The sequence below is a fragment of the Pyrgilauda ruficollis genome, unplaced genomic scaffold (genome assembly GCF_017590135.1).
Source record: "Pyrgilauda ruficollis isolate IOZ18807 unplaced genomic scaffold, ASM1759013v1 scaffold48, whole genome shotgun sequence".
NCBI classification, from domain to species: domain Eukaryota; kingdom Metazoa; phylum Chordata; class Aves; order Passeriformes; family Passeridae; genus Pyrgilauda; species Pyrgilauda ruficollis.
The window spans coordinates 7,196,746-7,485,103 of record NW_024526377.1 but is presented as its reverse complement, the minus strand read 5'-3'; the positions used below and the strand labels follow the sequence as shown (position 1 = coordinate 7,485,103).

Below are 288,358 nucleotides of genomic sequence, written 5' to 3'. Positions count from 1 at the left end.
GGCAGTTACAGCACATCAGCTGTCAAGACAGGGGAAATGTATGCTGAGAAGCAGCAGTCCTTCTTCCTACCTATCATTTATGAAAAAAACAAAACAAGGTGATAATTAGGCCTCTTTAGGAGGTCTGGGTGAACATCAGGTATCTTTTACACAGGCTGCTGGGAAGTTTTTATTAGGAACAGATTTAGTTCATGACTAATCTGAACCATATTTAAACCATGACCTCACTTATTCATTAATTTCTATCTCAATAGGATGCACTGGAATGAGGAAAATCATCCATGTGCTATTTCTTCACAGCACTTGTTTATAGCTGCAATCATGTTTTTCACTGGAAAGTATCAGCCTACAAACAAAAATTGCTAGACCTGGGGAGAAAGTCCAGCTCTAAATCTGAGTCTTGTGGGGCCATAGCACATTGCTTCCCCTGGAAGCATTTCTTTCCCTTTTAGGTGTAATCATGCAGGAAGTTTAACATGAAAACCAAAGAAGGAAATCCTTATTGATTTATTCAACTCTATAAAGGTGTAACAGCAAAGCAAGAAGATACCCCTGAAGTGCCTTTTAAAGATGTGCACTGCATAGCAAATGGATTTTAAAGTGAAACTCTGGAAAAAAAAAAATTAATTCAAAGTTTGTTCCTGATACCAGAAACAAAAATATATAAAAGAAGAGAAAGCAGGGGAGGAAAAGTTTATGCAGGCATTCCAGTGTAAAAGCTTCCTGCTGAGGAGAAAAGGAAGAAATCAGAAATGGTTATATCCACAATCCAAAATAGAATTTTATTATGGTTTGTGAATTTACAGAAGTTTATATCCTTGAATCTCAACTGTAAAAATTAATGACTGACTTAAAAGTCCAGAGTCATACTGCTAGATTTCAGATACTTACCTTAAACCACTGCACATGTTTGTTTGGCAAATGTTTCTTCTACAGAGAAACAGAACCTTCTTTAGAGGAATTCATCCCACCCTGGGGTCTGGAGGAACCTGGCTCTCCCCACTGGCTGCACAGGCTCCTTAGAGAGAGAATAGATCCATGTTTTTATACTTGTTGGATAGAGTCTGGACCTGAGTATTACTCTGGGTAATATTTTTTTCAGAGTTCACATATTAATCCCAGATACAAAGACACTGGCTGTGTACTGGAAGTATTTATCTGACAAAGAAGGAAAAGTTTGTTCATTTCAAGCCTTCATATAAAAGTTACTCAAATAGCTCACAGATATCCAGATTCTTAAAATCACATATTTTCTAATGCAAATGGAGTCACTGGAGAAACTTATGAAGGGGAAAAAAAAAACCAAAACCATAATGAGACTGGCAACCTTTGAAACAAAACATTTAGCTTTATCTCTTTGGTTGGTGGTAAGAGCAGGTGGGTTAGACAAGCAGTGATTATCAACCCCTGTGTGATTACAACTCTACCAGTGTTTGAATGGGCTGTGATAGCACCACTGAGGAGCAGCAAAGCTGGATTCCTACTCTGGCACCATCCTGCTCATCGTGGCAAAGAGGTGGATGCCATCACCTGCAGGAAAGCTGGGAGCAGCACTGTGCTTCTGTTAGTGCCTTAGTGTTAAATCTGGAGGAAGAACTGCAGAAACTGTTTTGGGTTTGAGATGTTAATGAGATAGTTAAATGGGATGGGGCATAAATTATCACTCTGCTTAAAAGATCTTGTTTCTGGTGTGTAGAGGAAGATTAAATGATCAAAGGGAGCTCAATGAGAGCTATGTGCCCAGATTAGCTGCAGCAAGGTGCATGTGCAAATGGAAACCTGTGGTAGCCAAAGAGCAGCAATGAGATGAAGAGAGGGAGGTTTTTTTACCTGTGTGCACAGCCAAGGTAGTGGAAACACCGTTTGAGAGAGTTTTGTTTAAAAAATAACATATCTAGAAAGAAGAATTTCCCTCCTGGCTGAAATTAAAAGGTAGCAGCCCTAAGTAACAACCAGCTGAGTGCAGTTCTGGGTCAGAGGAGGATGGAAGGAACAATCTGATCAATGTTAGATCACAAGTTTAGCTGGGATCATTATGAAAAATGAATGATAATCAGCCTTGTGGGATAAACCTCAGTAAAGCACACTTGTTAACACCATATCCAGCTTTTCTGGTGCACAGCTGAGGAGCTGCTTTCATTCCCACTTTCCCAGGACAGTCACATGGAATAACTAGCCAGGAAATACCACATCAAATGGGCAGTAGCATTAGTTGCTCTTCATGGTAGAGCAGTATTTTCACACTCCTCAGATATAAGGCAACTAGTGCAGAGAACTATTTCTGTTAACAGCATATGGCGACTTGAAATAAACCACAAAGGCAGAGAGACCAGCTCTGGAAAACCAATGATGAACAGAGACAAGGGAACACAAGGACTTTGGTAAGTAAACCTTGCTACCTGCTTGCTTTGGTGTGCCTGCTCAGTAAATCTCTGCTCAGCTGTCTTACTCTGGAAGTACCAAGGCTGCAGACACTGAGTTTCAGGAGGTGAATTCCTAAGGCATTCACTCCTCTTCTCTTGAACGTGTTTAGAATTGTCCCAGTTTTGTAAATCCTAATTTACTTAAATGTTTAACCAAATCAACAATCTCTCATGGTGATCATCTCCCTGTATCTCTCAGTCTGGTAGAAAGGCTTGGAGTATCCCTTACAAATCTGCCCTGGACCAGGACACATAAATATGTTATAACATCCTTTCGTCCAACACATCAGTAGTTAGAGGTTTGAGAGATTTAACTCTTTCTTCTACCTAAAGGAACCATAGAGGCAAAGAGCTTAAGCACCTGGTATTGCTCACAAAAGCACTGTGGAGTAGCTTCCCTTCTGCAGTTTATTGAAGCAGTTTCCTTTTATTTAAATAGTGATAAATTCTTTAGGTTAAAAGAGAGCGTGATCATTTTGCGTAATGGTAAATCTCCCCTTGGGACAAAGAAAGGAAAACCTTTCCATTCTTTGTTTTACTGAACACCTAAGGAACAAAATATAAATTAAGGAAGTGCTGGGGATAAGATACATATCTTATGTATCTTATCCCCAGCAAGATAAGGTAAGGTGCAGGGATTTCTGTCTAGTCACTGGGTTCACATAATGTTTCTTAGTCTATATCTCCAAAATTCCAACTTCAACATGAGGTGCACACCACTTCCAAAGCTGCTCTCAGTATTTCATGGAACAAAACCCCTTTGGGCAGATTGAGGAGAGGAAATGTGGGTTAAGATCAAAAGAAGCAGGGCAAGGGAACTAATCTTCAGAGTCTGCCATGTGATTGTGAATAGCTTATTCATTGAATTTTTGAATGAAAGACATCACTGTAACTGCTCCAGCTGCTCTTTATAAGGAGCCTGGATACAGAAAATACAGTTTGAAGTGCTTAAGTTTCCCTTGTGTTTTCTCCATGAAAACCCCTTTGGTAATACTGGAAGAGGAATGACTAACTTTTGTGTCCTCCCTGGGTTAGATATCATTTAGACCTTCAGCTACTCACCCCTCAAAGCAAAAAACTGTACACAGGACACAAAGGGTGCAGTGACTTAAGTGCCTGGAGCCACTCCTGTTATTTCTGGGGCATCATGGATAAAATAGGAGCAAAAGAAGGAATTTGCAGCTTGTGATTTTGAGGGGTCTCATCCTGAAATCCTGTTGACTCTCAGTACAGCACATGCAAGCACAGAGCTTGTTGCTGGGAATTATATGTATCTTATGTCCAGCAAATCACTGGAATGTGTAGGTAGCTGGAAGGAAAGACCAGGTTTGTTCAGCCCAACCCAGCAGAAAACTAGGAAAGGTCAAAGCAGTGCTGCTTTTAGATGAGTCTGCAGGAGGTTTCTGGCATGGATGCAGTTGCAGTTTGTGTGTAAATACAAATGGCTGCACCTGCAGTACAGAGGTAACAGTACTTCCAGTCCTCATGTGCAAAACAAAGGGATCAGAGATGGTTTTGGGATCAGGAGCTCCTGCAGGAGGAAGGAATTAGCTGTTGGAAAATACAGCTGGATGAGGGTAGGAGCAGCTTCTGGTTAATCATGTGTTGGGCACATCTCAGCCATCAAAATGGATCCTATGTAACTAATGGTGGTGATTCAACTGCAGGTGACAATTTTAAAGAGAAAAAACTGACAAGGTAAATGAGCATGACTCTTGTACCACACATGGCTTTCTGGAGTAATTCCTACTGCTGCAGTGTAACCTGTTGCATTCCCCACACCGCCATGTCAGTGATAAATGTGCTTTCAGCTGTCTCTTGCTTCTGCTCTAGGCTCAAATCCACAAGATACGCAGGAGAAAATGACAAAACTAATTAACCAGACCTACTAAAAAGCATTCAACTTGAAAATGAAGTTTGATCTTTGTAATGTTTAATCTAATAGCAGCTAGAAAATGAATCTACTTAAAGTTCAAGAACTGAAGTTAGCTGTGTTCAAGTTTGTGCCATTTCACTCAGGTTTCTAATTTTTGCAGTAACAAAGTTGCATGAATTTTTTTTTTTTTTTTTTTTTTTTTTTCCATGCAAGAAATGTGTTTCGCAGGAAATGAGTTTCAGCTCTACCTTTGGGCATACAATTGATTCCTCACCATAGTGGTGTGCCTATCACCCTGTGCTAATTGGCACCCTAAGGAGTCAAATTAAAGAGGGAGGAGGTTTGTTCTGTCTTGCCTGGGAACAGCGTCCCCAGAATCAGAGCAGCAGGATCAAGACAGGCTGTGTACAATGCCTGTTCTGTAACCTGTTTTGAAGAGCTACAAGGTGGGTCCTCAGGGATTCTGTGTATTAATTTTCCCTGCCCTAAATTGACTTCAATCTGTTTCAAGGTATTATTGATCTGAATGTTAAAGTCATTAGCCTCAGCATTTAGCTGAGGATATGAAAGGTACAGTGAAGTTAACATCACCTGGTCAAAGACACATGTGAGACAGAAACCTGGAGTTCCCATGAATTGATCCAAAAAAGATAATATCTCTGCATTGAGTCCTTGGTTCCCACACGTCACACTTGTTCTATATACAGTCATGTCTCCATGGTAAGCTGCTTTGAATTTCTTTTTTTTCTTTTTTCTTTTTTTTTTTTAACCAAGTCAGTAGCAAGCTAATGGGAAACCAGGAAGGTGAGAAGTTTTGAAGAGAAGCTATTTTAAAGAGAAGCTAGAAATTCTTATATCTGAGAGGCCAACAAGAAATAATTGGATATAGTTTATCTTCTGTTCTGGGCTTTGAGCTGACAAATAGGCATATACAATTGCTCATGGAAATGTATTTTGAAGTAATAAATAGCAATGTGTCCTGAGCACCTGCAGTTCTCGGCTACTCTGGGCACAAGGACAGTATGGTTTGGGGCTCAGAAATTCCAATTAGCCTAAGAGAAGCTGAGGCCCAGCCCCATTCATTTGAAACCATGGGGTAGGATGGAAATGCTAGAATTAACAATTGAAAGATGTGAATAATCAGCTCTGTGAGCTGGGACTTCTCCAGAGCCTGTAATATTTGGAAATTCTCTTAAGCCCTACAACATGAGATTTAGCATCCTTTCTTAATATTTTGACAGGGTGAATAATTTTAATTAAAAGTTTTAATCACCAATAAAAATAACTGTGAATGCTGCTGATATCTATGTAGATGTTCTGCCCATTTAAAATTCTGCCAATTTTGGCCTCATCCCCATCCTACAGCAATTAATTACAGTTTAATCACATGGGTGAATTAAAAATGACACTCCTTTGATCTGCCTTTCATTCTTCACCTCTTAATTTCTTTGAACAACTCTCTGGACACATGAGAAAGGAGGAATCTTCTCCAGAGCATTCATTATCCTATATTATTTTACCACATCCCATCCCAGCCATCTGCTTTAAGTACAAAACTGCAGCCTTTCATGGGTTAGAATTCAGAGTAGTCTCCAATGTCCTTTGAAAAAAATGGAGCTCTTGCATGGAAAATCTTTTTCTCATGAACAGCAACTGCTGTTACATTCAGCCATGAGCTACTGAGGTATTTGCATGCTACTTTCCTTTAATCTTCATGATTCTCACTGTTCTGGTTCATTTGGTTGGAAGGGATGTAGGTGCTGACTGCAGCAGCACTGAGGCTGAGCTGGTCTCTGATTTCGGTGTTGTCTCGCATTGTCTCATCTGCTCTCTGCAGTTTGCTGTACCTCAGCCTTCTCCAGGAGCAGAAATGTGTGGCCTGGTTATTTGTTTTTGTGTGTAGGAGTCTTCTCTGACACAGATCTCCACTCCATAGCAGTGCCCAAACCAAAATGAACCAAAAGTCTTTAGCAGAATAGATTTAACTGTTTCCTTCCTTCCTGGCTCTGCTCCTACATGTCTGATAAAATCCTAAGTAAAGCCCATGACACAGGAATTACTTTTAAAGCAAGAGTTTAATCCATCACTTCATTCACACACACACCTGGAAGTTCTCAAGGCCGGGCTGGATGGAGCTCTGAGCAACCTGGTCTATGAAAGGAAAAATCACAAACCATTCTGTGATTCTGGGTCTGTGATTCAAGCTCTGTTACAGAGGTGAAGGTTTGAAACTATGAGGGTCTATTCCCAGTAAAAAGATGCTGTTCTGGGTTGGGGTATTGAGCTGTCACCAGCTGATTTGGGACTGTGAGTAGAATTACTGTGGCCCTGCAGCTGTGGGATACAGAGCACCAGGGATGTGCTTTCCTTTGGAAGCAGATATTGTGGGTCTGGGCTGTGCCTGCTAAAGGATGAAAAACATGAGCAGGAGACTGTACAGCTGCTTCCCTAAAAAGGGAGAGCTTTTCCACACTCTTCCCAGGTGTCAGGTTGGCTGGAGAGCCATGCTTCAGCCCTCAATTACGGAGCTATGAAGAATAGGATGTGCAAATACACTGAGACAATTGGGAGTCTGAGACCTTGCTTAATGACATTAGGCTAGAGATAACTGCCTGTAAATATACTTGGAAGAAAAGAAAGGTAGCACCACAGAGGGAACAGAGGTAGTTAAGCCAAGTAATAATGCACATTAGTAAATAAATATTAGAAGTTAGAAGGATTCTTTTTTTAACCAGTGAAAGTACACACAGGTAACCCTCTCTGAAATGATCCAGAAGAGCATAGTAAGGAAGAAATTAAATCCTGCAGGGGGACATAAATTGATAAATTTATCTTCTCTGTCCTTCTGTTTGTTAAAAAAAAAAAAAACAAAAAAAAAAAAAAAAAACCCAAACACCAAACACAAACCAATCTGCTTCTATGTGACTGAAACTTGAAAAGCTAGGACAGGGATAATGAGGAGGGGACAGAAACACTTGAATATTGTTTCAGGAATAAAAACAAAGAGCTAAAGGTTAAAAAAAAAAAAAGGAAAAAAGAGTTTGAAATGCATTACTTTGGAAATACGACCTGCCCTCACAGCAGGGAGCAGAAAGGAAAAGCTCAGCACCTGAGACTGGAAAATGCAGGAGAAATACAACAAATGGCAAGTCCTGACAGGAGGCGCTTGCGTGGTTCTGTGCAGAGAGGGCAAGAGGAAAAGTCACATTGCCCGGGAGCAGAGCAGCTGATACCATCGCTGTTTGCACATCACCTCATTAACACCGGCAGGTTCTTGCCAGGTGCTGTCTTGTTTCAGGGCTGGACACAGCCCTGTCACCACGGTGCTATTTTTATCCCTTAACAGAAGATTTCTAAATTAGAAAGAACTTCAGCTGGCAAAAGGTATCAAATCCCTTTGATTTTAGGAAACACTCACAGCAGATCTCCTGATTCAGGTGCAACAAGCAGCCCTGATGCTTGTTTTATTCCCCAAAATTGCTGCATGTTGTTGAAAATGCAAAAAAAAAAAAAAATTTCCCCCTTTTTATTTTTTTTTTGTTTTTTTTTTTTTTTTTTTTTTTTTTTTTTTTTTTTTTTTTTGGTTTTTTTTTTTTTTGTTTTTTTTTGGTTTTTTTTTGCTTTTCCAGAGGAATTAATTAATCATGTACATCTCCAGCTTCAGATCTTAGGCTCGCAGTTTCTCAAATATCAGGTCTGACACATGAACAGCAGAATAGTTCTGTTTCACATAAGAGAAAGAAGAAAAAGAAAACAACAAACACACCTGACTGCTGTTTTTCCAGATCTAACTCAGGCTGACAGTCACTGTGGTCTTTCATATGTTTTACCAGAATCTCATTATTGCAAAATGTAGTTATCTCAAAACAAAATTTTATTCAGCTGCTGTCCCCATCATTCTGATTTTAGAGGAAGAAACAAAATAAATCCAAACTTCAAAATGATGCACATAAATGAAATGCTTTGACGTGAGCCACCACCTGCAGCAGGACAAGCTCACCTAATGCTGCCAGGGATGCTGTGGGTGTAGATGAATATGCATGCACATGTTTGGGATCTTAGTCCTTCCCACCACTTAACATAATCTAGATTGTGGTGGAGCTTCTCCTATAAACTCTCTACCTCCTAAGGCAGGTATTTTTAAGAGACGCCACCCAGAAGAGCAAGCTTGCTGAAACTGGTAAGTTATTTGAACTGGGAAAGGATGAAGATAGAGAAAAACAGATTTAGAAAGGAAAAAGTTATTTTGCATTTGAATAGGATAAAGGGATAAAGTAAGGCTTGGAAATAGATGTTGTAGATCAATATTGTTCTCTGTGCAAGGAGACATCTCAAATCTCCAAGCTGTCAGTCAGTCTTGACGTTGGCTCATTATTGTGCTGAGTTTTGTTATTGTCTTCCTGTAATTGAAATGAGTTGAAGACTCCTCTTTGAGTGAGGTGTCGAGATCAGCTGTCAAAAGTTGACAAAAAGGTGAAATACCACATAATCTGTAACTTCATTAATGTATTGTCTTCCTCATGATGATGCATTGTATTCTTGCCATCCTATTGTTGCAGTTGTCTAGTTGAGACAAAGGTAAGAGTGTAAGGCATTTACTGATAAATAAGGGTTATAGGAAGCTTCCAAAATATTATTTCTTTTGTACTGCATGTGGAAATTGGGATGTTAGTCTATGAGCTTTCCTTGAGGACCTTGGTATATTAGTATCCATAATGAGGCGTGATGTAATAAAGCCTTGTTGAAACAAATTATTCAAACGAAATGAAAAAAGTAATCTGTTTGTTTATTTGCTGATTCCCTGCTTGACTTTCCAGCTCAGTGGCTTGTGTAAGGTTGCCCTGTAAGTTGTGGGTTTGTACACAGCTGTATTATGCTAATCATAGAAATGGAATTAGACTTTCTAATAGGAGACTATTCAGATTTGTTTGAGGTTTTTTTTCCCCCTTCCTGGGAAAATTATCTGTATGTCTGCTGCTTCTGGAGTAGCAGAAGTTATTGCAGAAGTAGCTGGAAAAGGAGGATTGCTGTAGTAGTAGATTGTTGTAGTGAAGAGCTAAGGGGGGAATAATGATGCAGCTTGTGGAAGTGTAGGTTGTTTGTCTTGGCTGTTGAGATTTTTTAGGGTGTTTCTGTATGGCTCATTTCAATCTTCCTGGAGTGATGCTGGGACAGCCATGGTAGAATCCTTTCCAGAAGGAACAGAACTGTGGGCAGGTACTCGGATGGTTGCACAGGCTGGTTGTGTCACCAGTGCCCACAGAGGAACAGGATGTGGCCAGAGGGATGAGTGGGATCCAAAAGAGACCATTAAAATGTTGTTTTGTTTTTTTTTTTTTTATTGTGGAGGGCTGTCCCAAAGAGAAGGATGACCAACTCTGCTCCCAGGGAAAGCATCTGCTCACCTTCCCCTGCAGCAGTATGACTGAACTTTAAATCCTGCTTAACTCACCTGAAATTCTGGCCTCTGTGGAGATTTTGCATACCCTTTATCTGGCTTGGCTGGAGTTGGGAGGTTTGCTTATTCTGGGTCAGCTCCTTGCTGCTGTGAGCTCAGGTAACTTTTCCCACATTCCCTTCAATGTGCTCAGCTCCTGTTTGTAGGACTTGGCACACACCCTTCCAATCAAAGGCAGTGTCAGGGAGAACTTGCTGGAGTGTCTGTGGTGGTTTAAACACAGTGAAATGTGTGAAAGGAGACACTTCAAAGCATGTTTGAGCTGATGAATGTTTTGAATGCCTACTGCTGTTACACTCCATAGAAGCTGCCAGAGATGAAGAGGCATGGTAAGAGCTACTGAAGGAAGGTGGAAGGTTGTGGGTGCTTTCCTGGCTGTTTGGGATGTCCATTAGGGAGCTGGGATGCTCTAGCAGTTCTAATCTTGCCTTGCTCCTTTTAACTCTCCTCTGGAGATCAGACCTTCCCTGATAAGATATTCTTTAGCCCTGCCATCTCTCCTGCTGGTATTTATTTACAGATTCATTAAGTACTATTTTCCATACTTAGTTTGACTGGGGAGTGCTCAGCTCTGATAGAAGATTGTATTAAAGCTCATGTAATCCCTGCCTGGCTTATTTGTTTGCAGGATAATTCTCCAGTCATGTTAACTTAATAAGACATCTTTTAATATTCTGCTCCTCCTGTGTTTCTGTGATCCTAGTGGAAGGCTCTGCTGGGAAACTTAGACAGCCTGTAGGAAAAGAGACTGCTTCAAGCCCCAAATTCTTGCACTTCTTTCATTGGAAAGGTCTGGGAGCTTCCTAGGGATGGGATCTAAATTAAGCACTTGGATAATTTTTTATTGCTTTTTTGTTGGTTTGATTGTTTTGGGTTGTTTTTTGTTTTTTCTTTTTTTTTAAATTTAATTCAGGACATGCTCTAGATAAGATTTATGGGATGAAATCCTGGCATCTGAAGACTGTTTATTGACTCTGGTAGCAGCAGATACCACTGTTTCTCAGGCCCCTCACTTGGGTGTTGTTTGTTCTGCTGTCTTAGTTATTCATGCAGAGCTGGATATGACACCAGACCTGTAGGAGCCCTGGTCTCCTCTGGAGTACCAGCTGGAGCCAGCAGGGAACCCTGGTGCATCTTCAGTGGCATCAGACATCTTTATGTAGAAAGCTGTATCCTGCCATGGGTCAGACCCCCTCTGATGTAAAAGCACTTCCTCTTTTGCCATAGAAGAATCTTGTATTAAAGCAAATTCCCCCTAAATTTGATAGCTCATATTTTAGATTGCGTGCACTGTGAAGAACAGTGCTTCTGCTGTCCGCTGCTGTGGGGACTAACAACCAACACAGCTCTTCTGGAAAAACAAAAATGCATTGAGATGTGAGGTTATAAACTCACATCTTATATACTCTGACCAGAGTAAAATGTGTTGTGTTCCAGTAATAAAAGGGGCTTACAAAAAGGAGGGAGGATGATTTTTTTCACAGGCAGATAGTGATAGGACAAGGCAGGCTGGTTTTAAATTAGAAGAGGACAGATTTGGGTGAGGAGTTAGGAGAAAGTTCTTTACTGTGAGGATAACAAGGCACTGGCACAGGTTGTGCAGAGAACCTGTGGATGCCCCATCCCTGGAAGAGTTCAGGGCCAGCTTGGACGGGACCCTGAGCAGCCTGATCTGCTGGGTGTCATCCCTGCCTCTGGCAGGGGTTTGTAGCTAGATGATCCTTAAGATTTCTTCCAACTCAAACCATTATATGATAATTCTGTGTTGTTCAACATTTCTGTGCATGCCTTTTCAATTTAAAATAGCAAGTAACCATGTAATCTTTTACCAACTGTGTAAAATTCCTTTCTTATCTGAAGTTTCAGAAAAGAAAAAAACCCACAACCCAAATACATGGAAAATAATATGAATAAGGTAGGGGAAGCAGCTGAAACCCTGTGGGGTTGGCTTGTTGGAAGGCTTTCCCAGGCACTATACTTTTAGATGCTTTCTTGCATAAGCATCTTGTAATGCAAGGTTGGGCTGTGTTGTCATGGAGACTTTCAGGTTACCTCATCATTTTGCTAGAAAAGACAAATTTCAGCGTGGCTGTCGTTGTACTAATTTTGTCACGAGACCTGACTTCCCACTGGTTATATGCCTGCAGTCCTCATCCTTGTTTACAGTAAATCTTGTTTATGCCATTGCAGTCATAAGAGTTGTTGCATGTTCTTTTATGAAGCTGTCTTCATGTGAATTCACAGTGCTCAGCACAATAAATTAGTGTGAAGAGAGATTTATGGCCAGGCTGAGAAAAGCCTGCAGAAAGACTTCAGTCTGAGGAAGGGAGAAGTTTGCACTGCCATCATCAGAAACCTGGTGGAGTCTTTGCTCTCTCAGGTGGCACTGACTGCCCAGAGCCTGGGGAAGAATCATCCAGACACTGTACAGGTGATGTCAAAGCTAATATCTGGATAGGTATTATTATTTCTCTCTGTGGTGATTCCAGGTCCAGCACTGTGACCAAAGGATCTCCAGCTGACCACTGGAAATGATGAATTTGAATGCATCCTGTTGCAAAGTGGTTTGTGTGTGTTGGGCTTTTTCTGCTCTCTGCCTACCTCTTCTTCAGATGGGATTTGCCCTGCAATTGAGTGGCAAAATGGATTTTACTCCTGGTGTGTGCGGGGCTGGCCCCAGGCACCTGTCCACCTAGAAGGGTTTGAGAGAAAATCAACATCTGGCTGCCACAAGCAGCTTCCAAGCATGATTTTTGCTCTGACTTGCCTCTCTAGTTTCCAACTCCCTTCACCTCTGTGACATCCCCAACCCTCATTTTTTGGAATTCATCAATTCTTCCTTGTTTCATCCCTTGCCTGCTCCAACTTCATACCCCCTCAAACCTTCAGAATGCTCTTGCTTCTCTCTCTCTCTCTTTCTGTTTTGCCTGTCATCTCCCTTCTGCAGGAAACCACAGAGGTTATCAGATGCTGCTGGTATTAGACACTTATGAAGAATTTTCAGGGATGCCAGTCTCTATCTGTGCCCTTCCCCTGGAACTATGTGTAGGTGGAGGTGACAAATAACATGAAGCCCTCACAAAGCTATTTCAGACAGACAATGTGGGAAGAAAATGGACCTCTGGTTGTCTGGGTTGCTGTGTCCTGTCTGCTGTCCCTCAGATTTATTTCACCTTTGTAGGATATCATGATTACGTGAAACCTATTTCAGGCTGATGTCCTGAAAGGACTGTTTGTCCCTATTGTCCCTATGCTATTGTCCCTATGACTGCTGCCTTTTTTTTTTTTTTTTTTTTTTTTTTTTGAGGGTTGCTTTGTTGTTTTTTCTTTGTTTTCTTCCTGTCCTCTGCTAGAGGCAAATCAAAGGGTGTTTCTGGACTGTTGTAAATGGTCAGTGCACATCCTCATCTCATTTTTCCAAGTCAGTTGATCTCAGGACTGGTGTAAGACACCCCTACCCTCCTGTTTCATGGAGCAAGGGGTTACACTTTTCTTATCTACCTGATAAAAAAATATCTTTGCTTTCCCCTTCTGAATGGTGCTTTTTCCATGTTAAAAGATTAAGGGGGAACCAAAAAAACCCAATTGACTGTAGAGATAAAAGGTTCTCCAATGGTTAAAAACTCTTACCTTCCATTTTGCCATCTAGTCTTCTCTTTCAAGCATTTCCCCAGATTTTTAATCCTCCTTTGGATTTTTCCAGCACCCCAAACACACTGTGATGTAAGAGGGAGACTGGGTTCTTTGTGGGTTGGTTGTGATTGCTGAGGTTGGGACAGCACCCAAATCTTCACTGTCCAGGGCAAAGTAAAAAAAGGGCAAATTTTGCCTGCTAAAGAGATGATAAATTTTGTGAGTCTCCCTGGGGTTCCTTTGTGGCTTCATCTCATGGTGCTGCATGCATTGGCAACGCTGAGGGAAACATCCTCAACATAAGGATCTAGGAAGACCCTGCCATCCTTGAATCTCAATTTGAGAATCTCCCAGGAATTGACAAACTGCTGTTAAGTCTTCTGGGATCTGCTGCTGGTATTCCCACACATAGTTTCCCACAAGTTTCAGATGGCACCACATTCCTAGAGGAGGTCACCTCCTTAGGAAGGAGAGTCAGGTCTGAACTGCCCCACTGATTGCTTCTGTAGATCACCTTGGCTTCTCCCAGCTTAAGTCAGCAGATACCTGTCAATTTACATTCCCTGGGAACAGATCCCCGAGAATGCCATGTTCTGCTGAGCAGCCTCATCCCATCCATTTTTACATCAGTGTTCAGCTTCAAGAAATACAGTGAGGTAGGGAGGAAAGTATTTGATATGTCCTGACTTGCAACTGTGTTGTGCTCTGAGGTAGTGAGAACTACAGAGGATGAATCCCTGCATTTCTCAAGGGTAACCAAAGAGCAACCTAAGTACTGTGTTCTCTCAGTAGTAGGATGCAAAAGCTTTTATGCCTTTTTTTTTTTTTTTTTTTGGTGATACATGTGGGGATTTTCCAGCAGAAAGTGTTTCAGTTGCTGCTTTGCTGTCACATGTCTAAGCTGATTCCACAGCCAAAGAAACAGGTATACAGCAACAAGAAAAACTATAACAACTGGTAATGGTCTCACTGCAAGATCCTAGGCAGATTATTTGAAGCCGTTTTGACATGATACTGTTGAAAAAAAAAAAAAAATCTGATTTTAAAAATGCTTTGAGTTTCAAATTTGTTGCTGGTTCTTTGTCCCACTAAAGTGCTTCTAGGTCTCAGGAAAGCTAGGCTGGGCTAAGTGCTTGATGGTTATTTTAAGCAATCTTCTTCATTTAACAACCTGCCATAAATCTTAGAAATGCCAGCATACCAGTTTGTAAAATATGGACACGATGAAGCAGACTGCAGCTTTTAAGAAGTGACACTAAAGCTAGCTCAAATGGCTCTCTACCTGACCCTTGTTGGTCTTCTTCAAATGCAGCACATTAACCAAATTATTCTGCTAATGCAAGGTGTACTTATGGAGTAGGCAGAGATATTTCATAACCCCTAAAACCATTTCCCTGCAAGCCGAGATAACCCCCCCTTCAAATGTATAAAATCCTGCAGTAATCTGTTTCTTTAAGAGATCTTTAAATCTCTTGTATATAGTTATTGACTAGAATGTCCCAATTGCTTTTTCTTGCAAAGAGCTTGGAAAGAATGGATTAAATGGTTTTGTTAATTGCACACCCTGCTTGGCTCAGATGGGTGCATATGTACCAGTTATATTTATTTGGCAGGTGTTCCTTCCCTCTCTCTCCTTTGGACTTGTTGTTCCCTGTTCTGTTACTCAATCAAGGCTTATAGGAAAAAAAGGAATAAATGAAATAAATTAGTATGATGCTTGAGCACTCTGTACTAATACAGCAGTGTGGAAGGTACACAAGGAGCCCTGCACATCTGACCTCTCCTTCAGATGCTGCTGTACTCAGTGCTAGATAGGAAAGCTGAGGTGGAGGAATTAGGGCCACAATGATTAGAGGATTATTTCACACTCAGAGGTATCTAAATGCAGAATTTAGGTAACATTTAGGTCATCAGTACCTGTGCAAGACTCATTAATCTGATGTGTGCTGTACTTCAGAGCATATCTACATGGAAGAGAAGTTCTGTTGCCACATTTTTAAAGACTGGGTGTCATAGTACGTGACAGAGAAGTGGCTCAGCTCATATGAGCAAAGAAGTCTGGTTGGGGCTGGGATTCAGAACTGTCTCTTGAGCAGTGAACAAGAAACTGCTACCAAGCAGATTGCCAGCCTGAATTCATGTCATGGAATATGGCAATCAAAGCTAAAGATACCAGCTAAAGATGCTTAGAAACCCACTGTGAGCAGACACAAGTCTTGTGGCTCTCTTAAGCCAACTCTGCAAACCAGAGAGTTACCAGAGATCTCGACCAGAGAAAAAAAGGAGAGGTTCGGGCAGGATTTGAGGAGTTAACTTCAGACACAAAGATTATGATGAATGGGAAGTGTGGATGAATCCCCAGATGAGTTCTGATTTTAATAGCCAGTGGTCTGAGACTTCACTATAGAGCATATGAGGGATCACAGTGCTGATTTCTGTCCTTTCCTTCTTCTGTGTATTCTGGGGATGAACGTATATCTGTAATTTACTGTGACAGGTGCTGTGCTGCCATAGATTATGGCAGCCCAAAAAGTCTTAGAATTGCATGTAAAATACCAGCTTCCAGCTCCACAGCCAGCTCTGCCGTCTCGTGTGGGCGAGGGTTTGACCTTCTGTTTTGAGATGCCATTCTGGATACCAGAACAGAACACTTGGGCACTGTGATCATCCACAGCCTCTTCTGAAGTGGAGAATAATCTCATACCCTTCTGTCCTTCAGTGAATGAAGCCAAAGGCCAGACACTCTGGCTTCTGTCACCTGAAATTCTGGGAAGATTGCCATAACACACTCTGTTTCATCTTCCTTTCTAGCAGTCAGCTTTACTGCTGCCTGACATAGCACACAAGACACTTCAAAGTCAGACAGCTCTCAGGCAGTCACTGGAGAAGTGGCAATGACATTTCTGTGGTCCCACTGATGCCCCTAACCTAATGATCAGTTTTTTGTGTGTCTGTATAAGTCATTTTAAATACCTGATGCTATTATGAAACACCTACCTGCCAACCTCAATGGGACATCATAAGGCTTAATTAAATGCTTGCGGTGTATTCTGCCATGCTGAGAAGCAAGGTACTGCAGAAGGCAAAATATTATTACAATTAAAAAAGTCTATCACAATCTGGAAAATGGGTCCAAAAAATAAAAACAGAGTCTAGTACAATCACTTTCTGTTGCACTCTGCGAGCACAGTGTAGCTCATGAACTTAAAGAGATTCTCCCCAAAGGCAGGTCCTTCATTGAGTCAAGAAGCTGTCTCACACAAAACAAGTAAATTTTGAATTTTGAGTGTTAGGCAGATACAGAGCCAGAAATTGGGAATAATTCTGCTTTTTTCTTTTTTGCCTTTTTTTTTTTTTTTTTTTCTTTTTTTTTTTTTTTTTTTGTTTTTTTGTTTTGTTTTGTTTTTGTTTTTTTAGTGGTTTTTTTTTTGGTTCAAATGCATGCCTTGCTGTGCTCAAGATCTGAGTGATCCACTTAACCTCTCTCTCTAGCCAGGGCAGATAAATGCATTCTTTTGCCACAATACACCTGGCTGGTTTGGGCTTATTTTTTAGAGCAATATGAGTTTTCACATAGTTGTAACTAGAAAAGTTTAGGTTTTCAGTTGTATTTGTGTATCTACACTGTACAAATCTATATATAGTCTGTGTCTGGAAACATGGATTCAGTCAGCCAACATGCTGTAGAAGGATTTTGTATAATGTATCTGAAGTGCCCCAGTATGTCAAAATATCTTCAAAAAAGGTGAAATCTGACTCATGCTGAGACCCTGAATTTATCCTTATTTCAGCCACTGAGTCTGAAAATGGCTTGCATAGAACTTGTCACCCAGGACATGAGGTGGACATCAGTATGCTGCTCAAATAGTGCTGGGGTTATTTTTTTTTTCTGTAGATAGATATCTTCAGTTGTTGTACATCATATCAGCAAAACGCTCAGCTTGCTAAGGATGAGACCCATGGATTCTGCTCCCATGCTGTGACTTGTTTTGAATTTGATATCCTTTTCTGGGTAAAGCAACTGGCACTTACGTGTCACTAAGTGGTAGCCATAAAGAAAATCAGCTGCTCTTGTCTCTGCTGTCACCAGAGGGGAGCAATCCTGAAGGCAAAAGAAGATAGTGTGAATCATAAGAGGAAAATAAAATTCCCATCTCCTTCTGCACAGTCTCCAGGCATCATTTGTACTCCAGCACAATCACAGCCAGTGGGAAAACTAGATATTATTACCACTCTTGTTTTTATTAGCAACAATCTGGAATTAGAGCTGTAGGTAGTGTTGTCTGTCACAGTGCTATCTGAGAACAGATTACAGACATCATGATGGGACACTGGGGCAGATAAAGTGAGGACCATTTGAGGCATATCTCACGTTGTCTTGCTGGGACAGGAAAGCTTGTTTTGTTCTTTAATATCTTTCATTTTCAGAAGCCAACAGGTTCATGTTACTCAGAAGGCATTAAATGAAACTTTTTCCTGTCCAAGGGGGAGCTCTGTTGTGCAAATTTTTTTGAAAGTTACTATGGAGCTTGCAGATGGCAGTGGAGAAGGTGAAAGTGCTGCTGAAAGACTGGAATTGTTACAAGCAGCAGTGGGAAGAGATAATGGCTAAAATGGTGGGGTCAGTTAGGGTAAAATAGACTTGGACTAGTTGGTAGAGTCAGAAAAAGCATTAAGATCAGTGGTGTTCAGCTCCTGTTTGTCCAGCACAACCTTCCTGAAGGAGACTTGATTTTAATGGGGAAGCTTCCTGATGTTTACTGAAAACAAGCTTATTAAATTAGTTCTGATTGGATTTTATTAGAACTTCAAAGCAAAACATCTGCCACTGTTGGCTCTACCAGTACTGAAGAGTTTTATAGGACAATAAAGCTACAAAAGCAATTAATATATGCACTAATGCAGAAGCTGTAAATATTTTCAGTCCAGTCAAAGTATCTTAAATAGCACTTACAGCATTGCTCTTGGTGTTACTCCAAGAAGACAATCATAATTCATGTGAATAGGTATTAAAAGCATCAGTGCTTCTAGAAGCATTTGGAATTATGATGATTTGTTCTATTACCCTGGCCTTAATTCTCTGCTTTTTTCACTATATGTGTAGTCTAATCCAGAGTTCCCAACCAATAAAGTAAGAGTTATTCCAGGTGAAAGGCAGGCTGGGGTGTCTTGATAGCTCAGCTCGCTCCTTCCTGCTGCTTCTCATGTTCTTCATTTCTCCAGGGAGGAGTGGGACTGGGGCTGGGAATGATTTGCTGTGGGAGCTGTGCCATGTCCTCACACAGCCCCCACCTCAAACACCAGCCCAAATCAGGTGAGCTGGAGGTACCTGCAGTTCTGTGCTTGCTGTTCCTCTGCCCTCATCTCCACTGACTTCCAGGATCACCTACTCGTTTTGGAGGTGAGAAGAAAATAAAGTGTGGAGAGAGTTGGTGTTCTGGGGAGAGGATGTAGGTCAGGAGATGAACCTGCTGAGACAGAGATGGTGGCAGGAACTGGAATGGGTGGATCTCAAAGTGATGGAGATAATGGACTGTCAGAGAGGTTTGCTTTAAAAAAACTGGGAGCTACTTGACTAAGAGTTTCTTTTTTCCACCTGGAATGTAGAAGTATTCCAGTGGTGTGCACCATGAGTTTTTACCAAGAACAGATACATGTTTTTGTGTGAAATGTGTAAATAGACTTATTTTTCTTCTGATCAGAGTGTCTTTAGAAAGCAATCTTTTTTTGACAGATGTAATAAAACAAATTTTTAAGCCCTTTGAGTCCTTCACTTCAAACATTTATTTCTAAACCTCTTTCCTCTTTATCTTTGTGTTCAATTCAGTCTGTTCACACACTAACTGAAGTATATTTTGTAAAGTGATGGATCTTATAAAACTGTGTTCCATGGTGTGTTGTGCATCCTGAATTTGGAACTGAACTGAAGCTTAAACCATTTCAATAAAAACGTGAGAGTTGTTCTTGAGAGCTCATTAGTAACAAAGATCAGCTAGCAGAGATGAAGACAGACACATTGAAAAGGGACAGAAATCAATGAATTCAGATTTACCTGTGTTTGGAGGGGATTTCTTTTACAAGGAGCTATAATCAAATGCTCTAATTTCAGAGTTGTCAATCTAAAGTGTTAAAAATTATCAGAGCCAAATTATCCTGGGTTCTTTTTCTATCTATCTTTTTAGGGATTACATTTGAAAGATTTTTCTCTAACAGTAAGTATTAAATATGCTATATGTGAACAGAATTTTCACTTCAGAGCTCTGTTTCTACAGTGGGATATTTTAGGAAAAATGGCAAATACTGTCAGATTCTAAAAGACTATAGCTAATGTGTGACAGTAGTATTGCGGTTTGTTTGAATTTCAAGAAAATAATTGCTGACTAAAGTTAAACTATATGTTTCATCAATGCCAGCTGTTAGTGATGCAGGGTAATAGCTCTCAAAGAGAGGATGTGCATGTACAGCCACGTGCCCTGGAGAGCAGCTGTGTCACGGTAATGACCAACACACGTGCTGTGCCTGTGGGGAACTCAACCTGCATTTAAATGGCAATTATTGCTACAGATTTGTCATGGCAAGGTAAAAGCAGAAAGCTTGGTTAAACATGATACTATGCTGGCTTTCACCTTGAAATGACTTTCCTGGACAGCCTAAGATCTGACCATGGTCAAATAGGTTGTCTGGGAGAAATTTGTTTTCACCATTGCAGGCAGAAGGAGGAAGCAGTTTTCCATGTGTTTTCATAGGATCATAGAATGGTTTGGGTTGGAAGGGACCTTAAAGATCCCCTGCCATGGACAGGGGCACCTTCCACCAGACGAGGTTGCTCAAAGCCCTGTCCAGCTTGGCCTTGCACACTTCCAGGGAGTGTTCATGACTTTTCTGGACAACAACCTGCAATCTTCTGATTCATTACATTATGTGCTAAAGGTAGCAAGAACCACATTAGTTTCTGTATTTATAAGAACTAAAAATGGGTTTTCTGCCTTTTTGGGGCCTATTTGAAGTCACTCAGCTGTAAGTGTATCCTTATTAAAATAACACTGGGTTTGACCTCAGCCTCAGACTAATAGCTTGCATCTGATATACCATTTCACTCTGAAGAAGCAGCTTTGCAGGGGGAAATCTTTTGAAAGAACTCATATTTCTTGCACAATTTTTTCATTGTGTTATACTGTATCTCAAAGATCATGAGAAAGTTAGTTCTGGCTGTATCAGTGCCTTGCCACAGGCCATATTCCTGTGATAGCCTGAAATTCATAAATCTGTCAAGCGCAAGCCTAACATATCCAAGTATCATGGGAGTTCCGAGTCTGTGTGTGGGATAAAGAGCAGATCTGGCATGGGATTGTATCATTATACGTTTGTGTTGCAAGAACTCACACTAATAATCTACAGGTATCTTAGCACAAGGCTGTGTGAAAAGCAAAAAACAATTCTTAAACCTTTATTTGAAAAAAGAAAAAAAGTCTCTCTTTTCACAAACTTACAGAATTTATTAGTCACCTTGCTGTAGAGCCTATTAATCTTTTACATTGTGATTGTAAAATCAGCTCCCTCCTTGAACCAAAGAGCTAAAATCCTTCTCACAAGTGAGAAAACATAAGCTTTAACAATATGAGAAAAATTAATTTTGTATTGCCATCTGCTTCTGGGATGTGAAGAAGAAGGGGGTTGCTGCTGTATGGACTCTGCCTTTGTGGTTTAGTTAATCCTGCTGTGATAAAGTCCCACATCTGCAGTAGTGATTGTCAGCAGTTCCTCTGCAATAACACACATTGAAAAGCAGGTGAACAAAAGTACAAAGCCAGAAGGAAAATGAAAATGCAGAAATTTCAGTTGTAATACTCTATGTCAGGTTGGTGAGAAAATTAAACCTTCTCTGGTCTCATGCCCACTGTTGATTTTCTACCTTCTGGAGACTTTCAGAGGAAACACAGTCCAGTACTGTGAAGAAAAATGGGAATTTGCCTCATATCTGTGTCATGGGCTTGTGTGACCCCTGGCTTGTCACTCAGGCCCTCTTGCTGAAAAAAATGGTTAATTACCTTTAACCAGAATGAGAGTTTCTGCCGCTTTGCCTCCCCGGCTAGCTGATGTTGGGTTCAACAGCAGATTTGTGTCACAGTCTTCTTTATCCAGCAAATAAAAAGCCTGCATATCCATGCTTAACCAGGATGCCATGAGATGCAACTGCCCAGCTGCTGCCAGGGGAGAGATACAGCACAAGTACCTGTTATGTGCACTTAAACACATCTCTGTACAGGATATATCTGTATCTCTCTCTCTCTCACACACACATATATATACATTTATATGCCCACAAAAAAGTGTATTATCTTCTTCCATGAAATCTGATTTCTGAGACTGTAATCCTTTGTTCTGACTGTTGTGAGAGATGCTTGGCACTGAGATTTGAAAAGTCAGAAGCTTCATTCTTCTCAAGGAAAGCAGATGGCATTTTGGTTGAAGACAGGGCATGATCTTGTTACAATAAAGCTGAATTTTTATGCCATTACTTGAAGGTGCTGATCTTTAGTCTTCCTGAAAATTGCCACACAAACTGAGAAGAAAAGATCACGAATATTTCTTTTAGAAGGCTCTTTGTATGAAAGGCTCAGCTGGCCCAGATGCAATCTTAAATAGGGTCAGTACCATATCTCTTAGAAAATATTTGACCTAGTTCAATGACAGTTTAAAGAATTCAGAGGTAGGAACACATTAAAGAAAAAGGGTTTTCCCTGCTGCACTGAGAGAAAGGGTCTAACGTCATGGAGTAGCTAAGAATAGATGATTGTATTGTTCCTGCTGGTCTTATCTTGGAAACCACATATGCCTGCAGTGGGAGGTCTGTGACCTTTGCTAAACTTTGTAATTCTCTCTTAAATGTATCCTGAGACTAGCTACTACACTGTCATATTTGTTAATATTGCACTCAATTCCCATCAAAAAACTAAGTCTGTGTCAATGAAAAATATATTTTTAACAGATGACAGGATACTTGTGCTAATTCTTGTAAAGGTTAAGAATGCAGTCTTTGATAATCCAAGGACACTAAATTTTAAAAGTAAATGTGAATGTTTGGATGAGTGCTGGCTTTGGACTGTCTGCCAGGTTTGTGTGCCCAGCACTGAAGACGTGCTTGCCAACAAATCTAGGCTGGGAGATGGTACCTGCAGCAGGAGGTACTTTTGCCTAAACTGGAAAACATCTGAGCTTTTTGGGAGTGCTGTGCCTCCTCTGGGAAGAGAGGGAGCTGGGAAGTATCCCAAAGTGTTGCTTGTCCTCATGGATTTGAGCCTCATGGCACAAAACCTTCAGTGCCTTATGGTTTCTAGTGGTCATGGTGTCTGTGGGATAAAGTCTGAAGTGTCTCTAACTGGAACTCAGGCACAGCTAGGCACTCTGTGTCTGGAAAAGGAGATTCCATACAACTGGCCCTTTTAAATTATATAGTGTGGTTCCTGGATAACAGGAAACATGAAGTGAAATAAAAATGAAATAGCAGTACATATTGTTAAATTGACACTAGAATTGACTCGGTAGAATTCACAGCTCAGGGCTGTGATTTACACATCTTCGTGCTGAGCTGTCTCTGCTCAAGAGACTGTTTCTACTTTAACCAAAAAAAACCTACAAAAAAACCCCCAAAAAAACAAAAAAAAAACCAAACAAAAATAAACAACCCACAAAAAAAAAAACCCCAAAAAATCCCAAAACAAACAAACAAACAAACAAACAAAAAAAATCAAACCAAAATAAAACCTGAATGGTATTATTTCTTTCTTTCATTGGAAGCATCTTTCTTAATTTTTTTTAACCAGTTGGTGCCAGTTATTATCCCTCTATAAGGATTGTGAAAAGCAGTAAATATCTGGCATGCAGACAGCCAACTCAGCCATGGCTGCTGATATATTTTAAACAACTGCTTTGATTTTTTCCTTCAAGATTTACTCTGTAGTAGGAGGTGACACTCTTGTCTTGTGCCATTAATGTTCTTCTCTTCCAGTGACACAGCCTGTTAATTAGAGAAAGGAGATAAATTCAGAGCCAGGTGGAAATCAATAGATCTTGATTTCAAAAGATTATTGTCTTTGTTTCAGGCTTAATCACCTTTATTTCACTACAAAAATAAAAAGAAGTGTATTTTTTATAATTTTTGATAGTCAAGTTTCAATACTACTTAATGCCTCTCAGTCATGTTATTTTTTAGATTCTTTTTCTGACTTAGAGATTTCCTCATGTTGCTTTACGTTCTTTCAGTTTTTATCACCGTGATTATTTTTCTAAAGCTGCCTGATTTTTTTCCCCTTTTTCCTCAGGTTTTTGAGCAGTGCAGCAACAAATAATTTGATTTGACTCCAGTAGAAAACATTAAATTCTTCTGCAAGGTGCTTGAGGGTGTCTAGCTGTGTCAGAAGCAAGGAATGTTATTTACTGCTCAGTGATCCTTTAGGCCAAGGGAAGATCTATGCCTTTAAAGCTGTACCTGAGCAGTAGCGTGGGAGCTGTGATGGGAGGAGGAAATAGAGCAGCAGTGATCCAGAAATCATTGCTGCCCTGACTCATTCCTCCCTTTGGTTTGCCTCAGAGACAGAATTAGCTGACCTCTTGGTCAGAGCACAGAAAAGGGTGATTGCAGGTGGGAGAAGGCAAAGAGAGAAGGATTCTTGACCTACTGCGAAGACTAGGTTGTGTGGATGATTTTCTTGGTGGACTGTGGCACATTTGACTCCGACAAGTTTAGTGGGCACTGAAGGAGTACACGGCAATTCTTTGTTGGCTGGTGCACACAGCAGACACCTGTTTAAGGAGCTGGCAGGCTGAGCATTAATATGCTCACCACAGTGCTCCTGTTGGCCAGGCACTCATCAATCAGGCGGGGAGGGCTCGTCTCCTTTGCTCCCTGGAACAGCCTGGCCCCTGCTGCTGCCATCTTCTGCTTGCCTGATTTTTTAATTATGGTCTCATACATTGTTGGTGTCAATACTCCTTCCTTCCTGAATGCTAGCACTGCTAGCTAATTAGCTGCTGTTTTTCTGTCTTTGTTTTCACCTTTCTGGTTTTAATTCTGGGGTGTTCTCACCATGAGGATGGACATACTCACTACCACCTCACAACACTTTTGTTAGGAGCACAGAACCAGGGTTATACAGCTGTTCTCCACCAGGCTGGGTCTTGGTTCACAAATAGCTGAGTCCCTCAGCCAAGGGCAATCAGGAAAAAAAAAAAGGAAAATTGCACACTTATAAATTAGAATGGGTAAGTTTCTAAAAAATCTTGTACTAGCCCTTCAGGCTGCAGCAGATTTTGGATAACTGAAAGAAAGTGGGTTTAGAGTAGATAGTACTCTCAGGGTGGAGAGGCACTCAAACAGGTTGCTCAGAAAAGCTGCAGATTCCCTATCCCTAGAAGTGTTCAAGGCCAAGGTGGATGGGGTTCTGAGCAACCTGGCCTAGTAGAAAGTGTCCCTACCCATGGCAGGAGTTTGGAACTGGATGCTTTCTAAAGTCCCTTTAAACCCAAGCCATTCTGAGGTTCTATGATTCTATAATTCTATGATTTTACATTACAGTATTTAAGAATAGGTTATGGACAGATTCATAACCCGCTACTGTTGGAGGTGGAGAAGACAATATCTGGTCAGTGAACTCTAATTTATTTTAACCTTTTGTGTGTGCACACTGCTTTATGGCCCATTCTTGCCATGATCAATTTGCTGATTTGCTAATAGACTGTTTTCTGTATCTGATCTTGTGATCCATTTGAGCTGTTTCTGTTCATGCAGAACTCTTTGAAATTGGAACTTACAGACTTAAGGACTGATTTCCAGTTGAAAAGGTAATGTTCAGCTTGCTCCTTTCTCATATACCATCTGTCTTCTTGACAGCAATCTAAAATGCTCTTTGTGTTACACTTGGAGTAAATACTATGGATCTGATAGCTGTGTGCATAAATCCCTGCTGCGTTGCTGACTTGGATTTGTGCTTGGAGTTACAGTATTGATTGCCTAAGATGACATTTGATTTGTTCTTTGAGATTATACTGTAAAAAACAAACAGAACTTATCTCCAGCTGAAGGGTGATCTCTGAATTCTGTGCCTTCCCTCCTCTTCCTCTCTGTGTTTTTGGTTCAACATGTATTAGGTGGGAATGGGCTCACACTGTAATGTGCTAAGCAACCATGCAGATATGATGCCTGGCAAAACAGCAGGACCAATTGCTCCCTTATCTTATTTTTCTTTTCTTTTTTCTTTTTTCTTTATTTTTTTTTTTAACCTTCATTCTGATCCCTGGACCCTGATGTGAACAGCAAGTTAGTGCCTGATTCTTGGCTGTTCCTATGGCTATTTTAGGATAGAAAGCTACAGCCAGTGTAGCTTGAATTAAAGAGGAACAGGGTCCACACTATCATAAAATGGTTTGGATTGGAAGGGACTTCAAAAATTGTGTAATTCCAATCCCCCTGCCATGGGCAGGGTCAATTTCCATAACCATGGTATGGAGATTGGAATTAGGGTTGCTACAGCGCTGTCAGAGTGGGAATCTTGGCTTTCAGAGAGCAGCCTGTGTCAGCTCCAAAGCAGGAACTCCAATGCCAAGGAACACCATTTTCACAGTGGGAAACAGATGTTTCAATACCTGTAATCCTATTTCTGCATGTCAGAATTGGATACCAAATTTTGTGATTTTAAACGAGTCTGGTGAGTTGGCAAAAGCTTTAGAGCTACCACGCTGAGCTAAAATTCAAACTTTTTCTTTGTTGCCCTGAGTCAACAAGTCTTAACAGAGTGGAGGACCCGGAGCTGCAAAATGGGAAGTAGAATTTCTACATAACAGACTAGAGATGTGATGATTTAAAATATATTGAGACTGCACTGTTTTTTTCCAAAGGAGGGAGGAGGATGCACTTAAACATTGAAATTCTTGATACTTTCCTGTTTGTGACCTGGTCTGACACCACACACATCTGAGGCTGTGTCAGGAGCTCCCTGCAGGAAAGCACGAGCCTTTCTGCAGATAGAGATCTTCTGTGAAACTAATCAAGGCGAGATAATTAGCCTTTTGGCTAATTCAGGGACTGTCTCACAGGTTCTGCTTGGGTGCAAAGAGGCAGCTGGACTTCAGGTAAGTGTCAAGGTAATTTGACCTTCCATTAAAGAAATCTCTACATTCTCCTGGAGGCAGAATGTAGGCATGAACCTGGCCTTGGTGGAATTGCCCTAAGACTGTTGAACAGAGTTTATGATCTCTGTGTTGGACTTTGTGAAATTGAGATATTTTTGTTTGTTGAGAACAGGACACATGATAGTCGAAGACTGGACAAATGCAGATTAAACCAGACTTTTCTAACAGGAAAGATGCATTCTGAAAGGGGTGAAAAAGGCTATTGCTATGTGGTGCACCCTGCAAAAGCATTCACAGATGGGATATTTTGATGAAGCAGCTGTCCTGTCCAAATGTAGCTGAAGCAGTTGGTTAGTTCCCACTGAGACCAGAGACACACTTGGCAGGATTCTAACAAAATGTTAATGTATTGTGAATGTATCTGCCAGCCAGCCATTTGAACTGTCACCATTCTTTGCTACAGGCTGCAGCACAGCAAGGGCAGGGCCACGGGCACTGAATTTCAAGGCATTTGTCAGAGCTGTCGTCTTGGTGCTGTCTCAAAGCAGAATGCAGCCAGCAGCCAAGTTTTGTTCAAAGGGAACATCCAACTGCATTAGTGTCAGCCTCTTTGCAGCATTGCAGGCTGGCTGTGCCTGTCCCTGGGTCACTCCTTGTCTGAGGAGAAGGCTTGCTCACAGGGGAGCAAGGAAACCTGATGATTCCTATTTATTTATCTGTTTTTTCTAAGTTTTAAGCAACTTGTAAATCAGGAAGTTGTACTTTCTGAGCAGCAGTGATTTGGAGGAGAGAAGAAGCACCGTGTTAGACAGACTTCACTTGTGCTGTATAGCTATTAAAAGACTGGATCACAGCAGGAACTTGGGCATGGTGAATGGGTGCATCTTGGAGGGGTGGGGGGAACTGTGCATCCCTAAAATAGGCACACCATTTGATGCAACTCTTCATGATACCCAAATTAGAATAGTGGTGGGTGTGTGCCTGACAGGTTGTCCCTGCTGAAGATGTTGCTGTACCACTGTCATCCACAGAGATTGAAAATAGGTAGAAAACCTGGAAGATAATTGTATTTTTAAGAGATGGCTGGAATGGCTTAAAACCTAGGAGAAGACCACTCAGGTCAGGTGATGCTGTGTGCTGCAGGCATCCAGATTTGCTGGCACTTCCAAAGGGAGATTCTTCTGTTGAAATTTTACAGAAGTCCATGTAGACATGTCTCCAGTTGAAATCTATTGTGTACCCTAATCCATGCTCTATCCTGCATGCTCTATTCCTTCTGAAAGGAATTTCAGCATTTGGTGTTGGTATGAACAGTTCCCTCTGTTCCCAGAAATGAGGCTAACATTGATGCGTAAATCCATGCTCATTTTATCTGAGCTCTCTCAAGCAGCATTGCTGCATGGCACCATAGCATTTTTTATCAAGAATGATTGTAATCATGATGCTGACTGCTGCTCAGACAGGTAAAGAAAGCATGTTTTGTTGCTATTATTGTGGATATTGCTTCCAAGGTAGGATGTCTAGGGTGAAGTAAATGTGGGCAGAAGAGCAGAGGCTTTGCAAAGATTGAGCAGTTGAATTTTGAGAGAATAATTGCTTACCTTTTCTAAAAATGAGACTTATACATATGTATTAGGGTTGAAGAATCCATTTGTTGGAAGTATAATCAGGAAACTGAAATTACTGCAATACTAAGGCTAACATCTTCAGCAGTTACTAGTGCCAATATAACTAACCTCTTCTTTAATTAATGTTTGAATATAATTAAACAGCACAGTGTAAATTTAATGGTGAATTTATCATTGAGGAAACTTTCATTTCCTTGAAGGACAAGAGCAGAGATAGGAAGAATAAAAAATACATAAATCCTCTGAGATTATGTGAGTGTATTCATCTGTATATTACCTACCATACCTCCTTTTCTGAAACAACAGCACCAGAAGGTTGTTTTCATTTCTGTCCCTAAACACAGTGAGCATCATTAAACAGTTCAACAGTTCAAATAAAGAAGGTAGCTTTATCTTAATTATTCTTCACCAAAAAAAATTTTCATCTTCACAAAAAATCCTTGCAGCATCATATGAATTGCCAGTACAATATGGAATGAAAATCAGTAGGCACAAAACATGAAAAGTTAGGTCATACAGCTTCTCAGATAGAAGGAGTAGTATAAGAAAAATAAAAGCCTGTGTTTTCAATTTTAAAAGAGCCTAGCAAATTCCTTTTTGTAAGTTTGTTGCTAATGCAGAGGAGACATTTCTCTGAAGGTCAAAATACTGTGAGTTTCAGGGTGTCTATTTAGAAACCTAAACATATACATATTTTTAAATAAAACATGGATCTTCTTTGACACAATGTTGTCAAGTGTGCTGTGTGTTTGGATTTGATTTTCAATTGAATTGGGTTCAGTTTACAATATAACAATGTTTATCAAATATGTGTTTCCATGAAATGTCTTGTGTTTTTAATGAAGATGATGGATAGGTATACACTTCCAGAAAGCTCACTGTGGTGAAACAGAATAGGATGTCATGAGAATGATTCAGGATGGAACAGAAAAGAAAGAAAAGAAAAGAAAGAAAAGAAAGAAAGGCAGCTCAGATCTATGGGAGCAAAAGTTTGGGGAAGAAGATAAACAGGTGATGTAGGCAAAAGGAAGACCATAAAAGTCATTAAAGAATTTGGATGACAAATATTAAGATTTGGGCAGGAGAGATGATTCTTACCTAAATGATTATTCCAAAACTAATGAGCTGAGATTTAAAACCCCAGAAAGCAGCAAAGCCTGCAGTAACTGCAGTGATGAACACCTGGATAAATGCTTAAGGTGGAAGGTCCATGTTGCCAGATACTGCAAAATAATCAGAGAATTTCTGATTGTCTCAGACACTTGGAAAGCAACACAGAGGATATTCCACCATGTTTATGGAAGAAAAAGGGTAACTAACAGACATTATTAGGGAAGAAAAGGCCATTAATGTGTGAATGTAATTTTCATGCACAGAAATGCCTGTGATCCTAATCAATAACTATTTTACCCAGTTGCTGTCTGAGCTGCAATACACATCTTAGATGGAAATGCCAAGCGATGATGAAAGAAGGTTAGAAAAAATAGTTGGAAGGCACATTTTAAAATTTTTCTATGCAATCTTTTTGCAAATTTCTACTGAAAATTGTAATTGATTTCTCTGATCTTGCCACACAAGGCTGTAAATTAATCTGCCAGACATGAATGAAAAATGCACCTCTTGTTAGATTTGGCTGCTGGATAGTCCCATGGAGATGTGACGGCAAAATTGGGCAAAGGCCAGTTCAGTTTTTGGAACTGGAGGGTCTGGGAGACAGAAACGAGTGCTGAGTGATTGCTTGTCATCAAAGGAAAGCCCAAACACATTAAAGGGGTGAAAGGAGGGCAGATCCTGGAGGGACATGACCAGTGGTGATGTCTACAAGAAGACGCAGGAGTTACAACACAAACCAACTGAATGAGGGCCCAGTGCAGTAGCTGAAGGAATTGTCACAACAGGGCAGATGAGACACATTCACCAGCAAATGGAGCCATCATGATTGTCAATGGCAACAGAACAACCCAGACTGCAAGGGCGCTGCTGCTTTGCTAAATAAAACAGTTTAGGCATCGATCTCCAGCCCAGAGGTCAAATGCCAAAGGATTGCTCCTCCTCTCCTCCCCTCAGCTCACACTGCCTTCAGGGAATGGTCCCTGGAAAGTGCTTGTCCTAAACCTGCCTGAAAAGCTGCTAATTGGCATTCTAAATACACCACTGCAAGCTTGTGCTAACAATTAAAAGCCAAGAATTGCAGTTAAGATTTAAGTCTATATTTTTATGTACTAACACATCTCACCCAGTGACACTGGACATTGAGGACATTAAAAATGTGAAACAGGTTGTGCCATCAAAGTTTGAATGCAGGAAGAAGGACTCATATATTCAAAGGTGGGGGTTGAAGAGCAGGTTCCTGCTGTACCTGGGAGACAGGCATGAATACAACAGGCATTGAATAAGGAGAAGAGAATTAGGCTGAAAGTGAGCAAGTCAGAAACCCTGGAGTGATGGGGTCAAGAGGGCAAGCCAAAGAGAGAGACATCAAGGACAGGGGGGACAGCTCTGAGTCAGCAGCACTGGAAGGAAATCAAGTGAATGTCTCTCTTATGGCCTGGGGTCCTTTTATATAATTTCTCTGCAGTGCTAGCAGCAGCAATATTTGCTGTAGCAGATGTGGATTTAATTAGTGTACAGCTTATTTCTTTCTCTGGGTCACTATGAAACCTCAGATGGAGGGCAAGGATATGGGGAATTGCTTGCAAATTCAGGTGGTGTAGGGGAAGACTGTGGGGTCAGTCCTGGAAGTCCTGGGGTGAAGGAAGCAGCAGCTGGTGCTCTCACCCTCACCTCTCTGCTGAGGTCAAGAGTAGGAGTGAGACATGGTTGTTTTATTCTGAAATTTGAGCTCTGGACACCGTGGCCAGCACAGTCTTGAGGGACTCTTAGAGCAGCTCATTAACCTCCAGACTGTCTTGTTTGCATGGCTGTGTAGGTCACTACAGAATTTATTTTCCCCTCATTTTTCCTGAAGCCACAGAAGTCCACTTGCTCAGGTGGTGTTTCCCTAGAGAGTGCTCTGTGATAGCAAAGAGATCTCACAGAAATGGAATGAAGGGATGGTGTCAGCAGGAAAGGTTTGGGGTTTTTTCTGCACATCTCCCCCTTGCCTTTTGCAGACATTTTGACAAAACTGCCACAGCTGGCACCTAAAAATATTATTTTAAAAAGTACTGAAAATTAAGACCCTGGGGGGAAATACTAAAATTTGTATTTGTCAAATTTTATGGGAGTAAAAGGTAAATTTTTAGAATTATGTGAAAATTATTCTTTTTACAGATATAACTATGTCTGTTGAATGGGATTGCAGAAATTTTAATGGAAAAAGTCACTCTGTAGCAAAGGTTGGAGTGCACAGGGAGGTTGGAATAAGCATTTCTATTTGAATGCCATTCCTGCAGTCAGCGTCTGATCTCCATTGCAAAGAAACTCTGGGGGCAATTCCATTTCAGAAAGGCTGAAGCAGAGGTAGCTGGGCTTTCTCAAAAGGGGTTGAACCTTTCAAACATGTTTTTGGCTGACGCAAGATTGGTGAAGTGTGGTCAAGTCATGTGTCACAGAATGGAAAATGACAGCAGCACTGCAGAATTGCTAAAGAGTAAACATGTGGTTGAGAATAAACTGGTCAAGTAATGCCAATAGTTGGAAACGTTGGTAAAGACAGGACAATTCAGGATGAAGGCTTAAGTGAGTCTATAAAGGCAGTACCAGTGAAGATTCCTCTGATTCCTCTGCTTGTTACTGCCTGCATTCTTGACATCATTTTGCACCTCACATTCCCTTCTGAGCCTATTTCTGCTTCAAAATCCTTCCATGATAACAGCAGACTTTGGCCAGGACCTATAGACGTGCCTATAGATGATTCTTACCTATAGATGTGCCTGCTAGCCCAGATATGTGGGTTCATAATCAGATGTGGTAGAAGGAAAGCTTTGCAAAGCCAATTTCCAAGCTCCCATGTGAGGCTCCAGAGTGACTGATTACCTTCCATTGCCAGTAACTTCATAAGGCACATTCTGCTGTAGGTGGTTGGCATAGTAATTAGTTGGACTGAATGTGGCTTGGCTGATTTATAATAGGAGAAGACAGGAAAGTATTTTGGCTCCAGCTATGGGGTCATTAGTTTTTTTAATTCCCAAGGCAATGCAGAGCTGTCTCTGATAACTGATTTCTTGCTCCCTCTTTCTTTCTCTTTAGAAATATCTCATTTGTTAAGTGGCTGCCCCACTCTTGAAGCTCAGCCAGGTAGCAATAGAGAGATTATATTGAAGTGTTCGTATTAAAAGAGAGTACTCAAAGCTAAAAGCACTGCCAAGGGCTTGTTCAAACTCAACTTTAGGAGGCTGATTTCTCATGGAGGATGGGTTGTCCCCCATTCAGAAATCAAATATGAAGCAATATTTATGAAACCCAAAAATGTCTCGTGTCAGAACAGAGAAAGTCAGTCCTACTTCATAGCTAGAAATGAACTGTCTTCATTTGTAAAGCCTTTGGGGACATGGTTTAATGCTGGTCTTGGCAGCTCTGGGTCAACAATTGGACTCAATGATCTTAAAGATCTTTTCCAACCTAAATGATTATATGATTCTAAAAGTAATCTTCATAATGAGGTCTTTCATTTATATTATGGTTCTGCTATGGAAACTCCTCTCTAAAGTTGAAAAATATTTTATATAATGAGAGAGAGATTAATTACTATTACTTACCAAGATAGACAGCCCTTCAGGCACAGAATTCCTTTTAAAAAATCGACTAAACATAAATTTGTGCCAAAGAGTTTCCTGCTGAGCTGTGAGGATACAAGTGGGTAGATGGACTGGAATGGGACACTGGACTCAACAAAAAGATGAGGCTTGTTTATGGCTCAGCAAGGACCCTTAGGGATATCTTCAGGGCATCACCCACACCCTGGGAAAGGGGTCCACCCCTTTCTATCAGTTGTAATAACACAAAAGTGACCCCACAATGCACTGTACAGCCTGCTTGTCTTTGACAATGCAAAGGTGCTTTACCTCCTCTCTCCAATTACATATAAAGGAAGAAAGTACAGGATAGTTAAGTACCTAAGGCTGGTGATACTTCCAATCTACAGGAAGTTGATGAATCATGTGTTGCTCTCTTCTGACCTCAGAGGTGTCTTCTATATTGAATAAACCAACTGTTCCAACACCTGATTGTCCAACCACACCATAAATTTGAATTTGAATTACTCTCTTTCCTATCTGCTTTTCTTAATTGAATTGCTAAGGATGACATAACTGTTTGTAAGAAGTATCTGGTGGAAGTGTTGCTTGATTCTTTATAGTTTTCAAACTAGTGATGTATGAACCATAGCTCTGTATTCAGTACTCTCTCAGGAACAGGGTCTGGAGGATTTTGTCAACCTTTACAGAGAGTCAAAGTTATTGAGGGTGAATTCAATGAGGGCTAATGGGACATGCACATATTTGAAGGCTGGCTTACACCTGTGGGGCTGGGTTTCTTGGAGATCTGTTTCTTGATCATTTTTAAGAACACCACACCTTCAATAAGCCAAAGAGTTTGGAATGTGCCTTTAACTCTGTGAAAGAACAGTGAAGAGTTTGTGAAAAAAAAAAAAAACCCACGGTCTTTGTCTTTGAAAAAAAAAAAAAAAAAAGAATATGGCTTCTCGCCTTCTCTGGCAAAGACATCAAGGCAACCTTCTATTTCTGACATCTGTATTTACTGACGAGTAGTATGAAGCTGTAATTCTTGAATTGAGAGTTATATGTATTTTTCTTTTTCTGTATTTTTATTTTCCTTGGTTTTCTAGAAGATATCAAATACTCTCTCAGTTTGCTAAGCCCATCATGCAGGGCTTAGCCCAGGAACTAATTTGCCTATCAGTCACTCAGCCAGCTCTATATTTGTGTTTTCAATGGAGACTTGATTGCATAGACTCAGTGTGGGGTAGATGGTGTCTGGCTCTCAGTGATACACTTGGAAGGATTCTGCATGTGAAAGTATATTCAGTGGGTGATGAAGTGAAAATGCATGATTTAATTCCATTTTGATTCAATGTTTGAGTGAAATGGTAGGAAGTGTTGACTGCAGATCAACATGAGCTTTGCAATCCTGGAAAATTCCATGAGGAGAGCATCCATTTGTCCTACTCTGCTTCACTGGACATAGAAGGACGTTATCACAACAATAACTATGCTTTTATGTTAAAAACCCCCCATGGCTTATTTTCCTTCTCTAGCAATCAGTGCTCAAAATTATTTTAGAGGAGAAAGTGTGGCAATGGGATTCTGCATCCAGGGTTTATTGCCTAACCAGAAACAACAGACCTTGTTAGCTTTTGGCAATGGGATAGAAACCTGGTCTCCTGTTGAATGCCTACTAAAGTTTGGACTGAACTTTCAGTGTGCCTGAAAATGGCAGTGTTTGGACATACTTAGTACTAAAACAAGATAGTGTGTTATACTATTGCACATTTCTTTGCTTTTAACATCATTCTGGAAATTGTTGGTTTAAATTTTTCTCTTTCCTTTCTCTCTTTTGTTTTTCAAATGACTAAAAAGGAATTCTCTAGAGAGCCAATGTCACTTACTCCACATGACTCCTATTTATCAAGAAATTTAGGTATTTTTCTATGTCCTGCAAAATAGAAATTTTCCTTAGAGGGTAAGACTTCAAGGTTAATTGGAAAACCATATTTGTTTTAGAGTCCATTTTCCTGTAATTCTCCAAGTCTTACTTTTAGGATTCAGGTGTTGTTAAATCCTATTCTTTTTCTTCTAAATCATGCAATGTTTGTGAAGTGCTTGATGGAAAATGGGGTATTTGAAGGAAAATAGTAAGATAGCCCGCTGCATGTTTCTGGAAGTTTCCTTGGAGGTAGGAACTCAATGGAAAGATAAGAAAACAACATTTGAAAAGTTTAGTAATTCTCACTTGCTCTGAATGAGGGAGGAACTGCACAGAGTGAGGTGAAAGGTTAGTGTTCAAACTGGTTTTTGCAAAGGAGGACAGGTAAGGGGTTACTGAGACAGAAAATAAGCCCATGGCAGGCCAGGAAAATGGCCTTTGAAATCTCATTCCAGCCAGGCAATGAACATCGCAGGACTTCACTCTCAAGGCCAGGGAAAAGGCTGCTCCTAGTCAGAGACTGATAGAGGGAGATGGGGGATGAGCTTTAGGTGTGTGCAGACATAGCAAAATTACTGAGCAATTAATCTGCCAACATACAGACTAAATGTAAGGACCTAAATATTTGCATTTGATTTTAGGACCTTGCAAGATTAAACCTTGTGTCACATGCAGAGAAATTGTTAAATCCAGGGTGATGAAGAAAGCAAAGGAGGTCAAACTTTTAGGGTGAGTTTGCCCATAATTCAGCAGAAGCTTTAGGGCTGTTGACATGTAGTGTCACACTCTTAATTTAATATAAAGCAGTACATACAGAAAAACTGCTTCTAAATATATTTTATGATTCTCAGTTTTTTCAAAAATGTTTTTGGAGGAGATTCTGGAAACAAACAAAAAAATCATTAAATGTTTTCAAACATGAGACTTGTAATTAAAAACAGGAAAAACCAAACAAGCACATCCTTTTACAATAACTGTTCTTTCCTACCAGTTTAAATCAACAGTAATTTGATTTGGGAAGAGCATGGAAAAGGAAAAGCAAAATGTTGGCTTTCACAAAACATTCTGTAGAAGTCATGGAGTTCAGGGCACTAGGTTCAGGGCAAGGATCTTCTATCAGTCAATAGAACTGCTCTATATGTCAGGAAAATAAAAATACCTTGATACTCCTATTTCTTTCAAAGAAATTGGAACCAGACTATAACAAGACATGTTATAGAAGAAAAAACTAAAAATGATGGTGGTGGGGTTGCAAAGAATTCCTTGTAAGGATCTCATTTAGAGACAGAAAGCCAAGATGACCTTCCCAAATAACATCCCTCTGAGAGCTGAAATACCTTTGTGAAAGATCCATCATGATTCTTTGAATGTATTTTCAAGCAAGACATTGTTGTGGCATTAAGTCCCGTAACAAGGAGCTCAGGGTTGAGGATGCAACTCAAAAAGTGTTTAATAGCTTTTTTTATTATACCTCATGCACACTCCTGGCAGAACTCTCCCAGATGGATTGTGTTCAAAGCTGCCACAGGCGCATTTTGCAATTTAGCAGTGGCCTGAGCTGTACTGAACAGTTTCCTCTGCAGTTGGCAGTGTTAAATGCTTTGCCATTACTCTGCAAAAGGAGCTTTTGTCTCTGAGATGATCAGGACAATCACATTTTTGTAATGGGAATATGTTTACAATCACTTTGTTTTCCTTATCTGTGGCTGCTGTTGTGTTGAACTGATAGTGGCTTTAGCTCTGACTTGGGAAGAATGCAGAAAGATCTGGGACAAAAGCAGTCAGTTCTCTGGGTAGATTGAGTTAGCTCAGGAAAGATAAGCCCAAGCAAAGATCCTGGTCCTGGCTCTGCTGGAAGAACTGATTATGCTTGATATTTGAAAATCAGTCCTCTGGGTTGCAAACCTTTTCAGGAAAGCATTTACAGGCTTCCATGAGGATGAATTCCATGAGTTAGGAGTCAGCTGCTGGAGAGCTTTTGATAACAGGTGAACTTCATCAGTTTCCCCTTTCCCTTCCTCCTTTTCCTTTGCTATTCCATAAAGACTTGCTCTGGGGAGACTGGCCAGTCTCCTCCTCATGGAATTGCAGATGTATCAATATTGGTGTGTTTGGGGGACTGCACCAAAGACCCTGCTGCAGATGGTCTTTGCTTACCCAGCTCTCACTGACCTTTTGATAAGCTTGGTTCTGTGCTCTCACAGCACGGCTCCAGAAATTGCAAGTGCTGTAAGAAAGATCAAAATCCTTGCAAGTCTTCACTCTTAAAATGATTTCAGAATCTTTATGAGAAGGTTATGTGAAGCATAGTGATAAATACTTTTGCAGACAGAATGGGGGAAAAACAGCATGGGGAAAATATTGTGGCAGTGTTTGCATTCTGTTACTGTGAAAAATGCATTTTTAAAAGGGAATTTTAAAATTAGGATGATATCCTCTACCAATTTTATTTGGAAATTTTGAAACTTCTAATTAAAAAAATATCTTAAACTTTTTGTCTTTGATATTTCCCTGATTGTCTCTCGGCCACACAACTCTGAAACTCTAGCAGTTATAGGTTTGTATTGACTCAAATATTTGTACTTGTGTGGATTTTGTCTCTAGAAAATAATAGTAAAATATAGATAGCAATTGAATATACTTACTGAAGTAGAGGTGCAAATTAATAACCCAGATAATCTGAGAAGTTAAAAACATTAAAATCATAGAGAGACTTGCTCTAGAAGGGATTTTAAAGATTAACTTGTTCCAACCCCCCTGCAATGGACAGGGAACCTTCCACAGGACAGGCTGCTCAGAGCCTTGTTCAACCTGGTCTGGAGCATTTCCAGGGATGGGGCATCCACAGCTTCTCATGGCAACTTTAGGAAACAGGATTCTGATCTTTACTGATGGCGGAACTGAAAACATGAAGAATGATGCTTGTCACTTCAGGCACTGGTGGGATAAAAGCAGAGAAGCAAACACTGGAGATGTTGGTGAAAAGAGACAGTCAGACCTCTCTCCTGTTTATCATTCCATGGCTGGAAGGTGGCTCTTTCCTTGCCTATCTTGGAATATCCTGGTTCCCCTTTTCCATTGCCTACTAAATCCTTTGCTCATACCTGTCCACAGGACATGGAAGATCTTTGCTTTAATTGCTGGGGTGTGTGATTCCCCAGGTCTGTTTCAGACAATATCCTGTGGCTTTTGAGAGCTTCCACTTTGGACACCTCCTTGTGTTCACTTTTGGTATCTTTATTTTCATACCTGCTGATGAAATGTGTTGTCCGGAAGGTTCCTTAGGGAGTTTTCCATTCCCTTCTCCTCATCTCACATTTTATTGTTGTTTTCTCTGCCCAATAAAATTTGATACCCAAGGACATCCAGTTGTCCTTGTTAATTTATTGTCTCTCAGCCCTGAATATCCCAACAACACCACAGACTATATTAGCAGCTTTCAATAACATGAGCCTTAAACTTGAGTTCTGAGTATTTCCATGAGTGTTTAATCAGGTTATCTAACAAGTGGGTAAGAAAAACTTTTGTATTTTAGCAAGATCATACTGCTGACCAGTTTTGTTTTTCTGCAGTGCCTGAAGGCTTAGGACAACTGTGGTACTGTGTAGCTTTCCAGACTGGCTTGCAGGCCATACTTGTAATAAGGATGTATTTGCCATTAATTGGACTGATGATTATAAAAAAAAAAAAAAAAAGTCGGAAGAGATTAAATTTTAATTTTCTTTCATATGAAAATTAATTTCTCTTGGTACTTTTTGGTGATGAGAAGGGCATGTTTCTATCTAATTATGTAGCAGGACTTCCATAATTAAAATTTAGTTCTTCTGGCTTACATCAAAAATTATCCATCCCTCCCAAGGCTCTTAACTTTGCTTCTCATGGGCTTACAACCATGTTGGAGGTTTTGTCTTTTCCCACACAGATGAATTCTGCTGAGCATGGGGTAAGATTCGTTGCTAGTGCCCTACTGCAGAGATCTTTGGCACATCCCATCTAGGAATCTTCCATCAATTTGCCACTGAAATATAACTAGTAATTAAAAATATTGTGATTTCTTTATTTGGTTGTTGATGAGGATCTTTTGCTTTACTCTGGAGAAGATCATGTCTGTGTTTAGATTTTTAACTTTGAATAATTCCTCACTGTTTCTTTTCACTTACACAGATGAACTCCCTAACATCTCTAAAAGAATCTCTATTGCAGCTAGACTATTGCTCTTTTATACTTGAAAAGAAATTTTAAAAAATAAGTTATAATTATGCAGAGAGGAAATAAAAACAGAAATCAAGACTAATTTTGTTCTCTACTCCTGGCAGTTGGCCTTTGCTTCCCACCTTTCTCTCAGTGCTGTCTAAAGGCACTGTCCAAAATACAAAACCTAAGAGAAAAAGATCAAAAAAGACAAAATGGGGGGGAAAAAACCACTTCTTTTCTTCCCTTGGCTTCCATTATTCACATTCACCACTGATGAGTAGCAGATTCATGGTTTCTATTGCAATAGCTCAGGGTTTCATAGAGAAGGGGGAAGGTATTTCAAAAGCCAGATAATATGATTATGGAAGCATAAAGAGTATCAGAGAGAATGTGCAGACAGAAGTAGAACTCAGAGTGGTAGACTTTTTTTTTTTTTTTTCAAGGAGGCTGAATTTTAAAGTGTCCTTTTATGTCCACTGTAGCTGGAATCACAGTTGGTGTTGGGAACATTGGAAATCAGCTTTTATATGAAAAACATCTCAAACAATCACTTGGTCCAGAGTGGGATGGTTAACATTATTTGGAGAGAAAAATGAGACTACCTTTACAGTTTTAATTGCTACAGAATAAGTTTCATTGAACTAAAAGCCCCAATTAGTTTTGGTTTGGCCATCTGCAGAGTTAAACAGCAAAGCAGAAAAATACATTGTGATATATATGGAGTGCGCTAGCGACTTCTAAGAAAAATGTGCATTTTATTTGAGATACTATGTGTAGAACTGATGTCTTATCTCAAAAAGGATATTTTAGAATTCAGATGAGTGCAAAGAAGGGTGATGACTCTGATATAAAGTACCATGAGAGGTCTTCTTTGAAGTAAAAGTATGAATTTTAACACTACTTTTTAAAAAATGCCAGTATTTTTGAGGAAGTAGATCAGAGCTTCTGTGCTTTCCCTGTATCTGAACATTTGGGACTAAGCACAGTCACTGAAACTAAACAGTAAGGAGATCAAATTCAACCAACAAAAATATGGGGTTTTTCCCCCAAAATTTGTGATTAGGGTGTGCAAAGTCCTGAGAACAGCAGCAAAAGTGAATTAGAAAGGGATGAAATGTCTGTGCATGGATAACAAGAGGCTCAGTAACTCAGTAATTCAGTAACATCAGGCTCAGTTGCTGGTAAATTTTTTGATGTGGATCCCAAATCTCTGCTTTGGCATACAGAAGGCTGATAAAGATCAGGTGAGGTGGATTAAATTTCCCCCTTGTGGGTTTTAAGTGTCAACCCTTGACCCTGGATGGCTTTGACTGTGTAGGACACAGGGAGAACTCCTGACAGCCTCTCAGCAGCTGCTCCCAGAGCCCCCCTTTGCCCCAAACCTGCCCACAGGCTCAGGGCAGTTCCTGAGGCTTCCAGCTGAGTTTGCACACGATTCAGCAAACCACAGGGAAATAAGAATATACTTGAAATTAAACCGTTATCCAAGTGTGTTGTTTACTGCCCAGAAAATCTTCCTCTTCATACAATGCTATAGGAGGAAGCTGTTAAAAAAATGAACGAAATCAGCATGAAATTGAAGTTTTCCACTGAATGTTTTAAACTGCACATTCAGCCCTAATGCTTTTAGAGAATATTTCAGGCCGACTTCAGGTTTCTTCCACTTAATAAAATGTTTTCACTGCTGCAATGGCCTCTCCATCACAACTGGCTGGTTGTATGCTCAATTATTTTTTATCACAGTTGTTCTCACATTCAGGAGCTACATTCTAAATAGATCTGCTCATGTCTGTATCAAAACAAAACCGTCAAGTAATTTGTGAATACCTCTTGCTCATTTGGGGAATTAAAACCCAGCACACTTAATCTAAGTTTATTTGTTTGTTTGTTTGTTTGTTTTTCTAATTAGCTGCATTTAGTCCTACTGACCCACCTCTATTTCTGTGTAGGTTACCCTTATAAAAATACCAATGAGCAAAGAGAAAGCTCAGGTGTTCAGTTAGCTGGCACCTGGAGTTTGGTACTGTGTGGATCCTGTGGGGCAGTAAAGAAGTGTGTAGACTGCTCTAGATGGCTTTTGAGAGATGGCTCTTTTTTGGGGAGGTTTCTTTTCCTGTTCATACAGCATTTCATACAGCACAGCTACAGGTTGAAGAATGTACAAGTGCACCCATATCCTTTTTCTAGAAAAGTATAAAGAGGAGACAATATATCAGAGGTGCTGTGTGTTGAAAGTATTTCTGGATGCACAATTAGTTTTTCTGATATCTTATTGTTTAATTTCAACTTGTGGACAAAAAAAAAAAAAAAAACCAAAAAAAAAAGAAAAAAAACCTTGGTGTGGTTTTTGCTGAAGAGCAAGGTGTATGCTCCCTTTTTAATGGATTCATAAAGAGATGGTAGCAGTGTTGTTTCAGCTTTTCCCAGCATCTAAATCTTGATAAATAATTCAATAAAAGTCATCGCCACAGTGAATGGTAATTAGGTTTATAAGAGAAAGAACAGTTGCTTCAGATAAAAGAATGAGGACCCTATTTCTCACACTGCCAGACAAACATCCATCACTGTTCACTCTCAGTGTGACAGCAGGGTCACACATTTCATACAAAGCAAGCAGGGAAATTTCTACTTGAGAAGATTAAGGCTGAAATACATCCTTGTACTTTTTAGCACAACTACTGTGTCACACAGTTATCCTGTGCTTGCTCCTAAAGCCAGATGAAATTTCAACTGCAATTACACGAGAACATGAGATTTACCATGAGCAGCTCTTAGTAAAATGAATCTCTGACCTGTCTCCAGGTATTAGCCAACTTTTCCCAGTTAAGATCACCAGGGTGTCCAGAATAACTAATGGAATTTGTCCAACTTAGACCACACCAGGTGCTCTGTGCACTGTTAAGCAATTAAACACTGCTCAAAAATATTTAAAGACACAAACTTTATAAGAAGTTCCCAAAATTCTCATTTATAGTCTTGATATGGGTTTGTCATTCAAACAATTTTTTTTTTTAGCCATTCAGTTAAATAATATGTCCTTACTTTGTAGTACATCATATGCTGTCCAGTTTCTTTGACTGTTTTCAGTAGTTCACAAATTTTCAAAGTTCACTGTGTTCTTGAACATCTTCTACTGCTGTGGCTCATTTATGGGGTCAGAGAAGGGTAATGTAGTCAAATAAATTTTTGTATCAAAATAATTGCATCAATTCTATTTAGTTCGTCGTGTCAAAATCCTTTCAACTTTGTGAAGGTCTGCATTTCAAGGGATAATAGAGCATAAAAAGACCTTTTTTCCCCATTGAAAACATTAAATAAATAATGACAAGAATGAAAAATACTGCACTACACTCTAACATTACGCAACCAGCATGACTGATGTGATTTATCAGTCTCTTACAACTCCTTTTGCTGCTAAAGGAACTGTTCCATGAAAAATATTCTGTAGAGTAGGAGAGATGTGAGGAGATTTACTTACATCATATTTTTATGACACACATCAATATAGATTCATTAAAATTGCAGAAAAAAAGCCTGCCAGTCACAGAAATCTTCCCCTTGCTTCCTTCTATCCTTATTTTCCACCAAGGTTCCCCACATGGGACTCTGCCCTCTTCCTTTCCTCTGAGCCACTGAGCCAAGAGCTGTATGCCCACAAGGAATTCAGCTGTTTTCCTTGCTATACACTTAATTTTTAATATGTAACATTCAGCTCCGTGTTCTAACTTAAATCGTTCAATAGACAATGTATTATTCAACAGATGAAACCTAAAATGTTAAATAAGCAGGAATTTCAGATCCATTTATACAAGTGGGCCTGATTACGTAGCATTTCCTTGCTTTATTGGAGGTTCATTATCACTTTTAATTCTTTCACTATTTGATTAAGTTTAAAGCAAAGCAGTTTGCCATCCCGGACACTTCTAGCACTGACCTCTTTTCTTCTAGGTAAGTGCAAATGTGCAGTTAGTACTTAGCCCAAGTGCATAATGCATGCAAAATTAATAGATGGGTGAGATTTGCTTGGGTGTTAAAAAACCAGGACAAATGAATGTGCTGGGATTTATCTTCTCCCCTCCGTATAGTTTCTTGCAGAGTTCTCGGGGTACTTTTGCAGAGTATTCTTTTATTAAATAGGGTGGAGGATTCACACCTGCTGGCACATGTTAATTACTTATGCATTCCCAGCTCCTGTTGTTATTTATCTCACAATAAAGTGCAAGCACATACTTTGACTGGGGTATCTTCAGTGAACCACAGAGCTCAAAACTGAGTCTAGAGAGAGGCTAAAGAACAGCAGCACAGGTTTTCTGTGTCATATTTGTTGACCAGGGATTTAAATATTAAAAAAAAAAAAATTTGGGCCAGTTTTACTGAGGTATTTGGTTGCCTCAGTTCCATTTAAATAAATGGGAGTTAAGTGCCAAACTGCCGCTTAAAACACTGGCTGAGAGCGATATCTAAAAACCAAATTATGCCTGGTCTTGGCTAGAGGCATAAAATGCCCTTAAGTTTGCTGACACCCATTCCAAAACAAACCCATTTTTTAGCAGAATCACTGGGATATTTTGATGCCTGACAATAATACTAACCTTCCTACCTCCCAGTGTGAAACCTAGAGCTGCTATCATACAATTCCTCGGGAAGAAGGAGACATGGCTGTTAGCACTTATTCTACCCTCCTACAGTGTAGAAATTCAATCTAACAAATCCCCTCTGAGACGTGAGGAAGAAGACAAAGTCAAGTTGCATAAAGAGAGGCAATTTTTTTCTTTCTTCAGTCCATGACAAACCTTATCAATTTTGCGTGGCCAAAATCACCATTCCTGGATTGCTAGAAATCATCTTGTAATTTTCCAGCCTATTTCTGAACCTTATATATCCCACTGATCTTGTGCCAGTATCATACTTAGAGTTAGCTAACTCTTCCACTATCTTGACATTCAGCCTTTGCAAGTATGAGTCACCACATCCTCCCACAACCTTTATATTCCTATGCCAAGCTGAGCTTTTTGTGTATCCTTGTCCACAATGATCATAGTCACCTTTTTAGTTCCTCCTTCCATTTCCCTACTTTTCTGTTGAAAACAGGTGCTTAAAAATTCTAAACACAATTCCATCTGATGCTACAACCGGGCATTTTTTTTACAGCTGGATGGGCAATTCCTTACCTGTACTGACCAAATTCAGAATGCTTTGCCATTTGTACCTGTACTGTGTCCACAGATTCATAGAATTTCTTGAGTTCAAAGGGACCCACAAGGATCATCAAGTCCAACTTGTGGCTCTGTGCAGAGCAGCCTCAAGAATCACCCCAAGTGTCTGAGTGTGTTCTCCAAGTACTTGAGATCTGAGTACAGGCTTGGGACTGTGGCCACATTTCTGGGGAGCCTTTCAGTGCCCAGCCACCCTCTGGGTGAAGAACCTTTAAGTAATGACTTTCAGTGCCCAGCCACCCTCTGCGTGAAGAACCTTTAAGTAATGTCCAGCCTAAACCTGACACAGCTCCATTGCCAACCCCTCAGGTCCTGTCACTCCTCACCAGAGAGGAGAGATCAGTGTCTGTCCCTCTGGTTCTCTTTGTGAGGAACTTTTAGAGTGCACTGAGATCTCCCCTCAGTCTTCTCCGGGCTGAACAAGCCAAGTGACCTCAGCCACGTTTCGTACAACTTCCCCTCCAGTTCCTTCACCATCATAGCCCTCCTTTAGACACTCTCTAATACCTTTATATCTTATATTGTGCTGTGGGGAACTCACTCATGGGCTGAGCTCTCACAGGCACAGAAATGGAGCTCCTTAGGGATGAGCTTAAGGTGAGGCACAGCCCATTGGAATGTGATAACAAGGGAGACCACTAAGATAACTCTGAAGAGAAAAATTGTTGTTTATCTCATCTCTGGGGATGCAATTTTGTCCTTATCAGTACATGATTTAGCATGCTTTGCATTTAGGTCATGGGATGGAGTTCTTGTTTTGCACACAGACATGTCACAATAATGTCACATGTCACAGACATGTAACAATAATTTGCTGAATTCACAGCAAATTCACAGCAAATTCACAGTCTTGGAGAGCCTCAGCAAGAGCATCAGTCCTGCTGCAGCCTGGGGAAAGGCCTGACCTGGAGCAGAGAGACAGCAGGGGAGGAGGAACAGCCCAGAGAGGCTGGGAGGGAACCACTGCCCCATCCCCACCCTGTCAGGAGTGAAATGGGGAAGGGGGGTCTGGAGAAAAGCTGGGTGGAAGGTGTTTTTTGTGCGTCTTGTCTTTCTTGCTCAATACCAGAATATATTTTAGTTGTGAGTAAATGAAATTAATTTTCTCCATATAATCCTGTTTAGCCCATGACAGGATCTGGTGAATGATCTCCCTGTCTTTACCTCAGTCCCTGAGCTCTCTCATTACCCTTGCTTTCTCTCCTTGTACCTCTGGGGAGGGGGAGTGGCTGTGCCGCTGGGTGGGTGCTTGGCCCTTTAGCAGGAATAATTGTATTGTCTGGTTCTTTTAAGGCTTCTCGAAGGGATTTTTTTTCAGGATCTCAACATCCATTTTGTACGGTTGAGAGAAGTGTCTTGGCTCTCCAGAAAACAGGATGCACCAAGGTTGTGGTGTGTGTATTCCTGCATGCCTGGGGGAGCCCATTCTGAGCCAGAGGCTGTATAACATGGGTACATGTGTCTGCACCCCAAATTAGTAAGCCCTGAGAGCCCCTGATGTGTATCAGTTCAGGATTTGGCCCCACTAATGCAGCTACATATCTCTGTCTATATACTCAGGCAGCAGAGCCTGGCTATTTCTGTTTGCCCTGCCAAGGGGGAAACAAAAGTCTGCAAGATACATTCTGGGTGACCCTCGACTGAGGCTTGTCAGGGAAAAAATGTCTTGAAGAATAGCAGATTTGTTTTTTTATTTCAGCTTTTAGGAGAAGGCAGCTTCCCAAGACATCTAGGCATGATCTGCATAGCAGTAAATGTTGTGTGTGTGAGGTACTGCAGAGGCTGTATTTGCATTTATGCTGAAAGAGCAGTGCTGCACAAGGAGGTGTGTTTGTAAATAGTTCTGAAGCATCCCTCTGAATTACAGCAGTCTGCCAGGCTCCTGGTGGTGAGAAGAGACATGCTAAGGATGTGCAAAGGAGTTAAGCAGGATTGCATCATCCCAGGTGTGATTCAGAGGTTTATGTGAGGCCATGACTGACTTTTAAAAAAAGTGCTCCCTCAAGCTGTCCTGAGATGGGAGGCAAATTGTCTCAAATATTTGGAGACTGGCTGTTCCTGGCAGCATGAGGGGCGATGATCAGAGGGATGGGGACTTATAAAGAAAGAAAGATTTTTTACATGAGCAGATAGTAATAGGACAAGAGGGAACATTTTTATACTAAAAGAGGAGAGATTTAGATTAGCCATTAGGAAGAAACTCTTTTCTGTGAGGATATTGAGGCCCTGGCACAGGTTACCTGGAGAAGCTGTGGATGTTCCATCCCTGGAAGTGTTCAAGGTAAGGCTGGGTGGAACTTTGAGCAAGCTGGGATAGTGGCAGGTGTCCCTGCCCATGGCAGGGGGTTTGAAACTAGATGGTCTTTAAAGTCCCTTCCAATCCAAGCCCTTCTATTATTTTATGATTCTGTGATAACCCCTCTTACATTTGTAATTGTGTGTGTCACTCCTGCTGTGTGTCTGAGCTCTGCCTCTCCACCAGAGGCTACCAATGGCTGGAAGTGATAGAAATCTCATATTTTTCACCTGAATGCAGGAAATTTAGTGTGTGGGGTTATGGGAGGGGCGGCGTGTAATTGCACAGAGTGTTTACAGGGGTGGAAGAAACAAAGGACAAGACCGCAGTGAGGAAAAGCGCAAAGTAATGAGAGCCAAGCAAGTGAATCTCATTTTTAATGTGCAAACATGTAGCCCTGGATGCTGGTCACTGTAACTCACATATGCTTGCAGCACCTGAGAATGTGCCAGTTTGGTTTGCTCTAGAGATCATTCTTTGTATAGTAAATATATTATTGCCATGGGTTATTTCCCACTGCTTGCAGTAACAGCTCTTCAATCTTGAAATCTCAATGTGGTTTTTCTTTTCATTGTTTTCTTTTTGCTTCTCAAGAAATATTATGGAGAAAATAAAATGTTATGCAATTATGAACATTGGCAGAGATATTTAAGTGAAAATAATCTCAAGTTGCTTGTGGAATGAGAAAGAAAAGGTAAAAATTACTAGAAGAAAATTTTTATTTCAGGGACTGAATGATGAGGGATAAACTTGATGGTTTGTTTCTTATCTGCCCTCTAGTGTTCAGGACTCCTTTTCCTCTGGTGTGTGCTCACATCCAAGGAGTTTTTTGAGCATGGGAAGTGAATTAAAAAAAAAGGCAAATTTTTTGGGTTCATGGAAAAAAAATTTCTATTGTCCTTCACCATATGAATTCAAAGGATTCAGTTTGTTTAATTGATTTGTAAGTAATAAGTAATCAATCTCATCTCCAATCTCATCTCAAATTTCTTAGCTGTTTTTAGAAGCTGACAAAGTCTGTGCAAATCTGTGAAACTGGAAAGATTGATATAATCAGAGATCATTGTCCTTGTGATTGAAACAGATTTGTTGAACCTTCATTGGAATGTTCTGGGGTAGTTGAAAATGTTAATTTATGGTAATTTTGAGGTTGAAAAATACAAATACGAAAATATTTTAGGAAACAATTTTTTTTTTTTTTTGAAACTGAGCTGAATCCTTAGAGCCAGCATTGTATTAGTCATCTTCTCAAAATATTTTTGAAGTTTCAAATTCAGGAGAAAAAGAGGTATTACATAAAAAATTATTAACTTATTCTAGGAACATGGATTGAACCTTATTATGCTAAATGTGCACTAAACCTGTGTGTAACGGGATTAGTTCTGTAATACCTAAAGTTATACTTGCAAAAGCACACACACACACACACATAAATATCCTGTCAATATGTGATTATGGACTAATTCATAATGTGTGCAAGTATACTCATACTTAATGTCTGTGTGCATTTGCATAAATTCAGTATATTCAAAGAAAGAATGTATTTATGGATGTATGTGTGAATGTGTATATATGTATCTAATAATGTGCAATTCTAGGTCATTAAAACATATGGAATGAGGAAACCTGGACTTCTGTATTGGTTTTGGAGCAAAGTGTTCACCTGAATCTCCCACTTCGGCACTTAAATAATATTTAATAATATTTAATTGACTCTCAGCACCTCCTGGAAGCTGGGATGTGCAGTGCTGCTCCCTCTGTCCCAGGGGAGACCCTTTAGAGCCAACAGTGCCTCGATGCCCCCTTGCCTGCAGCCTGCCCAGCCAGAGTCACTGTCCGGGCTGAACACTGCTTTTGGTCTCCAGGAAAATCCCCTGGAAACTGGGAGGCCTCCAGGGCAGAATTCAGTCTCCCTGTGATGAAGTAGCTCAAAATGATTCTTAGCTCAGTACTGGTATTTTTCATAGCTAATGCAGAAGGTAGGCTGGAGATGAACTCAAATGTCCTTTGAGTGGAATTTTGGAGACCCCCAGGTCTCTGCAGGAGAGAGAGCTCTTCTAAGACTGAATTTCCTGCCAGGTTTTATTTTCCCCAGGGCTGCAGGGAAGACCCTGCAGCAGGGCTGACCACATCACACAGTCCTGCTGTTCAGGACCAGTACTGACAAAGCTTCCCTTTTCAGTCTCTGCCTGAGCAACTTCCAGCTTCTTGTGGTGACACATCATTATTCTGCACCCATCATGACTCTGTTTGTTCCTTGTGTCACAGCTATACCTCAGCAGAGGATTTACTAAAGTTCACCCTGAAATGGGTAATGATGGTGGTTGGTGACAGAACAGAGCTAAACAAAATGGTTTCACTTTTTTCTCCATTTCAAACAAAAATACAGGTGGTGATACCTGGCCACGTTAATGAATGAACCTGCTTTTGCCTGGAAGGAAAAGGTACAGCTGCCTTCTGAGGACTGGGATCCTGGAGGAGCCCCTGTTGTTCCAAAGAAGACAGGCAGAGTGGGGATGATCTCTCAAGGGTTTCCCCACATGTGTGCAGTGACATGCAGCACACAGGTGGTTGTGATTTCTGTAAGGAGGCAGTGCTTGCTGTGGGTCTGTGCTGTGGCCACTCAAATGTAAGGATCCTCTTAAAATCCAAACACCATGTGCTGGTTTGGGTTGTTCCTGTAGACTGCAGAGGATGATGCTAAAACCTAATTAACACAGAGAAGCTGTTACCATCCCTTGTCCCATGCAAGAAGGGCAAACAAGGGTGTGCTCTGTAGTAAGAACTGGACAAAACTGCAGATAAGTGTTCATCTCTTCTCAACAGAGAGGCTGTGAGAAAAACTTCTGCTGCTTTCACCTCAATCTATCCCTCCTTTCTCTTTCATATCTCTCATATCTGGGTGTTGGCAGGGAACTGGGTCATGCAGGCTTTCAAGGCAGAGGGAAATGTTTACTTTTCCCTTTGTGTTGAAGAGATTGAGCCTCTCTCTTGCCCCATTTAATTTCAGAGCTGGGTAATGAAGTCAATGCTATTGCTGTGTTTGTGACTGGAGAAGAAAGGGTAATAAAAAGAATGTGATGTAATGCTCTGATAAATTCCATTATTATCTTTAGCCTCCTTTCCTTTTCCTTTTTATTGGCCTGACATGTACCTGCTGTGCCAATCTGTTAGCCAGGATGTCGTCACTGAGAAGTACACAAACATATAATCTCTGCTTTTCATTTCACAGACTGAGTGCAAGGCAGGCTACTAAGGGAAGGTTTGGAAACCTGGGAAAGTGACTTCTGTAGTGAGTGAGACAAGCCACAGGTATCACAGAAAAATCCAGTGGGTCTCTAGCTCAGTTCCCTGCAGAGTTAGCTGTGGGGCCAGCTATGATTGCTCAGAGCTTTATCCAGTCCAGTCTTGAAAATTTCCAAGGATGGACACCACCCAACCCCTCTGGACATTGTGCTCCACTGCTTGACTGTCATCAGGGGAAAATGGTTTGAATCTCTTTCATTTAAGTTTGTGCCTGTTTCTGGTTCCCTTGACATGCACCACCATAAAGAACCTTTTTCCAACTTATGGATGATCTGTAACAGTCAATCCAAAGCAGGCTGAAGAAACTGGTGCTCCATGCTCTCCTTACTTGGAAACTTCTTCAGATCCCTTCTTCTCAGTGGTCCTCTATGCTCTCCTTTATCCCGATTCTCCTTGTACTGGGGGGGTCAAAGCTGGGTTCAGTATTTAGGTGTGCTCTGAAGAGCACTGAGGCAGGGAGGGATAATCTCTTCCCTTTGTCTACAGGCCATAGTCCTGTTGGTACAGCCCTGGAGGTCCACTGTCTTTGCTGCCAAGTCTCACATCCCTCTCACTGTCCAGCAAGATCCCCTGAGCCCTTTCTGCAGTCCATCAGCCCCAGTGTTTCTTCCTCTCCAATCTCCTGCACTGAATCAGGGATTCTAAGGGCACAGCAGTAAGAGCCATGTTTTGCAGTTCTCACTGGTTGCTGGATCTATAGATAACAATATTATGGATGTTTTGAGGTGATGTTGCTGTGGGTAGTGCCTCATGCTCCCATCTTCACAGTCTGTGTGGGCTGTGGTGTGTGCACGTGGAGTTTTCTTTTAGCACTTAGGTGGCAGGGAAGACCATAAAACACTCTCTGGTGATGGAGCTGTGCCCAGGGTTTTGGCTCTGTTCAAGGCTTGGTTGCTGCCTGTGTGTGTGAGAATTTTTTCTGCTAGAGTGGAATGGGAGAGGAGAAACAAAAAGATATTTCCCCTCCCTTCCCCCAGATCTAGAAAGCTGAGGAGGAAAAGGAAAATGTTATTTCTGTCACATGTACATCCAGCCTTTGCAGTCGTTCCCTGGACTCTGACCATGCTAAGTTACATAAGTTGCTCTGCAGCTGTTCCTCAAGAATAACAGGGGCAACCTACAGGAAAAATCTTCAACAAAAAGTTTTCTTTTTATTCCCTTTGGAGATGTATAACATCTTTTCTTAACATTTTTGGTAAGAGTATGTAGAAGGATATTCTGCCTTGACTGGGCACTGACCATGAGTTTTGCTGGTGGGATTCAGTTCACTGGAAAATCAAACCCCACTCTTTTCCTGTCAAGCCTCCAGCTGAGCAGCTACTGAACACAAACACCCCAAACCTTCTATCTTTCATTCATATCTGTCAACATCCTGGCAGTTTGATCTCAGTGTTACAGACATGCCTACATGGCTAGGACATGTAGCAAGTCCATTGTCATCCTCCCAGATCAGCTCCAACTCCACATCTACCCAGTCTTTGTCCTCTCCATCGAGACAAACCATTTGGTGGCTTGTGTTATCACTGATTTCTGTTGTCATTTGCTCAATGAAGACATTAAGAGGAGGAAATGGTTTTGAATTATTTACCTGTGGACTTTGAGAAAAATCTTACTGTACGGAAAACCTCTGGAGTCCTGCAGTTGCTCTCTGCACCCGTGGTTCACCTCTTTAGATGTGTAGTAGTTCTCACTCAATAATCTTCAATATTATCTTCAATATTCAATATCTGTCTCTTCAATAAATAGTATGCTTTAAGAAGAACAGCATATGTCTACACAGGTGCTAAGACAGAGTTCCTTGATTTTTTATCCAGTGTAGTATCTTTCATCTTTCTTTGAACTACTACAGACGCAAGAGCATCATTTAACTGGCATAGTCCCCTTTATGAAAATCCTTAATGTTCAGTTGATTTTAAAGTTACAACACGTGTATTTCATACCATTGTTTGCCTTTCATTCAAAGAGGAAAGGATTTTTTGGCATAAACTCTACAAAGCAAATTGGTTAATTTCTTCTGATTAACTTTTCTAGCCACCCAGAAGACAGGGGAGAACTGGTCCCATGTAGCCACAATGTATGGGATTTCAGAGGTCAGTAAGACTGAAGTTCTTTCCAAAGCAATGTAGACATGTCTCAAAAGTTTCTTTACTGAGGCCCTTCCTTCTCACAAATGACCTATTTGCCAAAAGCAAATATGAATGTGAGGTAAGGAAGTGTCCACTAGCAACCATTATCATTACCTAGGGTGGTGGGAATGCTGAAAAATATCCTCTTCTGGTTTTGTTGTAATAAAGTCTATAGAGATGTGGCAAAAGGTGGGACTCATCAGTCTGGATAATTAATTCTTAATTTGCTTTTCCCAGACTTTAAAATACTGTTAAGAGCTTGACTTTTCCCTCATCTTGTTCCTTCATACCATTGCACTTCATCCTTGAGCCAGGGAAGACAAAATGTCTCTAGCAGTTTCTGCTTTCCCATTTAAATGGGCTTTGGAGTGTCATTGACCTAGAAAGAAAAACGGTGATAGGAAGTTAAAGGTCAGCACTTAGAGCAGCTTTAAATAGGTGTTCAAATCTCAACAATGAAACTTCCCTCATTGCTCCAAGTTCTGGTTTGTCACTCACTTGGGATTTGCCAACAAATTGCCATCATGTGGTTGAATAATTTGTTGCATTCAAGGATATTTTGGAGTCAGAAGCCTCTCCCCTGTCCTTTTCCCACCTATAATATACCCTTCCTCAAGCATATTTAGCTTTTCTGTGCCATGGTTTACCTAGGCACAAATGAGGATGGATGTTTCTCCTCTCCTTGCAAGGCTGAAACATTGTGCTTATTGTAAGTAATGCTAGACAAGTGTTTGGTTGTGATATTTTAAAATAATCTTTATATGCAAAACTCCAGTTAGTAGTTAGGTACCACTAGTACTGCCTGCCAGCTGGTATTTTGCATTATAAAAGACATATATATAAAAAAAATCTGAAAACCTCTAGGGAAGAGTCTTAAACAAACAAGCCCATCTGGCTGTTTAGTGAATTAATATGTATTTTAGGTGGGAGTGATACCAGCGAGTGTTGTTAAGGTTGTCCAGCATTTCTTGTAGTAACACTCTAGCTTTTATTGCTTATCATTTTGCTGTATCTTAATTGCTTGGGCTGAAACATTTTATGCAGGGACATCTTCCTTGGACTGAATTAATTTGTGAAAACTGCAGCCAAAATAGTTTAGATATTTCCATAGAGGAATCTAGGAGAAATAATAAGTTTTGCCTACATTAGAAATGGGTCATCTGCTCTTCTTTGGAAGACTGTACTTATGTGCTTAGGAGCAGATACTCCAAAGAGAAAAGAAATTGTCTCTCTATTGTGTCCATCTCTCTATAATAAGACAGCCCTTAAGTCTTTGAATAAACACAATTTTTGTGTGCTGTGCAGCAGCTAGACATAAACAGCTAAGTTCCTCTGACATGTTGAATGTACTGGATGTTTTCCAGTCTGTGTCAAAACATATTTCTCTGCAACTTTCCTTCCTTTTTCTGTGATGATGTAGGTTAGGCCAGATCTAAGGTGGGACACAAGGTGGGAGAGCACCACTCAAGGTGAGAGGAAAGCTTGCAGTGTGCCCAAACTAAACAGGGGAGGAATGTTGCAGTGTGCTTTTATACTTTGTAATACTTTGTAATAGTTTTGACAGAGACGGAGACAGGAGGAAGTTGCCCTTATGATGCACAAAATTGGCAGAGTGAAGTCTAGGAGGTAACAAGGGGCCTAGGAAGAGGCCAAGTGATTTAGGTTTAGGATACTGTAGGTTGACTGGGATGGAGGAGTGTAAGGTGTGACTGTAGGTGTATGGCAATAGGTTTGTGTGTGGAACAAAAAGGAGGTTGTATAAAACCAAGAAAGAGGTTACGAGTTGTTGAACAAGGGGGCAGAGATCAGGAATCTCTGGAATGCATGCTGGGAGCAGTGGGGTATGGGACTTGTTCATGATTTCTTAGAATGGTTGATGTCAGAAATCGCTTCTTGAGGTGACACCATCCCTGGCCCTGCCCAAAGCAGGATAAGCTAGAGCAGGATACAGAGGAAAATATTCAGTCAAGTTTTGAGTATTTCCAGTGATGGAGACTCCACAACTCTCTGGACAACCTGTTCCAGTCTTCAGGGAGTTCAGCACAGACCACCAGAAAATCTCAGCTGCTTGTGTGGGTGCCTCTGAAAAAGTCCAGGACTTGTTTTCCATGCTCAAAATAGATGGCAGTTGCAGCCCTTTTTCAATAGGAGCATTTAGAAAAATATTGATTGTGATTCTGTGAGGTACTGCAGTAGTGAGCAGTGCTCTGCAGCTCCTAAGCTGCCTGCAAAATGATGTTTTGGGCCTGGGCTGTGTTATTCACAATATCCTTCTTTTAGTTGTGCTTTTTGGGTTTTGTTGTTGTTTTTGTTGTTGTTTCTTTGAACTTCCAGTACTGCAGTAGTTCCTTCAAATTCCTTCAGATGTTTGTATCATGTTAAACATCTGAAGTGTGCTTATTTGCTCTCTGTTTTCTATCCATTATGCAATGTTCCAGAGCCCTGAGAGGACTGTAACCTGAGGTTCCGCTCTGCCTTCCAGGTAAGGGAAGCACTGGTGGGTAAAAGTAGGTTTTTGATACTTAAAGCAAGGCTGTTTACCTGGCAGGCTGTCTGTAACAAAGTGCTGGACTAAATCCAAGTGGTGGAATGAACAAAATATTGAATGGATGGCAGCTGAATGAGGACTCTGTGGCTTGAGGACTGGATAAGTACAAAGACTTGCAAGGAGACATATAAACTTTTCTTGGATGCAACTATTTAAACAACCCAAGTCTTTAGGATAATTTTTGTCTTATACTGTGTGGGTTTTGTGTGAAATACATACTTATTAAAATGATAAATTATACTTTTTCTAGTACTGTAGACTTTACCTATAATTCTTCACTATGATAGGTGAAAATCCCACATGATTTTAAATGCTGCATGGTTTAAAAAAAACCTGTGTTATTTTAGAAACAGCTTTATACTGTGGAGCTCCCTAAGAATATGTTATATTTATTAGAATAATAAAATAGTTTGGAGATCATCCAGTTCCAAACTTCTTGCCATGGAAAGCAATAACTTTCACTGGATCAAGTTGCCCAAAGCCCCTTCAATCTGACTTTGAATGCTTCCAGTGATGGGGCATGGGTGATGGAGATCTGACTGTCACCAGCTGTATCAAAATAAATATTGATATATTTTAGTTGAAACTTGTGGTTATATTTTTCTCAAATAGCCGTGTGAAAGGCATCTTTGATCCCTTCTCCTGTTTTTCTCCTTCTTTTGCTTAACTGCTTCTCTGTTGCATAGCATGAAACTGGATTATGTGAGACTGTGTAATTCACATTACAGGGTGTTTCAGATCCTGCTATAACAATATGGTGCATTTTCTTCCGAAGAGTCTTGCCATCTGAATGCTCCTAGAGCACACAGAGGATCCAGAAGTAATCAAAGCCTCAAGACTGAACGTTCTGTTTGTTTTTCTGTGTCAGACTTTCCCTTTGGATCTTACCCTTTCCTGAAATTAAAAAGTAGAGAGAAATAGCCCCTGGAAACTGTGTTGCAATCAAAGGGGAGATTCAACTTCTCAGTTCACTAAAAGAGAAGTTTAACTTTCTCTGTCCATTACCTACAGAGCAGCTGTCTTTCCTCTCTGGAGCAGACATTTAGCCCTTCCTTCTCCCCAGCCACGGTGTGACCTGTTACACACGCACCAGCAGCTTTCACAGAGGTTTCCTGCACAAGCTGTGTCCCAGAGCTCTAGGAAAGCTGTTACAGCCAGGATGAGATCTCTGCCCACAGCCACCTGTGTGCTCCAGGTGGAAGCTGAGGGTTTCTTTCCTTGACACAAGACACAATCACTTCCTTGCTCTGTGTGTGTGTTTAAATCACAAGCTTGTGCCTCATCGTGTAAGGTTTTATGTGCTGATATTGGGATGTCAGAGGAGTCACAGAATCATAGAGTGTTAACGGGTTGGAAAGGATCTTGAAGATCATCTGGTCCCAACACTCCTACCATGCCAGGGACACCTCCCACTAGGCCAGGCTGCTCAAGGCCTTTTCCAACCTGTCCTTGAACACTGCCAGGATTGGAGCATCCACAACCTCCCTGAGCAATCTGGTCCAGTGTTTCACACCCTCATAGCGAAGAATTTCTTCCCAATATCTAACCTAGATTGGCTCTCTTTATACCCATTACTCATTGTCCTGTCACTACAGCTCCTGACAGAGTTCCTCAACTTGTAGGCCCTCTTCATGTAGTGGAAGATTGTTTTGCATTCTCCACACAGCCTTCTCTTCTTCAGGCTGTTTCTTAGCCTGTCTCCATGGGAGGCCACTTTGTGGCCTCCTCTGGACTTGCTCCAACTGTTCCGTGTCCTTCTTATGTTGGGAGCGCAAGAACTGGGCTCAGCACTCCAGGTGGGATCTCACAGGAGCAGAGCAGAGGGGCAGAATCACCTCCTGTCACCTGATGGCCACAGTCCTTTGGATGCTGCTCAGGATTCTGTTGGTTTTTCATCAGCCATCACTGTTGTATTCCATTTTATTTAAATGGTATGCTCTGTCTCACCCCTTCCGCAACACATCACCCCTAAGTTCTTCTCAGGGCTGCTCTGAATCGCTTCTTCACCCAACCTGTCGATGTGTCTGGGATTGCCATGACCCAGGTACATGAACCATTTGCTTCGTTGAACTACATGAGGCTTGCACAGTCCTACCTCTCCAGCCTGTCCAGGTCCCTCTGGATCCTTCCTTTCCCTCCAGCCTGTGGCTGCACCACAGAGCTTGGTGTGGTGAGTGAATTTGCTGAGGGTGCCTCCCTCCCACCGTTCATGTCACTGATAAAGCTTCACAGCATCAGCCCCAGCAGTGACCTCTGAGAGGCTCCACCCATCATTGGTTTCCATGTGGAAAATTTGCTGTTGGCCACAACTCTTAGTGTGCATCATCCAGCCAGTTCCTCACCTACCAAGTGCTCTATCCATCAAATCCATGCCTCTGCAACGTGGAGACAAGAATGCTGTGTGGGACAGTGTCAAATACTCTGCAGAAGGTCACCAAATTGGTCAGGCATGAATAAGCAGTAAGGAGTTTGTAGTTCTAAGCTTATTTTGGTTATTTGAAGATTTTTTAAAATTTAAATTTGTACAACTGCTATTACACTCCAGCACTGGTAGTGTAGAGTAACAGACTGAAGTGGAGTCTACAACCTGTAGAAATGTTTACCAGCCCAATTTTTTGCCCTGCAGCATGGACTGGATGCTCCAGTGAACATCTATTAGTTATCCTGCTGCCTAATGGGAATATCTGCTTCAGGTTATTATTAAATAACCCAAAGGCTCCACACAAAGAATCCAGAATATAAATTTTGCCGCCTATGATGGATATAGGACACTAAGCATGTCCAAGGATGTCTGTGCCATAGGGATGGCAGCCAGTCTGGGAACATTCAGCAGCTCAACAGGCGCTGAGGCATTCTCATTGCTGAAACATCAGTCTGCTGTGGGGCTAAGATGGCATTTCAGAGACATTTCCAGAAGATATGTTTTGATTTAAAACTTTGTTGACAGGCATCAGTGCTCATATGGCTGGTTTGGTGGGATAGTTCTGAACTGGAGTTAAGGGTGGGATTTACCTTTGCCTCAGGATGTTGTAGATAAATGCAGTTAAGTGAACCTTCGTGTTTTCCTAACTGCAGGGAGAGAAAAAGAGGCATAAGGGAGAATTTACCTGATTTGCTTTAGAAATCTGTGTTAGGCTGAATTGATTTGCCTGTCTTTAGTATTTAAAGCAAAAAGTTAATGACAGACATGACTAAACATAGGTGCCTAGTACTATCTGAGATGCCCAGAGGGGTCTGTAATTCCTTAGCAGGTCTGCAAGACATAGGTTCTATCTTTAAAAAATAATGCTGTGCTTAAAAACACAACCTTTCCTCTTCACTCTGTCAAATACATCTGTGATGTGTCCTTTCTTTATTGAATCATAGCTACTTATGAAATCAGCATGCCTTACATACTGTAACACCACTTTTCTCCCCAATGAATGATGCAAGTCATCAATCCCATTGTGCAGACCTTCTTGCATGACTGAGGGAAAATGAAACTATTTTACCTTTTTTTTTTCTTTATTTTTTCCCCTGTGCTTTGTTAGACCTTTATCCTCAAGTGACAGAGGTGAAGATGCCCACTCTGCAGGGTACAGACAGAGAGGTATCAAAGCCATTTGTTTTAGTGGACTCCTCTTCATCTCCATTGAGGTCGATTTTTCTTCAGTGTTGCAGATTATCACTAGCAATTCCTCAGTGGTATAACATAGCCATGCTGAGCCAAAGAACCTGAAGACAGAGGACAACTCTCTCCTGCTATTCTCATGTGTCTTCTTGAAATCAGAGATGCAGCTTCAAAAAAAAAAAAAAAAAAAAAAAAAAAAAAAAAAAAAAAAACCAAAACACCAAAAAAAAAAATTGAAAAAAAAAAAAAACAAAAAAAAAAAAAAACCAAAAAAAGCCCCAATAAGCAAACTTGGAAAGTACAATCTTGCAAACTGGTTACACACACCTCAGCAGGTACATTTTTCAGTACACATCCTGATTTAGCAGAAATAAGATCTGTCTGTGGGTTTAGTGATCTATTGAGAATAACCATGGGTTTTGCTGTCAGCTGGTTAATCATGGAACGGATGATTTAGATGTGCTCACCATCATTACTGCAATGAGATCTTCTTGCCCTGCATTCAAAATTACAGCAGGGAATCTCTTGGGCCCCACAGGCAGCAAATATTTTTTAGCTCTTGAGAAGGGTTTCAGGGTCGTGTCTAATTTTACATACATTACATTTTTAAAGATTAAAATAGATAACATATTTCTTATTTCTTTTTAGAGTGCTAGAAAGTCCCTTTGAGTAAGCAATTCCATATGATCTCTGAGCAGACATCAAAATTGTTGCCTAAAAGAAGATTAATTAAAAAATCTTCAGGGATATGGTTTATAAGATACTTGGAGGCTGTGAAATCAGAAGTTACTCCAAGGAGGTCTGACAGTGTAGGCTGGCTGGCACATTTTCCTCCTCAGTCAGGTAGTTCCAGTTTCTCCCACAGTCATGAGATATATAGAAAATGATTTTATATGAACCAGATTATGACTCTGCAAATGAACACGGTGTGGAGACACTGTCTTCTAGAATATCTTGAGAAATGCTGCCAACAGCACACCATTGAATCATAGAATTGCTTGGGCTTGAAGGGACCTTAAAGAACATTTCATTCCAGCCTCCCTGCTAGGGACAGGAACACCTTCCACTAAACCAGGTTGCTCCAAGCTCCATTCAACCTGGCCTTGAACACTTCTGGGGCTTGTGCATCCACAGCTTCTCTGGGCAACCTGTTCCAGGGCCTCACCACCTTCACAGCAAAGAACTTTTCCCTAATATCTAACCCAAACCTACTCTCTTCAGTTTGACACCACTCCTCCTTGTCCTGTCACTACCTGCTCTTGTAAAAAATCTCTGTCCATCTTTTTTTTTTTTTTTTTTTGGCTCCCATCTTTTATAACCATTTATCCAGGTTTGATACTTTAATAGGAAATACCATCTGGTTCATTTTCTTGGTGCCTTGAGCTCATAGATTCATATCATCTGCAGCATTCAGGTTGCAAGCAGACAACTGGCAGCAGGAAGCAAATCCCTTTAGAAAGTTTCCACCAGTGATTTTTCTTTTTTTTTCTTCAGTATTTTCTAGACAGGGTTTCACAATGTCCTGCAAACAGTTCCAGCTCCTGAAAGAACTGTCGTAGCTTATGAGCATTATGTAGCTTTGCACTGACATTTTAGGATGGAAGTGACATTTGATTGTTGTGACCTTGTTGTGTCTTGTGATGTTCCAGTGCAAAATGAGAGCCTCACAACATGCCTCTTTGATCGATAAATGGCAGCTGAATGCCTTGATTTCACATGTCTCTCTCAGTTAATACTCCGTATTTTGATCATGTGGCAGTCCATTCACCTGAGGTCTTTTTCCTTTCTTATTTTCAGATCATTAGACAAAGGCAAAGTTCAGCTTGTTTGCTTCATGCATGAAATAATTAGTGGCCGTTCTGTGTAAGTGGGTTCCTTTCTGGAAGGATTTTTTCTCACTGTTTGGTGGTTAAAGGGAGTTCTCTCTCACACAAGGAACTCACTTCTAGGGCTATTTCTCTATGCAAAGAAACCTTTACATGATAAGACAGTAACTTTTAAGTCCCAATTTAAAGGCAAAGGGTTGGTCTTTAGTTTAAAAAAGAAAAAGTTTAAAATTGCATCACAGCAGCAACTTTGAAAGTCGTTCCCTTCCCCACCTTTGCTGTTTTATTCAGTTCTTTATAAAAATGCAAGAACCCCCTAAAAAAGGAAACTTCTCCCTCCTGGAAGCTGGTGTTTGACCTTTGCAGGGCAGCGAGCTCTCCGCCGACAAGTGCAGAATGCAAACATTTTGGATGCATCACTCCATCTGTTTTCCCAGAGCCCCAAAACCGTGCCAAGGAGTGACCTCCATCCTCCCGGCTGCCTCTTTCCCTAGGGAGAGGGGCTCTGGGGTGACGTCCCTGTGCCTGTACATCCAGGGCTGCTTGGCAGCCATGGGTTCGAGCAGATCTGGGTGCTGGGGCAGCTGTTGCTCTGAGCGGTGCCGCCGCCGAGTTGGGTAACCATGGCAACAGCATCACCGCCAGCATCCTCCTCCTCCTCACTCGGCTCTCCTCCTCCTCGGCATCATCAGGAGCAGCAGCAGCAGCAGCAGCCCTGGCAGGAGCCAGAGCCCGGCAGCCGAGGCTGCAGCCAGCTGCTGCCAACCCCTACCCGCACCGGCACCCGGTCACAGCCCCGGCCCCGCTGCTCCCGGGGGGAATAGGGCACAGGGAGCTGAGGGAGCTGCACTGCAGAGGGATCCCAGACAACCCAGGTAAGAGCTGTGGGGCTGCTCACAAACTCCCTGGGATCGATGTGCTGTGTGCCTGCCGTGTGTTTGCGTGCGAGTGTTGGCTGCGAGTTTTCCGGCTTGCTCCTTCCAACAGCAGTGTGATGACAATTCCAGGCAAGCATGTTTTCCAGCTCATGTTCCCCATCTCTGCCATACTGTCCCTCTCTCTCTCCTCCACCCAGATACATAAGGAATAATAAATAATGTTCTAAAAGGTTGTTGGAAAAGGGGATGGTGGGGGGGCCCAATGTGAGCAGAGTGGGGAACGGCTGCGCTTCTAAAATAAAAGTGGGCAGCAGCAGTGGAGCAAAGGTTGACGTGGTAATTAATAACCTTTAAAGAAAAAAAATTATGCGACAACGGACTTCTGTCTCTACCCACTCTACAAATAAATCTCTCTCATCATATTCAGCAGAGAGCTGTAAAGCAGAGAGGTATATGAATAGACAAGACTAGAAACCGCACTGTAGTCCACAACTGTCAGATTCACCTTAAGTGCTTTAAAACCAGGCTAAATTTTTACATTATCAGTGCAGTCATACCTGAGAATATATGTATGTATAGAATTGCAAAAATACTGCTCTTAAACCTTTATACCTCCTAAGAAATAAAAATTAAAAAATAATTAAAAAAAAAATTAAAGATGTGCATCTGATGGCCACACAGTAAAAGATGGTCACTTCATCTGTTGTGAGAAAGCATGCAGTGGGTACATTTCAGAAGGTAGGAAGAATAGTTCTGATCCAAAAGTCCTTGTCATTTTATAAACAGAAGAGATACAAAGCTGTGGAGTGTCCTTGTGCAGGCAAATAGATGTGGATGAGTCTGAGGGGCATGAAGGGAGGGACAATGAGAAGTAAGTTTAAGCCAAGTGTTTAAGCTGTGAGTGTTTGCTGTGTAATGACTGCAGAGACCTCTTTCCACTTCCACAGAACTATTTTTATTTCTTTGTTTGTTTGTTGTTGTCAGCAGTAAGGAGAAAGAGATCTGATGCTGCTGCTGTCTCTGTCTCCTTCTCTAAAACCCTGTTCTTCCTCTCTGGTGTCCCTTGTCCTCCCTAAGTCTTCCTTGTCTGTGTAATGCTGGAAATGCTTCCTAATTCAAACATGGGGAGGGTCTAGGTATGACCCAACAAAATTACTGGAATACTTGTGTGTATATATATTTATATATACATATATATATATATATATATATCCTTGTCCATAGATTAAGAGACACCTGTCTCTCACGTTCAACCTGATTTGAAAATCAGAGTGATTTTTGGTCCCAGTCCTGCATTTTGCTATGTCTGTAGATCCTTCTAAAATCAGCAGGAGCTGGAATATAATTTAAGTTTATGGGTACAGAACAGAGGGCAGAATTGCACCCACCTTTTCTCTGTGTTTACAAACATTCTCCTCCTGCAAGCCACAGAACAAGGAATTTGGGTAGGCAGGACCTCATGTCCAGTTCTTATGCAGAAGTGCTGTAAAAATTACCTGGGAATTATTTTCCATCCCAAAGGAAATTGATAAGGTAAAGGATAGAAAAAGAAAATATAGGCAGCTATTTGGAATCAGTGCTTTGATCTGAAAAATAATTTCTTGAGGAACCTGACCTCATCACAACAGGTCTTCTCTACAAGGGGCTCTTTGATCTATGGTAATGACAGTGCTTACAGACACCAGGTTTAACTGAAGAGGATGATTTTAGATACTTACATTAATTAAACTAAAACACTGGAGGGCTACAGTCCTTAAGAGTCTGGGCACATTACGTGGTGTATTTCTGCATGAGATTTGGTTTTTGCTTCAAATCCAGGGAATATTTAAGTCTTGAGAATTCTTTGTAGTAACAGAGAGGGAATAAAAGTGTCTCTCAAAATGCCTGTAAAAGGAGTGTAAACCTGATCATGTGTCTGACTCTGAGACACCAGTAACAGAGCCACAATCCTGTTTACATGTGTTGCAGAGATGTACAGTGCATAATCCAGGGGCAGCTCAGTGAGGCTCAGAGCAGTGACCCTCCCATCAGCACAAGCAGATGATTGAAGGTCAAAGGGCTCTCAGTATTACACATTAACACTCTGCAAGTATTCCTGCACAGTCCTGCTGTGCTCCTGGAGGTGGGCAGGTGATTATGGAGAAGCCAGAGTTAATACATGGACTTTTGATCGCTAAAACTTCTGTTAGAAATGACAGTGGGTAAGGCAGGGAAGCTTGATGTTTTCATGAGCACTGCTTGGCCATAGAAATCCTCTATGGAGAGCTGTTCATGGAAAGTCAGGGCACTGAGGCTGATATCAGTGGAAACAGCAAGGATGTTCCCCACCTCAGATATGCAGTATTTAATTCTCAGTGTCCCCCAGTCCTGCAGCTCTTTCCATTCCTTAACCTGGAAAGCTTTGGAGAGATTTTCTTCATTTTGCCTTATGTTTTTTTCTATTATATTTTATTTTATGAGTTTAGTAATGGACAGGAACACGGTCTTTCTTTTGTTTTGTGCACGGCTGTTAAGAGCTGCTCCCTCAATGCTCACTTATTGTTCACTAGCACCATTCTAAGGGGAAAAAATGTATATCTCATGATATAACTAAGAATCTTTTAAAATCTTGCTCACTTATTTTTATCAGTCACCCAGTGTGGCTCTCAGAGCTCAGAACAAAAAAAGACTTATATAGTAGTTGCTGTTCTAAAGTCAGCATTTGCCAACAGGTTGAGGCAGGAATTTTGGAAATGCTGCAGCCAGGGTTTGGGTGTTTTGTGTTGTTATTGTTTTTTTTTTTTTGTTGTTGTTATTTTTTGTTTTGTTTGGTTGGTTTTTTAAATAAGGAAGATGCTTTTTTCTAGATCCTGCTCTATAGTAAGCTGAAACAAAAGATGATTTGAAGAAGAATGTTGTATGTTGCCTTTAGCTTAACAATACTATTCATTTTATTTTGAGCCTATGTGCACACTGCTGTTTATTATTCTATTCAATAATCACACTCTGTTATTTTCCCTCTTGCAATATTGTATTTTTTTCCTCTACACTCTATTGTGATTGGCTAGGCTCACTGTTTAATAAGACAGACATTTAGCTGTGGAAAAGTTTTCCCAGTGAGGAGGGGGTCAATGGGATCTTTGCATTAGAACCTGGACATTGCTCTGTCTGTTTGGTTCCCTTAAAATAATGTACCCAATCCATACTTGATACAGAAATAACCTTTTTTTGGCCATTTTTCATAGTGTTGCAGAGTCAGACTGGTCTTGGCAAGTTCTCTTTGGTCTAAATGATACCCACGATGATGCAATGGGAATCTTTGTGTCCACCGAGCAGATACCCCATCAGCACTCAGGAAGGTTTTAATTCCTTCCTGGCCTACTGGCTCAGGTGGTGCAAGCTTTGGGTCTCTTTGCTCTGTAACCTCTGGGATCCATCACTTTCCTTGCTCATGGTTTGAAACCTTCTTCCCCCACTGGTGAGACAATCTGAGTGTCTGTTCTTCCCCCCAGCACAGCTCAGACAGAAGTGTGTCCACGAGCACAAACTGTGCAGGTCTCTCACTTTGTGTGTGTTTCTTCTGGTCTCCCCTGTACCCATTTCCCTCCCTTGCATGCTGGTAGTGCCTGACATGCTGCAAGAGCCTCAGGGCCTGTGGTGTAGCATGACCTCTGCTAACACTGCTCCAGGAGGGAATGGGCTGAAACCACCTGGGCAGTTGTGGCTGCTGGGCTGATCCTCCTTCAGAAGGTCAGCACCGTGACATGCCTGATCTCAACTTATTGGGAGAGTGAGTCAGAAGCTGGCTTCCTCCAAATGTTCCAAATCCAAGAGGATATGATTTTATTCTCTCTCTAATCCTATTATTAGTGCCTGCAATATTAAGGACTATGTTATTCAGCAGTTTTATTTCTTCCTCGTTCCACTGCTGCAGATGGAGCATCCAAACAAAGTGTAAAAGGAAGAATTTCTTAATTTTGTACACTCAGATGCTGCTGACATCCACGTGCTGTCCCATATTGAAAGAGAATACCTTTGGGGAGGAGGGGGGAAGCTCTCTCTGAGCCTCCTACAAATCTGCCAGAAATCTCATGACATTTCTGCTTCTCTCTTGGGTTCAGACATGCCTTGGTGTGGATTCTTTGTTTCTGTAGCCACAACACCTCTGACCTAGGTATGTTTCAGTACTAAGATCATTTTCAGCAGTCACAGAGGGACCCACAGCATTTACTTCTCTTACTGCACATGAGGCACTGCAGGTAAATGCAATATCCTGATATGCTCTTCCTACCTGTTGTCTTTTCTCATCCTTAGGATCATGGGAATAAGACAACACAAGCAGTACTTTGATCTTTTTCCTGGTGTATATACCCACCAAATTCTTGATTTTGTAGTAGTATACCTAATATATATATATATATGTATATATAAAATATGTGTATTCAGTAGTTAATCATAATTCCTTTTTATTTGTTCTTAGCTATGAGGTGTTCTCATGGATTGCTAAGGCCTTGTGCACTCTATTGGAATTTAGAGGTGAAACTGCAGATATTAAACAACAGACTTGTACTGAAAATGCATAACAGTAGTGTGACAGTAAATTGATGTTTGTCTTCTTTGCTTGTAAACTTCAGACTCTGGTCACTGGCTTTTGAGGATTCACAGAATGCAGCACAATGACAAGTGGGACTTTCTTTTTGTAACTTGGCTTGGTGGGGACTACCTGTGCTATTAGGACACTGATGCCACCATGTAGCAGCCTGGGGAGGACTAGGCTCTTTTTTGGTCCAGCTAATTGGGCAAAAAACCTCCCTGTTTTATTGCTGTGCAGACCTGCAGGACAGGGAAGGAATCTGGTTCTGCACCGTCTTCTAATGTGTAATTTTGGTTTCATTGTTAACCTTGTATTTATTTCTGATGCTGGCAAGCACAGTCCCATTACCTTTTTACGGCCCTAAAGAATGTGAGTATTATTTGGAGGATGTCGCTTGAGTGAAATGTTGCTTGTATCTTGGTCAATTTTCAACCCATATTGCCAAAACCATTGTGGCAGAAGGAAAAGCAATCCCGTTGTATGAGAATGATTTCTTAAAGAACAGAGCAAAAGGACCCGAATTTCCATCCACTGAATTCTGGACAGGAGAGGTGTTTCAGAATGAAAACTTCCATCTCTGTTAAATTATCTCCTCCTTTCCACTCCTAGCCTCTTGTTCTGCTCAGTGGCTTTGACTTGACCTCATTGCAGGGAGATGATGCCTATAGATGATGTAACCTCATATTCTTGCAAAATAGGCCCTTGGTTTGTAAGAGTCAGCTTTGAGGTGTCTGCATGAAACCACTGATTTTATTTGCATAAAAAAGTCTCCCATTTCTTTCAGGGGTGATGGGGCAGAATGGGGCAACACCAGCTTTTGGGAGATTGCATCCCTTTGTATGTCACTTTTCTGGATTTGTGTGCTCTAAAAAAAATGTGGGCTCTTACTGGCAGTTTAGTTTTTGTAGAGAACTCTGGGCTACAGGTTTTGAGCTGGCATTCTGACAGTACCTGTAGCAAGTGCTCTCCCTCTGTGTGATTGAGCACCTGAGTGCTGCAGGAACTGGCTCACATCTGCACAGCTCTTCTGCACTATTAGGGCCCAGCTATCCCACATCACAGGACACAAGGATCTCTGTGGGACGAGGCAGATGGATTTCATTAGAACTGAGCAGTGTCTGCTGCTGCAAGTATCTCTTCTTACAGAGTACACTGCCCTGCATAATAAACCTGATCTATACCCTGCAGTCGCACAGCACTATTTATTTTCTTTTCCTACCTGTCTTGGTTTAAAATCTCAGCTGAAAACTTCTCTTTTCTGTCCGTGCCTCGTTGTTTTCTCTCTGTTTCCCTCTCCCTTTGCAGCTGTGTTTTGGCTGAGCTGTGTGAGGGTGCAGCTTGCCACGGTAGATGTTAGAGGCAATAAAGTCTCATTGTGTGATGTTCTAGAGTGCTTTGCTCCACAGCCACCCAGCCCTTGCACCACTGGAGGCTGTGGGATGTTTGCCAGTGACCTCAGGAACAGCAGGAGTCATCCCCGTGCACAAAAGTCTTTTCAGAAGGAAAGATAATACACAAGGCTCTGAAGAGCTTGTTGTTTGAGAAAGGCATGGAAGCCTGAACCCTCTCTGTTGAAAAGCTTTTGTTGGCTGCCATGGATGGATCAAAGTCAAGCTGCTGTTTTAACCTGGGATGTCACAACCACCTGAACATTCTGTGTCTTTGCTTGGGGAACCAGGCAGCAAAGTCAGGGGCATTGTGAGGCAGAAGAGGGACAAGGCAGATAGACATTATTTCAACAAGGCTACTCTTTTTTGAAAGAAGTCCATATGGATGAATGGATGAAATGGAGATGAATAATAATTCCAGAAGGTTACGTGAAAAGCTCTTAGATGTGTTCTTTCTTTTATGGTAGGGAAGGGAGGAATAGATTTTGGATTGCATCAATTCATTTGGATTGCTTCAATTCTGTTGGATTGCATCAATTCTTTTGTCTGAAGAGGGAAGAAAGATTGCTGGAAAAAAGGAAAAAAAAAAGAAACCCAGTGAAAAAAACTAGTGAAGAGTGATCATCAGACTTCTGCTAATTTTTAGTAGCATTGTAAATTAAACCTTGTTTTCTTTAGGTGCCTTGCATTGGTAGAGGGTGACATTAGTGCTTTATTAGACTTGTTGTGCTGAGGAGCTCATTGGTTTAGTGCAGCTAATAATGATACCCTGATGGAGAAACAGAAGGTGGGCTAGCTCAGCATCAGACATGGGAGTGCAGAAATAGTCTCTGCTAGTTGAACTAAAAATACACACCAGCATAACCCTCTTGCCTACAGCAGCACATGCTGAAGGCACTTTGGACGCTGGCAGTGGGGGGAATGGCTTCCCTTTGTTTTTGGCAGCTGCTGGATCTGCAGTGCCCTGTGGTGATTTGTTTGTGTGACTGCCTAATGCTACCAGAGGTGTGCAAGGCCCCTCAGAGCAAGTTAATTAATATCCTTGGAAAGTTAATAATTATCCAGAGTCATAAACAGACTGTATAGGGTGAAATGGGCTGCATCAGATGACTTGTTAAGCCAGTTTGTCCCAGGGTGGGACTTTGTGATCACCCAACAACATGGGAGTGACCAGCAGCAGCGAGTGAGATGTAACCATGGCTACTCTGCTCCCTGCTCCTGCTTGGGGACAAACAGCAGATGTCAAGATTGCTGCTGAATTATGAGCCCTGGAGTTATTGCTGCACAATGTGGTCAAGGAGATTGATCTGTTTTTCTCCTACCACCTCCTGGGGTTTACCCAGCCTCTCCACTTGGGCTCTACATGGCTGAAATTCATTTCAGCGTGTACACATTTTTCTGCTGTGAGCTTCAAAATCTCCATGACAATAAGCTAAAAGTGGCATAGATATAGTGGGGATAGGGTACCCTGAAATAGGTTAGTTAGATGAAATTAGGACACATCTAGTGCCAGAATCAGCAGTGCAACATGGATATCTGCTGCATTGTCAGATGGTAGATCAAAGGTGAGGAACGCCTTGTAGATGAATCACAGAATCATAGAACAATTTAAGTTGGAGAAGACTTTTAAGCTCATCAAGTCCAACCTGTAACCCAACACAGCCGAGATGAGGAAAAGTGCTCCCTGAAAGGAGGGAGTTAAATGACTGTGTTGGGCACAAGTGATGAGACATTGTCTCCAGATAAAAGATGCAAAGACAAAGTGCTGAGACAGTGAAGAAAAGAAGCAAGGTCTGAATGCTCTAATTTGAAATTCCTGCATTATGTGTAATAAAACCCAGCTGTGGTGGGACTCCTTTGCTTGTTTGAATACTGAGACCTGTGACTGGGATGGGAATGGACAAGGAGATGGCTGTAGCTGCTTTGGTCACCACCCCTGCAGGTAGGAGGAATACACGGGCTGCATCATCACTCCTGCCTTGCTTCCCTCCCAAAGCCAGGTGCCTGCTGTCTGTACAAGCACAGGTGCTTTCCCCACAGCAGAACAAGCCAGGATATTGCATGAAGAAATATCAGCTAATAGAAATAAGATCCAACACAGAGGTAAGCCCTTTGCACAATGCACCTGAGCTTTTGTTTTGTTTTGTTTTGGTTTTTTTTTTGTTTGTTTGTTTGTTTTCTTTATTACAATCAGAAGATCCAAGGACATCAATCTTCTTTCTGTCTCCTCTGGGACTTTTGGAGTTTGAGGGTTCAGCTGGAGACAGAACAGGCAAAGCACAGAGGTTTTTTCTCTTGGAATAGGTGTTTCTTGTGTGGACTTCTCTGAGTTGAGGTTACCTTAATAAAGGGAGCACCAGGAATGACAGTCTTCCTTGCCTGTCTTTCTTAGCCAGTCTTAGCTTCTTTCTGGGACTGCTATTGTACTTACTCTCTGATGAAGTGAATAGTAAAAAGCTATTTTTGTTCACAGGATAGTTTCATAGGATAATTCTCGTTGGAAGGAACATCTATTCCAATCACCTGCTAAAATCAGGGTCACCTGTGAGGTCAGACCAGCCTTCTTAGGGTTTTATCTAGTCCAGCTTTTTATACTTCTATTACAGAAAGTGAACGGCCTCTAAAATTTTCTGAATTGTAAGAACCAGGGTCATCAGGAGCTTTCAGAGAGAGTTCTGAGAGTGAGGCAGGAGGTCTGGCAGCACATGTAAAGAACGTTTCCATGAGGACTTCTGACCATGGAGATATCCAGGGGAAACTGGCAGCAGCTCTGAAAGGAGAGTGGTGTACAGAGCACGACAGAGGTGAAAATGAACTTATAAAAAACCTTCTTGGGCTGTCAAGGGCAGGTTTATTCCTCAGCATAAGTGGCTTCCTCTGGGGACCTGTGGAGTACTCAGTGGCGGGGGGAAGGTGCTGATGTTTGCAATGAAGTGGGTTTGGCTTGCCCTGTGTCTGTACATGGCAGATGCCTGTTCTGGGAGATAATGCCTCAGGTCTGTGACTTAATTATGTCTGGTTTGGAGACCTTTTACCACACCTGAGATAACTCAAGGCTTACAGGATGGCGTTTGGAAGAATCATCTTGTTCAGCAGCAATAATCACCAATTACTAAGAAAAGATCACCTTACTTAGTCATTTCCCACTGCTCTCATCTTCCCACCAAATGTTCTGTTTATAAAAGCTTTTCTTGCAGATTATCAGTGCCACTGATAATCAGAACCCTCGCATCACAGGAACATTTTAAAAGAGTTTGAGGGCCAATTATATAAATGTTTCCTCTTTTGTAAAACAGCTTGGGACTTGTAAACATATTAAGTCCACATATCTCTACATAATTCATGATGATGAATTATTTACTTGTGTAAGCTGTGTTTTAAGTAAGGAAATATTTTTTTCATAATATGAGGAAATAAAGATGTTTTAGATAATTTTGAAAGAAGTAGCTGCTTTTTCACTCCTTTGGCTTTTTTGTGTTCCAATTGATTTTTCTTATGAGTGTGTTCTTCAGGAATGGCTGGCACCAGGTCTCTAGTGTGTGTAGGTGACTTCCTCACCAAAACCCACAAAACCTTTCAGCAGAATAAGGCTTATCAGAAATCAAGGAGTCCACTTCATGTTGTAGATGTCTGAAGGGCACATGTTAGAACTTAGAATTTTAGAATAATTTTTTATTTTACAGATGAAATTGAGGATGACAACTTCAATCCATGTAAAGTAAAGGTGAATGCTGTTACTGTGGAGTCCTTTGTATGATGCTTTTGGGTTTGAGCCTTATTTATGAGATTATTTTGAATTTTGTCCCTTAGATATATATATATAATTCTGTTGCATTTTCTTTTCTCTCCCCTTCCTTTTCCTCCCTCAACAACAGATGATTTTGAAGACAGCATGAATGAAACAAAATGTTGGCATGGTCTAGCTGAATTTCCTGACAAGATAAACATTAAGTTAAATGTGAGACATATGCCTTAGTGTGTGACTGTAATTTTATAGGTTCTTTTATATGTTGTGGTTGGCAACAGCATCTCTGTAGCTTATTCTGGCTAGAAAGAACAGTATTTCTTAGTCTTAAGACAGATATATGATTTAAAAATCTTTATATGCCACCAGCTATGCCACTGTGTGAGTGCTGAAGTGTATCTTGGTTGTAAGTACTGTCCATTCCAGTTCATCTCATAATCAAAGATGGTTATTCAACCATGGTGCATTTGTGATGGGGATAATGTTCTCATCAGAAGTCCTCTTTTCTGCCTTCATCCCCCTCTGGAGTTGAACTGTCTGTAGGTGATGCTCCTCTGTTTGCTCCCACTGTGGAATGCAAGCTTGCATTGGGTGAGAATATTTCCTCTGATGGCTACACAGGTGCAAAATTAGAGGGGTATTGGCTCTAGCTCATCCTGTGAGTCCTTAGTTTGTGCAGCCAGACCATCGGAGGATAAATGCTGTGCCCCTCCCCAGTCCCCTTAATTTTGGAGTACATAATCTTGGAGTACTTTGAACTGCAATGAAATTTGCTCATCCTCCCTCACATTTTTATGCAAGGATCCCCATGCTGAAATGACACTGATAATTCTTCTATGGTAATGTTGAGGCCTAGGAGTGCATTTTGTCTGATATCCAGATCATTAGTGGAATTTATTTCAGTTTACATTAGTAGAATCAGCTTCATTCAAAGTAGCTATCAGCTTTCTTTTTGTGGACAGGGAAGAAAAGTAGATATTTCTAAGGTGCTACCCAGATAACTCTTTTAAAATGCATGCTTTAGGACAGAAAAGTCATGCTCAAGCTTTGCCTTCACTGTCTGAACAGGAGCCTGGGCAAATAGTTGAGGAACAGCCATTTACACTGTAGATGGATCTCCTTTTATTGAGTGTAAACTTATTTATTATCAAAATATGGAACAGGGGACAGACATCCTGAGCCTTATCCCTCTTTTCCAAACACCCTTCACACTTATCTTCATGGCATAAGTGATCTTTGGTTTTCAGTCAATCATGCACATTCCTATTGCCTTTGTCATTGAGGTTTCCAGTCTGTTCTGGCATTTTGCAGGGCAAGACCACATTTCCTGTGATCTGCCACACGTTCCTCTGTGTGATGCCCCACTCTGGACTCCTGGCTGGTTGCTGGACTAGCACTGGGGAAAAATGGTGAAGCATTCCTATCATTGCTTCACATTATGCATACTAAAGGATTTTGGTTCTAAGATATAATCAGGGAATAAATTGCATATTTGGCAAAAATGTAGCTTGTTCAGAAATAGCATTTGGACATGAAAGATGCAGAGAACATGAGCCAGCTTGGATAACAGAGGTACTATAACTTACCCTGGTGCCCAGCTGCAGCAGGACATCACTGGGATGCACAGCTGTTGGGAAGGGTGTTTAGCCCAAGCAGAGCAGCCTCTGCTCCTTGCTCCTGGGAGAGCTGGTTCAGGGACAGCTCATGCACACCTCTGTAGTGGTTCAGAGATGCAGCACCCTTTGTTTGGAAGAGTAATTTAGCACTTTGTGTGGGTGCATTTATAGGAACATACAGATCTCTTAAAGAAATAGGCACTCTTCTGGTATTTGCAGAGGTTATGGTTCACATTAAGAGAAAAAAACACTAAAACAAAACACATTTAGTGGAGGAAATTTCCATTACTCACCATCAGTTCTTATTTGTACCTTAATGACTTCTTCTGTGTGGGGAAAAGAGTTGAAAGCTGGTTTCCGAAAGGATGAAGTATGTCTGGTACTTAGGAAATCAACAGACTTATGGAAAGAATTGCACCTGAAGGTCTAATTCTTACATCTGCTGTTAGAGTGGCAATAAGAGAGGCTGAGGATGTAAGGATATAGAGCTATTGGAAATTGTCCAAAGGAAGGCCATGAAGGTGGTGAAGGACCTGGAGGGGAAGCCACACAAGGAGTAGCTGAGGTCACTGGGTTTGTTCAGGCTGAGGAAGAGGAGGCTGAGGGGAAAGACCTCATTGTAGTCCACACCTTCCTTGTGAAGGGAGGATGAGGGGCTGGCACTGAACTCTTCTCTGTGGTGACCAGCAATTAGGCTCAAGAGAGCAGCATGAAGCTATCAGGAAGGTTTAGTTTGTATATTAGGAAAAGGGTTTTTACCCAGAGGGTGGTTGGGCTGGAACAGGCTCCCCAGGGCAGTGGTCACATCACCAAGCCTGACAGAGTTCAAAAAATATTTGGACAATGCTCTTAAGCACATGGTGGGATTCTTGGGACATCCTATACAGGGCCAGGAGATGGACTTCATTATCCTTGTGGGTATCTTTCAACTCAGGACATTCTATGATTCTGTGCTTCTATGAGGTTTTGCCATCACTGTCTCTATGAGAACTCTCCTGGAATTTTCCTTTTGTTACTGTAGAGCCTGAACTTCCTGTGTGTGTGGCTGCAGATTTATCCTGCCCCATGCACTGCAAGTCTTCCTGACTCTTGCAGAAGTCAAAGAGAGCAGCAGTGTGGTGCCAGGTGAATTCCTAAAGCCTGAGGTGTGTAGAATTGAGGGGAAAAAAATCAATCAAGAATCCAGGGAATAAACTAAGCCCCTGGCCCATGGCTGTCTTCCCCCACTCCACACACAGGCCTGTCACCCTGGATGATGTTGGTAAGACAAGGTCACTGTGCCTCTGTCTGCAGCTCCCAAGGGCCTCACAGCAGCATCTCTCACAGCAGCATCTCATCTCATTCCAACTCTCCAGCTGGGAATGTGCAGTGCCAGCCCAGCCTGGGTGTCCTCACCAGCTGTGGCTGGTGTTGCTGAGGGGTGTTGAGATGCTGCTGCTGCAGATGCTGACATGAGTGGCTGTAGCCATCAGTGAAACTTGTGACCTTTCTCCAGCCCGTGATTAAACCTGCTGCACAACTCTGCTGGTGCTGCTGATCATCCAGTTGTTCCACTCTGTAGTGGATGATAAGTTCTGGAGAATTCCGGAAATGTTCACTCCTGTGTCCTCTTAGGCATTGCTGACAGTATGTGAAGAAGACAACTTAAATGGTCGTTTCCTTCTCTCGACCTTTGTGCAATGCTCTGCCCAGTGACTGCTGGTCACTTGGTTGCTGTGGTTGCTCTGGTAGGATCAACCACAGAATCCTAGAACAGTTTGAGTTGGAAGGGACCTCAGAGATCATCTCATTCCACCTCCCCTGCCACCTTCCACTAGATCAGATTGCTCAGGATCTGCAGGTCAGGAGGGTGGGTTTTCACCAGAAACCTGAGCTAGTAATTTAAACATTTTGCTGTTTCAGTCTGTAGCACTGGAACTGCTGAGGTAGAAGACAAACTCCTCCTTTTTAATTTTAAGGGCAATATTTATCTTGGTTTGTTTATGAATATTTGTCAAGTCTCAGCACATCTACTGTAAGCCTCAAATCACTGTTGAATGCATCCTTTTTTATTTTTCAGATCATTGATTTAATGATCAACAAAGTAATAAAGATGGTAGGAAATACAGAATTATTATGCTTAGGTGAGACTTGTGGCACCTTAACAAAGCTGCCTGAAAAAAAGATGAAATTCTCTGTTGATGAATACAAAGTAATGTACAATGGAAAGTATTAACTTAAGTGATTCATAGCACTTTCTGGCTTAAAAATAAATTCTGACTACTTGAGAGGAAAGAAAGCCTTCAGAAAACCTTTCTATGTGTATGGATACCTTAGGAAACAAAATCTGCTGTGAATAAATAGAATACTTGGTGTATAAGAACGGGGATGAAAATTATTTGTGAATAGCAAAATTAATCATGTTTTTTTTGTTTTCCCTACAGTGAAATATTTGGCATTTAAAAATGTTTTAACTTCAATTAACATGAACCTGTGGGAAGTATTGATCTAGAATTTGTTTAGGGCTAAATATGGAAATTAAGGATCCAGTTGGAAAGTTCATTTTGTTTTAAAACATTTTGTTTTGTTTGTTTTAAAACATTTTTTTAAATGTCAAAAAGCAATTGTTTTAGAAAAAGAAGCAATTTATATTAAAAAAAATCTTAAATGAAAAATGTTGATTCACTGAGACGCAGTGTTTCTGATCCATCAAAATATTTTTACTTCTGTCAAAAAGTTTTGTGGGAAATATAGGGCTTTCATTTGGAGTCTGAACACAAACACCCACCCACTCACATCCTGAAGATTTCTTGCTACAGGTCCCATGGGTATGTTCTCCAAAACATTGCTATGCCTCACCAGAAGCGTGGCCTCTGCTAAAGTGCTGCATTATAATGTGGTCACTGTCTCCCAAGGGTCCACATCACACAGGCAGGAGGCTCCAGAAAGAGGTGACCAGAATTCATCCTGGTTTCTGTGGCTTTGGATTTCAGTAAAATGAATATGTTATTTCAGCTAAGACTTAAGGAAATGCTCAGCTGAAGGGTGAGGTACTCATGTTCTCAGTTTCTGCAAAGTTAATGGAAAAACTTCCTGTTGGATGAGGAAGGTTTTCACTCCTGGTTTTGTTATCAACAAGGTAGTCCATGTGGCAAGCTGGGTGCAGTTGTGCTCTGCAGAACTAACTGCTGAGTACCTAGAATAACAGAAAGGGAAACAATTTACCTTTATCTCTTTTATTTTCCTAAATAAGGGGAAATATAGCATTCTGTGAAAGTAAAAAACATTACTTTGAATGTAGACTAAAAAAAAAAACCCAAGAAACAAAACACTTTTAAACCATGTCGTTTGCAAAAAACTAAACCAAATCAAACCCCCCAAAACTAGGGAAAAAAAATCAAAGGAAAATTTAAAAAAAGTAAATGGGTAAGCAAGGGAAAAGTGCTCCATTTGTAGCTAGAGAATGAGACGTTGAGTTTAAAATCAGGTTTTAAACAGAGGCTGAGGTCACAGGGGCTAAGAAAATGAACCCTCCTGGTTCATTTTTGTATCATGCCATATCTGAGAGAAGTTAAAACATACCTGCTGGGAAACACATTTTTTAAGCTTTTCATTCTCACAGAATAGCCCAGATTGGAAGATATGTCCAAAGTTCATTTAGCCCAGCCTTTTGTGGGAAGGGCAGCCAAGAGGGGATCATGTAGCAACATGCCCAGTCACATCTGAAAAACATCCAGAGATGGAGACTACCATGACCATGCAGGGTTGTTCCAGGAAATGATTATTCTCACTGTAAAAACTTCCTCTTACACAGGGATTAAACCTTTTCTGCTGTAAATTGTAACCATTTCCCTTTTCCTTCTCTGTGTAGCTCCTCATGTAGAAACACTGTCCTCTTTGTAGTTACCCAGGAATAGTGACTGGAAACTTGATGAGATTCCCCCTGAGGCTTCTCCTCTGCAGGGAAGAGATCTCCTCCCTCTGTCATTGCTCAGAGGTCAGGTCATGGCACTCCTTTGGAGCCTCTCCCACTTTTTTGTGTCTTCCTTGAGCTGTGGGGACCAGAGCTGGACACACTCTGATCACCACTCTCTGAGGGGAGCCTTTTAGCCAATTTCCTGCCCATCTTGCAAACCACCCATCCAGTCTGTATCCTGCTGGCTTGTCCCATAGATGCAGTTTGTCTAATTTGTAATTTCAGGATGATTTTCATCTTCTCATTGAAGCCTCTGTCATTGGTATTGCAACGTGGTATTTGTCTCCAGTATTCTGAAGTGAAAAGGTGAACTCCTTTCAAGCATCTATTTCTTGGGTCATAAACCTCTATCCATATGTGGAGATATTTCTAGGATTTTATTTTTTCCATGTTTGTTTCTATCAGTACTGAAATTCTTAGGTCATAGTGCACATAACACTAGGCTTTAGTACATGGAACATGTATTCTGTATTTGCTTTTTAAATGTCACAGTGCCTTCCTTGCTAAAAGTACTCAGAAAATCTGGTTTTGGTACTGCATTAGGAAAAAAAAAAAGATTAGGAAAAGAAAAATAAACACTCAACCCAACCTGTTAATTAACTTAGGATTTTTTTAGGCTTTGGGTTTTTTTGGTTTTTTTTTGGTAAAAATTAAAGTTCCATTTCTTCAGTGTGTAAGAAATAAGAATGTTGAACTCTATGTGAAAAATGGAGAGGAGAAAATACAAAGGTACTGCAGAATGCCAGGGCTCAGCATATGCACAGAAAAATGAGATACTTGTGACAATGGAAAACAAAACTAAACCAATTTTTTTTTCTCTTCTGTATGCATGGTGAAATTGTCCTATAATAAATCAATTATTAGCAATCTCTTCTACAGGGCTCAGAGGAGACCCATCTGCATTGCCACAGTAGGTTAAAACATTCAGTGTCTCTCTCAAGAAAAACCCCCACTGTGCCATAATAGGATTTAATATTTTCCATCATCATGTAGCTCTGATTGTTAAAAGCCCCAGTGTTCATGGTGACAGGTTTAGAACAGGAAGGCTAAAGGTAGCAAAGTTCCAATGGGTGTTTTTCTTTCTTTTTTTCTTTCAGCATAGGAACACCTCTTCACCACTTGTCCTCCCTCTCTCCCCTCTTTGCCAGCATCTTCCATGCCCCCCACCCAGGTCTCGTAAAATGGATGCAGGGTTGTGTAAAATACCTCTCAATATAAAGGACTTCTCATATTGCTTGGTCCTGTTCTTATCCCCAGGTCCCATAAACAGATTGCTGCAGAAACAAGGGAAATTGTTTCACTTCTCTGAAATTGTGTTGTGCCGTTACTGCTTTGTGTTAATGTGCCCAGGCATAATTCCTGACTGGAACATGTCCTGACTTCAGTGGTGCTTCAGCAGGTTTGTCCTGCCCGTCTCCAATTTCATGGACAAGTGCTGACCATTGCATCCTGCTGTCTTGCACTCTCCTCCTCTGTCCTTGTTTCTGCTGTCCCTGCATGGGAACCTGCCACATTTCTGTCACAACTCAGAGTCAATCCCAGCAAACCACCCTGCTGACTGCCAGCTACTGCTCCCAGGGATTTGCCTTTTCCTTTGCCCTTCTTCCAATTAGACAAGAACAAAAAGCTGTGATAACTTGTCTCTGGTTTTGGAGGATAGTTCTTCCCTTTGAAAATTAAATCTCCTTCTCCCCTTTCATTCAGTTTGGGAAGGATGTTCTTGAGTTGGGTCTATCCTTGTGCTTTTTTGTGTCTAAGAGGCTCAGCTCCTTCCCTCTGTTGATTGATTTCTCTGTCTCTGTAATCACATTCAGCTCTGGGTGCTGAACAGGTCTGAAGTGCTGCAGAAATAAACATCATATCTTTACTGAAATCTGAAGCCCCTTCATCTTAGGTGTGCTTGAGATTGCTGTATTTTCTGGAAAAAGAAGCTAGATTGTCCATGTTCTTCTTTTCATTCCCTGCCTTTCATCTCCCCACCTGTGTTCCCTACTTTCCAACCTATAAGCAGTCTATGTGTCTCAGAAAATCTCATCATCTTTCCCAAGAAAGGCAGCTTTTTCCCATCCCTTTCTCTTCTCCTGTAGAGTTCTAACCATGCAGATCCCTTGGAGCCAGCAGTGCCCTTGTGGCCAAGAGGGCCAAGGTGTCCCAGGGTGCATTAGGAGGGTCACTGATTGCCAGCAGGTTGAGGGAGGTGGTCCTGTCCCTCTACTCAGCGCTAAAGAAGGGCATCTGGAGTGCTGCGTCCAATTCTGGGCTCCTCAGAACAAGAGAGACATGGAGCTCCTGGAGCAGGTCCAGTGGAGATAATGAAAGGACTGGAGCATCTCTTATAAGGAAAAGCTGAAGGAGCTGGGGCCATTCAGCCTCGAGAAGAGATGACTGAGAGGGGACCTCATCCCTGTCTGTCAGTGTCTGCAGGGAGGGCTCAGAGCAGGGACCAGGCTCTGCTCGGTGTGCCCAGCAATGGGACAAGAGGAACGGGCAGGAACTGATGCACAGGAAGTTCCTGAACATCAGGAATAATTTCTTTCCTGTGCATTGACCAAGACCTGAACTGATTGCCCAGAGAGGTTGTGGAGTCTCCCTGACTGGAGATATTCCAGCACTGTCTGGACACAATCCTGTGCCTGTCTGTGGGATGACCCTGCTTGAGCAGAGAGGTTTGACCAGATGACCCACTGTGGTTGCTTCCAACCTGACCCATTCTGTGATTTTGGGATTGATTCTGTGCTGAGGTGGGAACCAATTTTGCCAGGTAGGAACATGTTCTTATCTCTGCTGCCAGCTGCCTTCTGAAAAGATCCCATCCTCTTCTAAGCCAGGGAAAGAAGTGAGAGGAAATGGCATTATTTAAAATTGTTCCTCTCTAAATGGTCACAACTAATTATGCAGGCTATAGCTACTGTGAGATGAGCTATTAAATGCCTTGAACAGGTTTCTGAAGTCTGTACTAGAATGGGATGAGTCACAGTTGCACCAGCTGACTGCAAATGAGTGGGTGGGAGGGGAAGAGGCCCTGTACTTTGTTGGCAAGGTGGGAACAAAGAGCTCTCCACAGGCCTGGGATATGGGATATGATCCGGGGTGAGTTAGGACTGACAGCTCGCAGCAGTAAGATGGAGGCAACAGAGTGCTCGTCAAAGAGGTAAAGCCTGAGTTTTTAAGTTTAATCACACCTTGAAACCATTCTGTCTGAATGAAGGAAGTGGGAAAACAGCAGAGGATTGGTCAGGCTGTGAGATGCCGTGTAGGATTTAGTCTCAGCTTCTTGGTCTGTTTGTATGCAGCTCCTTGAACACCAGCATTAGGAAAAAGAATGTGCTATGATTTGAGTCAAATCAGAAAACACATTCAAGCTTCAGTGTTTAAGATCAATATGATGGAACATGGGTAGATAGTGATAGGACTACCTGTTACTAGGAGTAAGAGTTCTAAACTAAGAAAGGAGAAATTACATGTTAGGAAGAAATTCTTCACTGTGAGGGTGGTGAGCCACTGGGACAGGTTTCCCAGAGAATCTGTGGATACCCCATCCCTGAAAGGGTTCAGGGCCAGGTTGGATGTGATTCTGAGTAACCTGGCCTAGTGGAAAGTGTCCCTGCCCATGGCAGGGGGGTGGAAACTGGATGGTCTTTACAGTCCCTTTCAACTCAAGCCAATCTATGATTTCAATGAGTCTACAAAACTGTCTGCATCCGTGGCCTGGTACAGAGGCTCCAGATGCAAAATTGAATTCTGGACCTGGATTTATGCCAAAGATTTGGTGAAATTATGGCAGAGGTTTCTCATTTGCCACCATGATTTTGCAGAGGCCAGAGTTTATTGTGTCTGATTTGCAGCAGAAGTGTACAGATTTGTTTGAGAGAGGATAATATCCTGACTGATAAAATCCCCGAGTGTCCTTTCCCAGACTAATCTCCCTCAGCTGCTCCTCGCCAGACTTGTGCTCCAGACCCTTCCCCAGCTCTGTTCCCTCCTCTGGACGTGCTTCAGCACCTCAATGTCCTTCTTGTCATGAGGGGTGTGAGACTGAAGGCAGGATTCAAGGTGTGGCCTCACCAGTGTCCTGTACAGAGGGATGGTCACTGCTTTGGCCACATTATTGCTGATACAAGGAAGTCAGTGCTGCTTTCATTGGAAAAATCACCCAGTCTAGAGCAGGCATGGTGTTTTCTGTTCTCTCTGATGAGATAATGCAGGAGATAACTATTTTTGGCACATCTTACTTGAGCTTTTGAGACATCATCTGGCCTTTTGAGGCGTGCAGATTGACTTGCTGCTTTCAGCATGGAATAGGCTAGAAAAATGGGATACAGACTTGGTGGATAGACAGGGATGGATAGAGAGTCTAGAGCCAGGTTTAGCATGGGGCTAACAATGAATATTGGGGAAACAGGAAACTGTGGGCAACTCATGCCACGAGGATGAAGACAGTATGAGAATGTTGTCTCCTTGTAGTAAGAAAAAGTGATCCACACTGACCTAGTTAAAAAAAAAAAATTTCTAGAGAGGTTAAAACAATTCAGACAGACATATCATCAATAACTGATTATTTGTAGCTAAAATTAGGCCTGGAATTGGCATTTTGTATCTTAATTAAAACAAAGCTGTCTTTTTAATATCTTTTGTTTTATCAATGAGCTATGACAACTTCGAGCAGACATTTCCTAGTGATTGTTAATCCCTCAGTCTCTTTTGATTAGTAGATGGGATTACATTAAAATTGATCCTCCTTCTGAGGTCCATTTGTGTGCTCTGTCTCAGTACTGAATTACATGGCTGGCCCAGTGCCAGGCACAGGTTCCCCATCGGGACAATGAAATCACAGCCACAGTGATGCTCATTTGTGTTTTACAGTATGCCATTTATTTATCACAAAAGGCTCAGGAGACTTTATGCCTTGGTGAGAAATTATTTAGGCTTCAGATCCCTGTAAAACCTTATTACTCTCTTCAGTCCGCTCTGTACAGAGATGGCTTTTGAAGATAGGAAGGGAAAGGCTAGGGAAGAAAAACAATGTCATATTTAAAATCTAGCTGTAGTAAGTTTTCTTCAGTTGTACAGGCTGTTCTGAGGGAATTGTTGAGTTTCAACCTGGGAGAAAAGATCACTAGACAAAACATCACTGGTCAAGCTCAGTGTTACAGGTTTGGAAGCTTCAGTTTGGAACTGTGTGGATCTCATTAAGAGATGAGTCCCTCTGGCTCATAACTGAGCTTCAGACAGCCAAACCCTGAAAGAAGCTGTTCCTAAATTGTGCTGACCTGTTGCAATTGTTCTCTGAGGGTCCCTGTGAAGCTGGTGGGAGTCGGGTGGAACATGATCCTTACAAAATTCAGGAGCAGTGAAGAACTGCTGTGTCTTTGTTTTCTGTTTCAATGTTCTTTCTTAGTAATTGAGAGTAATTAAAGCTATGAACAATTCTCCCCAGGGGAATTGAAAAAAAAAATCCACAAAACAAAAAAAATAACAGAGAAGAGCTGTTGACAGTCTGAAAAACTGGACAGCTTTCCATTGAACTCCCTCCCACCTTTTCCATCTGTAGCTCTTGTCATCAGCCAGCAAGCCGGCCAGGAGACGGTGATAGATAAATGGTGAGCAGTCCCCTAAAGTTCCAGATTACATCTTTCTTTTCCTTCCCCTCCATTTCTTCCCTAATATCCTTTAATAGCCACCTTTTATAAAGGGTGCTGTGTTGCTTGGCTTGTGCTGTTGTGATCTGGAAGATATTTTCCAGCATCTGACTGGTTCACTAGGGAGAGCATTTTGTAAGAGTGTGAACTGATGCCTTAACTGAGCTAGTAAAGCATCATTCTGAGTCTGCCAAGGCTCAAATGTGAAGTGGAAACATATATATATATATATATATATAATTTAGGCAGAAAATATAAAACATTATGGGATTCCATACAGTGTTGTAAACAATATTCTGTTCCACTTTGCTTGTGTGATTTGGCATTTCTCACAGAACTAATGCTCTGTGATAGCAGTAAGAAGGATGCTGTGCTTGAGTGGAAATAACGTGGGATGCTAGTGATTGATGTTGCTTGAAATGAGGAATATAAGAGACTCCGGATAGCAGACTAATTATGTAGCTTGTTTATTTTCCAAGGAAAGTCTCATTGCTACAATTGGTATCGAATGGAGAAGAGGGATCAGTTATTCACTGTCTTGGATCTGTTTATTCTTTCATCTGCAGGTCTTTGAATGCCTAGAGATGGGCTGGTAGAGGGTTTCAGAGAAAAAGAGATGTACACAGCGCATGGTTATATTTTGTAAAAGTGTCACCTTGAATCCACAAACCCACATTGAATTTTATTTTTTTTTATTGTGATAGACATACCCAGGTAGATAGTTTATAATTTTTTATTGTGCTTCAGCCAATATTTCTCCTGCAACATCTCCAAGTTTTCCAAGTACATGAAGTGCTACACAGCATTGTGTGCTTCTCAAAACTATACAAAAAATTGGGAGATGAGGCGTAGGTGCTAGAAGTGTATTTTTTTACTGTGATCTTTCCACTCAGGAAAAAGAAGCCTTAATTAGACTGGTTAAGAACTGATAGCAACCTTTATCAAGTGAAGTTGATGATGATAATTCTGTCTTGGAACTATAACACGAACATGAACATATGTAGCTTTATAACATTCTCCTGCCTTTGTAGTGCACTGAGACAAGAAACTTCCAGAGTGAATCTGAAAAAGAAACATAGGATTCATCCAGTAGTATATGACTGAGTGAAAATAAACCAAACCCACTGATTGTTTTCTATACTTCAAATGTCTTCATAATGCTGTGGGGAACATTCATAGCCCAGTTTCTTCTGTTTTATGTGGACATTTCCAACATAAGGAATGTCTTCTCCATGCTGCTGTTTTCCTGCAGCATCTGGGCGTTTCCACCCTATATCTCCAAAGGCACGATGGTGTCATTTTATGTTATGTTATTTTGAGACACTACCTTGTCTTGCTCTGCTCAGGGTAGTCCATTTTATCATGATAGCTGACCAAAAAATGAGGAGTAGTGATTTTTTTTTTTCTTTGCATTTCATAGTGTTTCTTCAGTCTTATGTGACCAGATCTCTTTGGACAAAGGATTGATTTATTTAATTTAATGTAATTTAATTTTCCTAGTTGTTAATGGCTTTGTCCCAACATAAAAGAGTCTTGTGCTAAGGAAACCGGTTCTATTTTTTGCCTACCTAAACTGCACACAAGCTGTAAGTTCTTCTTTATGCAGCAAGCTCCCTACTGTTATACTGAGCCTTGGAGAGTCTTGGCTTTCCATCTACCCAGGCTCTGTGGCTGTGCTCACCATGCTTGTAAAACCAGAAGTGACTGTTTAACCACAATGCTTCAAATGCTGTTTTCAGCTCAATTATTTATTTGTGTGATTGGGAAGAGGCTACAGATCTTTGACTGCTTCCACAAAATCAAATAAAGTAGTAGATCTGTATATATTTTTGAGAGCAAACTGAGCTGTTGTTTTACTTAGTTTAATTTTGTTAGTGAGGAAACATGTTTTGGGAGCAATCAATCCAGTGGTGCCAGCTCCAGGTTTGACAGACAGCATGAAGACTTACCACAAACAAAGTAGAGAGATTTGGAAGATGATGTGGGTAGTGAAGTCTAATCCCCTGAAGCTTTGTTTGTATGGATTTATACATGAGTTTGCACTATTAACCTGTAGTCTCTCTTCCCTGGTTGTTGTGCCTTCAAAATCAGGTTAGACTGCAAATGGATTTGAGCTGCTGTGCATCCATCTTGACCTCAGTATCCAGTTTTGCCTGGAAAAGCAGATTTTGTTTTTATAGGTGTTTCAAACAGGTTCACTATATAAATCCTTTGTACACAACCACTGAGACCAGATTTTGCACATGGTACTGAAAAAGAACATAGAAGGCAAGTCATACTGCCTTTAATTTGGCATTTTTTCATCAGTGGAAGGGTGTTTTTACTTAATGCTTTTCTAGAGAGACACCATATCAGTTGAGGTCTCTGGGTCAAGGTAAACAACAGGCTGATTTCTTCATGATTTCTAGTATACAGCAATAAATAATTCCCTCATACTTTTTTTTTACAGCACCTGAGCTGCAACAATGCTGTTCTTTCTCTGCTGGTGGTGCAAATAAAGTTAACTACTGTGGTAAACCAAGCTGATCCCTTTTCAAGTCAGTCCTTGCTGCAGGCCACTGTCCTCTGTAGATCAATTCAGAATGAGGTGGCAGAACTTTGTGGCAAATTGATTGCCAAGGAGACTCTAATGATGTCAGTGAATATGAGACAAAGCAAAAATTTCAGTGCCTGCTTTGAAGCAAAAATTCATCTTGATTTGAAATATGAGTATACTCCCATGAGCATTAAATTTTGAAGAGTTTTCACTAGTTCTGGGTATTTTAAGCTATTGAAGCTGATCTCCAAGCACAGAAACAGAGAAACCTTTTTTCCATACCTGCCTTTCCCATAAAAAGTTGCTGTAGCCCATGGAGAGGGATTACAAAAGCATGAAGTGATAGGTCAAGGGGCAATGGCTTCAAACTGAGATAGAGGAGCTTTGGATTAGATATTAGGAAGAAATTATTCACTGTGAGGGTGGTGAGGCACTGGCACAGGTTGCCCAGAGAAGCTGTGGATGCCCCATCAATGGAAATACTCAAGGCCAAGTTGGATGAGGTTCTGAGCAACCTGGTCCAGTGGAAGGTATCCCTGTCCATGGCAGGGGATTCAGAACTGGATGTTTTTAAGGCCCATTCCAAACCAAACCACTCTCACCCTTTCTGTGCATAGACAATGATTGCAGTCAATCATTTTGTGCCAATCAAGTGGCTTCTTGAGGTAATAAAACAAACAAACAACAACATCAACAACAAAAAAAAAAACTAAAAAACCAAAAAAAAACCCAAAAACAAAAACCAAAAAAACAAAAAAAAAACCAACAAACTGCTTACTTAAAATCATTGTTGCCTAAACTGAAAAAAAAAACCAAAAAACAAACCACCATGAAAGCTGAAAGCTAGTCTCTGTGCTTGTTTTGGCTGGGATAGGGTAGTTTTCTTCCTAGTAGCAGGTATAGTCTGAAGACAGAGACCCTCTGATGCCAGGGCAATGTGTTTATTGCCTTGAATAGGATTTCACCTGTTAGTTTTTTCAGCATTTCACCAGTTAGTTTTTCAGAACGAAGCCTTCTCAAGCTTACTGCTGTGTGCAGTCAATAGCTGCTGCAAGAACAGTATCCACAGATGGAGGGTGAACAGCTCAGTAGCAATTTCAGAGATGAAATTTTGGTTTTCAGTTTATCAACATTTAGCAATTTCTTAATTATAGTACCCAGCACTTTGAGCTCTTTACCTTTTCAAAGCACTGCACAATTATTAACAAATTAATTGCTGCCTCATTGCCCTGTGAAATATGATGATAGTTATTTGATTATCTGGTTCTCCAGTAAATAAAAATAACCATATTGCTTATAAGACTACATATTGTATATATGTGTATACATAGTAATATATATGGCCTATATGTATATAATTCAAAGTTTTACTAAGTGAGGGCACTGAAGCCATCCATTATGAATTTGTTTATTGCAAAGGTTATTCAGTGCTACAGTAAAATTCCTGTATTGTGGCAGATTATTTGGGGAGTACAGAAATAACAAAAGGAAGTTTATCCTGTAATGGACGCAAAGAATCTCCTTTTTGTTCATATGGAAATCCACTGTGGTGGGAGTGTGACTTAATGGGCAGAGGATTATTATTTCTGCAAAGTTCTCCTGAGAAATGGGAAAAAAGGGATAGAATGGTTTGGTTTGGAATGGACCTTAAACACCAATTATCTCCAGCCCCACTGCCATGGGCAAGGACACTAAACCAGCTTGCTCAAAGCCAAGTCCAACCTGGCCTTGGACGCTTTTAGGGATAGGACATCCATTTCCCTGGGAAACCTATTCCAATGTGATGAAATCAATAATGTTTGAAGTATTGCAATTAGTGGGACTATAATTGGACAGAAGATCTGAACTTTTATTTTTTTGAGAAAGGGCAGCTTCCATTTTGTTGATATTCTTTCTTTACCGTCTATAAATTTAAGTATTTCCCTGAAAGAAACTATGATCTAACATGAGGATTAATTAAACAGTTAACCACATTCATCTCCTTTACACAGGAGATCATTCTCTGGTGGGGGGTGGGGGGAGAAGGGGGTAAAGGGATGTTTCATAACTAGTAATGGAAATACGGCAATTTAGGGAATTAACATAGTGTAGTGGCTGACGCAAATGTTTTTTCTATTTATAAGACTAAATATGTTCAGCTGTCTGAGCCTTGAGAGCTAAACATTGGGAATGATGGACCCCTAGTGCCAAGGCTGTACAAACAGGCAAGGGGAAGGGTTGCTTGCTGAATGCAAAGGGATCAAAATGACATAGGAATTGTTCAGTTCCTAATAACGTTTCAGTTTTTGTGTCCTCTTTACAAAGTCCACCAGTTTTTAAATCCAGGTACAACATATTAAATGTATTTATAATATTTAAGTATCTTTAGGGGTCCACTGATATCTTTGCTTAGTCTTTTTGGGGATTCATGCATGTGTTTAGTCTTTGTGAGCAATGATGAAAGTATGTTTAGATTGTTGGCATGAAAAGTCAGCTTCTCTGTCCAGTAGGTTTTCTGTGCTTTCTGTTGTCTAATTTGTCCATGCTGATTTGACTTAATAAAGTGAGGGCATTAGAAATCACCAGTTGTGAATTATGCTGCCATATATCACTGGAAAGAAATATACTGCCTTTATGCCTGTTTGACCTCTGAAGCACCAGGAGAAAATGACATATTCCTGTTTGAAGATTGCCCTCTCTCTTTTTTTTTTTTTTTTTTTTTTTTTTTTTTTTTTTTTTTTTTTTTTTTTTTTTTTTAAATTGTTTTTTTTTTTTTTTTTTGGGCCCCACAACTCAGCTACGGGAGCTCTGTTCACACAGCTGGGAGAGCCAGGGAGGGAGAAGCAGCAGTTTGTGCTAAACAGAGTATTCCTGCTGAAAGAAATTCACACAAAATGCAATTTTTAATCATAATTAGAATAGGAAACTATAGCTCAAACAATTTAAGAAGATGCTACCATTCTTTTGTTACGTGAAATGAATTAAAAGCGTGTTCATGTTATCAGGTCCCTCATTTTGGTAAATTGGCAGCATACTGTGGTAGTTCAAGACACTGGCCTATTCTCCTGTTTGAAGTTTGCCCTCTCTCTCTTTTTTTTTTTTTTTTTTTTTTTGTTTTGTTTTGTTTTGTTTTGTTTATTGCAAATGTATTGTATAAACCACAGCTTTGAGTTCCAGAGGTTCCTAAGGCAAGTGCATTTGGGTGGTGCCTTCTCCATTTGATGCTGCTCACACAATTTTATTCTTCATGGTGGTGCAATCCTGTGTCATGATACTTTCAGACTTCAGCTTTGTTTTTCTTGCATAGTTTATTCATGCTCATCTTAAGCTCATGTTTCAGCACTTTGGGAGCCTCAAACAAATTGAAGATGTAAAGTTTGCCAAGGAACAAAGGATAGGTCATCTTCCCTGACAGAAAAGTACCTGGAGGTTATGGAGATTAGTGAATAGAAATACCTTCCTAGTTTTCATTGGTTTTGAGATTGTGGGCTCTCTGTGTGAGGCTGTGGGTCCTCCTGAAGAGGACTCTTTAACTCCTTAACCATTCTTTTGTTCACTGCTCTCTTTCTTGGTGAATTTATTCCACTTCCTTGAATCATTTGTGCTGTTTTTATTTTTAAAACCAGGTTATGAATCTCTTTATCCAATAGCATGTCCCTGTTCTCCAGACTTTATCTGGAGACTTTTTTGCTAGAGAGACTGAGTCAATGATTTGGCCACTAAATGTTCGTGCCAGATTTGTCTCTTGCCATTGCAATAAAACTGACAGCATGTGTCTGGGTTTTTTGATCTTGTTTTTGGTTCTTTTTTTTTTTTTTTCTTTAAACAAATTAATATTCCCAGCTGACAAAACTCTCTAGCAAAAAGGATGGTTAACCTGTGAGCCATGTTTGTGCATATGATATTACCACATTCTGAAGATAAAATTAATGTTCTTCTTCATGGGGTTGGGAATAAAGTCCTGAAGGTTTTATTTATTCTATCACTTTAAAATTTGGCATTTAGCATCTCCTTTCAAAAGATTAGTGCAGTGTTGTTGACTAAATGGTTCAGTACATCCTTTTTATATAACCCTTTTGCTGGGCTGGATTCCAGATTTTCTTGATTTCATATGTTTTTTTATCTCCTCAAGAGAGATTAATTCTATGTTAATTACCATATTAGGGTCAGCTAAATTAAAAAATATGATTTGTGACTTATATAACCTTAAAAGCACTTTACCTGTTAACTTTTTTTTTTTTTTATTTGATGTTTGAACACATTTGGGAAAAAGTTAATAATAATATTTTTTAAAGACATTTTCACATATTAATATAAAGATCCAGGCTTTTGTGTTTTTGTATTCTGTGGCACTTTGTTTTAGGGAGACTGCCAATACTGGTGAGAAGAGAGTAAGTATTAATTCTTCCCTTAAGCTCAGAGACAGCCACTGGCATATTTTCAAACAATAAAGTTCTGGTTTTTGTCCTTTCCTACCAGAGCTAGTCCAACTGTATGATATGACCCAGAGCAGAATTAAGCCATTCTATGCAGATCATTCTTTATTAAAATTTATCACATTTACCCTTTAAAACTGTCTTTCATTCTTTAATATAATTATTTGGTTTTGGTTTATTTGTTTGTGTTAAATCCCTTGCTCTTTGTCCATGCTGTCAGGCAGAAGCTGTTAAAAATTACAATTGTAGCAAAAGTTAGCATGCAGATCCCAGCACAGATCTGCCTTTGAAGTGATAAACTGACCAGGTCGAAGCTGTTTCCCAAAGCAGTCATGCTGTGTGCAATATTTTGTATTTCACAGCGGAGAAATGCAGCTTCCTGTCAGTCTTCAGCTTCCTCACAGGAGAAGGCAGAGGGGCAGGCACTGATCTCTTCTCCCTGGTGACAGTGACAGGACCTGAGAGAGTGACTGGAGCCGTGTCAGAGCAGGTTTAGGTTGAATATTAAGAAAAGTTCTTCCCCCAGAGGGTGGCTGGGCAGTGGAACAGGCTCCCCAGGGCAGGGTCACAGCACCAAACCTGCTGGAGTTCAAGGAGCGTTGGGACAACACTCTCAGGCACATTGTGGGATTGTTGGGGTGAACTGTTTGAGGCCAAGAGCTGGACCCAGAGATCCTTGTGGGTCCCTTCCACCTCTCTTTCTGTGATTCTGTGAAGGCTTAGAACAGAGAGAATCCTTGATCAAAGCAATAAAGATTTGGAAAGACTTCCCTTTTCCACCTGTAATCAGTGCTATGCAAAGTTCAAAAGCATTCAAGGAAAGATTTCACGTCTAGACTAAAATCATGAGACTACAGTGAGGATAAGTGTGGGTTCACACTCATTTGCTAAGATCATCAGCCAGGTTTCCACTTTGCCAATTCCAAAGCTCTTTTGTTAAATATGAGCTAAAAAAGACCACTTGTGGCATGAAGTAGGAATGGCTGGTGAGGCTTTACAGAAACCAGTTCAATACCTGGAGGCTGCTGAAATACAAATTGCCTCGTGTGCTGGAGGAAAAAGGAAGCATTTGAAATAGCATGAGAAAAAGAGTATGTGAAGTAATCTGATGGGATGTGAGCTTTAATTGTAGCCATTGGGTCAAGTGAGTGGTATTGATTCTGTGGATTTGGGGTGTTTTTTTTTGTTTTTTTTTTTTCTGTAAAGAGAGTAAAAACACAAAGAAACTAAAAGCAACTAAAGAAACAAAAGCAGATCATAACAAAATCACAAAGTTTCCCAGTATACATGAAATCATTCTTCCACCTTGAGACAGGAGCAGGGTGCCAGTCTATTTTGTACTGAACATCTGTGCAGGAGTGGACTGAAATGGAATTTTGGAAAGGATACAGGGACCCCTGCAATCACAGATTGGAAGAGCTGATCTTGGTTGCTCCAGATCCAGCCAAGAGACAAACAGTGGAAAGGTCAAGAGCTGAATAGATAGGTCATGCCATCAAAATTTTTTTAGTGGCTAGAACATCCACTGCTGTTTAGTGAATAAAAATGGTGCTTGTAGTGAGTCTTTGTCTCTTGACCAATTACCCTGGCTGAAGTGACTGAGGAAAACAGGCAGAACTCATAATAGGAAAATTCTTTTAGAATTCATAGGGGATCTAAACCTTTATGGAGTTTCATTTGGTTGGAAGTTTAATTCTTTGAGCAGTTATCCCAAGCCGTATGAAAATCCACTCTATACTCACAGGCAATGAACAGATATTAATTTAATTTCTTCTCAGATGAATTATGAAAATGTGGCATTTCTGTATATAAACCCTATAAACTCCAAATTATACAGAACAGTAAAATATGTATCTTCAGAGACATCTGGCAACCAATCCCATGCATATACATTATATTTTCTGTCCAAGAATATCTGAAGCATTTTAGTCTTCAGTAGCATCAGACAGCCACACGACACCTTGGAGATCAGCTAATGATGATGAAAAATGTAGTTTGTTGGACAGCTCTCCTGATCTGTTTGAACTCTATGGAATAAAAGCTCTTATGTGCATAGGAGAGAAATTTTTCAGTGGAATTCCACATCGACCTTCTAAAGGCAGCCAAGGGTTGACATAAGTCTCACTATTCTGTCTGTAAGAAATATTTGCTTTCAATGCCCTTTAATTCAAATAGTGACATGAATGTCTATTAAGGGCAACTTAAATGAAACATTTGAAAAAAAAGAAAGTCCAAAGCAAGAAATATTCCCCGTGATTCTGGAACAATAATCACATTTGTGAGATTTATGCTGGTTTTGAACAATTCTTATAGAGAAAGGCAGAGAGTCTGGTACTGACATGGCTTGCTGCAGGAGCCCAGCCTTTAGTAGAGATGTACTTTGATTTCTAACTGATTTTTATTCAATAACTTGTTTTAACATTGTTCATTTTTGTCAGGGTCATTAAACTTGAGGGTGCCCTTTTAAGGGGTTGAATATGAGTCACTTTTTAAAGGGCTGCTCCCTCAGTGGCAAGTACCAAGGCTTGGTGAAGTGGGAGATGAAACTACAGCCTAACAACTAGCTGCAGTTTGAAACATTTTCAGCACAAATGACAAAAAACCCCATTCTTAAAACGGCAGGGTCTGCTTTTCAGTAGTGACATACATTTGTCATGTTTATACAAGTCTTTGTTCACCCTCTCTCTATGATTTGGGGAAACACTTGGGATATTTTCAGACACTGTGTCTCAGCTGTAGTACAAAACTAATATTATCACTTCTGTCATGGGGATAACTAACCATGCTCATAAACAACAGGAATATGGTCTTCAAAACATTTAGATTTTGCCATTAGATATCATCAAAAAAGCAACAGGCATGGAAATGACGTAAAGAATTCTCCTGCGCTCACATGATATAAATCACCACGGGTGTATAATTTTGGGCAGATGTATTTTTGGCTGTATGCACAAGTGTTGGTGGAAATATGGTGTGAGAAGTTGTGGCTGCCCCATCCCTGCAGCGGGTCAAGGTTGCATGGGGTTGAGTGACGTGGTCTGGTGAAAGGTGTCCTTGCCCATGGCAGGGGGCTGGAACAAGATGAGCTTGAAGGTCCCTTCCAACCATTCTGTGACTCTACATTTCTTCCTTTAGTCTGTAGCAAACATGCCTTGAATAAGCCTTATTATTATCCTCAGCCATTTGCATTCCCATGCCTGTGGTCAGTTCACTAAGGAAATCTTTAAATGCTAATATATGTTCACGTCTTACTGTTGGAACCCAGGACATCCCTCTGGCTGTTCTGGAGGGCTCGAGGCCCTGGCAGGGGGCTCAGAGACTCTGGCATGAAGCTAAAGACACTTGTGACTTCAATTTTAACTTACGGAGTAAATTACTAGCTTTGTGTGAAGAATTACAAGTCACAAAAGTTTAAGTAGAATAATTAGTTGTCACAGGGTGAAAAGATAGGATTTTAAGGTTTTTAGAATGGGGGTTCACGTGGCAAGATGGAGGATTTTGGGTATGGCTTGTTCTTTTTCTTTCTTCTTCTTATTCTCCATGTTTTGGGTGATGCAGATACTTTCAGACTGGTTTAGAGTAGAAACAGACTGTCTAACATAGGTGATTAGTATTGGAAAATAATTGTAAATAAAATATACGTAGTTCTTAGTATAAAATGTTGACACTAGCCTAAGGGTGGGGAGTGTGCCACAAATCGACCTGCTAGACAGACCTCTGTGAGTCAGGAAAAGAATGTAAGAGATAAGAGAAAATAAACAACTTTGAAAACCAGAGGTAAAGAATTCCAACTCCTTCTTCGAGCACCCAGCTGGGAAAAAGAGACTTTTAACAATCTCAGGGTCATCTTGACCACAGAAACTCCGAGATCTTACTTGCAATTTTTAAACACCCAGCTTTTCTGTCTCCCTCCTGAGGACTGAAGAAGTAAACACTGCTCCCTATGAAATCATTTAGCCACCTTTTTGCAGTGACAAAATATTCTGGGCTGCTGGCAGGTAGAGAGGAATGAAGATGTTGACTTCACAAAGTGCAGCACGTAGATCCCTCCTGTGTGCATTTCTTGCTGCATTAAAGTGTAATAATCCACTCACTCCACACAGCTGGAACTTTATATGTTTCAAAATATAAGAACTTTATATATTTTAGTGTGAAAATTCCTGGGAAGCAGGAGATGGTAGTTGCTTTGTTGCTTTCAGGTGTTGACTGTGTATGGAAAGATTAAGAATTTAATTATGAATTTATCTAAAACAGTATGATTTTGGATACTTCAAATTCAAGACAAGCTCCGTGATGTTTCATCTCTCATCTTTGTTGGTTAGATGCTTGAATTCTTATCTCCAAATTGGCCTTCCAGGTTGACAGTGTCTGGTGCTAAGGCTAAGCTTGGCCTTCCTTTACTAAAATCCTGGTTGAAGCATCAAGAGAGGATTATTGGGTTTGAGGATGCAGATCAGATGCTGTCCATGGCTGAATATTGATTTCTCATATATCAAATGCACTGAAAAGGGAGAATTTATTTTTCTTCTTCTTTTTTTTTTTCTGACTCATCAAGCCAAGAGGTGGAATTTTCTTGGGATGGAGGGAGAATTTTAACTTGGAAAAAGGGGGAAGCAACTCATTTCTCCTCCTGTACAGAGTCCTGTTCACCCAGTTGTGCCATTTGTGTACAGGCCAATAAAGCACAGCTGCTAAGGTCAATTTTCATGTGTACCAGAGCCAAAGAAGCATGGTATCTTTCAGATCTTGTTCTTGCAGCTCAGGCTGGGCCAGTATTCACACTTCCTTTTTCCTGCTGCTGTGGCTTGTTGGTCTGAGGGTTTTAAAGCAGAGAGCTAGCAATTTTCCTGTAATTTAAAATACAGTGTTGATATGTAAGGGAAAAGTTGAAGGGACTTGAGTCAATTCCTTTAAAATCTTCATTTTTGGTGTGGTGCCTTTATTCTGTGATACCAGTTTGTCAAGGCTGTGTGTGCAGCCTTCTTTCTCTTGTCATGGAACTGTCCCTGCCCTCTGAAATCATCCATTTCCTGAGAATATTTTTACTATGCTGGTAAGAAAAGTATAAAAGTGCTCTGAGCTGAAACTCAAGAAGGGAAGAAAAATCAACTTCTCAAAATTGGATTCTGTCTTGTATTATTATCACGTATATTTTTTAGTATTATTGATTTCTAATTGGGGAAGTGGTTGTTTATTTTAATCTTTCATGCAGCAATGAAAGGAAAAGAAAAAAAAAATAGGACTTAAAATTGGAATGCTTTTACTACAAACTTCCAAAATTAACAATATTTTTTTGCCACATGTGACACTGGCTATAGAAAATTGGTTTTCTTTCCTTTTTAAAGTTTTTTGTTTTATTTGCTTCCCATGAAACCAGATCTTTTTAGATCTTCAGATGGCAGCTAAACAATAAGGAAACAACAATAACAGTAGAGCCAGCACCTCACAACAAGAAAACAAAAAGATGCTTCTATAATCCTGTTTGTAGGCTTAAAATGTAAATACAGAAAGTGTTAGAATACTGTGGAGATTTGTAGTCATACAGGTAGTATGTAGTCATATAGGTGCTAGATCACAGAATCAGAATTTCTAGGGCTGGAAGGAGCCTCTGGAGATCTTCCAGTCCTACCCCCCTGCCAAGGCAGGGTCACCTGCAGCAGGTGACACAGGAACACATCCAGGTGGGTTTGGAATGTTTCCAGAGAATAAGGCTCCAAGACTTCCCTGGGCCATCTGTACCTAAATTCACAGATGGGGGAATCATCCACATGCTTCACTTTCGTATCTCTTTGTCTTTACTCATTTCTAAAAAAAAAAAAAAAAAATGTTGCACATCTAGGTAAGTAATTTACTAAAAAGTAAGTTTGTATATCATACCTCACAATTATTTTGAAAGAGATGAGCCCCACGATGTTTGCTTTATGCAAGAAAAGTCAAGTTCAACACTTTGCTCTGAATTGTGCAGCATTTTTAAGAATACTGGCACTTTCTTATCAACACTAACCACTGGACATTAAAATGATGAGATTATTAAAATGATGTCATTTTAATGTCCAGTGGTTAGTGTTGATAGGAAAGGGCCAGTATTCCTAAAAACCCTGGGGGACTTTCTGTCTCCTGAAAATGCCATGGATGCTTCCAACTCAGGTAAAATGAACAAACACGTTACTGTACAAATCTAAAGTTCTGGAGGTCTCCTAAAGCAGTATCAAAATGCATTGCTAGGTGACCTTGGCAGCTGGGGATACGTGTGACAAGCAAATGTTCCTTCTGAAATTTCCAACATGTGCCATGTGCAGGCACACACAAGGTGGAATGGGAATTTATGCACCACCCTGCTCTTCTGCAGACACAGTAATCGTGTGTGTGTTAGAGCTGATGTGATCCCACATTTGTTGTGTAGGTAACTACAAGCTTGTTATAATGAACATCAGTGCCCATTCTGCGTTTTGAAAATCATATTTTACTTCCTCTATGAGACTAATGGTGATTTATTGACTGCACTAAAACAGCTCATTGGTGGATTTGTTTAGAACAAATGCCAGTTCAACCGACTAAATGACATAAAACTACTAATGGGAAATTTTAACAACAACAGAAAATAGCTTCTATTGTTCCTTTGATTTAGGCTATGAAGCTAGACAAAAAATTCACTGAAAAATTATTCTCTTATTCTCTACCACGACTGGTTCTGGCTAACAGTTGTGTTGATATCCTCTTAGCAACAGTGAATAGCTCCTAAATAGGCTTTATCAGTATTTCAGTCTATTCCTGGCACAAAAATTATACAGAGGAATGCAAGTAAATTCTGAATTGGTGGGTTGTTAAAAAAAAAAAAAAAAAAAAAAAAAAAAAAAAAAAGAAAAAAGATGCATTACAATATAATTTGTTTAATAGCTTTTTGAAAAAGCAGATGTGCAGATAGCATATTTAGCTAAATTAGATGTTGAAAGAGTGAAGCATTTGCTTGCTTGGTATTTCAGCAATAGAAGCCTTTCAGGTGGGCTGTATACTGGTGGTTTCCAGTAATTATTAGTTATTTAGATTATTAGTGACTTGCTGATGTTGAAGTACCAGAGTGCTTCATTTTAATGCACTTTGTTGTGTGGGCATTGGGGCTGATTTCCAGACTGGTTTGGCTTCTACAAATTGCAGCTAATGTGAGCTGCAGGTGTTCAAAGCTCTTTAAAAGAGAGGTGAGCAGAGACAGAAAAACTCTGCTCTGCCTGCACTGCTCTTACAGCTGCAGCCCCCACATTTAGAGTTAAGTAACATCAAAGCTCAAGTGCCATCCATGAGATTTTGGGAATTCTAAATACTCTATTCAGATGGTTTGATCACTAGAGAAGAGTACCCAGAACAGAAATTAATCTCCCTTCTCCCAGGAGAGAAGTTTGCCAGAGCTGTGGAGGGCTTCAAGTTTTAGACTGGCTTTTAATGATTTACTAAAATGGTCCTGTTTTGTGTTTAAAAAATTAAACATTAATGACACTGCAGTTAGAGACAATGTGTCTTGCAACCCCTCCAAATTTATTATTTTATATGAAGTAGAGTTCTTTCTTCTATTAAAACTTGGAGAAGATAAAAAATCCACTATTATTTTTAATCCATTCAGATGTATTTTATATCTATTCCTATATGCATTAGGAATGGTGAAGGAGAGGTTGACAAGAGGAATAACATTTTCATGTAGGTTGATCTTTATATTACCCTGCCAGGACACTTCCAGTCTTCACATTCATCCTTCTTTAGACTCTTTGTTCATCTCTTTCACAACACAAATTTTGAGGAGTACCCAGGAGAAAGGTTCTGATCTCTCTGCTGCAAAGGCCAGCCTATAGATGGTACCAGTGGAGAAAATAGTAAATTTACAATTAACACATTTAATCTAAGTTTTTATTCCAGAGATAATGCTTTCCTACAAGTTAAAACAAAGTTCTGTCAAGTAAGGAAATGAAAGATACTAGTCATTATTTTCAGATTTCACCTTCTCTCAATATTCTTTAAATTAGGCTTAAAATGTAAATACATTTACATTTACATTTACAAGTGCTAGAATACTGTGAAGATTTTTTTCGGGGTGGACCACTCTATTAATTAGTCCATACTGCTGCAGTGTATAAACACAGGTATGGATTTAAGTTTGCAACCCTAACAGTCTTTTTCTTTAGTCAGCCCTGCACCAATTACGCCAAGACTTTCAGCCTCATTTCTTCCCCTCCTGCTCTTACCTGTAACTTTACAGCGTGGCTGACATGGGCAATATGAGGAAGTGTCCCTTGGCTTGTGCATCCTGCAGTCCCTCACCTTTACAGCTGACCCCTGCATCTCCCAGGCCAAAGACCCCTGTGCTCATACCAGCAGCCTTCAGTGCTCCTCCCCATCCTGGCTGCTCTCGAGACACTGCTTTATTTCCCCTCCTGCACCCAGGGCTGAGGGGCACAGAGAGATTCAGGTGGGTCTGTGCCAGCTGTGAGTCTCTCAGCTGGGAGCAGCTCTGTTGAGGTGTTTGCCAGGGCCCTGCTGTGAAAGCTCAGGAAGCTGCAGCACTTCCACCTACTTCCCTCTTGAGATAGTACTTACAGCCTGTCTTACTTGTCTGATTGTTCTGAGGTTGTATTTGGGATGTTGCAGAGTCCTGGAGTATAAGGAAAGGACATTGAGGAGGTGGACCTGACAGCCTTTGTGTAACACTTGCTGATTTTTTTCTTACAGTTATGACTGATGAGTTATTAATTTAATTTTGCTCTGAAATATTCTTGCTCCTGTAGAAAGGCCACAGTAGCTCTGCTACTGTTGGTGAGTTTCTCTACAGTTGATGAAATTTCTCTACATATGCCAGCAAATACAACACAAATACCCTTTCCCCTTTTATTCTTCCAGCTGTAACAACACAGATGTGCAGTTTTGAATGCCCTGATTTAGCCGTGTCTCTTGGGAGGGATCATCTTTATGCTGTAGATTTACAGTCAGGCACCATGACTAGATTTAGCTGTCTGTCAGCATGTCATGGCTGCAAAGGACTGCAAAGCTTTGTCATATCATTACTAATTTCAGTTGGAAGGCACCCCTGGAGAACTGGCCTATCCCATGCCCAAGGCAGGGAGGCCTTTGAAGACATACTCAGTTGCACAGGCCCATGTCCTGAAGAGTTTTAAAATATCTCTAGGGATTGAGATTCCATCAGCTCTCTGGGCAAGTTACCAAAGTGAAACCACCCAGAGTAAATATTTCCCTTACCTGTGATCATAATTTACTTTGCTGCATTTTATGTTTATTGTCACCTAAATTAAGTGCTTTGGCTGATGTTATCGACTTCTACTTGTATGTAAGGTGATTCTTTGTTTATGCAGTGTTTTCAATGGACAGAGAAAACTGTTGTAGGGAAGTTCCTTACTGCAGAAAATGTGACAGAACTCATACATCGAGGATTTAACTTGCTTTTTGTATAAATCCTGAGTTTTCTGAGCAACACCTTAGTTAGACTAAAACTGTGCTGGACCTAATACTGGACTGCTTTCAGCATCAGGTGCAGGTCATTAGATTTGCCCATATCAATCAAAATAACATAGACCACCACGAGGAGTCACTTCAAACTATTGAATGCTCAGTCCTGCCAAACCCATGTAATTCCTAATCTGTGAACCAAGAAAGTCCACTAAATTAGCTTGGGGATGTTGACATCAAAATAGCATATGAATAGAAATGCTTAGATAAGCAGACAGGAAAACAAGTGAGAAATGACTGTAGAGCTGAGTTAGAAGATAAGAAGACTTTCCTATTAATGGTTAAGACATGATTCCTTTAATAGAAAGAAGTGCCTGGTTTTGAGGGCTTGCTAGAAGTCTTGTACATTACAGGTTTGGCCCTCATACGTAATTGAGCATAGATCTATTGATTTCATCTCCACTGCCTCAGGCCAGATCAGCATTTTGTTCTTAGGTTACTTTCATTTTCATGTAGTGCCCATTGTGCAATTGTGCCACAGTGACTGAGCAGGCAATGGAATGCTGTACTGGGTTTGTACAGCATTGTACAGGGGTTTGTTTGGTAGCAGGGGAGCTACAGGGGTGTAGCCAGAAGCTTCCTCCATGCCTGACAGAGCCAGCCCCTGGCAGCTCTAAAATGGACCCACAGCTGCCCAAAGATGAGGCCATCAGTGATGGTGGAAGCACCTCAGGGAGAATGTATTTAAAAAGTGGGGAAAAAATCCTATCTGACTGCAGCCAGAGAGAGGGATGATAATAATATGTGACAGCAACAGCTCTGGGAACACCAGGGCTGGGGGAGGAAGGGGAAGAGGTGCTCCAGGTGCTGGAGCAGAGGTTCCCCTGCAGCTCAAGGGGGGAATAATTTCCATGGGGAAAATTTTCCATGGGGAAAGAGCAGAGATCCACCTGCAGTTCATGGGAGGTCCCACTCCAGAGCAAGTGGATGTGTCCAAAGGAGGCTGTGAGCCTGTGGAGAGCCTGTGCTGGAGCAGGTTTGCTGCCAGAACTTGTGACCCCACAGGGGACCCATGCTGCAGCAGTTCATGAAAGATGTGGAAAGTACTCAGGGGGGAGAAGGTCATGAAGGATGTCTCTCCTGGGAGGGACCCCACGTAGCAGGGGAAGAGTGTGAGGGGTCCTCTCACTGAAGAGGAAGGAGCGGCCAAACAACATGTTCCTTACTGCAGGAACTTCCAACTGACCACAATCCCCATTCCTCCATTCCCCATCCTCCTGCACCACTGAGAAATTGGAAGTAAAGTTGGACCCTGGAAGAGAGAAAGGGTGGGGGTGAAGGTGTTTTAAGATTTAGGTTTTTTCTTATTATCTTACTCTGATTTGATTGTAATAAATGAAATTTTTTCCCAAGTCACATCTGTTTTGCTTATGATGGTCACTGGTGAGTGATTTCTCTCTGTCCTTATCTCAACCCACGAGGCATCCATCTTAATTTCTTCCTGCCCTGGCCAGCTGAGGAGGGAAGTGACAGTCTGGCTTTGATGTGCCCCTGCATCCAGCCAAGGTCAACACACCACAAATGTGGTGAATAAATATTACAGATCAAGCTGAGGGAAAAAAATTGTCTAGAAATATTTTCCTGTTGGAAAAATGCTGCTTTTATCACGAAAGGTAATAATATTGCAAGTGAGTGTTGATTGTGATGAAATTGTCATTTGAGAAGGGGAAATAAACAGTAGAACTGAAACCTACTGAAACAGATCAGCAACGGCAAAATAATTCCTTAAAAAAACAGTAACAGAAAAAAATACTCAGTACCTCTCAAAAAAGAAGAAGAAAAACCTTGCTTAAGATTGTTCCATGGAAAGTCTGCCATAGGAAGCTCCTAAATTTGCCATTGATTTTTACTCCAAATCTAAACTTTTTCTCTCATGAATGACTTAATATTGCTTTTGTGGGATTCAGTCTATGAAGAGCATGGTCAGAGGCACTGCTCAAGGTCCCCATTCAGCCATGTCCTTGCATCTGTCACTTTGTCTCTCTGCATCTCTGAATCCACAGAGGAATTTGGACCTGCAGGAGGGGTTGACCAAATGGGCTTCCTTCTTGGAGATGCACACCATGCTTTGTAATTTCACGGAAGGTATTCCAAGATGCTTTATCATTTATAGAAGTAGATTCATAGACTGATTTAACATAACTTCTAAAAGTCACCCAAAACATCTTTCTTAGAGAATAGCCGCCTGCAAAATTAGATCAGATTGCTCAGGGACATTTCCAGGTGATTTTCCAGTAACTGCATGGATGGAGATCCCACAGCCTCTCTGAACACCAATTCAAATCTCTGATCAAAATATATACATAGGAGTATATAAACACTTCTCTTACTTGCTTTAAAACTTCATAATTAAATAATTTTGTGTTTTAAATAACATTTTAAACTTACAAATCTATTTTTTCCTCTTGTTTTGCCTTTATGTACCAGAAGGTACATATATATTTCTATGTGCAATATAGAAATATATTGGATATATTATATAATATAAAGGTACATATATTTCTATATCCAATTGCTTCTGAGATCTGGACTTTCAAGAAAAAAGCAAAATATTTGGAAATTGATCACATTTTAACTATTTTACCTTTTCTTTGACTTTGTCCTCTCCTTTCTCTTAATCCAGGGTATGGAATTTATCACTAAAAAAATTAATTCTTTAACCAGAAATGTTTCCAGGTGAAATATACAGATAAAAGAAATTTAAAAAAACCCACATCACAAATTCTTTCAGGTTGGACAGTTATTACAAAGACAGGTTACTATTTCCCCTTAAATTTTGAACTTTGGCTGAATGCAAAATAAGCAGAACTTTTTAGAAAACCATTGAATCCTTCTTGTTAAGAACAGTTTGGCATCTCATTGCAGGTTCTTAACAACTTCAGTAAATATTTAAAATGTATTGTTTAAAAATTAATACATTAGGCATCCCTGGTGAACTGAAATAATTGAGCCTCCAGGCACCCCATCATAATGCAGCTAATTAGAATAATATCAGAGAAATGCAGACCAAAGAATAAACTTCTAATACTGGCTCCATAGGAAATTATAATCCATTGGTTTCTTTGGGGTCCTTTGATCTTTCCTCAGGTGCTGGAAGTACCCAAGCACTCTGAAAACCACTGGCCTGAAATTTTCCACTGCAATCATTTTCTGTGTATGTTTTTCCTTTTCTCACATGCAACTAGTGATAGGACAAAGGGAAATAATCTCACATTGCACCAAGGGAGGTTCAGGTGGGATATTAGGAAAGAATTCTTCACTGAAAGAGTATTAAACATTGGAACAGGATTCCCAGGAAAGTGGTGGAGTCATCATCTTGGGAAATGCTCAAAGAATGAGTAGAGCTGGCACTTTGCAAAATGGTTTAGTGGGTGTGATGGTACTTGGTTGAAAGCTGGATTTGATGATCTTGGAGGTCTTTTCCACCTTGATGATTTTATGAGTATTATCTGTTTTCTGTTGGAAAGTTCCATTTCTCCTTTCATTAACTTGGGAATTTGTTCCATTTCACTTCCTTTTATAAAAGATAAAACCTCTCTAGATGTGGAGGGTGCTAGAGTTGTGGGTACTACCCATATTAGTGCCACGGGTGCCACTTACTGCCTCTGAGAGGTGCCTTGGGACAGATTTGCCCCACAATCACCACTGCATGAGCAGACGCTGTGAGAAGGACAGGTTGTGCCTGTGCAGGTGGCACAATAATACCCCTGGTGATCCCAAATACCTGGAGATTGGAGTGAACTGCAATGAGAGAGGTGCACAACCTCACTGAAGCTGGATCTCTTTGCTAATGGCAACATTTTCCCCATAATTCTCAAGTAAGTATCAGGTTAATTTTCTATCTCTTCTTCAAGATGCCCTCAGCTTCAAAATACATATTTTCCATTGCTGGGAGCATGCTGGCCCCAATGCCCCACAGAGTGGAGGAGAGCCCTGTCTTGCTCCACTGCCCTGTGCCTCTGAGCAATTAATTCATTAATTCATCACAGAGCAGAGAGAACTCAGACTGATGGCAGTGTCAACCCACATTCTGTTTACCCTTTTGGCCATAAAAATCCCACTGCTCTGGAGGCACATTATCTACTCTGAGGCTGGATTTCCCTACCCCAATAATTTTTTTATTGCAAAGCCCTGCTGTCTAAGATGACCTTGCCTAATCAAGGACTGGCTTGGAGTAAATAAAGAAATAAATACTTAATGTAAACAGTCCCAGTGAGGTGACCCATGATGATTTCTTTTGGCTGCCCTATGGAGGTGTGGATCTCTGCCCTCCCAATGACTTGGAAAGAGTGAGGAGAGACTCAACCAGCAGAAAGGACCCTCTGCTTCCCCCAGCCTGTTTAATCAGGATTTCTGCTTCAATTCAGCAGCTTTTCCAGTGTAAGATGGGTTGCAGTTCTCTGAAAAGCTGATGGCTCTCCTGCCACCTGAAATTCCAGTCCCATCTGTGCTTTTTTCTACGGTGGCAGCATTCCCTCTGCATGGTCTGTTAAATGTAAGCTGGGTAGTCGGGAGATAACTGAACGTTTGTTATAGCAAATGAGGCAATAAACGTCTGAGGTTATGACGGGCAGAAAAGTCAAGGTATTTATCAAATTGCCATGGGAAATAGCTTTGCCAAGTGTTAAGTAATAAACTTTCAATTATCATCTTTATGCTCCTACTGCAGAATGCTTCTGAGATCAGATTTGCTTCTGGTGGTTCAAATAAGATCAGAGGTGAAGCTGTTTTGCTCTGTGAGCAGAGGTGATGCATGTCCATGCGTGTGCTTATGCACTGTGCCTCTACAGCTCCTGGTAGCTTTTTTTTTTTCTTTCCCCTTTATTTTGGTACTTTTTCTTTTTGTGCCTGGGGTCTTTCCCTGACTCTGGATTAACTGACCTACAGGTTGATAGTGAGGATTTTAGGATAATCCACTAAATGGCTCTTTGAAAGGTACTTACCTTTAGATCCTAAAAGATTATTGTGCTTTGTTGTTGTTGTTGTTATCACTGTAGTAGCATCCTCTGCCTGGTATGTACTTCCCAGCTGTATATTGGCTTCTCTATCATATCTTCCTTATGGAATAGGAGAGGATTTCCCCTTCTGCTGACACCTGGTTTGACATGCTCTCTTGTCAAAACACAAGCTGTGTTTAATGTTCAACCTGTCCTTGATTTAAGTAAAAGTCAAGTCAAGCTCAGATGAACTTTTCTGTAGAAGCAAAATTTCTGTGTCAGTTGATGAGGAAAAATGCTCAAGGGAAAAAGAATCCTCAATTAGTAGTTAACAAAACTAATTCTCTAAAGTGGGAAGTGGTTGAGGTCACTTGGTTTGTTCAGCCTAGAGAATAGGAGACTGAAGGAACAGCACATCACAGGCTACAGATTCCTCATGAGGGGAAGGAAAGGGGTTGACATTGATCTCTTCTCTCTGGTGACAGAGACAGGACCCGAGGAAATGGCCTGAAATTGTGTCCCAGGAGGTTTAGGTTGAATATAAGGAAAAGGTTCTTCCCCCAGAGGGAGGCTGGGCACTGGAACAGGCTCCCACAGGGCAGTGGCCACAGCACCAGCCTAACAGAGCTCAAGAAGTATTTGGACAATGCTCTTAACCACACAGTGGAATTCTTAAGGTTGTCCTGTGTAAGGCTGAAGGCTGAGAGTTGGACACAATGATCCTTGTGGTCCCTTCCAACTCAGGATATTCTAGAATTCTGTGGTTCTATGAGACTCTTTATACATGAACATCATTAATTTGCTCAGAAGAGGCCACACATGGTCAGTTGCTACTGACAGATTCCAGAGTCCTTTTAGCCAACTTCCAAAATTATCTGAAGCATGGAAATTAATTTTTCTCTACTTCAGAGTTTATACTCTTCCCATATTATTTTTACACAGTGATGTTGCAATTTTTAAGACCTGCTATATGTGGAATCAGCTGCACCACCTGGCTGCTTAGCCAGCAGTTCACAAACTAGCCTTGTAAAATCAGACTCTTTGAAAACATACTTGTTAAAAAGCAGCCTTCCTCACAAGCTTTCTAGTGTACTGAATTCCCACTGCAATCCAATGTGTTCTTTTATACCTCTGAAATGGCTGGTGATTTCAGAGGGAGTCTGTGATATGCTGGTTCTGTAGAATTACAACCCTAACAGCTGTAACATCACTAAAAGGATTATTCCAGAGAAAGGCTGTGTCGTAAATGAGGTGTACAAAGACTGGAACTTGCAGCTGCAGCTTCCTAACTGTGCCTGATGCCAAAAATGATACTCCCCAGGAAAGTCCTACTCTCTCCTCATTTATAGTTTTTCTTTCAAAATAGCCAAATTTTAGAAAGTTTAGGAATAAAGGATATGAGTAACAATTTTTGTTGGTGTCTAAAGTGGTGGAGTTTCAGATGATGAAGTCCTTGACAGATGAAGGGCTGTAGTGAGATGTCTGGGGGCTAAAGACACAGTCATGCTCATGTCTCCTGTGTCCCTCCATGGGAAGATTTTCCTCACCAGCCAAGGAGAGAAAGGCTGGGAGGTATCTGTGTTCACTTCAGAGTTCTGTTTACTAGACAAGATATTGATGAAAGTGATTTTTTCACTAAAGAAGTATATTGGAAACTCCCAGCATACATATCTTCTGCAGCTTGTGCTCCAGCAGGCAGATTTCTGTTTGAGGGCTAAGAGTGACAGAACTGTTAGAGCCAAAATAATTTACATTTAGGAGCTGCCAGGCACTTGTGCTCCAGCAGGCAAACTTCTGTTTGAGGGCTAAGAGTGACAGACAACTGTTAGAGCCAAAATAATTTACATTTAGGAGCTGCCAGGCAAGGCATAGGGTGGGACATACAGTAGTGAATGAGTGTTGACTGTGTTTGAGCCACATATATCTCCACATTGCTCCTTAGGGTGTTTCCTTCAGTCCCCAAACCCTCTCCCTTTCCAGCATTTTGGGTTTGGGGTGAAATCACCCTCAGACACTGTGTTTGGAGTGTAGTTTGGACTTTTTCATGTGCTCTAAGCATGCCCAGAAGATGCTTTCTAGACTAGGACACTCAAGGGACGTGGTCAGAAGATTGCATGTTTTGAAGTCATTCTGTCCCATTCCACTGAGAAAACCAACATAGGTGCTCAGCCCAGCCAAAATTATGTCAGTGGGACCTCATCCTGAATTGCAACTAAAAAGAGAGCTCTGATGGTAAAACCTCAGGTTTTACCATTGCACTGGATGCAGTGGAAGAAAGCAAGCAAGTAGACACGTTCCTGAGCTTAATTTTAGCATAGTATTGCTATAAACACACAAGCAGTTCTGGGCTTTTGAATTTTAAATGTTTGAGAAATCTGTGCATTTTGTTATTAAAAACAAAAAAAGAAAAAAATCCATAAACAAAATAAAGTGCAGAAATTTCTTTTCCTCTCAATCTGAATGGAAGAGAAGTTGAATCATGCCAATTTTTCTTCACAACAAAAAAATTCTTTCAGATTTAAGAGTGTTTTGTCAAGTTCCAAGGGTTAATTATATATTGTTACTCTGTCTCTATAGGCCATATTACAGTTGGTCTCCAACTGCAGCTTGGTGCTCTCAAGACAGAAATTAATTTTTTTTCAGACAAATAGAAACTAAAAAGAAGAAAATGCATGTTTTGCAAATTCTTGTCCAAAACAAATTCCAACCCATTTTTTCATCTATATGTCTCATAGTGGATCCATAACATATTTTGAAAAATAGTGGTTCATTTTAAAATTGTGTGGGTTTATATTTTTCTTAATACTGCTGTAAGGATTTGATTAAGGAAAATGTATTGTTTCAGAGCACAATTTCAAATTGGCATCGAGCTGAAAGGATCAATAATAAATTCCAGCTCAAACTGTGAATCTTCTGATGCTTTTCTAAATGAAATCTACATGTGTCATGGGTATTTTTATCCCTCTGACACAGAAATCATATTTTTCAGAAACTTGACTGCAGAAATAATGGCTTATTATGCAAGAACAGAAAAGGAGAAGATATTTTAAACATATAGAGGGAAATATCTTCCAGTGGTATAAGCAGGTACAAACCCCCTTGATCTCAATCAAACTGCACCAGTATTCACTGCCTGAACACCTGACTGATGAGAAATATTCCTGATGCCATGTTGTGCAGGTTCCATGCTGTTTGATAATTAATGTTCTTTGTACAGTATCAGCCCACAAACCCATTCAGCTTGACAGGTTCGTGAGAACGCTCTTTGTAATTTTTTAGAGTCATTTGTATCTCCTGATCTTAATAGTGACATGTAGTCATGCAAAAAAAAAAAAAAAAAATTGAAAATAGCCATTTTACTACTTTGGATGAGAGGGGAAACCTTTTCTGGAGAAAGTTTTATTGATGGCTAAATTTGTAATGTTTCCTAAGTGAGGTGCAGAATTGAAGTTATTTTTTTATTTTTACAGACAGACTTTTTTTCTTCTGGCTTAGCATGGGCATGCAATAAGATTATGTGCAATGAGTAGGTTTCAGCAGAATCTTATCATGTGTCTTAGTATATCCTTGATTTGACTATGCAAATGGAAACAAGCTATCCTGAAAAAGAAACAAAAACCCCCATTCAATTAGTGGGTAAGTTGTTGAAATTAGTTCTATCTAAGGGAGAAACAACAGAAAATAGAGGTAAATGTGAAAGTCTACATTGTGCCAAGGGTGTACCACGTTAAATGTGTTTATCCTGCAAAGATTTTATTTCTGCAGTCCTGAAGTTGCTCTAAAATTTCACAGGTATCATATCAAAGCTCATTTGATGTTTCGGATGTTCAACAGCAAACTTTTGTAAGAATCTAGATCATGAAAATAATAATGCTATTCTGGTCTCTCCAGTGTACATAGTGTTGATAAAGTCTAAATAGTGACCTCAGATGCAACTTTGAGTAAGAAGACAGATACAGTAGTTTCTATTTTCTCATTTTCCTGATATCCCCAAATAGCTGTTTAACATTCACAAAACTGTTCTGTTGACACCAGTACACCCAGAATTTTACCCAACATCCTTACTTTTATTGCAGTCAGTATATTCCAGGAATCACTGGGCTATTACTCAGTGTGTGATGTTGTCTTTGCTGCCAAAATTTTATCTCAGAAGACACACAGATGGCCCATTTCTGCATATAAATATGAAGTAAAGAGTGCTGGAGCAGCCTAAAGCATGTTCATCCTGTGGGAGCTGAGTCCTGCAAACAGGACCCTGCCCCAGTCAACGCTGACCCTCCTTTGCAGGATCAGAGTGAGATTCTAGACCAGGGGAAATGTCAGTCCTGGCCCAAGTTTTATTTTGTTGCCTAGCAGGCTGCGTGGTGCTCAGCTGTTATAAACCATGGAACACTCAGGAATTGCTCTGCCATCATCTGTCTCTGCTGTCAGGGTGGAAACACGACTGCATTTTCCTCATGACACAAGTGTAAATACTTGGGTCTCCTGTCTTCATCTGCTTCACAGTGGTATTTGTTCAAGTGCAGAAGAACAGAGCATTTCACTACTTGCTATTTATGGCCCAGTGGAATCATGTGCCTGCCACAGTTGTGTGTACAGTCTGTTTTCCTCATTTTCAGCACTGTGTGAGAATTACATTTCATGGATGTCTGGCTGCTAATAGGAGGATGAAACCAGAAATCCAGGATGAATGTTTCTTCAATACATCAAGTTCACGATTGTGATTAAAACTCCAAAGATGTGTTGAGGCTTTCCTCTTGATGTCACACTATTTTTCTCAGATTTTTATTTATTTTTTTCTTTTACAAAATAGGGATCTTGTGTGAGGCACTAAAAACTGATGTTGGTGATGATAACATGAGTAGGAGAAAATAACCCTCTATATTTTCTTGCCCAGGATGACAGATCATCACTCCTGGGGAAGAAGTGACTTGCTGCTTTGCTACTTTGTTCCTACAATAATTCATATCTTAAACCCAGAGGAGCACCAAAGTGCTCTTCAGTATACATATATCTGATTACTTCCTATCCACTGAGGAAAACAGATATTTTATATCATCAAAAGTGGAAATTGGTCTGAAACCGACTATGTGGCATTGGAAAATTATAAGCAAAAAGTGCAATTGGGACTTAAGTGAAAGGAACTTCTACCTGTAAGTGGACAGGAATTAGTTTAATAGCATAATTCTTGTTGCATCTGGGATATTTTCTGATATTATTTAATCTTACCTTTCTATTTCATTCAGCCCTTAGAAATTAGGAAAATATGAATATGATAAAAAATTCATTTAAACATCAAAGAGTTATTAGTGTGATGTCCATACACGACATCCCTACATAAAAGTCTTGGATCAATTTTTAAATCTTATTATTTATTTTTCTGTTTGAGATATAACATCTGCAGGCCAAAGTTGCATTTAGATTCCTAGCAATAGTCTTTTTTCTGATGAGTATATAATTTGAAATTCCAAGTCCTTTAAGGGGATTGCCTTCAGTTGTGTTGTGGACAGCAGTGAAATCTAGGAATTTAAAATTTAGAGTTCCAAATGAATCCTAAGTGCCTGGAGATAGGTGTGGATATCTGGTGGTACATCTGAGAGGCAGGTACCTACATCTTGATCAATACCCATTTTACAGAGGTGGGATTTCTCATCTCTCCTTGAGAAGCTACATCAGGGATAAGCACTGAGATTCTCCTGCTAATCTGTGGAAACAAGTGGTGTGACCCATTTCAGTGTGGGATGGATGTAGAGAAATGGGTCAGGGAAATCTATTACTTGTTGTTTTTGGTTTTCCCCCCCTTTTGTGGACAAGCAGCCTGTGTGTATGTACCTAAAAGAGGTGAGATAGGTCCCAGTTTGAGGATGGGATGAATTCCCACATTGAGGCACCTCCATTCTGTTGCTAAGGCACTGTGTGTAGTCATCCAAGTTGTTCTATTACTTCTAAAAGAGATGCAGTCAGTAGAGGCTGAATTAGTTCACTTGGGTGGCTATTTCAGGCTGAGTTCAACCACTTTCTAGGTTCTATTTATTTGCAAACTTTAGAGAAAACACTCAGCTCCTAATCATAAATGTGTGCTGTCATTTGAGAGGCTTTAAGATACCTCATATGATATTGAGCTGCTGCTTCCAAAGAAAGCAGGACTCTCCCACATTGTGGGTAAACTGACAGTTGGGAATAATTGTCCTTATTTATATCTTAGGGGGTGTAAAATGACACTAGATATCTATGTTTAGGCTTTGGAATTTCTCTCTAGCTGTTTAATTGCTGTTGAAAATAGAGCTTTAATAATTTCATGTCTGGTGTTATGGGTGAAAATAGTAATACTTTGACACTCTGGCATTTGAGTCTGCAAGATGTCCTAAATTACCCTTTGCCCTAAGTATCTTACATAGATATAAGCATTCTCAGGGGGCAAAATGAGAGATAAAAATGCCACTACTTTAAAAAAGGCAATAAAAAGATCCTGGAGGCCCTCTGTTCTTTGTGTTTTGTTGATTTTCATATCAAGACTGAAATGTTTGCTTGCACAGCAGGCTAGTCTCTGAAATTCAAAGTGAGATACGCACATGAAGGTAGTTTCAGCTCATTTCAGCCCTGCAGGCCCATCATCACTTCTACCATGAGTCCTGGAAATAAAATTATGCCTCTGACAAAAGTCATATGGAATTTTAAAATTGGCTAGACCCTCTTCAGCAGAGGTAAAATCAGACCATAGGAAATCTGAGATATTTTCTGGGGTTTGTGAAGCTGCACATAGCATTGAGTGCTCTGATGTTCTCTGTGTTGATTGTATTCTCTAATATAAAACCCAAAACCAGTGAGGGTTAAGAATTTGATTGTGGAACACCAGGAATGATTAATCTGTTGCCAAGAACTAGGCTATGAAAATCCCACAGGAACAGAGAAGATTTGTGCTATTATTTGTACTAAATAAACATTTTCTGGACAGGGATATTCACATGACAGGGACTTCTATTTAGATGTTGATGTACTTGTTTTTTGTAACAGCTTTCTGGTTAACTACATTCACTTGACTTCAAGTTCACACCTGTCTTGTTTGGAGATGGAGGAAAAATCCTCTCCTTGTTTTAATATACATGATTGATCTGAGCCTGACATTTTTTTAGTTAATTAGTGCCTCTCATAAGCTGAGTCTTCATTCCTAAGAGATCATGGATGTTCCCTGTGAGGTATGTAAATACAAGGAGCTCAAAAATTAGCAATGCCAGGATTTGGAGGCTAGTCCTCTATAGATAATTCAGTTAATTAGGAAATGCTGTCAATAATTTTCAAAATGACATTTTATTTTAAGATGGAAAGAAGCAAATAATCCAATAAATTCCCATGTGCCAATAGAAATCTGATTAGTATTGTTTAATATAAAATTTGGGCTGCATCTCAGCCTTGTTTGCAAAAGATTCCTTCTATGAATAAGTGTTTAATCCAAAATGCTGTCCCAGATCCAGATTTAGTGAGGAAATTTCCTCTTTTCATAGACAACCTCTCTGTTTCTTGTGTTTTGTTCTTAGAGACCTCCTGGCCAGGAGCACCAGGAACTGTTTTGGATTGGTTTTTAACTCAGCAGCTTGGTGTGAGATTGTGGAATTAGTGTTGTATGAGATATTGGTATGATACATATTTTCCTTGAGATATTCTTTTTACTGGATGTGGAGTGTATCAGCAAAATGGGAGCAAAATTAACAACATGACACCTTTGCTGGCTGCAAATTTGTCATGGTGTTGAGTTCATTACTTCATTTTGCTGAGATTATACCACACAATATAGAAGGGTCTAGCAGAGAACAGTTTAATTTAATTTTTCCCAGGCAAAGTTGCATCTTTCCATCTGATTTTTTCTTAAACTTTATTAAAATATATGGATGCCTAATCTATCTAATCTAGCTAATGTTCTAAAGACATGAGAAAGTGTGCTGAAAAACTTTCTTCATTCCTGAAATGACAAAGCAGGATTTTAGTGCGGGAAAGGCAAGTAACATGGAAAATTACCCCACAACTTTCAAATTTGCAATATTTTGCCTTGGGAAGAATTTTCATTTGATGGTTTCCTAGAATCTTTTCTCATGTTATGTTTATTTGAGTATAAATATTTATATGGGAAGTGTTGAAATTTTTACAAAATTGAAGTATTTGGTGTGTTCACAGTCTGATTCTGGCTGCTGATTGAAATTGTGTGTCTGCATTACCTAAACCAAGAAGAAATTAAATAGAGGCCCAAGATCAATAATTTTAAGCTGTACAAACTAGTAAAAGTGATCATCACGGCTATATTGTACAAAAAACACACTCAGTACTGCTATGTGGCAGTGACCAAAAATAAAAATTTAACATCCCTTAGTTTTTCTAAGTATTTCTTCAATAAGGCATAGAGTGTCCCTGTGAGCATAGAGCTTTGACAAAGGAGGTTAAAAAAACCCCAAAAAGCAATACAACAGGTGATAAAGTTAGCCCTTCTTTATTTTGTTTGTCAGGAACAACAGTCTGACAACAAAATTAGGAAGGAAGCAGGAGTGGATCTAAGGGGAAGAACTTCCCTGCAATGGCATGCAGGTGTGGTACCAGTCCAGCCTTGTCCTCACAAGGTCCCCAGACTTCTATACCTGATGGGGTTTCTTGTATGAATGTCCAGATGAAATTTCTTCTACCAGCTACATCAGAAAACTGCTAAAACCAGTTCATTGCTGGTTTATGCACACCTGCAGTGTGCCATGGACGTCCAGTTTGTTCACAGTCACTGCCAGGAAAGCAGAACTCCAGGGACATGGAGGTGACACTGGAGGCAGGGTGGTGGTACTGGTGCCTCAGTGTATTGTATTTGCAGGGTTCCCAGATGAAGGAAGGAATGATGAATCTGACTCCATATCCTTAGAAGGCGAATTTATGATTTTTATTAGTTTACGATACTGTATTATAGTAAAAAATAGTAAACAAAACTATACTAAACTATACTAAAGAATACAGAAAGGATACTTACAGAAGGCTACAAAGATACAAAAATAATGAAAAACTCATGACTCTTTCCAGAGCCTTGACACAGCTTGGCCCTGATTGGCCATTAAGTCAAAACAATTCACATGAAACCAATGAAAAAATCACCTGTTGGATAAACAATGTCCAACCACATTCCAAAGCAGCAAAACACAGGAGAAGCAAATCAGATAATATTGTTTTCCTCTTTCTTTGAGGCTTCTCATAATATAGTTTTCCTTTTTCTTTGAGGCTTCTCAGGTTCCCAGGAGAGGAATCCTGGGCAAAGGGTTTTTTTCCAGAAAATATGACTGTGACATCAGTGGCTGCCTTTCTACAAAGCTCCCTGTCTGTGTTGCCCAAGTTTACTTGCCTGGAAATACTTGGGCACACACAAAAAGTATTTCAGGGGAAAAGCCCCAAGCTGGATATCTCTGTTTTGTTAAAATCTCACCTTCCTCTTCAGATGCTGTTTGATTTACAAGTCAAGTACCTGTGTTAAGGACAACACCGAAGCTAACACTTAGATGCTGTTGAGAATCAGGATTTTTCAACCATTAATGGGTTGACAGTGCCCCCAGTACTCTAAAAGGAAATCCTCCTCCATGTCCAACTGAACCTCAAAAGCTCACCACGACTTCTGCCAGCCTTTGCTCATTTGAGAAGGGACCTTAGCTCCCTGAGATGACTGAGCAGCATCCTTTTAGCATGACAGGCACAGCTTGAGGGACAGCTGTTCTGCAGCTGGATAAGAGTCATGGCCTTCAGAAAAAAAAAAAAAAAATGCAGCCCTTCTGTGAGTCAAACTTGCTGCACAAAACCTTCTGGAGGAGTTTGCCAAGATGCTGGGCTGAATTTGAGAAATAAATATATTTCCTGTTGTTTTGGTAGACTCTGCTGGCCTTGCTGTATTCAGCAGCTGTACCTCAGGTTCTGTTGTGTTGGCTTCATGTCTAGCAGTGGCACAGTTGGCCCTTTCTATTTTTGTAACAGATCAAGCAGTGCCATGACCAATAAGTCAGCCTTTTCTTCTGTTTGTAAACCACTTAATTTAGCTCTTGCTCTATAGGAGAACCTGATGCAGTTATTTATATCAACATGGCCCCAAGCACTTAAAACTAGTCAAAATTCTGATTATGCTTCTGCATATTTTATTGCCTGTACTTAAACCACACTGCTCTAAAACAGCACCTGTTCCTCCCTTAATTGCATCACAGTTCAATAGTTACTGCCTATTCAAAGAGCTTTATGATGGAAAATGGTCTGCAACTTCTTTACTTACTAATGTAGTCAATGGCCCTTGTAGTAAATGTCTGCCTCAAAGTTTGTGTACAATTTGTTAAATATTTTACAACGGAGGATAGTGATGAAAAAATTGGTTTTAACTTTTTTTTTTTTTTTTTTTTTTTTTTTGGTGAGCCTGAAAGTAAATCCATTTTGTATTAATTTCAGTATTGCAAATATTCCCTCTTCCAGTAATACCAAGACCATCCAGCCATTGAGTCCCACCCCTGTGCCATGGGCAGGGACACCTTCCCCTAGACCAAGTTGCTCCAAGCCCCATCCAGCCAGGCCTTGAACAGTTCCAGGGACATTTTCCCACCCTGTTCCAGACTTTGAGCATTTCTGCTGATGGTAATTGAACCACGACTGCTTCTCAGATTTCCAGAGCTCTGAATTCTGTTCTTGTTCAGTGTGTGAGGGTACAACACTTCTTGTGCTGTTCTTTTTTGGTCCAGCACTGCAAACACTCAATTCAATTGCTCCTTACAAACATCAATAGCTCCACTGGCTCCACATGAAATATTTACATCTGCTGACAGTGTTTCCTTTCTAGCAACTTCAGATAATTTTATTGAATATAAAGGTCTGCATTAAGAGCCTTTAACTTGCTCAAAACTTGTATCAAGAGAACAAAACAACAGAGAACCTGATGTTAAATATGCACATATTTTCTTGGATCAGCAGAGTTGTCTCTTTTTTACAATATTCTATCTCCCTTTTAAGATGTCTTTTGAAGTCTGAAAAGACAAAAAACCTCACCTGTAATATCCAGATTAATTCCCAGACCTTGTGTGTCCTGAACACTGCAAGAGGCAGAAGTGGTTTTGATCATTGTCTGATCATAACAGGATCCATGTGCATTAAGTAAGGAGATAATGGAGACTCCATGGCCAGCCTTATCTGTGACATTTCCTAAGTGCTGAGCACCTTTCCATCCAGTGATAATCTGACTGTTGATTCCAGCTGGATTCTACACATGTATGGTAGAAGGCAAAATGTTTTAAGGCAAAGAAAGTTAAAAATATTGTAACACCAAGTTTTGAGGATTTGCTTTTTTTTCTTTTTTTCTTTTTCCTCTTTAAGCACATATAAGAATCATAGAATCATTAAGGTTAGAAAAGACCTCCAAGATCATCAAGTCCAACATAAGGTACAAATGTATATATAGAGATACATACATGCTACCTCTTTCACCCTTTCCATGAGTGATTCTGCACACACGTTCAAAATCCTGTTTATGTGTGGAATTTGGATATGACTGACATTCATCTAACTAGATGTGGACTTAGCTCTCATATGTCTGCACCTAGAAAAGGTGCTTTCAGCTCCCTTCCAAACAGCAATGGTGACATGAATCCTGTTGAAGGCATTTTCTCTATCCCTACTGACTACAGTGAGGCTAAAAACACCTCATATATATGAAGACATTTCTAGCTAGTGAGATTAATCTCATGGGCAAGTGTTTGTGCTTTAAATTTTTCACAAACAAGGATAATCAATGCAGTTGAGAAGTATGTGCTCACTTAGAACATCCTCAGACCATCTGAAGGAGACTATACCTGGTCTAAGAAACTCTGCAGTGAATTTGATCATGCAAAATGCAAAATAAGCATTAAAGGTCTGACAAGGACAGCTGAGTTTACAGCACAGTTAGACAGTGCCATGAAATTTTTTATGACCAGAAATGGAAATGCAGTCAAAACAGTGCCAAGAAAACATATAACTCAGTAGGCTTTCCCTGTCATAACTGTCACTAGTTTATTAGCTGTGACTAGTTTGTAGCATCAGGCTGATGTTCAAGTCCCTCTGTATCCTACCTGGATTCTTTGGTGATGTCTCCATTAACAGTTTGTGCTCCAAAGCAGAGAGCTCCTTTACTCATGCATCAGGCTGCCCCATACCTCATGCAAGAGGATGAATTTCATTCATCTTACCTGTCCTTTGCAGCCCTACAGAACCTGATACAGGACTTTTTACAAGGAGGGTCTTGGTCAAGTTGCTGTAACATTCAGAATTCAGAAGAGAGACAGAACTGACCTATATCTTTTGCCAAAGTTTTGAATGTGGCCAAAGATTCTGATAAACTCCCAAAGAATTCATACAGACCTATGTCCAAGCAGTTTTGACTTCAGTCAGGTGTGAACTGGAGTAGAACTTAAAAAAAAAATTATAAAAATAAATTATGGGGGACTTCTGTGAGTACATGAAAATAAAATAAGGTCAGTCCCCTAAAGAGCCCTAATTTCCTGTATGAAACCAGAAAAAGAGCCCAGACTGAGAAGAATATATCTCCCTTTACTGGGAAGAAGAGCTCAGTCAAATGTGAGAATGATGGATAATTCTGTCTGAGTGTCCTAAATAGACTTCAAATAACTTGCTGCGTTTTGATGCATTTTGTGTTTCTAAGACTGACAACAGGAAGATCACAAAAAAAGACTGAGGTGAACAGTGGGAATAAGATGCAAAAACTGCTGAAGATTGAAGATGATCATGTTCTGAAGAGTCTGAAATTTAAGCTCTCAGTTGTGCATAAAACTTTAAAATATCTTTTTCGTTTGAAAGTCATAAAGAAGGAAAATAAGTCAGAGAAGGAACAGGTAGGGAAGGCATGAAGAAGAGGGGATTATGTAGCAGTGGGAAGGTAGTCCAAGGGAAAGTTTGTATTATCTCCTTTTTCCTTCTGTTTTGCTCTTCCTCCTCTTCTGTCTGAATTTTCCCTGCTGCTTCATTTTTTGCACAATACCAACAGCAGGTTATTACTAACTGGTGTAAGCAGATAGTGGATAGTGATTTGTGCTGAGCTGAACTCAGCACTGGTGTCCTGATAGGCACGTGCTAACAGAGGACAAATCGAGGCAGCTCTTCATTCTTTTTTTTTTTTTTTTTTTTTTTTTGGAATGCTCTGACCTAAGACCTAAATTTGTGCAGCTGTGTTCACATTTAATCCTGTGTAATAGCTCAAAGGCTTTATATCTCATAAGAGCAACTCACTGGCACCTGACATTTATTCGGTCCCTCTTCAGTTCTGCCCTAAAATCCTCTGGAACAAACTGGTGTTTTTGAGTTTTTCTCTTAGTAGATTTATTCCTCTACCTAAATACCTTTGAAATGACCACTTTATGGAAGGCATAATCCAGACTTCCTTCTCAGCCTTCTTGGACCTGGTGATCTGTACAAAATCTCCAGTGCAGATTGGTCTCACAAACAGAATGTGAAAGGAATTGAAGTAAGTTGTTGACTTGTTTTCCTGAGTGATTTTCTTTGGATCCTGTAGTTACAGTCTGTTTTTACCCCATGTGGTCCATATATTTGAAGTTATTTATCTAGAGTGAAACTTTTCTGATGTGGGGTTCAAGTGGTTTTAATTTTAACACTAATTTTGTTGCTGGAGGTTGAATGGTCATCTACCTCCAGTGAACTGATACTGCTGGTATTTTGTGAATTCCAGTTGTAATGGTAAAAGACAAATCACACTGGAGTTTGTAAATGGAGGAAAAAACCCCATAAAATAGCACAGCTACTTTCTTATGTGCTCCACTTTGAATACTCTTTGGGTTATGAGTAATTTTTTTAAAATACCTTTTAATATTTGTGTCTCTAACTCATTACATTTCAGTGGTAGCAATCAATGAAGCTTGGGAAAAGTTACTCATGGTGTTGCACTCTGTGAACATATGTCTAATGCATCTGACAAAATTTTGAATATTGATTTTCCTGAGAATATGAAACAGCAATTTTTTTTTTTTTTTGCAATATTGGAAGATTATTCTCAGGGCTTGAATCCAAACTGAGTTAGCTCTTTATAGTGCAAAAACTAAATTAGTCTCTATAATTTTAAACCCAGCTAAATGTTTACTCACTGGATAAAAAGCATGTTTCACAGATGTGACTGAGCAAGATTATATGCCTTGTATTTGTTTTGTGCCTTGTACCTGTATCACAAATCTTTACTTTGGTTTCAATACTGGAGAAAATATGCAAAGGATTATAGCAGACTGGAAACCTAAAACCCTTATCAAAAGAGTGCAAGGGATTATCTGTGATGCTATCTCATTCTGTAAATTTTGCTGGGTAATGTTAGGTGGTTGTAAAGATTGGAGACCTTACAAAGGAATTCCTGATACTTCCATGGCTAAGAGAGCATTAGAAGGTTTCTCATGGAGGAAAGTAACTTGATTTCCAGGGAAATGAGAACTGAGACTGAAGTCTTAACTGTAATACACATGAGAACAAACAGAAAATCACAAACATGCATGGACTCAAAAGTCTAACAAGACTAACAAGTCTTTGGGCTGAGTTTTACATCATAAAATCATAGAATGACTTAGGTTGGAAAAACTTTGAAGATAATTTAGTCCATCTGTGCGTGTACCATGTCCCCTGTGCTGGTTTTAACTGGGAGAGGGTTAATTTTCTTTACAGTAGGTGGTATGGGGCTGTGTTGGATTTCTGCTGGAAACAGTGTTGACAACACAGGGATGTTTGCATCACTGCTGAGCAGAGCTTACACAGAGTAAAGGACTTTTCTGCCTTTTACACCACCCCACCAGTGAGGAGGCTGGGGGTGCACAGGGGTTGGGAGGGGACACAGCCAGGACAGCTGACACCAACTGACTAGAGGGAGATGCCAGATGTATTTCATCCTCCACAGCAGATAAACTAGGGGTAAAGATGTTCTGTGCTGCTGCTCAGGGTCTGGCTGGACACTGGTCAGTTGGTGGTGGGCAATTGTTTTAATTTGCATAATTTTTCTTTCTTGGGTATTGTTTAACCCTTTTTTTTTTTTTAATTTTGTTTTTCAAAACTCTAATTACTAAATTTTTTTTACTAACATTATATTTGAATTACTAAACATTCTTGTCACAACACATGTTTCCTCACTTTTACCCTTCCAGGTCTCTTCCCCATATCCTTCTGGGGCTAGGTGAATGAGTTGTGTGTGTTTCTTATTTGCCAGCTGGGGTTAAATTGCAACACTTTTTTTTAGCACCTTTGGAGCTCTAAGAACTTGAGATGATAGATTGATAAGAGCATATCAGAAATTATACATATTATACATATATTATACATATAATTCTGCATATCAGAATTATACATATAAGAAATTATACATATACATATAACATTTGTGGATCACAATATTGATTCATCTGTTCTTGATATCAGTTTCTGTGATCTGTGCTGTACTCTTTTTATTTTTTTTAGTAGGTTGGTGTTGGCTTTGCAGTTTGCTGTGCTCTGCAGTGATTAGTGATGTTTTGCCTGGGAGGTTTGGTACAAAAACACTGATCTTTAGTTTAATCTGGTATTTGGACTCTGACCTGAAGGCATGATTGTACTTCTGGTACCCTCTTATGGGGACAATTAACAAGGAGCCTCAGTCTTTGGCAGGAGAATCTTTATCCAGTTTTCCTCAAGGAAAGACTTGCAAAGTCTCAGAGGAAATGGATACACATGGAAGGAGATATCCAGGATCTGAGGAAATCAGCTGTGTTGGAGGTGATCTATAATGACTTCAATCCAGAGATGAGGGTGAATTCTGGCGCACATAGTCCATGTGGTGAAATTATTCATGAGATGCACTGACATCATACAGCCACAGCCAGGTGGCAATGAGCTGGACAGACACAGAGGCACCAACTAGTGATGAACAGGGCAGACAACTCTGAGAATAGGACAGCTGAGACTCCCTGGTGTGGAACAGTTTGCTTTCACGTGGAGGCCTATCCAGCACACCTGGAACTGACTATTCTGAAGATGAAAACATAATCCTGCTATTTGTCGTGGATTGATACAGACTGCGCTGGAACAAGATGTGTGTTCCCAACACCTGCAGTACATTGGTGACATCATTTTGTGGAGCAACACAGCGGGAGAAAGTGTTTGAGAAGCAAAGAATAATCCAGATCATTTTGAAAGCTATTTCTGCTATAAAACAAAGTATGGTAAATGGACCTGCACATGAAAATTCAAATTTTAGGACTAAAATAGCAAGGTAGATGTTTTCATATCTCAAGGGGTGTGATTAATAAAATAACAATTAACAAACCAGAAGCACAAGATTTCTTAGGTGTCATGGATTTTTGGAGAATGCATGCTCCAGGTTATATTCTGATCTATACTGGTTATAGTCTCTCTCTCTCTATTTTTTAAGAAGAAAGACTTTAAAAGCAGTGCTGAGAAGCAGCAAATATTTGAACAAACTAAATGGTGATAATTTGGGCCAGACATGACAAGATGTAAAAAAAAAAATGTACTTTATAACCCAGACAGGGATAATGGTTCCACCTGGAACATCTGGCCAAAAGAGCCTGGAGAGACTCCAGGCTGGCCTCTAGGGTCTGGAAACAGGGGATATGGGGGATCTAAAGCCTGTCACACTCTAACCGAGAAAGAATCTAAAGGCTGTTACACTCCAGCTGAGAAAGAAATATTAGCAACTTATGAAGGAATTTCAGCCTCTTCAGAGGTAGTTGGTGCTGAAGCACAGGTGACTTTTGCATCTCAGTTTTCTGGGGTCAGCTGGACATTCAAAGGGAGAGTCCCCTCCAGGCACCATGCAACTGATGCTTCATGCAGCAAGTGGCTTTCACTGATAATGCAACGGGCTCAGGCTGGAAATCCTGAGTGCCTGGGAAATGTGGGTATGATCATGGACTGGCCAGAGGGCACATGCTCATGTACCTAGCACTTGTGACACTGGAGAACATGACAACAAGGGGCAGGTGGACCAGGCTGCTAGAAATGAAGTGGCTCTGGTGGATCTGGATTTGGAACATATGGGTGAGCAATATGTAGCTCAATGAGTCTATGACACATCAGGACATTCAGGGAGAGAGCTAAGATACAAATGGGCTTGTGATCAAGTGGTAGACTTGGGTACTGATGGCATTGAGAAGCCTTGTCATTTTTTGTATCTTTAGTGTTGTACTTAGATTGGCTTCTTTTGAAGTGTAAAGGAAATGTCTTACTACCACCCAAAATCTTAGAAGAGAAATACTGTCTTGATTTATTTTAACAAAATGAGGTGTTAACTTTCGACACCCCCTTGAAGGTGAAGACCTCACCTCTCTCATTTTGCTGATGTGCTGGCAGGAAAAGCTGACAGGTTCTGTAAAGTGGAGAACAGCTAATGACAGCATTGCAGTGAAAGGACTTACTGACATTTGTGAATGCTTTGTCTCAGGAAATTAATGTATGCTCAGGCAAACCTACTGAGATGCAATCACTGTCCTAAGGACTAGGATCCAGTTCAGCTGCATGAAACTGGGCAATTAAAAAGGAAAACAACAGTGAAAAAGAGATTTTGTCTAATGAGTTTGCTTCTTCTAATCCTCTCATCTCAGAGCATATGTGTGTGTTTACTGTCCCCTTGTATTGTATTCCTCTTACTTTTCATACTTAGAAGTACAGTGGGTGAAGGCATTAGTGGAGAGGAAAATAAAGTCATGACACTGACTTTATTCACTTAATCAAGGAATTCTAATAAATAATAATATTAATAAGAAAGATATAAATGCCTAGCTTGAAACAAGTGCCAGCTTCTGCAAAAAAATCACAATAAAATAAAAGATGCTTTAAAACCAGTAAGGACAGTGGTGATATCCTGCAGATAGTATGTGCTGTGTTTCTTGAAAGGTAGCTGTATTCCCCTAAATGTATTCTCCTAAATGAATGCTTCTAGGTTCATGAATCATTACCCTTGGTCAGATGATATTTCATTCTTTTGTCCTTGGTGTATTTTTTCTTTTTTCTTTTTTTTTTTTTTCCTTTTTCTAAACATGTTTCTGTAATCAGAGATGCTTAAGAATGGTAAAAAAAAACCACCAAAAAATAGAAAAGAAAAAGTAGTTTGTGTTTAAAAAATATGTTTTTTTTTTTGCTTGGATGTAATTATGCAAAGGCTAGAAGGTCTATAAACTGTCAGATTATGTAGTGTCCTGTCCTTCTATCCAATGTGCTCTCTGCCCATCTCACCTTCCCTAGCTCCCTTTGTTTGGGTGTCAGTGATTGCTATTCCAGTGGGGAATTGTCAGATTGATTTTTATCTTCAAGGTCTTTAACAGTGGTGTCTGTGGTACATAATCAACTAATCACTTCCTGGCAAAGGGCTTGGTCAGATGACTGGATCCCTAAAATGCCATTAAGTACAAATACTGTAAATTAAAAAGGTTACATTTAGCCAGTATAGTTTCTTGAACAGTCTCCCATGCAGAAGGTATTTCCACTGACAGCAATGGGGATGTGGGGAGTAAAATCCAGCCTTCCTTTAAAAATACAAGTGAGACAGTCTCCAGTCTTTAAATATATAATTTTTCATAGGCTTTATTTGAATAAAGGATTCTGATTTTCAGTTGATGTGTCCTTGCTCTAAGTAAAGTGACAATTGAAATTGCCTGTCCCTTGCTAGGACACCAACTCTAGCTGGAAGGACAAACTGCCAAACTGGTGACTGACTGGTGCCACTGGTGCATGTAGGACAGCACAGCACAGCCAGTGGCAGTGCCATCTGAAGCCATCCAGTGCTTTGGGGTGACCAGGGTGACCATGGCACTGCTTTCACAGGAGCAGATGGCCAAAACACTTCCCATGTTGTTTTATCAGCTTTGCATTGATATTTATTAATGTTGTCTTAAGGTTTCTTTTGAAAAATGCAAGGAGCTTGATATAGAAACAGACATTTCAGAAATCCAAATATACTAAAGTCTTCTCAAATATGACCTCTATATTTTTCTTTAAACTGCTTATTAGATAACTGAGGATACTTCAATACTGGCAGCATTCCCTATTGTCTTTACAATAGTGATGTCATGGCAACCTTCAGTATTATTTTTAGCAACTATTGCTCTATTTATAATCCAAGGTTGTCCCACACGAAAGTTGATCAGAGATCCTTCATGAGCCCTATATTTTGGAGGGTTATGCAAAGGTTCCTTTAAGCAGGCACCTGGTACAAAAATTAAAAAATACTGCATCATTTTAATTACTTAATATTTTCTTGATCCAGTGGTGCCTGCAGCTATTTTATCAGGTTTCATAGCTTCTTGAATTGAAGATTTATACCCATGTGTCTAAGCAGGATTCTTTGAACCTTGCTAAGTGCCACGAAAATAAGGTGCACCAGAGGCCCCTTTTGGTGCTTGTGAGGTGCTCCCTGCAGTACCAGGCTCTAGTGCTGGGGTGTAGGTCTGGTGATCTGATCTTCTGCTGTGCTGCTGGGGTGGATGGAAATTCCAAGTGGTGTAGCAGGTGTCTACACTTTAATTCTGGTGATCTGGTGATGAGGGAAATAAAGTTACAGAAACAGGGTTCTTTTGTTTGCTTATTGTTTTTTGTTTTTGGGATAACTTCTGTATTTGTTTTGGAGAGATGTAAAGCTTGAAAAATACAGTGCAAATACAGGGAAAACCTATGTGCATATGTCCATGTATTAAATTTTTCCTTTCTTTAGTTAATCTTAACTTACATCACCATTTCTGTCTCTGACAATACTGGTACTGAGCTGAACTGGCTGGCCATCCATTCACACCTCTTCTCTTTATACTGGTGTCTTCAAAAGCATGGAGTTTCCTTTGATCCTGAGCTTTTGGTCTAGGGAAATATGTCTCAGCCCAACATGCAGATATATTGCCAAAGGCAATTCTTTTAATTAGCACTCTCCTCAAGATTAAATACGTTGTCAGAGTATTGCTTTGTGGTTTGCATGGTTTCCTACTAGCTTCCCACACACTCTGCTTTTTGACTCAGGCAAGACTATCGCACACAGGCACTCACACATAACCTGGTGGATATCTCATATCCATGACTTACAAAGTGTGTACACCTTCTTAATCTGTGCCAAAAAGAAAAAGGACAAAGTATGAGTTTCATTCCTGTTGAAATGGGGAACAAAGGAAACAAAAAGTATTACTTTTCTTCCCCTGTCCTCATTAGTGCTTAGGCTGTAGCTGAAGTGCTGTGTCCAGTTCTGATCCCTCAGTTTAGGAAGGATCTTGAGATGCTGGAGCAGGTTCAGAGAAGGGCAGCAAGGCTGGTGAAGGGTCTGGCTGCTGGTGAAGGGTCTGGAACACAAACGCTATGAGGAGCATCTGAGGGAGCTGGGGGTGTTTAGCCTGGGGAAGAAGAGGCTCAGGGGAGAGCTCATCACTCCACAGCTCCCTGCAGGAGGGTGTAGCACGTGGGGTCGGTCTCTTCTCCCAGGCAGCCGCACAGGACTAGGGGACAGAGTCTTTAGCTGAACCAGGGGAGGTTTAGGCTGGATATGAGGAAGAAAGAGTGACTGGGCTTTGGAATGGGCTGCCCAGGGAGCTGATGGGGTCACTGTCCCAGGAGGTGTTTAAGCAAAGACTGGATGTGGCACTCAAGGCCTTGTTCTGGTTGACAAGGTGGTGCTAGGTCATAGGTTGGACTCCATGATCTCAAGGATCTTTTCCTACCTTGTTTATTCTGTCCTCACTCTGACAAGTACTAGAGTTTGGGGTGGTGCTAGGTCATAGGTTGGACTCCATGATCTCAAGGATCTTTTCCTACCTTGTTTATTCTGTCCTCACTCTGACAAGTACTAGAGTTTGAAGGATCTTTTCGTACCTTGTTTATTCTGTCCTCACTCTGACAAGTACTAGAGTTTGAATATACCTTCAGCACACCCAAATCATGGCCTGACACAAGCTAAAGTAGAGTTCCTTACCTCAGAGGTGTATCAGATGTGTAGCTTAGCAATTTTCTTTTCCTTTCTCATAGTAATAGACATATATTACATATATTTTACATTACATTATTGTCATTCCAAAGTCTGAGGATGGTGAATGAAAAATTAATAACCTTTTAACTCTGGAATGAGATCTTTTTGAAAAACTGTGGTGCTTGAGAGGGTAGCCAGAAAAAAAACCTTAGTTTAAAATAATCAGTGTAATAAGCCAGTCAGTTGGAAAATTACTAATCAGCAGCAAGCCTTGAGAAATCTAAAGCCTAATGCTTATCTGAGGACTTCATGTATCAAAATCCTCTTCACTCCTGCTTCATTAAAGGACACGGTCAAATCTATGAGTGCCATGAAAATTATTGATTAACACCTCTGGAGAAATTTTTCATTTTGCATCTGAGCTACATATCCCTTTAATGCCCTGTATGTCAGAGAAAGGGGAATTGTTAAGAGCCCTGACATGAGTCTTCCTCAGAGACTGCACTCGGCTGCTGTCAAACAACAACTAAAATGTTGCTTCTGAATGTGTTAATGAAAAAAATTTAATCTTTATCCTCTCATTGATCCTACAGAAAATTTCCAGGCAGCTTGGCAGATTGCCAGAAATACATTTGCAGCGGGGGGAGGGGGAAAGGGGAGATGGGGGGAAGGAAGGGCAAAAAAATAATTGAAAATCTGTCCAAAAGCTGTAAAAGTCCTTGGATTGCCTCTGCTATAATTAGGGAAATGTTAAGGATCTACACTTGTGTATTAAATAGAGCTGGTTTGGAAACTTGCTTCTTTGAGTGAGGCACGACCTCCTGAAGTCCCTTCCAACCGGAATTATTCCGTGATTCAATAAGCACATGGGATGTACTGTGTAAATGGCTGTAATGCTTCAAAATCTTGATCTGACTGTTGTGGTCTATTAGGTGCCATGACTGTCAGCATTTTCTTTAAAAGAATATCTTCCATTCATTATTATTTAAATTATTCATATTCCCTCAGAAGCTTCCCTTCTGGGACTTTATTTAAGTCATAGGAGGGGTCAAAAACAAGCAAAATCTGAATTCTGCTCTCATCTATCTAGGGTTCTTGTCTTTTTGGCCTGTGCTTTTACAGAAATGAGCTGTGCTGACCCTGGAAATCTGCCATTTCATAAAATGAGAAGAAAATAAATCAATTTCCCATACAAGAGCAGCAAGAGAGTTAATTAAAATTTGCTTTGAGCTTCTTGCACATAATATGTTATTTACTTTTTGCTTCTTATACTTTTCATAATATTATCATTCTGTCCTCAGGCTTAATTAGACTTCTTACCTCTCTTAATTACTGCTTTGATCTGGCTTTTAGTGAGTTTTCCTGAAGATGGAGCCAAATTATGTTATTGGAAAGACTCCAGTTGATATCAGTCGATTTCAAGCTTTGCATGGACCCCAAGATTCCAACTAAAATGAAATCATCCATTCATGGATTTGTTAAGTAAAATACTTCAAACGTTTACAATGTCTTTATATATGTGTCATTTAGGTGATGACCTGAAAAAACCATGTCTGAGGTTCAGGGAACGGTCGAGTTTTCTGTGGAGCTACACAAATTCCATAATGTGGACCTCTTCCAGAGGGGGTGAGTTGATGTTTCCATTAATATGCAGCTGACAACAGAGGTGCAACCTACAGAAAAGAGTTAAATTGCAAAACAGGTTCTTTTCTGCCAAGTGCAGTTATATTTCATGCAATCTCCAGGGCAGAGAAGGATGTCATTGGGCTTTCATTGCTGTCAAGGAAGATCAATGTACATTACTTTCACTATAAACTCAGAGTGACTGACTTGTTTTTGCAATACAATGTTGTAATGCTCCAAATTATTTTAAGCCCCTGTTCAGATATAAGTACAATGGCTGTTTTAAATGCTTCTAGACTGGTTTTGAGTATCCATGGTAAATGATAGTTGCATTGAATTATAATGCAAACAATTTCATTTTAGGGCCATAAATCTAATGACTATATTCTTTTAATGAAAGTTAGCTGAATCCCACCATTTCTGAAGGGAAAATGAATATTCATATTTGTCTAAAGCTCTGCTTCTGGTGGCCACACTGATTTTTCACATCTCCATAAATTAGAAGATGTACAGCTCTGGTCTAGTTAAACTTTTGCCTCTATTATTTTTGCACCACTCCTCCTAGTAGATTTTTAAAAACCTAGTAGATTTTTTTTAAAAAAAACAGGCTGTGAAGAAGCGTGGCCAGGTGTGAGCTGTTGCTCAGCTTGCATATTGCACCCCACAGGTGTTCTTCAGTGAAGAAAAATTAGACAAAGAAGCACTTTTGGGGAAGATCAGGACACTCAGGTCAAAAGAAGATACTTCATGCAAAACAGTGGATTTAGAGGAATACTATTTTCTTTCACCTACCACAACTGATATTTACAGAACACTAAATATTCTCTTTCAAGCCTTGGCTTGGCACAGGGGTGGTTCACAGCTGATTTGTCTATCTCAAGCACCATTTCCCTCACAAAAACCAGGGAATTGTTTCAGGTATTGGGATGGATTAGGTAGAGCTGTTTCCATCAGTATAGAAGCATTTTGTTATTTCATTTACTTTGATGAACTGTGTGGGGAAAATGCTGGGAACTTGAATGAAGGAAACACAGCTCTATTTGGTTTTAACAGCTGGCATCTGTCATTCTGTTGCTCTTTCCAAGAGAATATCCACCAACTTTATGCTAGAGAGTATTCTGACTATGTCAAACAGAAAAAGAAACATCTATGCTTGAGCTGTTTGGTTTATCCAAGCTATTAAAAAAAATCTCATGTGCATTCTGGTCCTTATGATAACAGAAGGAAAACCTAAGTATAGAAAATTTTTTTTCCCCTTGGTTTCTGGTGATCACTGTAATGTCTTTGATCTTCCTCACAGCCGAAAACCCAGTCCCATCTGTGGGCTATGTGTTTTTTTGGACTTAGTCAAAAGGATGTTCAGAGGTTAGCCAGGAATCTTTCCATGTTCCAGTGCGGTGACCTGCCTGTTTTTTCTTGTATTGGTCTGATTTTGCATTCAGTCATTTCTGTAAAATGCTTTCCTTGGCTTTGACAGTCAGATCAAATCTCTGGTGTGGGGGTAAGCCTAGCACTAACACAGCTAATATATTCAGCTGTCACACTAATGAGTTCCTAATTACCTTTGCTTTTTTCCCCACTGGTACTTACCTTGCTTTACTGATTAATATTCTAAACACATGATAGTATAGGTTATACTGCATTAAGTTGTTTGCAAAAATTTTTCTTTATGTGTATCCTACACAATATTACATTTTTTTCCCTTCTATTATTTTAACCTTTGCATTTCCAGCAAAATCCTTGTATCTCATATTTGCTGGTCACTATCCTCTGGCTGACTTCATCTCCTCAGCAGGCCCTTTCACTGTAGCATGAATGTGTGAAAAGAAGGAGTGGATGAGCTTGCCAAATTTCATTTTAACTAGGGGACACTTTTAATTTTGACATTTTTATATTTCCATTGTTGATATTGGCTATAGACATCTGGAATATCTTGGACTTACGTGGTCTCCACAGATGAAAGTGTGGTAGAATTAAGAATGACGTGTATTTTCTATTTTAACTAACATTTTTTTTCTCTGAGTGACTTGTAAATTGAATCAATATCATTCCGTCCTGATGAAAGTCAGAAAGGTGATTTATGAAGTGTTGTCTATCAGAAAAGCAGAGAAATTGAAATTCATCTTATTTTCTGTGGGAACCCAGCATGCTGTGGTTTTTTTACCTCAAAAGTATGAACAAAAATGAAGAGCCTTAATAATAATTTATATAATCTATTTTTCCTCTTAATATTTTGGTACAAAAACAAAATAAAAAATCATAATAAAAACCCTGAATATGCCCACAAACACAGAATAGTCCTACTCCTGTATGCCTAACTGAAAAGGCTGAAATTTCTGGTTTGGAACTTGGCAGCTGCAGAAATAAGGGCAATATTTCCCAACCCACTTAGTCTTGGCTAACTGTCTTTCTGAAGGCATTGCCCTTTGGGAGAGTGTGGCTGTGCCAGCCACCAGTCTTTTCATGAAGAGCACTCCACTCAAATAAAGGAATGAATAAATCAACATGATTTAGGAAGAATCAGCCCTTCTGGAGCCACTGGGTGATAGTTAATCAAGCTTGATTAAGGACATGATCTGCTGTCCATAAGTCACAAAGTGCTTTAAAGTGTTAGGCTGCTCGTAATGGCCCTGTTCTATTTTTGATTTTACTGGATGCTATTTTGAAATCTGTATGCATGCACAGCCAGTTGCCACCTCTACCTCCCCATGAGAAATGGAAGCTCCTTAAACTATTTGAACTACAGCTTGTGCTATTTGAATCATGTTTCTACACCTGTATGAATAGTTACTATAGAAAAATTGGGACTATTTTTTGGTGAACATTTGTCATGGTTTTATGTTTTTGGCAAATATATATCAGGAACAGTCAGTAAATTATGTGTTGCAGGTAGTTTGGTCAGTTACTGTTAAATATATCTTCTTCTGGAGCACAAATATAACCGTGTCAGTATTTATAGATATCAAAGGTTAAATGCTGTAGGTGCTGCCACAGGGGAAGAAAACATTTTTTTTGGTCAAACCAAAGGATTTGCAATGCTACTTGATGCCAGAGTTCTAAAAGCTGAGTAAAAGTAATGCAATTTCTGGAAAGCAAAACATTTTTGAATTTTCCATCTTTAATTCTTTCCATCATGTGCTGCTTAATAACTGGTGACATTTTCTCTAGTGAAATTAGCTAACTGATTCTGATTTTCCTTAATAGAGTAGGAAATAAAATTATCCCTGACTGCCGGAGATCAATTAATTGATTTGTCTGGTTCTGTCAGAAGCAATCTTTCTTCACCTTTTTTTCTTAAAGCTTTTCAAAATCTGTTTGACTGAGGAAAAAAAATTAACCCCACAATTACTGCATCCATGGAGTGAGTAATATTTGGAGTTTGTGAGGAAAGAGAGGGCACAAAGAAAGTGAAATAGTGCCTGAGCTGTGGTAGGATTCTGGCAACAATGTGCTATAAAACAAGGACCAAAGTAAGTCACTGGTCACTGATCACAGGGCTGAATCAACTGCTTATCAGTCTTCTCAATCCTCAAATTCCAGGCTGCAATTTGTAAGTGTCTGACACTTACACTGGTGGTTTATGTGTGTGAGGGGTGGTGACGATTAAAAATGAGTGGAAAAATGAAGTCCAGTTTCTTCTAAAAGGAATGCATCATTGCTCTAGAGAAAAGATGAGTGGTTTCAGAGCTTGCAAAACCCTACAAGCACCAGACCAGGGATCAGTAGCATTCAGAGGAAAGAAGGTCCTCTGACTTAATAGACTGAGCTTTTGAATGGCAAAACATCCCTGTTAACTACCAGATGGACAACTGGGCTTCAGTGTACTTAGCCATGGAGTCATTCCTTAACAGACAAAATGCAGCAGCTCCTTTTCCCAACAAACTGGGTTCAGCAATCCACCAGTGCCTCTCTTGTCAGATGAGTACCTGAAAAATACACATTGTGTTCAGAGGTTCAGACCTTATTTCTCAGAGCCTTTGAGGGACAGGGGTCAGTGTCAGAATATATATATATATCTCATCATATAATTTGAAAGTGTAGGACAGAAGTAAATCTTGTTACTTTGTCATAAAAATATGCATTTCTTCAGACTTCTCACCTGAAATGAAATACAAATCACTTTTGGACTGTAAATCTGTCATTTTGAAAATACTTACCTAGTGCATTTATGATGCATGAATTCTCTTTATTATAAATGAAGAAAAAAAGGGGGGGAGGGAAATAAAAGGAAGAGGGCTTGTAAGCATTGTAAAGTGATGGAAGTGATGCCTTTTTAGAATAATGAGTGCTGTCCCTTGGAACAGATGCATTGACAGAACTGACTTTTTCTTGCCATGATGACATATTATCTTCACTTTGAAGCAGCATCCAATATTCTAAAAAAAACCAAAAAGGCATAAAAAAGAGAAAGCATAAAACCTCTCAGGAGTCAGTCATGGTCATGCAGTGATAGTTGAGAACCTGCTGCACTGAACTGACAAGATGGAGCTTAGTTTAGCACAAATCTAATGTCATGAAAGTAGCTGTAGTGCAGGTGTTCATGAAGATAAAGATCAGTGTCTTGAAGTGTAGCCAATGGCAACTTCATGAAAATCATGAATGATGGGTTATTGTCATGGCAGCTGGTGAAGACAATTTTCTCATTTGGTTAATGAGTATAGCCATCTTTAGTTTCTAGGCACTTGGGTCTGCTGAAGAGAGCTGGGGAGTCCTGTGCCAGTGGCAGGGGGGAAACATTGAAAATAAATGGAGTGGAGCCTCAGAGGTGAGGTTGTTCTGCAGGCAAAGAGCAGAATCTCAGTGAACTCCACTGACAGGTAATTGATTGGTCAGTGGAAAGTAGGGTGCTCTTGTATCTAGAAATTATCTTTCTCCTTTAAATAAGCAATACTCTGGCTTACCCAACCCTAAATACATTAGGTAGCTGTTCTGTGTCACTTGGTGACCTATAGACAGCTGAGTTAGAAGCTAACTTCAACTGTCCTAAGAAGATGCCTAACCAAGGCAATATCACAGAATTAGTACAAATTCAGAAATAAGGGGCCTGGATAGACACTGCTCAAGGCCTTGAGATAATGCTTTACATGCTAGTTTGTGACTGTTTCCCACACTCTGTTCCCAGCAATCATTAACATAGAGTAAAAACCAGGCATGTGCAATGTCAGAGGGAAAATTCTGGACAACACAGTAATTTGGAACAAGCACATGTTGAGAGAGCCCAGAAATGTTATAGCAACTTGAGAGCTTCTGAGAATTCCAAATGTCGTCTTGCCATTCCTCAACCCATATGGTCCAGCTTCAGCACTTGTTCTGCTCCCACTTGGCACCCATGTCACACAACATGAGGTGACTGAGTCATATGTTGGGAAAGAAAGTGCTCAGTTTGCTTCAGCCGCCCTTCACACATGGGATAGCAACTGTTTCTCTCTTGGTCATGAACACTAGTGTGATAACTAGTCATTAAAACAGCTTCCTTAAAAGTGCACACTCCACAACATTCAGCAAATTGGCCTATAGTCATGGACAAATCAGAGTGTCGAGGCAGACACCCCATGTGTGGAGACACAAGGCTTGACTCCATTTCAGAAGGTTGATTTATTATGTTATATATTATACTAAAACATTACATTAAAACTATACTAAAAGAACAGAGAGAAAAGAAAGATCAGAAGGTTACAAAGAACAAGAATAGAACAGAATGCATAACAAAATCCTGTGGCAGCTCACAGCCTTGGCACAGGTGGCTGTGATTGGTCATCAATTAAAAACAATCCACATGGACCAATGGAAGATGCACCTGTTGCATTCCACAGCAGCAAATAGTTATTGTTTACATTTCTTTCCTGAGGCTCCCAGCTCCTCAGGAGGAGAAAAATCCTAGGAAAGGATTTTTAATAAAATATCATAGCTACAATCAGAGGAAAGAAAATTATGTTCTAGGGAATCAATACATTCACTTCCTCTCTCTCTTTCTGATCCTGTTAGAATAGTCTTGTTAGAATAGTCTCTGGTTTTCCCCACCTGCAGAAAACAAACAACTAGGACTTAAGAAAGACATTTTGAAGGATCAGGAAATGCTGCAAAATAATTTCTGATCCAAAGATAAAAGGTGGTGATACTTACAGAGAGAGCAGTTTGGTATAGATGCTGTGGAATCCAGGTGGAAAGCTTTGTACATACCAGGAAAATTCATAAATCAAAGGTAAGGATACAGGCAGAGAAGCCATTCTGCTTGCTCCTGGAAGACAAACATTAAAATATATCATATAGACAGTACTAGCCAAGAGGAATGTCATACAAACAGATGGGATCCACTCTCCTAGGAAATGAAATGCAAGCTGTGATGTTAGATTAAAGTCTTGGGCAAAAAAATAGAGTTAAGAAGAGAAGAAAAACCAAAATGAAACTTCTGGGATTTAGCCAGCTTTTATTGCTCATCAGCCATTAACCTGGAAGACAGTTCACTCTATCATCTGTAACATTAAAAATTGACTATTATAAGATTTTCTTCAAAGCTCTTGATGTGTAATTTGGCACTGCCTTTCCTATTTTCATGAGTTCAAGTCATAAAATAAAAAATATTTCTATAAGCAGACATCTTAAATTTAAAGTGTCATCCCCTAGAGTATCACCAAAAGGCTTTGATCCCCCTTAAGTTCTGCTAATCAAATATATTAATCTAATGGACTACATGCATGTCTTTGAGGTGAATTTCTACATGAAGCAATAGATTTTATACAAAAAAGTAGCTTCTCTTTGTTCATAGGTCTTTTAGAAGTAGCTGTGCACTTCATTGATGCACTTGGAGCTAACTGTTTTACCCTCAGAGTTTATCTCCTCAATGAATTGATGCCACAAGCCTCATAAATTCTTACAGTCATTGTGTCGTTAAGGGCAGCATTGAAAATTGAGCTCCTACAGGATGTGACACACTTGTTGAGGAGCTGGACAGAGTGACATCAAGACTTAAGGCGTGGAGTATTGCATACAGCTGAAAAGCAGAACCCAATTTTATCAGCAAACCACATTGTTCAGCTAAAAACACATATTAGTGGTAATCAAGTAAACCTGTTTTGTGCTGTAAGCTAAACAGCCAGGTGAATAACTGGAGACCATTGTCCTGATGGTAAATCACTAAAACAACGTTGACTTCATGGGCTAACACTGAGTGCAGAAAGAAGCTGCACAGCTTCTTTGTTGCTTCTGTGTTGAGGAAGTCACACTCATCCTAGAGTCAGGGAATCATTCATGCTGGAATGGAATTTCTGTGATCTTCAACCCAATACCTGCTTAAAGCAGGAATTATTGAATTCAGACCAAGTAACTCAAGGCCATGTCCAGCCCCATCTTGAAAACTTCCAGGACAGAGATTCCCCAGACTCTGCACAACAAATTTCAGAGCTTGAGTATAATCAAAGGATTTTACTTTTTCCCTTGCAAGGAGCAGGTCTAGCTGTCCTCCCAAGAGCTTGTCCTGTATTTAAAGAAAAGATTTGCTGCTGGTGGTCACTCTGTGCTTTCCCTAGGGATATACGCAGTGTACGCCACACAGAGCCATGGAATGGTTGGGGTTGGAAGGGACCTTAAAGATCCCTGGTATGTACAAAGATTTCCAACCCACCCATGTAACAATGTGATAACAAATTCCAAATACAGGTAACTTCAGCTGCCTCTGTTAGTTGTTGTTTGAAGAGTGCTTTGGAGAGGAAAAGTACCAGAAGAACTAAAAACACCACAATCACCCTCACATGAAAACTTGGAGAATAAATTCTCATTCCTTAAAAAATTGCACGCAAGGAACAGAGTTGGTTTTTTGAAGCATTTCATAGATATTTTATTACCAGACCTTCTCATTCACTAAAGTCTGGCACTCTGTCTTGTTACGAATAATTGCCCTGACACAGTCTAGGCCAATACCATGTTTCTGGCTTGTTCTAGTTAAGATCAGTGCTTTAAAACTGTGTCACTTCACTTGTTCTTAAGTAATAAAATGTTGCAGCACATACACATAAATCCTTTCACAAGCCTGAGGGCTTAGGCTTCCTTCCACGACTTACACATAGAGAGACCTGAGTGATTCCCAGCAGCAGACATGGGTCCATCTGTAACTCTCTGAGCTGGGAACTCTAGTCAACATCTCAGGTATAGTTGTGTATAAATATAAATCATGTGAGGTGAGATTGAAGCTACTTGCTGACATAATTCATTCAGAAAGTCACCAAAGCAACAATATAAATGTCACTTGAAGTGGGGTGATGTTTGCTTTCCTCAGAGGAGATAGTAAGTAGATGTTAAGGGGCAAGGCTTTAATTTTTGGCTAGCCAAATGCAACATTTAGCCCAGTTTGGGGATTTTTCTTTTTTTTTTTTTTTTTTTTTTTTTTTTTTTACATAAGGGCTTGCAAAGAACACACTTCCTTTCCACTCCTCTATCACGGATTAACTGCAATGAATTGCTTAATAAGTGAATGGAACCTGGATTCAGTATTTTTAAAATATATATTTTTTAAACTGTTACATATTTAATTGTTTTTGGAGCTTTGGGGTACAACATGTCACCTTTTTTTTTGTAGCAACTGTGAGCATTCAAAGATTAATTGTAAATAGTACAAGACTTTATTGTCAAATTGCTTTACGCCAGGAAATATGGTTTTAAAAGAAAGTGGAAGGATGGGCATATAAAACATAGACATTACCAAAGAGTCAACTACAAACTCTTTAGTTACAAACATGTACAAAAACATGCACATAAACACACCAGGAGACAAGCTTTTTTTTTTTTTTGAAATCCCATTCTGTATGAGATTTTTATGATACTCATTACTAACATCTGAGAAGCCCTAAGAAGAATCTAACACTCAGAAGTGTTAGATGAAGAAAAAAAACCCCAAACCAGTATTTTTTCTCACTGTTATGTCTACATTATTTTCAGAGAGGAGGCACTGCCTAATGTCCAGGAGATGTGTTTTTACCTCTATTTTCCTGTCCCATGTTTGAAGCAATCCTGTCCTTTGGCAATACTGTTCATACACTTCATTGCTCTTTTGTACAGTGCATTTTCGTGTAACTGTTCCAAGCTGAAATGCAGCATCTGGCTGTTGTTATTTGCTGGAATGAGTAGTGACTTTGGGAAATTACCTGAGGTGGGCTTGAACGACCCTTTAGTTCATCAGCTATTATCTACAACCAGGGGAGTAGTAATAATATCTCAGAAGATTGTTCTTTATAGGGTACAATTACAAATGCTCAGATGCTGTGATAGTAGAAAATATTACTGTGTAAGGGAAAGGTTTGTTCTGACTTTCTTTTATCAGCTATCTTTGTATTCAGCTTAAAAGGTCCCAAAGTCTAATTTTAAGAATGGAAAACTGCACACAATCTCTTGATCAGATAGTTTTAAGATGGCTTATGCTGTCAACTCAAAGTAATTACTCTTTTTTGGACATGCAATCCTTTAGAATTTCCTTGCTATATTAACTGTTTTTGGAACTGTTTAAAACTATGGATGCAATTAAGCTATATGGTGTATATGCTGCAGACAGGGTGCACTCAAGATGCAATGAAAAATACAGTTGTCCTTTGTCCTTGCATTAATGGAGTTCAGTATATTGTGTGCCTGGATGGGAAGATCTCTTTTAGCACTTTAATTACTTAATGTGCTTGCTGCAACAAAAGTACATTAACAAACACAAATCAATTTCTCTCATCAATCCACGTCCACTTTGTTACAGGGGAACATTAATTCATTTGTGGGGATAACATCTGCCAATAAAAGGTATTACAAATAAAATGCAGCTGAAAAATGAACTGTTGTTTAGTAATCTCTTGTTCCTGTTTGGCTGTGCATGATAAATCTTTATAAGGATGTCTGGCAACAAATGAAAAGTCAGTTTATAATGTGACTTCTTGAAGTGTTGTCTGCAACCAAAACCCACCACAAATACTGAGAAAGCTGTGGATTTTTAATTGATTTTGTAATTTTTTTTTGTTGACCCTTTTAAAGTAATCTCTTTGTTTTAGCTATTTCCAGGGCTCACATGTACTCCTCGCAAGATAAACTCTGTGAAGCAGTGGAAAGAGATAAGTTGATGCAATAGGGCTTGAGAAAAGGACAGGGTGGGAAGATTCTCAGAGAGGAACAGCCCTGGGTAGCTCAATCACCTAAAAGTTTATAAAGTATAAAGAAAGAATGCTAAATCATAGGATCTTTTGGAACTTTCAAGGTCATCTTTTTGCAACTGCCCTGCCATGGACACCTTCCACTAGACCAGGTTGCTCCAGTCCTGGCCTTGGACACTTCCAGGGATGGGGCATCCACAGCTTCTCTGGGCAACCTGTGCCAGGGCCTCACCAGCCTCTGAGTGAAGAATTTCTTCATAATACCTAACCTAAACCTCTCATATTTTAAAATCTCATAACCTGTCACTATCTGCTGGTGTGTAAAATCCCTCACTCTCTTATAAGCCCCCTTTAGGTACTGGAAGGCTGCAAAGGGGTCTCCTGGAGTCTTGTCTTCTCAAGGTTGAACAATTTCTATTCTATCATCGTGCCAGTAAAAATTAAAATTAAAATTTCCTCCTGTTGTCCCTCATTGGAAGCAATGCTGGATTACTCTTGACCTGCTGCTCTACTTCAGGACTCTGCAGAACTTAGTTGATGGTCAAGCCTGTTATGATGATCAAATCTCAAGATTAGCCTGGTGGCAGATAATAACCTTTGCTTTTCAAGATTCTCTTCTTGCCAAATTAACAAGGTACAAAATCCACTGAGTTTCAGGCACTGAAAGTCCTGCAAAAATTAAGGATAGTAGAGAAACTGTTAAAGGGAGCCATTTTTATTCTCTAACGTAGATGGCAAATCCATAAATGTCCTGGATGGCCAGATTGACTGAACCCTCACTGTGTTGGCTGAGGACTTCAAGCTGTTGGTGAGGTGGACATGTCAGGAGGAACCTGGACAGGCTGGAACAGCAGGCAACAAAAACTGTGTGAAGTTTGACAGGGTCCTAGCCCGGGTATGACATTACCAAAGACCTGACCTCTGAGAATGGCAGAAGATCTCTTCTGACTGAAGGTTTCATCTCCCTGGAGAGGAGAAGGCTCAGGGGGAATCTCATCACAGTGTCCCAGTAAGTATTCCAGGGTAACTGTGAAGAGGACACGCTGTCTCTTCATGAGGAGCCACATGGAGAAGACAAAGGGCAATTTACACCAGAAAAGGTTTCATCCCTTAGAAGAAAGAAATTTTTTCAGTGAGAATAATCATTCACTGGAACAACCTCAGGGGTTGGGTCATTGTAGTGTCCCCATCTCTGGAGGTTTTCTAGATGTGACTAGTCCAGAAAAGGCTGCTGGATGATCTCCTGTGTTCCATTCCCATGAAAGGCTGAATTAGATTATCTTTTGAGGTCACTTCCATTCTAGGCTATTCTGTGACTCTGTGACTCTATGGGGAGTGTTTTTTCCATGGATCCTGGTGGAAAATAAGTGTGGGTTTCACTTCTAGCTGTTTTGGAAATAAGTCCCCTCATACATAAAGAGCAGATTTGCAAGCAACTTGGAGGCTTTACTGCTGCAAAGATAAGTGGCTGCAAATTCTTGGTGTTTCCAGAATTTGGAGGCAGCTCAGGTGGACACATCATCATTTGTCTCTGCTGCTGTGCTTTTCAGTATTGCTCTGATTCTATTTTTTCATCTGTGAATAATTTCTTCTGGGGCAAAATTTCTGAAACACAAGGTTTTGTGAATTCTTACATTATTAATATTAATATTTTTAGGATTAGCTCAAAATGAGATCAGAGCTTGAGCAGGGGGACAGATTCATGATACAATTGGGAATGAGAACTCTTTTCAGATTTTCTGTAAAGGACTGAGGACTCATATTGACAAAAAAAAAAAAAAAAAAGAAAATTTTTTTTGTTTCATTTCTCCTGCTGTTCTTTTGAGGCAGGGGAGTGAGGAAGCTGGCAGGTGACCAAGGCCTACCCAGAGCACCCAGGTCCATCTCCAGGTGTGCATTCTCGTTTCATTTCCCCTGCTGTTCTTTTGAGGCAGGGGAATGAGGAAGCTGGCAGGTGACCAAGGCCAACCCAGAGCACCCAGGTCCATCTCCAGGTGTGCATTCTCTGACCAAAGCTGAGTGGAAATCCTGTGCTTTTCCTGTATCTCTGTCACTTCAGCTGTAATATCTCCTAATTTTTACTGATCAAATTATCTCTATATGGTTCTATTTTCTAATAAGGCTGCAATCTCTTTTGTCACTAGTGCTTCCTGTTCTGCCTCCAACAGTTCCTTTAGCACTTAATCAGAGCTGCCTTCTGTAGGTAGCCATGCCTTGTATCATCCAATTTAAACTGTAAGCAGACATCTGAATCTGGTTATTGTACTGTTGCTGTTGTAATCTTTCTTCGTTTTCTTTTAATTCTCTTACAACTTTTTTAATCCTTTGTAGTTGCTATTCCAACCAGCTTACAGTCTCTAAGACCTCATTACTTCTATTCTCCAGTTCTTGCATCTGTGCTGCCAGTTTTTTTATTTATTTTTCAGAGGATGTAAATTCTTGATGGTTTTGTTCCTTTCCTAATAAAAAACTTATTGTATTCATCAATCCTCTATTTTATTTCTGCTTGTAAAAATTCTACCTCATATTCTGTAAACATTCAAAAAGTCTTTGATGTTACTCCTAAGTTTTAACTGTTCTTCCTATTCCTTAATTTCTTGCACCCCATTAAATTTTCCTTTTAAATGCTGGTTTATCCATCAATTGCCACTGTTTTTCAAACTGTTTTTCAAGGACTGAAATTTGCTTTCTCAGATATACAGGCTCCAATAATTATTTAGCTAAGTCCTGGTTTCTATGCAGTTGTTCTCCATGTTTTACATCCTATTTTATCATTTAAGAAGACAAGCTCAAATGGTCCTTTTTTCCCTGACACTAAAGCTCTAATTGTCCTTCACTAAAAATTCTACTTCCAGTCCCAGAAAATAATTATAACAGGAGCAGAGGTGTTAGAGTTTTGTAGTACATAGTTTTCTTTTCTTATGGAGTTGTACAGGCTGTGTGAAACACCAAAAAGTTATGTTTTGTGCAAACATGCGGTTTTTGCTCTACATTCTATTCTGACACAGAAAAGTGTCCACATTTCCTAGTTGTTCTTTGAGTGTTTTTTTTTTTCTGATTCTCTACTGAGGTTTTTAGTCTCAGAATATGAAATGCTTCTTGTTTGTTTGTTTGCTTTTCAGTTTCTTTATTTGTACATGTATGACACAGACACATCAATCTCTGTTTACATGTCATAGGGGTTACCATCATAAATAAATCTGTCTGTCTGAATTAAGAACCTAATTTTGAGAAGAAATGGATCATTGCAATCCTTTTCTATTTAACGGGAGGCCATTGAGTTGTAATGAGTTCTAGTAATCAGGATCCAAAGAGAATAGGATCAAATTCCTCTCTGAAACTCACATGAGACATCTTAGGAAATTTTTACATTTCCATCTTAGGAAATGGCTGTTGGTGTTCAAGGAGTGTCTGGATGATGCCCTTGCAGTCATGTGGGTTGGTTTTAGTTAGTCCTATGAGAGACTTGGACCCAATGATTGCTTGAACCCAGTGATGGGTCTCTTGCAACTTGTGATTTTTTATTATTCTGTAAGTTGAATGAAAAAACATACTCCCCTCAAAATACCCCATAATAAATAAAGCTGCACTTCAGCAGAAACCACTGAAGCCGTGTCTTTGTGCTTCTGAAAACAAAATTTCTGTTTTCTCACCTTAAGAATTGAGCTGGACCCAGATAGAAATGCTGAATTTTGTATTTCTCTTTGCTGTGGTACTGATCAGCTGCCCCTGGGCTCAGTTTCACACAGCTCTGCATTCCCTAGGGAATGTGCTGTGTGCCCTTGCCAGATGCTCCCACCTTGCACCTGCTGATGCACCTGAGCAGAGACAGGCCTGGCGTGCTGGGTCAGTGCTGTGAAGGAAATACTGCAACCCCAAATTTCTCTGGGACAGAGGTGACACTGAGTGTGAATTCCCTTGGGCTCCAGCAAATGTGGAGCGAAATAGGTAAACAGGTTTGGAGATGGGGTTATTTACACCATCGTAAATGAGGCACTTTCCAACTGCAGAAAGGTAATGCAGCTCCTGTTTTTACTGCAGACTGAAATTGAGTCCAGTGCTGGCAGATCAATAACAGAGCAATGTCTGTCTGGGATCCTGGACCTGGAGACCATCCTGCAATTGTGAGAGGTGCAGGCACAGCCATGAGGCAAAACGAGTCTGAAACCACACAGCTTGACCTATCTGCACGGCTTTGTTCCACCACAGCAAGTGTTCAGCCTGTATGAGACTTCCTGGTATTTGAGCTGGCCAACTTAATGACAGCAGAATTTAGGGATCTGCTGGATGAACTAAGTAAAGAGACTTGTCCTGGGATTGTGTTCCACCGTGTGTCAGGCCACTCTGCATCCCCACTTTGCTCATTTCCCTAAACCTGCTTCTTTTGGAATCTAATTCAGGGTCAATGGCTAGAAGATACTCAGGTTTTTTATTCATTTGGGATTAGAAAATTATCAGGCTGTGAATAAAGTGAAAGTCTCTCCTTGGTCTTCTGCATTAGACATTGTGTCCCCAGTAGTTTGTATTGTTTCAAGGTCACTTTGGCTTGCAACCCTCTGAGAAGTTCTGAAATATGAAAAACAGTTGTACAATTTTTAAAGCAACAGCTTCTGAGAAGTCATTTCATGTCTATCATTTTAATTTTTCTCCTGTTTCTAGGAGTGGGATACAAAACAAAATGTAGTGTAAATAACACCATCTCCAAACCTGTTTACCTATTTCACTCTACAAGCATTACAGAAGCACTTTAGAAATCTCATGAGACATGATATTTGCCTTATTCTACTAAAAAAAACCCCATTTAATAGAAAGGTTTGACTTGATCTCCAGGAACATTCAGCTAATTTTATATATATTAAATTATTTTTAGAATCTCTTGATTGTACACAGAACAGGTGAGGGTTAATTTTCTCTCTCATATAATCAGAATGTAAGTTCTTCCAGGTGCTTCAGTTTGAAAAGCACAAAATCTCTCATCTTTAGCTCTTCATATGATATAAGAACAGATTGGAAAAGGTTACTACTTGACTGTGAGACTAAATTAAATTATGATTTCAAGGTTTCCTATTGCTTTTGAGACAAGAATATAAGTGCTCCTATCCTTATTGGAGTCCTAATTTTTCTGCCCTTTCCTTTCTTTGCTTTTCTTTTCCAACAATAAAACACATTTCTATCGTTTTACTCATTGTTCACCATTCTGCTGCCCACTCCTCTTCACCCCTACCTTGCTATGATGACTGAAAGGGAAGTAAAGGGCAAATTGCTTTAAAAGTATGAATATGGGACTAAATAAAAGACAGCAATGCTACCTTGATGAGCATAAAAGAGCAAGAGCCCCTGAGGTGAGCATAAAAGGAGATGTAAAGAGAGCTGGTTGGTGTAATTGTCAGAGAGCTGCAGGGTTTCATGGGCTGGAGCTTTTATGGCTTGTGGGATTGCAAGTTTCTGCAGAGGAGAGATGATCTGATGAAACTACAAGAAGCTGGATGCATAAAAACAATCAAGGTTGTGGCTTACCTGGATCCAAATGAAATCCTTGCCTGGAAAGCATCGGGTGCCATGTGTAGGCTCTCCTTTGGTGATGCACTGAAATACTTCTGTGGCTCTTCTGCCAGAGCTGGGTATATTTTTTTCTACATTATGCCCAGAGCACTGTGTTCGTGAGAACTTCCAGCCCTAAATCCTGGACTCAGGATGTAAGTATCCATGTTTGATCCAGGGATATGCTGAGCACCTTCTGAAGATACTGAGAACCCATGTGTACTGTTTGCTTGGATGAGAAGGAATCACACCAGGCATTTCTCAAGCCTGCTGAGCTAGGCAGCATCTGGTTTTAAAACAGGACTTTCTATCATAATAGAAATAAGAAAAAAAAAAAAAAGGTTGCCATACCTTTACAATAGAACAATTTCATCTTATCTGCATGATGCAGACTCCTGGTAGGTGAAAAGTTTGCTTTCACAGACCAACTTTGTGTTTTACTGAGAGACCAGTTTGTTACTTACTGCACTGCAAGGAGGGCATGGCTCACTCTCCCCACACTATTCATTTTAGACCTACCTTCATCAAAAGTTAAAGAGCTTGAGAATAAAACTGGGATGACAATTGTAGAAACTTGATGTGATAAATGGTTGTGGAGTCTGAATTGGAGCACTGCAGCTGTGTTTGACTGACCTGCCCTGGCACAGCAGCTCTGGGTATCACAGAGGGAGTTGCCAGACAGACCTGTCACTGTGTGTGCAACACTGAGGGTTGAGAAAAGCCTTCCTCTCCCACCCCTAATAGCCTCCAAAGTGAGTGTAAGATTCCCTGTCTGAGGTGTTCTTCCTCGTTCCAGAAAAGTGAGAAGAAAATGCTAATAGTGGTGATGACTTCTGTGAACAACCACCTCCTGCCTGCTGCTAGCTCCTGTGTCCCACACTCACTCTTTTTTTTTTTTCCTGGGCTATTCTGGAGCCTGCCAGAAGCTTGAGGTAGAGTTAGGTCAGAAAACCTTCCTGAAATAATATTTAATTGAGAAATATCTTGACTTTTTTATATATGTCTGAAATATTTTGTGGCCATATTGTAGGGCTTCCTCATGCACATGGTATTGTACATTCTGCTTGTATAAATAACAATGTGGTAATTTTTATGATATGCTCCACACTCTGATTTATCTCTCTGTTTCCAATCTTAGTTATAAAATTATCACCTTTTCCCTTGCTCTTTTGTTTGAATAGCCAAAGAACCCACTGAAATATTTATATACAAAATAGGGATGGATTTACACAGTGCATTTCTATGTGACTCATGCACTTTAGAGATCCATCAAATATTATTGACTCTGTTAGATATGTTACCTAAAACATTATGACCACAAACAAGGAAAATTCTACATTGTTTTATACAAACATGCAGAATTTTTTTGGCTACACTTCTGACTTGTTTCACTAAAGAGATAAGAGAAATAAACAATGGTCTGCTTACCTTCCTTGCCCTGGTGCTCTCCCTTCCACAATGGGTATTGCTTTTCAGTTTCTACTTTTTCAGCTGGAAGCTAAACAGATAGAAAGCTTTATTTTCAAGCTTTGGTCCCCAGTGTTTGTATGGAAGTGTGTTTGGCAGATTATAGATGATTGTTTTTTTTCTGGGAGTCAGCCTGGTGGTTGCAGGTGTTTACTCTGTCCTGCATAAACTTCTGGAATATCCATCAGGAAGCACTAAGTTGGTAACACACTTGGCAATCCTCTGCTGGGGATCATCAGCACAGGACAGAAAGATCTCTTAATGCTGTTAGAGAGAGAATGAGTTTTTTTACATCTGAGGACCTTGAGTTCAAAGCCCATGAAGTTAAGTCTTGCAATGAGATTTTGAGCTCTGCTCTATTGCTGTTTTCATGACGACATCCATCTTTTTCCTTGCCTGTCAGGCTTTTAGGCTTTTTGTCAGTGACTCCCAAAACAGTGTGCTGCAGTCCTTGGCTCCCTGGAAGCAGTAATTCCATGGAGAAGATTTGCTGATATCCAGGGGTTCCTGGAGGACAACTCCAACACTGGTCTGAGGAGCAGCTGGAGCTCCAGGCTGATCAGGCTCAGCACACAGCTCGTGTTTTTGCTGTATATATTAGCTTAAGGATTGTTTATTTAAATGCAGCCTAACCTGGGATGAAATTGTAAGCATTGGAGCTGTTCAGGTATAATTCAAAGCAGGAGGAATTTGTACTTGTCTGGCTCCTGTCACACTGTTACTGAGCCAAATGTTTTGATTTCCGTGCTGCAGGGATGATCAGGGAGGAGTCTGGTCTGTCAGTGCTCCAGGTGGGACTGATCTGGTTTGGTGATGTGATGCACCAATATTACCTTACAAAATACTTCTCTCAAACCAGTCAACCCTTCTTAACCTGAGCTTAACAATGTCATTACAAGCCATTCGCAGGGGAAGACAAGTAGGCAGCAAATAGATGAGAGCTGTGATATTCTGGTATTAATGTAAGAGGAGGAAGGAAAGGAAGGAGTCCAAAGCATCAGCAGCAGGGCTGGTACCACCACGCTCTCTGTTGGTTTTGATGTAAATCCTCTAGAATTAGGTACTGCCCTGTGCTATGGTTAGATCACAGACATGATGTGATGAGTTATCTGTAGCAAAAGCATTTTATTATCCTAAGATTAGGAGAGGAGGTCTGAGCACCTCAGTGTCAAGAGACCAAGATGTGTCAGCAGCTCTGCCCTGCGCAGGGGGAGGCAAGGGCAGGGATTGTCACCCAGCACATCTGTCAGTGCAGCCAGGCTCCTGAGGGAGGCTCCAGAGCCAGCAAGTGAGGACACTCAGTGCAGGGCAGCAGGGCTTAATGAGTGTCCAGCCACAGGAAAACAAAGAAGCCACTTGAATTGTTTAATTTTAAAGATTAGAAATTCACAAATAGCCAGTGAAGGTGGAGATGGCAAATTCATTGCTACTAGGGTGACTCATGCAGTTTATCTTGTCAGAGAGAAGGGACTTGGTGTAGTATGTACTGCCTGCATAAATAGTATTATACTGCAAATAAAAAGGAACCATGTCTTATAAGTCATTTGGAAATTTACTGAGCTTCCCCTAAAAACAAATTGGCTTTTTCATTCCTGCTTCTGGTTGGAGGTGTGGTTTTTTTGTTTTGTTTTTTTTTTTTTTTTTTTTTTACACAATTTTTCCCCTTTGCCAGCTAAAGTTTTTACATCTAAACTGGATTTATTCATGGACAGTTTATGTGTTTGTTCTTGTGCCAATGTTGTACTTTCTTGTACCTCAGTCTTCTTTCTTCCTGGTTATTTTCCTCCCAATGTATTTATACATGGAGAGGGGATCTGATTGCTCTGTTTTGCTGAGTTAAGTCTACCAAGTTCTTTTAGTTCTTAAAAACAGCTTGCTGTTTCTGATCTTTCCTTCACAGTGCCTGTACCACATTAGCTGGCAATTTTACATGCTCTCTCTACTTTACTGAAGTCTAAATAAGTTTTTCTGCACTGCTCTTCCTTTAAAAATGGAAAAAAAACCCCAAACACAAACCAGATGTTTACTCAAAAAGAGGTACGGCCTAGCCTAACTCTAATGAGCCAGACTCAGCCTAATTGCAGTAAAACAGGAATTGTACTGCAGTTTCTCATTTATTCCCTAATTATTATTTTCCTTAAAATCTACTGTAAAGCCTTATGTATTTCTGGAGCCACACTCAGGGAGCTAAGTGATGTCCATTCCACTCCCTTTGCAAAATGACAGTTCAGCTTCTGCTCTTTGCCAGCCCTTCTGTAACTTTATGAATTTATTGTATTTGTGGTAAGTCTGTATTACCAAGTATCCAATTCACATGCCACTTCTACCAAGGTTCTCTAAGAAAAATAGCTTGTTATTTTTGGAGGCAATATCTCATTTATCATTACTGTCAGCTCCATATCACTATCAGGCAGTGCTTTCCTACACATTTGTGGTGAAGCATCTCCTGTAAATATTTTGGTGGCCTTTGCAATGTCTACCTCAGTCTGATTCTCCAGTTTTAAGTATAGATTTTGATCTCCACATCGTGTTCTCTTCTTTGTAGTTTTTATGTTCAAGCTTCACATGATTTTGGAGAGTGTCACTCAGCTGGGAAGAGATGAAGTTGTCTGTAGGATTTCTCCCCAAGCCTGAAATTCAGAGAGAGCCTCTCACACTAAGAGGGAGGAGCCATGTCCCTGGAATTGCCCCCACCCAAGCGACATTCCGCCCTCAGGGCTCTGCTGCTGCAAGGTCCACACAGCAAATGTTCCTCCCAGGTGAAAGCAGATTATGCAGACTCTAGGAGAGCTCAGGAGACAAAACTGATCCCTCTTTATCTTGAGGGGATTGGAAGGGTCTGGTGAGGATGACCAGACTATGAGGCTACTCCTTGATAAGAGTGATTTAGAGCCAGCTGGAGAGAGTTCACTTTGTTTTGAGGAAAACAAGGCACACTGCATGGTCAGGTGTACCTGTCGATTCTCGGCATGATTTATGTCATTTATAGCTCAGAGTGCCTCACTGGAGCTGATGAGTTTTAGTATCCCAAAAAACCCTTTTCCTTCTGCCATCCTGTTAGAATCATAGAAGGGTTTGGGTTGGAAGGGACCTTCAAGAAGATCTCATTGCAACCCCTTGTCAGGGCATAAACACCTTCCACTATCCCAGGTTGCTAAGGACCACGTCCAACCTGGCCTTGAACATTTTAAGGGATGGGGCATCCACAGCTTCTCTGGGCAACCTGTGCCAGGGCCTCACCACTCAAGTAAAGGATTTCTTCCTAATATCTGACTTAAATGTATTCTGTTCAAGTTTGAAGCCATTCCTCCTTGTCCTGTCCCGTAGCAGGGACTGAGGACAGTATTCAGTCACCCAACAGTGAGGGTTTTTGCAGAGGCACTGAAAAAAAGTTTTATTTATACTCAAAATAACAAATGGCTTCATTTTATATGTTGGTCTCAGTGTCACTCAGACTGGTACAACAAAGAGGTGTGGCACATGGGATGGGGAAGTGTAGACATGTATCTTTGCTGCTGAAGAAATTGTGTGGGACTCTGCATCTTGCAGTGTATTTTGTAACATATTTGATTTCCTGTGCTTTGATCAGGACACCCCTCCTCACAATGCACAAGCTATTATAAGTAACATCCAGCTTCACATTGTGGGAGCAATAAACTTCATATTTTTTGGTTTTGCTTGGTTATAAAGTCACTGCTTGGCGATTCTTCCCTGCTTACCAAGGCTTAGAGAAAGCTCTGAGGAGGAATGGATAATGTTTGCCTGTCTAATGATTTAAATATTGATATGTGGCTTAAAAATAGGAAAAAAACCCCAACCCAATAACCAACAAAAACACAACAGGTACTGGGTTTTATTATGTTTCCTGTATGGAGGTTGCTTATTTTAATTGAAAAATAAGCTTTCTTGTGAAACTCAAATAAGGATGTCTTTGGGTTTTTCTCACCACCCAAGGTGAAGCTGTTCTTTGTTTGCATACTGCTTGTGATATTTATCTGTGTTATTTACCTCCTCTGAAGCTGTCATCATTTTACCTGAAACTCTCACTGAAAATATTTTCAGGAAAAGTATTATTTAAAAAAAAAATAAACTAATAAATCATAAGCACTAATGTTTCTCTGTAATTTTTAATTCAATCTACCAGTTTAAGCCTTTAAAATTTTCACTCCCATGTGTATTCTTTACCATGAATATCCCTGAGGTCTTGTGGGGACCTGAGGTCCTGCACATCTCTGTCCTCTGCCATTAATCCAACTGAGCACCTTGAGGTACAAACCTTTGCAAAGCACTCATATGCACAACTAAACCAACAACAGGACATTTAGAAGCCTCTTTTTTCTTTTGACTAGAAGACCATTCTCTAAAGTCTTTCTTTAGGAAGAATCTGTCTAAATCCATGATGATTTATACCAGAACTCCTTTATGCCATTGCATTATGAAGGCCAGACTTTTTGGCATTAGGTGCCAAACAATCTGCAATAAATCATTTATTAATAACTGTTTATTGTGATTCTTTTTATTAAGAACTGAAACATGCTTGGTCACCTAGAGAATATGAATTACACTTTTGGCTGCAATCCTTAACAGTGCAGAACTTGCTAGTCTCTGGTTTTGCTTTATATCTGGACCTTCAGTCTCAGAGTTTGACATTAGAGAGTTCCTTAGTTTTCTATGAATTTGCTATGCCTTTTTTACTTTGAGCAGTTTGGTTTGGTGGAAGACAGCTGCTTGCAACCCCTACAATATCTCTGCCATCCAAATGAATTTACCACAATTTAGGGGATGAATAGGGAAAAGTTTAAATAAGATGAAGACCTATTTCTTTTATGTCCTTGGCAAAGGACATAATGAATGTTGGAACTAACCTTGCTATGAAGTCACCAGTACTGAGTTATCTTCATGTGTTTTTGATATCCAAGGCAGAATTTTCTGGGCAATGAGGAAATAAATGTCTGCCCAGCATCCTCCAGGAGCTGGATGTCTCTAAGTCTGCTGAGAGTTTTGACTGCATGGCCATCGTTGCCCAGAAAGGTTTTGGATGCTGGGAGTGTTCAGGGACAGGTTGGATGGAGCTCTGAGGAACCTGGTCTAGAGGAAGGTGTCCCTGCCCATGTCAGGGGGTGAATGAGATGGGCTTTAAGGTCCCTTCCAAAACCATTCCATGATTCTATGATTCCATTATATGAAAGTGTCACCCTAGGCACCTCTGCATAATCTCCCCAGCTTTAGGTGGCTTAATCAGAAGCACCAGGAAAGCCATTGGAAATCAGTTTCCTACTGGAAATATTTAGGGCTGTGTGGGATGTTTCTGAACATGAGACACACAATGAGGGAAGGCTGACATTCCCATAGTGTTGCAGGAGGTACCCAGTATGATATTCCCTGGAGGAACTGCAGCCTGTGGAAGAATCTGGAGCAGGGAATGTGTGAAGAGGAGGGAGCAGCTGAGAGGTGCTTTTGTGGACTGACACTAACTCCTGTCCCCATCCTCTGAGCTTCTTGGGAGGAGAGGAGTCTCAAAGACAAGCCAAGCCTGGGAGAAGGGAGTGGGCTGGAGAGAGGTTTAATTTTAATGTCTGGGTTTGTTTTTTACTACCCAATTGTGAATGAATTAAATTAATTTCCCAGAAGTTGAATCAATTTTGCCAGTGGCAATGACTGGTAAGCAATCTTCCTGTCTTTATCCCATCCTATTTTTCAGCCTATTTTCTCCTGCTGTTCTGTTGATGAGGGGGAGGAAGAGCTCATGTGGTTGGAAATTTATATGTTAGCCAAGGATAACCCACCACAATTCTGAGCAGCAAAAACCTAAAAAGAAGTGTCCAGACAGTTATAGAATATTATTCTTTGGAGCTGATCTAGTGGAACGGGCACATGGTAAATCTTAAATATCTGCATATGGAGGAGTGTCCTGTTACACTAATGTGTAATACCACTTTAATACCTTGTTACTGGTATTTGGAAGTTATAAGACTTTGTGAGTAGTCCACACAGTATTTTTGTCAGTAAAAACATTTTTATTACACAAAACTATAATGAAAATTTAAAGGGTCTTAAGGCATAAGCCTTGTACTTGCTTTATGAAAAAGCAGGATCAATATCATCAATTAAAAACTGCATAGTGCAAGAACAGCATAGTGGAGAGAAAGATCAGGTAGCTTAGATTTGATTGCTGTTATGTTTAACTAGATACTGTGTGTATTTAGAATATGAACTGCTTTTATTTTCTTTTTTGAAAACTAGCATGTAAACAGAGAGTTTTTATGCCCAAGCTCTTAACTGAAACAGATACCTAGAAATGTCAAAGATTTTGCTGGAAGTAGATCCCAGTTGGCAAGGAGCTGCCAGCTGAAGCAGGTAGAGTAACATGGGCTTTCAGCTGTGCAGGACATGGAACATTTGCCTCTGGAGTGGTGCTCTGTTTTGTTTTGTTTTGTTTTGTTTTGTTTTGTTTACCCCCCATCAAAATCCTTTCTTCAGCTTTTAACCTCAGAAAGACAGATCTAGTTCATCCACTATTACACACTTAGCAAAGATGTTATTGGCAAGTGTAGCCCATGTGAGATGTTCATACAGGAGTTCACAGACAGCTTGGTGGTTTCATAAAGTTACAAAATGGATCAGGTTGAAAAAGACTTGCATTTAGAAGCTGGGACAAAAATCTGGCCAAAATTACCTGTAAATACTGGTGCATTAAAGGAATTCATAAACAAAGAGACCAAAGGATGGAAAATCCAGAGAAAGGGAGACCTTTGTAACACCAACATGGTGTTAGAGCGGGTTGGTGGGAGGTCTGCAAAGAGGTGGAGATATCCTGAGCTATTATATCCTGGAATGGGTACTGTACTGAACACTGCCTCATATTCCTCATCCATGGAAGTGGTGGTGAAGGAAGACTAGGATGAGATTTTCCCCCTGTTTAGACTGAGCTCGTGTTTTGGGGACTGGAACAGGCTCTCCGGGGAAGAGGTCCCAGCACCAATCCTGCTAGAGTTCAAGAAGCATTTGGACAATTCTCTCAGACACATTGAGGGATTTTTGTGGTGTCCTGTGCAGGGCCAAAAGTTGGCCTTGATTGTCCTTGTGTGTCCCTTCCACTGCAGGGTATTCTATGATTCTGTGTATAACAGACCAGTGAAATTGCTGATGTTTTCTTTTTCTGTCTTCCTTCATCTAACACAGGGATACCCTATGGGATGGAAAACAACCAGAATCCAACTGGTTTAGATGTGATGAACAGAATCACAGAATGGCAGGGACCACAGTGGGCCATCTGACCCAGCAGGGTCACCCCAGAGCACAGGCACAGGACTGTGTCCAGACAGTTCTAGACCACAGTGGGCCATCTGACCCAACCTCCCTGCTCCAGCAGGGTCACCCCAGAGCACAGGCACAGGACTGTGTCCAGACAGTTCTGGAATATCTCCAGTGAGGGAGACTCCACACCTTCACTGGGCAAATGACTAATGCTAACATTTTCTTGATTAGGTAGACTCACCAAGGAACAGCAGAGTTATAACTATTATGCATAACATATGCAATAATGTTCCTAGATGTGAGATGATCACTTTTGTTGTATTTCCACCAAAGTTTTTTTGTTGTTTCTTTGGTTGTTTTTTTTTGGTTTTGTTTTGTATTAAATTTTTGTCACTCCTTGTCTGATATTGGGTCATTTTATCATAGATGTTTCTCTAGGTCTCCTTTTCCTACAGGAGGTCAAGTGCTTTTCACAATCTTTCTTCATTATTTACACATCAGGCCATTGTGTCCACTCTGCCTGGTGTAAAATAGAAGGGGCCAGATTAAATCCACTTTTATTAAAGCTAAAAAGCAGGATAAAAGATCCTGAACACACCTGTTCTCTTGAGCCCTTTTGGGTGCAGATGCCCAGGATGTGCTCTCACAGAATTTCAGGTTGGATCAAGAGGTCACTTCTCCAGCAGTATGTAACTTTTCATCCTTTCTCTCCAGGTATTACCAGATAAGAGCTGGACTGAAGATCCCATCCAGGATTCCCCACAGGCTGTTTGCTACCATTGCAGGACAGACAGGTAAGCAGGTCCCAGAGGAATGTGACATGGCTGCAGGTGGGGTGGGATGGAGGAGGAGACTCTGTGGGGAACAGGTGAGCCTGGATTGAGATCCAAACCTGCTTTTCCAGGTTTTCCCTAATGATCAGTAGTTGTTCATCTCTGTTTGGGTAAGGGTTTGTGTCTGGTATTGGGCTTGTGTCTGTCAGAAAAGCAGAGGAAATTCTCACAGTCTTGATCTGAAAACATGTCTCTATGATGAGAACAATTTTCAAGTTTAATATTACTTTATGTCTTTAAGGTTCTCTCTCTTCTTTATTTTTAAATTAAAAAAGAAAAAGTCTTGTTAAATTTGGAAGTCTGGTGCAATTAAAATGTAAAACTATTAGACAGGTTTTATAAAACATGAATAATTATACCAAAATCTGAGAAAATCACATAGAAAAAAAAAAATAAAATCCCAAACTCAAAAGCTGAATAGAGAAATCTTCTTGGAAAATCAATGAATATATAAATAATTTAGTATAGGTTTGGAAAAACATCTTGTGAAAAATTCTCAAGGAAAATTTTACATTATTTTTTACAAAATTTTTTACAAAATTTTATATTACTTTAAAACATACTCCACTGTAATTTGCCCTTAGCATATCCAGAATCCCCTGGAGTTCCTTAGATTTCTGGAAATGTACTCAAATTACAGCAGTTTCTGGTATAAGTAGTCTTAAACTAATGAAATAGTGAAGACAGCTAGAACTTTACTTTCTTGGGGCAAAAACCACTCAATAGCAAACAATAAAAAAGCCAAACTACTCCTGTTCAGAATAAACTATGTATTATATTTACTTTTTTTATAGAATAGTATCTTCTTCTCCCTCATACATCTTCATAATTGAGAAAATACTGAAGATTCTTTCAGTTCTTCTGGAAACAATTCACATAAACACATGGGCAGGGGAGAGGCAAGGCTGGCAGTGCAGTTACAGGATTAGCACTTGACTTTCATGGTGCTAATGCAATCCAGACTGGGCTCTAATAGCTTTATAGGGCTAACATCAAGACAAGGGATATTTAAGCCATTAAGGCTTTAAACAGTTTCTCCTTGGCTATATTTGCAAGTACTTCCTAATTGATTTCATAGATCTGCAAGAGAGCATTATTTAATGGGACTGAACTTAAAGGTGCACAGGCCGTAATGTGGGTTTTTTTTCATGCCACTGGTCTCTCTCAGTATGTGGATAGCTGGGATAGGGCTAATTAAATTGCTGTGCATGTTTCAATAAGACACTCCTATTAAAATAGCATTACAACAAAACAAGGGTGATATAAAATAGTGAATAAACTCCTACCTCACCAGCAAAAATGACTATAAAATAAGTGGAATTCATGAGTTCAGTTTAAAGGAAGTATTTTTAATCTTTCCCTTATCGGGTTTGTAGGATCTGTGAAAACTGAGAATATATTTTGGAAATGATTATGTAAATTCATAAAGTAAAATCTGTGAATTTATGCAGTAATAAAATATATAAAATATGTAAGTATACTAAATAAATAGGAGGCAATATTTATCTTCCAATGCACATGGCTTTTTATTTTTATTAAATGCACAGGATTTACGATAAAACCTTGGGAACTGACAGCATTAGCAATGTTTGCTTCCCACTAGATGTTTTCAGCAACAGAGGGAAAAAAACCCATAGTTTACAATAATTCAGCAGAAGGAAAGCTGCAGTCTGTGCAAGGCAGTCTCTTGGTGATGTCCAACCAAATGTGAGCAGAAAGAATTCCATCCATGGCACGGGACTGACAGATTGTGCAGGAAGCCTTGGTGACCTACCATGGTCCACAATTTATCCATATCCGGTGTAAAATTTAGGAAGAGAGTGGGCTGTGTGGCTCAGTGAAATCACAGGAGAGCTGTGCTGAAGCCCAGGAGCTCCTGTGGTTTGGTCACTCACGTCCTCAGTGCTGACCATTAGCTTGTGTTGAGTCAGGGTGCATAAGCAGGAATATGCTGTGAACATAAATATATTTGTAAAAAACATACCCATTTCATTCATACTCCTAAGCATTTTTAGCAAGGTGTGTTTCCCTAAAGACAAGACAAGACTGGTGGCTGGGGACTTCTCACAGAATCAAGCAACCATAAAATCAGGAAAAGACCTCCGAGATCAAGTCCAGCCTTTGGGCTGAACACTGCCCTACCCACTAAACCATACAGTGGAGTGACACTTCTGTTTGCTTTCTGAACACTTCCAGGGATGGTGACTCTACCACTTTGCCAGGGAGCTTGTCCCAATGCTTACCCACTCTTTCAGGGAAGAAGTTTTTTCCTTATATTCAACCTGAAACTCCCCTGACTCAGCTTGAGGTAATTTCCCTTTGTCCTATCACAAGTTGTCTGGGAGAAGAGACTGACCCCCACCTCCTTTCAGGTTGTAGAGAACAAAAAGGTCTCCCCTGAGTCTTCTTTTCTCCAGACCAAACCACTCCAGCTCCCTCATCTGCTCCTCATAGGATTTATGTTCCAGATTATGCTCCTTATTTTCGAGCAATGAAAAGGAGAGAAGGAACAAGGCTTGTTGTGCACCAGTTGCTGTCATGAAGATTTTATACCCCCACGAAATTCAGCTTCCTGTCTTTTAATAGATACCGTGACTGAAGACTGCTTTGGGCTTGTGAACAAATTATGCTCTCTGCTCATTCATGTACAGCTCATAACAGCACAAACTCCGTAGCCCTCAGCACCCCTCCTACAGGGCTGAGTTAATGCAGACATAGCCTGAATTTATACCCTAAAAATGCCTTTCTGAGCGGATTTATGGGACTTTGGCCTCTGGTGCTCTTCAGCAGCATGGCTTGTTAATGTCACCATGTGATGGTGTCTGCCTGCAGCAGACAGTGGGCTGAGCCTGTGGGACCCAAGCATCAATAGCTAGAGGAGAAGGGAAGTGAAGATGCCATTTCACAGTTATAATTTGTATAATTAGCTCCTTGGCTAAGTTGTCTTATGACCCACTAAGTGTCTACCATAAGATTTTAAGCTACTATATAAATTTTGGGGCAAGGATTCATAGAAGTAGTGAACATACATTCATTCATTGACTTCCAGGCTACAGGCACAAGCTGAAAAACTGCAGGAGCTTATCTTAAAAACATGTATTTAAGCCATCTTTTTTTGCTCATTCCCAGAACACTGGGAGAAAGAGCAATGCTCAGAAACAGTTAGGATTAGGTGTTTTATCTTGATGTTCTGCACTGTATGAAAGAGGGGAAAATGGAGATCAGGAATAGGACAAGTTAAAGAACATAGTATGCATGGGATAAATCTTGGCAGTATTAATGCCAACAGAGACTTAGAGGGTGAATTACAACACTGAAGATGCCTGATAAACCCAATCTCAGAAAGAATATAAATTTCCATCTCTTCTGCAGTGTTTTTGCAGTAGTCTACACACTACTTGAGTGCATTACCATTTTGAAACAGAATTATTCTTTAATAGTGAAAGTTGCAATTGGTTTTTTTGGTAAGTTTTCAACCCACTGTGCCTCACTCCCATGTACTGCAACCAGCAATACTCATTTGCTTCCAGCTTGCCTACTTGTTTACCTTACAAGTCAGAGAAATTGTTTTGCTGGGTGAACGTTAAGAAAAGAAAAATATTTTGCATGGCATATAACTAAAGAAATTACTCAGGACTTTGATTTTTGTCCTGGTCTCCTTTTTTCTCCACCAAGAAGTACCACATTACCAAATTCTCAATACTCCAAATAGGCAAATATTTTTGAAAACTTCACCTGAAAATGTAATTACAAGTAATACCAAGTATTTAAGAAAAAATATCACTGGCTATGCTAGTCTTAATTGGACTGTAGAAGTCTTCAATCTAATTGTAGTCAATTAAATTGGGTTATTGTTTGAAAGTGCAGAAAGCCAAGGACAGTCAAGGAATAAGGTTCTTCATTTTTTTTCTCATCAAAGGCAGGGAGATAAGATACAATATTTCTTCCTGACAAATCAAGAAAAAGCAGCTGTGTTTGCCATTACACATTGACTCTTTTTATTGGTGATGTAAAATTGTGTACCCACAGATTTATGCTTTTTCATAAAATGGAATGCCTGACTTTAGGTGACAAGAAGAAGCACAATTTCAACTGTGGTATGCAAAGAAGAAAAAAGAAAAAATTGTAGGAGCATCAGAAAATCGTGCAATCATAGAATTATTTAGGTTAGAAAAGATCTCTTAGGTAATGTGTTAGGGTAATGGTGTCCTGCCATTACCCTAACACATTAAACTCCACCACCAACCCATGTCCCTAAAACAAAGAACATTGCTGTAGCCTCTGTCTGAAGTATACAAGTTCATGACAATCCACACTGAATTCCTTTTCCTATAAATTAAATGATTTAATTAAATCTGTGGCTACCTTTCACCTAAGACATAATTTGTAAGGTTATTTGCATTTCTGATATACTCCATAATTAACTGTTTGTGCCTGTTTTTAATAAACAAGCAGTGATCTTAATCTCTTCATTAATGTTTGACTATCTCAGAGCAATTTCCAGTGAAGGAATTCTGCTTTGATTATTAAAGAGAAACCTTTTCTTGTAAATGGCTTCTTAATGCAGCCAAAACAAACAGTTGCAGTTAGTTGCTCATTAAAGCAAGGAGAAACACCACCATGACTTGTGGAACAGTAGGAATTGCAGTCATTAGTCTCAATAACTTTTTGAAAGGTAATTTCTTCCTCCATTAAGTGAAGGTAAGGTTACTGTTTTTGAAGTATGAAGAAAAGGGGTAGAAATTTAAGCTTTAGCAAACAAACAGATTTATTTGCAAAGCTAATTAAAAGTAATCTGAAAATAAATAGGGATTTTCTTTATAAAATAAAGCATACCTGATAAATATCAACTATATCCAGAGGGCACTACGCTGTGAGAAAAGGTGTTTTGGGGATAAGTTGTCTTAGGAAACTTCAGCTGTGAGGCCATAAGAGATGACCCCATCCCTGGAAGGATTCAAGACCAGATTGGATGGGGCCCATGGTCAAGTGGAAGCTGTCCTTGACCGTGGCAGGGGAGTTGGATGGAGATGATCTTTAAGGTCCCTTCCGACCCAAATAATTCTATGATTCTATGATCAGACATTTTAAGACTTGTTAACTCACAATCTAAACAGAACTAATTCCATGATATTCCAAGAGAAAAGGAGAAAGAAACAGAGAAAAAAAAAATGAAATGGAGTAAAGAGAAGATCTTTCTGACTGATGTGATATTTCTGTGTGCATGTCTCAGTCATCTTCCAGTCAAGGCCTTTCATAAATGCCCCAAAGGATGGAAGCTGAAAAGTATTTTGGCTACAAGAATTTCCATTGTAGACTTTCATCTAAGCTGGAAACCCCCAAATCCCCCCTCCAGAAGCTGGGTCAGGTCATTCAGATGGAAATGGAGTAGGTCCCATGTGGATGCCATGGGACAGAGAGAGAAATGGCAAACGTTTCTCACAGCGGCTTGTGAGAATTTTCAGGGAGTTGTAAGAATGTGATAACTTGTTAGTATAAACCATCTGCAGGTGGTGTTTTTCTGCTTTGTCTTTCTGTTCTTCTCAAGGGCAGTGTGTGAGAAAGGTGATTTTGTTAGCTAGCCAATCAAATAGAATGTATTGTATCACTTTATAGAAACCATGTAGTTCTTTGGAATAAAGCCTTCTTTTGCTCTTTCTACAATACTGCTTCTCACCTGTTGCTGTGTCATTCTTGGCACAAGAGTGACAGTCCCTCAGTGCTGGAGATGCTGAACAGCATCCCAACCCAAAATCGAGACCTGGTCAGTGGAGAAACCCAAAACCAGGAAGGGTCTGGAAGCACCAACACAGGCCCCAAGTCTCTTCCCCTGGACAGTGAGTCTGAAACACAAAACTTCAGCATCAGTGAAGGCCTGGCTGGGACAGAATCCAGCTGTTCATACGTAGAGAGACAACACAGTATTTCTGGTGCTTGGGGCCAAGGGTGAACTTCACCTCTGAGGTTAAATCAGCCATGCAGCTCTTTCAGACCTACCACCAGTGTGAGCTGGCCTTCAGGGACCTCTCTTCTCTTCCAGGTTCACTTACATGTCTTTAATTTCCCCACACAGTGATTCTTGCTGCCTTCACTCTGATGTAAATTTCAGTCTTGAGCTTCCTTTAAAATCCATCACTGCTCTAAACATTGGCGTGTCACACCAATTCAGTAGGCAAATTGCACCCAGACAACAGTTGTCTTGTTTTCTGCATTGATGAAAAACTATGTGCTATTGTAATGTCCTATACTTTATTCAGAGATTTTTCCACCTGAATTAATATTTGGAATAAATATATGGAGTGGCAGCTATAGAGTTATATAAACATGGTGGATGAGTATTTGCACATACAAGTTTCTGAAGAACAGAATTCTTTTCAGATATGAATTCTCTAACTAAACAAGGCTCTTAAGGAACTAGCAATGAGTTTAGAAATAGAAATAAACACTACAAAAAATAGCTTCTCTTTGTTTTAAAAAAGCATTAAGCTTTAATCTTAAAGAAAGAAAACTTTCTGCTCATCCCAAGCAGGTCAGTTGTTCCATCATCTCCAATTTCAGCATCTCTGAGAAATGAACCTTGGTTTATAGAACAAATCAGTGATAAGAGACTGTATGTATGTTAGGATCCTTTGTACAAGGAAATTAATAGGACATCTTGCTTTTTATCATCACTGAATCTATGCATGGGTAGAGAGGTAGCTTTATATAATTCTTTCCATGAGGCTAATTCAAAATGTCAAAAGGCAAGGTTAAGATAAAGGATTCCTCTCAGAAATGTGCAGCTTTAATCAAAAGTCACACTGAGGGAGAAAACATCCTGAACTTTTTGATCAAGCAATTTTAAAATTATGGTGTCTCCTTTAGAAATATAACATCTCCATTTATTCTAAATATAAATATGCTAAACATAATATTTCAAAATTAAAACAAGTCTCTTCAACATTTAAATATGAAAATTATTGTACATTGAATGAATTCATGCCTGAAAAATGTTGTCTTTGCACTTTACAAGTAGGCTTATTTTAGCCCTGGAGGGTCTGCGTGAGTGTTCCTCTGCCAAAGAATGTGCATCTTCAACCTTCAGCAACTGGGTTTTCAAACTTCCTTAAAACCAGATTTGCAACTCAGTGTATGAGGATAAATATGTCATGTTCAACCCTGGTTTGTTGATTTCAGAGCCTAAATTTTCAGAAGTCATTACTTACCAGTATCAGTTCAGTCTTTATTTATTTTTTGTTCAGCCTGGAACATGACAGTTTCAATAGAAAGGTACTTGCAATTGGGATGTCAAAATGGCAAACTAAATAACAGATCACAGCTTAAAGTTCGCAATAAGGTCTGATATTTCCTGTTCATTGAGTGCCAAAAAGGTGACAAAAATGGACAGCTTGCCACAAATTATGAAAATCTTAACAATCAACAGTTACAAACCCACATATACAATTCTTATCTATATCACAGGAGGAGAAAACCCCACAAAATGTACCCAGAATTCTATTCAGGAGACAACCCTGTTTTATTAACAAAGCTCCTCGAAGTCTGTCATCAGAACTAAAACCAGGGTTTGTCCTAGTGGTTCATGGAGCTGTAAATTCCTGTCAGCTTCAAGTGCCTGGAATGTTGGTGCAGCAGATTTAGTGCTAAGATTGAAGAGCAGGTATATTGTCTTTCTAGAGACATGACAGATAAAACTGAAAGTTTGTCCTGCATCTCTTGAAGTCAGTGTGAACTCAGAGCAGTATCATGTGTAACTGGCAGCTCTAATAACCTCAGATTTCCTTGAGGAAGGATGTATCAGGGGGACTATGACACACAGAACAGAGGTCCAGAAAACACTAGAAAATTCTGCAGAAGATGCTCCTGTTTTGGATTTATGTTAGCTAGAAAACAGATAAATATCACAACTGAGTGTTTTCATAGCACCATTTAGTTTGGAGAAAACCCCTGAGATGACCCAAGTCTACCACTAAGTCATGTCCCCCAGTGCCACATCCAGATGTCTTTTAAATACCTCCAGGAATGATGACTCAACCATTTCCCTGGACAGCTTCCTCCAGTGCTTAACAACACTTTTGTGAAGAAATTTCTCCTAATATCCAATCTGAACACCCCCTGGCTCAAGTTGAAGCCATTCCCTTTGTGCTATCACTCATTACCTGGGAGAAAAGAGGAACTGCCACCTCATTACTTCATACAATTGAGGTCCATGGATCCATCCTGAACAGATCCCTTTGTGGAGCCTTCCTACCCTCCATAAGACCAACACTCTTCTCCAGCTTGGTGTCATCTGCTCTTTTCTGCTGTCATCTTTCTGTTTTTCTAAAAGATGTTTTTTACATATTTTAGTTAATTAAACTCCTACAAGAAAGGGACAGGCATCTTTGTTGAAGGCTGTGAATCACCACTTAAGGGATGACCTTCTATGGATCTAAAATGCAGAGGGGAGTGAGGGATTATATGAAGGAGCATGCAGCATGTCTGGAGTCAGTTGTTAGAGGGGTTTTCCAGCAATAAAATTACTTAGCATGATTACATTCTCATTTATCTCTACCTCTTCATGTCTTAATTTCATATTTAGCAGGTAATTCTGCAATAAAGAATTTGCTACACAACCAAAGTGATAAAATGTCAGCATCATCTGAAATGAAAGACTTTGGGGTCTAATAGTAATTAAATTGTTATGGTTTCAGGATGGAGCAACTATATTTTTGTATGGGGACTACACGTATTTTTAAGACTTTCTTTAAAAAAAACCTTATGGATGGTGAATTTTGTCCCAGTGTTCTGCTTTGGAAATCATCACAGATTACAGACATTGCAGGGAGTGATGGTTCCTTGAGAATACAGGTGGTCAGGATTTCCTAGTGACTGTGGGATGCAGAACATCTTAAAAATTAGGATTTAAGTATCCTGAGGTCTATAGATGACAGTTAGATGTCAGTTTAAATAACAGTTGTTAAGTAAGTAGTCAATATTCATTCATTACAACATATCTATATATACTCTTGTCAACTAGAGGTAATAATGGTTCTTCCCTGGGGACGGTGTATTTCATGATTTATAAATTAGCTTTCTAGCAAACCTCATTTCACCAAGCTTTCTATACCAGCAGGAAACAGTTGTCCTGTAATGATATGTTAGCCTATATTCGAAGGGCAGGCAATAAATCATCTGTAACCTGAGTTATGGCTGCGAGATGGAAGAAGCCTTGGAAACCTGTGGCTAAGGGTAAAAATAATCTTATCTAAGTGCTGAAATCTGTGCTGTGGGTGTCTCTACCTAAGCTAATCAACCAGTCTCCCTTTATAGCCGGAGGAGAGAAACAGGTAATTTGAGGGAGTAATTTAACATATCTATTTTAAGATGAGTTGAATCACGCCTATTTCTGCCTGTTTCCTATAAAAGAAGTTGCAGGAACTTTTGCAGAGAGAGACATTTTCGTTGTGCTTGTAAAAGACTTGTCACAAAAAGACTGTGATTGCAGTTTGTGCCTTCATGTATCTGTGCAAATCAGGCAAGTAATAATAAGAGGTAGGAAAGGTGACATAGTCAACATAGAAAGAAGACGGTGTTCTTGTCTTTCTCAGCAAATAATCAAGATGGCACCTTGAGTCAGGATTTTAAATAATGCTCCTGAAGATTTTTTTCAGGGTGAAAAAAAGAGCAAGGAGAAGACTCCAAAGTGAGAACAACTGTCTTATTATTATCTTAGGAATTGCTTCTGGCACTAATAGAAAAAAAAAAAATCAACTGCATTATGGAAAAAAACAAATTAATATTTTCCTTCTAGTGGCACTGTAATTTACTAATTGAAAATGAAGTTATGGAAGTGGTGTAGTAGTTTGTTTTTTGTATTTTGTAAGACTAAAACTATGACTATATTTTCACCATAAATTTCAAAAATTAACAAAAAAATAACATGGGAAATAGAAGCAGGGTTTGAAGTTTGACAAACCAGGAATTTAATTTGAGGTTCAGCAAAGCATTCTGTGGTATTAACAGATCTCTAGGACATTACTCTGTGGTCACTACCTCTGAAGCTTAACACTATGTATGAGATGTGACCATAAATTAGAAAACTTACAGAATTTTCTGTGCCTTCCAGTGTATATGTGGAACTTTTAGAAGGATTTGCTTAATTTACTATTCTAGCCAAGGAATGCTACTTGGCTTAATTTCCCATTGATATCACTGTCAGGAAGATCTCTGAAAAATTCCTTCAGTCTAGATGTTAAAACAGGGAACACTCACAGCAGGAAAAACAGCGTCTTATCTGTAAAATGATGGCACTGCTTAAGAGTTGCAAATATTTATATAATTTAATAACCTTCCAAACATGTAAGATAAATAAAAGGAATCCAAATAGCTGGAGACATACACTTTCTAGCAGCTGCCTCAAAATATTCCATCTGAAGAAAAGCTATGTCCCAGGTAAGGCAATGATGCCACAAGGAGGGGAAAATTATGGATGATTGGTGCAGGAATTCTGTTATGTCCAGAAATGAACATTTTTATAGCTAGTCTGAAATGATCTAAACCTAAGCCATAGAACTTTAGCCAGCACTTCGTGTGCAGAGCACAGCTCCAGTATGTGAATTGTGACATATCTTTGTAGAAATATATTCAATATTAATTTTTAAAAGAGGCAGGTGGGGTTATTTTCTGGGTTAGGTTTCTCATTTGTTCCAGTTTTTCTTTTTAGTTTCCATTTCCAGTTCAGAGAAAGTACTGTCCTTCTTTCTGTGAATATCTTTATAGATAAACAGGAAACATATAGGAAACAACTGGAACACTCACTGCCTTTCTAGCATCTGTAATCAGAGACATATGATGTCCTCTCATGCAGTTTTAATTAGTATTCATTTGCTTTTTCTTTTTCTCATTTCTAAAAGAAGCTAAAAAATTCAGATACAATCAGTTAGAGAGGGCTTTTAGCCACATAATCTAGTGAAAGATGTCCTTGCTCACAGCAGTGAGGTTGGAATTAGGTAAACTTCAAAGGTACTTTCCAACTCAAACCATCCTGTGAGTCTATGATTTTACATATGAATTGCCATGATCAGACTGAACAAAAAAAATATGGATTTGAATGCAGCATTTTCAATTTTCTGTTTACAATTGCCTTATATACCCATTAAGTGTGTGAAGAATGTGTAAACAAATTGGTCCATTTAGGCATAAGCACTTTTGCTGGATTGAGATCGCCCTTCAAATGCTTACATTTAAATTTGATGTTTAAATTGAATAGATGTGGTGTGTGTGATGGAATAAAACTGTGCTTAGATGCACTGGTCAGCCCTGGCACTGGACCATTTGTCCCAGGGGGAAAACCCCAGTTTTGCTTTAGACTTCATTGTCTGGGATCCATTTCACAGAGAGCGAATCTGGCTCGAATGACAGCCTTGAGCCTCTTGCTGCCTCAAGAGCTATCTTGCTCTGTCTCTAACAAAAAGATTGAGGGACTCTTTGGGAAGACAATGGAACTGCAACAAACTGGGCAAGAAGTTAGAGGGCTCAGTTGGGTAAGATACCAGGTTTGTGTAACATACTGAGAAACAGAATGATTCAGACTCTCTTCATGCTCTTTGCATTTCCTGCTGGTGTGCTGCAGATTATCCTGAAACTCAGCACTTGCTTTCCTACAGATTTCACACCCAGAAGTAATATCTGTATGTTTATAGATTCACCTAACTACCCTTTTTGCCTTGGATTTCATACAGAGTTTTCACTCCTTTCATGAATTAACAGCAAGTTGTATCCTGAGCAGGGATTTACAATTTCCATTGTCTTTGCACTTGCAGAAATTCTTGAAGCACAATGACAAGCCAAATGTCTCAAAGAGGGGCAAGGTTTGAGGGAACCAAACCACATTTAACTTTTTGATTTCTTCCCTTCTATACCTAGGATAAAGTAAATCTGGCTCTGCTTTCTTATGTCATGAGCAAACAACTTCCTCCACCCTATAAGTAACCTAATATTTGTGAATATGGCCCAGTCTGTCAGAAGCAGGTACTTCTCCCAGTGACTGATATAAAGTCATGTGTAGTCAAATGCTGATTTATAAATTAAAACTTACAAAAAATCCTGTTGGCTTAAACAAGTCCTTGTTATTTATTAGATAAGTTGTTGCTTAAATAACTTATCCTGTTTGATAGACTGGGGAAGAATGTTAGGAAAACCCATGGTCTCACCTTGATTTTAAATTGTGTAGCTGGTAGCATAAAAATGATGCACTAGGAAACAGGAACTAAGGAAGTTCAAAATTACATACTTGGCCTTTACAGACAGGTGGTAAAAACTCACATTCTACTGCAGATGATGTGTAACTTGTTCTTCCCCTTCCATATCTGTGTGGGAAGTCATAATGAGTAGTAAAATTTGCTACCACAACCCCCTCCACTGATATGATCATAAAACTCCTGAAATTACACGGTGTCCATTTAAGTGTTCCTCCAGGGGCTGCATGTAAAGTGGGGAGTTCAGTGGAGTAGTCAACTCACTACAGCTGTCTGTGTCGGAGTAGAAAATGATAAAATCAGTCTTCAGCAACTCTGAGCCTTATTTTTTTTTACTCTAGTATTACAGCCTATAACTTTGAGAGATCTATTTCACAAGAGCATTTTATAATACTGTGGATAATGTACAAAGTATAGCATGACAAGAGAAGCATGTAGCTGAGGAACAGTACTCTATCTTCTGATTTTTCAGCTTAAAGGAATGATATTGCACATTACCTAGCAGGTATCAGCTGTTAGTATCAAAAGCTAATATTCAAACAAAAAGCAAGCAAACAAAGTTCATTAGAAAAAAAAAATACAAGAGATGGACACATTATCCCTTAAGAACAGGATTAAGTCTTTCGCATTGTGTTAGAAGAAACAGTCATGAAATTGTTACTCATATTTAGGTCCCCAAAAATTGATTCAGCATTTCTTGCTGTTACAAAAGAAACTCAATTGAAAACACAGTGTAGAGAAGATTTCTGTATTACAGGCACTTCATTTGGTTAAAGAACACACACAAAACGGAGACTGTGGGTAGTACCCAGTGTGTATGACCAACATCCCACATCCAATGCCATCACTCAAGCCAGCAAATACCAGAAGCAGAAACCCAGGAAAGAATTTATCAGAAACAAAATCCCTGAGTCTTTGTAGCACCAAGCTGTGTGTCTCTGTGAAATGATAGATAGAGGAGTTGAGGACCCAGGAGGATTTGCTAGTCCTTAATTCCTATGATTGCTGAGCTCTTTTCTTCTGCTCTGATTTTGAGCAATCAGCTTCTCTCTGTTTTAGTTTCCCCATATGTGTAATGGGGTTAATTGAAGCTGTATCATAAGGGTATTGTGAAATTTAATTACTTAATATAAAGAGCATTTACTTTTTTGGGATATGTGACAGTGCAGGAGGGTAGATAATTATTCATGGTTTTGAAACTTTTAATGGTTAGTTTACATTTTAGGGAATAAACCAGCAGATCTAAAGAGGGAAATGTTTGACCTAGTATTTCTACTACACACTGTGTAATGAGTCGCAGTGATAACAGTAATCTGGGAGTCTGTTAATGTAATTAAAACCACTGACTTTCTTCTAGGTGGGAGGTTTTTAAATGTGACTGATGTCCTAAATGGAATTATGCTGCAACTTCATCATAGCTGCTGTACCACATCCAAAATTAGGAGAATAATTCTGCTTGTGAACATATTTTTCCCTGAACCTCTACACATTAACATGTCAGAATTTACTAGTAAGCATTTGGAAGATCTTCAGCAGTGAACAAACTTCTTCTTTTGACAGTCTGAATACAGCCAGAGGCTCTGGAGTTTCACCAGGACTGCAGTCCTTCATGGCAATAAATAAGGGACTGCACGGTGGAAGGTGCTGGCCTTCAGCACTCCAGTGTGGGTGACACAGTGAGGGAGGGAAGGGGGGACTTGTTCTCTTACTATGTGTAAAGGAAAATATAAAACTACTTCTTTTACCTGCCCACTAAAAGTAGAAAGCGATAAAATCGCTTGCCATTCTCTGGCGCTGCAACATGGGAGGCTCCTCTGGGAGAGTCTGGTGAGTGATGGACACCTCTGGAGCCAGGTGCAGGAGATGAGTCCCATGCTGAGCACAGATGAATGCAGAGCTCCCTTGGCAGCAGGCTGCACTGCCTCACTTGCTCCAAGACCATCAAATTTTGGGTGCACAATTTGTGAATATGAAATAGACACCAGCTGAGATGAGTATGCAGTCAAGGGCTGTTCAGAGGAAAGGAGTTTTAAAACTCAAACAGCAAAAATCACTTCCCTCACCAGCTTAGTTACATCCCTTCTGCACAGTACCTGAGTAGCACATATGCAGCCAGATACTACTTTAGTGGAAATTTTTCTCTTTAATACCTTTTCCACCTTTGGGCTGCTCTCAGTCAGCTATAGACACCTTCCTGTTTACTGAGCAATGCTCTTCAATTTTCTGGGAAACTTGACCTTAATGCCTGTCCTGTATAAAGGAAGATGCATATTTATGTCTTCAGAAGCAACGGGAAAACCAATTAAAATGTGGGAGGAATCTCTATTTAATTTTAAACAGCTCAGATACATTGATTTATGATATTTAGTATTTTTTTTTAACAGCTATGAGGTCTTGCCAGTTCTGTCCAACACTTTCCACCTGCACATCTCAGCATGTCTTGTTACTGTGAGTTAACTCATCTTTAAGGCCAAGTTCTTGTGAGTTAAACAGGAGCATTTGTCTGTACTGCCAAGTGCAAAAAAACCCAAAAAACAACAATTGAAGATCTTTAGCCTGGCTCTATCCTGGTTTATTCCAAGAAATAATATTAAAGTGACCTAATAAACACCTTCTCTGAGCCAGCTTACCTCCTGAGAGCCTGCACTTGTGCTAAATCTCTGTCATCACATTGTATCCTGTCTCTTGCTCTGAGAGAAGTTTGCTTGTTGTTATCTTAGGAGGACTGGCACCATTCACACTTGTGCAATTATTGGTATTGTGCCAAGTTTATTTCCCATAATTTTCACTCCAGAAAAACTCACACAAAGCCCAGCAGAGATGCTGGCCAACAATAATGTGCTTTTGCCTGCAAGCCTTCTCAGAAGAAGAAAACTGTATAACCGGACATCAAGTTTTATCCAGGGAAATGATGGAAACTACTGAGTGAGGTCTCCCTGAGCCTTCTCTCTTCCCCTGAATAGTGTAAGGTTTTCCAACAGCAATGGTGCTTAGGTGAAGGTCTCAGCAAGTTCAGCCAAGTTGTGCTGAGATTATTTCCAGTCGTGGAGACTAACATCATCCAGTAATTTCCTGGATTTGTCTATTTATGTCAGCCCATCTGTTATCTCTCATCTCACACCTCACCTGGAAGCCATTTATGCAAGTAAAAATCATCTGGCTTTAGGTTTGAGTTTTGCGTATGTAGGCACATTTTCTACCATGCCCCTAATACATTTGAATCATCTCTTGCCTCTCTGTCTGCTGGTCTTGGCATAGATTCCCAATCTCAGGAAGAGGGATGGGAGCTTCTGACATGATCTTAGCAATAATTACAGACTTGGGTAGTCTTGGAGTCAGAATGAGTAGCCTAAGGTTGTAGTGCAAATTTCCTCCTACGTAACTGTGGAAGGACTTCATTCCACAGGTCTGAAGGATGAATTTTAGGTTACAGTGATTCCTGCTATTAGGTCTTAATTTCTTGCCACTGATATTACAATAACCAAAACCAAAGCAAAACAAAAACCCAAGCCAATAAAGCAAAAAAACCCCTGCAAAAAACAAAACCAAACCAAAACAAACCCCCCAAAACCAAAACAAATTTGTTGCTTGCCCTTCCTGTGACCAAAATGAGACAGATCCTCTAATAATAATTTTCATTAGGGCTAGTGGGTGCAACCAAAGGGCAGTGCTGATATGAGGTGGATCTGGGGAACATCATCAAGAGTCTCTAAGAAATATGTGGAAGTCAGGATTTGAGTTTTCCCCATGTGCTCTTCCCAAAAATAGCAAGGGTTAATTCCCTCTGTCTTAGGCAATAGAAAGTAGTGTAATAACTCCATTCAAACACTAATAACGTAGTGTTATATTTGTGGGAGATGAAAAATCTGTGGTACAAATAACCCAGTAAGGATTTCTGTATTACTAGATATTATAATATTTGATTGAAATTGCACTCACTGGAGTTCAGAGGCTCAAGGCTTAGGTTGGAGGACACTACAAAGGATCTCTGACAGGATCCAAGGAAAGGCTGTGTGGCTCTGTACCAGTGTTACACACAGGAAGGTTTAGATTTCTATAATGAATTTCTCTTTTGGGCATTACAATTAGAAGGCTAGGGGGTTTTAATATTTTTTTTTTAATTGTTGAATTGAGTTTTAGGTTTTAATGAGATAAAATTAAACTTCAGAATTTTTTTCTTTTAATTTCTAGTGATAGAAGTTTCTATAATACTAGGAAGAGAAGAGGAGAAAAAGCAGTTCATATTCTTGCTGAATTATGAAATGTGATTTCTGTGTCCTACTGTCCAATAGGCTTCCTCTCCAATGTTAGGCACTTAGATGCAGGTCTTCAATATCCCTCACAGGCCTAATTTACACTGACTTTAATTGAATGCTCCTGAGGAAACAGGTCCAAGTCAAGCCCTGCCTCAGTTTCCCACCTGTGAAAGAGACACGAACAGTAACAACAATTAGCACTGTGAGGGGTAAAGGTGGAAAATCCACACAGTGAGGATGTGGTAAAGCCATAAAGATGTTCATGTGATGCATTGCCTCTAAGCTGTGCAAAAAAATTGGAAGCTTTCATGTTATGTCAAAGAGATTTAACATAGAATGTTGATCACTGTTTACATTGACAGTGCCTGGTTTTGGCAGCTGTTAGCTGCAACAGGAAATTGAATGACTACACACAATGAAGGAAACTCTTTGAGTATTATCTGGAAGTGGTGTTTCATGCACTTATTGCTGTCCTTTTGGGATAAAGAGGAAAGCCCATTTAAAATTTTTCTTTTTCATTTTTTTTTCTTTGTCTGGGTAAGCAGTTCTTTTCCCAGACTGAAGCGAAAGGTTTTCAATGTTTTTCTTCTTTCTAATTGTGAACCAAGTGGAACCAATGGAAGTTATCAGGAACTTCACCTTCATTTACATAATTGCTATGTGGAATGGGAAATTGGCTTATGCAAGGAAGCTGAGACTCATTAGTGACAAGCATCTTTAGGAGAGGGAGGGTCCCTGCATTTGTGTTCAGCTGAAGGTTGTGGGGGTGTCTGAGGAGATACATCCCTGTTAGCCAGCCAATTAATGAAAACTCCTGTGAATTGAAGGGAATTGAGTGTTTGCCTGTTTCTGTGAGGTCACTTGCCTGGTGATTGCAAACAGAATCGTGATGCCTTGCACAGAAAAAGATGCTGAATACACGTTTGGGGAAGTGTGGGAGGAGGTACTTGTTTTCTTACAGGGTGATAACTATAGATTAAATAAGTGCTTTGTAGTCTGAGTTGTGATGTAGAACTTACTCATGGGTAAAAAGGATAAAACCCTGTCTTTGTTTTTCAAGATTTTCAGTCCATCAGCAGCCTGGGGAAAAGGAGGAATATAGACACACGAGGCAGGCAGCCCATTCCTGCACAGGAGTTTGATTGTATTCACTTACACTTCTTGATGCAAATGGCTTCTCCAACACGAAGGACAGGGTAGTATAGTGTGTTGGTAGTGATTTTGTACACATGAGAAGTTATCAAATCTATTTTTCCAAAAAGGTTCAGGAAGAAGCAATGCCTCTATGGGGATTAGTCACAGCATATGTTATACTCCACTGGAAAGTTTATTCTCCACTTACCCAAACCTCACAATTAAGGCACTGATTTTGATATCACTCCCATCCTTGCCAGTGTAATTCAGCACAGGCCAAAGGGACCTCAGAAGCATTCTTGATTTAGAAGTTCATTAACTGGAGTTATGTGAGAAGATAAAGGATTAGTAACAGCTGTGGCAGGATGGGTTGATCGAAGTGTCTCTTTTCCATCAGATCCTTGTTGTTGCAAGTTTTGAGACAATCTGAGTGCAAGGTAGCCCTTTACATACAACTGCTGCTGAAAGGGACCAGCACGAAGGGAAAAGCCACTCTCAGTTAGGAAGAATTCAGCCTTACAAAACATCTTAGATAATTGTAGCAGGAAAGAAACAAAACCATTCTAGTAGGCAGTTTTTGTTTTTTCAGCTTTGCAGGCTTGAGTGGGAAACCATCCCTTTTTGGTGTATTTTGAGAGAGTTCCCAGAAGTGTCCCAGTGGCAAATGACTCAAGAGTGTTCTCAAGCAGGAAAGGCACAGCTGCACTGAGGAAAGAGTTGCCGTTCCAGCACAAGTTCTCTTCAGAGGTGCTGACCCAGCTTCACATTAAATCTTCTTGAAACTGGTGCACTTGCAGTTCTTGCCTGACAGAGTGTTTTCTCAAAAAGACATCAAAGTACATATTAAAAGTATGAAAGAAAACCAGTTGAATTTGAGTAATTTCAGCCAGAGAAATGCAGAAATGAAGAATACTGCTATAAGACTAAAAAAACATTTACCAGGTGTTGATGTTAGTGTGATTTAAATTATTCATCTGGTTGTAGAAATTAAGATTCACTCAGCTGTTCAGCTGTAATTCTGGCTGATTTAGACACAGTGTCTGCAGGATTCAATTTTGGGAAGAACCTCCTTGCCTTTATCCTATGCAGAACTTCAGCTGCAACGAAAAAAAAAAAAAAAAAAACACAGAAAAGGAATGTTTTTCAAAGAAAAGTAATTTTTTTCCAATTTTCTTAACTGGTGACTTTTCCAAAACTCCTGAGTTTCTAAAAACCATTCCTTCCTGCAGAAAGGTCTGCTGGCTGGATAACGCTTCAGAGAACTGGGAGACCTTGCCCAGATTTTGGTATAAACGGTATGGGGTGATTCTGTGTGTATTAATGATCCAGCTTTAGGAACATGGAGCCAGGATTTTAATCCAGTCACTTGTAATTTAGTCAGAACCCCAGACCAAGTATCTGGTCAAGCTGGAACAGAGTGCCTACTGTGAAGTTCAATGCTAAGGTCACTGGAACAAGATTAGAATTTGGCCCATGGTTTTGTGTTGTCCTTAACGCTGTATGTTTTAAAAAATACATAAAAGAGAAGCACAAAATCCTCTTAAAACACTGTTGTAACCACCTTATCTGACTCTGCATGTCTCATATTTGAAGTTTATTTTGTTAAGGGGGTTTCACCATAGTTCCTACTGTCACCTTCCAGCTCTGATCATTGTTACAGGGCTGGCTGACAAATGGTAGAATCAACAGGATGGAAAATCTTGAAAAATCTGTCTGAAAAAAAATTTGTCCTTTTTTTTTTTTTTTTTGCATGAAATATTCCTCTCAAGCCTTTAAATTCTCTTTATTAATTTTGAATAAGTACAAGCTAACCCTTAGTCGTTTCCCAGTGATTCATATCCATGGACTCTTACATGATTTCCTATAGCTCTCATTTTCAAGGGCAGCCGACCTTGCTTGGACATTGGCATGTAGAAAAGTGCCTTATTCAAAAGGCACTGCGATTTTTTTCAGCATCTTAATATCTGTAGAACAAGCTTAACCTAAGTCACTATTTTCTGGGTAGTGGAAAAAAACATCTTGCTTTAGGCATTTGTAAAAGTATAGAAAGGAGAAGAGAGATTGTTTTCACTGGCTTTGAGTCTTCATACCCTGCTTTACATAGGTAGTTTCCTGATTAGTGCAACAATGGCAGAGTGTCCTTGCTGCCAGGAGGGCCAAAGGTATCCTGGGGTGCATCAGGAAAAGTGTGGCCAGCAGGTCAAGGGAGGTGATCCTGCCCCTCTACTCAGCCCTGGTGAGGTCACATCTGGAATATTGTGCCCAGTTCTGGTGTCCTCAGTTCCAGAAAGACAAGGGGCTACTGGAGAGGGTCCAGCAGAGGTCACAAACAAGATGAGGGGTCTGGAGCCTCTTTCTTAGAGGAGAAACTTCAGGAGCTGGGCCTGTTTAGTGTGGAGAAGAGAAGACTGAGCTCAATGCAAACAAATATCTCCAAGGTGGGTGCCAAGAGGATGGAGCCAGACTCTCTTCAGTGGTGCCCAGTGACAGGATGAGGAGCAAAGGCCATAAACTAAAGAACAGGAAATTCCACCTCACCTCACCATGAGGAAGAACTTTGTCACAAGGAAGGTGGCAGAGCACTGGAACAGTCTGCCCAGAGAGGTCATGGACTCTCTCTGCAAACATGTAAAACCCACCTGGATGAGTTCCTGTGCAACCTGCCTTGGCAGGGGAGTGGACTAGATGATCTCCAGAGGTCCCTTCCAACCCTAACAATTCTGTGATCCTGGGATTCTGTGAACATTTTCTAGTTGGAATCTCCAGTATTTCTCTCAGACTTTCCTGCCATCAAATTAATTTAACTATAACAGCAGAAATGATATTTTTTCCAAAGTTATGTCATTTGAATATATAATATTCATACTATCATTTTTTGGGAAAGAGTTTAAAAGTTAGGAAGGGAACTAGCTGTAAGGAGCTGCAGCACAGTCTCTCCTGTTATCTTCTGTGAACTTTGTAGTAAGTTACAATGCCTCCAGGAAATGGACTTCAATTCAAACCTTGTAAATCATATCCTGAATATTGTCAGCTTAAACTTGTCTCCACAGACTGCACTTGGAGTCGTTAGTTTCAAAATTATTGGGAATATTGATGGATAAATTCAGACAAATAAAAGTATGATTGTCACTAGGCAAAAATATCTAAGGAAATATTGGCACAATTTATCCCATGTGGGGGCCATAAAGGACTTACATCCCAAGCTCAGCAGTATTTCTCAGCCAAGGTAGATACAGCAGCTGGAAGCAGTGTGGCAATACTGAAGAAATATTCAGCTCTCTAAGTGTGAACTGGTTAAATGAGAGACAAAGCAAAGGAGAAGTTAATAGGTGGGAAACTGAGGCACAGCATTGTGTCATGATTTGCCTCATGTCTCCCAGGACAGCACAGGGATCCAGATCTCTTTGGAGATCCGAGTGCTTTGAGATCCCTTCCAACCCAAACCACTCATTGAGTTCCTTCCCAAGTTTGCTGTTGATTTTCAGGATTAGCTTTAGCAGCTGACCATAACTTAGAGTGATTACTCTCTATCGTGGCTGTAAGGCCTTTTTTGATGTTTTTTTTTTCTATACTTGGTGGGGTAAAGACATTTAAAAGTTTCAGTGCAGGGGAGGTTATATGAGATTTTTTGGATCAAGAGGATTTGGCCCATCTCAATTTCAAAGTCTTAGATAGGTTTTGTTGTGAAAGGCAGGTGGGGTTATAGATGCAAAGCACTTTATCTTATGGTGATTGCTCCATTTAAGAGCTCACTGCAGAACTGTGATGTGTATGCAAAGTTTATGCCAAGTAAAACCCAGACTGCTCAGAAAGAAATAAGTGATCCTTTTCTTGAGTGGCCCTTAACTCAGACTGAAGGCAATGAATGGTCTTACAAGAAAATCCAAAGAAAGAGAGCAGTTAATGATACCTTTGGCACATCACAGGAAGGGAGAAAAGTAATGCACTTTAGTGAACCCAGAGAGAAACCCAAATGGCTCCTGCCTGACCTGCCTTGACAAAGAAAGATCGGTCTCTTGCTGATTTATATCTGTGTGATACAAATGAAGCCTGAGGATTTCAACTGAGATGATGTGCATAACAAAAAATTGAAAAAAAAAACCAACCAACCCCCCCCAAAAAAAAAAAAAGAAAAAACCCAAAAAACAAAAAAAAAAAAAAAAACCCAAAAAATAAACTCAAAAAAAGAAACCCAAACAAAAAAAACCCCAAAACAAAACAAAATGCAGTGGCAGAGCTTGGTGGAGTCCAATTGGGAAAACAAATAAATAAGAAAAAAAAATCTATTGTATTTTTGCGCTGAGCTGTTTAGACAGCAATTAAACCACTAATCAGGCAAGAGTTGGCTGACCTAGGAAAGGAGTGATCTCATTTCTCAGCTGGATGGGAAGTTTAAAAATATCTGCTCAAAGGAGTATTTAAAGGATACAAAACAAACGTAAGAACATTTTGGGTTTCAATTAAGTTTATGGCTTATGGAAACAGTTCCTGTGGCAAATTAGCAATATGCTTTACTTACTTAGAAGCTACTTCATAATGATATTGGCTTTATTTTTAACAGAAATTGTTTCCCAAAAAGAAACAAAATTTATTTTTGTGTGCATGTAGGTTAGTATTTAGGATAATTTTTTATTCCTTTAGCCTCTTCAGAAAGCAGATAAAATTGTATAATTTTGCTTAACTATCTGACATCTGTCTACTTCAAGGGTTTTGGTGACACTTGTGTTGAAAACATGAGGCCTTGACACAACTCACCTGTGCTCTGACTCTGCCAGTCTCCATCATGTTCACTTCCTTTCTGGAGGCTGTTTTGTAATTTCCTTGCCTTGAGAAACAAGCACTGTACATGTGAAATGTCTCCAGGGCAAGGATTGTATTGTAATTTATGGAAAGAACTTGGGTCAGGAGAGGAACATATAATTAACAGCACATCATCTTGACCTGGGGCCTTGTAGAGCTCTTCCACCTTTTTATTTGCAAGTAAGGACTGGATGTGTTTCTACTTTTTCTCCCATTATATATAAATATCAAATCTAGCGATCAGAATCAGAGACCACCTGGGCAGTAGGATCAGGTCTTTCATGAATAAGCAAGGCATCTGTACAGGTCCAGTGGAATGTGGAGGAAAACACTTAATGTAGAGGGATCCCTTTGCAGATGTGGGTGTGACAAACCCACCTTGAACATCACACTGTACGTTGAACTTGCAGGCTGGGGAATGAAAGACCCTCACCTGCAGCAGCAGCAGAAGCTACAGCTGAGATATCAGAGTTCTTGTATTTCTATCTTGTATCAGGTTTCTGGTTATCTCTAATTACTCTCAAGATTAATCATAGAAAGGATGTGAAATACCTCATTATTGTATTGTACACAGAGAGAAAAAATCTGTAGGACCTTGAAGCCTTTTTTGTAAGTCTGAAGCCCTTCTGAATCCTGAGGATTTTTATTTTAGACTGGAATATTAGACACTACATTGTACATGTGAAAAGTTAGATTTTTTTTCTCATATTTTTTATTAGATTGTCATAAAATGCTTTACATATTCAATTCAAGTAATTTACCCTCTGTGTAAAGTGCAACTGGCCAAAGTGCTCAAGATAAAAGTTTGGTACAATGTACAATGTACCAAACAAAAGTTTGGTACAAAATGTACAATTTCCATCCATCACCTTCCTGAACACAGGAGACAATGAAATAACACATTAGGAAGCATTTAGTTCCCAATCTATACCATTGATGGAGGACTTCAAAGTGTTACAGATACATCACGGAAATCTTTATTTTCTAGTTTGACTTTAAGTCTGGGATTTTAACTCAGGGCCCTTCTTTTTGAATCCATAGCTGCTGTGTTGATAAGAGGGTGCCAGATATGCTGTGAGACACTAAGGGAATAACCAGTGGATTAATGCAATACCTATGCTTGTCTGTAAAATACAGATAGTCACACTTTTGTATATGTATTTCAACTCTCACATTTCTGAACCTCTAAACATTTGGGGTTTCCCAGCTGCCAAAGCATTATGTGGGTAGTGGTGAGAAAAGTGGAAGAGAATTTTCCCATTGGTAGCCAGAGGAAAAGACTAGTTGAAATGAAATTCTTGAAGTGATTTTTTTCTTCTTTGTGCACCCCTCACTTCCATGGGGAGGTCTTGGTGGTTATAATGGGAAATAACTTTAGAATAGTTCTAAACTTCCTGGAAGGTCAGTACAACAGTGTGAAATTGCCAGAGTCTTGTGATGCTGAAAGAGCTATTTAGTATTTGGGGTTTTCAAAAGGCACTTCAACTATTCATTTGCCATATTTAGGACTGGATTATTTTTTATCCTTCAGTCTTTTTTTGTCTTTTCACATTACACAGCAAAGCAGAATAATGTTGACACTGGAGACAGTTATAAAACATTTGCCTGAATGGTACAAATTGACATTTATACAAATGGACATTTATACAAATACTCATTGGACATGAAAGTGAAGTCTCGTCTTTTTTGAGCTCATTAGGAGATATATTGTTCTCTAAATAGGCTGGAATCTCTCTTCCAGAATTTAATCTTAGTATTGGATCTGTCTTTTCTCCAATTCTTCCATGCTAAAAGCCAGATGATTTTGTGACAAAGTTGTTTCTTTCCTCTCTTTCACTCACTACAGCAGCACAGGGGTGGTGAAGGGAAACTCAAATCACCAAGAGCTCTGCTCCAGAACGTGTCAGTGGGTATTTATCAGACACAGACATTTTCTGTCCCAAAGTCACCCCACCTAATGTGCTTGGGAGCTGTACTTTAGCTCTCACTACTTCCACAGCTTTTTATGAATTTCTCCCATGTACTAACATGGACATGAGTGTGACAGCTTTAACTGCTGTGTACCTAAGTCCAGAAAACCAGAGAAAGGCAACCCTCTCAGAACCTGGTTTGGATGAATTTTTATCAAGGACAAATGAAAATTCCAGTTGAAATTTGCAACAGTTACCACTGTTTGATTAGTATTGATGGAGACCTATAATTAGCTCTTATTTAAGAAGGCATATGGCTCCAACAGATGGTAAAGGAAAAAAAAAGAAAGTTAGATAAACAGGAATATTTGCACAAGGTTTTCTGATCTCCTTAGCTTACATTTTACACTTAGCACAGTGCTTGCTTAGGTTCTGGAAAGATGGCCTACTCTCCATATGAGGAATACTTACATGTCTTAATTTTCTCTAATATACCAAAATAGAGTGGCCTGCAAGTATTTAAGAATTCTGCCAATAATAGAAGACTTGAGGTGGCAAGGAAACTTAGAAAATCCTTTTTTTTTTTTTTTTTGGTAGGGGTTCTGAGCAAGAACCAGCTCTGCTTGTGAGGTTAGTGGGAATTTCAGATGGTAAAAGCCAAGGAATAGGACAGCATTTGTATGGATGGATGAGGGAGATGGCCATCCATGAGAGAGATTTGGGTTATATTTATGGCAGTACCAACCAGGGTGCTGTAGAGATCACTCAGATTACAGGTAGGTGGATTTCAGCTAGTCCAGACTCAGATTTTAATTGCTTTGGGGAGACCTCATTGCAGCCTTCCAGTACTTAAAAAAGAGAGAGTGTGAGAGAGAGACTTTTTACACAAATAGGGATAGCACAAGGGCAACAGTTTTAATCTGAAAGAGAAGAGATTCAGATAAAATGTTAGGAAGAAATATTTTACTGTGAGGGTGGTGAGGCCCTGGCACAGGTTGTCCAGGGAAGCTGTGGCTGCTCCATCCCTGGAGATGCTCCAGTCCAGTTTGGATGGGGTTGGAGCAGCCTGGTCTAGTGGAAGGTGCCCCTGCCCATGGCAGGGGATTGGAACTAGAGGATCTTTAAAATCTCTTCCAACTCAAACCATTGTGTGATTCTGTGATTATTTTATTAATGGGTTCTTTGCTTCTTTTTTGCCAAGGCTGGGATTAAATTGTGAGATGGTATTCCTTGTTCAGACTCACAGGTTTATTAGCTCTTATCCAATGCACAGTCTCACAAGCTGTGAGTTCTACAGTACTTTGCTCTAACAAAGTACCAAATGGCCACGTATCTCTCTCTTTTAATGATAAACTACAATTAAGAAATGACACCTAAATTATGTTTACTTTTAACCCAATGATAAACTGTACAATTAAGAAATGACACCTAAGTTATGTTTACTTTTAACCCAATAAGTAATCACCCATGCCGCACAATGTGGACTTTTCTGTCCAATTACAAAGTACCACCCAAACCCATGAAGAAGAAGGTAAAGAAGAAGGACCAGCCCTAAAACATCCATCTTAGCTCTATACATATTACTATATTCTAAAACCTTAAACTCTAAGTTTCCCACCATGTGATATTACAACTTCTATTCAAACTACACACTCATCAACTCAGCTCTATCATTCAATTTTGGAAGCCTTCTCCACGTCCTCAGGTCAAAGGCAGTGTTCTCTTAGGGGTCAGGGCCTGACAGCAAAAAAAGTGTGAAATTCTCAGCATGCAGGGCTCCAGCATTTTATGATGCTCTCTCTACCTGTTTATTGTCACCCTCCCTGTTCACCCGTCTTTAACTGGCTGTGCAATTGCCTCCAAGTGGCTCCAGGGCGAGGTCAGGTAGCTGGGCTCAAGCTGCCTTCTGCTGGGATTTACCGACAGCCGGCTTTCCACAGAGGCGGATCCGGAGAGATCCCATGAACTGCTGACACCACATGGCTGTGTGGGCAGCAGCATAAGGTTTGTGGGTAGGAAAGTTTCAAAACGTTCACAGCTCATTCTCAAGTGAGTGCCTTGCAGTGCCCTCCCTCTGTCTGTGCACGAGTGACCTGGGAGAATGAACCCATCTGCCTTTAAAGATATCATCTGCCTCTGAGATTCTCCTGTGTGGAAACACAAGTATGATATGCTTCTCATGGCCATGAATTAGGCTGAAATGCTAATGTTTAAGTGTGCACTAGTATCTATAAAGAAACATTTACAGTAAAGCTCTTTTTACAGCTGCATTATCTTGATTTTCCTATATTATTGAAGAACATCTCTTTCATTAAAGCAAAATTTAGCAGAATCCTGCTTTTCCATTTATCTGAATAGCAGCATAATAATACTTCTTTTCCCAGATAGCAAGAGAGATTCAAGAAGTTGCCACCATTTGAGTAGTTATTTAATTTCCAATGCTATAGTCAGAAAGACATTAAAGAGGCTAGATTTGAAGTTAGGTCTGTTTTCCATATGGATTTTTCCTGACTGTTAAGCACTCCTTATTTATTTTAAACCTCTGACAGTGCTCATGAAACTGCAGAAAGCTAATTCTAGAGAAAGCTGGTTGTAAACCTGAAGTTGTCCTCAAAGGCCTGGAGTTGTAATTTTATATTTAGAATAATAATAAAAAGATTACTTTCTTTGTTCTCTGCCTTGCATTGGGAATAGGAAGCAATGTAATGTTTTCAGCAGCAGTGTGTAAGGACTGAATTGCCACAATTCCTCCTTCCTTACTTTGAAAAAGTATTAATTAATAATACTTTTATGGGCTTCAGAATAGAGGACAGAGTTCAGATAAATACTGTCTCCGCTCTTCATTTGTTAAAATCAGAAGTTCAACTATACTAAACAAAAAATATACAGAGGGGTATAAGTATGTTGTTTTCCCTGAAATTCTCAGCATTCTGTAGCCAAGACCTACAGGTCTAAAAGAAAAGTTGTGTAGGATATAATTCTCTGTGCAGGAAGTTTTAATGTGTTTCTTTTGGAGAAACAAATTTTTCATGTTTCATTTATGTCTCACACTCCTGGTTGTGTGGAGAAATCTAACATTATTAAAAATTATTCTTAGTATGATAGTAACTTTAAAATAAATCAAAGAACCTACTCCAAGGTTTTTTTTCATGCTTCTAGTGCCTGTTGGAAGAAGAGCTAGAAAGTAATGTGAAGTGAGGTAATGAAGGACTTTTAACTTTTCTTTTCAACCTCTCCAAAACAAACTCACTCATGGCTTTCAAGGTATCCTCCTATCAGAGGAACATTGCCTCATGCACTGGTTCTTTGATAAGGGCTGTGCCACAAGGAATTTATGTTTTAAAGCCTTGAAAAAATAAATATGAACAGACCTCCACGACTTCTCAAAGATTAATACTGCTGGGCAAATCTGGCTTTGCATACTGGAGTGCTTACCATCCTTGAAAAGGTTGTTGGTTGGCATTGATTCCAGTTTTTTTTTTGGCAGTTAGAGACATCATGAGGAAGCACAATCAAAAATGTGATTATGGAAAGATTCTAGCTGATGAGATTGGAGCACTCCAGTCACTGACACAGCAGACACAATGCAGAGGGCACAAGGACCAGCCAGTCCTCTTGCTTTGCAAACAGCAAGGGCTCATGTGACTCTGGTGGCTCTGGGGAAATACTTTATCTCAAGTTTCATCAAGCTACACCAAGACTTTGCCATTTCAGAGTCTCTCCTTGGCAGAAATCAGAGGTTGAGATATGCATGTGTCATTGTTTGCTCCATGGGAAAGTTATTGATCTACAACAATCATGAAACTTCTCAAACCATTTTTATAGCAGTTAAAAAAAAAAAAAAAGTAAAGGAGTGATAAAATTAAAGAATTTTAAAGGAAATAAAATAAAAAATAATAGAATAAATAATGTATTATAATAAATATAAAAATAAAAGTACTTTTAAAGGAAAGTGATATAATATGCCTATAATTTAGCCATGATGAAACCAGAGAAAGAATGCTATAAATGCTCAGAGTTGAAAAATATATAATTTGGATTTCCTGGAGTGAACAATTGGGATAATTGACCATTGGAGTTTGGGAGAAGGAGTGCTAATCTATCTGGTGTGTGCATTAGGATCTTAGAAATTTCAAGGAAACTGTTCTGACCTGCAGAATATTGCCACAACCTTCCATTGCTTTTCCTTAGAAATGTTTCCCTCTCCTCACACGAATGGGAGTGGTGTGAGGGTTCTCTTGGGGGAAATTACACAAATGAGAATATTTGAAAAGTAAGAAAATTTGAGTTCCTGTCACAGCTTTGCACCAGCTGAGGGGCACTGCCAGTCTGTCCAGCAACACTTTCTGTGTTTCTGAACTTCAGTTTCAGTGAACAGAAGTTCAGTGTTCAGAAAACACTTTCAGTGCTTTCAATGAGAAATGCCAATTGTTCTGGCATATCACACTCCTTCAAAACACAAATAGCACAACAGTCAAGATGATTTCATTATCTACTTTATCAAATTATACCTACTGTCAACATCAAAGCTGTGGTTAAGTGCGTTGATTGGGGTTTGTCACATGTCTCCGTACAAGACTAAGGTTTCTGGTGGTCTTCCCTTCCCTTCCCTTCCCTTCCCTCAGATATCCACCACCCCAACCCACCTCAGTGCCTTTATGCCTTTAGTGGTTAGAATTATATGGTTTCTATTCACACTAAATTAGGTTTTAAATACGTAACAAAATTGTCTACAGGTCACATATCCATCAATTCATTTCTTATAAGATCATCTGGAGAGAATTTTTGAGGCCCTTCAGGATGTAAATAACCTCTCTCTGAATCTTTAAAGAGATGAGTAATTTCTGTATGATGTGCTGCAATAATATTTAGAAAGCTCCATCTATAGAAGCACCCAGATGGGAAAGTTAGGTAGACTAGAGTGTATCTGGGGACACTTGGAAGATTTGTAAATGGGAGAGAGGGAAAGCAGGACATGCTGTAGTGACTGGTCTGTGCCAACACCCTGTGCATGAAAGCATCCATAAGTGCAAAGAGCCTTTTCCCCCTTCCTTTTTAAAAATGTTATTGTTCAATAGCCTATGAAGGAATTTATAGGAATGATGGTGGGATGGCAGGAAAGAATAGGAAGAGATAGATACATAAAAAGGCTTTTCTCCTTCTTTGAATGCCTGTGGAACACAACTCTCCTCTTCATACTTGCAATGGCTCTCACAGCCCTGAGTTCTTTTGCTTTCCAGATAAACTGAAGAATTATTCAGCCCAAAGATAATAGGCAGTAAATGGAATAGACAGTTAGGAAGAGGAGATAGGAAAACAGGATTCTTTCTAGCACAAGGAATACTGAACATGTCCCAAATAAATCTCCTGGCAGGGAAATTTCCTGAATCAAAAATTCATTACCACAGAATTAGATTTTCTTTTTTGAATTCACCAAAGCTCAGGCCTTTGAAACTGTGGAATAAATGTAGGTCAGTAGAGTTTTAGCTCCAGATCTCACCTGGGAGTGGAGCAGCTTCCACGCAGTGTGTCTGTCTCCTTTGGGCTGCCTGCGACTGCTGGGATTTTTGAACAGCTGAGGCTGTACTAGAAAGAGATGTGGGAAAACCCATGGTGCCAATCTTCTCTCTCACACCTCCTGTGCTTTGTGCCAAAGGACAGAGGCCCTTGTGTGAGCACAGGGATGCATCTGCTGTGTCTCCTGAACAGGGGGTACACCTGCTGTGCCTTCTGCTAGCAACCCTCTCTGAACAATGGCAGCTGTGACAAATGCCTACCTCAGTGCCACTGCCTGCCAGCAGACACACCTGGGGTTTAGAGAGAAATTGGTTTCAGAAGGACTCCCAGGAACTAGGGGAAGTTTGGAAAAGGTAGCTGGATTATGATGTTTTCATGGAGTAGACTAATGAAGGATATGTTTGGAGCAGCAACTGCTTCTAGTTCATGCAAGAAGCTCAAGTAGAGTGAGGTCCCTGGTCCCTGCCTGCACCTGAAGCACAGAATACACCAGCAGGTGCTGCAGCCTGAACGAAAATATCTGTGGAGATGTTGTCATTCCCCTTTGGTTTGAGAGGCAGGATCCCTGCATTGCTGTCAGCACTGCCAAGACTGCCACGCTGTCCTCTGAGGAAATCCCTGCTGCAGCCTTAGGTCATTCTCTAAGAGGGGGAAGAAGCCACCTGTGGCCACTTAAGTAGGCAGGGATGGATGTGTTTAGGGGGGGATCAGTCACCCATTTGCTGTAGTTCTCTGCCAGGTGTCTGCAAGGGAGGTCTCCCTGCTTAAAAATAAGTGAGTTTTGGCTCTGTAACATCATACTCTGATTTGAGGCAGCCCCAAACATTGTAGCATGACATTGACTTTGACCTGTCCAACAGGAGAAATTATTCCTAATGCCACCTTGCAAATCCAGCTCCTAAAGCAATTACACATGAGGAGTGGTCTGCTCAGGAGTGTGTTTGAAAAGAAAATGAGATTAAACTTTCTATAGGAGAAGAATGCCAGTATATCAATATCTAAATCAAATAATGTAAAGTTTCTTTTGTCTGCCAGCTAGGACTAAGAATGCATTATACCTCTAATGTGATTTTTGCAGTGTCTGTAATATCATGAGATTTAAATTAAAATAAATTTGACTGCATGGTTTTGAAGAGCTAATCAGGCTGAAACATTCTAGCCTTACTGGTGTAGCACATAAAAATAAATATGTATTTATCCAGGCTGCCTGGATTCATGCATAACTAGTGTGCAGATTGGGGGTGGGAAGACAGTAGCCAGATGAAATACTTGGGCTGCTCCTGGGTGTGCTTGATGAAAGTCAGTCATAGGAAAATTATTTGAATGTAGCCTGGATGACAGCACTATGGTTCTATGCTAATTAATTAGATCAAGTTTTATTTGTCCTATTGTAATTTAGTCAATTTTCACCCATATGATTTTTTCTTTTTTGACATATTTCAGTGTCCATGTTATTCCAGTTCCAGCAGACTGGCACAACTAAGCTAGTTTTTATAATGACAAAACTCCCTTCACTTGTCTATTTCTCTTCAGTACCTTTTTTTTTTGTGTGTGTTTTTGGGGCTGTTTTGAAGTCATTTCTGTTATTTTATTTCTATATAACCAAACTTGATCTCATAAAATATTTAATCCTCTGTCTTGACTCACTGACCTATGATAGCAAATTATATACAAATCTCAGAAGAATAGACCTGTCCTGATTTGAAACTTGACAAACCAGTAGCCCCTGGACTTTAATCCTACCATAGCTTCTGGTGCCAAAAACAATTCTGCAAAGGGGCAAATTCCAAGAAGTACCTTCTGAAAAACTATGCTTTCTAAAAAGGATTGCCTTCTGACTTTTTGATGATGATCACACATCTGTCTCTCTCTGACACTGAGGACTAATCCTGGTACACCTTTTTTAAGCACTCCTTGTCAGAAGAGTTCCAAAATACCATTTGCTAAAGGACTATATTTCAAAAGCTCAGATTCCTACAGGACTGAGTGCTGGCAGGGGACAAAACCAGCTCTGAGTAAATTTTGTGACCTGTTGTTGCTCTGGATCTACGGAAGTAGAATTAGCCGGGGATTCTGATTACCAGCCAAGACAAACCTTGAAAGTTCCTAACTCGGGTGCCCAGTTGTTCATTTAAAAGTCACACTGTCATTGCTCCTCTGGAAGGCATTCACTGTAGTACAGTGAATGTTCCCTCCAATGTGAGTTTGTATAGCTCAGCAAGCCACAGGTTTTTTTTCCTCTTACTGAAAAGGGAATTGGTTAAAAAGTGGTTGACTTGAAGAAAAAATTTTCCTCAGTATAAAGCAAACATTTTTTTAAAAATTATGTCCTAAATTCCATAGGCTCCATTGTAACCAAAATAAAATGCATACACTGGAAACACCTAAAAGTTAGAAAGGATAAATCCCACCTCAGTTTATGTGCTGCCTATTTGTGATAATTTGATACATCAGCACACAGGTGATGCTATTGGCTGAATTTGATGTGGAGAAGCTTAGAGTTTTGGTTCTTGAGTTCCTTTGATTTATCAATTTTTTTTTTGGACCAAATTGGCACCTTTCACATGTGCCAAGGACCTGAAAGATTACACAGGCATCTTGAAAAAAAGATTGTATTTTTATGTTTCTGTATTTTAAGATGCCTGTGCACTTCCAGTTTCTACATACAAAATCTGCTATTGACTATTGTCCCCCCTCCCATGTGGTAACTTCTGGGAGTACCAGAGATGACAAGAAAAATCCCTCTTCTGAAAGATGGCCGTTGCAGGTAAAAGATGAAGTTTCACAGGTGAACTCCCACAGTCCTCATGGTGCTGAGTGCACCGAGTTAAGCATTTGATGTTTTAACTTTTATTAAAGTTAATAAGATAAGTGCTGTGACAGGATCAAGTATTCTCACTTTGAAATCCAGCCTGCCTACAGTTTAACATTTGTTTTCTTTAAATATCATGTCTGTGAACCTGCAACCCACAATAACAGCCTGCTCTACTACCATTAATTATTGAGAATGCAAGTGTTTAATTACAAGTACTACTTAGGTAACCCTGGAGTGAAATCATAGGATACAAATTAATCTCCATGCTGAAATCACACCAGGAGTATGTCTGTGTTTTGTGTAGGTGATTCCAGCCTTTGCTCGACCTGCGTTCATGAAAACAATGTTTACAGCAGAATATTTCAGATTTTGTACAGAAATGAAGAGATCATTCTTAATGAGACCATGAACTTCAGAGTGCACCTGCTTCTGGATGGTGAAAGGGTGAGTTGTTTTGGGATGCACATAAAAATCAGCAGGGCTGGGATTCCTCTTACTTAACTTCAGGTGTGCATTGCACAGGTATCTCCATTTCAGAAGTCCATGTGTTGCCAGAAGCCTCATGAATGTAGCAGCTGGAGACAAAGGCACAGTTTATCTGACCAATGCACCAGCATCTGCACTGGAAGGAGATCAACTGTCCTGTACCCATAAATACCTGTAATTTATTTGTTTGTACATGCTGACACTGTAAAACTCTGCATGAGGTCAGAGAGACCCTCTGCATTGTGCCTGTTTATGAGGAGCAGGCTACACCTTGGATTTCCAGTGGAATAAGATGTTGATATACTCTGGTAAATTATAATATCAGAAACTCAAGTGTCTCTACCATAATTTATCATTTGCGCACTGGATCACTCACTTAGCACAGATGTGCTGATCACTCCCACCTGGGAAAACTGGGAGTCTGCTGCTTCTTTCTAGGACCAGCTACTGTTATTATTACTCCATTATTATTGCTCTCTTCTCCTCCTCTCTCTTGTGACTGAAATTTTCTACAGCTCCGCAGCCCCTTTCCATCCCTCAGAGGTCTCCTGGCCTTTGTCCTTGGTGCTCATGACTGCAGGAGCCCAGGGGAGAGCTGCTGGAACCTTCCCTTCCTTAGAGTCCATGCACAATTCTTTTGCTTTCTGTTGTACCTCAGCAACAACATGTCCATGCTGAGAGCCCTCTCCCCTTTTTCCATCCACTCCTTCAGCCAACAGGAGCACTCACGCAAGGTAAAAACACAATCTGGGACACCCAGCCTGTAGAGCACTTTTGGTTTAATCTTACTGATGTGAAACCAAAGTCTTCCATCAGCAATTCCTGTTCCCAGGAGCTACAAGGGTGGAGCAATCTTTGTTCATGGAGAGCACTGTTTTGCTGAAATCTTAAGCAGGAAGGGGAGAGAGTGTCACAGTAGAACGGCATTCAGGCATGTCCCATGTGCCATCACTGTGCTTTGCCAGCCCAGGGACTGGTACAAAATTCCATACAAATGGCGGACTGGTACAAAATGCCATACAAATGGCAGACTGGTACCAATGCCATACAAAATGTATGACATTGCTACTTGGCCTCAGTGGTGACAAGAGACATGACACCAGCATCTTTGCCAAGTCATCAAAAGGAGGCACTGTGAGCTACACAGCCAGTGTGAATCATGTGCTGTGTGTTGAACTCAGGGCCAGAGACACTCACCTGTCATTTTTATAATTCCTATTACCTCTTTTTTCATATTTCAAAGTATATATTTGTGTGTGTGTGTGTGTGTGTGTGTTACATAGAGATCTAAATTAAAACAGCTTGCAAACCCAATTTAAGCTTAACATGCTTCCTTTTCTCTCCCACTTTCCCTTTGCTGTTTTGGTTTGGTTTGATTTCTTTTTTTAATGATGGTGTCACCAATTTATTCCTCCCTAGAATTATTGATTTGTGCTTATGTGAAAATTACTAAATGCAAGTCTATCAATATTTGTTAGGAAAATGTCCCAGCATGCTTTATCCAATATTAATTTTATCCTCCCTCTGTGGAGTACCTCTGACTAAATATCCCTCCCCTCAAATTACAGCAGTTTTCATTGTGTTGAGCAGGGATGATTTCTGATGATTTTTGCATTATTCAGAAAGTGCACCTCATGAAATGGATATAAAAAATAGCCCACAAGATGCCTCACAGCTAAAACTCATTGTCACTCTTGATGTGCTGTGTGCAGCACCACTTGGCTTTCCATTAGAGATTCCTTGGGAAGAGGACAGCTGCCCAATTCTGTACTTACAGACTGGATTTGCACAGATAAATTCAATTTTTCTTTGTGACGAAGTAACTTTGGGTTTTCATGAATGTAGAATAAGAGGATAAACAGGTCTGTTGTTCCAGATGAGTTGCTAAAGGCACTCTAAAGAATCAAATACAAAAAATAAAGATCTGTAAAAATTTTTTGTGTATTGAGCAAATTAGCACAATTCACTTCTGTTTAATGCTTTTAGGTTTCTTTTCTGCTTTGTTGTCTTGTCCTCCACAGCTTTGCAAATTTGATATAATTGTGGGAGAGACTGAAGTGTGCCACTACTACATCCACAACTATTCAGAGACAGTTTTGTATCTTTGTCACATAATTGGCAAGTCAGCTAGAGATTTTTAAAGTGTTTTAAATATCATCTGTGTTCATAACTCTTAATTTATTTAGCACACAACAGATGTGAATCCTTTTTTGTGCCTCTTGTGTGCTATGGTAATTTTTCCTAGTTGAGGGTGAAGGTTCTGTTCACTGTTTTTATCTGTGGATGCAAGTTATGATAAATAGAAAAAGGAGTTAGTCTGGGTAATGCAAGTATTGAGTTTATACACTCCATGCAGTTTGTGCTGTCAGAGCTGGAATTATCCAATATTATATTAGGGCAGCATTGTTCCTCCTGCTGCTCAGGAAGATTTGCTGATATTGACTTAGACAAAAAAAGAACCCAACCAAACAAAACCAACCAAACAACAAAACCAATGTGTATGTCCAAATTAGATTATTTGTTATTTTTTTTAATTCTCCCCCTCTTCCTCTAGCATAACCCTAGATACACTTAAATATGTAAATACTTTTTTTTTTTTTTATTTTTTATTTTTTTTTTTTTTTTTTTTTTTTTTTGCCTGGTATTAGAAGAAAACACTATTATTTGCCTAAAAATGGAACTGAACATGCCTTTCACCATATAAATAGTGCTTTAAAACTCTTCGGTTTATTTGATATCTTTTTCTATGTTGTCCCAGCGTACAGCATTTTTTGAATTCAAAGGAAATAATATTGCACAGCTGGGGCAGAATTTATTGCTACAAAGAACTCTAATTTATTTTCATAAGCTCTTGCTTTCTTTTTTTTTAGAGAAGAAGCTTTGCCTCTTTCATCCTGCAGTAGAATAGATAACTGGTCTGGCTTCTTCCTTGCTGGCCCTGTTCAGGGAAAGTTTAGTATCAGGGAGAGAACACAGTGAGGCAGGCTGGAATAAGATAGTATTTTAGATTTTGTATTTTCCAGAGAAATTTAAGTGATCTGGGACATCCAGATCATTCAGTTTGACATTCTGGCTAAATAGTTAAATATTAGGGAGGGAAAAAGGAAAAACATTACCTCTGTAGTGGGAACTTTGATCAGTTTTATATGGGGTTGTCTTGGTTTGAAAAGGCAGGTGTCTGCTTAAGGAAGGTAGGAGCCTCTCCTGAAGTGGAAAATGGAAACACCCTACCTCTGGATTATTATGATTTTGAAATTAAAAGGCTCTCACACAAAGATATGAGAAGAGGAATAACAGTTCTTTACTAGAAAAACTAAATAAATAAATAAACAAATAAAAAAATCCCTATTGACAGAGTCAGAATATGACCTGACACCTGTGGATCAGGGTGGTGGCACAGTCCCATTCCATGGTGGCTCAGCCCTCCTGCAGTGCCAGCTGTGATTCTGTTGGAGCAGGGATCCTGGAGAAGGGTGGAGTTTTCCTCTGAAGGTCCAGGGGTGGTGTAGATGGGCCTGGTCTTCCTCTGGGAATGCAGGGGAGAAGAAAGCTACTCCTCTGGGAATGAAGTAGAAAAGGCTGCTGTGGTGTTCCAGGGTCAGATTGTAACCAGGTAGGAATGCTTGGCTCCTCCCTCTGGGCAGAGCATCTCCCAGTGGGATGATGGAATTTTATCAGCCATGCAGGAACACTCAGTGGCCATGAACAGCAGATATCTCCTGCAGGGAGGATTGGTTGTGGAAGGGATAAAGAAAACTGCCCAATGGATAGAAAATAACTGCCCCACCTCTTAACAGATAGGAATAAAATACCCCTATTTCTAGCCTAAGACAGGGGTTTTGCACTATTCTGATCAGTCTGACTTCAATACAGTTTTGGGATTAAAAATATCTGATTTATGCAGTTTACTGCATGACCCCATGCAGTGAGGAGTATCTCTTGGTCTCTCAGGCATCTGCTCAGTGCCTCGAGGTGTTTGGGGCGAGTGTCACCAGCTACTGAACTTGTTTGGAGCACAGACTCAGATCTCAGTGGCTGTTGCAGGTGCTCAGCAGTGCTGGGCACAGACCCAAAATTTCATCCTGTTTATTTAGAGGAGGAGGAGGTTTGCTTTGTCTGAAGCGCTATACTGAATTCCTACTTTAAATTCAGAATGTAGCTTCAGTAATGATTTTTTTTTTTTTTTTGCCACTGCCCAGCAACTGTGATTTTTAGTGATAGCAATTCATTAAAAAGGAAAAAGGGTTTTTTTTTTTTTGGGGGGGGGGTTATTTTTGGGTTCTTTTTCTTAATGAAAGGCATAGGTATTTAATGAAAGGCATCTCAAGGTATTTTGAGACAATCACAAAAGAGAAAGCATATTTTCAGTATGTAGAAGTGGGAATTTTCCCTTCACATCTCTATACCTGTGGCCATGCTGGAAGAAATACCATATTACTTCAGAAGGAATTAAATTTAACATCTTTCAGAATTTCTTCAAAGCACAACCAGTCCTTAACTCTCAATTTTCTTGCTTCAACAGGAAAATATTTTACATTGTTGATGAAGTTTCACCTTTGGAAAACCTAGCAAAACATGGTTTACATTATTTATTTTATGAATCCTATCTGTCAGAGCATGGTAGATGCCTCTGATGTTGCCTTCAGTGCATTTTTGGTGTAGTCTCTGCTCTGTTGTTAAGATCACATTTGGAAAGCAGAGTTCATCTTGCCTGTTTGAAGCCATCTAAAATGCAAATGTATCTAGACCAAGATATTTCTCTAAGCTCTACATGTTGTCAATGGAAAGGGACAGGTACAGACAGAAATTAACTGTCCTTCTCCAGTGGGGACCTCAGGATGGAGCAGGTCACTCTCTGTCTCTGCTTGCTGCTTGCCACTGACAGAAGACAGAACCCCTACATCTCACATTTCTGTGGCAAAAAAAGGGTTATATTTATAATATCACACCCCCAATGAATAACTTCAATTTTCCACATTTATTTCTGTGCACCTCCTGCTGTGTTCTGTCATGCTATAAAGGATGTTTACATTCACAGACAATAACTATTTTGGCTATAAAATGCTTAATTTTTTTTTTTTTTGTTCATATGTCCATTTAGGTTGATAGAATTTTTTTAAAAAATTCTATTAAACCTGTTTTTCTTCGGGAAGGATTGACTTTTCAAAAGAGTGAATAAGAAAGTGCTGGGCAGCTTAATCCTCTTCTAATTTATTTATTTCCATTGATTACAGTTGTTTTAACTGTGCCAAGCTGGGATGTGTTATCCAATTTATTTCTTTTCCAGTGAAGATAATGACCTACTGGCTCTAGCACTGTCTCCAAAAATCCAATAAAACTATTTTATTGACAGTAAAAGATGGGTAATTTTTCTGGGGGGACCTGTTAGATGAGTTAGGATGGAGGTACCAATGAATCACACATGATTTCTTCAGTATTTTTGGTGAGCAGAATCCTTCCACTCAGCCATGTAACAAGGTAAACTTCTGTTTTAGTTTTTAAAACAATCAAGGCCTTTGAGTTTTGGAGAGAAAATGGTTTACATAAGACTCAATGACAAACTACCTCCATGAATCTGCTAAGGGCCTGAAAGAGGGACCATGGGGCAGGAAAGCCTTGGTTTGCTGAGACATAAACTCAAAGAACAATGATGAGTGATCAGAAATTTCCAGAATTATTTGAGCCATTTCTGAATGTTTTAAGCTGTAAAATTTGAAATTTCTATTAGTTACAGGTAGGTAACCACACAGATTTGTGGCTGTTTCTCATCCAGGAAAACCTGGTCCTTGTTATTTTTCAGCTGATTAAGATAACCCAAATAAAGGCTCACCCAGTGAGGAAGAGCAGCCTCAGAAATGCTCTTCTGGCTTTCAGTGTGCAAGAGCGAGGATCCAACAAACGCAGAGCTTGATGCTCTCGGGTTCCTCTTGTCCGGAGTGATTTTTTTGACATGCCATGGCACCTGGTGGCAGATAACACCTCTGACTGCTCTGGTTCCCTCTGACTCCTTCAGCAATTACCTCGACTCACTGTCACATTTGCTTCTCTCTGCCTCTGTGCTGTCATGCTGCTGTTGCTGTGTGGTTTTGCCTTTGTTCTTATCAGACAAACCCACCCACCTTTGCCTTCTGTGTTGTAGGTGCCAGTTTACAAAGGTAACCTTGTCTCTCTCTTTTTGCAGGTGGAAGATGCATTGAATGAAGCAGATTTTCAGCTCAAGCTGGACCTGCACTTTACTGATAGTGACCAACAGTAAGTGCTGATGTAAAGCTCAGTTGCTAATGTGGGGGTCTGTTCAACTGGAAAATTACTTTGGTGAAATGAGTCCTTTTTAAAAAAGGAGAGCTTTGATAAGGCTTCCATTTGCCTTAGTGTTGAAGTTTTCCTGTTTCTTTTCTCTGTATTTGAAGTGTATAACTCATATTCCTGCTTAAAGGGAGAACATTTTTTTCTCCTAGAAGTGTTTCTCAAAGGTTTTAAATGTTGGTTTATCTCTGCTGCTGTTAAAGGGAATATCATCATTGACCTTCATGTGGTCAGGGTCTGTGACTCAGGAATGCATTTATCTCAGGAGGCAATGCAATATTTTGTGGCTGAAGACAGGAGTTATGAACATGCTAAGTACTTTTCTTCTATTTAGAAAATAGCCTCTGCATTTTAGGAGGATGTAGTTTTCCTATTGAATTTGATTTCTTCTAACTGAATTTGATTCTGTAATCTTAGGTGAAGGGGGAGCAACATCCCTTCCTGAGACATAGCGGGAAGTGTGATCCCAAATGTTTTTGAGTCTCACTGAATCAGGGAAAAGGGTTCCAGTGACTTGAGTCCCTCCCACTTTATGGGGAGTGGGAGGGGGTGGAGAGAAATCATCTGAGCTGTGTTTCATACTGAGACTGTCCCTGTGGGATTTTTTCATACCCGCAGAGCACACAAACAAATTTCGAGAACATATTTCTGTTATCTTCAAGATACAAAAAGAGAAAACTTGTTCTCTCAGGCAGGGGGGACTCGACTATCAATCAAGTGCTTATGGGTATTGAAGAGAGAAAAAACAAACATTAAGTTACAGCCAAAAATAAAAAGAACTGAAACATTTAGGCTATGGAATTGTGCTCTAGACCCTACATCTAATTTCTGTAATCACCTGAAAGATTAGTGTGATTTACTATAAACAAAAGTAGTGATTTTAGAAAATTATATTCTGCAAATATCATTGAAACATTTCTTAGAACTAACCATGCACCACTCAACCATCTATTCCTAGGTTTTCTGAGCTCTGGGAAACAATTGTCTTCAGAAGTGTCTTTAATGCCTTAAAATAATTCCTCTTTAGAAGTTTCACTTGCATTGGGAGGATCTGTGTAGGCATCCTCCAGGTTTACAGCTCAGTCTCCTGTCCTGTAGATGACTCAGATGTCATGTGTTGACTGCACACTAGGATAGTTATTCTGGAATAGTTATAAACAAACTTCAAATTAAAGTCTTGACTTTTATTTACTGAAAAAAAAAACCAAGCAAAAAAACCAACCCAAAACTCATTGAAGCTAACCCATCTTGTACTGTTTCTCTGCAGTTACTTCAATTTCTCTTTTGAATTTTGTCCTCTTCCAAAAAGTTTTTTTTTTCAGATCAACAAACTGGAAAGGAACTCTGAATATTTTCAGCTATATCTGACACAGGACTGCTTCTAACTCTCACAGATTGCTTGAGCTGATTGTCCTTACACAGAAGAACACAAGCAGTGTGGTGTCCCATCTATGAACGCTCAAATAAACTGAACAGTTTGCTAAATACATTTGCTTCTGCTGTTCAGATCTTTATGTGCCTACTAGTGCATAGCTGGACATCAAGGGCAATCACCAGGGAAAACCAGAACTGTGTCACATCTGTTCTTCTTGTATACTGTATATTCATATATAACTCTGCATATGTTCTTTATGTTTTTGTACTTCTATTTACACTAATTATATCTACATTAGTATTAATATTTATGTTTGGCACAAGCACAGCACAAGATGCTCTTCAGTTAGGTTGACACTTACGAAGATGGGGAGGGATAAAATTTCACCTCAAGCCATCTCTGTCTGCTGCCTGTAGCACGTTACAGGCTGTGCCAGCTCAGCATTCCCCTGACCCATTTCGTCCACCCCTTTCCCTTGCAGGCTGAGGGATGTGCCAGCCATCCCCATGATCAGCAGCCGCACTCTGTGCCTGCACTTCCACCCCCGCAGAGGGCTGCACCACCACGTTCCGGTCATGTTCGACTATTTCCACCTCTCCGTGGTCTCCGTCACGGTGCACGCCTCCCTGGTGGCTCTGCACCAGCCTCTGATCAGGTAAGGGGCACAGGATATCAGTGGGAGGGCAGAGGAGCTTCCTCTGCTGACTTCTGTCATGCAGTTTGCTCATTGGATGGGAGAAGCAGAGAGGATAATTTAATTTAAAGGTTATTGGTCTTGGGCTGAGAGGCTGGAGATTGGGGTTTAGAACTCTGACACAGGCCTCTTCCCTTGGTAAGACACTGGGGGTCTGGTCAAAAAATAACAAAATTTTGGGAAAGAGGTTAAGAATTTGGGTTAGCCTTGCTCTCTATTCCCCACCTGCAATGGGGAAAATGCAAATTGTGTTTTCCTTGGTTGTTTTTCCTCTTTATCCTAAAAGCATTTACGTTTTTCCTCTCTGATGATTTGTATAGCATTCAGGACAGCTGGACTCATCCATGGCCTCTGTGCATGAGCATAATTCATAAAGTGGTTAGGAGGAGGCACTCAGGAGTCAGTGCTGGCTAAGGCTCCACTGGGTTTTTCTTTGCAGCTTCATCTGGTGCAGCACTATAATACCAGCTGCCATGGGGTCTAGGTGTGGTTTATGTTATCTGTTTCATAATGACAAGAAAATAATTCAGAACTCCTTCAAGTAAAACAGGGCTGGAGGTCAATATTCTCTAATATTTAGAGCAGGTGAAGGGAAGCAAAGGTCTTTCTGGCAATTTACTTAGAGCCCAATCTTGTCACCACATGAGATGGAGAGGGCTGGGAGGGAGGGAACTCCTTTGGTTTTGAAGCAAAATGCAGCATTCAGATTTGTTCAGTTTCCCTTAACTCCAGTAAGGTCTTTTTTTCTGAAATGACCAAGAAATATTAATGTTGTTGAATACTGAGCGAACAGCATGGTGTGAGAAAGGAAAGATGAATCTGTAGAGTTTGTTTTCCTCAGGTTTGGTGTTTTGACTAAATTCTTTGTTTCAGTTCTCCATTAGTGTAAAGGCATTGCTTGAACATGATGCCACAGAATGAACTGGGATTGTAAAAGGCTGAGCCTGAGATTGTGAGAAGTTGAGAAGTTGTGGATGCCCCATCCCTGAAAGTGTATAAGGTCAAATTGGATGGGGCTTTGATCAGCCTGGTCTAAGGGAAGGTGTCCCTGCCCATGGCAGGAAGGTTGAAACAATACAACCTTTAAGGTTCCTTCCAAACCAACCCATTCTAAGGCTGAATGATTCTGCGAGATGTGACAGGGATGTGTCTCGTACCAGCAGATGAGACTGACATGTCTATGTTATGCTGATGTGATACAGGTAACTGCTGTATCTTTGATTTTCTGTCTGTTGACTTCTTAAACAGTGAATTAGATTCTAACAGACTACTTCTAACCAGAGAGTTTTGATCAGATAATTTGTTCATTGTTCTACTACAGGAAAGGATGAAGGAACAATAGCTTAAGAGGCTTAATGACTGTTTTCAGTTCTGTGTTATCCTATAATGAATGGGGCTGCACAGCCTTGTTACTGGTATTAGGCATAAATCACATGATGAGCAACTGTTCCACAGTCAGATTATTATAGCTTTTAAAGTCCTATTTTGTGGACATTTGTGAAGTATACAATTTATTTACTTAATGTGGTGGAATGAAGGTTTTTTGCAACACAATATACAGTCTCATTTGCTTAAGCCCATAAAATCATTTTAAACTGTGATAGCGAGGATTTATCTTCTTCTTGATAAATATTCCAAACACAAAGAGTTTTTACATCATGCATTCTCTATGTATAAATCAGGATGAAGACAGTAATGTAAAATAAATGGCACTTCCAAGCACTCTAAAACAAAACCAGTCAATTAAAACTTATTTGGGTTTCCCAACACTCAGGACTTTGCATTTCATAATTTATCACTGGAGTACATTAGGAGCATAAAAAAATTAAATATACAATCAGATTTTTTTTTTTCATAACACAATAGGACCTGAATGACTATAGAGTATTTTTTTAAATCACATTATAGAAAAAATAAACCCAAAATCATACAATCACAGAATGGATTGGGTTGGAAGGGACCTTAAAGATTAGTTAGTTCCAGCCCTCCTGACACAACTCTTCCCACTAGACCAGGCTGTTCAAAGCCCCATCCAGGCTGGCCTGAAACACATCCAAGGATGGGAATGATTACATTATGAAGGAAAAAAAAAATCTATCAGTGTTTCACTGTGGTTTCATTTGCTACCTTGAACTACCCTATCATGGTACATACCTTGTGTGTATATACACATTATTCCTACACATATCTGTAGACCCATATGAAAAATTGCAGTAGTTCTAGACCTACCCTGAAAATAATTATGTAAAATTGAAATTCACTGCTGTATTGAAGATTTCCTGCAACACCACTTTGTGTAAAGCACATCTATCAGCTCATACATGCCATGTGGACTCAGCTTTTCAAACTTTGTCAGCTCTGATGACAAATTAGGTACTCTTGTTCAAGTTTTTCCATGTTGTTTGTGTTTAAAGAGGAAAATCAGCAAGACCAATCCAGGCCTTTCCCTTCAGGGTAATGTATACTCACAAACAGCTCCTGCTGGGGAAACCTTTCCAGGGTGCTTCCATTACCTCCTGCTTCTTTAACAAGTGAACATTTTGATATTGATGTTTGTCCTGGTTAAAAATTCTGATATAATAAATATTACATTAGGTTTGAGACTTTGACGCCCTCACCTTTTACCAGCCTGAGAATGAGTGAAATTCACCTGTCTGGGATCTTTTGCAGTCTTCTGGATACAAATTTTGTGATTCAGCTTTTCTAAAAAGTGTAACAGAGCTTTTTGACGGAGTCCAAGTTCATGGCAACTGCTAATGGCTTTGTGGATTTGCTGAGAAAGTGAGAGGGTGAGTAGGAAGGTGGTGAGGCAGACTTTGAGTGAGCTCATCTCCAGCTTTGTTAGCACAGAATCATAGAATGATTTGGGTTGGAAGGTACCGTAAAGATATTTTAGTTCCAACTCTCCTTCCATGGGCAGGGACACCTTCTACTATCCCAGGCTGCTCCAAGTCCCATTCAGTCTGGCCTGGAGCATTTCCACGGATGAGGCATCCACAGCTTCTCTGGGCAACCTGTGCCAGGGCCTCACCACCCTCACAGTAAAAAATATTCATTCTAAAATCTGAAAAACATCCTTTTTTTCAGTATTAAGCCATTTCCCCTTGTCCCATCACTACATCCCCTTGTCAAACATCTCTCTCCTTTTTTATAAGCTACCCTTAGGTACTGAAAGGTGCTGCAATGTCACCCTGGAGCCTTTTCTACTCGAGGCTGAACAACCCCTGCTCTCTCAGCCTGTCCTCAGAGGAGAGATGTTCCAGCCCTCTGATCACTTTTATGGCCTCCTCTGGGCCTGATCTGAGAGGTCCACACTATCCCACAATTTCTGTGCTGGGGATGCCAGAGCTGGATGCAGCCCTGCAGGTGGGGTCTCACAAGGGCAGGGCAGCGGGTCAGAATCCCCTCCCTTCACCTGCGGCTCATGGAGCTTTGGATGCAGCCCAGGACGTGGTTGGGTTTCTGAGCTGCACATTGTTGGCCCCTCTCCAGTTTTCCATCCACCAGAGCCCTCAAGTTCTTCTTTGCAGGGCTCCTCTCAATGAGTCTCAGTCTGTACTCTCACCTGGGAATATCCAAACTCAGGGATCCAACTTGGATCTGTTGACCTCATGAGGGTCTTGTGGGCCCACTTATCTCCAGAGTAATCATATTTGCTGTACCTGTGGGATGACCACAAGCATGGTGTGATGCTTTGGTGCTTGGATTGCCTCATCTCTTTGCTCCTTGGGCAGCTGCATCCCCCTGCAGCAGAGAAGGGACTGCTTAGTTTGACTTGTTCTTGCTGAGCTCTGAGCCAGAGCTTGGTTAAAAACTCTTTCTCTCATCCTTAGAGATCTTTGACTTCTCTAGAAAGCACCCCAGGAGTGGCTCAAGAAGCTGGACTGCCAGGGACCAAGTTCAAGACTTTTCTTTCCAGGCAGAAATGGAATAATAGGGGAGAATTGTTATGTAGGGCTCAGCAGCTGTGATAGCTGTTGTCTTGACCTGAAACACTTCTGCCCTCACGTGTGTCTTGCCCTAAACCCAAACCCTTTGACAAGGCACAGCAGGACACTGTGACACCAGGGCTGGAGCTGTGGCAGAGCAGTGACAGCTGCTGTGCTATCTGTGGTGTCTGCACTGAGTGCTTCTGGCACCTGCAGATCATGGAGTAGTATTTCAGACTTTTAGAGAAATAGAGCAGAACCTTCAGCAGCAGCTGGGTGCCCCATCCTAATATGACACAAGTGGCAGTTCTCTTTGGAAAGTTGAGGGCTTGCCTCTGGCAACCTCATTTTATCCAGGGTGACAGGAGATGAGCAGGTGAGCCTGTCAAAAGAGAACCAAAAAAGGGGAACAGTGTTCAAGCTTAAGACTGCTCCCCTGCTGAGACACTGGCCTCCTTAAACAGCCTAAATACCTTCCATTCTCTTACCTAAGATCCAGGGACTAAATGTGGGCAGACACTTGTAAGAGGAAGGTGAGGAGGAGGAGGAGTGGGGGCTTTGGACTCAAGTTTTCTCATTTGTATGGATGAGTTTGGTTTCTGGCCCGAGGCACTGACTTCTCCCCTAGCTCCCTGTCACTAGCCAGGGCTGTAAGTGCAGCCAGTGCTCATTAGCCAGCTGCAGCTGTTAGGAAAGACACTTTGCTCCAGCATAACCCAGACTTCAAGAAATACTTCCTTTTTTTTTTTTCCCAAAGGAAAATGTGGTGGGTCTGTGGTGTAGAGGTCTGCATAGTCTCAGGCATGCTGCAAGCACAGTGCCTTACTTGCACTGGACTCACTTAGGAGGCAAACACAAGAAACGTGGCTCATTAATTTTAGAGAGCTCTTCACTGCTTCCCAAAAAATAAAAACCCAAACCACCAAGGAAATTAAAAAAAGCCAGTCTTGAAATTGCTGCAGATAAGCAGATTCTTTGCCATGGGCAGCTGGCAAACCTGTTTCCTCTTGCTTACACATGAAAGGGGTTTATTTTTCCCAGCTTCCTGGATTCTCCTCAACTTTCTATTCCTTTCCCCAATTCCATACATAAGTTTATGTGCAAAAAAACCAAAGTAGGCTTTCAGGATTTTACTTGTTAACATTGAATTCTTAATTGCTCATCTCCAAATCATTGTGGAAAAACAAGAAATCTTGGTGGAATCTGACATGGAGAACAATATAATATAAATTTTGTTGGTGGAGCAACCAAGACACAGATACTCAGTTTTTCAGTGCCTTTACCTTGTTCTTTCTGGAAGAGGAATCAGAATCAGAGGAACACAGTGTATTTAAAGATTGCTGATCTATCCCTGATCTTCTTCTCTGCTTCACTGCACTGAGGAATTAGACCAAGCCTGGCCCTTCTTGAGCAATTTTATCTCACCTACATTTGTTTACTTCCAGGCATCCTCCTGTTCCTCAAAAGCACAACTGATCCATCTATAAATGATGCACACACTGTGCTGCCTTGTGTACCTTGAATCTGGGTGCAGATTACGCAGGTCCATTCTCCTACAGCTGGAAGTGCTGCTGACTCCTACCTATGGGCAGCTTGTGTCTGAAACTGTACAAGTATTGTACTGGGGACTAAAATTCTTTACTTATTTCCCCTCTCCACCCTGTTTGAAAATAAATTAATCTGTAGAAAGAAAATGGAATTTTTATGCAGTAAACAGCTATTCCTTCCATAATATGTTTATTAAAATCATACTGGTTTATATTATTTTCCTCTAGGAGCTCACCTATAACTGGATGATTTTTCCTTTGAATTTTCTTTTATTTCGTAGTTTGTTTCATATCTGCAAAGATAAACCTCCACTTTGGCTGCCATTCTCCTGTGCTGCCAGCTGAGAAATCACATAAGAAAAACATGACAACTTCTGAGTCAAATTTAAAAAGAAAAATCCCACTCAAAAGTAAATTAAATATCACCACATGGCTTTATCTGCTTTCAAGTTTTATAGCAACTAAGGTTAAGTTCAGGACAAAGGAGCCAGCATTTTCCAGCAGTCAAAATCAAAATTAAAGATTTCAGGCCAGATTCCCCCTTGACTCTGTTTGGTATCTAAGGAGAGATATGTATTTTCATTAAAATTTAATTTTAATAAACCTTATCAGTTTTACCCAAAAAAGCTCAGAACATTACAACCTTAGTGAAACTCCTTGGGTAAGAGAGGACCATGTCTAGAGGAACACAATCTGTAAACATCCAGATCATTCTTTAAAAAAATAACAGATCACCCATGTACCCTATGGCCATGTACCAGTAGGAATTTGCCAAAAGCTATATTAAAGTTTTGAGTTAAAACAGTGAGGGTAATTAGTGTTGTCACTACAATTTTCCTATCTATGGGAAAAGGAAGTTACTGGTGAAATGCAAATAGATGGTAGTGGGGACTGTGAGGGTTTAATTCTGATTTGTGCTATTTCTATGGAACTGACTTATATTTTCAATTTTTAAAGCAGTAATATTTATGTATAAGGGCCTGAGATATAAAGAAGTGGTTTCTCCAAGGATCTGGTCTAAATGGCATACAAGTTCATTTCTTGAATTTTCACTCCTGTTTTACTCACAAGATTGAAATTTCTTGTCATTAGAAATGTAATGACTGTGTGTGTATGGAGATATTGTTTGGGTTTTTTTACAGTTTGATAATTTCGTATAGTGCAAGATGTTTTTTTTCCCAAGCAAGAATCAGAACCCAATTTTTTTCCCCCATTCTGCTAAAAACTTTGCTTTATGAAAAAATTGTTTTGCTTACCAAAAAAAAAACCCAAAATAACTAAACCCTTCTCTGCTAAAAAAAAAAAACGCTTACCAAAAAAAAAAAAACCCAAAATAACTAAACCCTTCTCTGCTACAAAAAAAAAAAAAAAAAAAAAGACCCAAAACCCCCCAAAAAAAACTAAAAATGAAAGAAAAATATTTCTTTTTGGGCAGGTGAATCTGAAGGAGAGCATGGTTTTCTATTAAGCTTCCCTAACGTAATTTTTTAAATTTACTTCAATAACACATCTGAATTAACATTTATCAAGGCCTTTCAATTTCTTATGCTTAGAAACTGTCATTTCATTTATATGTAAGATAATTGTCCACAGAAGAGAGAAAAACAGGTAATAATAATTTAATATTTTGTGCTACACGAGAACCTAGTGTTACCACATTGAATTCTGCAATAGCAAGTTCAAAAGAACTAGAAAGTTCAGCACTTATTACAATGAGCAATTCATTCCAAAAGATGTTACAGGGGCCAAAAGTATAAATCACAAAGTCATGGACACAAATTCATAGAAGGTAACCATGACTCTGGACATAATTGCGTGAATATAACCTTTGAGTCAGAAAGGTCTTAAATTTTGATTGCTGGATCTTGCAGGCTGTAATGAAGGAAAAAAAAATGGACTTTTCAAGGCAGTTTACTGTGCTGTGTGTCCACAAATGACTGCTGTAATAATTGGGAGACTCCTTTGAAGGACAAGGGTATAAAATCATAGAATTATAGGATGGTTTGGGTTGGAAGGGACCTTAAAGATCATCTCATTTCCTGCCATGGGCAGGGACACCTTCCACTGGACCAGGCTGCTCAGGGCCCCATCCAACCTGGCCTTAAAAACTTCCAGAAATGGGGCAAAATCTACAAATTCTCTTGGTAACCTGTGCCAGGTTACCTGTGCTACTCATGGTCTCATGGATAAGGTCAACAAAATGCCAGCTCAAAAAGAACCCATAAAACATTTCACTGAAAACATTAATAGTTCTGCACACACTTTAATCCTCTTGGGCACACACACATGTTACCTCTTTTGACCTTTTTTATCCTGACTCCAATTAAAAGCTGAAGTTATCATACTGGATAAAGATCTAAATGTTGATATTAAATCAGTGCTATTAAATAGATAGTCAAGATGGACATACAAGTAACCAAGGTTCATGATTCATACAAATGAGCAGGTTTGCAGAAATAATTAGAAGAAATAAATACAGCGAAAAAATAATTGATAGCAAATGAACCTGTTATTGCTAATAAAAATTTTCTTCCATCGTAATATACTTCAGACAACATTAGAGGGACTCAGCAGTTTGTAAGCCTTCCACTTAAACTTTTCCTCAGCAGACTGATGATGTTTTGGCATGTTTCCCAAAAAAAGGTTTTTGTTTTACAGTGCTATGGGAAATCAATTTCCATAAAACCAACAGATTAAAAACCCTTGTCTGCTGTAAAAGCAAAAGATAAATAAAAAAAAGGCATTAAAAAGTGCTCTTCTTTCCCTTTAAACCTTTGAAAGCTTTGCTCATATTCAAATGAGGAGTTTTTCATGTGCACAGATCATTTGTTTAAGCTTCTCTCTCTGATACCAGAGCAATAATTTTTTATTTTGGTTTCTTGAGCCTTTCCAGCAGACCACAGCAGACAACATCGTTTAATAACAGCTGAAATTATTCAGAGCAGTGTATAGCTCTTGTCTGTTGGAAAAAGCTTTATTTATTTGTTTATTTATTGCTTTTATCTTAAATGGTGCATGTAGGAAATACATGGAAAGGCTTCATGCTGCTTAGAAGCAAACAGCTGGAAATTGCTTTGATCACATAAATTCGAATATACATAAGTAAGAATAGATATTTGCTGATTTGTTCTACCCCTTCCTCCTTATGGAATGACCTTTTTGCCAGTATTTATCTATAACAAGCTGAAGTTTTGTTCTACAGACAAGACAGGGATTTGTGTTTAACCTTCTGAAACTGGTCCAATTTGTAATTTTGCTTGAGATTCTTTTTCCAATGTTGCAAAACTCTTTCACACCAGAACCTCACCTTTTTATGGCTATTAATGATTTCAAGAAGCATTTGGGCAATGCTGTCGGGCACGAGGTGTGATTCTTGGGGCTGCCCTGTGCAGGGTTAAGAGTTGGATTTAGGTGATTCTTGTGGATCCTTTCCATCTCAGGATGTTCTGTGATTCTATGATTCTCTGTTTTCTGTGTGTTTCTGTACAGCACTCAGCACTTTCTGTCCTTAAACCTGAATCTGGTGTAAATGTCAATTCATTAGTTTTATCTGACCTGATGTGGCCACATGATACATATCTGCACAGAGGAATAACCTCAGATTGGAAGGGCATTGCAGCAGGAATGGCACTTCCCTGTGGCTTCTAGTTCTGGCACATTATGTTTTTAAGATGTTTTTTGTGTTCTCCATCCTGAAAGTTTTTATTCTTTCAAGAAGACCAGGTCTCCTGGTTACAGTAGGATTTGGGATGCTTGGATGGGCATCAGAAACCTGTGGATGGCGATCCCAGTCTGGGAGCTGTAGCACAAAGCCAGCGGCATTGCCTCTGCACTTGGTACAAACAGCAAATCCCCTTTTTCTCTACAATCCATTATGTCAGTTCCACCTCTGCCTACATGTTTTTTAAGAACCCTTCTGGTTACTTTCATTGCACTTTAGTGATCACAGTTGGAAATTTGACTCATGGCATTCCCCACCAGTAGACAGATTTCCCTCTTGAAATCTTGATGTAGTTTGTGTACAGCATGTGTTAGCAGAGGGACTAACAGAATGGTTATCTCATCTCCAGTTGTTGATGAGACAGTCATCCAGTCTCTCTTTACAGTCCACAATTAGAATTAAATACTTGGAGAGTAGAATTCCTCTGATCTGTCTGATATCACTGCTTCAGCAAGAGGTGACTCATGCTGGAAATGCCAATTCCTCTCCAATGAATATAAAGGCAGCCCACATCATTAACTGGGGTCTAAGTACTGCTCAGATGAATCCAAATTATGATCCCTGGCTGTGCATCAATACTCTGGTGGGCTTGATGCTGAGTAAACCCTAGACAGGTTATTCCACCCTTAATGTGTTCTTGGTCTTAAATAGTAAATGTACAAACATAGCCAGAAGGGAGCACTAACCACAATAGTCAGCACTGAGAATAAAGCAACTTACATTCTGTCAGTTTTTTGTGGAAGAATTTGGATAACAATGAAATCACATTGCATCAGAAAAAATAATTTCTTTTTTGTCTTATCCTTTTGGTGCTGAAAGCTAATGCCATGGGAGAGTGCAAAGTGGCAACCAAACTTACAATCTATAACAATAAGTTTGGAATGAGAGAGAAAATATTGGTAGTTAGGAGAGATCATGCACCACTCAAAAAGGAAGGGTGATGTGGTTAAAGCCAGAGAGAAAGATGTTGCATCCAATCAAGGTGCAAGCTGATGAGAGGTCGCATAAGAATGTGATCCATGTGGATAAATGGAAAGGTTGTGCTGGTGAGATATCATGCTGGAAAAATATCTGTAAGAGAGCAGAGAAAGGAATGGAGATAACACACAAACCACTCAACTGAATGCCTGGAAAACAAACTTCCTTCACATTACTTGAGCTACTACACACTGGACAAGGATAATTTTCAAGGAAAACATGAATTTACAGTGCAACTTGAAATAAACAAAAGCACAACTCATCAAAATCGTAAATCTTTTCTAGAGCAAGGAAATAACACTGGGACGACAATGATTCTTCTCTAAAAATGCTCCTCCGATTACTTTTTTCTTCTCAATTTTTCTCCTTCTAGTTTTGCTCGTCCAGGAAAAGGTTCATGGCTTGGTAAAGGCAACCTGGAGGCGGGACCAGACCAGACCGGTATGTCATTAGAAAATCTAGTGTTTGGAGCTGGCTACTGCAAACCCACTTCTTCAGAGGTAAGGAGGATGAGGAATGATGTCTTACTTCAATTCCGTCACACAGTGCCCTCATTGTCTGTGGAGAGCATGTCATGGTTTTATACTTCCTGTAGAGGGATTTTTTGGAAGAGCAACCCTTCAAACATTTCTGCATGAGCCACCTGGCACGTAGCTACACAATTCCTGGATGTTCAGCCCCACCTGCATGGACCATTTCATGGTTCAAGGTGTAGGAATATACATACCCCTCATGGACAGTGACACTTTTAAGACAGGATTCACCTGACCAGGTGTCTGCTGTAAGGTGAAATTAATTATTCAGTAAATGGTCCTGGCTTTCAGTTCTTGTGTATGACAGTCAGAGGATATGAGTCATTATTAAGGATGTTGTGAAAGAAGGTTTTGTGTCCAGAGTATTGTGTGTGTTGGTGACAGGGTGTTATACACGAAGCAGGTCCCACAGTTATTGTGTGTCTTTGATCTTGGTGCTTACCACAGGTAAAAAGGAGAGCTCTTTGTGCAATTTTTAAAAGAAAGTTGTTGTTTTTAAATGATGAATTGTTTTCTTGTTGATATTTTACTAATTTCTTTTTTATGTTTTTTAAGTGCTAGTTTGGTGGTTGTTTCCTCAGCTCTAGAAACTCACCCCAGAATATTGTAACCATTAACCTGTTAAGAAACTTTGATTCAAGGCTTCTGATTAACATGCTGCCCTCAGCTTCCCTCAACCTTTTCTGTCAAAGCTTTTCTGTATAAATATTAAAAATATGCAAGCCTAGAGCACTTGGTGCAGAGGAACTACCAGGGAATTAATAAGGGCTGAGAGAATGTTTGGCCCGAGGCTGCTATCCCTAACACTGGGGCAGTGTATGCTTTTGGCAAACAAACTGACCTCAACCTCTGCCTCTCTGCTACACAGTCACATCACAGACATTTAAATAGCTGTTTGTACTTTAGGCTAATCTCATCACATTAGAAAGAGTCTTCTTTGGAGAGTGGTGCCTATTTTCATTATCCTCTGGACAAGTCTCTGTTGAAATAAGAGAAATGGAAAGCTCTCCACTCCCATTTTTGCTTTTAGTCTCCATGGAAAAATCTTGGTCTGTTGTAATTAGAAAACAAAACAAACAAACAAACAAAAAAAAAAAAAAAACAAAACAAAACAAAAAAAAAACCCAAAAAACAAACCACCCTTATTTCCTTCCCAGTTTTCTTCCTTAGCTGAAAACTCTATCTTCTACCTATCTCTCTAGAGCAATTTTTTTTTTTTTAATGTCAGAATAATTGTGAGTTAACCTTAACTGGAAGCCAGGTGCTCACCAAGCCATTCTATCATTCCCCTCCTCAACAGGACAGGGTGCAATAGAGAAAAATTGTGGGTAGAGTCGGTTTAATTAAGCAAAATCAAGGCCATGTGCAGAAGCAAAGGAAAACAAATGATTCATTCTCTCCTTCCCATCAGCAGCTGATGTCCAGTCACTTCCTGGGAAGTGGGGCTTCAGGGTGTGAAGTGGTTTCTCTGGAACACAAACTTTATAACAGATTCTCCCCCTTCTCCTTCTTTTCCTCAGTTTTTATTGCTCAGCCTATTTATTACACATCCTATGGTATGGAATATCCCTTTGGCCAGTTTGGGTCAGCTGGCCTGGCTGTGTCCCCTCCCAGGATCTTGCCCACTCCCACCCAGCTGATGGGGGAATGTTGGGACAGTGCTAGAGCTGGTGCTTGATGCCTTGTGAAGGCTGATCTAGAATAGAGACCAAACAGTGTAAAAGAATAAAGTAGGGATTTATTAAAAGGCCTCCATGGATACACCTTGGGCAGCACAAGAGCCCAGCCAGGGCTATACCCAAGGTGAACCAAAATGGTCACAAAATTACGATGGTCACCAAAGTCACGATGTCTCTCACTTCTATAAGTTCTGGTCCGTTAGCATGTTGGAGTTAACTGTCCAGTTATAGCTGTAGCTTATGAAGGCCCATCTTGTTTTTCTCTCTTCAGTCCACTGTTGTTTATGCTCTTGGGCCTGAAATTTGGATCATTTGTCCTTAGTCTCCAGCTAGAGAAGAAATTGTTTTGTCTACCTGCTCTGTGAAGAGAGCTAACTATCCCATTAATATGAAGCTCAGAACTACACCCTGAAGCAGTACAGAATCTGAAAAATATAAAAGCTAAAACCTGAGGCATCCTGCTCAGCAGTAGCCAAAACACTGCAGTGCTACCAACACCTCTGCAGCCACCAATGGCCAGCACAGCACTGGGAGGGCTGCCATGGGGAAAGGAAACTCCATCCCAGTCAGAGCCAATACAATTATTATTATTATCCTAGCAGATGAACTATGAAATACCAAAAGGAAATTGCTCTACCAAGACCTGGCTTTAGCACACTGCTACCCTGCAGTCATCAGAATTCCACATACCAACCACCATAAATATAGTGCTGCACAGTCCACATGGGCAGATGTGCATTTGCTTAGCTTCAGAAACCTCCATAAGTCATGACATCTGTTCTTGAGCTGTGTTTTAATTTAATAGACCTTTTTGCTTATGCATGATGCATGATAATGAGCAAAAGCTATTTTCTCTTGGCTTAACATAAAAAAAAAATAAATAAAATTCAGAGCTAGAAAAGAAACTGTTGTGGGGCTAGACCCAACTCCAAGCAAAGGCCATGTGACTGACTGCTGGTTTATATGGAAGTTTATATCAGGCTGTTAGGGATTGAAGGAAGAGAAGTAATATTAGTTTTTTCTGTGCTGTAGTACTTAGCACTAGGTCAACTTTTCTTCCCTTTAAAAACTTCTAGATACTATTCCAGGTTGTTTGAATATATTTGTTAAACTTCAAATGCTTTGGAGAATTTTGCATCACTGCTAGTGGGCATGAGAATGGATTCTACCCTTTTCATGAAATAAACCCAAAACCTGCAGACCTTTCTGATTACTTTATGCATATTTTTGTTTGAAAAACAAAAAAACTCCCTACTGCATGTCTGAATTGGTAACTGTTGAATACCAGAACTCAAAATATACCACACATATTTCTGTTTGTAAACTATTCTGATTTGATGCAACTGGCTAAATCTAGGGTGAAACATAAATAGATCTGTTTTTTTTAGGGCTGACAAAACTTCATTGAGAGGCAGGACATGGGGAAATCACTTTTATAGGGATGTTGGTTACTTTCTTTTTATGTCATAAGCTGCCATGGAACATTTAGTTCATGGTTGGTCTATGGACTATGGATAGTTGGTCTATCCTGTTTTTAATTTGTTTAGTTCTGTTTTCATCTCCTACATTTCATTTGCATTTCTGTGTTTTCCTTGATCTAAGAAGTCTCCAGGCTTAAGCTCTTAAAATGCATCTCCTGGGCAAGTACCTTCTGTTTAGTATCTTTTCTAGGGAACCAAATGTGATTATGCAGTTTACTGTAAGATTGAAAACAGCCAAGACTTTCCTTATTTTAGCCTTAGTTATTGTGAGTAAACCAAAAAGATCTTATTTTTCCCCTGACAGCTACAGATAGATTATTCTTCCAGAATACTTTACCAGAATACTCCAGAATTCCAGTGCTGGAACTCTAAATCATTCCTATTGTACCCTTTTCCCCAAGTCTAGGCATAAAACCCCAGGAAAGGTGTAGTTTATGGTGTCTGAAGCTTTATTAATTTCAAAATGTATTCATTTTTATAGGTTTGGTATAAATTCTACAAGTTCAAGAAACAGATTGGATAACAAAAGTAAATTCTGTTCTCATTAGTGTCATCATATGCAGTAGATGGATTAGTGGCATGGTGTTTTGAGTTTATGTTGCAAGGTTTTTGGTACCAGAGGGGAATGGGACCAGGAGAGCCTTCTGTAAGAGGAAAGAAGAACCTTCTCCCACATTAACCAAAGACAATTCACCACTCATGGTTCAGAAAATATTTGATCACAGTGGACTAGTGGCTGGTTTTACAGTAGTCTTAAACTCACAGGAGAGTCAGAAATGTGCTGAAATATGATATTAAAACTGCCAAGTTATGTTTTCCAGATATTTCTTGAATACAAAGGTAGAAGACTCTTACCTTGGTATATCATTTATACGTCATACTTTCCATTTACCCTCTTTTTTCCTGAGAGGATTTGGCTGCATCAGAGAGTTAATGCTCGTTTTAGTCCCACAGGTTGACTGTGGAACTGCTCATCTAGTTTATGTCACTGATTTGCTTTTTCCTCGCTGAAAAGGCAACTGACTGCCTTAATTTTTAAAGATAGTCTGCATCAATCACCTCTTCTTTCCACTTCCTGACCTAAACTTCTGCATTTGGGTTACTAAGGTGCTACTGCTTAATGACAGATCCTGAAGTCTTTTGTTCTGCACTTCTGACTTCTCACTGTGGAGATTAATTAATGCCAGCAGCTTTGGATTGTACTCGTGCATTTTCCCTGGATCTCACTAAATGACTTCTGGACATCCCTGATGCTTTCATCTCCTGGCTTAGCAGAGTAGTTATAATAATTAATTCTATTTAAACTTAGGTGATTTTTTTAGTCTTTCTGTCTTTTCCCATTCCCCTACCTTTTCCCCTTTCCTCCTTTTCTCCCTCTCTAATATTTTCTCTATATCTATAATGTAATCTTCCCTTCAATCACAATTAAGGCAACAAAGATACTTGAAAGAAGATATTTTTGGTTGTCAGATAAATACGAAGAAAGAAAATTTTGTGGTCAACAAACTAGAAGAGAATAATCTACAGAATAATAAAATCTATGACATAATAAGAAGCACTAGAACTTTTTCAAGTTATTTTCAGCCCATAACCTATGCTCACAGAGAATATGTATCACTGTGTTCAAAATAGGATCATATCTACTGTAGTCTTGGGAGATGCCAGTGGGGTGAAACAGCTTCATGAGCTATGTGTGATTGGTGTCCCTTTGGGGAACCTGAATTCCCCTTTGTGTCTGCTAAATTGCTTTTCTGTGTGAGGAAGTTCAAGGGGTTGTTTTGGATGTTACAAGGTCTGTGTCTCAACCCCACACTGACTCACTCTTTCAGGTGATCTCAACTGTCCTAATAGCTGGATACTGGAAAATTACAGCAGCTTTATTTATCTACAGTAAAATAAACTATTCCTTCCAGATCTGCAAATTGAATGGTCACTTACACTTCAGGATTTCTGTGCCTTACCCAGTAGCATAAACCTCTTCTGTATTCACTGTTGTCAGGCTGGTTTAATGTCTTTGTAATATTGTGCATCACATGCCTGCTGTGTTATAATCAAGTTGAATCAATGGCATACTGGGGATTATTAATAAACTGTACTCACAGTAATCTTATTTTCATTTGGCTAGCAGTTGCACTGCAGATAAATTGACTTCTAAGTAATCAGATTGATTAATCATATGATTTCTCATTAATAAGGTACTGGTGTTTGATGAGAAGTGTTCTTCTTTCATCTAGCATTGATGTAGCAATCCCAAAAGACATGAGGTTTATGCCTGGCATAACACAAGAACCAGGAGTGTCATTCAAATAACATTTGTTGAGGGTAAATGTTCTTTTCCACAGACAGTTTGCTAATATTTTCATCTTTTCAGCAGCATTTGCAAAACCTGAGCTGTTCTAGCCTAGCACCAAAACATTATTCAAACCCACATCTTTATGTCTCATAGCAGTCATCTGTGGTTTAGTCTTCTTTTTTTCTCTATAGTTATGGCTCTTTGGCCAAATAGATAACTTTTTCAGATCTTGAAGTAGGAAGACCCTGAGATTATCTCAGTTCCTTAGAGCGTAGGGGTAATTACCCCAAAGTTGTGAGTTTGATCCCTCTCCAGGCCATTCAGTTAAAAGTTTAGCTTGATGATCCTTGTAGGTCCCTTCCAACTCAGAATATTCTTTGATTCTGTAGTGATTGTACATCAGAGAGGAGCCCAAATAGGATCTATTGTGGGAATTTTAATATATATTATAATCTGTTGTTCTAAGACAGTAGATACATATTTTTTAAAATCAATTTTTAAAAAAAATCCCAGTATTTAAAATAGCTTTTACTTATAATTGCTCAATGTAGTTTACATCAGAATTTCATGTAGTATTGTTAATTTTACATGGAAATGCCTTTAGTTTTCATCTCAGACTTCTCTTCTGAGGTGTGAGTGTTTAATGGCAAACACTCCTTTCATGTGTTAGAATGCATTTGTAATGGGTGGTTTTAAAAGATTCCTTGGGTGTCTTGCTGATGCAAATGGTGATTAGCTGTGACTGGGACTCCAGCAGATGTCCAACTCATAATTATTCTGAAATACTAAGACAGCTGATATACTGCTTTTTATAAGGTAAAATGACAAGTATCTTTAATCAGTATGTTCAAGGCACCATTTGTGATAATTACTAATGAAATCTTTAATCTTTGGTTGCCTGAAGATAAATGGCTGATCTCTAGAAAGAACTAAATTATTTCCTAGCTGTAGCAGAAAATATGTAACTAATAATGTGACAATAACTGGTTTCTTTAATCACTGGCATATTTATTTTCTGTGGTTCTCACTTTCTGACCCGACATATGCAGTGTATAGCAAAGCAATGATCTGCATTTTTATGGAGTTCAAAACTGAGATTAATTTGGGTTTAGGCCTGAAACATGGTGTTAAAATAGCCTTGCAATCTTTTTGCTATGGGTGTTCAAGGAAAATGTCATGAAATCAACTGGAGATTCTTGTCAGGATGATGGTGATTTGTTCTGGAGAAAATCTTTGGGGCTTATATTGGACTGATAATTTGTTCATTTTGTTAAGCAATAGAATCTTCATAGGAAGTTGCTCTTTCATATGTATTTTTTTGCTGGTTTTCTGCATTTTTAATATATTGGAAATAATCAGGCTGCTGCATTCTCTTTCCAAATCTCACCTAGATTTATATAACTGAAAGGATTTTTATCATGGCTAATTTAGAGAGTTGTAAGTAGTGTGGTAAAAGGCAGACTACTAAGCATGGAGAACATATTTCTCTTTTACATCTCGTATTACAGTTATATACTGAAGAATTTATTTGTTTTCCCTCACCATAATTTCTCACTTTGTCTGAATCCATTTGTGTGGTTCACATGACTGACATTCTTTCACTTCAAGGTTTTCCTTTCTGGAGATTTCAGCATTGATCTTTCAGGAATTTTTTAAGAAGGGGCTTGTGCAATACCTTTTTTTTTTTTTCTTTATTCCCTGAAGTAAAGTGCAGGAGCAGTGGGAACAGACTTTTTACTCCTCACTTCAGGAGGCTGCTCTCTAACTTTTGAAGGAATGTTTTATTATTCACTTTTTCTCTCTTCTCAGTATTATTTCCAGTACTTAAAAATCATGTTCATATCCCCTAAGGAGCACTAATCCTTAGCTCCTAAGGAACAATAGTTCCCACTGACTCTGATGATGAGAGAGCTCCTGAAGGGAGGGAGACCAAATCAGCTCTCACAGCTTCTGAGCTGCTGGCCTTTCCAGGGTGAACAGAGATGCCAACACAGCACAGTGCAAATCCATCAGCTGAAAAACAACCCTTTGCTATTGGCAAGTGTCCCAGACAGCAGCTCAGGGACTGGGGAATAAGAAAAGAGATTCCCTCTCTTTCCAACCACTTTGGCTTGTTTTGTGGAAACAAATCTTCAAGTGGCAGCAAAAGCCTACACCTCTCTTTTCACAGCTGTCATGTCAGTCGTGGTGACCCAAGAAACAGGTTCACAGCTGATAGGAATTACCAGTTTTGGTGCAGTGCTCGGCAGGAACACTTAGAAGGGCAGTCCCTCAACATCAGTTTGTGCAAAACCAACAGACCCCATTCAAATGGTCTAATATTTTCTCCAAGGATCAGACAAAATTTGGCAGTGTGACAATCAGATAAGAATGGGCTAAGAGAAAGAGATGGGCCAGTGTATTATGATTCTCAAAAGCACTGCCAGAGGTGAATAGCATGAGACAAAAGTTTAGCCAACAAAGCATTTTTTGGTAGCTTTATGGCAAAATAAGAATAATTTTAGAATCTTTTCAGGACATGAGTAACTTCTTCTGAAGATGTCTTAATCACATAACCAGAATCTGTACTCAAGTGTTGGAATGAGTGTCAAAAAGAAAAGAAATTTGGATCAAAATTGGTTAATACTTCAAGGAAGCTCTTTGCAAAACCAGGAAAAGCATGTGAATATTCATGCAGTTACACACATGAGTACTTGAGTGAGAATATGGGTCTAAAGACTTATTTAGGGTAAGCCAGACACAGTCAGAGGCAAATGAGCTTACGCTACTTCTTTGACTGGCATAAACCTTCAGAAATCAAGCCTCCAGTCAGCCCAGTTTTAGCATAGTATTTACCTCTGCTGTTCCCATCTTCACAGTATGGTATTTGAATAGGGTCTGATGGATTGTTGATGTCTGTGCACTCAGTCCCTGCACGATCCCAGGTTAGCTGGGTGTCTCATGAAATGTGGAGGAGCTGCTATATGGTTCATCTGCTGGTTCCAAGCAGATCAGATAAGGCCAAGACAGATAAGCCTTTACTCATCCCTTTTTTCCTTGTCTTCTTTCATAGACTCATAGAATGGTTTGGATTGGAAGAACCTTTAAACCTCATCTAGTCCAAACCCCCTTCAATGAGCAGGGACATTGTCAAATAGAACAGATTGCTCAGAGCCCTCAAACCTGGCCTTGAATGTTTCCAGGGATGGGACGTTAACCACATCTCTGGGCAATCTGGCCCAGTATCTCAGCACCCTCATCACAAAATATCTAGTCTAAATCTACTGTCTTTTAGTTTCAAACCATTGCCCCTTGTCCTGTCTCAACATGCCCTGCCATAAAGCCTGTCCCCATGTTTCTTGTAAGTTGTCCTTAGGTATTGAAAGGCTGCTATAAGGTCTCCCTTAGATATTCCCAAATTCTTTCTGTGGTTAGGATAAAACCATAAAGTCAGATGAAGGCACCATATATCTACTCTTTGATGACCCAAGGCATCTCACAGGTTTTTGTTAGACCTAGATGCAATCTCAATATCTCTGCTGGAATTAGTTCCTCCTGGCATTGGCAGACAGAGCTGGCTGATGAGAAGCAGGGGTGAAAGTCTGAGCAGGACAGCAGGACACCCCCAAGGCAGTGTTAAATAATGTTCATGTGGGTGGTAAAGCTCTGGTTCTGCTCTACACATTGTGTTTCTTTTGTAAACAAATAAAGTTCAACTTTCCAGAGCTGCCATTCAGTCTCTTTCTCCACTACTGAACTCATTAGAAGTATTTTATTTAACACCATAAAATTATGGCCTACAGAATAAATGGTAAGCTACCCATAGCTCATGAAATCTGATTGTCTTTGAGTGTAAATTACTTGAGGGTTTCTATATGCACTATGCATAATACAGGAGGTATCTATGGGGCTATGAAAATGAACCTGTGAAGACGTAATATTTATGCAAATTTATACAGTTCCAGCTATTCAAAAGTTCCCTATTTTGTTGCAGTAAATTATAATATGTCAGTATAATTGCCTTAAAGTAACATACCCAGGAAATATTCTGATTAGCCATTATTTGTGTTTCAGTGTTAGAACAGAAATTGTCGATTTCTGCAGTGATAAAAAGGACTGTATATTATTTTATCATTGGCTTTTCCATTTGATCTATGTTTGCATGCATGTGAAAGACCTATAAATGATTCATTGCCTGAGAGTGTCATAAGTGAAGACTTCAGGAATGTGGCATAATCACAGAATTAGACATTGAGCTGTTTTCTGGCAGCAAAAGGCATAGAAACCACATCCCCCACATCGAAGAAACCAGACCAGCATTACAGCACCTGGGCCAAAGAGGAGCAATTTTTTGTGTGGAGCAATTTTTTGCAAGAAGGAAAGTGGCTTTAATCTGGGCTGTAAATGATTCTTTCTGAGTGTGATTTAAAATAAAATAATAAATTAATACTAATAAAATAAAATAATACTCATTAAAAAACAGGTTTTGAAACATTTCTAAAAGAAAATCTAATGGATCTCGCTGGGTCTCAGGTAATTGACAACTTCAATTACCTAAGCAATGGGACTCTGAGCCTCAGAATTTTCTTCAGCAAAATAAGTAGGGAAGTAATGAAAATTGACTTGACTTGGTTTTGCAACAAACCTTGAAGTATGTTCTCACAACAGATCTTCTGCTGATTATTTTTCACAATACAATAATGGACAAAATTCAGGTAGCCTGAAAAATGGCACATTTGGAGCCAATGAAAGGATCCTTTTTCTCCCCATTTCTGTAGCCCGTAAGAGAGCAGGTATAACACATTGCCAGAAGGTGCATCTGTGAACTGTGTAGGATTTGACACAATTGTGCAAAATGACAGCACTGACACAGCCCTTGTTCTGAAAGGATGGGACCTGTGAGGGCTGTGATATAAACCAATATTTGGGTAATTTGAAGAAGACTTTTGCTGGAAGGCATTCAATTTCTGAAGCTGTCAGGGCTTAGGCTTTTATTTTGTTCTCTTTGTTTACCTCTGTCTCCTCCGTGAGTATCAAATTCTTGACTGTGATTGCTTGCAAAACACAAGACTTGTTGGATTTCTCTCCTGATCTGGTTTGACAAAGACCATAGAAGTCAAAATCTTTTACTCACCTCTTTGGGGAAAAATAGAAGTCAATCATGAACCAAGTAGAAAGTGGGATATGTGGGAGCATTTGTAAATAATAATAAAAAATAACAGTCCTGTCAATAGAGACATGATTTCTTTCCTCTTGCATATGAATCATAGGAACCTACTTGTTAACACTTGTGGCTGAAGGAAACAATAAAACAAAAACTCTGCCTTGGTAACGAAATGTCAAATTGCTTAAAAAATTAACTGATAAAGGTTAAAGTAATTTTTCACTGTCAAAAGACAGTTAAATATATCCTCTTTAGCCATTATTTGACATTGTTGCTAATGTTTAAATTTGCTAAAATGAGGAAAAGATCAGAAATAGTGTTGTGATTACTTCATTTTTTTATCTCCATTTGTGAAGACAAAGGTAATTAACCAGCGTGCAGCAACTGTTGTGATTATAGACATTTCAACAGTGAATTCTGGGCAAAGCTCTCAATAAATAGATTTGGGTGGGCATGGTTGGCACTGTATCTCTTCCCTCCTATGAGAGTCTATGTGATCAAGAACCAAAATAACCTACTAGAAACTTATTTTCAGATAGTACCTATAATTTCAGAAGCCAAGCCAGTGGTAGTAAAATGACAGGGTTCAGTGGTCCTGGCCACCTGCTGTAGTAGCCTGGGAAGTAAATGGTGCAATTCATAAATTGCACTAGAGTGCACTAAAAGACACTCACGTCTATACCCTTGTTATTAAAATAATTCACAATTCTTAGTTTCTTGATGGCACCATGCCATGTTGTAAGAAAGGAGGTGCATGTTCCCCACAACTAATTCCAGTGAGTATTGATAAAAGCAATGGCTCAAAGAAATGTTGGATTGATGTGGAATATAGTCAAATAGACTTTTAATTTTTTTTTAATTTATATGGCCTCTTTGAATTTTAGGTTTCTCCAGAAAAATAAATATACCCTATTTCTTATTGTTTTTCTATGATATTTGAATAGTGGTCCTCAGATTTTGCTTGTGGCAGCATCTAGCTCAAAAACATCTTTTCTACAAAATGTGAACAGAAATTAGGAAATTCACCACTTCCTTGAAGTGAGACCTAATTTTTATAATCTCTTTAGTATCCTTTCTACACTTTTTTGTGTCTGTTTATTTATATATTCCTTTCTTTGGACAGACGAGGATCCTCCTCCTTTGGAGGAACCCTGTCTTTGCCTTTGAGTCTTTCTTTCTGCACAAATGGTGCTCCAGTGTTTGAAGTAAGCAATTCTTCCTCCATATACAGACATATTTGTAGCCATGAATAGCTTTAAGAGAGTAGCAAGAAGTGAAGTTTTTGTGGTTTTAGGCTTGAAATGGCAGCTTTGTGTGCTTCATGTGCTCAAGATCTTCACACAAATCAAGCACAGCTTGTTGGGAAATTTCAAGTAGCCCCAAATGAGTTTTCATTGGCATGACCTTCTGCATAAACAGAGCAAGAGTGGTTGCAATAGGGACATTTCATTAATGAGACTGTTCAGTGCATCCTGTGCTTAGGGGCAGGATATCAGTCAGGATAACCCTAACCAGTCTGACTTCGGTGATAATACTGTTCCTCAAAAATAGAACTCATCAAATATTTGATCACTCTGATATTTAATTTTGAGGCAGTTCCTGTCAACATTTTGGAAAAGTAAAAATGAACCCAAATTTCAAAAAGTCCTAAGGGAACATCAGTGGACAAGTGCAGTGAGACTTGGGCTATTTCTAGAATCTGATGTGCAGACAATGCAATGTCAGCATTGGTTCTCCTCCTGTACATTGTAGTCCACTGACATGCCATTTTCCTAGCAGGAATAAAACCCCAGACTCTGTGGTCAGAGACAGGAAGGAGTGGTGTGACTGCTGAGTTGAGTCCACCACCTCTGTGGGAAGCTGTGAAATAGGCACATACTATAATAGGTTGGAATATATTTTCCATATGAACATCCTCTCTGCATCCTAATGTTTACTGCTCCCCACATTAAATAATTGCTATGGTGTCCTGTGCTAAGTTACATGACAGAGCACGTGTCAGTTTATCTAAATTCACTGTGAACAGGTGAGTTTAAGGTATGATTTAATTTGTATTTGTAGTTCATTATAAGGTTGTAAAAGGGTTGTTGTGATGCTTAAGTGGCAGGCCTTGAAATGTGAAGTCACAAGGACTAGATAGCTTGCAATCACTAAGGAAATTTGTCTTTGGGAAAAAAAGAAAACAAAAGAAGGGTGTTTGATTTCACTTTGAAGAAGGAAATACTTCTTTCTAAGTTGACTTAATGTGTTTCTTTTTTTCCTGTTTGGGCAGTGAACTGTGAAATCAATTATTCCTGTAGCTCTTGTCATACGTGAGCAGAGATCCAAGCCTGAAGTCACTTTCTGTCTGGCAGTGACTGTCAGCACATAATAGAGCCTGGCATTTCTAAATAGGAAACTGCTGTCCTTGTTGCTTTCATTACATAAAAAGCATGTCAGAGTGACCATTTGCTCTGTGTCTGTGCTTCAGAAGGCAACACAGAGCCAAGTAGTTAGGTACATGGAGTTTGATAAAAGTTGACTGTGTTTAATAGCATATTCTGTCAAGAACCATGAGAGAAATGGCACCTGCAAGAGAACTGAATTTAATTTGTTTGTTAGGTCTACACTGGCCCACATGCATTGGCAAATTGTCTTCAGCCAGTTCTTGTATCAGCCATGGCCATTCTCTCCTGCGAGGACAAGATAAGACCTCCACCTCCCTGCACACCTCTTCACTTCTATCTCAGGTCCCTTCAGCTCCTGATTTTTCTTAAGAGGCTTTCCAAGCTCACACTAGACCCAAAAATACATGCTCTGGGGCTGATTGGAATCTTCTTGGAGTCAGCAATTACTGCTGAGTGAAGAATCCAAATCATGATGTCTGAAACATTTCTCCTCTCTGAGGGAAGAAAAAACTTTAATTCAGGATGCTCCACATATTTTTTCCCTTGTTCAAAACTATATGAATTAAGGGGTTTTTTGTTTTGTTTTGTTTTGGGTTTTTTTTGGGGAGTGGAACTTCTCTGCACAACTCTGAATTGTCTGCCTCTGAGTTTCAAGTTTAATTTTCTTCATACGCAGTCCTTTCCTTTCATACACAGTGGAAAGCAAGGAGCATTTCTAGGGAATTGTGCATTATAAAAATGTTGAAGAGGGACTTTTTGCAAGGGTGTGAAGTGATAGGACAAGGGAGAATGATTTTAAGGCTAGATTTGTGTTGAATAATTGGAAGAAATTCATTCCTGTGAGGCACTGGAAAAGGTTCCCAGGAGAAGCTCTGGATGTCTCAGTCCTGGAAATGTTCAAGGTCAGGTTGGTTGAGGCTCTGAGCAGCCTGGGATTGTGAAAGGTGCCCCTGCCCCTGCCAGGGGTTGGGAACTGCGTGACCTTTAAGGTCCTTTCCAACCCAAATCATTCTAGGATTCTGTAACAACAACATTTGAAGTGAAGGGGATGAACTGTGCTCCAAAAATGCCTGTTTCTCTCTCTGTGCTATGAAGGGAGTCCAGGATGATGACCTGAGCTGGACAAGTTTATGATCTAAATATAAAAGTTTTGCTAGATACTAATCTCACCACTCTTATGCAAGCAAACTCTGACATGTATTAGAGCTTTGGTCATTAACCCCTATGTAATTTAAATGTTTGTAGATAAATCCCATAATAATCTATAAAATCCTAGAGAAAATAATTTGTTTAACTACTTAGTTCTTTATTCATATACTTAATATCAGACAGAATATAGCATTGATATAGAAATACTCTGCCAGCTGCTAACCTGTAAAATTACACAGCATAAAACCATCTACACCCCTGCCAGGGCCACAGCTGAGCACATCCTTCTCTGTTGCCAGGCATGCAAGTTGAATCAAAACATTTTTGACATTTTCTGACATCCTGGATGCCAATTGTAATGGCACAATAGTGTTAATATCACTGAACAGGGTCTCTTTTTCCATGTGTGTGTTTGTACATAGAGATGGGACAGACAGAAAGATGCTAACAAGCATTCTTTAAAAAATTTACTGGTTTGTGCTGCTGCCTGCAGAGATGAGTAATAACAAGGCAGCTCTTCAGCTAAGGGGTCCTTGTTTGATCACAGAAACAGGAGTGGATTTGCTTTCCTTATCTGTGAGTAGGCAGCATGGAGTCTCTTTAATCAGAAAAGACAATGTATTAAGGTCCTTTTTTTGATGTCTCCACTGTGTTATTTTTGGTTAGGAGATCAGAATTGACACCATAAGTATGGATGTATTAATAAATATTTACTTTGAAATTTCATATAAAGACCAACTTTAGATAGCTAAATAGACACAAAAATATATGTATAAATCTTTGTATCTAATCTGTCCCCCTTTCTTCATAAACTGTTATTTTTGAATATGTTGGGTTTTTTTCCCCATAAAATTGTAATTAATTGCTCTATCATCTCTTAGCCAAAGAACATTGCAGTGTGCTTTGTGAATGTTTCCTATACAGACTCTTAGTAGTAGCAATATGAAGAGATGAACTAACATGTCATTTTCAGACACAGATGTAACAGAGGGAGATAAAAGCACACCCAGAGGGTTGTAATGGAGAGGATGTTGTGGGCAATAGTAAAGGTAAGAAGATTTTTAGAAAGCTGAGAAAGCAGGCGTAACAGAGAACTAGCTGCAGCTGCAAAGTCTGATAGTAGAAAAAGTTACAATGGTATAGCAAGCAAGGACGTTAAACAATAGTTTGAGTTTTAGGCTTGGCTAAGATAGACCTTAAGACTGCAGGAAAACATGCTTAGCAAGATAGAAGGTTAATAATGGTGTATTGTGTATTATTGATAGAAGGCATACCAGCAAGCATTGTGTGAAGCAGGTGTATATGTACTTTTAGAAATTGGCTAGAACAACTGTCTGTAAGCTTTAGCAATATGCTATTGGCTAGAAAGTTTTTAAAATGTTCAAAGAAGTCCTTGGCTGCTGCTGGCTGTACATGAGCTTTGCCATCTTTCTATTGTCTCAACCATGTAACGAGGCTGATGTTGTAATAAAAGCTCAAGGAATGTGTCCCAGCAGGCCTGTCCTGTTCATGAAAACAGCTCCTCAGCACAGGGTGACATCAGGCTGGCAGTGTAAATGGTGAGATTCTGCAGGGCTCCATCCTTTTCCCAATTCTCCTCAACATCATTAACATCTTGGATGCAGAACTTGAAGAAATACTAAGTAAATTTGTCAATGACACTAAACTGGGAGGAGCTGTTAAGTCCTTTGAGGGCATGGAGGCTCTGCAGAGAGACCTTGACAAATCAGAGAAATGGGGAATCACCAACAGTATGGAGATTAACAAGGGCAAGTGCTGGATGCTGAACATGGGACGTGGAACCCTGGATGTACAGACTGGGAAATGAGACTGGAAAGCAGCTGTGGGACAGGATCTGGGGGTCCTGGTCAGTGGAAAGTTGGAGTCAGCAGAACCCTGACAGCCAGGAAGGTCACCCCTGTCTTGGGGCATCAGGCACAGCATCACCAGCTGGGCAAGGGAGGGATTGTCCCACTCTGCTCTGCACTGGGGTGGCCTCAACTCCAGTGCTGGGGACAGTTTTGGGTGCCACATAAGAAAGATATGAAGGTATTTCAGAGTGTCCAGCAAAAGGCAATGAAAATTGTGAAAGGCTATGAAGAGAGTGAAGAGTCTAGAGGGGAAGACATACGAGAAAGCAGCTGAGGACTAGGAATTGGATCCAATAAACCTAATGGATCCCTTCCAAATCAGGAGATTCTATGATTCTATGATACATGATTCATACAATTTTCTTGTGCCAGATGCTCATCTTAGAAGAAGGATGCCTCGGGTCAGACACTGCTCTAACTTTCATGAGACATTTTCCCCAGTGCTTAATTTACTGCTAAAGCAATGTTTCTGCAGCTTTAATTTTCTCTGTGGTGATGTATAACCCTAGTGATCAGATGGAGGAAAAAGATTTTTCCCCTTCTTATTTATCATAATCAGAATTGTTCAAGAACTTCTATAGAATACCCTATATGTGCTTTTACATGAAAAGCCATTGTGACTGGAGACACTTGTGATGATACATGGGATGTAACAGCCTCCAATCTCTAAGTTCAATTTTTAAAGTGAGTGGGAAACAGGCTCAAAATAATTGCATAGAAAATAAAAAATTGTGAAATGCCCCCTAAAACAAAAATCTGGGGAAAACCCACAAGAAACCAAAACGTCTGTGCATGAACTAAAGTATTTTGGGGGTTTTTTATTGATCTTTAAATTCTAAAATATATTGCTATATGAACCTTTTCATGATGAAAATGAAAAAAAAAAAGCCAGAAATCTTATTTTAAATGAGAATTTTTTTTTTTTTCCCTAAGTGGGTCAATATGAGATGTTTGGAACATTGTCAGTGTTTTTTCTTCTAGAAGAACTTAAAGGGAAATCAGTGCAATCTGTGAAACACTTTTTACTAGAATGATATTTTTAGATGGTAATTTTCCTAAAAATACTTTCCTGGCCACTCCTTCTTCCTTAGCCAATTGCAAGTGATAAACCTACAGCCTCCATTTAGAACAGTGACTTAGATTCACTGACACAAATGAGACAAATTAGAGGTGTCCAGGAGAATTCTCCTCTATCTGTTCAGAGAATGCTCTTTTTTAGGCTTGATGGCTTCTATTTTTTAAGGGTCTCAAGTCAAATACTTTCCAACTGCTAATTTTATACAAAGTTTAAATTATCACTGAACCTGTCACTAAATCTGACTGCAATGTCAAATACTTCTTCTACTGTGTTATGATCCCAGGGGTTTTAACAAAGTGGCTCTAATTTTTAGAGGTAATAAAAATGTCAAATTGCATTTATGAAATACCAGCCTATGTTTTCTTACATAACAGATTTAGTAAGAGGCATAACATAAATACTTCCATATATTGTCAATGCCTTTCTAATTATTGCCCACTATTGAAGCTTTGGATTAGTGTAATTAGTGTAACTGAAATAGAATTTAAATATAGCCATTTTACTTTTATTTTAGAGCTTTGGATAATGAACCAACATATCAAATACAGACTAATAAATCAATACAATAAAGAAGTTTATTAAGTTGATAGAATATACACATCCTAGTCCAAAATTTCTATTTACCTTAAATATTTGGTCCTCAGTTTAACTTTTTTAATGGAAAATATTAATTTTCTCAGTTTTCCATAGCTGTTCTTCCTATAAGCACGCTGTCTTCCTGGTGGATATTACAGGATAGAGATTTACAGGAGCTGGCTTATGTGGGTGTCACCCAACCCTCAGGAATGTTCTGTGTTCACATATCTGCTGCTGTCAGATGAAAAACAGAAATGCATTGTTTTTCTGCCAAATAGGACCAAGATTTGTGTCCCATGCCTGTTATATGTAGTCTCCAGTTGCTCTGTTCAACAAAAACATTTAAAATTCCAAAACCAGGCTGAAAAAAAACAGTGTCACCACAGAATGGCATCCACAATCTGGCCTCTGTGGGCTGCCACGATTTAAACTATGGGGTTTTTTTAGATTTGCCAATAATTTTTCACTGCCTGGCACAGGGATGTAAAAGATGTTTGTATTGATGAATGAATTAATGAGGGGGAGTTGTTTGTGTTTGGCAGTTTTCCATAGCGGAATGGAGGTGTAAATATACATATACACACATGCAGAATCCTTAGGGGTGGAAAAGACCTTTAAGATTATGAAGTCCAACTGTCAAATCAGCACCACCATAATTTATACCATTAAACCACATGCTCAAATGCCACATTCAAGGCATTTTTTAACACTTCCAGGGATAATGATTCCACCACTTTCCTGGGCTACATGTCCCTACGCCTGACAACCCTTTCAGTGAAGAAATCTTTTTTAATATCCAGTCTAAACCTCTGCAATATCTTTTCGTGTATACATATGGGATTTTTTTATGTATGTACCACTGATACGTATAAAAATATTCTTAGTCAATCCAAATGCAGAATTTCTCCTTTTTGTTGTTGTTGGTGGTGTCGGTGGTGGTTAGTTGTTGTTTTCCTCATGAAATATCATCATTAGAAGGTTTTTTTTTTATTTTCAATCATCTAGATTGTTTTTTTTTCTCTTTAAAAAGCGTGTAATTTCTGTCATAACAATAGCTGACTCTTTACCTCTTCAGTCTTCTCTGAGCATTCATTTTAATGTATTTTCATTATAACCTCTTTAGGACAAAAGTAGTTTCTGATATGCAACCAGTTTCAGAAAATGGAATAAAAAAACTTGTCCTTCTTCCACCACTGCTCAAGCACTTTCACAAATGAAGTGAAAGCACTAAAGTTTTAGCTCAAGACATAACTATAATTTAATTTCCAACCACCAAATAACAGGGAATCTCCTATCTCAGAAAACAGCATCCGAACTCGTGAGTAAAGCCTTGATCCTTGAGTTGAAGCCAGAGTAAAATTTCAAATTAGGAAATCAAAATGGGCTTGCAGACAAATGGGCAGATGCTGTGAACTCAGAAACTGCATTTATCCAGGGGTGCTGAGATTTATCCCTCAGTTTCAAGCAGTTCTGTAAATCTTTCCCAGAAGCAGGTAAGGTAGGGTAGCTCTCTGCTACTGGAAAACGGCTGGAGACTGCAAAACTTGTCTATTTAGTCTGGAATGGCTTTTTAGTATATTAAAATTCTCGACGAGAAATTTGAATCTGAATTGTGAAATGTGTTGAGTTAGATTAAACATAAAGGGTCTCATTTACCAACTGTTAGTGCTATTGTTGAACATTGCATGTAGTTAACATAGCTCATGGAATTGCTTTAATACAAAACAAATACAAGCTACTTAATGCACATTACAAAGCATAAAATTCAGTTGGTGCCTTTTGATATTAGATAGACACTGTACACAGGCAGTGAATATCTGCAAATTGTGCTCTGCATTTTAATAATGAATCGACATGAACATTATTTGATGAAGGTGTTTGGTTTTTGCAAGTAATTTTCCTTTCTTTTATTATAAAGGAAAAGTACATTTATAAAGCAATACAGTCTAATTATAGGAGGAATCTGTTGACTGATAAGAGCATTGCACAGAGAGTGTATTCATTTAAAAGGCTGATTTACTTAAATGTATTCAACAGGGATATTGCACAACTGCTTAGATTGTTTGGGTTTGTTGATATTGAAGGTTATGTTACTTGGCTGGGTAAATCTAGCAGAAGACCAGCTTAGAGGACAGATGGACAAGGGTCAGTGATGGTCCAGCGTTGGGGTCTGGCTTTTCACATCATAATCAAAGTGAACTGAGGCCTTTACATTTCCAAAACACTAGTTTTTACTTCCCGTTTATCTAGGTTTTTCTTTATAAGATCATCTACTCTGATGTCACCCTCTCCTTGACTGGGGGTTGGGAACTAAATGATCTTTAAGGTCCCTACCAATGCAAACCATTCTATTACTCTGTGATTGATGATGATCACAGTAAAAAGGGAAATGGAGAAATTAGGCTTATATGCTTAGGGTTCTTTATGAGGAAAGATCTTCAGAGCTCCTTAGATGGAGAGAGTTTATGACCTTTGGAATAAGTTGAAGGAAACTCAAGAGGACTACAAGAGTGTTATAAGGTTATGCAGGGAGAAAACTAGAATAGTCAAAACTCAGGCAGAACTTAATTTGACTACTGCCTAAAAAATACAAAATATTTGTATAAATACATTAAGAACAAAAGGAGGGCTAAAGAGAATTTTTGATCTATTTTGCCCTAATGATGTTAGCACAATGGAAAAAATAATTTTGTGTCAGTACTATTGGCTTCTGTGTTGTCATCCCTCTTTGCTATCAGAGTACCTTTACGTCTTAAGTCTTGAAGTGAAATTTGTCAGGAATACATGTCCTCCCAAAAATTTCAGAAATATAAAAGGGCAAAAGACAGATGCAGTCTACCACTAGAGACAGAGGGACCCTTGGAAAAGGAAATCAGCACAGATGCATTTTACAATCAGCATAGAAGAATCTGTCTACCAAAAAATTATTGAGATTAAAATAACATTAGGCCAAAGGAATTAGTTCAAAAGGTAAGGAGAATCTTTACAAAGGAAACCAATATGTACTTTTACAACGCATATTACAAGCCCAGAGCAGCCATCAGGCTTTGTGCAAGATGGGATTTTCAGCTTCAGTATTACTTTTTGGTTTGATGAGAAGTTTGCCTTAACCAGAAGTAAACCAATATTTGTCATCCTGAGTCAAGAAAGCTGGAAATCTGAAACATTCCTATTTAATCCAGAGGCAGAATTTTGCCTTTTTGTTGTTGTTGGTGGTGGTGGTGGTTAGTTGTTGTTTTCCTTATGAAATATCATCATTAAACACCTTCTAGCTGTTTAATGGGTCATAGCTAGTGTTTTTCCTGGGAGCTGGTTTTGCAGCAGTGTTTTCCTTTAGAACAGCACGTGACATATTTGTTGCCAAACTTGATTTGTTTGTGTGGTAGTCTGAATCCATGTTTCAAGCTATTGGCAAGGAAATATGAAATCACCTGAATAAATGGAAAGAAGAGGGAATTCAATTAAAATAGGAAATGTGAAAGGGCTGCAATCTTTAGACCATCCCAAAAGAAGACATTTCTTGACATTTCTCAGCTTACTGAACAGTGAATGGATAAGCTGATTTAGCTGCAGCAGTTTATAATGGCATCATCTGATAGATGCCTGCCCTCTGGGGTCTCTGCAGATGAAGATGCACAGACCTTAGTTCACATTAGTTTAAACTGTCCCTGAGGTGGGTTTAATAATCTCTGTAATGTCCTGCTCTGTATCCTGTACGCGTGTGACAACTTTGAGAAGAAGCAGAAGCAATCCTGTGAGAGCAGTAATATCTTTAAGTCATTGAAGAACCAGAAATTTGGAGCTTGTCACCTTTTTTCCTGTCATGCTCACTTTCCACCTCGACAAAAAGATTTTTCAAATTAGGATGGATGTTCCCATTAAACAACAGGGTTTCAAAGCCAGTTGCCGTTTAATAGAATTTAATCAAAATGCTTAATGATATGTCCTCTTAGTCACGCACAGCCCAGCCTGGTCTGTGCAGAGCAGTTCCTCTCGTGCAATGGAATTCTCAAAGCACAGCACCTTTGTTTGGCACAGACAGCCTTCCCAGAGAGCTGGCACAGGAAGGGAAAGGAGAGCTTGGAGCAATCTTTTAAGCTCTCTCTTCACACAGGTATACCATCCACATCTTACAGTAATTTGAACAAAGTTTACATTGCAATGGAGAGAAATGCTGGAGAAAATTTTACTTGCCTGTTGTGGTTTTACTTAGTGATCCTAATTCTTTTTCTGCAGTTTTGAACATGTTATCAGTTGTCCAGTGTAAATCAGCTGAGGACAAATTTGAAAAAGCACCATAAGATAGGAAGACAAATGCTAAAGAATTCTAAACTGGACTAATTGAGTAATATTTTAAACATTAATTCATGATAGTTTTAAGCCCACCTGGAGGTGCATTTTGCTATTGCTTTTATGTTTAGGCTATAATCTATGCAAAAGAATGTCTGACAATAGACCTATTAAAGTGTAGTCATGCACAGCACTACGTCATAGCATTCATATAAAACTATGAAATTAACTCACTTTCTTCCTTCTTCTCAGCAGTGTAGCATTTAAATGCAAGACTAATTTTTTCCTAAAAAAATCAGCAGTGGATAATAAAGGAGGGCATATTTTTATGACATTGTGACATTGTACACCAATCCACTTCCAATTTCCTATTGTTTTGAGCAGCATTTCTTTCTGCTCCCTTTTTTGTTTTGGCCATGGTGAGAATAAAAATATCCATGCTGAGGCTGGAGATTTTGAAACCTCTGAAGAACAGCCAACTCTCTCAATTATCATCTACTGTTTCTCTGCAGGTCTACAGAGCAGTTCTCTTTGTGCCTTCCACAGAATTCTAGTTAACTCCTTGAAGATTGGCATGAGAAACTGCAGGAAGCATCCTGGCTCAGGCTAAGATTTGTGAAATACAGGTTTTAGGGAAGTCAAAGGGAGAAAAACACAGGAGATGTTCTGGCATGTGGTTGGTTCTTCTCTGTTGCTCCTGGAGATGTGCAGATTTTGGGACTGTCCAAAGGCAGTCAGCACCTAGCTGGCCTGTAGGGATTGTATTCTTACCCCAGAAGTGATAAGCAGTGGACTAAGTTGCAAATTGCCCATGTTTCCCAAATCCAGGGATTCATAAATTGTTTTGCTTTAAATCTAAGCAGTTCAAATTTCAAATATCAGTGATTTATACAAGCATCTTTTGACAGAAGTGAAAACTTCTGATTTATGGTGCCCTAATGAAAACTCAGCTTACATGCTAAGATTAAAAGTGTTGTTTGGGAAATATTTGTGGTGAACATGCTGTGATCTGTCCTGTTCCATTCTCCCACAAGAGATAAACTAACACAGACATTGATCCTGGAGTACAGAGTGACTCATATTTGTTGATGGGATAGCAATGCCATCTGCATTTGTTCACTAATATAGATTACAAGGCACACCATACTACCATCAAGCTATAATCTTTGCAGGAGGCAATAAGGAGGGAAAAGGAAAGTGAATGTAGACATTTTTATAGTTCTTTCCACCCCTCCTCCTCCAGCAGAGAGGGTGTTTTTCACACAGGAGACTCTGTGTTGTGGGGAGAGACATTGGCTCCACAGTGGGGCACATGGGAGGACAGAGGAAGATTTCTCTGTTGGATTGTTTGGCCTGAGGGTCTTCTCATGTGATAGCCTTATGGAGACCTGATAGTTTTGTTATGGTTTGGGCAAAATGAGCATGTAGAATGAGACACTCTTGGATTACACATCTAGCTAGTTGGGTGGCTGGGAGGTTGGGATGGTTAAAATCTCTCTTTGGTGCCATCTGCTTGTTTAGAATTGAAGAATCGTGGAATGGCTTGGGCTGGAAGGGACCTGAAATACCATCTAGTTCAAATCCCCTGCCTTGGGCAGAGACACCTCCCACTAAACCAGGTTACTCCAAATCCCATCCAGCCTGGCACTGAACAGTCTCAGGGATGGAGCAGCCACAGCTTCTTTGGAAAACCTCTGCCAGGGCCTCACCACACGCACAGTAAAGAATTTTTCTCCGAATCTCCCGTCTAAACCTACACTTTTTTAGTTTAAAGCCATTACCCCTTGTATAACACTACATACTTTTGTAAAAAGAGATGAATGACTGTCCCCAAGTGGGTTTCTGTGGAAACCTGCCACAGAAACGGAGACCATGAATTTTAATTTCTCTACTTTATTTTCTTGATACTTTTGCTACACAGGGCAGCTTTTATGTCCCATCTGAAAATTGTATGCAGCATGCATACAAGTGGCATAAGGATCTCTGTCTTCTGCTCCTGAATGCTCAAAGGGGTCTTCACACCTACTACACCCTCATAATGAATGAGATTCCTGATTTACCACAGCTGAAGTTGGGTAAGTGAAAAGTTGCTTAAAATCACTGTATATTTTGCAGTGCATTTTTAAACACATATTTTAGTACTAAAATTCTTTGGCTGTTCAGAGACTTTAAGGGATTTTCCTCTGTTTTCTGATTAGAGTTTATTTTTCATGTTAAAGATGATTGACTCCTCTGATTATGTGAATTCTTTCACAGAGTGTGGCCTGATGTGTAGATGGATAAAATATTTTGATACATTTCTCAGAATATTTGCCTTCTGGTGATTTTTGGTCTCGTGCATTTTGAAAAGGGTAACTTCTAGTTATACATGGCCATGAAATTTTGGGAAGACTCTTAACATTTTTTTTCTCTTGAGCAAACATTTCTTTATAGTTGAAAAGAAAAACCTGAAAGGTGGTACAAGTGGGTTCAAGTATACTCCCTTCTTTGTAACTCACAAGAGATTCCTCCACTGTCAATTATGATTTGCTCTTCAAAATTATTCTGATTTTCTTCTTAATTCAATTGTTTAATAGATTTTCTGGGTTTTTGGCAGAAGTTTTTTTTTTGCTGGTAAGGCCCATTAGGTCTAATATGCAAGTGCTGGCTGGCTGGATTTACAGGATGGAGTTCTGGAATTTGTGTTTAGTCATCTTTGTAATGACAGCATGAGGTCCTAAGAAAATGAGACTCTGTCATCTCATTCAAATCCTGCTGTCTTACCTGTTTCTTTGATTTAAAGGAATGTGCCTCATAATTTCACATCTGTGTTTTTGTCTTTCTGTGGTGTGTATGTTTTGAAGTTATGAGTTTTTTTATGTTGCAGAGATAATTACATTAGGAGGGTCAATTGCATTGGCCATCAGGTTTTAAAAGGGAGTAAAATTTTCCAGTATAGTCCTTATATATAGGAACTATCAAAAACAATGCATTATGCTTCACACACTCGTGGGCTTGATAGATCCTATTTTCCACTTCATCTCTTGTCCCTGAACATATATTTCCCTTCAAGACATTCTAAAAGTCATAGGTAGGAAACATAGTGGTTATTCCATCCAACAACATGAGAAAAAAACCAAACCAAAACAAAACAAAGCACCATTTTAATTTGCAGGTTATGAACTCTCAGACAGAAAACAAGAAACAAAACTGCTTCATGGACCTTGGTTTTAGGTAGAGATAACAGAGGATTTGAGGTTCACCCAGACAGGGTTATAGGTTGTGAGATGGCAGAGCTCTGCATGGATGAGTGACCACAACTCCATGACCTCCCCAGGGCACATGTTCTAAACACCATTTTCCTGGTTTTGAAATGAATTCTGGTACTGAAGCAGCACCTTCATTTGCAAATGTACTTCTTGTAATGCATGAAAATTTGCAAAATGCAAATACCCCTTTTAGCCTCTTGAGCAGAGTGTTATTTGCATCATTTTATTCACAGTCTGAAAATCTATTAAAGATTTGGTTTCAAGGCTGAAACCAAATTTTTATCTGTTTCCTTACATTCATTGAGGTGAAACACACCCAATTAAAAATATGTCATCTGACACAGGTTGTGCTTTCTATGTTGGGATGGCACAAACTGCACCTTGTATTTGCTATATTTCTCCACTGAACAGGGAAAGAATGTAAATGGCTCATTCAGTTGTAACATCTATATTGGTCATATTAATCTCATAGGTTTTTACAGAAGGTTAAGATAAATCCAAGAATATAAATCTCTGCACATTTTCTTAATCATTTTTTCCCTAGCTTCCTTAGTAGTATATGTAAAAAAAAAAGTAGCTTACTTTAGACATTAAAAATGGGAATGGTTGTTTCCCAAATTTTACCAGCTCAGATTGAGTCTTTTCAAGGCACAACTCATCTTGTTCTGTCCTTTCCCATTTATCAGTGCTATCTGGGAAGAGACATTTGGGAATTGAAGAGGGGATTGTTCTGTGAGTTGTTTTGCTTGGTTCCTGCTTTGTTTCTTTACGGACACCATTAGAAAATTCCGCATTGTAAAATGAAGCTGCTAAAGCTGGAGAATTGATTGATGTCCTCCTTTTCCTGATAGATTGTGGTGCATTTAAAGCAGAGTGTCCCTGTGCTGGATTCTCTCAGGATTAAATCAAAACATTGCTGCTTGCAGTGGTGAGGTAATTCCAACTTCACAAGGCAGTACAGAGATGCCCAATATTTTACTGGTCAGGAATTTGATGTTGATACGCAGTCCTCTGTAGCACACCAGGGACAACCATTCCTTGCTCATCATTTGTTCAGACTCTGTATTCAGTTCTACAGTTGGCCATAAATACCAAAGGCTAAAAATCAAACTTAGAGTAAAAAAGTCAACAAAAAGTCAAAATCTGTTGTCTTTGTCACCAAAAAATTAACATTTTCTACTGGTTTAGGGGTCCAGGTTGCACAAGCAGAAGTTGCACCTGCAGGAGTACAAAGTGGATTGTGGAGTGCACACACCCAAACAGAAACTTGTGTCTCAGGAATAACAAATGGCCAACTTCTCTCATGAATAAACAGCAGAGGATTAATATTTAACATCCACTGTTCTCAAACCTGATGTCTTTCTTTGTGTTTTTTTCCCCCAGAGGAGCTATCTGTGGAAGAGACAGTATCCCAGCTTTGTATGGAGCTGCAGGTATTTCCTTCATCAGAATCTGCCCATAGGTTTTGCAAGTTCATTTTTCAAGTGCACTAAGACAGCCTAGTAATACATCAGAGAAGAAAAAAAAGGGAATTTGGTGCCATCAGAAAGTTTGTTTACTGCTTGTCTTCCACCAAATATTTTGCATAACTTTGATTAGTTGCTTATAAGGTGTTCCTGTCACTTTTAACAAGCCACCAGCTGGATTATTCTAGCATGCTTCAGTGAACCTACCCTGAGTATCAGGATGACAAAAAAAATTATTTGGGGTAGGTTGCAATTATAGCTTTTCTGCTGACAGGAGAAAAAGTACTTTGGCAGGTTGTTCAACCATATATTTTCAAATAAAAATACCTAAATATATTTGGAGGATCATGGGAGCAAAAAAGTGATTTTGGCACAGAAGTGACTGAACTACACTCTTGAACTTGCTTCTGCCAAGTTTATTTCAAGTGAGACAAAGACAAAACATCAAGAGTGCCAGGAAGAAATGCAAGTGCCAGCTGATCACTGGAAAAATCAGAGATTTCAAATATTTTATTTATCATAGGATCATAGAATCATTAGGCTTGGAAAAGACCTCCAAGATCAAGTCCATCCTTTGACCCAATATTACCATGCCCAGTAAACCATATAAATAATGTGCCACCTGCTCATTTTTTGAACAATTCCAGGGTTAGTCATTCCACCACGTCCCTGGAGAAGTGAATTTGGTAACAGTTAATGGAGGGAAGATTAGTCTAAACCAAATGAGAAGTTCATTTACATTCCTGTTACAAATTGTGACCTAAGATTTGTCAGCCATGGTTCTAAAACTGTTTCAAATTATAAATTTATTAGTTTTAAGTCCTGACTTGGATACTTTGAAGGAAATCTGATTTCACATAAAATTGATTTAGAGAAACATAACTTACTGGGTTCATTTCTACTAGATTTAGAAGTTGTAAGGGTATAGGACAGACAACACAGTCTTGAGTCTCCTTTGGACTAATTTTCAGTGCAGTAAGTCAGTCACAATTAGAAATCCTTCCTTCCTTCCTTCCTTCCTTCCTTCCTTCCTTCCTTCCTTCCTTCCTTCCTTCCTTCCTTCCTTCCTTCCTTCCTTCCTTCCTTCCTTCCTTCCTCCTTCCCTTTCTCCCTCCCTCCCTTTTTCCCTCCCTCCAATGTGATAACCAGTAAATTGGACAAATAGCCATCACACACCTATTCCTAAGGTGACTTGCATTAATAATGCATCTTGCTTGAAGACTGAGCTTTCAGTTTATGATGTAAGAAACAGCTTACTGACTTAGCAAATAAAAAATTAACACTGACATACAGCCTATAAAATTGGATGCCATAAATAAAGTAGTACCCTGACTCTGCAAAGGGAAATGTTTGAGTAGGATCTTTTGTTTCCCAGCATCCCCCTGATTTTTCCTGTACCAGAATGGGTTCTGGAGCTTGTCCCATTTTGGACAAGTCATTAAAACAGGGAAGCATCCAAACAATGTAAACACAGTGACAATATCTGGTTTATCCACACACAGGTTTTCTCTGCTGCTCTCACACACAGACAATTTGTTTTTAATCATGGCTTAGTTTGCAGTGTCACCAACCTGGAAACTACCTGCATAATAAAATGCGAAAAATAATCACACTTTCAGCTAGAGTGCAGTCCTAACAAAAAAGAGACCCAGTGAATAACATGGAGGTAAAATGCAATGTCTGTCTCTCATGAAAGAAATTAACAAGTTGACAAGTTAAGGGAGCTGGGCTTGTTCAGCCTGTAGAAGACTCCAGGGAGAGCATTTAACACCTTCTAGTACCTAAAAAGGCTACAGGAGAGCTGGAGAGGGATGTTTTACAAGGGTATGTAGTGCTAGGACAAGTGGGCATGGTGTTAAACAGACAGAGGGCAGGTTTAGATTAGATATAAACAAGAAATCCTTTATTGTGAGTGTGGTGAGACACTGGCACAGCGTCACCTAAGAAGCTGTGGATGCCCCATCTGTGGAAGTGTTAAAGGCCAGGTTGGATGGGGCTCTGAGCAGCCTGGGATAGTGGAAGGAGTCTCCACACACGGCAGTGAGTTGTAAGAAGATCTTTAGCCCAACCTATTCTGCCACTCTATGATTCTATGAAATTGTGAAATGAGGAAGTTTGGCGTGCAGAGACTTTGCTTTCTTGCAGTGCTTTAGCACAGAGCTGGAGGGCACACAGAGACCCAGCATGTTCTAGTGTGAGACATGGGCAGCAGCACACTCTGGAACATCTGCTTTCACCGTGTGTTGAGGACACAGTGTTTTGGTTTGAGGTTTCTTCTTTGGTTCCCCCTCAATCACCCGTCTGTATTCTAATGTGACATGGCTGACAGGGCTCCTTTGCTAACAGTCTGGTCATGGTTTATTATTTCAGAGCATCCAGCACCATCTGGTGGATAATTTGGAGCCCACACTCTTTGGTTTAGTTGTTTGGGTTTTTTTTTTCCCTCCAGTTACTACAACTGCAGTAAAGTGTCGCAAAAAATTATTTGTTCCCGCTTCTTGGTCTCTAACTGTGTAGCTGAGACCATTTGCACTAAAATACTTGATTTTAAAGAGAAAAATAAAATGTCTCACCAGCTTTATTTGGGGTAAAATAACTGAAAATGGTAGCTTTAGTAATAATATTTCTAAATCAAGAGAAATTTTTCTTGTTGCTGTTGGTGCTAAAAGGACTTAATCTGGTGTATGAACTGGTTCTTTTCCATAACATTCTTGATCTCATAATTTCCTTTCTGTCCTTCAGCTGCTGAGCAATCCAGAGAAGATAGCAGAACAGATAAGCAAGGACCTCGCCTGGCTTTGCTCTCACCTCCTGGCCCTGTGGACCCAATTCCTAGAGGTGGCAACACTCCATCCAGAAGTCACAGCTTATCTGACTCAGGAACATCACATGCTAAGGGTAATCTTAAGAAGTTAAAAGCAAGTCCAGTAATGGTCTCCTCCTGATAAACATTAGAGATTTATTTGGATGTATATTTTCAATCCAATTCTGCCTCTATGACTATTTATATGAAATGGGGTGAACACAACAAGAGTTGAAGAGGAGGGGAAGAAGAGGTGAAGCCCAGGATTTGAAATTACAGATTTCAGTTTCTGGAATGAAGGTGGTTGAGTTTGTGTGGCCCAGGATCCTACATAAAATGAGTAACTTTGAACACCAGGATTAGACATAGAACAGGGGGTGGGTGGGAAGGAGTATATGTCACCTTATATCCATAAATCATAAACACTTGTTTTAAAAAACCCAAACATCACAATGACAAATAAAAAAAAAAAATACAATTTCATATCAACTCTTTTTGCAAAACTACCAAAAGGAATATGGATTTGTTTTGTTCACTGTCATATCTATAGCTATTTGACTTTCTCACAATGAAGTGCACACAGCAAAATATTAATATTGTTGTTGAAATTGCATCTTGTACTTGGTAATAAAGAAGGCACAAAACCACTTGTCATTTGAGCAAATGTTGTCAGATCTGCTTATCTGATTAGTTCAGCAAGTGCTCTGTCTTCCATCAGGATGTTCTTGGTTATTGACCAGACAGCAGCTCAGCACATCACCTGAGCTGAACTCAAAGTCTGATCTAATCCTTAGAGTAGGGACAGGGGAGAAAAGGGCAGGATTCACCTTGCACGCATGAGGAGTGTGCACTGTAGGTATTGACACCTCAGCTTATGTTCTGTTTCTGTCAGTCAGTGGAGGTCAGAATGACCAGAACAAGTCTCCTCTAGAGCTTGCAAAAATGGGGCATAAAATTCAGGAAGAGGTGGCTGAGTGCCTGATGCTGAAACTCCTCTGGTTAGTCTGTGAGGTCTGCCTTGACTCTGAGGGGACCTGGGTGGCTTTCAGTGAAAGAACCCAACTTTGTGTGCTCCCAGCTCCAGCAGGTGAATCTCAGCCTCTGGGTTGTTCCAGCCTTGACTGATGCCAACTGTATTCTTGACCTTTGTCAAATTACATAACTTTGTATGCTCCAGTTTCTCTCCATATAAACTGTATGTGATTATACTTTTTCACCTCTGGAAAATGGTTTGAGAGACCTAAATGAAAAGTCCTACTGTTAAGACACAGTCTTTTTGAAGGGATGCTCATCCTTTGTTTAGTAAGGCCATTTGCTAAAGCACATCTGGGATTTAGGGAAATGCTGAGATGCTCTGACATATGCTTTTCACTGCCATTTTCTGTCCCTGTAACAGAGGTCACTTTTACAATTATGGTTAGGCATGTATGGGCTGCAGTTTAACAGCTCAGTACATTTGATTGCATATTATGCTTGATTCATTTAAACTCAAACCTTATTCCAGGGCAGATGACAGCACTGAATTTTTAATAGCTTATTTCACACTCTGTGCTCTGCCAGCCACTTCAGATCCATGGCTCTTTTGTAACAGATTGTCAAACACTGAACATATCTAATGTCCATGAAGGGATTTGAAGAGCTCCCAGTTTATAAGTATCATGACATAGGCAGGTGTGTTTCTACTGTGGTAGGGCTCATTCTCCTCTGGACTGACATGTAAGACTTCGCTGTCATCGCAGTTTGAGAGTCACTGTGGATGTTCCCATAGAAGAGAAGATAAATTATAAATTGTTCTAATTTTGTAAATCACTCCACTACTTTTTCACAGTGGGAAAGGAATACATCTTCCAAACTTTAACAATAGAGGGGAAAATGGTAAATTTGACAGCTTTTAGAAAAGTAGTTAGAAGATGCAGATAACCAAACTTTGATTTATTGTCAAGGGAGTCTTCTTACCTCGCAGCAAAATATGCTACAATAATAGCTGCTTTGTGCTGGACTGGGAAAACGAAGGAGAATTGAACTCTTTTTAATGTCAACACTAATGAATCTGGTCCTGATAGTCAGTGCTGTGTTCTTAGACTGATGGCACTTGTCACCTTTCAGCACATCTTAGGTTTAATTTCTGCATCTGTCTCTCTCAGGTGAGAAGATTCTCAGAAGCCTTCTTCTACACTGAGCACCAGAAACCTGCTGTGCTCATGTTCCAGGAAGGCCTGTAAGTAACCCAGTAACTCTATCTCTGGAATGACTAAAAATTTACTTTAAAATATTTTGCAATCAAGAACAAGATCTTTTTCTGCAGGGTAGGAAGGAATTTTGTTTGAGAGAGGTTTTGTTTTAGCTTCATATTGTAAACCTATTGAAATGAGTTTCAAAAGTAAGTGACTGACCAGGTTGGCACCAGAAATAATTACTTTCAAGCTACCTACATATATATATATATATATATATATACTTCAATTAACTTCCTAAATCAAATGCACCAGATCCATCACTGGTACTTTTAGTAGGAAGTAACTGTTGAAAAGCAACAAATCTTAACATTTACAAATTTGCTTTTTACTAACCCTAAACCATTCCAAGGTAAGTATTTCTTTCTGCTGGACCATTCCTGCTCGTAACCAAGCTCTGAAGTGTGAGGAGGCAGTCTTAAAGCTGTGACAGGGCAAATCCTGCCCTTGGTTTTAGCCCATGAACCCAAGTGGAGGACTTGGATGATACTCAGGACCTGGCCCCTGAAGGCAGAGTTCAAAGAAGGATGCTCAGATTTGAATTTCTGAGTAATAATGGTTGTCCAGACTATTTGTCACCATGGGCAGACCACAACATTACCAGTGTGAAACCCATCCTTTAGAAGGGGCTGAAAGGTCATGACATCAGGTTCTGTCACAATGATGATTTTTAAGTGAGACATTTGCTTCTGACCTAGTGCAGAGGAGAAAATTGCTTTTCTCAGAGCTGTCATTGGGGACATTAAGGCTGATTCAGTGTTGATGGAAAGGGCCCTGACTTCATTAGTGGATGGGCTGTACAAGGCTGCCTTCTTCTGCCAAATTAGAGCAGCACCATAGCTGTAGGGTCCCAGCTGTGTTCATTTGGTTCTCCCACGTCAAGATTTTAGGGAGCTGTGTACAAGGAAAGCCCCATGTCAAGATCCTGGGGTGAGGGCACACACAATCATGGCTCCATTCAAACAAATATAACCCTAATTGCACAGGGGAAAGCCTAATTGCATGAAGTGCTTCTATTTCTCTAGGCAGTCACAGCAGTAGCCCGTTTCCTACAGATAAATATAATGTTTTTGTCAGTGGTTATCAAGAAAGGTAAGTAAAAGAAAAAAAAAAAACACATTAGTTTCTCTGTGCAGAAAATCTGATCTATACAGTCTGTATGGCCGAGTCAGGTTTTCTTCCTGAATTTGCTAGATTATGTAGTTGGAAAATCAGGGTCTTGGCTGTCAGAGTATTACTGATATTGGGAGTGTTAGTAGGGCCTCTAGGAGGTCACATACCCTCCTTAGATTTTACAGGCAAAATTTTTTCTCCTTTCTCACTTTAATATCAATTATTAATCTTTTTCACAAGGGTAGATAATAATCAGATGAGGGATAATGGCTTTACGATGAAGAACAGATTTGCTTTCAGCTGACCATCAATGAAAATCTTTTTGCCTTACTCTCTGTATTTCATGTTTTCCACATTTTTTGAAATAGATATTTAAATAGGAAGGCCCATCAGAAATAGAAATTATTGTGTTGATTATAGCTGAACACATATTCATCTGCCAGTTTAGTGTCACATTCACTGAGGAGAACCACGTAGCATTTTGAAAGGCCTAAATGATGGAAACAGATGGGGGCTACAAAAAAGATAAAGAGGGACTTTTTACAAGGACATGTAGCAATAGGACAAGGGGGAATGGCTTCTAAATGAAAGAGAGTAGGTTTAGATCATGTATTAGAAAGAAATTCTTTATTGTGAAGGTGGTGGGGCACTGGAATGGTTTATTCAGAAACTTTGTGGCTGCCCCATCCCTGCAAGAGTTCAAGACCAGGTTGAGCAAACTGGTCTGGTGGAAGATGCCCCTACCTATGTAAAGGGGGATAGAACTGAATGGTCTTGAAGGTCCTTTCAACCCCAAACCGTTCTATGATTCTGTGACTGTCAAGAGAGAGTGGCTGAGTAATTGCCTTAGCTCTTCCAGACTCGTACCTGTGTGAGACAGCTTTCTGTGAGTGCTCTGAGGTCTGATAGAAGTGAGACAGAGGGCTTGCCAGGCATCCTTCTTGGCTTTGTTCCTCCTTGTACTGCTTAACCAAATTTTTGATTATTGCTTCCTGCATCTGGGTTTTGAAACCCCGAGCACAGCCAGAGTGACAGACCTCATTTCCTGACCAGAAACCAGCTGAGGGATCCAGCCCCAGCCAGCAGCTGAGGCCCTTGGGAGGATAGCAATGGGCTATGGCAGCTTAACAGGAACCTGTGACAGTGGGATCTGGAATAATTTCAAAAACACTGAGATTTTTCAGGAAGGGATTGTGCAAGTTGTAGATATCTCTAACTGAGAGATGGAAACCTTCAAAGCGTTCTGGGTACCCCCCATCATGCAATACCTCTTCCCTTTAAACACATTGACTCTGTCCTCAGCCTGCATATCTGGGCTTGCAGGACTAATGGAGAAACAGCACAGTAGCTACTCAAGCACTGAATTTGTTTTGTATTTTGCTGCCAGGATCCAGAGCCATGCACAGATTTCTACAGAAATTCGCAATTCGGATTATTTCACCAGCATGCCCCCGCTGCCGGCGGAATGCCTGGACATCGACGGGGACTGGAACACACTCCCAGTTATCTTTGAAGATAGGTACACAGACATGCCTTGCAAAGGTGAGTGAAACTCCACAGGGCACAGCTTCATGAGACAGCTTGAGCTGAGGGAGGTACTTCCCCAGCTCAGGATAAGTGATCTCACATCCCTTGGAGTTATGAACTCGGAAGAGAGTGTGACTTCCTAAGTAATGCAGCTGAATTTTAGTGTTTTCCCTAACAGCAGAGTATTTCCTTCACATTTTTCATCTTTAAATTAAGCTTTCATTAAAAAAGAGCTGGAAGAAAAATCTGGAAAAAAAATCAGATCTTTTGGATTTTTGCTATAGTACTAATTTAAAGGAAAAACACTAGACTGATATCCCCACTATGACATCTAGTGGTAAAAAATCTCAGAACAAAACCCCACAGTTACAATGTAAAGCTCCACACTCCCCTGAAAGGCAGCATTGCCTTCCAAAAAATATTTTGCTCTTTGAGTATCCAAATAAAATTTTTAATTAAGAAATTATTTAGTTCTACAGTTATTTAGTAAAACCTCATAGCCCTTACTACCTTTTTACTTTTCACTCAACCTTTAAAATTACCAAGGAAGCAATATGTATTAATACTACAGGTGTCCATAGTCTAGTGAATATAGCCTGTGATACAAATTCTTCACTCTTCCACAGTTTTTCTACTGCCTAAATTGTGACAATGCTCATTAACGATATTTAAATTATTAAACTGAGTATTAAACCGATTCAAAGTAAAGCTATACTATGAATAATATTGAATAACACCAGGAATACAAAGACGTATCCATTTTGTTTTGCTTACCTACACTCCAAAAGCTAACAGTATAGGTACAGTTACACTGAGGAAAGTGTATTTTATTAATATTATCTTCTTTGGCCTAACTATAACTGTCCAGTGAGTGTAATTCTAGTTAAATGTACTCTGGCCTGGGCATTTGTAATATGACTTTAATGCATGTATAATTTTTATAATGTAGAATTATAGAATAATATTTTTGAGTTTAAAATCCCTTTTCAAAATCTCCCAATTCTTGGGGTGGTTTGTTGTGTTCTTGCAGATAATGCTTTTTCTTTTCTTTTCTTTTCTTTTCTTTTCTTTTCTTTTCTTTTCTTTTCTTTTCTTTTCTTTTCTTTTCTTTTCTTTTCTTTTCTTTTCTTTTCTTTTCTTTTCTTTTCTTTTCTTTTCTTTTCTTTTCTTTTCTTTTCTTTTCTTTTCTTTTCTTTTCTTTTCTTTTCTTTTCTTTTCTTTCCTTTTTTTCTTTTTCTTTTCTTTCTTTAGATCAGAATTTGGAAGTTTTCCCAGATTTTGAGGTTCCTGCAAATACTCAAGTGGATGTAAAACTGGAAAATGAAGTCTGTGGATCAGATGATGCCACTGCAGTAATGAAAGGAGACTTTGAGAAAGATACTCCTCTAATACACACAGACAGGATAAACAGGAATTCCTCATGCCTACACAGCAGTACTGAAGCTGCTGCTAAGGGTTTAAACCAGCACTCCACATCTCAGGTATGTACAATAAACAAAGAAGGCCAAAGGAAACCTGAAAATATTTTTGTTTCAAGAGAGGAAACTATTTCTGACTCACAGCCAGGCAATACAGAACACATGTCAGAAGACTTTAAAACATCCAAGGAAGTTTTATTAAAAGATAATAGACTTGAGGCGGATGTTGTCTGTGGAGACATGGAACCCAGCAATAAGGACTGTCACAAACGTGAGCCCATGCTAATTGTCAGTGCTCAGCATGAGTGTGGAGCATGTGGAACTGATGGCTTGGAAGACAGCACTGAAATACATGAACTAGATGAATTTGGTCATCCTGACACTAATTTCACTTCATCTGAGATTGCACTGAATGAATTGACCAGTCTTGGAAAACCAGAGGATGCAGACACCAAGGCTCATCTCCCTGTTTTGAAAGCTTTGCCTTCACACAGCTGTGAAGTGAAATCAATCACAAAGGAGCAACGAAGTGAGGAGAGTGAAGAATTTACCCTGATGTCAGGGGTCATAAAAAGATCTTCCTCTATAATATCTGATTCAGGCATTGAAAGTGAGCCCAGCTCGGTGGCATGGTCTGATGCTCGCAGCCGGGCCCTGGAGCTGCCCAGTGACCGAGAGATCCTGCACCACTTGGTCCGGAGGCACGCCATCCACCGGAATTCCCTGGAGGGTGGCCACACGGAAAGCAACACCAGCTTGCCCAGTGGTATCCAAGCATCACTCACATCCATCAGCTCTTTGCCCTTTGAGGAAGAAGAGCGGGAAGTGGAGCTTACCAAACTGACGAAATCTGTCTCTGCCCCTCAGATCAGTAGCCCAGAAGAGCCCCCAGAGGAGGTGGATATATCAAAACACATTGAAGCCACCTCAGGAGATTCAGATCACAACTTAAGAAGCTGCATGGAAACAGAGGATAAAGATGGAAAAATAATCATGGACTTTTCCGAGTGTCAAATGACCACTGAAAGTGGACAAACAGAACACAGAAGACATCCCAATCCCCTCCTCAAACGCAGTAGCAGTAACACTGAGTTACAAGGGAATGAGGAGAAAGGTTTTCCAGAGACTTGCTGTAGTTTGGAAAATACAAGACCACCCAGCTGTCCGAAGCAGCTCCAAGTTAATGTCTCTGAGTGCCTGTCACTGGAGAGCAATGGTGAGTGCAGCTTAAAAACACCAAAGGCTTGTAATTACTTGGACAAAAATATAGATAAGGCTGATACATGCATTGAGGACCCAAAGGATAAACTTAAGCCGGACAGTTTAAAAGTACGACAGGGCTCTTCCAATAGTAGAATTTCAGGAGAGGAGAGTTTTTCACAAAGCATAGAGGTGGTGCCAGATTTTTGCTATCCTGTTACAGCTCCTTCAGACACCTCCACTGAATTTGGCTCACTGCAAGGAGAATGTGGCAGCTCTCTCACTGAGGAGAGCCCAGCAGTGTATGCAGAAATGCAGGGCTTGCAAGAAATTGAGCTCAATGACTCACCTGCCTCAGCAGACCCTGCGTCAGGGGCCCACCAGGCTGAACATCCTCAGGAGCCCAACAGCCAAGAGAATAAACTTGTAGCGAACGGCACCGGGTTTCCTTTGGCCACGACAGAGGGAGTAGCCCTGGAAAGCAGAAAGGCTGCTGATGTGGTTAACATGTCCATCTCTTGCACAGCCACCTGTCTTCCCTTTTCTTCCGTGCTCAAAGAGACCCCTGCCATGGCGGGCTCCTTGGCAAAGCAGGCTGCGTTCCCCATCACGCGCCAGCCGCTGGGCTCCTTTGGAGTTGTCTGTCCTAATTCTGATGAGATGGATGAAGAGACCAACGAAAGGATGCTGAAGTAAGAATAACTAATTACTTCATTAATGTAGCCGTAATGCTGAGAGACCCTGACACAGTTCAGGACCTTAATGCACTAGGCATACAGGAAGCTTGCATTTAAGACAGTTGCCTGAGGAATAAATAATCCAAACAGACAAATGGCTAATATAGAATGAATAATCTAAATAGACAGGAAGGATGAAAACACAGAGAGACCGAGATTGCAAAAGATACCAGATCCTTAATTCTCACGACAAGCAGTGAGATTTATGTATCTATATAATCTTTGAGAACTGAGCCTCCTTCCTGAAATCAAGGTTACCCACACCAGAGTGTCGACCCCTAATAGTCAGTTCACTGTGGCAGTGCCACAGACTGTTTTACTCCTCTGCTTTAATAATTCCATTCGGTAGCTAAACTATGAAATTGGGAATTCAGATTGGCTGATATGTCTCAACTTCACCTTCTCAAACTGGAAGAATGGGAGAATTGAAGCCACCAGAGAAGAAGCATTATTTTTGTTTCTTGCTTCATTGCCCAACTAAAGTGCTGCATCGTAACCTTGACGTCACAGGGGCCCATTTCACAGATTGGCACACTAGCACTTATATTTTTCCAATATAGTTTGGTGCCTCTGCTGTGCTGATGAAAAACAGTAGCACTGAAATTTCTCAATCCATTCAGCTGCCCAAAATCTTGGCTGTCTGCATGTGCATTCATTTTCAACCCAAGACTTTACTTTTTATTCTTTTGAAAGCATCCTGAAGTTTTATACACCATGCTTTAGTCCTGACAAATCTAAGCACAGAATTTGTTTCTTCATTGTGAAACAGAACATTGAGCATGCATTCATGCACATGAATTCAAGGCTTCAAGATTCATGGCCCAAAAGCTATTTTTTTAATTGTTGTGCCCCTTAAAATTAGTTGGTCTGATGTAAGTAATTACTCACTGTTGGACTTGAGTATCTTAGAGGTCTTTTCCAATCTTAATGATTTTATGATTATATCAAGTTGCCTTAAGAGATGCCCAAACTTTAAAGGTTATATCTCCAAAGTTTGTCTTTCCCAGTTTTTTACTTAATTCTACATTTACTTTGTGATTATTAATTCCTGAATTATGTGGATAAGTTTTACTAAATCAAAAGGCCATTGAAGTGTTTGGCATCTTCAGGCAGCAGAATGCTTCAGGGTGAATTCGTATCAAATTTTAGACCTCTAAGTAGGAAAAGTGTTATCTTAATTATTTCAGAAATGTTCTTCTTCTAAATTCTACTAAATTGTTTTCAAAATAATCCAAACCCAAAAAAGGCTACCATTTTTAGATGAGGTACATCCCTTAAATCTAATGTGATGAAGAGGGAGAAAACCTTCTACCTAAGTGCCTCTGATGGTAGCAAAATTATACATTTTGCATTTCAGTACCTATAAGGCCAATGCCATTGTTAAGAGTCAGAATTGCTAATTCTGTACCTCAGTCTCATTTTATGAGGTACCAGAAAATTACTTTTTGCTAGTTTTTCATTCCATGGCAAGTGTGAGTTGCTAATGCACTTTAGTTCTTCCCTGTATGTAGACAATTTACAAAGAAACAGAGTTTATTCCCTTCATTCTGGCTTCTCTCAGTCCTAATAGATAAGGAATTGCATCCAGGTCTCTACTTGAAAGGTGAAAACGTAATTTCTTGCAAAGACAAGCCTCCTCATTTCTAGTTTGAAGGTTTGTTGCCGACCACCCAGTTCTATTGTGATTAACTAATGTATTCTCCAGTTTTTATCAGGCCAAAGAAAAATTTAAAAAAGAAATGAAGATTGAAGGATTACTGTACAGTGACTTATCTGTACTAGCTTCTGATATCCCATATTTTCCACCAGAGGAAGAGGAAGAAAATTTGGAAGATGGAATTCACCTGGTTGTCTGTGTCCATGGATTGGATGGTAAGGCCAGGAAGGATTGCTATTTGTAAGTGATTTCAGTGTAAATTACAAAAAAAAGGACAGATGTTCAGCAAGTATGAAAGAATGGAGAGTCTAAGTATTTGTTTTAGCTAAGTATTTATGTCTTATTGTGCTATTCAGTCCATCATAATAAAGTATCTATGAGAATATAAAGTATTGTTGCTAATATATGGGGTCCTGCTATCTGGTTTTTGTTTTATTTTTGTTTATTTTTGTTGTTGTTGTTGTGTGTTTTTTAAACAGCAATCTACACCAAAGCACATCAGTCCTCCCATGTACAGGAAGAGTGCATTACAGTAACTCATTGTCTTTCCACACAGGTTTGGTTGTTTTGCAGTATGTTCCCAGGAGGAAAATGTTATTTAAGCCCCCAAAACACTGTTATAGATTAAATAGTGCTTGACTTTATAAAGTGAGAGTATAAAAATAATTCTTCACTGCAGAGGAAGCAAGTCTTGGGATTTTTTACGTATATGCTTTCTAGGCAGGAAACAGTTATGTTAAATGTGAACTTTCTCTTGGCAAATTATTGATATCAATTAGAAAGGTGTAGATGTTAACACTGAAACTATGGAGAAAAAGTGGTAGAGGCTCTGATGTCTCAAAAAAAAAAAAAAAAAACCAAAAAAAAAAAAAAACAAACACTGGCTTGTGCCAGGGCTGTTTGCCATTGAATATCTCAGTAGCAGGAATGCCCTTCTTGTGAGGTACTGGTACCTTCCTCACCCACAAAAGATTTGAGAAGACTTTGGAATTTCCTAGTACAGAATGAGGCATTTCTCAAAATATTAGGGGTCTGATAGTATTTCAGCACCACCTCTAACTGTGAATACATGAGATGGGCCATTCTGCATCTGAAGGTACAGCCCTACAGCCCAACACAGGAATTGAGGCGTCCCTGGGGGCCTCACCTGATCTTGTTGTCTTTCTGTCTTACCTCTGCTGTTGAGCAAATAGAGGACAGATTTTTTCTGGACCTGATCTTTGCTCTTTCTTACCCACCATTTATGTAGTCCCCCACAGCAGCAGGTGAGGTCAAGCCCACCTGGAGCAGGCTGTGGGAATTCCTGTTCTCTTGCTGTTTCAATGCATGATCCTGAGGTGTGATAATGTTCTTAGCAGCACTTAGCAAGAGCTCTGTGGTGTCAAGGTTGTTGTGCTAAATTGACTCTATATTGGTTATTTTTCTGTTGAATAGCATCTTATAAAATATCATTTGTTCCTAGGTAACAGTGCAGATCTTCGGCTGGTAAAGACTTTTATTGAACTGGGACTTCCTGGTGGAAAACTGGACTTCCTAATGTCTGAAAGAAATCAGGTAGTACAGAGCTAATTTCTGTCTTCCTTTCTATTGCTGAAATAGTGCCTTCAGCATAAGCCTTTTCACCAGCTGAGTGAAACAAAAGCACTGGGGAATTCAGGGAGTTTTATGTAGTATTTAGTGCAAAGGCTTGGTTCTATTCCTGTCTAACTTGATAGGGTGTTCAAACCTATTGGAAAATATTACTGGCATTAATGTCAAAGGCAATGACATTAGCAGTAATAGGACTAGACCTTAGAGGAAGAAAATGGATTTATCCTGCCAGTTTGCAAACTTGGCAACCTGGTGCCTCTGCAGCACACCACCAACAGAAAGCAGCAAGTTTAGTGATGCTGAATTCTCCAGAGGATGTGGAATATCCAGCAGGTGTTGTCAGTTCCCTTTGCTGCATCAGCCATTGTTTCTCCTGTTGCAGTGTTTGTTGGGATTTATTTCCTTGAATGATAAAGAAATGTCTTCCAGAAAAATTGATTGCTGGTCTAGGCAGAAAAACAGAAATGAATCCTGTGCTTTGCTTGGCAGTGGAGCCATATTTACGACCAAAGGCCTAACTTTATGCACAAGATAAGGATTTCCATTGTGCAGTCAGAAACATTATTCTGATTTATGAGCACCTGAGAAACCTGAGTTAAAACTTTCTAACCTTGTTTGTTCAAAAGCTTTTATATTTTGAAGTGGCTGGTTGGTGTACGTGTGTGAACTTGCCACTTCAGCGCACAGCTCTGTCAGCAGCAGACCTGGAGAGTGAATGTAAGCAAGGTGAAAATAGTCAGGAGACCACTTTACACTTCCATCAAGGCCTCTTCCAGGAGAAGAGAATGTTTTCAGAGAATGAAACATCCTTCAATATCTGTATTTATCCAGAGACCATAATGGAAACTGTTTAGAGATCTTATTGTCTGGGAAGGTGGGGAAGTTCTCACAGCGCTGGAAGTGGAACCTGAGTGTCTTGATGGCTATTTTAATGTTGTAAAGCATCTCATCACTATTTTTTTCCTTCTTTGAGAACCACACTGAAAATGACCCAAAAAATCAGTCATTTAGCTGGTTTGCTTTATAGAGGAAAATTCAAATCACTTTTTTTGGGCATTCATTTGTGATGCATTTGACAAGCTCAGTCAGGCTGAAATGATAGTAAAGAATGGAGATATAATCAGGTGAAATATGACACTTGACATATTTTGGTTATGATTAACATTCAGGCTGATATTCTTGCACTTTTAAACAACCTGAAAAGTTTGGGATAATGAGCCTAGGAGGCAATCATTAATTATCAATGCAGACAAAACAAACAGGCAGAAGGTTACTGGACTGTTTTTCGTTTATGAGAACGTTTATTTTAAGTCTGTACTGCAAAGTGAATATCGACATATTTTCCTGTGCAAGAGCTGCAATTAGCAAGATGAGTTGTGTCACAAAAGCATTAATTACTCATATGTTTCAAAAGCATTAATTACTCATATCTTTACTCTGAATAGCTGTTCCAACATTTGATGATTGTTTTGTGGTATCTCATTAGTTAGGAGTTTGATTTAGAGTCTTGTTGGATTGCCAAATTACAAAGTTCTGAATAAGATCTGCCTGTAATTGTATAGACTGGAAATATATTGCTTGTTTTATTGTCTCACAACTGGCAGTACTGTTGCAAGCAACAAATTATTCATCTGTCTCTAGCACTCATTTCTCCTACTGATGACTGATGAATAAGAAACACACCGCATTTGATTAAGACAGCCAAATAATTTTGTGATGACATCGTTAGCATCAGCATAAACCTCATGTCAATGTATAATCCTGTAAAGTATTTTATTGCAGTAATATGTTGAATCCTAAATGCCAAAAGCTCTTCTTCTATATGCAGACCTTGGTATCTAGAGCAGCTGAGCATTAGCTGTTCTCACCAATGTCAAGTCAGGCTACTTTAGCTTCGTGCTTATGATTCTGGAATCACTCAGCAACCTCTCTCAAAGGAAAACTTCAGTTTAAAAGAGGACCTGGAGACTGAGAAGAATCTCCCTTTCCCCCCCTTGAGCATGTAAAAAGAAAATTTACACTGGTTGTTACATTTCTGCTTGAATTTGACTTTAAAAATAACATCAGTCTGCAATAAGTGTAATATATTTTAATTCATGAACTCATTTAATTTTTCAACAGACTGATACTTTTGCTGATTTTGATACAATGACTGACCGATTATTGGATGAAATTATTCAGCATATCCAGTTGTACAACCTCTCCATATCCCGAATAAGGTAAGCTTTATTAGATAGCAAATAGTGTGTAACTGTTAGAGTCACAGGAGCAACATCCGATGAAATTAGCTTTTCCCAAAGTGCCCTGTGTCAAAAGCCATTGAATCAGTGAGATTAATTTTTACATTATTGTAGATGAGAATGAAAGAGAAAGATTCTTAGGAAAGAGAATTTATAGGCTGAAAAAAGTGTTAAATGATAACTAAAGGATCTTATTGACAGAGTCCTCCTTCCAGAGCCATTTGTGCCATCTTTATGTTTGTTTTAAAGGAAACACAGATGGGTTTCCTATTAATGTAATTCTTTCTTTCCCAACAGTTTTATTGGACATTCCCTTGGTAATGTCATCATTCGATCTGTACTAACTCGCCCCAGGTTTCGCTATTACCTCAACAAGTTACACACCTTCCTGTCCCTCTCTGGGCCTCACCTGGGAACCCTTTACAACAACAGCACTTTGGTTAGTACAGGTAAGAGTTGATAGGAAAGCTTTTTTGCTGTGGTCCACGGCAGAGTGCATGAGAGGGCAACAACTGGAGGTAGGAATTTATTGTAGCATGACTTGTAGACTGGCTGTGGTCCACGGCAGAGTGCATGAGAGGGCAACAACTGGAGGTAGGAATTTATTGTAGCATGACTTGTACCTTGAAGTTGTGGAAAATATTTGCTGAAGACTTCAAACCTTCAAAATTCAGATAAAAATTTCAATTTCAATATCTACAAGGTCCATCATATTGCTCCCTGGAAAGCTCAGGGGTGTGCAGCAGTGAGAGATCAACCTTAGTTTCCACTTAGTCTCCCAATTCTCCTCTGCTGCAAATAAAGAGAGGCACCTCCATGGCTGAGAAAGAGACATTATTATGGAAATGGAATGTCCCACATTTCAGTCTTCCTGAGTATTTTTCTGACTACCCTGCGACAACCACAGAATCATAGAATAGTCTGGGTTGGAAGGGACCTTAAAGATCATCTAGTTCCACCCCCGCTATGAGCAGGGACATCTTCAGTTAGATCAGTTTGCTCCAAGCCTTGTTCAATCTGACCTTGATTATTTATAGGGATGAGATATTTGCCACCTCTCTGGGCAACTTCTTCCAGTATCTCACCATTCTCATTGTAAAGAAATTTCTTCCTTATATGTAGCCTAAATCTACCCTCTTTTAGTTTAAAACTGTTGCCTCTATCCTGTGAGACCCTTGGACTTTTCTCCTTGTTGATTAGGAGTACAAGAACAAACAAGACTTCTAAAAAATGACAGTGCTATCCTTACTGTAGGTACATGTCTTTAACTCTCCTGCCTGATGATCTACAAAGGGTAAAAATATGCACCAATTTTCATTCCAGGTTTATGGCTAATGCAGAAGTTAAAAAAGTCAGGATCGCTTTTGCAACTGACCTTCAGGGACAACGCGGATCTACGCAAGTGTTTCCTCTATCAGCTCAGCCAAAAAACGGGTGAGTAGGGCTTGATGTGCCTTGCAAATACCAAGGGCTATTCCATGGGCTTGTGCTGGATTGGTCTATTCTCCAGGGAGATAAAGAAATCTGCATTTTGTTAATGATCTTTCTCTAAACAGGCTTTTTAGAAGGGCTGCCCTGTCCGAAATCTAATACCAATTTCATCTGTGCATTTTTTCTGTGAAAGTTATCAGATAATGTCTTTGCCAAACTGGTAGCATTAAATAAGACTTTTGTGCTGTTGTAAACATGCACCTGAGTTTATATTCTGCGAGCAAGAAACATCATTTTTGACAGGCCATCATTCCTTAATTTATGCTATGAGATGAAAACCATTTTTCCTTTTTTATTATTTTTTTGTAAGTTTAACATCTCTTGTCTCTAGGAAATACGACTCTGTGAGATGAAGAGCAAATTTTATTCATGTCTATTCTGACACTTCTATACTACAGAGAGAGATGTATGGCCTCATACTAGAAAAATGATGTCTGAATAGAGAATCTTTTTTCCTATTCTTTAGTTTGTCATGAATAAATTAAATAAATCAGACTTTTCTTAAGAAAAGAATGCAAGCATGATCCTTCTGTTGAAGCAGTTGTTTTCTTTTAGGAGTTATTTTTAATATTGAGTGTGAGCAAACTGGTGCTAAGTAGGTAGTGACAAGGTCACTACTTGAAGTTTAATTCTTTGCTCATACTTTTGTACACTGCTAATAGGAAACAAAGACTATGTTAATATTAATAGAACATCTAAATCTTATAGATATGCTACATAACTCAGTCAATGACAGGAAGTCAATGTAAATTGGTGTTATTTGAATTTTCCCTTTGATTCCCTAGTTCTTATTTCCATGGAATACAGTTGATGACTGCTTTACCACTGTCAAGTTAAAATAAAATTGGGTCTACACAAAAAGCTCATATTTTAACTTCCCAAGCAATGAATTCCCAAGCATGTGTAGTGAGTCAAAGCCATTTGCTGCTTGTTAGCTTGGTAGACTGGAGATATAAGAGGCTATAAGTGCAGGTGTTGTCCTTGAAAATGGAGAAAGCAGAAATTTAAATGGGGAGAGAGTTGTCTGTAAAGCCAGAATCACCTGGGTAGATGCTTAGGCAAAATATGCGAAGATACAGACATGTCCATATGTGAAGATATGAGCTGGCATACTGATTCAATAGATGTCCCTACCCTGGCACCCTGCTTCCAAAAGAAGTGGGGAGAACCTACAGAGGGAGAAATGCCAGAAGCAGTGTTGTGCCTACATTGCCAGATAACTGTTTAAGCCTCCAGCAATTTCTGAATTTCTTATCAAAGTAGAAGTCCCTGCTACCTTTCAATCTCTTTAACAAATGTTCCTCATGCTTATGAAAATAAAAACCAAAACAAAACCCACAATAAAATATTCTTCCCTATTGAACCTCTTCACATAAGGTTTTAGTTATGGTAACACTCGCTGGGGCTTCTCCTGTCTTTTACTTCAGACTGAAGTTGCAAACTCAGTTGTTTGACTTCACAAGAAGAAAATGATAAACAACTTAAGACAGGTTTTGGAAAGGCAGACAGCAGGACTTTTCATTGTGGTGGTGATGGCCAGATTTTCTATGAAAGTCTAGAAGTCATAGTTGTGGAATCATGGAGACATGGATGGGCCTCGAGATCATCTGGTTCCAGTCCCCCTGCAATGGGCAGGGACATCTTCCACTAGACCAGGCAGCTAAAAACCCCATCCAGCCTGGCTCTGGCTCTGGACTACTTTCCCATAAGAGGGAGGGAAAGACGAATCTCTTCTGTGTTCAGGATATTCTCTGAACAAGTAGGTTATGTCATCAGTATCCATTTTGTTACTTTTCTGTTAAATGTGGGTGATGGAGAGCTCAAGTGACCATAGACAAGTCAAAAAGCAGGAACTCATCAGTGGCCCCATTAGCTCTAGGGAAGAGGCAGGATTTGGTGTTTTAAGCTGGTGTACCAGCAGCACGGATTTGTTAAGTGACTGCTGCATGCAGGGTCTGGATGATCTCTAAGACTCACTCAACACCAATGTAACAGTATGACATTATAGCAATTCCTTTTCTTCTCCCTCTTTCTATTTTGTTTGAGAATTTTACTAATTTATTGTGTTATTTTTGAACTTGATCCTGTTTAAAGGTATAAATATTTGCAAGAGTAAAGTTTTAATAACAGTATTTTTTTACAGACAGTTCTTTTCCTTGTTGACATAAAATTAACATGTGTGAGTGTTGATAAATAACAAATAGTTCACAGAAGCAACAGAAATGTGTTTAAGCTGTTATGAATATTTCTAATATTGTGTTGCATGTTTTCATAATTATAGTCTATTTTGTGCTGTAGATTTTCAAAAGCCTTTGAACATGAAATAATCATGCTGACAATGTATTAATTTTCATCACTGTGCTTAATTGTGATTAATGTATTTAATATGTTTGCAACAGGTCTTCAGTATTTTAAAAATGTTGTGTTAGTGGCCTCACCCCAAGACAGATATGTACCTTTTCATTCAGCAAGAATAGAAATGTGCAAAAATGCACTTAAGGACAGACACACAGGTATGTTCAAGTTCTTTTATATAGTCCCAAGGCTGTTCATGAATTGCATTTCTGTGCAACTGAGGTCATTACATTAGAAGGGCTTTTCATTAACATGATGAAAACTCAAATGTTTATTTGATAAGGAAGAAAGTGTTTGTTTCCCACAGGAAATTACTAAAATCAATAAAAGAAGCTTTTCAAGAAGCTCTTTTCCTGATGAAAACAAATTTCAATCAGGTCATAATCAAAGGTTTCTTACTGCTTCCTCTCCTTTCCTCTAATTTTATTTTTTTAAGTGATAATAGAAACTAGCTCTTGACAATGTTTTTCTGTAGTCTACTGATTTACTTGTATTGTCTCCCCTTTTTTTCACATAATGAAATCTTTTTCAACACATCCAAAGTAAGGAGGGTTTCCCTTTGTTTTCAGTAGTGTCTGAATGATTGCAAGATAATTTAAGGGACAGATCTAAAATCATATTGTTTTGTAATAAAATCTGTAAAACACATCAGGACTCACACCACCAGAGGCTCTCCTTTGAGCTCAGGCTGTGTGTATTGCTTTTGTTATTAGCAGTCTTGCTCATTTATAAAATGTTTCATGGCTTCAGTTTGATGCCACATCCAGGAATAATGTTCAGTGCAATTTCATCCCCATTTCACATATGTGATTACCTAGAAATGGAGGTATTCTTTGGAAGAAGAAGGAGACACACAGGCCCAATAATCAGCATGGTTGCCTTCATGCCTCTTACTTAAATGACAGTTCATTCTATCCTACCTCAGACATGAATTAAAAGGAAATTCTTCAACTCGCCTACAGTGGTTGTTCCTTGGGGACATATTGGATCTAGCAGGAGGCAGATCATTATATTTATCAATACATCAGATAATTTATCTGTAAATGTTTCCTGAGCCATTGTTTCTGCCCCTATAAACACCTCAACTATCTCTACATTATGCCTTTCCTGCACTAGAATCACCAGAAAAACCCAAATGGATTCGTGTCCTGCCAGACCCTCACACATTTGAATTCATAAGCAGTGTGAGTCCAACCCCACTCCCCTAAAAGAAACATGAGCATTTTGTTCCCTGACAGAAGAAAGGCTGAGGATGTCCCAGGCCTCATGCTAAGCAGCTTTAGCAGATCCCTCCTCGTGGCCAGTGCTTCCATTAGATGAGCACCACTCTGGTACCTGGCAAATCTTTGAACTAGACTGCTGTCCCTTACATTTATTTTGGCCTTGCTTCCATTTTCTTCTCACTGAGACTGTAATTAAATGACACTGGAAGAAAAGAGAGGGTCTAGGAGCTTTGGCATGTAGTTGTGATATCTCAATCCTTTTTCAGGTCCTGTTTACGCAGAAATGATCAACAACCTGCTCCAGCCTCTGATTGGGGCCAAGGACTGCACGTTGATCAGACACAACGTGTTCCACGCTCTGCCTAACACCGCCAACACGTTGATAGGCCGGGCTGCCCACATTGCCGTGCTGGACTCCGAACTTTTCCTGGAGAAGTTTTTCCTCGTGGCAGGACTCAACTACTTCAAATAGTGCCTGAAGTATGGGGTAACAGAGGACAACTTTTCCATTGGGTGGAGGAGTTTTCCTTAGCCAACAGAGTGCAATGTTAGAAATGAGATCAGGTGGGACTTGCAAACTTTCCATTTCCATTTCTCTTTCAGAGAATAAAGTGCTATGGCTTTAAGGCATTCAAGCTTCCAAGTATTGGTGCTTTTGGAAGAAATAAATATTCCTCTTCAGTTTATATGTTTTTTGTCCACATAAAGACATGAGCCACTTCTGAAGTACAGAATCAGAATAAGAAGGTTAATTCTCTAAATGTGATTGGACCAATATAATTCCCATTTCTCCTGAATATTGAATCAGGAACTTGTCTGTCCTTGATTTACTGCTTATTTATGTATTAACAAAGCTCTACATTTGTAGCACTTTTGGGGTAGTTAACACACAAGGAAACAAGTGTATGTGAACTCAGGTTAAAGCCTTCTTTGTGACGAACTGAAAAGTCTGAAAACCATTTATGAAAGTTTCAGTCTTTCTGTTTGTTGGAAGAAAATATTTGGATGGTTCCACTACTGGTAATAATTTGTAACATACAAATTGTACATTCAAATAATGGAAAGGAGTAAAATATTTTACATAGAATGAACAAATGTTGATATTTGTCTTTAAAAAGAAGCCCCAACTTTAGTTTGGGAAGAATTCCATTTGAGTTACAAGCTGCCAAACCAAGGGGACTATATTGGATTATTTGTAAAATATCAGTGACATCTGTTAACATTTCTTCTGTTTACATTGATAGAGGATCATAACTGACTGTGTTTGTTATAACCTTAAAGGTACGATTTTTATGTTTGCATTTGTACCTAAGTCCATTTTTCCAACAATTTTTTTTTTTTATTACACTGATACAGAATTCAAAGTCTACCCAGTTATACCCTTGAAAACTCCAAATATTTGGAAAAATAAAGGCTGGAGATATAGAATGGTAAAGATTGTGGAAAGCTTAAAAAATATAAGGATGTCTTAAGATCCTCTGCAATACTCTCTAAATGCTTTGTCAATGCCCATTTGCAGAGCTGTATACAGTCCTAATTATTATATTGTTACAGCTGGTTGAGCTATTTAAAACTTTATTCATGCAATGATATCTAGGTTGTTTTTAAGAATTTGAAAAAAACATATTTCCCAATTTTTATTTTTTTCATCAAATTTACAGTAAGATTTTTATCACAAAGTTATGAGATTTAAAGTGAAAAATTTCAATAACTTTCTGCACATTTTCATAACATTTTGATGAATTTTCAATGTCACAGGAGTTTTTTGAAAAAAGAGGAAGTGAATAATTCTTCACAATTATTTTTGTTTAGAAGGCAGGCAATTTTTTTAAAGCAAATACGATTTGTTTAAAAATAGAAATGAACAGGTCTCCATATCTTCTAGCAATGACTGTAAAAAAATTACAAAGTTTGGTTTAGGTATCAAGACTCCCATGAGTAAACTAAGATGAAGATGGTGGAGATTTGTGAAATAAGAGAATACAAAATGAAAATAAAAAACATCACAGCCACAGGGAAATATTTGTAGTTGCAAAAAGTAGAACTAATTTTTTCTCAAAAGAAAAAAAGTGAAAAATTTACACAAAATTAATTCAAGAAAAGATTTTTAGCAGACTGGCAAATGGTGATAAAGGAAAAAGGTTGGCTTGATAACTGAAGTTGCTTAAACAATACCTCAGTACTTGAATTAAATAGGTACATGCTATTGTGTCTTGCTCTGTCTCTCTTTTTCTCTTTTTTTCCTTACAGATTGACTGTTAAATGTTAACAGTCAACTTTACTCACTTAAATGAATTCTATCAGGAAATCTGAGGTTTTCACTTCTTGTTTGGGAATTCTTTCTCACTTTTTGGCCTCAGCAGTCTAGTTCCAGTTGCACGGACATATTACAACTTCTTCCTCGGTAAATTGTCTAGAGAATTTTAAATATAATGGGACATGGAGGTGGAGCTGTTATATAGTGCAGCCCTTTTGAGCCAGGACTAGTACTTCCATATGGAAAAACAGGAAAGAAACTAAGCTCTAACTATAAGCAACCTCCAGTGTGTTGTATGAGGGTCTGGTCCCTGAACGTGGAAAATGTTCAGGACTCTGCAAACTGAAGATTTTGTAAAACATTTAGAAAGGAGTGACTTTACACCTAAATACAGGCCTGCTGTGTGAGTGGACATAGTCTATACAAAGAAGTTTGCTTATTTCCAGGTCTCACTCACCAACTCTCACAGTCCTGGTCTGACAACAAACCAGGGTAGCTGTTCTTATACTCAGATCGGAGGTTCTTGCCTTGCCTTGGACATTGGACAGCATTCCCAGCCTTCTGTTTGCATGACTGTGAGAGAATGGACATGGGAAAAGGTCTCTGCTTTGCTGAAGGAGTTGGTGGGTCTTTCCAAGCTCACTTTGATGTTCAGTACTCCTACCAGTGCTCTGAGTGATGGATAAATATACCTAAAGGTGTCAGTGTTCCTATTAATATAGAATCCTTTGATGGCTCAGTCTGGTTTCAGAGTTGGAGCTGGATTGTTTATAGACTTGGATCAGGTCCACATAATTTACATCTTGTGCAGTATAGAAGAAAGCTCCTGTGGAACCTCAGAAAAATCTGGGAAGTATAATTCCTGTGATGAGACACAGATTTTATCATCCTTGGCAGAACATTGTGGGATATATTGGCAGTAGTGGTCTAGTGAGTTTCCATTTCAAGTTCTCAGAATAGCCTCCCTCACTTTTTCTTCTTTTATTCTTTTTAATGGGGCACTGTCTCTAAGTACTATAAATCCACTCAATTGTATAGACTATATTGCAAAGAATTCTGCATTGTCATTATAACATAAATAATATCTAAATTTTTGGACTTCATCAAAGTATAGTAATCAGCATGGACTTATTTTCAGATTTGTATTTACGTGGAAAGAAATATACAGCAATAATTATCTTCATAAAAATTAGCAAAGTGCCCAATTAGCATCTTTGTATCTGTCACAACCTTTGGAATTTCAATATATTGTCCTTTCACATAAAGACTTTTAAAATACATTTAAGTACATTTGCAGTATTTCTGCAAGGATTTTCCCCACAATCTATCCCACAATCTATCCCCACAATCAATTTGCCTTCCTCTATCTATGGGAGCAGGGCTTAAACTCTTCAGTGAAGCTCTCACATTTGTAGGGGATAAGAGAGGCTTTTTAGGACCTCGGACAGAGGGACAAACCTGGGGGTTTTTTAATAGCTTGCCAATATTAGTGTCAGCTGTATTTGAAGTGAAGCTCCCTTCAATTCTAAAGGATTCTTCAGTTAAGTAAAAAACAAAGCCAGCATTCCAAGGTTGTTTTTTAGCATCTAAAAAGCTCAAAACTGACAAGGAGGATCTCCACCAGGTTAAGTGAATTTGGCAATCGAAGTTTTCCAGCGTCAGAGGTGAAGGGTGGGCTATAGCCCAGATGAGCAAGTTCTCTGGGGGGAAGGTGATAGCCCATGTGTAGTCAAAGAGGAGCAGAGCCAGCAGATGTCAAGTCTTTGAAAGACAGAGACAAAGATAGGGGGATGGAAGAAAGACAAGAATTTCCTGAAGCAGAATGTAACATTTAAGAGGACTGACATTAACTGTTTTAAAAGAATTGAAGCACTTGAAAACAGTGTGGTTATAACAGTTCAGTGGATATCTATAATTCTATGATCATGCCTTTATTAATAGCTGGATTAATTTTTCTCTGATATTCTGGGTCTCCTAGAGTCCATTTCTCCCCAGTTTTAAAATAATTTAATATCTTCTGAAATGGATTTTTTTAAAGTATGGATGGAGAGAAATTGCACTAAGTGTGTGTAGAAGAGGGACAGAATAGTAAGTTCTTTCTGCATCTGGGCTGAGGATTTTCAAGGAGTTAGTTTTCAATCTTGTGAAAAAAGAGAATCCAATCTCCTGAATCCTCTGGGATTCTTTCTTCTTGGAGAATTGTAGAATTTGTCCTGTTTATTTTTCTCACCTTATTTGTGCTTAAAAACTTGTTGCAAAATGAATTTGTTCTACTAAAATAAAAGGCCTAATTTCTATCTGTAGTCAGTGAAGAGAGGTAGGTGGTACTGAAAATCCTCAGGAATGATCCTGTTTTCTGCTTTGGTAGCATTCAGGGTTATTTATCTCTGTTCCTTATACAGATAACTCATTATAAGACTCACTTTCTGGGTGTCTAAGGCATCAACAGAAACTGGAAGGTCAGCATTTGTGGATTGGATTACTTCAGTTTTTCATACGTGGGTGCAAGTTTTGACTGCACACCTTGACCAAAAGCAAACATTTGAGATATGAATAAGGCTCCTTTAAAATCTGTCAGGGAATGTGTCCTTTTTTTCTGGCCTCCAATGAATGCTCATTTTCCCTTTAATGAAATTCAAATTTGTGTTCAAAATCAGGTCTGTCCACTGACAATAGAGGAAATTGAAATTTTTTAGCTTTTAAAGGATTATTTTTTAAAGATTTGAAACCTTAGCACAGAGCTTTGGAATTACCTACACAAATTCTGAGAACTATTTTACTTCAAAGCATTTAATAAATAACCACTGGCCAATCCTCTTGAATGTTCCCTTGCCAGAAAAGAGCTGCACTTGAGACAGAAAACTATCACAAGACAGTGTGAAAACTGGGACTTCAAGAAAAGTTTTCATTAGAATTTGTACTTTTCTTTGGTGCTTTTTGCATGTTAAAAAAAAAAAAAAAGAAAAGAAAAGTTCTCTTGCTTTCTACCTCTGCATTTAAAACAGTGAGAGTGGTGATGAAGGAGAAAGATGAGAACTTCTAATAACAGGCTTAGACTCTTGTGAAGACTTATGCAAATATCCCATGAAATTTAGTATATAATGAATAGTCATGGAGCATTTCTGAGGCAGTCACAGCATGCCAATATGTGTCAGCCTAGCTGAATGATTATTTTCTTTATGGACTTAAATTTCCATTTATGAATTATTATCAGAACAGTCTGACATATTTCACTCCAGCTGGTTATTTAGATGCTAAAGGTCATGTCCTTAGAGAACCCCTATGGAGTGCTTTTCTTTATTTCAACACATATGCTCAGCAGTTTTGTTAGTTAATGTTATCTAATTTACAGTTTCTAGCTAAATTTACGTCTTCCTCCAACTTTTCAGTGTTTATTTAATCATTGAATTGTTTTCAAATTATAAACCAGAATAAATCCAGGTCTGTTGCAGTTATTGTTCATCTTCTTTAATGCAGTTGGTTTATGGCTGTAGTACCACAGTCTCAGGACAAATAATCACTGAATTAAAAACTAGACCATTAATGTTTGGAGTAATGAAAGTCATAGTGGGGGGCTTGATTAACTGCAGTTCACTCTCCTCTGATTTGGTTTCGCCTTTGGGGTCAAACATAACCACAGCAAGGTTCTGCCCCTGGTTCTGTTCATGGTTCCCTTAATTTGCAATTCCTTTGAGATGCCTAAATTTCCCTAAACTACTGTTCTTTGTCCAGACTTTCCCATATTTGCTTGGTCACCTTTCCATGACCTGACTGCATCTCTTCCATGTACTGTGAAGTCAGTGCAGACAGGGATTCACAAATATATCCAGCACTGCCATTCCATTTATCAAGGAGTGGGATATCGTACTCACACATTCATCCCAGTCAATTTTCTCAGCCCTTTATGAAGACTGCTATGCATCTATCCAGACATGTTACAGATGACAGAATATTTTGTTTCAGAAGGAGCAGCTGGAAGTATCCCTGTATATTTCCTGTTCAAAGTAGGATTATCATGAGCCTCATGGTAAGGCCAGCCATATATTTCTCTTGCTAGGTATTAAAACCATCTGGTGATGGATGTACTACAGCTACTCTGGAATACCTACTCAACTGCTGTATATCACTCCCAGGGAAAACAACCAAGCACACAACAAAAAATTTTAAAAAAATTCCAATTTAAACTTTCTGAGCTGCAGCTTTTTCTGTTACCTTTTTATTTTATTTTATTTTATTTTTTATTTTTTTATCCCATCTTTTTGTTCAGTGGGGTTGTTCTTGCTTCTGGTACAGTTGTTACTTCCTTTTCCATGCTTTCTCTCAGCTCTTTTTCTCTTGGTGTTTTCTGTGCCAGGCTAGACAAGCCTAATTCAGTCTGTCCTCAGAAGCTGTGTGCTTAGACCCCCTCACCAATCTTTTGTTGGGCCCTCTCAAGTTTTTCAACCCTGTACTGGGTTTAAGAGGCACCAGGAACTGGCAAAGTGCGTTGGATGGTTGCTCTGCTGCAGACTGGTGCCTTTGTCCTCTTCAGGAGGGCCTCTGGCTGCTGGCACTCAACACATCTTCTCCCTGTCTGAGGCTTTAATCTGAAGAGCTGGAGCTGTTCTCCTGCTGCCACAACTGGAATCTTCCAGCCCCTTATGAATTAATCTTTACTTTGGGCACAGATAGTGAGGAAGGCTAGTGTGACCAGGGCTGCTGACATTTCTTCTCTGTTTTAGGAAGACTGTGTAATACATCTGCACTTCCCCAAGAGAAATCCATGCACTGAATAGAAATGCTTATGAGAACAGTTTAATCAGTTAGAACTGTTTAACAGTGTTAAACAGTTAGAATCCTTTAAATGCAGATGAGTCAGGCCTTCCCCTCATAGGACAAAAGCATAAAGAATAAATATGTATAAACTCATTTTATGCAAAGGGTCAGACTAAATTAACTTCTGCTACAACCTTGAAACTTGGTTTCTCTGCTTTTGAAAATTCATTTCTCTACTTTAACCCAAAGTGCTGCAAAATGCTCTTATCTGAGTAGCAACCTAACCATATCTTTCTGAAATGGATTTGCACACATGCATATATATTCCATAAGTCCAATGTCTCTATGCTAATTGCATGGAGTTTCATGTCTTCAAGTATCTTCTGCCTCTTCAAATATGAAACTGTGATACATTGAATTCTTACTACAATCTACCATGCCTTCCAGTCTTTGAAAGATATCAGCTACAAACACAGATAAGTTATCCAAAGGAACAAAAAAACCCCTCTTCTCCACATGAAACTCCTGTCTTCAATAATTGTCTTTCATTGTGGAGTGGGTATTTGGATTATTGTGATGGCCTTGCTTTTTTTATTCATCCTGTAAAGGGGGTTACACTAATAACAGCTTTTGGTGCTGAAAACTCCCATATTTTAAGCAACTAATTAAATAAGTTTATCATTCCTTCCTGAAAGCATAGGTGCTATTAGGAATCTGCCTGTCCCAGCATTTACTCTTTGCTACTTTTATATGGATAAGACTATGTGCATCATTCCCAGCTGTGCAAAGAGGCCAAGGCATTTCTGATACTCTTAAATGTGCAGCTACATGCATGGGAAAAGCTAAGTGGGAATGTCTTTGATGTAAAAAGGAGTCATCACTTTCAGTAAAAATGCTAATATAAAGAATAGTTCTTGTATGTAATCTTTGCCATATGACGTATACTCCAAATACATATGTATGCAGAAGGTGTCTTTTCCCATAGGAGCTGTATTTTATTCCCATAAGAGATGAACCTGTGTTCCCATACACAGTGTGTATATATACCATACCACAGCATCCTTAGGAGGAAGCTGGTGTTCATTCTAACAGGTTTCTGTTAGAATGAACACCATTGGCTGTCCTCGAGGGCTCCTGTGAAAGAACTGTTTCTTTTCATCCAGGTCCCATGAAAGAGCCATTTCTTGGCTTCATCCACCTCAATGGTGGAGAGAGGTTGTATTGTGCTGTGATTTGTCAACCTCTTGGCACACCATTAGCTGACAAAGCTTATCTAAGCAGCCCTGAGTTTGATGTGTGTTATCTACCACCCCCATGGTTTCCGAGGTCAATGCAACATGTCAAACTGAGCTGCCCTGTCTCCTCAGACAGGAAGCCTGTCACCGTCTCTTAATTTTCCTTGACATCCATCCTCTTCAACCAAGCATTCATTTTTTAAGCCAGTAGATCAATGATTTATCATCTTAGCCACTCTTCTTACTAATTTTAGTCTTCTATATATTTGACTATGCGTCCAGTTTGGGAAATTAGCTATTTCCTTTTTCTGCAGTTAAATCTTCTTATGAAACATGAAGGAGATCAGTCAAGAAGGCTGGACAAGTCATGGTATTCCTTTGCCACTGCATGTCTGGGAAAAAACCCACACCACTGAAAACCCACTAGTATTTGTAAAATATCTGGTGTTCATTTTCTACTGTGTTTGTTTTGCCAAGAAAAAACATACACTAATGTTCTGTCCCATTCCTTTTTGGTTCTCCAGGTGAGTCAGAGTCTAGATATAGCTCTGACAGACTGAGGACAAGGCACAGATAAACCCTCCTTCTATCTAGGATGTGACAGGAATATACCCCACTGAGATAGCAGTAATGGCAGAGAAATTGAAAAGAACACCTTCCAAAATCCTATCCAATTCATCAAAATAAATCACTCCAGAATATTATTGGATTTTTGGTAAAAGTAGCAGGTCAAAACACAGATCAGCATATTCCAAAACACAAAGTTCAGAAGTAAATTGAAAATCATGTTGATATTTTTCTACTTGGAATTGTATCTAATAATAAGATTCCTTAAAAGAGAAACAGTTTAACCTAAAACTTGTTTTCTTGGATTTGAGCAATGAATCTATTTATTATTGTCTTTGACTCTGGCATCAATACTCTCTATAACTCCCTTAAAATATACTCAAATCCTTTTAAAATAATAAAAATGATCTTACATCTCTATCTTTCAATTATGCTTAGAAATTAGCCACAGCATCTGAGACAGCAGACAATTAAACTTTCTCTATATACAGAAATAACTTCAATGAACAGTACAAGCCTTAAGTGGGAAAGACTTGTCTGTTGGGAGATCTTCTTTCTTGTTTAGAGGAAGTTTATGTTGATGAGTCTAATTTAGCCAATAAAGAAAGTTAGGTGAATTCTGTTCTCTTTCTTAGCCCTCTGTTCCATGCTGCAAATTCAGGCACTTAAAATTAAGCATTCTAGTTTGTGTTACAAACAAAAGACATCTCTGAGGCAGGCTTTGATTGATGTCTTATCTTTCCCTGTATGAAATGTACAAATACAGCTACTCTGATTTTGACACTGGAACCATATTCTTGGTTTAATGGCACTTTCTTCAAAGTGCGTTAAATTTGTAGGTCTCAAAATCAGACTTTGACTTTTTAATAGTTAAAGTTAACAATGGCAGCAGAAGTAACCACATTTTTTACAGTATCTATTCAAATGTAACACCTTACACTGCTGGATTAATTCCCAGCTTAATGGCAACACCTAAAATTGGACCTTCACTGTTCCTCAACTGACATGTGGACTAGAATTCAATGGACAGGAGCACAGTTCTGTGACGATCCTTAGCCTGTGTTTCAGAGTTACCTTTCACTTATGTATTAAATATTTAGAAAATACCTCTTGGAATTAAACCCTAGTCTTTCCTGTAAATAATTAGCTCTGAAAGTGGTTTCCTGTATGCACACTGTTAAAATTTTTAGTTAACAAAGACAAGGCTAGAAAATTTTTTGAATGAAATAATATGGTTTGAGGTTTTTTCAGATAAGAAACTGCCAAATAATATTGGGCTGAGTTTCAAATGAGTAATTTCAGCTTGAAGCATTTCAAATTTATGGGGGTTTTAATCATAAAAAAAAAGTATATAAAATCAAGAGGTTGGCCCCTGAACTTGAAAACCATTTGTACTCTTGCAAAGTGGATGTAAAATACTAGCATTGGATTCATGCCCATGTTTGTGCACACAGGCTGCAAAGCAAAGCATCAGAGATATATCCTTCTCCAAGTACTTCCTTTGGGGCTGATTGTTCAGGGCAAGCAATATGCATGATATAACTGGTGCATGTAACAGTAACTACAACATTCTGCAAATTTGAATTTATACAGTAACTTGATATTGAGGCTGAACTTTGCAGATGAGTAGTCTATGGTATTTTTAATTATAACCCTTTCTGTGGTCTGAATACGAGTACAGCCAATTCCATCATGTGACACTAGAGGTTGGAGTTTTAAATGAGACATTATTATGTTTGATTGAGGCAGTTGTGTTTCTCAAGAATTATTTCAAATCAGACAGAAGCAGCAATAATTAGAGGTTGAGAGCTTAGAAAATCTGTATTTTTTTTAAAGACACCAAGATTTACAACACATGCTCTGTCTGCCTCTGTCTAATTTACTTCCCTTTCCCTAATGAACATTTGTCAGCTGCAACACACTTCAATTTTCTTTAACTATGTCTGTCAAGATTTAAGTGAGACTTACATCAAAAAACCAAAACTAATCTCACTAAGTGGAAACATGTGAAGTTGAGTCAATTCTGTGATATTTTAAGGAAAATGGAAATGCAAATCAAGTTTCTTGGAATGTAGGTTCAGACTCAACAGCATTCACAAAGTCTTTATTAAAGGTCTGATCCTGAGAAATGCTGGTCAAATGCACTCTTGGTATAATGGACCAAATCTGCAAGTGGATTGACCTGGTGAAGAGCTTTATACAGCCACAAGATCTTAACAAATGGCAACCAGCAGCATCCATGGCATCTCAAAGTCAGACCACCACAAGATAACAAATGTTCTGCGTTCTTTTTAAGGCCAATTTTCCAGTTGGTCAAATGTGTTTTAAAAGTAATGTCTTTTAAGACCAATGCAGACCTCTCCAAGGGATCAAGTCAATGGATTACTGTGGACAGATCCTTATAGGTTAAGGGAAAGGGCTTTTAATTTTTAAATCTACTATTTTGAATCATGACCATACAAAAAAGCTGAAGAAATCTGACATGGTCCCTTGTATAAATAAGATCATGAATGTAAAGCTTATAATGCCACTGTGAAATTTTAATGCTTATTTATTATGGTTATGATGAATCTGTATAATAAGATGATGATGATGATGATGATGATAATAATAATAATAATAATAATAATGTAATAATGAATAGTCATCAGTGCCAATATGATTCTACTATTTTTCTACATATGCTTTATCGTGGCATTTTGTGTAGCTTGTGTTCTGTGTAAAGATGTCAATAAAATCTTTGCTTCCTTTTGTCTGTACTTTCTGTGGTTTTTGATTTTTAGGAAATTTCCTAACCCCTTTTGTCCATGTTGCTCATGGAAAACATGATGGGAGTGGTAAAGAGAAGTAGAATAAAAGATGCTCAATTACAAGAAAATAAATGAGCTATATGAAAGGCTGTGGCTGGTGCCTTATCCCTGGAAATGTTCAAGGCCAGGCTGGATGGACTTTGAGCAACATGGTCTAGTGGAAAGTGTCTCTACCCATGGCAGGGAGATTGAAACAAGATGGTTTTACTGTCCCTTCCAACCCAAAATATTTTGTGATTCTATTCTTCAGACTGTCCTTCTGTTTAAAGAATGAAAACCATCTCTGAATTATTTAATTCATAATTATTAAGTAAAATAATCATGGTCTAAAAGGCCTTAAACATGGCGCTCTTTTTGACCAGTGAAATTAATGAGACTTGAAACAAGGTCTTGAAACAGCAAAACCTTGAAGGCAGAAAATCAGTAAACTCTAGGACATTTTGTAGGTGGTTTTGTGTTCAATATTTAAGAACGAGTTTCACAAATGTTATTCATAAGTAGATTTGAGTTCCTCTGGCCCCATATATTGCAATTGTGAACTTCCTTACACCTGCTGCACACTGTTACCAGGAAGTTATGGAAATTGGTGGTCTGGGGTTGGAGGGATTAGCTGTTTCTTCTTGACTCTATGGCCATGTCTATACCAGTTAACCCAAAAAATAAAGGATATTTCTGCTTTTACTCTAGTCAAATAGACAGGGACTCTAGCCATAAATTCTGGTCTTAATTCACAATTTCCATTAAAATACATCTGTACTTAAAATTGGTCACAACTGTACATCAGCAACACAAGCATCTGTTTATCCTTCTATCAGGGATATATCCCTCTCCATTTGTTTAATTTTTCTCCAGATATTTACAGACTGTTGATGGCAGGGGTAGTGTGGTGTTATCTAATGGGATACCCGTGTTATCTAACTTGGGAAATTGAAAGGATAGAAATGAAGCAGACCAGAGACCAGTTCCAGAAGTGTCCTGGTCCTAACTAGTGTTTTACACTCTTTCAGGCAATTCTTGAGGAAAAATAATTTTTCACAGTTGTCACCCCCAGAGACTCCAAAACAGAGCAAATACAATGAGAAGTTGATGGAAGCTCTTAGAGAACCAGGGAGGGGCTACAAAATTTAGGGCATTGCTGCCTTCCTGTTGCAAACTGATTAGCAGTCAGCAGGAGCTGTGTTGTTGTGTCTGTGTCTGTATAGATAGCTTTTATCCTAACTCATTTCACAATCATATCAATTGGCAAAGGGGCCAGCAGAAGGGAGGGCATAATTAGTGCATTGGTTAAATGCATTTTCCTTTTGATTATAATTACATTCCACTCTCACAGGCTGAAAATGAATTGACCTCACCTTAATCCCAACAAGTTGTTTGTCCATCCTCGAAATGCTACATGCAGGAGTTGGCATATTCTATGTGATTTGGCAGAATGCCCCTCAAAGCCATCAGGATAAGCAGATAAAGAGGTACTGTGGTCAATGCCAGGGCAGACTCATCACAACTGTGCAGGAAAGCCAAACCGATGCCAGGTTTATGATGTCTGGTCCAAATGGTATTTTTAGTGTATTATTAAAAAAATTGCTAAATAACCCTTACTATTCTCCTGAATCTAATTGTGGTAATATGGTAAACTACATCCTCATCAGAATCTAATTTTGTCCTGGGGACTCCTAGTGAAGAAACACCATGATTTGGTGTCATGGATGTCTAAAGTGAAGTAGGTGCATTCCAAAAAATCTGTGGCACAGTCCACATCCTAGTTAGGTTTTAGACATAGACATGTGGGATTCCTAGACCAATAAAGGAACATAAGAACAACAGTTTTAAAGAAGGCCTCTATTTTCTCAAAGGCAATAGGCAGGTACCTACTGGGGGACAAAGGCTCACTTTGGCCCTTTGAATAACTTCTCAGGGGAGTGTAACAGTGAAGGATACATGTGCCCTTGAGAAATGGGGAGAATCACAAATAACTCCATAACAGGCATGAGCAATATGAAGTAGAGCATGGGTAACACGAGCTTTCATTGTCTTTTCAAGCCTAGGGACAGTCTGGTTTTTTCCTGTATGGTTGGAGACCCAAATGCAAGTGGGCAATCTGGTAAAATATTGCTCTGTATAGCCCAAAGGAAATCTGATCTAAAGCCTCTTCAGAACTTGGAAGCACACTGTGTTCCCCGTGCTTCTAGCTTCTGGATGGCTGGGCTTTGGTCCTGTTCTTCCAGATGTAATACCTGTAGCTGCAATCTGTGTCCCTTCCCATAATATTTATATTCCATTTTTTCCCTCCTTTTCCTCTAGCCAGTGTTGCCTGCACAAACAAATCCCCGTTCCCAGACCGTTACCAAAGATAGTACCCAGTGTGATGAACAACTGACTTTAAAAATTAGAAGGTCAATTCTGAATTGGTGAAGACCCAAGCACTTATTTACACAGTTTAGACTGCAATTAGCAAAACAAATAAGCCAAAAACTGGTCTGCTGGACTTTGAGTTAATTATTGAGCTGGAATTGAGGGTTAATTACTGAAGAAAAGTGTAAGTGTGGATTTTCTGCATTTCATCCTTTGGGGTGTCGTTGTTCAGACACTGATAAGCACAGAGTGGTGGCTGGTGGCCTTAGCAGCCTGTTCTTCAGCTTGAATGGCTGCTGAGAGCTTACATTGGCTTGACCAAGTTTTTATTATTGCTCTCCAAAGAGGTTTTCCCTCTGATTTGAGTCAGAGAATGAGCGAGACATGCATTCATACACTCTCTGTCACACACAAACACACACACAGGCACACAGAGCACTACAGCACATGCACAGAGTACAGAGCAAATATGGTACAGAGACATATAATGCAGAGTACATATAGTACAGAGCACAGACAGTACAGAGTACACATGATACAGAGCACAGGCAGTGCAGAGAACGTGCACACTGTGCTATACTTACAGTTAATTCTACTGTAGGCAATTAATAGCTTCATATTCATGCAAAATTGCCTACATATGGAATCCAATGAAACTTGGCCTGTGCTGTTCTTCCTTCAGCCATGACATTGCAAATAAGAACCAACACCCAGACTGAAAATGCTATATCTTTCATCATCACTTGCCCTTTCTCCCTCTCATTATGTCTTCTGCATTTTCCATTCAAATTCACCTATTAATGAATAATTAGCAGCAATTTTTGCACCTATGTGTAGGATATATTAATCCCATAAGCACTATGAGGTTTTCATTGCACGGACAAAAAAAGAAAGGTGTAGAAACATGAGAAGTCTGCCTTGCACTGTGCAGTAGGATAGATTAGTTCAGGAATCCCTGTCTATGCTCCATTAATTTGTTTTATACAGATGTGGTGATTTCTCTACCAAGTTTCAAATTATTTTGGTGGACTTGGACATCAAATTAATAAAATTGTTTCACTTTAAATAGCACAAACTCTTTCCACAAACATGCATTTTGCCTGGTTGTATAATCCAAAGCTGTCACAAGCTTTTTAGCTGCAGCGTTATTTATGGATTACCCTGTCTGATCTTAAAGTGGGACATATACAGCAATACCTCTCTAGAGCTGTGCTCTACTGTACTAACTGTAAAGAAGCAGCAGGCAGCTCTGAAAGAGCATCCTTAAGAAGCTTTGATAAATCATAAAAGCAATCTGTACATGGCAGGGAGACATAGCTAGCCAAAAGAAAGTTATTTTAAATCACCAGTAATAGTAACTGCAGACTCTCCCTGTCTGGTTCAGTCTGGGTTAGATGTGAACATTCCCAAGAGCATTTTGTGGTTGTGTAACTTCATCCTGCCTCATCCCCTTGTGAATATCTGTGACAAGTGAGATCTTTGGCAGGGCTAAACAGGGAGCACATCTTTGCTCCTATTCTCAATATTAAATTATAAGACCAAGCTAGCACCTTCACATCCATGTCATTTCCTCCACAGCTGAAATGCCACTGACTAGTGAAACAGTGGGGTGGCATTAACAGTCCCAAATAACCTGCAAACTAATTTCATACACAACAGGAAAGCCTTTGCCACTGGAAGTATTCAGAAGGAAAACAGGAAGGATGATTCAGATTTTGTTACTTTTATGTTGGCTTCCCAAGCTGCCAACATAAAAAACCACAAGGATTCTTAGTCCTACAGACAGTGGACAGTCCCAAGGGAAGTCTGAGGACTTCCAGCAGCCAGCAGCCACACGAGGTCAGTATTGGCTCATATAAATAGAATGAGCTGTGCATTCCCTTGAAAGTCATTGTGCACTTGCCAGGGCTGTGACAGGCCAAGGATGTGATGCTGGAAGTAACCTTAGGTAAGTGTAACACCATGGCTAGGCACAGAACTAAGTGCAGATAGAATGGACATAAAGGCAAAGCTGTGTGTTCTTCTGATGTGAAATGTTGCTGCAGGTAAATAATTTCCGTTTTCTAGACTACCACCATGTATCCTTGGGGGCATATGAATCACAGTTTCCTTATGCTTTTCCCATTGCTGATGACATAAATTGGAGATTCAGACCCAGAATGTGGCTTAGTGCTCACAGATTGCTTCATACTTTACATCATGATGTTCTCAGAAGATGAACACTGAGTTCTCACAAATCTGATTTCTTTTGCAGGCTGTTCAGGACTCACTGCTTGTTACTAAAATCATTGAGCAAAGATTAGGATATTTCACTATCAAAAAGGATGAGGGCACAGATCTTCCTGAAATTTAACTGGAACATTTCAATAGATCAAGCTCTTAATACAGAAATTGCCATGAGGTAGTAGTCAAATACCAACTTAGTGCTTCTTACAGCTTTCATTAAAATGTCCATTACCTTAATTAAAGGTATTAATAAGTTCTCCTAGAAATGACAACCACTTCTTCAGTGGAAGGGTTTTCAAAGACTGGAACAGGCTGTCCAGGGGAGTGGTGGAGTCACCATCCCAAGAAACATTGAAAAATGTGTGGATATGGCAATTAAGAACATGGTTTAGTGGTGGACATGGTGTTGGTGCTGGGCTGATACTTGGACTTGATGATCTTAGAAGTGTTTTCCAACCTCAATGGTTCTATGATTCCAGAAGAAGAGAGTATTTTTTGTATGAAGTTAAATCTTGGTTGTATTTTTCCAGTGGAGATATGCAAGTACAAAATTTGAACTGGAACAGATCTGCTACTTGGCTGTATTTCTCCTTCAGTCTGAACATCCTGAACTATTTTAAGGAATGATGCTCTAGAGCTTGTGTTGAAAAATTTAATCCATTCTACTGGTGACATGTCAAAGCTCAGCTGAAAGCATAAGCTGGGTACATTCTGGAAACCTTTTTAGTATTCTGGCTTTCTTGTGTTCTACACTTCCTTTTCTGTGAGATGATTCATACACAGAGACAGATTAGCTCTGTGTTAGAACAACTGTTTTCTCTGTTGCCATACTTTTGGCAGTAAAAACACAAACAACAGCAAAAAGACAAATCATAGTTAAATACTGAAATCCTCTTAAACCTCTTTATCAGGAAGCCAGCTGTTGGTGGTGCTATAGTTAATAAACAGGTTTCTATTTTTGTTTAATTTTAGATTTTTTGTTTCATTGTCTTTTTGCACGACATTTATTTAGAAGTCTTCCAGTATGGATGTCTCTGGCAAAACAGATGCAGGAACTGAACCTACTTTTCACTGTTCCTCTGCTACAACTTGGCTGCTCTCTAAGCATAGCAGAACAGCTACCCATGTGCTTGCTTCTCTTTGTTAAAATGGATGGAAATTATTAGTTGATAGAGACACTGAGGTCTTTCCAAGCTAGGGTTCTCTTGAAGTATTCTAGAAAACCCTTGATAATCATTTGGCTTGAGATGGAACAAGTCCATTTGCCTACTTTCTTCAGCTCAGGTCAGATCCAAGTGTCACAGTAAATAGTTATGCTCCAGAAACAAAATCCAGGGTGAAAATGTGTCAGAACTGTAGTGGAAGTGCTTCAGCCCTTCTGGCTTCCTCAGCAAATGACAGGATCACATTTTACCACTGTTCTTCCTCTTCCATTCCTCTTAATCCTGAAGGAGGGAGGATTCAGGGCACAGACACTACTCTATCTTTATCTTGGGATCTAAATGTAGAGTGAAATTAGTTCTATGAGGGTGATCTTTCTTTCAACCAACCTAAAACAGTGAATGTCACAGCCTCCCTTTGAAAGGATTTCATATGGGCTTTTTTCAGAATTGAATACAAGGAAAATGGAAGTTCAAGCCATCCTCAGATAGAATTCTCCTACCTTCCTTCAAACCCCCTGCAATGCCATTCAGTTTCTCTTGGATGAAAATTTCCATAATAAAGTTCCCATGGCATGGACCCAAACACCAAGTCATTTCCCTAACTCTCTCTTCCTCTTTGGGACTCTCACCAGCAGCATGTTTTGAATGCCCTTCTGCCCAGTGCACTTCCCACAGGGATGAAAATTACTTATTCAATTTTTCCAAAGTGGCACTGGATCAACTACAGTCAAACACTTTTTTTACCATCAAGGGGTTTATCAGGTTTTTTCCCATCCTCTACTGCAGGTTAATTGGAAAATTTGCACCAAGGAGTGCAAAGTCTTCATGGTGGTCCTTGGCTCATAGAAGTTTTTGTGGTAAAACTCTAGATGTGCACTAAGAAAACACAGTTTCCCTTTTTTTTTTATTTTTTTTTATTTTTTAATGGGATATTCCTGTAGATCCAACTAAGAACATTGTCCCCAAGGGTGTAGCCCCCAAGTCAGGTGATAAACGGCTGAAATAAGACATCAGAGGCCAGACCAAGCACAGTCCTAATGTAGAATGAAACACACCAAGACAAATTAATGAAGAACAATAAGAAATAATAATTTTTAAAAACCTTAAAAAGGATTTTTTTAGACAACACTCAGTCAAGACTCTGTCAGAGGCTTTTAAAGCTTCAGACTCATTTATAAACTATTTCAGCTATCTCTGCAGTGCTCATCACTCACAGAGGAAACAAGTACATTGTTAGGTTTAAGTGCTAAGAGAAACAAGCAGGAACAAAACAAACCAAACAACTGAGAGACCCTGAAAATGCTCATATGATGTTGCAATGTTTTAACCACCTGATTAATCTTCATCAGGACGATTTTAAAGCAATATTCCTAGTAGACAAGAGTGCTTATAGTATTTGTAGTTTCGAGGCTTTTAACAGAAATTCTTCAGTGGTTCCTCAATTAGAGCAAATATTGACCTCTCCTTTGAACAAGACAAAACAGAAGAGTGGAATCAATTGAACATATCCTCTGACTGCCAGCCCAGGGAGAAGAGGTTTCCAATTGATCCTAAAGGAGTAGTGATTGGTGAAGAAGTATCACTGTTCCACTTGTTCTCTCAGCATAAAGGAGTTTCAGTATTCCCTCAGCTGTTTTGTAGACTATTTTCTTGAGGAAATGGTGCTTATGCTGTCCTTCTAAGCATTCAGCTGGAGTTCAATTTCATTTAAATTTGATGGGGAGATAGAATTCACCTAGGTATTAAATTCTAATTCCTGTGCACAGGAGAACACATCTGAACAAAAAACCCAAACGAAAACAAACACTGAAGGGACAGTTTGGTCTTTATTAGATATGTTAATTTGCTCATTTTGTTTTAGCAGCAGAGTAATTCAGCACCCGTATAGACTTAATTTATAATGATTATTTATTGCTTTTGAAATTAATGCCTAACACTAAGAAACTTAAAATTATTGAGTAGTTCCTGGAGTTCTTAAGTAATAAAGTGAACTGTTAATTCTCCTCCTACTCTCACTTCCCCTTTTAAATTTTAAAATACATTTACCCAGTCTTGCTAGCAACCAGGCAATATTTTATTTTGCTTTCTGAAAGGAGTTAGCATGAATAAATGAGTGGCCATTGTGCTCATCTGAACACTAAACCAACCTTAATCTACATGAGAAATATTGAGGGGATTAAAATCTCATCATGTTACAAAGATAAAAATTTATATTTTTATGAGGAAAGATAGAAGAGGTGAAAATTACAGGTAAAAGACAAGATCCAAAATTTTTCTCATATTGACATCCTGCATTGCTGCATTCAGCTTGGGCTCACAAGTGGCTGTGTCTCAATCTAAAGTAAAGAGAAGGGTAAAAAATTCACCTGGGGTCTTGTTCATCCGCTCCATCTTCACTAGTGGCAGAGATGGAGGATGTTCTCACTTACCAGTGTGCCACATGCACCTCGTGGGGTTATAAACAATCAAATGCAAATAGTAACAAATTATTCCCAAGGTGCCTCTCCCTCAGTGTACCCACTCTCTTCACTGCAGTAGCAGTGTGCTTTCAAATACAAATATTAAATTTGTATTGGAGAAGCTGATGGAAAACAAAATCTTATCTCACATCTGGTGTCATCACAGACAGGTCAGTGCTGTCAGACTTATATTTTTATTACTTATCCTGAGGTATTGTCCCTTCCCATTGGGTTGAGCAGGTTTTGTCCTGGAGCCAAAGCAGTGACAAAACCCACTCTTGTTTTGTTGTTTTGTGGCTGTCATACTGTAACTGATGTTTTTTGACAAAATGCCTGCACTTTTGGGGCTCCCAGATGCAGCAGACTCCTGATAAATCTCAGCATGGGCATTAATATAGTGGGCAGTTAGCTCAGCTTTCCTGGCTGTTTCTTTCTGCAATACCTTAATATGATGAATAACAAATTGTCCATGCTACCCTCTCTCTTCTGAGGCTTTTTTTATGCTCAGCAATAACTACTCGTTCTGACAGAACTAGCTGGGACTCCTCTCAAATTAAATGTTATATGTGGGGGGATTGTAGGTGTCTCAGTGATGGATCTAAATTATATGGCATGCTTGATTCAGCAGGGCAGAATACGACACCACCTGCTCTGGCCAGGAAGCAGAGTTATTTTGTCCTGTCCCTGCTGTTACAAGGACCATGTAATAATTATAATGTCTAATCTGTTCAACAATCCAAGCTTGTCCTGGCCCTCATGCTGTCAAGCTTCCTGCAGTCTTACCTTTGAATACAGTGGGAAGTTCATAAGTCAGAGTCTGCGTCTGAGGAAATGTGAGGTGTGACTGTGGAGCCAACCAAACCCCCAGCACTTGCTCAGTTCTGCAGTTCCCCTCACTGGGGATTCATGTACTTGTTCAAAACCTCTTTGTTTGTCCACGCCTGTTTAAAAAAACTATTTCAATTATTTTGACAAAGGGTTCACAGAGGAAAGGAAGAAAGGAAGGAAGAGAGGGAGAGAGGAAGAGGAAGGTATTAAGGAAAAGCGAGCAGATAAAAAGGGTTATGATAGATATTCAAGGGATCATAGAAACACAATGGTTTGGGTTGGAAGGGACCTTCAAGATCACCTTGTTCCAACCCTTCTGCCATGGAAAGGAGCACCTTCCACTAGACCAAGTTGCTCAAAGTCACATCCAGCCTGGCCTCCTTGAACAGGTCCTAGGATGAGGCAGCCACAATTCTGTGGGCAGCTTGTGCCAGTGTATTACCACCTTCACAGTAAATTTATTCCTAATATCTAAAATGAGCCTGCCCTTTTTCAGTTTAAAGCCATTCAATTTTGTCTGGTCACTAGCTGACTTTACAAAGAGTCCCTCTCCGGCTCTCTTGCAGACACTTTACGTACTGGAATGTTGCTAAAAAGTTATCTTAGAGCCTTCTCTCCTCCTATCTTGTGGGTATTATATTATAAAAAAAAGTCGAGAAGGATGGATGTATAAAGCAGTCTTTTTTGAATACTCAGGCTGGTTTTGTAACAACATTAGGTTTTCCTTTTCCTGTGGGAAGAGAAAGGCAGCGGGTGAGAAGCACCTGGCACACTCCAGAGGAGGAGGTATGAGCTTCTCACAGACTGTACATTGTTGATGCAGAGGACAGAAGTGATTCTGGAGAAAAAGTAACTTTGAATAGATATAGATTCATCCATTGCATCAGATTAGCATGCAATATTTTAAGGATTAAGAATAAAGACTGTGGTTCTTGAAAATCCAAGATAAAATTCAACATAAATCAACAAAAAAGTCAAGATGAAATAACAAAACAATTAATTTAAAAGACAGGGAAAAGGTCATAGATCTTATCTGGCAGACTAGCTACCAGTGAAATCTCATTTGAAGCTTAATGTACAGTCTTGGCCACTCTTGTCCAATCAATGCTAAAAAATTATTAATTGACATAAGAGGATGAAGGAACATATAAATAGGCTAATATGAAAACAGAGTAGAAGAAATACCTTTCAAATCTAAAGAGCTTGGCTTTAGTCTAAAAGAAATTAAGGTTAAAGGGCAGAAATGCTGCCTGTAAAAAAGAAGGGTGTAAGAGGGAGAAGAAGAGAAAAATAGAACACAAAAAACTCCAAACCCTTAAAAAGTAGCTGTGAATATCATTTCACTGAATATAAAAGGTTTCCAGCACCAAACATTGTGGTCTGAAACAACATTCTGGTTGGAATAAAGAGAGGTGGAAGCTGAGCTTCCCTCAAGGTGTTGGTCAGTGATTTTGTAGCTGAGGTTACAGGACTCTTCTCTGCAAGCTAAGATATCCCTTTCAAGCAAATATCATATTTCTATATAGACCTGTGTTTCCAAATCAAATTTTGAGTCCCATCATGTCCCAGAGCAGTGACCTTTCCTCCTTTCAGCAAATCTTGTCCACCTCTATTAAAACAAAGGCAAAGAATGGGGAATAAAAGTGAGAGTGGAAGCTGCTATTGACTATTTATAAAAATGGTCATGGTCTGCTATGAGTGAAGAAGAAGGAACAGAAATATTCGCACCTGTAAACACTAAAAATTTCACAAGTACGTTGAAATCTGAGAGCTGCTTCCAGAGAAAAGTATGATTTTTTTCTGCAAAGATATTAATGGCTTAAGTTTGCAAAATACATTATTTGGCTTAAGTTTCATTTTCAAGTAACTTTGAAAATCAAGGTTCCATTTGCCTTCAAAAACTAGAAGCCTACATCATTTGAATGCCTTAAAAAGAGACAATTTCTCATTTATGTTGCTGTTTCTAAGAGCACCTTGAATCAGGGACAAAAAGCTCTGAATATGACTTGAAATATTCCTAATCCTTTGCCACTAAGGAAAATTTCTATTTCCATTATTTTCAGCCCATACTAAGGCAGTTCAATATACAAAGAAGAAAATTACTATTCTTGCTAAAACATGTACATGCCTGCATATTGTGGTTATTGTTTTGTCACTTAATGTAGACTTGGACTTGCACTGGACTTGCAAGTTTCATTCTTTATCTAAGGATCTGAAATATTAACTGCCTTTCTAAATCAATCACCACTGAATATGTATGATTTACTGCCTAGTCATACATGCAATACCATTAAATTCAGTCTCCAAAGCTGAGTTTTGGACTCATAGTAAAATATTATGCCCAGAAGGAACAATGCAGACTGCCGTGTATATTCTACCAACAGCAGAATTTCTCCTGAAATTTCACCTACTGAAATGAATTACCTCCTAATTTCATCGTGCCTTGGACCACACTGTGTTAAACACTGCAACTTAACAAAGTTACAAAGAATATCTGGCAGTTTCTGCCCATGAGCTCCTGCGATTTCAAGGTACGACCGAAAGGTAACTGGGAACTTTCAGAAATGGAACAATCTGCACAGTTGAAAACTGTCAGCTTTCATGTGCTAGACATGCAATTGAATTACCTTCTTGAGTTTGATTTCACTCCCCTGAGACCAAAACAGGATGAAATCTGTAGTTGTTGAGAGAAGAGCCTCATCAGCACAACAAAATGAGAAAATAACCCTGAAAATAGTGCTGAGGTAAAAGCCCTTCCACTCCTGCTTATCCTTCCAAATGGCTGGGGGTGAGAAAGAACATGTTGCTAACTGTGTCATGAGGCACAGATTGAAAATTGCTTAAAAGCTTGTGCACAGTAACAGGGTGGATTTTACCCAGCGGCACTCCGAGAAAATTATTGTAATTGCACTTTTTAGTTATTACCAACTTGGTCTCCAGGACCTTGGTAAGTGCCATTAGACATCTGCTGTGGGACTATTCTCAGCAAGCAAAGAAGACACCAAGTCTTTAAAAAATATAAATAAGTGTGGAACACACTGGGTGGGTGTTTATTTTTTTCTTTTTTCTTTTTTTTTATTCTTCACAAATAACATTCTGGGTTTGTTTTTTTTTTTTTAAACTTAAATATTATTATTATTAGTGCATGTTTGCATATGCTATTTGCTGTAATAAGTACTGAGTTGGATAGCATGTGTTCTACTCATTTTAACACTTACAACAGCTGAACATCTGATTAAGATGCATTTTCCAAACAATTGAAGAAAGGTATGCTATAAGTTAATAGAAGTTGAATATCCAGATTCCTCACTTTTCACATTTCACAACCTGTATTTTCTTTACTTCTGCCATAATTCTGCAGGGTTACTCTTGTAAAAAGAAGGGGAAATAGAGAGAAACGGGATTGGATCCAGAAAACAGTGGATGGATTTAGAGAAGAAACCCATCTATTCCTGATGTGAGAGGAACAGATAGAATGAAGGAACCCATCTTCACTGTGAGAGCAGAGGCAGAAACAGGAAAGGCCTTGGTGATGTGCAGACACTGTTCAGCAATAGATAAAATGTCAATGTGTTACCAGTACGGGTTTAATCACGAATGTAAATCACACCTCTGTACCAGCTGTTAGGAAGGGTATAATAAACTCCAGCCAGACCAAGCCTGTGCAAACATCTTCATAATAAAGATCTCAGAGGGTCAAGTCCTGAGTGCGAGGCTTCTTTCACTGGAGGTCTCTCATATCCTTAAGGGGAATCCCAAAGATGTCCTGGAACCCGGGTAGGGATGCTGCCATCCTACCTGTGGATGAACCTGTGCTGCTGCAGGCATGGGAATGCAAAATCTCTGGTTGCAGGAGGAAAACAGCATGAGAGAGCACAAGCTCCTAGTGAGGGTGGGATGGAAGCAGTTTTTACCCAGGCTCTGGGTGTTCCTGATTATTAGCAAGTGCTTTCATAGCAGAAATGAGTCAAGGCTACAACTGGCACTGACCCTGCTGGCGTGACAGAATCAATATCTATCCTATGAAACTCTCTTGTCTTGCAAAACAGGATGGATGCATCTATTGTGCTTCTTGGAAATGCCCTATGACCCCCTCACTGACTGGTTAAGTGCCTGGGACTTGTCTAGAGAGTGTTGGCTGGTCCTGACCAAAACCATGCCAGGCACTGTTTTAACAAATCCAGTGTTTTAAAGCAAGATGATGTCAGAGACTGAGTAGGACATAGACACAGTCAAATGGCCCAACAAGCAGATGTGTATGTGCCCCCCAGCAGCCTGATTATCCTCTGTAGCTATTCAGAATTGCCAGGGGTCTGTGGCAAACAGAAGTTATTCTACCCCAAATGGACACACCTCAGTGGAAGTGGCTCTTAGATAGACTCAACTTCAACAATCCTTAGATTTTTAATAGTTCATCAGGCCAGTGTTCAGCACAAAATAAGAAGCCTCTCTTGCAATAACCACACTGTGGATAATGCAGAGCTGGAATGGCAGAAAGCCAGGAAGGGATCCATCCTTCAGAAAAATTTTGTTTCCTCCCCATGTATGCTCTACTTTTTGCTCAGGCAAGACAAAAAGGTAGAGCAACAGCAAATAACAACAACGATATTGGCAGGAATCCTTCCTTTGCTCTCCTCTGCTCTACATTGTCCCTGTTTTCACGTGTTGTTAAATTAGGACACCACATGTAAACAGAGAGCTAACTCAAACTCTCTTGCAGAAGCAGGCCTTCAGCCTCTTGCTTATTCCTTGCATTTTTGTTTTCCATAAGGCCTTACCTTGGAATCAAACACAAAGCTGCTCATCTCCAGCTTTTGGATCTTGGTAAGACAGAAGGGACAGCCTTGAAAGCAAAGGTAACTGCAGAAGAGCAGGCAGATATTCACTTCACAGCAACCCTCTTGGGCTGTTTCTGTGCTTTTACTTCTCAGTTTCTCCCTGATCAAAGAGCAGGCTCCACTGCCTGCATAATACATGAAGCCACGATAGCTGACAGCACCTCTGGCTCTGAGAGCTGGGGAGTGTTGGGGAGGCTTTGATGTCTGCATGCTCTGAATGGCCCTAAAAAGGCTCTTCCCCTGATTGCCCACACATCCTTCAAACCCCTGCTCAGGGATAGAACTGAAGAATTACAGTTTCCTAACTTTCACTACGTTGGTACCTTTTTTTATCCCCTGAAAGAAGCCACTCCGACTGGCCTATCTGGGGCCTAATGAAGCAAGCAGAGGACAAGATTGGTATAAACCTGGTGAGGAATAAGAGGAGGAGGAGGAAAACTTGTTCACTGACAGTGACAGAGATGGGTAAATACAGGGCAGTATCTCAGAGTGGAGTAAAACCATTCCCCGCTGCTGCACAAAGGAAAGGGGATTAGCTCCCAGCACTGAAGCCATGCTTTATGCTAGGCTTCTACATGCTTTGAAGCACAAGCCTGAGAAATTGAAAAGGAAACAATCCTTAATCCTGCTTTTTCACGATTTAGTGATAAAGTCAAATCCACTTTGCTGTAAGTAGCTCAGCTGTTTTCTAGAAGCCAGGCTATTTCCTGAGATACAAGGCTTTGCTTATATAAAGAGATCGACATTGTTACTGGGGCAAGGGCTGGGGAGGAGCAGGAGAGGCGTGTGGGAGAAGTTTGGATGCCCTTTGGAGAAGGCTGCCTTTTCTGATTTTGTTATTGACATTGTTACTATTTGTTTTTTGTATGACTCAGGGAATGGTGTGTAAAAAAGGAAAAAGAAATATGAGGAAAGAAAAGCACTTTTGTCCATTCCAAGACATTATTCTGAAATCCATTCAACTAGTCCAATTTTTTACTTCCCATTACATGGAATATTTTTTCAGAAAAGAATAACATCTGTTGTTTTTATCCTGTCCAATATGAATGACGTAGTTTGAATTACATATGACCCATCCAGCTAAAAAAGACTATCCACTTATTCCCTGAATGGCTACTAAGCACACAGGTCTTAAAAGCATCATGTCAGTGTATTTCAAGGTCTAACCCAATGAAAAAAGCTATCTGCAAAAGAATAGAAAGCTATAAACAATTAAAATTCTGCATAAACACCATTAACAATAATGGATCTTTTAAATCAGGAAGCTTTTACTGATTCATCTTGAGACTGGAGGTTTCAATAAAAGAAAACAGAGCTTCCAGCAAATATGAAAGGAAAAGCCACTAGAATAGATGCATCCCATGGTCATTCCACTCAAAATTCTGCAGTTCTACTGATGACACCATGCTTATATTAGTCATCCAAGAAGACATATGAAAAAAATTACTTTATATTGGTTAAATGATATCACTTTTGTTAGTAATAATGATAATTTTTTTAAAATACAGACTGAAAAGATGGGAATTAAATAGATGGCATTTTGCCTGCCTGGGAGCAGTCTGCATTTATAAATATAATAAAAGATTAAGATATAAACCATAAATATGGACATCACGCATTTTCCTATTTTGTCAAATGTTTTTTATTAAAAAACCCTCGCAGTTATTGTTTTCATTTTGTAATTTGCAAGGACCTTGGGTGAAGATTTCTTTCATATGCACAAAGCAAAGCATTTTAAATTTTCCGAAGTACTGAGTATTGAAAGACCCAATTAAATGTAATATGCAATTCCTGCAGTCACCAAACTGCACCTGAAGAAGTGAAATTGGCAACTTTTTACACAACTTCATGTAACTGTTTATTGCTATCAGGAAAATCAGGCTTTTTACGGATACAGATACTGCAAATATCTTACTGGGGTAGTAGCTCTAAACTGAAAGAGTGCAGGTTTAGATTTGATATTACGAAGACATTTTTTATTGAGTCTGGTTGCCCAGAGAGCTGTGGATGCCCCATCCCTGGGAGTGTACAAGGCCAGTCTGTAGGAGGATTGCTCTCAGCAATCTGGTCTAGTGGAAGTTGTCCCTGGACATGGCAGGGGAGCATGAGATGATCTTTAAGGTCTCTTCCAGCCTGAATCATTCTGTGATTCTATGAAATAGCAATTCATTAGCCTTGTCCCAACTCCTAATCAATTTCCACTCTTGATGTTACCCTATCAATGCACTCCTAATTTCTCCCTTCCCTCCTGCCACTATGGTACTTCAGGTATTTGTGAATCTCAGGAAACCTGAAGGATCAAGTGAAGCACATCATGCTTTAGACATCTGTAGCTCAGAGCAAACCCTTTCACTGCTCTTTGCATCCCTTATGTGCAAGACAATTTTGCTTTGTGAAGTGGAGGCAACAGGTTTCTTCTTATTCACATGCCCCATGGCAGGCAGGCAGACAATGCACTTTTCTCTCTTGTATTACTTCCTGAGCATGGTGTGACCTTTTCCCAATGTTGTTCTAGTCCTTGAAGTCTCTCTAAGAGGGTGTCTTTTCTGTATATTTCTGTATATTTAAGGCAACCTGCTTATCTTTTATTGAAAGTGCTCCTTACTCTTTGTTAAGTCACATCTTAAGAGAAACAATCTATTGTGACTCTGTAAGAAGGATATATGCCATCAAAAGTTACTCCAAAAAATCTCAGGACTCACAGAGACAGTGCAAATACAGCAATGGAGGATCTTTATTATTTTCCTGAGGATTCCCTCAACAAGGATGGTGAAATCAATAGTGATGTAACACCACTAAATTTGATTTGTCATTTTGAAATGTTAATAAGAGGTATTCTATACTTCTCTTTTGTCTTAGGAGTAAGAATCACTCTTAGAATGACCTTTCATTACTATTTTTATTAATTTGATGGTTTTACTAAATAGTCTACTTTAGGATGAAAGCTCAGTTGCATTGCATGAAGTGTCTGAAATTCTGTCATTGAGGCACGTGAGAAATCAGTATGTGAGATGTACCTCTAAGCTGAGATACACACACCAAAAAATGCCTTAAAGAAAATAAAACTACAACAGAACAACCTGAAAGGAAGCAAACCAAAAAGCTTCAATGTGGTAATTTCTTCCTTTTGACAGAGAAGAGAAACAAATGAACACAACAAAAAAGGCAGTGAGGGAGAGGGTCCTTCTATTGGAGACTGAATTTGCTGGTAAACTTTTTGTGAGTCAGCCAAAGAGCTGAAGTGAACTGAAATATGTCAATACAGTATGTGGGCTGCTGCTGTGGATGTTTCATTTCCTGAGAGACTGGGAGAAATCTATTAAAAAACCAAATAGTTGCAACAAAGATGTTGACCAGGCTGTTCCATTTTATTTTATTGATTCTATTTGTTGTGGTGGGCTATAGAGTTCTCACTAATTAAAATAAATGAGAGAGTATTGCAGAGAGAAATTTGCTAAAGAAAGATTTAAAGGAAGATGTTATGGAAATCAGACTTCACATAATCGTGGAATGGTTTGATTTGGAAGGGCCCTTCACAGATCTTCTATGGGCAACCTCCTCCTGTGCCTCACCACTCTCACTACAAAAAATTTCTTTCTTATGATCTAAATCTACCCTCCTTCACTTTAAAATAATTCCTCTTGTTTTATCACTAAATATCTTTGTAAAAAGTCCCTCTCTAGCTCTGTTGTAGACACACTTTATGTACTGGAAGGTGATAGAAGTTTCCCCTGGAATGTCCTTTCCTCCAGGCTGAACAACACCAACTTTCTCAGCCTGTCTTCATAAGAGAGATGCTCCAGCCCTTGGAGCATCTTTGTGGCCTCCTCTAGACCTGGTCTAACAGATTCATGTCCTTCTTGTGCAGGGGACCCCTGGAGAGCTGGACACAGTACTCCAGAGTGGAGTAGTAGGGGTGAATGACCTCCCTTGACCTGCTGGACAGCTTCTTCTTATGCTGCCCAGGAAGCTCTTTTTGTTCTTAATATTTAACTTCAAGATCTGTCAAGAGAAATTCTTGACAGGGGAAGGAGAAAGATAGAATAAATAGGAAAGATAAATTAATTAAATTAGGGAAACTCAAGTTGGACCTTAAAGATAGGTCAGAGCAACCCTGTTGAGCTGTGCATGTTCAAAGAAAAGTAGAGCTCTTTTATTTCATTTCCTTTTTTTCCACTGCCAGTCACCATCCTAATCTAAAAGACAATATAAGACTTTACTGCAGATGAGACCACAGTAAATACCCCACCCTATCAGCAGCAGTTTGTTTTAGGTCCATATTAGTCTTAAATCATTAGTGTCATTGTTTTTTTTACTTGAAATGTTTTTCTTCTACCCAAATCCTCCCATCATACATTGGTCATGGCAGAGGACAGAGCTCCACCTCAGTGTATGTTCTGGCTCTCCATATCAACTTGGAGGATGTTCCAGGGCAATATTGACCTCAATTAGAATCCATATCCTACATTAATGTGGACAGTGTTAAATACATATTAATTTATTCAATCATTAATAATGTATTTTCTCATACTCTGATATGAAAGGACAAACATAATCTCCTTCAATCTTCTTTGATAACACAGAAGTCAACCAAATCTTGGTGTCAGCTTCAGGATGGTTTGAACTGACACCTAGGTGGTAGTGGCTGACAAGGAACAAAACAATTGCACATTGATTATTCTGAAATAGCACTAGAATGAGATAGTGGTGGTAAATACATCTTTAGACATGCTTCATAACTGGAACGTGTTAATTTCTGAGCTAAAGTTAACTTCTGGAGAAACTTCAGCCACTGCCTATAGGAAAAACATAGAAGTAAAGAATCATAGAATAAGTCAATTTTAAAGGGACCCGTAAGGGTCATTGAGTCCAACTTCCTGCTCTTTTCAGGCCTGACTATTGCTGAACCATGTAACTAAGAGCATCCTCCAGATGTTGCTTGAACCCTGGTAGGTTTGGTGCCATGACCACTTCCCTGGGGAGCTGGTTCAAGTGACCAAGCACCCTCTGGGTGAAGATCCTTCTCCTAAAGTCCAGTGTGAACTTCATCTGACATGATGTCACCCCATTCCTTCAGGTCCTATCTCTGGTCACGAGAGAGAGGACATCAGCTCTTCCTCCCCTACTGTTCCTCTGGAGGAAGGTGCAGACTGTGAGGAGGACACCCTCATCCTTCTCTTCTCAGACTGAAGAAGCCAAGTGACCTCGGCTGCTCCTCCTGTCCTGCCCTGGAGGCCTTTCACCATCTTGGTCTCTCATCCCCTCTGGACACAATCCAAGGCCTTTATATTCTTCTTTTACTGAGGCACCCAAAACTGCCCCAGGACTTGAGATGAGGTCACTCCATCCCAAAGCAGAGCGGGACAATCCCCTCCTTTGCCAGGATGTTGTGTCTGATGGCCCCAGGACAGGGTTGGCGCTCCTGGTTGCCAGGGCACTGCTGGCTCATGTTCAACTTGCCATGGACCAGGACACTCAGATCTCTTTCTACAGGGCTTCTTTCCAGCCTCTCCTCCAAAAATTATGTGTTGTGTCATATGTATCATTAGACTACATCATTATGTCAATGTCTTCTCCATTTTATACACAGAAAATATGCAGCAAAACTCAATAAAGAAGTTTTCTCATATCTGTTCAAGAAAATAATGCATTTTACAAATGGCAAGCACCAAGCCTCTGACCTAATCCCTGGTCTATTCAATTTGGTCTTGGTATCTTCTTTTTAAAGGATAAAAAATCTGCAATTAAACTGAGAGCTGTATAGTGCATTAAAATGCATTTTCCCGGCACATTTCATTAAGATATAGTATATAATATTTTCAGGCAGGTGTCAGTGCTGTGAAATGTCAAATACTTTTATTTTTTTCTTTAGAGAGCTTTTAAATATTAGCACAGCAAAACTGCTGTTTAATTGAAATTCCCTTTGCTGTCACTCAGACAAACAGAAGGATTAAAACATCAATTAAATGGTGATTTACTGTGTTACTTTGCAGAATCTGAAATTAAATGTTTAAGAATAAAATTTTGTGGAAGGAGCTGTTGAAGAACTATTTGAGGAAACAATCCCAAACTTAATATCTGAAAAAACTTATTTCTGAAATATAATTTTATTTGTATTTAATAAAGAAAATGAACACTTTTTCTTCAATTTTTGAGAGTACCAACTAAATATCATAAATTAAATAAGGAATAAAACTGAGGAACTAAGTTTTCCCCTAAAGAATCTATGCAAATTCAGGCTCTAGCCTTCAAAACAGAGCTGAAAATAGATGTTCATCTTTCCAGCTCAGGCCATTCCCTGGGAGTGCAGGATAGCTGCTGGGGACAGTGAAGATGATGAATGTCTAGTACAATTTAAAGTAGATTTTTTTTTGCTCAGTACACATAAATGCATGCTTTCATGCTCCATCTCAATGCAAAATAGATGTGGTCACTGCAGTCCTGGAATATAGATAATTATATAATATAGATACAGTCCTGGCAGATATAGAAAGGAAATCAGTCTCTTCCTGAGCCTTATGTGGGTACATCTGTCATGATTTAGTCACAATTTCAGAAGATTTTCCAAGAGGTGGCTAACTCAGGGCTTGAAATGTACCTTCTCTCTTTGCCAGGCTGATGCAAGGCAGGCTTTCCAAAAATCTGGGAAGCTCACAACCACCAGACATTTCCAAAATTTGCCATGAATGGTCTCAGAAGCTAAAAGTAGGGAAGAGCTGGGGGAAGGTTTCATATTTGAGTGAGCTTCAAGAGACATGTAGCAAAAATTTTCAGTGTTGACTGCCAGCCATGAAGAGTGATCCAGTCATGCATTAAATTTTGTGTCATTGCAGTCACATGATAAAGAACCAGATTTTCAGCACTTTTATCACAAAACTGTGGATAAAGCAGCATTTCTCCAATGTATTAACTGCTCTAGGCAATAATCCCTTTAGTTTGTACAGCTTTTTGGGGAGGGACTGACACATCATGGTAGGTTCCTGGCCAGGACAATGGTCTAGCACCAGGACAATGGGCTGGTTCAGTGCTCTGGCTCTCCCTAATAAAGTTACCAGTGTTTCTTCATCTCTCCTCGTTCCTCAGTATACTTCGTTTACTTAGCCTTTGGTCAGAAAACAATATCAGTGCAAACTCTGAAGAAAGCACATTTTGGGTATCTGGCAGCTAAGGTTGTTACCAAACTGCACTCCTGACAAATGCCACAGACTTGCTGCATATTCTTATCAACTTCTTAAACAAGTCATTTCAATGTCTGCTCTCACCTGATAAAAACTGATGAATACAAATGCATGTAGTTTTCATAATGAAGTAGCTCAGTTTCTAACCCTTTACTAATGTGCAAACATAATTACTAAGGTAAATTTCTAATGTTTTGAAGACTGAAGGCACCATCTTTTTATTGCTGTTGCTTCTATATCAGTATCTCAGGCTTGCATTGTACCGCCCGTATTACTTCTGTGCCACACTAAAATAAGTCAGTTGCTTTTCTCTAGAATTCTACATCAACTTCTGTTCAAATTTGATAAGCACTCTCTCATAACACAAACGTTGTTTACTGCATGGGTGACTGGAGGTATGAAAATTTTCTTCTTGCTGGAACAAAACAGGGGTGTATTTCTGATATGGATATGATAATAGAGGGGGGTGCCTGCAAATTCTTCTGCCTTTTAGTCTATCCACACTGTGTCTGATAACTGTGGGAAAACAAATAATTTGGAAGCTTCTACCTCAACTTTATTTGAAAAGAAATGCTGCCACAGATGTCTTAAGCTTAAAAAGAAATGTGCCGTCAGGTAGAGTGGCTGTAGTCAAAGACTTTAATAGCCTAAAAATCTAGCATGGGGGTCCAATTCTCAGAATCAACTGTGAGTCTAAAACAGGATAAGGATAAACAGTTGGTGGGGAAGAAGATGGGCTCAAGGGGGAGCATCCAGTCCTGTGATTCCTGTAGGGATTTCAATGACATAAATAAACGAGTCAGAGACATTGCTGCAGCAGATTCTCCCTAAGGGCATGGTCAGCTCTGAGGAACTTTAAAGGAATGCCTGTTGTTTTTTTTTTCCTTGCCAACACAATTCATGTGCCAGGTATGGTGTTTCTATAGCAACACAAATTTACTTTGAGAGACAGTTTGCACAAAAGGAGGCCAAAGGCTCCAACTCTCTGAGTACACTGATTTAGATAACTGCGTGGGCCATCCAGCATCTACTGCTGTGCTGGGCTGACCACCAGGTGCCCAAAAAACCAACTCTGTCAGATGGACAGGGGAGGGAAAATACAACAAAAGGCTTGTAGAGTGAGATAAGGACAAGGAATGATCACTCACCAGTAACTCTCATAGGGAAGGAGACTTGACTAGGGGAAATTAATTTAATTTATTACAAATAAAATGAGAAATCAAACAAAATCTTAAAACATTTTCTCCTCAACCCTCCCTTCCCAGGTTCAACTTCACTCTCAAATTCTCTGTCTCTTCTTCTGCAGTAATTCAGGGTAACAGGGAATGGGAGCTGCAATCAGTTAATCACATTTCTGCTGCTCCTTCCTCTTTAGGGGGAGAACTCCTCACAGTTTCTCTCCGCTTTAGAACAAGATCCATCCCACAGGGGACTGCCACCCATTGACTACTCCAGTGTGGTCCCTTCCCACATGCTGCAGCTCTTGATGAACTGCTCCAGTGGTGTCCCTCCCACGGGGTCAGTCCTTCAGGAACAGGCTGCTCCAGTGTGGGCTTCCCTCGAGGTCACAGGTCCTGCCAGGAATCTGCTCCAGCCTGGGATCTTCTCTCCATGGGTCACAGGCCCTGCCAGGACCCTGCCCCAGCGTGGGGTCCTGCAGGGGCTGCAGGGGGATCTCTACAGGGTTTTTTCTCTCACACACTGTCCCTCCTCTCTCTGCTCACAATTGCGGTTTTCCAGTAACTTTACCCTTGTTTAAACACATCATCCCAGAGGTGTTGTGACTGTGACTGAAGGGCTCAGCCTTGGCCACTGTTGGGTCCATCCCAAAGCTGTGCCTTTGGTTCTGTTGGATATGGGAGAAGCTTCTGGCAGCTTCTTAAGAAGTGACCCCTTAGGGCTGAATCCTGCATGGGGCCTACAGTCACTTCCACAGCCACAGACAACCAGGCTCCCACGTGGTTTGGGTTCATTCTCTTTGTCTGGAACATTTTCAGCTGTTTTTCAAATGGCAGCAGTTGCTCTCAAGCAGAACAGGATCCCACAGCACACAAAAGTCTGAAGTTAAACAAATACATTGTTTGCTATCTGAAAATACACAGGCTGCAGAATTTAAGGAAAATAATTTACTAACCTAAATTAGCAGTTACCTGTGAAAAGAGAAATAATTACCATGCTCAGCTGAGCATAGATGATTGAAATATGTTAAACTCTAATATTTTTTGATGATTCTTTCACAAATAATGTCCCATGAAGCCATAGAAAAAAAGTTATGTCAACAAGAGTTCTGCCGGCCTTCTGCTGTAGGAAATCAAGTCTTTGGATCAATGCAGAACAAAGGCATCCATTTCATGACTTATTTGCCAGTATTCACACCAAGAACAGGCCAAAAAATGTTTGTATGAAACTATTACTCCATCCTCTAAATGACACATGACCAGTTTTACCCTGTTCCTACTGACACAATGCTCTTGACTTGGCAAACCATTTTTAGGGTTTTTTCCAGGGTACAAGAGGGAGCATGGGCGCTGATCAGAGAAGGTACCACCTCTTGGGGAGCTGGATCTGAAGATGAGGAGAGAAAAAAGAAAGATATGAAGCCCTGGCTAGGTCTTTTATTATACTTCCTTTCCTTTTTTTTTATTGGGTCCTAATTCACTTCCACTGGCTTGCTGTTTTTTCAACAGCTTGATTTTCCTCTCTAAGTGAATGATAATGAATGCTGAGTCTTCTGTAACAACTGGCCCAATTCTGTCTAAATGTGAATCTAAATCTGTAATTGCATTAATGGCGTCCTTTTCTTTGTTCGCAGTATGCTCTTTCCTCAGTTTTAAATGAAAAAAAATTGCTCTCCAGAATTCCCTTGTTTTTAAACTTTATGCATTTTTTACTCTGTCTCTTTTTCACATTCAGTTAAATAATTAGAATTCCTCCCTTCTGTGTCATTGACTCCCTAGTTCTGAGAAGCTCCCAGTGCTTTTACAGAATTTTAGCTCAGCAACGGATTTGTTGAAGGGCATTACCATCACCTCAGTGCTGATCACACATTTTGTAGATGCAGGTCTCTACCTTTGTTATCTCTGTTTGAAATGCTCATCATGGTCAATTTACCACATCTTCACTCTAAAATGAGCTTGGAAGTCCATGCTTGTAGACTTCTCAAGTATGGTCCCAGTTAACCCATGCTGCCCTACTTGTATAATTATATATATATATATGTATATGTATATATATATATATATATATATATATAAAATGCTATGAAATTTCTTGGTGACTTCAGTGGCAGTAGACTATATTCTGAACCAATTCCACTAAAATAAATGGAAATTTGGTCTGAGACTTACTACAGGTAGCATGTTATGCTTTTTTTCTTCTTATATGCTGTTTGGTTTCAATTTCCCTCTGTCAACAGCTTTCTTTGATGAAATCATTAGAATTTGGTGATCTTTTTTTACATTGTCCTTCTCTTCTTCTCTTTTATTTTGTACTGTCTGAAGACCCAAGGAATAGAGTGTCCTTTGCCATCCCAGCACAAGGTTTTAGGACAGATGTGTAGGTTTGAATTATGTGGTGTCACTGTAACTGGATGTGTTTGTGCACATTTATGCATGATACGTATCATGCATGTCATACTGCTGGACAATTAAAAACCTAAATGCCTGATTTCAGTTTACATGGATATTTTAAAGATATATTGGCCTAAAAGCATCACTAGTCTGCAACAAGGTAAAAAAAAAAGACCAAGCAGACTGGGCACAGAAACAGATTGCCCAGAGAAGCTGTGGATGCCCCGTCCCTGGGATTGTTCAGGGCCAGTTTGGATAGGGTTGGAGCAACCTGGTCTAGTGGAACACATCCCTGCCTATGGCACAGAGTTGGAACAAGATAATATTTGAAGTCGCTTCCAACACAAATCATTCCATTTCTAATAGTAAATATTAAGTTCTTTTTCTGCATTTGTGATCTGTGTCAATTCCTACCACTGCTCTCCATATAAGTTCTGTACAGCTCCCTCCAAGCTGCTGGGACAGACTTTGAATTCAGGCAGCTGTTACACTGCTCAGCAAAATAGCTGAAAATGAGGATAAGAGTCTTATAAAAAGCAAGACTTATGTTTGTAAATGCTCTCTTTCAAGAGCTATCAAAGCATAAAGAAATTGTGATATTTGTAGTATTTTTTAGTTCTGGGCTGAAGGTGTTTCCTATAAATGTAGGCAGGAGTAGAGACAATGAGACAAGTACTGATGGTGTGAATATATAAATATCTGAATGTGCCAAATACTGTTCCATGTAGATATCTTTCCTTTTTTTTTTTCCCAAAGAATAAACAACAGTATAAGTTTTAT

General features: G+C 39.7%; 1 protein-coding gene across 1 annotated transcript; it reads left to right on the top strand.

Annotated features, from left to right (window-relative positions):
* Positions 1-125,568: 125,568 nt before the first annotated feature.
* Positions 125,569-251,816, top strand: FAM135B (family with sequence similarity 135 member B). The gene is made up of 19 exons (XM_041479394.1): positions 125,569-125,645; positions 150,740-150,819; positions 183,831-183,970; positions 190,194-190,264; positions 192,175-192,348; positions 202,936-203,062; positions 226,964-227,117; positions 229,674-229,723; positions 232,499-232,654; positions 234,704-234,777; positions 237,294-237,448; positions 238,685-240,743; positions 242,494-242,660; positions 243,908-243,999; positions 246,157-246,254; positions 246,573-246,724; positions 247,599-247,709; positions 250,166-250,279; positions 251,611-251,816. Exons 1-19 carry the CDS (start codon positions 125,569-125,571, stop codon positions 251,814-251,816), a joined length of 4,257 nt encoding a protein of 1,418 aa, XP_041335328.1.
* Positions 251,817-288,358: the final 36,542 nt, after the last annotated feature.

Excerpts from the sequence above, each read along its gene's own strand:
- FAM135B (XM_041479394.1), top strand. The coding sequence starts at position 125,569 with ATGTCTGAGGTTCAGGGAACGGTCGAGTTTTCTGTGGAGCTACACAAA. Across the intron at positions 227,118-229,673 it reads TTTACCACAGCTGAAGTTGG|AGGAGCTATCTGTGGAAGAG; the intron begins GTAAGTGAAAAG and ends TTTTTCCCCCAG. Across the intron at positions 232,655-234,703 it reads AGGAACATCACATGCTAAGG|GTGAGAAGATTCTCAGAAGC; the intron begins GTAATCTTAAGA and ends TGTCTCTCTCAG.